The sequence below is a fragment of the Trachinotus anak genome, unplaced genomic scaffold (assembly GCF_046630095.1).
Source record: "Trachinotus anak isolate AG129_WGS33_773 ecotype Australia unplaced genomic scaffold, CSIRO_AGI_Tana_v1 ptg000034l, whole genome shotgun sequence".
NCBI lineage: Eukaryota > Metazoa > Chordata > Actinopteri > Carangiformes > Carangidae > Trachinotus > Trachinotus anak.
In genome coordinates, this window is record NW_027273885.1 from 6,239,177 (window position 1) to 6,527,534 (window position 288,358).

A 288,358-nucleotide genomic window follows, 5' to 3' on the forward strand; every position below is an offset into this window, starting at 1 on the left:
AATAGACTATTTCTAACCCTATTGATAATATTAACTTTAACTCTGAAAATATCACCGAGTTCTGATCAAAAACATAACTTTTAGAGTTGAATTGACAAGTTGGAGGAACTAAAATGACATCATAGAGAAAAGGAAAAAAAATGTGTTTTTTTTCCAGCGGTGGGGGAGTAGTCTATTTGGGAGGTGGCCATGTGCATGTACAGTACATAAATGTATTTGTAAAAGCGAGAGAGAGAGAGAGAGAGAGAGAGCGCAGGGATAGATGGAGCGGCAGAGATGTGTTCAGGGATGGTTTATATAGCAGTGGGTGTGCGCACACGTCGTCGTCAGTCCATTCCCACTGTGGCGCTCCGAGCAGCTCAAGTTGAAGGTTACCGCTCTTCTTCTCCACGACACCTGAGGGAAAGCCAAGCCGCCTTGTGAAAGACAAACGATGAGTTATTTAAACGCGTGAACTCCAGTCGTGTCGTTTCCCACTCGGTTCCACCTGCAGAAGCTTCGATATTACTCAACAGACACGTTGTGCAGCGAAGGCAGTGCGCGGCGCACAGGGGCAGATCATGCACTGTCAGGCCGAGCTGAGGCTCTCCTCCCCCGGGCAGCTGAAGGCTGCCAGGCGGCGCTACAAGACTTTCATGATTGACGAGATTCTCTCCAAGGAGACTTGTGATTATTTTGAGAAACTTTCTCTCTACTCGGTGTGCCCTTCACTCATCGTTCGGCCGAAGCCTCTTCATTCATGTTCGGGTAAGGAGACTTTTCTTTTTTAAAACTAATTAAGAAAGACAGAAATTAAAACTAGGAAAAAAATTAGAGGCGATTATGAGCACTTAGAGATTTCTAATGAAGAGGTAATTTTACACACGAAAGTTTGGCACTTTTTACGCATTAGGTGAGTTTCATTTCGATGTATTTTATTGTTTTAATTTGAAATGTGAACTTGAAGTGTGAAAACATTTCCATCTTATATCAATGAAATGTACATTGGACGTTAGCACTGGAGTGCGTGTTACGTTATGCTGGTGTAAAGTTTGTGTGGTGCCATAAAGTGCCATAGAAATCCTGTTTCAGCGCTTACCACTATGCAAATGAAGATATTGGTATTGATATTGATATTGGTATTGATAAAATATCGTCTGCTTAATTTATCTGTGGGTTTGAGTCATTATTTAATAACTTTTTTCAAGGGAATAATTTAAAATGAATCACAATTAATTTGTGCTTCCTCCTAATTTATACTGCCCCAGCGACTTCACCTTCCTCACTCTGGACTTTATAAATCACAAAGCCAAAGAGTTTCCTGTTGAAAATCAGTCAGTGAACTTTAGTGATGCTTAAGGGCTTTTGTTGGGTGCAAGATGATAAATGACTTAACTGATAAGTTGGAGTACGTACGCATAAAAGTCAATAAAGAGGCAGTAGGGCAGATAGTAAAGACAGAGTCAAATCTCACTCTCCATGTTTCTGGTCATTAAGCAGTAACCTTTAGTCGATTTGATATCATTTGCTTTGATTAATATGGTTGTTCTGCTAAATCAAACACCTTGTCTAATGGGTTTTGCTGCTGCTGGACATTTTCAGATGAAAAGATTGTGTCTTGTTATTGTGCCAATGTCACAGAAAAATATGTCACCCAGAACAGTGAACAAGAAACTTCGATTTAACCATGAAGGCAGTAGTGACATAGTACAAAAACACTGATAAAAGATTAATAACACACACATTGGTGTATCGTGATTGATGCTGGAGGAAATAGGACAGAAACTTAAAAACTACTTGAATCAATTGCTTATTGCCTGCTGATGTTAATTGTTTTTGTCTCAAAACTTTTCAGGAAGATGGTTGTAATGATCTATATCGTTAGACAGACAGATAGATAGATAGATAGATAGATAGATAGATAGATAGATAGATTTTGGATGTGTCTTGTACTTTTATTACCAAAATAGTATGGCCAATCTCAGTTGGCACTGCACATGTTATCTTGTCAAAACAAAACCCCTTGACTCACTCTTAATTGTAATTCCAGATGAATCCAAACAACTCAAAGGCTACTGCACACTCTAGTAACCATTAGGATAATTGCTCTAAAGTCTGAAATAATAGCCACTGCAATTTGATGATGACAGCGGTGGGTGGATAAAAATAGGCGACGCAATTCCCTCATCCCCCTGATATGGATCGGCGTATGCTAGAGGGCACTATGACTGGGCTTTTGGCACCCCTCTGTTCGGATGGATAGAGTAACCCGCCCTGCATATCAGAACACTGTACCCAAAACTTATTTGTAGCAGTGGGGGTGTGAGACACAGTATATTCCCCTACATCAATGGCTTTTAGTGCTTGATATAGAAGCTGGTAGGCTTACAGGTCCTGGGCCAAAGAGAGGCGTCTGGCCCCTGCATGGTCCCTTAACAATGAAAGTTGACTTAGTTGTCAATCTGCAAAAGAAGGGATGCTATAACCTCGTGCTACCAGCGGAGGCCGCTAAAAGACAGCAATGGCAATTATGTTGTCTGAAGCGGTTGATAACAACTTAATTGTTGGTTGTGTTTTGTTTATATGCCACTCAAACATAGTAGCTTAATGTTCTTCATCCATTTTCCCTGTCAGATTTCTTTTAATGTCTCCCAGCCCCTCAGTCCAATTTTATTTTGTGTGTTGAAATACAGACCTTAATTTTGTACATGAAAAGTGACTAATAACTTGTAGAGTTGCTTCCTTGTCAGTTACAGCAGGATCAGAGACAATGAGCTCAAACTTGCGTTGAACAGTGAAGGACGTAATGGCAGGTTACAATATTTCATTTGGAGTCCCGTCTCTCAGCAGGACGCAGGGCAGGGCTTTTAGTGGTGTTGTCTCGAAGGGGTAGAGAGATTAAGATCAACTGAGGTATAATCTCACTTGACAGCATGATGAAAATAAAAACAAAAAAAAGTAGGCGTGTGTGCAGCCCGAGGGCCGCTGCCTACTGGTTTGGTACTGGCTGGGGGCTTTTAGAAGAAATCCAAGTGAGCAAACAGGGTTTTCATCGGCATCTTAAAACCTAATCTGCTGCAGACAATAAAGTCTCCCATTAAGCATAAAGCTGTCTTGAAAAAGGTTGATTACACTCGTGTCAACACACACAGACAAGTGAGCACACACACAGAATCTGCACACATCTTCCATCTGCAGTTAAGGATAATGCTTGGCATCCTGTCATCTCCCATCATTTCCACATAACCACTACCATCAGATTTTTTCTGTTGTGACAAAGGATCAGCAATAAATCAGTTCTAAAAGCAGTTCACGCTACAGGCTGATTTCAGCTGCCACAGGACGACCCGTGTGGATCAGGTTGCACATTAAATGGTTAACGCTTATGTTTGATGTAATACCTTTTGCTAGAAGCACAGCCTCAGCCAGAGAAGTTTGTCAGTGTTCCTGGGAACCTACTGACAACTATTGTCAACAAAATGCTCTTGAATAAGAATTGTTTCTTATCTGTTATGTCCTGAAGGGGAATGCTTCTAATTAAAGCAATGAGTTAGCACAGATAAAGAAGCTGCGTGGCTTGTTCCCCTCCTACCATGACCTTGTTTTATTTGCTCTCAAAGAGTAAGGCCAAAAAAAAAAAAAAACAAAAAAACATTTATCAGCCTCCTATCAAAATAGAATGAGTGCAGATGTTATGATTGGGTGCAGAAAATGCTGTATACCTTCCAAAGGTTGCTACACTAATGTTCTCTGTCATGCAGGTGTAAAAATGAAACCTCTTTCTCCAAATAATGAGTCATTTCAAATCTTAAAAATGTGGTGTGTTTAAAAAAAATCATCCATAATGACGACGTGATCAATGGGGCAGATTGATGGAACTGAAAGGAATGCGTAACAAAGAGCTCCTCTTGATCTATTCTTAGCAGGTATGTCTTCTGTAATGGTTACCAGAGGCACTTGTGCCAGTCCCTACATTCCAACTGTGATTATCAAGAGTATCAGTGTGCTTTTGCATGGGCCTGAGTTGTGCTCTTGCAGTTACTCAAACAGTTTATTTGTAGACTACTGACAGGACACTGGTACTTGTCAACAACATGTCAGAGACACGGCTTCGCTGTCAGTGGAAAGTCACGACGAGGGCTGACATTTCCCTCTTTGCTCTCTCTCTTTTTCTTTCTCTCACTCGAACTCCGTCTGAAGGACTGTCCGGAGACAACCTTAAGCTCTTTGTTGACAAGAGATTTCCTGACCGTCCTGAAGACAAGCTGAGATTTTTTCTTTTTTCTCATTCAGAATAAGATGAGTGATACTTTCGGATCATCCCATGAATCGAAATTCCATAAATATTCATGTGAAATCCCTCCTCTAAAGGAGCACAGACATTAAAGCAGATGATTCATTGATATCAGAAAAGCTAACATTGATATGGTTCAGATTTTACGGAGAGAAAAACTGAGAGCAATATTAATGGAAAGGTACGAAAGAGCACACAAGCAGAGAAAAGAGGTCTTCTTGTCTAGACCTGTTGCAACAGCAGCAATCTAATGCTGGAGGATTACTGATGACCTCAGCGCCTTACTATGATGTCATGATGAGCCCAAGGCAGTGTCTGGTGTGTGTGTGTGTGTGTCTGTCTGTATGTATGTATGTGTAGAGCAACTGCTTACTTGTATGTGCACTTGCATGCAGCACTTAAACTCCTCATGCTTGACTTACATTGAACAGTGGATTTTATTGTGTATTTGTGCGCAGTTTATATATATGTGATCCTGGGCAGTAAGGTTTAGAAAAGTAGACGTGCTCCACCTCTTTTTTGAATGTTTTCCTTCTTCACTTCAGTTCATTGGTGCTAAAATCCACATTTTCTCAGTGGCCTTAAGGAAAGAACTGTTACAACAGAAAGCTGCTGGGGAATAGCAATAAAAAAAAAATCAATGTCAGGGTCTGACTTTGTCTCCTGTGGGTATCGGTAGATATGTGTTTCTGTGTATGTTTGTGGCCATGCATACATGTCTGTTATGGCCAGAGAGGAAAGACCTCCCCCACAGACAGCTTAGAACACACAGGTGTGTGACAACCTGCTATTTTCTCTGCTCCATTGCAGCCTTTTATCTCCCTCTATATCTTCTCCTACAACACCCCCCCCTGTTCCCTCTGCTGCTCCTTATCAGCCCTTGCATTACAGACTGTGCTGTGCTCTGTTTGCTTGTAAATTTTGGTTTAGGGATTGGTTTTATATTTCAAGCTGTAAGGATTTTTCTGGCAGGTATTTTATTCACTTGGTTGACCCACCGCATCCTCTTGGCCAACCTTCTGGTCTCCCTCCCTCCCGCCTCGGCTCCAGACAAGTGTTACTTTTTATTGATTCTGGCGTCTTGCTGCCTCTGTCTGCACTGATAAAGAGCAAAAATGTGTGTGTGTGTGTGTGTGTGTGTGTGTCTGTGTTTGTATACGACTGCACACACGTGCAAGAGCGAAAGAGAATGTAAGAGAGAAAAAAAAGTTTATTACTTCAACAGTCTTTGATTTAGTTTTTTGGATTTTATTACAGCTCAGCCTGTGTCTGAATGTGTTTGTGTGTGTGTGTGTGTGTGTGTGTGTGTGTGTGTGCTTGTACATCATGCTGTCAGGCTCAGTGTGTGCTTGTGGTTCCGTGTTGGGAAGCCGGTTAGCGTTTAACAACCTCTGAAAAATAATCATTCATTTGAAGAGTTCAGAGGAGCGGTGTAAAACACAGTCTGCGTCATCCAGATCGCAGCCCTCTACATGGAAGAGGTCAAAAGCATAACACTTTTCACAGCAAACACAGTGCAATTAAAAATAAACCTGTCTAAGCAATTACAGGCGGTCGACAATGGTACAACCAAGGTGACTGAGGAGACGGTGATTCAGGAGGATATCTAATCTTTCTCCTTCTTCTTCTTCTTTTTTTTTCTAGCACTGTGTTTTAATGCATTTCTCTCTGTTTCTGTCATCTGACGCACTGTCTCTGCTCCTCCAGGCTCCTCGTCACTACGTGCCTACCCGCTCCTCTCAGTGATCACGCGGCAGCCTCCCAACTTGACCCCCCACCTCCCTCAGCCGTCGTCCCCGGGCGGGGTCCCCTCGCACCTGTCCTTGCTCTCCCCGCAGCATCCACGGGGCTCTGAGCCCTCGCCCAGCCAGACGCCCCTCAGCATCAGCAGCGAGTCGGACACGGAGCGCTGCACGCCCCGTCTGAAGAAGCCACGTCGCAGCCGCACCATCTTCACCGAGCTGCAGCTGATGGGCCTGGAGAAGAAGTTCCAGAAGCAGAAGTACCTGTCCACACCTGACAGGTCAGTGTAGCTCAGTCGCTCACATCTGATTGGATAGATTCAGTTAGACTGAGCAGATTGGATTAGGTAGATTAGGGTTGCACATACAGTCAAATACACCTAAATCACCAAAACACACACACACACACACACACACACTGACAGCTGGAAAAACACACTGCACAAAAGCATACAAATAGAAAATGGTAAGTCATGACTGTGCTCACCTCATAGCCACCTGGAGGATTTTGTGACTAATTTACACTAAAGAAAGCAAACCACTGATGCGTTAAAGCTAACTTACATCACAGTTATTAAATTTCAAGCTGAAAGCTACCAGCGCCACTCAACTGTGACATTTTGATAATCTGCATACCTGGCATAGAGTGAGTTTCGAAAGTACAGTGCAAGCACTCCCACGCATTCACAAAGCCACAAGTGCAATTATCAAGAGGTGGCTAACGTAACATCATAATTTTTCATTTATCCCTTGGGGAATGTCTCTGTAATGTGAATTTGTCTAAGCCAGGGCATTACCTCAGGGCATTCTAGTTGAGACAGGAGTAAAGTTTTAACCCTGAGCTCTCGACCTGCGAAAAGGCCAAACAAAGGAACACTGCCTTATTCAACAAAACAGGGACGGTGTCCAACACTAGCAAACAGGAATGTATTACATTGATTTACTGCCAATCATTTCACACATGTGCAGATGTATATAAAGCACATTTAGCCTTCTACAATAAGATGAAGTAATCTACATGTTAATATCTTGGTTCTTGAGTTCCATTCTGTGGGTCATTTTTGGGACCTGACATGAGGTTAGACCATATTTTCCAGTTTTATTGTACGCCTCACTTTTATATTTGGCCTGTAGGCTACTTTTCCATTATAACCCAGAACAGTATTGAACCATAAATGTTGTAAAAAGCTTCACTTCACATGCGCAGTAGGAATTTCAAACTGCTTGTGAACCTTTGCATCAGGTAGAGACCGGTTGTATTTGCACACTCCACCCATGCTACTCATCTATGCTTCCTCATATGCAGAGTAAATCAGTGGTGATTAAAAACATAAATAACTGGCTCCATGTACAATATGTTCATGCACTTAGACGTGCAAATAGCTACACTTTGCAAGCCAGCTTCTCAAACATTGTATGCTCTTTGCAATGTATGTGCTTACCACATCTAATCTGAGAAGACATTTGCATATTTGGAAGAAACCAGATTTATTTGTCATTCCATTTACATCCCGTCTGTAGGGAAAACTCCCACGATGCATTATTGAATATGGCTTGGTTTGCTTGAAGCTGTTGGAGAGGCGCCATGCCTCATCTTAAAGCAGAAGCCCCGAGGCAGAGCACAACTCAGTGATCAAAACCAACCACCCGTGCAGATGGCTGTGCCAGAATACTGCGTCCTGTCAAAATATCTGATTCTGACACTGTGTAGAAAATTAATTAAATACCCAGCTCGTGGAAAAACATCAACAGAGAAAATCCCCTTTTAAAACCCCACATCAAAGGTGTGGCGTGCTCCCCACTTTGGTTTGTTATGATGACAAAGATAACTTCTCTTTACTCTTCCTTTTCTTGGCATGAAAACGCTGCGGTTTCGAATTAGGACTGAAAGTGTGTGTGTGTGGGGTGCAGGAGGAACCAAAACCAAAATTATCCCCGATAAAGACTTTTAACTGTTTATATCGTAGGCCAATAATGATTTTATACCACTTCCAATTATGCTTCGTCATCATTATTGTCATCTTTATCGTTATTAAAAGGTATTCAGATACACCCAAGATTCTCACCTTATGAAAGGTGTGAGAATGGAACAAAATGGCGGTCTCGCAGTAGCCTAGAGGGAGTAACTTAAATGCTGTTTCTATTAATATACGTGTGGTTTCTCTCTATTGAGAACTAATAACCATAAATAAGTGGGGTGTTTCTTTTCTTTTACAATTACTTTTCCTTGCCTCTGGTCGTTGCCCTGCTGTAGACTGGGGCATGGTTGATGGTGAAGTTTGATAGACAGTTTGATTGCCTGCATGTCTGGGTATTTCTTTTTTTACACACACAAAAACACACATACACACAGAGATACACACACACACACACACACACACTCACACACACGGCTCTTTCTGTAAGGTGTAAGGTTATGTAGACGATCCCATGAATCTCAGGGATTTGTTGTTGCTCTGCTTTTTCGATTCAGATCCCTCCTTTTCTCTGTCTCGGCTTCCACTTTCACCGTCAAATCAAACACAGTTCCTTTTCACCGGGGTCTGGTGGGGATGAGAAACCCTTCATCTGACTGTTAAAGACATTGAGAAGAGCAGGGAAGAGGAAATCCTGGTAGCTGCTCCTTTCCTTTACAAATGGAAGCCTTACTTGCTTTATCTGTCCCCTCCTGAGATATCACATTTCGCACCAACCAATAGCCCTATTAGTCATGGATCAACACATGTGGTGGATGCATTCAGAATTTTCTCCAAGAGCCCCAGTCATGCAGCTACAAGTGCTGTGATTGGATTACTGACCTCGGTGCAGACGTTTCAAACACTGTTTCTTTAGCTGCAGGTGCACAGTGTCAGACTCGACCTACTAGCAAATCGACTTTGATGTGAGATTCAAAGACAGAGTTAAGGGCCTAAGAGAAGTTTGTATGATCTGTGCTGAAGTTTGCAAGGCTGGCAACATCTGCTTGCAACATCTTGGCAACACTGCACTGCTAGTGTGAATGTGAATAATATTGTGTATAGCCTGGCCGGCAGGAAGTGTATGAAACGTGTATGAGATGTCCATCTAATGTGCAGCTTGTTTTGTCTGTGTGATTCTGCAGGTTAGACCTGGCCCAGTCACTAGGTCTCACCCAGCTTCAGGTGAAGACATGGTACCAAAACAGGCGTATGAAGTGGAAGAAATTGGTAAGTGAGAGCCCCACACTGGAGCCTTTTTTTTAACAATTCTTATCCTGACCCTCTTACTTTTTGCTGCGAGGTTTACACGTACAAGTCAGATTCACCAAACCCTCTTAATTGCTCAAATTGCTCAGTTCACCTCAATCGCTTTGCATAATCAGTGCCCCCTGAAATTGCCACATAAGGCTGCCTCTTCTGCTGTTTTTATGGGCAGATTTCACTCCCTAAAATATTAACTTCAGAATGAAAATAAGAATTTCACCTCACAGAGCCACAGGTCCTGCTTTCAGAAATCAGCAGACAGAAAGATAAGATGTTCAGCAGAGTGGTGTGAGAGGAAAGTATTAATAGCACAGTTGGCAACCACATGTCATCAGCGTAGCAGTGCACTGTGCCAGAAATATGGTTTTACATTAAGTTAGATGTTAAACAAGATCTTCATAAAGCAAAGCAGTCCATGAGAGGCGGGCAAGGGTCATGACAGTAATGGAGATATTAGACATGAGAAAAAAATAAATAAATAAAAAAGCTTGAACAGGGAACAGCGTAAAATAAAGACCCTGACTCCTACAACAGATCTGGGCCACTCGCAAAAATCATCAGAGAAAATGTTACATACCAGTAAAAAGTGATGAATACGTCAAAGTCTTTTAAATCACTTTTATGTGCCACTTAAGGATTTATCTGTTTGTGGGAGTATGAAAAATCCCGTGAGCTGTCATATTCTTTATTTTCCTATTTTCTTTTTAAATAAAATTTTTTTTTCTTCTAAAAGTATGGGTTTGATTTTACTGCTAAACAACTGTTGCATGTAGTATTGGTTTGCTCTATAACTGTGAGAGAAACAGATGGAAGGTCGCAAAAGGGTGAGGGAAGACAAAGTGTGGTGTGAGAGGTGCGGCCGATGATGACGGCAGTGAGAGCAAACACTTTTGTGGAAGGGTCAACAGCTCAGAGAACAAAAAGAGCCGAAATCGTTAAAGATAAATGAGTGCACATGGGTCAGCCTGTAGCAATATGTCTTTTCTTAATTACCATAATAGCAAGCATTGCCTTGACTGCTGCTGCCATTTATTACCAAAGGAGTCCACTGAGATTGTCTACGTGTTGTCCTAGGTGCTGAAAGGAGGTCACGAGGCCCCGACTAAACCCAAGGGTAGACCCAAGAAGAACTCCATCCCCACCACAGAGGAAATTGAGGCCGAAGAGCTGAGGATGAAGATAGAGGAGGAGGAGAGGATGAGGAGGGCGGCCGAGGAAGCAGCTCTAGCTCACGGAGGAGAGGCGTCTCAGCTGGAGCCTCAAGATCTCAGTTCAGAAACTCAGAATCCTGCCAGAGTGATGGAGGAATCTGAGCGAGAGCTGCCGCTCCTGATGCAGTCAGAGACTCAAGCAGACAGCTAAGTGAGAGCAAAGCAGCCAAAGACTAATGACAACCTGAAAACAAATAGTGCCTCAGGATCACTGTAAAAAAACAAAACAACCTGTGTGGTGTTTAGAGCTATTTGCTTTAGGGATTTGACTGGAAACATTTCGGTGGTATCCAATCTTTACCCGATGTAGCCTTTTATTTTGTATGTACTGAAAAAATGTACCATACAAAGAGCTAACATGCATCAACACTGATTGCACTGGTAAAGCTTTGGCCTTTGGTCCACAGTATAAGGAGTGTTAATGTGTCAGATCCAAACCGGTCAGTCAAGCCTTAATCACAACACAGTGACATGTGTCACAGCACCTATTCATTGTGCTTTTCAACCGTGAAAGATCACACACACACACACACACACACACACACACCACTGATCTTCAAAGCTGCCTCACATGCATGTGCCAAAATATCAAACCTTGCCTTACTGTAGTGTCTCTATGTATTTATGTATCATAAGTCACTCCTCACTGCCAGAAACTATAATATTAAATGGTCACAGTGCCTTGTCAGTCTCAGAGGAAAGCTTTTCAAGTGTTGATAAAAATAACTATCAAATGCAAGTATATTTTTTACAGTGATATTTGATTACAAGTGCTGTTTTTGGAGACAGAGTTGTAAAGTTTAGATTTTACAGCACAAATATGTTCATTATTTGCTCAGTAATGCTTGCTTTTTTTTTCCCAACCTGAAAATCAATATTTCTGCGAAGCCATACACTGTATCATATTGTAGCAATATGTATAAAGTATAAGATATATGATCTTTTGGATATATATGTAAAACAGTATTTTTAACTGCTGTTTTAAATTGGATTAAAATAGTTTGTATGTTTAATGTAACAGCCGTCCCTTATCTTTTTTTCCTTCTTTCTTCTGTTGGGGTCAGGACTTCACTAAGACTCTTAAACTGTCACAGATTCTCAGAAGGAATATATCACAGCCTGTGCCAGAGTCGCTGAACATTTTAGATCTCAGATGTTTCCAGCTCGCAGGCTTTACATGAGTATCCCAATCAGTGTGTTAGACCTGCATTAACATAACACTCTCTTCAACTGCCTGGTACTGACTTCTCTATATACTTCAAACTCTACTTTCTTGCAAAGATTTGTAATTTTAAAGAGTTTCACTTTTTGAATTATACAGATTTATTTTTATTTGTTATTGTTCCATATGAAAAGTGCAGTATTTTTCCGATGTAAATAATGCTTGTTTGGTAAGCTTGTTTGCTTGTTTTTTTTTTGTTTTTTTTTAGGTTTGTGTAAAATCATTTCTACCATATACAAATGCGTGTTTATGTATTTAAATACACTTAATAAAACATCTATCATTTAAGTTGTGCTTGGTGTTATTAAGGCGCAATTGCTTTGAATTTTGGTTGATAAAATCCAGTTTTTACTGTTTTTCCTTTATTCCTGGATTAAACCTTGAGCTTCATAGCTCAAATGCATCACCCCGCTGCTGGTTTTGCATGATTTGCATATGTAACCAGAAGCTCAACAAACTATTGTTGGCTGTTTATTTTGGTGTGTCTCTAATGAAAACAGTTCAACGACAAATTAAAGTTGCCTACAGGATCGAATAATCGAAAATTCATGGATGAACTGTCACGTCATGGTGTGTGTAAATCAAACAGTTACAGTAGCTCTGGCAGGCTGAAGTTCATGCAGACCCATTACTGAGGAAGCTCCTGAAGATGTATTAGTCGCGGTTAAAGTTCATCATAAATCACATTCAAGAGAACAAAGCATTTAAGCGCCCCATGTTGTGACATTTATTATCTTTATCTGTATGGCAAACAAGAGGGCCTGCAGTGCACCTCAGGGCTCCTCCGTGACCCTGGGCAAGTGAGGAGCGGTCTAAAGGGTATTTTTAGTGCCTGATACTGGACATGGATGATTTCTAAAGCAAACAGTGGAAGTTAGCATTGAGTGAAGTGTACTGTGCTTTAACGCCTTGTGTAAACACTCCTAGTATGCTACATATGTGTGTGCATTCAACAGCAGGAGCCCCAGCACTTATTGCAAGTATGATTAAGCATTTTACTATTTCAGTCTCAATGAATAAGCGTGTTTTATTACTGAAGATAGTCAAAGTCAAAATCCAAAATTAATATCTGATCATTTTCATTTTCTCTGGTCCTGTTTCAGCCAAACTATCAGCATAATTACATTATCAGCATGATTAGTGAATGTGATTAATGTGAACATGAACACGTATGAGCAGGAGTTAGTTATGATTTACTTCTCAGGAACAAAAGACAGTGATCATAATATTACAAACAAAGTGTTTGACAGAATGAAAATGAAAAAAGAACAAAATAACAGAAAATATTTTACAGACAGTTTTTTAAATGACCTCAATTAAAGAGCTTGACATCAATATTGTAGGAGTATTTGCTTATCAGTCTGCCAGTGAAACAGTATTCCCACTAACAATTTCATGCTTTCAGTATTGTCATATTAGTCATTGCTTGAACTTTCCTGTGCAGTTACCTCCAACTGCCTGCTAAAGGGACAAGGAACACAACTTTTTCTGACTGTTAGTTATACCTGGTAGCTATTTGTTTGGAACGTACTAAACCTTCATTTGTTTTATTTGATTATTGAGACTTGGCTGAGGCTTATATAGACTGAGCGGCCTCACCTCAGCTTCGCCACCTGGTTGAATTAAGACTAGAATAACAAAAGCCTTTGAAGCAGGTACAGCAGCATATCAGCATGAATTGCAGGGAATGAGTGCAAACATTTCCCTATTAAATATCCCTGATACAGTGAACAGAGAGGCTCAGGCTGGCAGGCAGGGAGGCAAGTCTGAGAAGCACCGCACTTTACAAGTCTCCACAGGCTGCTGAGCTCCAAGCTAATTGTTGTGTGGCAAGGTAAGGACGACTTCCAGAAACAGCCCTGCGGTGAGACACTGGCGGCCTAATTGGAGAACCTGTTATTTTCTCACAGGTCCAAGTTCAGCTGTAGGTCAGAGGAGTGGAGTGGTGTCAAGCCTAGCCAGCCCCTTTTACCCCCCCACCCCCACCCACTAAGACATCCATCGCGCACCTTCACCTGTCAGCTTAGCGTACGCTCAGGTAATTAGCAGGGGCTGATGTGAGAGGGGGGGTGGGTGACTCTCATGGTGTTTCACCCTCATTTGTGTTATGACAGAGGAAGTTATCTCTAAACGCTGAGTGCAGGAACAACAGCAGGGCTTACCTAAGTCAATAAAGGCGGATGCTTTCTGTGACATGCACAATGCTCTCCATTGTCCTCCATGGCAGTAGAAGAGAGGCAGTCATCATCGGCGATGGCATGAGGATCACCTCCTCTCCGAGGTGCATGTGTAAGACATGTGGCTGACTGTAGCTGCTGCCGTGATTCAGCAAGCTGCATGTGGCTCCGATTTGTACTTATGAATCTCAAATATGGAAACAAGACAAATCATCACAAAAGTAGTGTTGTTTACAGAGTGGACACAAACAGCTCATGAATGGAAAGTGTTCAGTACCTCAGCGAAAAATGAAAAAATAAAAACATTGCCTTAAGACACTTGAGTAAATGCATTAACTCTTGCACAAACTCTTTTGTGGTGAATGTAGATGACTTACAGCACAATCAGCAGCTGGTATCCAACACATGAATTGATTTGATGATGTAGAACCTGTTACAGCAGAATAAAGATATTAAAAGTGGTCAGGACTATGTTAGTTCAAGCTAGCGGCCTGTTTTGTCTGTGAAGCCTACAATTCTAAGCAGAGCTTGATCAAACACTATTAGTTTCACCCTGATACCAGTGAGATGATGAAATATGATAGTTTGGTTGAAATGACAGGCATAGAGCCTTATCAGACACCAACACACTGCACAACAGTCACTAGAATACTGTGACATAGGATTTTACAACTCTGGAGGGGTGTCACTGTGTCATTCAGCTCACTAACTTAGATGTCCCGTTCAAATAAATGAGGGGGCAACAGGGCTGTTGTCTGCCTGACCTCTGCCTTAGACCTACCTACATCTTCATGTACTGAGCTGATTCCACTCATATCCCTGACAGTCCTGCTGCAGTTCATTCAGTGAAGAGCATACTGCAAACTGAAAGTTTGCTTTATCATTTCAGTGCTTTAAACTTTGAGTTTGTGTGAAAACTACATTAAAGTACAGTCGATTTGATGAGAAAATAAATAATAACAATTCCCTCCATTTTTACCCCACATCAGGCCTATTGACCACTAGAGGTCACTACCAGAGATAAAGAGACTATCATTCCATTGATTTCCTTACACCTCAGATGTATGGAGGTCAATGATCCTTTTCAGTCTTGTTTACATACTTTTCACAGTCACTATCAAAGAGTTTAGTGTAACAACCCCCCCACTACAAAAGAAAAAAAAAAAAAAAAAAAGAAGAAGAAACACAGAACTCCCAAAGCATTGCTTTCAATTAAACGATTTATTTTATATGTCAGAGGAAGGGCAGTTTTGATCATGACTGAATGTTTTTTTTTTTTATAAAAAGCATCTGCAACATAAATTTACAACTGGGAACGAAAGAAAAGAAGCATTCATGTTCTGCCAGGACCTTATGAATCAGGTTTTCTTTGAATCACTTCCGTCATTTACGCAATCATCCCTTAACACAGATGCTTTAGCTCTAAGTGCCCAAATCATTTCTCAGTGCATCCCCTGTTGATGTACTGTGGGATGTTTCAGTCTAATTTATTTAGTGTGTTAATTACAGTGCTGCCCGCCTCCCTGTCTTCTCTCGATAGCTCATACTCTGGTCAGCATGTCTGGGAGACGACGACGCTGCCTCCCACCTCAAGGCTCTCAAGCTCATAAATCAACCAGTAAGCATGTGTGTATGTATATGTGTATGTGTGTGTGTGTGTGTGTGTGTGTGTGTGTGTGCATGATTTTGCTGCAGGCATATTGAAGGTCTTGTTATGGAAGTCATGATCACTGGCTCAGGGGTGTATATCCGCCTGCTGAGGAGATGGGCGGTAATAGACCTGTCAGTTATGTTTTACCCAGGAGCTACTGTGTGCTGCTATGTCCAAATCACTGCCAACTCCCCCCAAAACCCCCAGACCTCCATGAAGATCTCTGTCACTAATGACTTCACCCCCACACTGGTAGCAGCCCGGAAATATATGGATTTTAAGAACCATCATGCTTCAGCTCCATAATTACAGATCATGCATATTTCACATTTTGCTGATTATTTTCAATCACATCTCACATAGTTATATTGAGAAGAGAATCTCTGCTTAAGTTCCTTTTACTTATGATTTGGAGCTTTTAACTAATTGCAAACTTGGTTGAATATTACATTCACATACATTTACACATACATACATACATTTTTGTTAATTGTATTTTCTTATCTTCTTATGTTTTGTCAAAACTAAATCAAAACCTGCCAAAATTAACACTGAGTTTCACCTAAAAATAAGCAACTTTGACGACTGTACTGGGAATTTGTCTCAAAGTTTTGTCATCATCTGGGCACTTATTGTATTTACTCTGTTGTTGTTGGGCAGGGACCCCAAATCTTGTGCACTTGTTTTTCAGTTTAAAAAAACTAGACTATACTTGCGGGTCCAGAAAATATTGAATTCATGACATAATGATATTTAAAAAAAAAAAAAAAAAAAAAAAACAACAAAAGGAAAAAAAAAAACTGCAGCAACTGGATAGAAAAATCCAAAATGAGACAAGGGCCATGTGGGTGGTGGGTACTGTCAGAGTTTCTCACTGTGACCATAACTCACTCTCAGGCACAGCTGACTGCATGGGAGTCATCCATACAAAATCCAGCAAAGCCTGCTGTTCTGTTTCCTTTTTTTCCCCTCTTTGCTGTGACCTGGTCTGGCCTTTGAAAGATGTACTCGCATTTGCCATTTTAGACAGGGAATTTTATGGTGCTGTTTCTTGCTTTGCTTTACGGACACAAATCAAACCTCTCAGAAGAATGGCTTACAGGGGAGAATGTTTACAGCTGGCAGCAAACTGAGTGCTGACAAGACACCGTATATCTCGAAGAGTTTCTTCTCTCAAACTTTCCTGGTGAGGCAAGTCACATGTCGCATGTTGTAACAACCCTACTTTGTAAGTTCATTTAAACTTTTACACGGGAGTTTTCCTTTCTACATAACCAAAAAAAAGGCTGCAGTGTAACTTGAATGAAATATTTTAAATATCATTTCTTAACTTCTCTTTGTCTGCTCTGTCCCATGCCTTCCTTTCACACTGCCCTCCCTCTCTCCTCGAGGCTTTCACTCAGGGTTTTCCCTAATGGTGAAGAGCAGCCCCTAATGCACTTAATTTAGGCTACATGAAAAACTGCGCTCAATAGGCTTGTAATCCACATTTTACACTGGGACTTGAGTTTATAAAGGAAGCCGCTCTAAAAGCCAAGGAAATGTCAAAGGGAGCCGGAGAAAAAGTGCAATAGTGGCGGCTGTGTAATGTGGGATCAAGTGAGTGGCAGGATGACTGAGCAATTACGTATTTGTTGAAAGCCCATTTCATAGGTCTGCGCCCAACTGAAATAAAACGAACTGAACAGTGTGTGTGTGTGTGCGTGTGTGTGTGTGTGTGTGTGTGTGTGTGTGTGCGCGCGCTCACAGTTGGTTTCTTGCTTTCTCCCAGACACTATCTCGGCTCTGTGTTGTTTTTGTCAACTGGTGTTTTCTCTTCCCTCAGAGAGCAAAGCAAACTTCCTCCTTGTCAAAATTTCTTGAAATAAGACATCTTTCTGACACAAATCCACACTAGGACGCTTTCCTGTGCTGACAGAATCGACTTTCCTTTTCTCTGTGGGTGGACACCCTCTCTCTGGAGAGAAACGTGTGTGTGTGTGTGTGTATATATATGAAAGGACTTAATGTCACTTAAATTGTGTTGTGTTGGGCCAGCAGGCAGGTAATGAGCTCAGGTGAGCGAGCTCAAATATTTCCACTTGGGGAAAAAAAAACAAAGGATGGGTACCGGTGATTGGCAAGCTGCGAGGAGCTTCTATTTTCTCAACATGTTTAGCTTCTCCTCTGTCAACTGCTCTGACAGCAGAGCATGTCAGTGATCCCGCGAAGGGGGCTCTGTGCTCCTCTGCCTCGGCTGATGTCAGGGAGCAGCCAGGGGTCAGCCGTCAGCTCAGGAGGTGGAGTTAACAGGGTGCGGGGTGGAGTTGGTGAACCGGCATGCTTTTGCTATCGGTTACCGAACGCCCGAATGTGGTTTTATGAATGAAATGAGCAGAATGTTCTTGTTAAATTCTGTCCTCACTCATTACATTAATTATTAGTTATTTTCAATCAGGATAATCGTGCTGCTGTCACTGGGATCAGAAGTGCTGAAGCAGCTGTGCTCATGGCCAGGGCACATACAGGCTGCTACATGTGAGGCAGATGCATGCATGACTCATCTGGTGGTTACTGAAGGGAAAATATACTCAGTATTACTCATCATTGTCATAAATAACAAGTAAGAATTACAGATCATATAGACAGGTTGACATGATTAGTTTTTGTGGGCAACTTCAGTAAATTAACTCACACTTAGGTGTTTTAATAAATCCCATAATAAGAGTCATCCAAAAGGCTTGTGCAGTGCAGGCACTATGTCTGACAAGAGGCAAGTGGGCAGGAAAGGGCTGAAATAACAATAATAAAGTTATAATAATAATAACGTTCAGGTACAATTTGTTTTACAAGGTGTAGTAGCTGTTGCTTGCAAATTATACTTCGGTAATATGAGAGCGTGCACGTTCATGCTGCGCCTTCAGTCCTTTCCCTGCTGCAGACAAAAACGTCTTTATATGTGACACTCATGTGAGTCAGTTCCTCTTGACTTGCTGTCACGAGGCATCAGAAACCACAGCTCCATGAAGAGCGAGAACTGCCAGCCTGCCAAAGGTCCATCCCTCTCCACCTGTTGTGGCACTGGTTGCTATAAACATTTGAGTAATTTGAATTGAGTATGCCACACTGTAATGTTTCCTTCAAGATTTTATCTGCCTGCGTCTGGCACCGTGCCATGCACTCAGGGTGTAAGCGCAGGCCGAAACACATACACAATTAGTCACTCACACACATGCATTCACGAGTTAGAAAAATATAAGGGGGAAGGTGGAGGAGAGGAAAAATGAAGAGGGGCGTGTAGCGAGGATGGGGAGGTGGTGTCTGCGTCCTTGTCCCTGACAAGGTGAGCTCTCTTTGCCCCGAGGGCTGACTGCACAAACAACATTGCTGGCTGATGAAGCAAAAGGAAAAGGCTCTGAGCCATCACTTAATATAGATAATTTCATAAGCACTTAAAGGTGATGAAACACAAGGGCATGGCAGATGGAAGAGAGATACGTTGGTGTGGTTTATGTCCTAGAACATACGTGTGTGTGTTTGTGTGTGTGTGTGTTACCCTACAAAACTACACACACTTGTCAGCCTGTGCCAAGAGGGGAGGCGAGTGAAAGAAATACATTCATTGACAATGCATAACATCCTCAGACAATAGTACTATTATTAGTTTCTGCTAATTTTGGTTGAATCTCTTGACCTGAACTCTTTTACTCTTGCACTTCTGTTCACTTTATCTTTTATTTCCACTTAATTCAAATTGTGCTTATTTACCTTTAAGTCCCTTGTATGACCTGCCTGTACTGTATTTTTTTAATTACCCTGTGAAGCACTCTGAATCTCCCTGGTGTATGAAGCAACACGTTGCCTCGCCACGTTTTGTTTACAGATTGACTCAGATATATTGTACTGACTTGTGATCGGATCCTCTGTTCATTCAACATTCATTCATTTTTCCCCCCTCTTGCTTAATTCTTTTTGTTCATTCATCTCTTTTTCCTGTAAGTCCACCTAATCCTGAAGACTGAGGCCGATCCCATTATGCACTGGAAACACCCAGGCCATGTAAACTGTCACATAAGACTGGTCTTATAGTGGCTGTTTAGAGCAAGAGGAGCAGATGATTTCTGAAGATGAAGATTCATTTACTCTGTGTTAATCATCTGTCTACATGATTCAGGTTATTCTTGTTGTGCATCACTGCGCTGCTCCTGATAATTAATTGTTATTAAAATACTTTTCTGACTGCTGTTAAATCATATGTTAACTGTCAGGAAGATGAGCCTGCTAATGTCACAGACATGGTGAGGACATGTGCAGTGTTACATCATAATCCCCGTTGTGTGCGATGTCCCCGACATCGTGCTGCTGTTATTACAGTCTGTTAGATGGTCTGCAATGTAACAAAATCATACTTGTTATAATACCAGGACTGAAAAGCTCTCTAATGCAACACGAGAACAATTTTTCTATTTGGATCATCAACTGCTGTGGATTCAGATTTCTGACCTGTGACATGTAGATATCGCCTCAGTCTTTTTAGACTGAAATAAAGTCTGCAGAAATTATTTTTTATTTATTTAAGACCCCTTGTATAGGGTTCTTGTTTTAAAAATGAAAATGAGAAAATGACAGACAGGGCTTGGCAACCAGTCCTTCCTGTAGTGTGCACAGCACTCAAAACAATGGTCGACATAGTTTTTTTCTTCTTCTGTAAAAAAGTTAACTTGAAGACTGATATTAGCTTAAACCAATATTCCATGCATATACACAGGAATTAGCATTTCTAAGGTTCGAGCAACAAGTTCAGATCATTTAAAATCATACTTTTGGAAAACAGCCAAATCCCATTGTGACTGATAAAGTGGAGGAAGATCAATAATGTAAGAGTCTTTTAAATGTATATGATACATTTCCATATTGTTCATGTGTTTGACAGAAAACAGTCAGTGCTACAGAGATATTTTGGACCATTTCCCTGTGTTGCAGTTATAATGGAGGTAAAACGAGGAAATGTTCAAAGGTCAATTCTCAAGGCAACTTGTTTAGAGAAGATCAAAGCATTATCATTAACCCCTCGCATCTGTTAAAATGCATAATAGCAATCACTATAAATGCAGTCACAAAATGCATTAGGCAATGATGATGTTTTTCTTTCCTGTGGTGTGGGTGGTAATGATTCAATTTCTATGATAAATAGGGACTAGGTGCTTCCTGATTAGCAACCAAACTGGAAGAAATGAAGAAATGATGAAAATGGCCTTACTATTAGGTTTGGGAATGATGAAGCAAAAGGAGCAGCCAGGCTGGCTGATCACCAAATGAAAGAACAAGAGAGAGAGAGAGAGAGAGAGGAAAAATGTCACTGCGCTATTTTCCTTCCACCAAAGGAACACGGTAACAGAGCCTCAGGGGGGATTTTCCTCGCAGTTGAGGGGCTTATTTGAATTGGATCTGCTGTTGATTGAAATGAATCGGCCCAATATCACAACTCCTTATAACTCGATCCTGGGGACAGATGGACGAGTCATCTGAGAGGACACTTTCTCTAATCCTCAGTCCTCTCATGTGCTGTGGCATTCTGAGATGTCGGAGAGGGAAGAAAGAGGATGGCAGAGACCGATGACCCTTCGGGCCCTCAAATGTTCACACACACACACACACACACACACACACACACACACACACACACACAGAGAGAGAGAGATTCATTCATGAGGCATCTGTGACTCCTCGCTCTGGGGCAAACTGATTTCATGGTGGACAGAAGAATGAGATCAAAAACAACAGAAAGGTGTAGAGGAGAGTGTTTTCTTAGTTTTACTCCTCATCCAGCACTTGGAGCAGCAGGGTGCTGGTGTCAAAAGGTCAGTTTGTCAGACGTAGTTATCTAAACAAGGCTTTGACCCGTCCTCACCTTTGACGGGGTCAAATTTCAGTGAGTCGCAAAGGAAATGTTTTTTTCAGTTTCAGTTTTTCAGAACTTTTAGTGTTTAATTCAAAGTAAATTTTCCCTGTTAGAGACACTTAATCATAATATCTTATTTATAATGATCAGAATTAATACTTTTCTGGTTAGAAATAGTTTTTCAAACTATCATGTCTGAGAAGTGAAAACAACGTCACACCTAGAAACCATCTTTGACATATTACTGGTGATAGTAGCACAAATGGGACTTATGCCGTTTCTCAACCTCACAGGTTCTACTTTCCCTCTCACCAACTCCCTCCTCAGCGCCCACCCTCTGTTATTTGAACCCTTTCTCTTTCCACCTCCTGCTGTTAAAACACTCTTGTGCTGTCACCACGCTCTGTGGTAAGGTTATGAGATGAGGCAGTGTAGCAAATGTCTGTTATGACTGCAGAGATTTTCATACACCAGGGGCGTCCAGTCCGTTGCAAAATTCAGTCACTCATCATTGACTGTTTTTGTTGAGATTGTGAATTTATTTATTTATTTTTTTAAATACAATTTTAATCAGACTTTTAAAGTCCCTCATGTAGATTTTGCAGTGGCCTCCTTTCCCTCGTTGTACTCACTGGGTCAAAAATGACATAAACAACCTGACCAAAAATGGTTTCACTTTACCGGCATATCCACAGGTAGTAAACCTGCCAAGACAAGTGTTATTATCATTTTGACTATTACTGCTGGTTTTATTTACACAAATTAAAATATACAATTGTTACAAACTGTTATAATCTGCTCTTTAAACTTTCATGTCACTGATTGTTAATAATATGTGTATCCTTTACCGTTTTGAATGTCATATTGTTTGTATTAATAATACATCTGTGAGTCTCTAACACAAAAATATTCATATTCTGGCTTGGGGAAAAACCCAGGAAATGTTGACAGGTTAAAAAAAAACAACAGTTACTGTAAATCCTATCATTGTGCAATGACATAATTTCACTGTGATAAATCTGACGCAGTCTCTGTCTTACAGGTGTCTCAGTGCCTCAGAATTATACTTTGGAACTAAGTGTTGCAATGTGATGTTTGTTTTGAATTGTTGTGCTGTGTTCTAACAAATTTAACACGAATCTGTTGTCTGTAGCAGTACATCATTTGAGCAGGTATTCAGGTTAAGTCAGTGGAAGAAAAGACACAATAGGGAGTATTGTTCAGCGATGGCCTTGGAGACAAACTAATGGTTGCTATCTATATCAACACTGGTTCAAAACACATCTGGTAAATTTCTGTTAGCTTGAGTGGTCATGCACAAAGAAAGCCAGTGTTCTGTGTTGACTGACACAATCTGTGAGACATAAATGGTTTACTCAGCCAGTTAATTCCAGGGCAGGGCATTGTTCATGTCCGACATCAGGCTGCACGATGGAGCAGAGAAAGAAAACACCTGTAAAGTCCCGAACCTGTTTACATTTACCTCCAATATACCTGCATGCATTCAGTATACACGTGTGCAGCCTCTGATGCATGCACCGCTAACACCAACGTAGGCAACACACGCAGTGACATAAATGTATATGTACACAGACAAGAAAACGTACACACACGAGCATACACATACATACAATTTGCAACATGTATGTGCCGAGACATTACTCAGGGTATTGTGGCTTGGTGGAGCATGTGCATGCTTCATTGCAGATAGTTGAGCATGTGCAGGGTTAGTCAAACAGAGCAGCGGCCAAGAGATATAGTGAACAACACCTGATACTTGTGTGTTTTCCATTAACTGTCATCCTTGACACTCAACTCAAAATTTCTTCACACGTAGTTTCTGTCCAGATCCAAACACACATTTCCATCTCTTTGCTTCTGCTGTCATGCACACAGGAATAGACTTTAATTTCGAGTTATGTCTTTATCTATTTTAAACTGAAATGCCGGATGATTCAAAGATTAAATAAAAGTATTATGTTGGGTTTCTTAAGTGTTTTTTTTTTCCAGCAGTTCAATCAGGGTTGTTAGACTGCTCATTTGTAAAAGTAGCATTAGGTCTGAGTTATCGAGAACAAAGGTCTTGCAGACTCTTCTGGCACAGTGCACACATAAATTATTGTTTTCTTAATTGGATTAAAACATCAAAGTGAGTTTGGAGACCTCCCACATCAAGACAATGGAAAAAAAACAAACTTGATCACTGTAGATTCCCATCTCAGAGGGTCTTCAGTTTCCCAATAGCTGTTAGACAAGGATCCTTGTTACGAATTCTTTTTTTTATTGAGACATTAAATAAATCTTTTTCTCCTCTTTGGGAAAAATGTTCCATATAAATAAACTATTGGTATCTTCCCCATCATCTTCCACTAGTTTTTTTCGTCCTCTCCCTGCCCCCATTCTCTCTCCTTTGTCCCCAGGTGAAAAGAAATTGTTGGCACATGTACGTGGATGGCTCAGTCAGTCATGATGTGCAAACCTCTCTGACAGTAATCCTGCTTGATATGTGCCTATGTGTATGTATGTCTACACATAGGTGTGTGTGCATTCTCTACGTGTGCGTTTGTTTGTGCGAGCTTGGTTTGGCCACTCGTGTGTTGACAGCAACCTGCTGGGCGAGCTTAGTGCTCGGAGCGAGCTGGACTGATGACACTGTGACACATGTCAGCAGGAAGCATCCTGTTCAGTCAGCAGTCATTTGTAACCATTTATCTGACACACACTCAGGAAGTCAAACATACTGTTGAGTATTTATTCATTTCTCATTTGACAAGAAGGAAGAGCGTGTTTCAAACGACAACCTCATCAAAGTAGATTAGTGCAAAAAATGTATGAACTTTGTGTCGTGGGCTTTTTTAAACAGCTTTAGACAGAGCAGGACAACTGCAGCACGAACCGTATCAGAAGCTCAATGAGAAATAGTGACACAATGCTGATCGCGAGCGTCACATTTGTGATTGCTTTGATGATTTTTTATACTGTTACCAGTTAAGGAGTTTGATGTTTTTGATTTTCCACAAAATTCTTTGCCGTTTCACTGAAGCAACAGCAGCAGCTGGTTTGGAAGAAGTGAAAAAAAAAACTAAAGCTGAAAAACTTTTACACAACAAAAATGTTTCATCTCAAGCAAATTCTCACTAAAACAAGAAATGTGAAGTATTTGGAGAGAGCTGTCATCAGAAAATTCAAGTCTAAACACAAAGTCTCATTGTAGCAGGGTTGTTTTTCTGTGATGCATTATGTCATATCGGTTTGCCACACTAGAGATCAAAGATCGGGCTGATCAACTGCATGTGTGGCACACATTTATCCAATAAAGCATTTATTCCGTGATAATAATAAAATCCAAAGAAAGAAGATGTGCTTAAGGAAGATAAAATTAATTTATTGTAGTGGAATAAACAACTAGCATCACTCTGAGGTCATAAATACATAGAAGTAAAAAGCCTGAAGAAGGTATTAGACTGGTGTCATAATTCTGAATATTATGTTAAGTAGATATAGTCCTGTAGATCCTTAACAATGCATTTAACTAAACTGAACCAAACCAAAGCTATTCACATAAATGTTTTATTTATCATAGATTATTATTAAATTTTAATCAAGTATTTTTTTTTTTTGATGTTGGAAGGGCTGAAACCAGCCTGATGACCATAAGAACATCTCTGTGCAGGAGATACCTTTGTATTGACTCTTAAAAAAACATTCATTAGTGTCAGTGTGTAAAGAACCCATGTGTGACACACTACATCCAAACCTGATAAGCAGCATGCATATTTACTAAGATTATAAACGCCTGAAAAAGAAAAAAAAGGTTCTTAAACAGTAGCAACACTGGAAAAGCACCTGTTTTAACGACCAAAGCTCTGAATCTGGGTTTTGGATGTGGACTCAAACAGATTTACAAAAGACAGACATGGTTGAAAAATCAAACCAGCGCTTGGTTTTCATGTAGGGCCAATTTAGACATATTCAGCTCTCACACACCAGCAAAGGTTTCCACTTGCTCATCTGAAGAACCCAATCCTCCCTGAATTACAGGGAGATTAGGGCTGGATTACGCTGCCTCTGAGAATCCCAGCCAGAGAGCAGCTATTATATTCATCAGAGGAGACAGTGGGCCGCACCTGTTGCCACACAGTCGCATGGAAGGGGACAGTTCAGGCCTAATTTTGGACGTTATGTGGATATTTTAAAAGAAGAAAGGAGACCGTTCAGGAGAATTTATATAATGAAATTCTATGTTGGTTTAACCTTACTTATTTTCTTCTCCAAAGGAGCAATTTCACTTTTAAGCACCACATGTGAAACATGTTTTGAATTTTACACCATTACTTCATACCCTGGCAAAAGATGTCTCCAACTGTACATGAGTGTGTGCACGGCCCAAGAGGTCCTTTATTGTCCCTGCAAGCACTTTACAACCAGCTGTATGTGCAGTAATTCACTTCAATGCAATTATCTTGAAAAAGTGGACCATAAAAAAAGCCAATTTCAAGAAAACGGTGTCAAGAGAAGTTAATAAAAATGGGAGTTATTTACATGGATAACTGTGCAAATGACTGCTAATGCTGTGGTAATGGAAGAGGGGCGGGAGTGAGCGCTCACAATTAACTGCCTCTCTTAAAAGTACTGCTGAGGTGCAGGTGCAACACGCAGGGCCCAGTGAATGTGTGCGTCTTGTGGAAATAAAATATGAGAAGTCACTTTTTGCTTGAATTACTCGATCTTATAACATGTAATAACACGTTTTTTTTATGCAGCTGACATAATGCTGTGTAAAACCAAAGACAGCCTGCTGGACTCACATTATTGTCCCAGTGAGTATGAACCGAAAAATCCGGCAATGATAAATTAGTATAAGAGATTAATTCATGAGACAGTAACAGCATTAAAGGATCAAACAGGGACAATCACTGATCACACCCATCTGCCCTCAGAGGTTCACAATGCATATTACTCAATCTTCCAATGACCGCACCTAACTCTTGTAAAAACTTTACTCTCCAAAGATGCATTTACACGGACAAAGACAACCCTTCAGTCATGCCAAGATGGATTGAGCAAGCATGTAATGGTTTAGCATTAATGCAGTACGGGTGAATCAGCAGGCCCCAACGCTTGTCAGTCAGAGGCGTAGTGTGCTCTTTACTCTGTTTTGATAAGGAGAAATAAAAGGAAATGAGACACTTACTTCAATGTTAAAGCTGTTATAAAAATACCAAATTACAAGGTTTATGTTAACGGAAATACTGCAATTACCCAAAGCCAAACCACTTCACTGATTCAAGTGCATTCGTAATATGTGTACAGTACTCAGGATGGGTGTTTTAAACTGTCGTGATGGTGGACAGACAAAAGCTCCCTCTTCACCGAGATGTAACCAGTCCTACTGTCCCAAAATACAACAAGGTTGTTGGGCAATAAATAAGATGAGTCAATTTACTATGCTTGTCAGAAGACAAACAGGACAGGTAACAGTACATTAGGAAAACAACCTGAAGTTGCTAAGTAACCAGCAAACAAACAGAGCAGAGAAAAGAAATGGTTGGGTGTAAATCAGCCTGAAGGGACAAGGGCCCAGTCACTAAAGCACAGAGAGCCAGTTTCACAAGGGAGGCCAAGCCAAGTATCATCCAGCGTGAAATACCAGCAACTAATCGTTTACTACCTTTTACCCTTCTCTCTCTCTCTCTCTCCCTCTTTCTCTTTTTTCTTCTTATCCATTTATCTCTGTCTCTTTTTCCTTTAAAACAGAGGAGCAACTGCAGATCAATCTTTCAGATATTACTTCCTCCTTTATTTTTCTGTCAAAGCTATAACATCAACATTTTGTTCACTCTTTTAAAATGTGCCCGACAAATATAATTGTTGCTTAATTACATGCAGTACTTAAGATCTGTTATGCTAAAGATTTGCTCTGCAGAGTGATGCAACTATGTGAGTGAGTTCAGTTCTCCTTTTAAATATAGTCACCCATAATCCATTTCTCCTGCAGATCGCTTCAAATAATGTGGCAGCTTCAAATTAGCCTGTCTTATTCAACCATAAATTTTAATTACTGCTCTGTTACCTTGTTCAAAGTTGTTTAAAACAAAACCATTTCCCTTAGGCGCGTGGAAGGTTAACAGCTTCATTTGACCTCTCCAAGCTAAAGATTTGCTTTTGGAATCTGAGGACAGCCATGCAGCAGAACATGTGAACTTTACATGATGTGTCAACTCGCAGCTCGCAGCATGTAATTTTCTTTCTGCTTAAGTTGCTCTGGCAGATGACAGACGAGTTAAAAGGGTGAAGTGCAGTGAATGTGAGATGCAGGTATCTGCTTTTAAGCGTGGCCTCTCGGTATCGCTGCTCGGCTGATGCTGATACTCGCTCTCCGGTTTCGATGCAGTTCCACTCGACCGGGTAGACTGGGGACATTCCTCAAATGAACAGGGCAAACTTAAACAGCCTTGCACACAGCGGCGCTGTCACATGCTTAATTCATAACCACAGGGACAGCAGCATCATAATATGTTTCTCTTCTTGACATGTTAAGCTGAGGAATGTGGGCGAAAAAGATGACGAAGGCCTCGGCCTGTTTTTCAGCACCTCTGGATCACCTCACTGTGACAGGCGTACCATACACACCTCTTGCAACATTCACAGTGTAGAAAGTCTTGCTCTTCACCAATTCTCCTCCTAAGTGACATCTCCTCACAGCAGCAAAAAAAAAAAGAAAAAAAAAAAAGCTCCATGAAAAGACATATTTAATTACTTTAATGGATCAGGATTCAGTGGATTATTTTATGCTGACCTTTTGACCTGGTGTCTTTTCAGTGTATGGCACACATTCATAAAGTCAAGAATCAGATAAAGGTCCAAGGAAGTTGATTATCAGATTACAAAGGAAAGCATGATTCCAGTGATCATAAAAATACCCTCAGAAATAGCACGTAGCCTACTATTTATAGGCAGGGTAGAAATAGATTCTATCAAGGCTGGCATGCAGGAAGCTTTAAAAAAGAAGGCCAGCCCAGATATCTCTAAATGTTTATTTATTCATTCATTCTTAACCGCCTAAATGCCAGATGTTCAACTTTCCTCGTTTGGTTTAAGCACATGAACAGAACGGAGTTGTGGTGATTGCTTTTCTTGGTCACTTTATAGCTCCTAACCTCATGCGGGCTGGATGTTGTCAACCCAGCTGCTGGCAATATCACTCGGCACCAGCGGCGTGGTGCCGTGCAGCAGAGTGAGCTAATGGGCCCCGCGTTACTTCATCGCACTTCTAAGTGTCGCTCCATTTAAGAGAAGCCGGAATGACTGCAGAGGCACTAATAAAGCCATTCAGAAGAGAGCGTCCCCGGAGAGTCCGTGGCTCTACTTGTGAATCGTTGACAAGCCTTTCCTTAAAGCCCAGGTGTAGCCTTCAAATGGAACTTTCACTCCTCACTGCTCATTTACATGCTCTGCACGGCCCTTAAAGAGACTTTTACAGGTGCAATAGATCAACTGAGCACAGCAATTTGAAGTGCAGATTGTTTTGTCTCCAGTTTGTCCAGTTTTCTCTTCTGCTCTATCACTTTTTTTTCAAATCTGCAAAAGAATCAGAAGCAGAATCATCTTGGTTTCAATCACCAAAATGTCACACTCACAAATTAAAAACTATTATATGAAGAAATACAGCCAGTCGCTGTACAATGCCAGTCTTAAAGCTGACAGCTCAGCTCTGCCTCCAGGTGTGCCCCCCACTGTTCTACACAACGAGACACATGTCTGCGGACCTGGGACAAATTCTTTAAGCACCATAAACCAAAGAGAAACTACAAAAATAATGTAAGGATTCATGGGGATGGAAACACCTGTCTGGGTGTAACGTGATATTTATTTTCTCTGCAAGAACACGAGCATCGATCATCCTCCGTTGGGGAAGATATGTGCTGTGTGTGAAATGTCATGCATAAAATCCGTCATCACTGCACCCTGCAAACTGCTTGCAGCCTGCCTGTGCAGCTTGAGTTTTGCCTGAGAGGCATTCAGTGTCTATAAATTAAATAGCAATTACAAAACTGGTTGACAAAAGCACAGAGTTTGTGTGCATCTGCGTGAGGCTTGACATCTTGACACGGCTGTCAACACATGAAGCTGGGTGTGAACGCAGAACAGTTTGTAAATCATCCTCTGTGGAGAATGAGAGGTAGATGCATTGCTTATGACAGAGCTTTGCTTCACAATACATGCAAAATCTTAGCTTCAGGAAACTTCAGCAGTCATTTAAAAAAAAAAAAATTGAACAGTAGTCACTCACTGATGATAATTCATCACATGCATGTACAGATTACCAAAGAGTTGCAAGGAAACTACCCTGTCTTGATTTTGGATGCGATGCCTTAAGGCAATCTATCATGAAGTATAAACTGTTTTCCACAAGCTCGATCAAACAGGTGAGATCATTGCATTGGCATTGATCATCAGGACTGGACACGTTCAGCTCCTCTCTTGCCAGGTGAATTAGAGGTTGTCTTTATTTTACAAGACGGGTATGCTGATTTTTTTTTTCCATCGCTCAAAGTTGTTTTCGCCTCTTTCTGTGATGCCTATTTTCCCTGTGAATTCACAGGATCAAATCCTGACCTTATCAATACATGTCACTCATTTTCATATCATGTGAAGGCTGACAAACAGGCAAAAAGAAGAAAAAAAAGATAGAGGATTGTTGTTAAGGAATTACTTCACATAAAGACCCTAGATTTAACCTGGAGGCTTCAGCCGAGATCCCACCTGACAAGTTAAGAGGACTCAGAACATGAACTCACTATGCTGCATTAGAAAAAAAAAGAAATCAGAGTCTTGTCCAAACAATGAATAATATTTTCCTTGTGCAAATGTGCGTAGTTGAGATTAAGTCGCAGCTTCTGACAGTGGTGTATACAGTATTAAAGGATAATGCTTAGTACAGTAAACTCGATTAACTTGTTGTGGACAGATTGATGCTTGGACATTGCAGTGTGCAAACAGAGTTCAGTAAAAAGACTTAGCCTCAGTCAACAGGTACATTATTCATCGTGGAGATTTATCATAGGATTGCTCTAAGAGCAAATGTTGTTTGAGCCTGAGGAATTTACAATGTTAAGAGTTCAGCACAGTCATGACATCAGTCACACACAAAAAATATTATTTAAAAAAATGTTTATTGTAATGTGTTCATAGGTACATTTTTGATTTTTCTCTAATAGGAACAAAGTGAAAATAATCTGATATAAAATAAATTGTAACAAGTGAACTTGAAAACAACTAAAAGTCTGTCTGGCCAATGGGAGAAAGCAACTAATTAGATTTACCAAGTGTTACTCTTTATTTGAGTACATGTATTTTTTGTTTCTTTATATTTTTACCTCACTGCATTTCTGACAGAAATGTTGTACTTGTTGCTACGTCTGATAGTTGCAGTTCTCAGTTACTCTGCAGGTTCAGACTGATGCACTGGTGCACTGCTCTGCATAGCCTTGTAAGTTACATTCATTGAATGTTATACCATTTTTAATTCTCTAAGTCTTCCTTTCACTTAAGAGTTGAATCAATCTGATTGAATTTGTGATTCTTTGCACCAGTAAATTTTCAATAGTGGCATTGGAATATTTTAGCCATTTCAGTATTGAAGGAGAATTATGCAAATGAATAAACTCACATTTTTTTTCATGCTTTTGCAAAACATAAGCAACAAGAGAAGCAGAAAACATTGATGACTTCCAAAAAAAAAAAAAAAAGTGAATATGAACCTTGACAACACAAAATGATTTGATTGCAAGTTGCTCTCTGTTTAGTAATGTACGAGGTAGCGTGTTTGACAAATAATGAAACTCTTGTTTTAAAAGCTTAGAGGGCCCCAAAATCTTTCAATAAGCACAGCAGCTTCATTCCCCTCAGCCCTGCACTCTTAAGACCTGTGTTAAGCTCAAGCAAAGACATCTACAGTGTCTGCCTGAGGGCAGAGGGTTCAAGAAAAAGGAAACAAGAAAAGCACCTATTCATAACAGTTAAAAAACAGAGCCCTTCCTCCAGGCCTGAGCTGCTGATAGACTTACGCCCATTGACTGATAAGGAGGAGGGCATCTTTCAGCGTGCATTCTCATGCAGGGTTTACTTGGAGAGACATACAATTCATCATTGAGCAGGGAATCTTGTGTCACTGTCTCACAAGTGGCATACATGAAGTGAGCACTGGCATAAATAAAACATAGCCTGTCAACCTTGCAAGGAGGTCTGACAGACTGTCAGCAGCAGGCAGAGAACGTGGGGCCTCCACGTTCTCTGCCTGCTGCACTGAAGTGTATAAAGGTTGTAAGAAAAACTGTAACAAACTTTTGCATTTGTGTGCAGCATGAAAAAAAAAAGAAAGAAAGATGAAGTTGGTTGGCAGGCAGCCAAGTGCCGTTTGGCGCACATCCAGCTGAAATGATGTAATTGTGGGTTAAGTAGTTCAGCAAGCTGTAGGAGCTGGAGGGAAGCTTTGTGTTTTTTGGGGGTGATTTTGCAGCAGGTGAAACATAACAATCGCTGGATTCATTTCCCATGTATCCCTCAAAAAAAAAAAAGGAGGGGGACAGAGCCTCGAGTCAAACTGAGGATGTGGTGGGCCATGAAAGCTCCTCTCTCTCTCCCCGTTCGTCTCTCTTTGTCTCCCCAGTGTCTCCATTTTTGACTGTTGTTCATTGTCCACACGGCCACCGAGAGAAACTCCTGCCGGTGTGATCAAGACCTATTGTCCTTGTCATTCACCCACAGTTGAGCAACAAGCTCTGAACTCAGTGTCCAGAATGATGAAAACAGTGGCGGGAAAACACAGACAGCGTAAAGTGGCGTTACCAGAAGCCTGCTGTGTTTAGTCTCACTTCTTATACATGCAGTGCTAACACTGCCACACTCTGTATTGCCACAAAGGGTCATTTCATTGTGTGTATTACTGCAGTGTAACAACGGCAACAAAGACATCATTACTCATTTAATCTGTAAATCACTCAGTTGAGCAATCGTTGATTCCGTCTATCAATTAATCTGTCATCGACTCAATAAATCAATCAACAAGTTATGATGATAACATGTGTGCGTCACATGTAGGCTTTTATTATCCATGACTTTTAAATGAAAACATCTCCTGCAGGTGCATGCACAGGTAACCCAGTGAGGAAAAAAAGGTGGCCTTTAAAAAGTGTCAGATTAAATGTGGGAATTACAAACACCATGTGTTTTCTTCCTTGTAATTCTATATTGAAGTTATGACGCTTAGATAATGCATCCGTCTCTGTCGTTAAGTTTGGTCAGTGTCGGTTTAAACAGGGTATATTTATGCCAAACCTGAATTACACAGCACACATCAAATGAGTCACACTGCAGAAATGGCACTGTTTATACAGCAAGTGAGAACACAATGTCTGATTACAGTGTGCAATCACTCCCGGAAACTCACAATGAGCCTGTTCTTTTATGTCTTTGCAGGTCAGATGATGCGACTGTGACGAAATTGTTTTGCTCTGTGAAATGCTTTTCACTTCCACAAAAAATGATTACATGTTTATGAACAATTCACATGATAAAGAATATGATAATTACTAAGTCTGTGAACAGAATCAAGGAACACATGTCAATGAGTTTTATACACATTCTCTTTTCTCTTCTTCAGAAGATGGTTTAGTGTGTTACAATTTATTCTTAAGAAACATGATAAATGCAAATACTAATAAACCAGCTGATTAATTGATATTGATTTTCGTCCTGCCCATCCTGCTCTCAAATTGTCGAGCGCTTTAACCATTGGTCTGCAGATTCAGTTTGAGATTTTGTATTTAACTGAGTAGTTGTGATATGATTCTTGCATTTGACAGTAAGTGATTGTTATGAATCTCTGCCTCTCAAACAGCCCTCCAGTGACTGCTCTGTCAAATACCAACTCAGTAAAGTCACTCTCCTTCTCACTCAAAGACAGTGCTAGTCAGTGTGTTAGCAAACACTCAGTGTTACCGGGGAAACATTTCAAATGACGGCATAGAAGATTGAATAAGAAATAGGATTTAATGTCAACAGACAGAGGTGCCAGGTAGCGCAATATTACTTGCCGGCCGGTGTCTCGGCAGTATTTAAAGCCACTAATATTAATGGTGGTAGAGGGAAACATTATACTTAAGTCCTGTGGTTGAATTGAGCACAGACGACCAGAGGTCTGCCAATACATATGCAGCTAACCCAGTCTAATATCCAAATTACATTATGGCACACTCAATCAGACTCAGGCTATTATTATTGGTCACAGGAGAGGACATAGGCACATTTGCGGAGAATGGTTTCATTTATGAAGCAGGTCGTAAAAAGTTGGGCTTGGGGGTGGTGCAGTGGGGCACTTAAAAATATTTGAACAGGGGGGCATGTCATTGCTGTAGTAGCATAAAGTTAGCCCTTTAATCTGCATTGAAGTATGTTTACTTTTCAATTATGTTGAAGTAATGGGCTTCAATAGATCATGTTGGATTTTTTTTTTTTTTTTAAATGTGCTTGGATCATTTCATAAAAATATTTTTGGAACAGAACATTTGACAGCTTGAGTGTGGAAAGAAAGAAAAGAAAGAAAGAAAGAAAGAAAGAAAGAAAGAAAGAAAGAAAGAAAGAAAGAAAGAAAGAAAGAAAGAAAGAATCCATCATATTTCCCCTCAGACATTTGAACAGTTTGCTTGACCTCTGCATTCAGATAATATATTTCTGTCTATTTTCTCTGGTGATGGCGAGGCTTTACAACTTTCCTCCAACGGGCCCAATTGGTCACTTCTACATGCAAATCTCTCAGACAGATTTCTGCTCCCTCCAACAACAACAGAGACAGTCAAAATGTCCCCTAGTTGCACTTATGTTTCAGTTGGACAGAACTTAACTAGTAAAAGTATTTATGATCTCGAAGACCAAGCCATGGCCATTATGCTGAAGAAAATGGAAGGCTCATTCAAATGCAATTTTCAGTTTGAGTTAGATTTTATTTTATTGTTTCTGATTGCTTCCTCAATAAAACACAGTTATAATTATTGAGGTTCTGCTAATCAGGTTCCTAATACTTAATATCTGCAGCAGTACAGGAGCCTTTTTAGCAGCCGGCACAAGCTGATATTCATGGTTGAAACTGTGACATCACACTCCTGCTGACATTACACATATTATTCTGAAATCCTCAATGACATCAAAACATCCTGGACGCTGCTTCTGAAAGCCCAAGCTCTATTTCAAATGAACATGAGATGCAGCAATAGACCTCTTGCTTTCATATTAAAGTCCCCTTTTTTCCCTCACAGAGAGGAGAGGATTTGCAGCGTATTAAGCCGCTTTGCTTCACCGTCATTTGGCAATTATGTGTCTGTTGAGGGGAAATAGGACAGAAATCCTTGTGAGGGAGATGAAAGGCCGGCTCTTGCATCAGAAGAAATTGAGCTGAAACCCGGGACTTGCGTTAACCGTGGTGGTCTCTTTTCTCCACACTCACTTTCTCCCATCCCTCCCTCTCACACTCTCACTTTCTCTAGTGTTTGCCAGAAGTGACCCCCTCCACCACCATCCCCTCACAAGCCTGCACCCCCCTCGGGACTCTCTCCTGCAGCCCTCTCAGTGGACTATCTGCAAGTGGCCACCTTTGAGCATGGCACTGAGCTGCTGTGATCTAACAGCTATAAAATGCCAAATAAAACTTATGGACAGCCATTGCTGGAGAGCAGAAGCCTATACAACACAATGGATCATTGTTATGGAATGGATGATGTCATGGCTGTGCTGTGCTCACTGCTGCTCCTCTTCATTTTTCTCCATTGACTTAACTTGCTCATTATATCTGTATGTATCTTTGATGATGTCATGCCTCTTATTTATCAAAGCTTTACACAAATGTGTGACTGTTGAGGATAAAAACCAATTTAAAAACAAAACAAAGATTAGAATGAGCTGCATGGTTTGATATGTTAAAAAAATATATCACTAAAATATTTGGAAATTACCATAAGAGAAGTCACTAATCTCTTCCTCATTTCTTACAAATTGATTTTTATTACACTGTTCAAAGCCACAAACAAGTTGGTTTTAAGGTTACTGATGCTGTGGTGGATCAGTATTTTTGGAAACATTTGAGTAAAATGTGCTAATGCTGTGTTTTTATGTTATGTCTAGTTAGAAACACACAAATCGTCAATGAGTAAGTAAAACATTTATGAAAACATTAAAACATCATGTAAACTCTGCTTTCATTAAAAGCTAATACGTGGACATGGAATGCTGTTTTTAAGGTCAAGGTGGACCTGTCATACTCAGAGTAAACTTAAACATATCTAAGACTTTACAGGCTTTACATTATGAACAATACTGCAAAACGGAATTCAAAGACACCAATTGAATCATTGCATAGTTCCCTGCCGCCATCATCACTGCAGCAAATCAAGGCAGTCTTCTTGTCAATGTTCTTTTTGCAAGCTAAGTAATAATTTGATGTGCTGTCCTGGTATGGTTAGGAACTATGTGTGCATAATAACTCACCCGTAGCATCATTGGGCAGGTAGTAATTAAGTAAGATCAGCCATAAATCTTCCCTATGAACTTCATTTTAAAAGCATCTCGCAGCAGAGGTTAAAAGGTTTCCTTTTTCTCTCCATGTCAAATGCTATAAATTAAGTTTGTGACTAGTATACAAGCATTGATTGTCCTCTAAACAAAGGGCTTTTAGTATTGCCATCACAAAATTATCGAGTGTCAGTTTTAAATGTCAAGATTAATTGTGTCAGTCATCTAAAACTGTGTTTTTAGGGTTTTATCGAGGTTTATTTTCCTAGAATTGAATTATTTGCCATGACATCGCTGTTGCAATGTGAACCACTCTTGTTGAATTTTCCATTGTGTTTATGATGGCAGGTTTGAGACAAGGGGAAAGGCTTGAATTTTATGGGAATCACAGAGACCTAATTTTCCAAATTTGGAAGCACCGATTTGCCTTTCTTCAATGGATCGAGAAAAAATAAGATGACATTAACTGTGCAGCCACTGTGTCTGTCACAGTCAACGTCTGTGTGCTTTTTTGGCAGTAACTTCATGGAACCCCCCACCCTGTGTGTGTGTAACCAAAGAACACAGGCTTTGACCACAGCAGCACATGCATACAGCCTTGTTCTCTCTCCCTCATCCCACTGGTCCATCCCCAGCGGTCCCCGGCGTTCGACCCACAAGCCCACCAGCAGGACCAACCGAGCCGTGCTCCCTTCAGCCATCCTGCGCTCCGTCACCCTGGCGTCGCATGACATTCTTTCCCACAGGCAGCCACATAGTTCCAGCGTCTCCTCATGCGAGGGGGCCTGGGACCCTGCAACAGGCGGGGGGCACTTCAAAGGCCGGCCGGCCCACAGCTGCAGCCTGTCGCTCCAGCAGCCAGCTCCAGTTTGTAATCATTATTAAAGGCTTGACCTCGGAGGCATCTCTGCCGCTGTTCACACCCCCTTCCCACCCCTGATAACGCTGCACGGGGCTCCTCTCAAGGCGACTCCAGTTACCCATCAGTTGAGCGGACTGAAAGGGATGTGGCGGGGGCATTGTTTCACGCTGCTGTGATGGTCCAGTTGAAGCATTAAGGACCATTTTTCTCTGAACTTCTCATAAGACACCTGTATGGCGTCAGTGTGAATGCGGCTTCAGGGGCTGGTGACAATGCCTCGCTGGGGTCTTAACATGTCTGTGTGAGGTATGGTTTAGATAGAAATGACAGTCACAGCTTATTCCACTGAATGGGGTTCATAGGTCACTGCATGGACTTGCAAAAAAACGTCTGAATTCAGACCTGAATCCTGATTTAAAAGGATAAAAACAAACATTTTGCCGTTAGAGGGAAATAAGTTCACTTGTTCCCTGTGCAGTTTAACTTGATTCAAACACTGAACTTTCAGAATTGAATGTTAATACCTTTTAACAATAGGCTACACAATAACCAAACTTACAGCAGGGCTGACATGAAAAAGGGACCTGGTTATGTCATTTCTGAAAAATATTGATTGGAACTGTAACCATGTGAGCTTAGTTACTGTGCATATAGACACCTTATGCTTGCTACTACGTATAAAGGGTCAGAAGTCCTCCAGACAATCTATGCTCAACTAATGCATGACCTGTGCATCGGGTCACAGGCAATGAAACATGCATGTTATACCTATACATTGTAAAAAAAAAAAAATAATAAAAAGATGCTTAAATTGAGTTTTTTTCCCCTGTACATCTGTGGGGGACACTTAGCAATTGACCCGGTGCTCCTGGCTTGCCCTCTGGCCCCGGTTGATGGTTTGAGAGGGTTTTATTAGGTTGTTAGACCTGGTGTGATGAAGGAGGAATTTATAGATGCAAAATACATTGGTTGATGTCAACCCTCAGCAGCTTTACTGGCATTTTTCTCATTTCAGAAGCTTGTTGATTAGTAGTTGGGTTGGTCACCACCAATAAAAAGGTTTTAGCAATAAAAAAAAGCTACAATAACTAAAGGGCAGCAGTATATATCCATATCCTTATCGCACAGCTGTTCAACAGCTGGATCTTTTGTGTATATATAAACTATAAACTGCATTGTAAAAAAAAAAAAAAAAAACAACTTTTGTATGTACTCTTGTATCCGCTATTACACAAGTTATCTGCACTGATAATAATCATCAGAAACACAATGCCCTCATGCTTCGATAATTCTAAAAATCTACGGCCAGATGTTAATGTGCCATTAGCCAGGATGCCCTCCTTCCTTTTCCTCATTAATTCCTCATACCCTTTATTGTTGAGTCACTCCAAAACAAGAACAACAGCAGGTGTCTAATAATGGCAGGCCTGCAAAAAGAGTGGGAGAGGTCTTTACCAGGTGTGCTGCACTGGTAACAAACACAGGGCATGATAACCCCTCATTAAAGATTCCACACTCTGTATGGCATCCAGCTGAAGCAGGGCTCTGACCTGAAACTATCAACCTCTACGTGATTATCAATCCTCACAATAAGTCATTGGTTTTATTGTGGCTTTATATCGTCCTGCAGATGTTTTTCACAGTCGCTAAAGCTAACGTTGAGTTTATGGCTCCTTTACGCAGCCAGTAAATCTTCCATGACACAGATGTGTCAAATAAACAGCCTGTAGAAAACGCAGTGTTAATCACACAGTTGTATATGGAATGAAGCTGATGAAAGACGATGACAATTTCTCATCACTTCATTCACAAACTTTAGAGTCGTACAGTTTCTAATGCAGACAATTGGCACGCATACTTTCTCTGCTGTGCAATTTTAATTGAATATTGAAAGTGAAGTCCTCCATCATTAGGAGATTAAAGGCAAATTGTATGTTGTGAATGCTTGTTCTTAAACTATATAAACGATGGATCCTATACCTGAAGTTAATTCTGATCACCTTTCACCTCCTGGTACAGAATAAAAAAAACACTTTGACCCAAAAAAATCTTTGAGATGCAAATCTGTTGTTTCCCTCAAGTTAATTAAAAAAATGTGTTTAAATGTTCTTTAGAATAAAAGTGCAACCGTTTTCTCTGGAATAATTCTTACACCCTGCACTATTAACAACTTCATCACGATTGCTGTATAGTTTTGCTGCATTTGCACAACACTGCAGTGTCTCAGTAACAACCGCAATGATAACATCAAAACATTTATAATCATCATGTGGGATTGAATTATTAACAGACGATGGACAGATACTGGGGTGAAAAGTGTTAGCAGAGATGACGTATCCAGCTTCCAGCTGTTGTATCAATAATCATATTTAAGACAAGATCCTACCTGCTGGGAGATGCACTATTTATTTTTATGTGTGACTGATATGTGGCCTGTGTCTATGTGATTTCCATGACTGATAATTTCTGTCCTGTTTCACCGTGTCTGCACAAAAAGGGCGTACAAAAGCCTATTGAAACCTAGTAAGAAAATTTAAAATATGATCTAATGAAAACATTAAACTGAAACTGCCAATTAAATTACACATCAGACATTTAGTGTTTGTTTTCATTTTAACAGTTGGTATGCTAAGAAATCCACAACCATATTTCAGTTATCGAAACAGATATGATATGAGTATGCGCTGGTGATCTATCGCATCCTCAGGTATCTCAGTTATTTAGTAGCATCGCATTAAAGAGACAGCCAGGGTTTAGCTGACAGCGTCATAGATACACACAGAGTGTGTGGCTAAGCGTTGGTGAGTGGAATCATTCCAGAGCTCAGAGGCTGACAGCTCCAAACAGATGCATAAGCCTGCCTGTGCGATGCAGCCTGTTCTCTTTGTTCACCTTTCCCCTTTTGTTTTGTTGATTTGTTTATTTTTGGTTTCTATACAATCAAGAGTGTGGAGAAGCCTAGACATAATATGACGGCGGCAATGGATGAGTGGGACAGCATGGGACAGGACCTCCCAGGCGTGCTGCAGGGGGCCTGCTCGAGCAGGATGCCAGGAATGGCTCAGAGGTCCCAGTGGCACGAGCCTCCGACACTTAACAAGCGCATAGCAGTTGTCCCTGGCCTTGACCCTGTCTCATCTTAAGACACATATGGAGCGTAGGCAGGAGAGAGCCTCAGGGACGTGATCATTTACACACGTCTCATTAGAAGAATCTGTCCAATACGTATATTTTATAACAGCTTTTCCATTGTAGTGAAAGTTGTCATTTGCACTTTGATCTGGACTGGATGACTGTGTATATATATATATATATATACATACATAGATTTGTGTGTGTGTATGTATATGTTAACACATATTTAACACTGTCTTATGGTTTTGATTCTGACCTTTTTGTTTTGTTGCCTCTTCCCTTGAGAAAGTCTGAGGATTTCTAACAGGCAGGCCAGTAGATGTCTCAGCTCAGGGCTTCCTGTTACAAGACCATAACAAGGACACATTCCCTGGCTCCTTGCATGTCCTCTGGGAGGCTGTGGATCACGTACGAGAATCAGTAATGTAGGCTGCAGGCCTAGACAGTCAGAGGCAAGAAAATGGGTGCTCGTCAAGTCCATGTCTTACTGAAGACTGAAAAAAAGGCTGTATTATAAAAGGTCATATTCAGCAAAATCCTGCAAAATGCAAACGAGCACAAGGGTAATGACAAGCTGTGCTTGAAACAAACCTAGCTGTTCACCTGCACCTTATACTCTGCATAACACTGATACAGTCAGAGGGGAAGTAAAGTAAATGAACGATGACTAATATGACTGTTTTCATTTTTAAATGTTTTAGGAGCTATAAAACATCAAGCCGACTCAAGCCCGGGCCTGACAGCCCTACAGTCTTATAAATATTTCCACATTAAAACTGAATAGAGGAAGAGACATGCTATACTAATGTTTTTATTGCCTCAGCTTTATGAGTTGCCAAAATCATCTAAGGCTGTTATTTTTCAAACTGAGAGATTTGCTGTAGGTAAAATAAGGAAAATCTAACAAAGCTAATAAAAATTAAGAGTTTACAACTGACAAAAAGACAACTGGATAAAAGCCACGAGCCACACATGGTAAACTAACAGCTGTCTCACTTCAGCTGAGCTCAAGGACTTCTTTAATTTAAGAATGTTATAAGCTTTAAAATAAACATTTTCCACAGGCATTAAAAAAAGAATACCATTAATGTATATTGTTGACATGGATGTCTTTATATTTAAATACCCACGACATGCTGCTTCTAAAAGCTGAACCATTAAGAATCAACACTCCACATACCAGGCTGTAAATGTGGTGGAAATTTGCCAAGCGTGGATTCCATGCAAACTGAGCTGCCCAGTCCTCTACCGGCCTGGGAATACACAAAATGCCCCACATGCATTATGTGACACTGAATTGTGCTTTGGAAAACGCGGCTTTTAATGTTTCCCTAATTGGGGGGCATTAATCAATTGTGCTCCATCAGCAGAGGCTAAGAGGGCCTGTAAGCATCTGCCCACCATCCAGCTCTCTGACCCAAGACCAGCTGGCTCTCAACCCACGCTCTGCTGCAAGAAATCACTTTTGACTCCATCAATCAAAGCTACATTAATATTCTGTCTTAAGCAGCCCACTACTTGGACTGCATTCATGGTCTTAATTACCTTAGGCCCTGCCAGAAGAAGGTGACCGCAGAGAGCAAAGCAACTGTATCAGCTCTCCCCCTCTGTCAGTTACCATACATTTATACTCCATCAGGGACCAGGGACTCTTTCAGGCTTGTCCGCTTTGGCTCGTACATACCGCGTACAAAGGACGCAGGGGGGTTTGGGTATCAGAAATCGGGGACAATGGCAACAACTGCACATCTAATTTAGCTCCTTGTTTATCACAAGTTTGTAATCAGATCCGCGGCACAATGCAGGCGAGCACAATGGAATGGTGATCAGGGAGCTATTGTTTTTCAAGCTAATTAGCCCCTGGCCATACCTCTAAATCCTCTGAGGTCTGCAGCCCTGGAGTTAAATGTGGCTGAAAGTGACATACGTCCCTGGTACCATTAAAAAGAGCCTTACAAGTCCATGGTATTTGGGGATGTGTTATATGATGGCCTAGTTATCTGCTCATTACATTGCCCTGTTGAACATAGCCCAGTACTCTGGGAGCCTGGTAACCACACCACAGTTGTTTTTGCTCTAATGTGGTCCATTTATCTGTTGTGTTGCCAACTCACATTGTCTTGCCCACAATTGTCACTCCATCTAAGCTCAAGAGATTATGAGGCGAACTGGGTGGTGTCACTTGTGACGACATTTAACTGTTTTCCAATGCACCATCTTGGCGAACAGTTATATAATTTATTATAAATAGCAACATAACCCTAAAGAATACTACTAATTCAACCATAATATGTGCTGCATGCACACTTATCCCTGGAGCAGTATTTTCAGCTGCTCATTTTTTCTCCGTTCCAGTGCAGCCCACTGAGAGGTTTTAACTGTTGATTCAAACATTCAGCACTCAGGGTGGGAACTGTTATGACCAGAGAAAGCAAGAGTTCCAAACCAGCTTTGTGGAAACAACCTTTGACCTTAAAGCATTAGCCCCTGACCTGCAACAGGTGGAGACAGTGTCTTTCCAGCCAGTTGGACCAAGTGTCAGGGGCTTTCAAGCATCTACTCTCAGCTCTTTGGACTAATATTATCATTTTGCTGAGGACTTCCCAGACAAACATGGTGTAGACTACATGTGAGGTCTAATAGCACATGTTATTGTGGGTGTAAATGCTGTGTCTGGGACTAGCGGGCTAGGTGACTGAATGTTGAAAACAAACCAAACACCTGTTTTGTAGTTCGAACTCTCGACAATACTGAGGATCCAGCGAGAAGAGAGGCTGCAGGGACAAAGAGAATTTATTACAACCTCTCAGGGACACTCAGCTAAGAATAGTGTGTCATCCAAAGCATATACACATGGGGTAATGTGAATAATTTCAGTCTATGGAAACTGAAAGTGAGAGCTTGACGACACTGTAATAACATGATCATTGAAATGATTTGATTACATGCATATGACTTATTAGTCGTTCAAATTTGCAAAATGTTGCATTTGGAACTCAGTAGGTTCAGTAATTCTAGATCAGGTTTAACAATTATTCCTTTCAAAAATCTGTCTGCCTCTACATGAGACACCATGCTGACCTTATGGTTATTAGTAAGGGGGGGGGGGGGGGGGGGGGGGCGAGGAGGAACAGAGTGCTCTGTTGGCTGTGGACCAATGGACAATCTTTGATCTGCAACTGTGTAGTTCTTGGGGCCAGGCGGCTTCATAGGCCTATTGAGAGTAAGAGGCAGGCGAAGCTTCCCCAATAGGTGTCGGCAATCTCCCTCATCACAGGGGGAATGCACGCAAGTGGTCCTCAGAGACACCCCCCCCCTGCCGTGGCTCTCAGTGGCAAACGAGTTTTAATGGAGAGGTCAGGGAGAGTTCCTGACCAACGGGGCCAAGGGCCAGGTGGCACATCACAGCGTCCCTATGTGCAGCTATCCCCAGAATGCGACACACTGGCGTCGGCAAGTTTGCCTGTGATCGACAAGGGGAGGGCTGGGCGCGATAGCTTCGCCAAATGCTGAGGGGACTGTGGCACAGGCCCGCTGTGCCAACTCTCAGTCAGGCCATTCTGTTTCCTAGTCTGGAATGAACTGAAGCAGACCAGCATTTGTCTTCAAACTGCCCAACAAAAGTAATGATGTCAACAACAGACACCGTCCTATAGTTGTCTGTTTTTGTGCATCTGTAAAATCCTGTTGAAAATAAAAGGATGTCATAGCACTTGTTATGGAAAAAGGAAGTTAGTCTAATTTTGAAACATCCCAGACTGCAATTTAGTTTTTGTGCCATGTAGGTTTATTTTGTGCTGATTAAAATCTACAGTTAGATATCTTAATCAACTGAACTCCATTACTTCACCCTTAGTTCCAAATAAGGCCTTGTGATCCTGTGGTCACTTAGTTAATCATTTCAAAGGAGCCATGTTGCCATGTGCAGCAATACAGCACTTAAAGAGGAGGTCGAGAAAACTATAACTAAGTGGTTGTTTTATGAAACAATATAACAACTTCTTAAACAAAAACATATTTAAATATATTGCCAATATACACATAATTATTCACTGACTGAATATTAGGGTAAAGGATGTTTGAGGTGACGTTTGTCTAAACTGACTTCTCTAAAAAAAGTGCTCACTGAGGATATAGTTACCCAATTTATCAGAGCCCGCTGAACACACAGAATAGTAAATATCAGCATCTAAGTAGGTGAGAGATTTATTTTATTTCCATTTAACAAATACAATTTTAGTTTGATTTTTACATCCAGCGCAAATTACAAGATCGAACAGCTTGAACGAAGACGTCAAACAAACACTTGTGCACGTCTCTGTGGCCGTTGTCAGTGAGGAGTGATTCAGTAATGCCATCTACTGGCTGTATAATGTTTCACCCCTTTTGAAGAACTGAGCATACAGGCTTACAGAAAAAAAAAAAAAAAAAAAACACTATGAAGTGAAATCAGTCTTATTTTCCTTTTCCCTCTGTGGCTGATAAAGATTCACCTGTCCACACAGCAGGTATCATCTTACACATTAGAGACTTTCAGCGTCCCTGTTTCAGTCATTTATCGTCACTTCAATGGAGCTCAGTCCACTCTTGAGAGGAGGACAAGGACTAATTAGACTGCTTATGGCCCACAAAGTAGCTCTGTCATCTAGTGGCCATTGAAGAGAACAAACAGTCCCTCGCCGCTCTCAGCTGTTCAGAGATATTAGAAAAACATTTTGAAACACCAGCTGTCTTGTGGTTTTCAGTGCACTGTCCTCTAAAACCACAAGCCTCGAAGTATAGCAGCATATCTGTCTGCCTCAGGTCAGAAGATAATGTAACCAGAGCCTGTTGTTGTGTATGGTCCAATAAAAAGCTTCAAGGATGACAGCGTCCACTTTTATATGCAACCAAATAGCCTGTTAATTACCTGTTAATAAAAACCAGTTTATTCTAATTCCAAGCACAGACACCTCTTCTCTGCACATTTTAACCCATGAAGCAGCAAATACTCACTGAAACTTTAAAATAGCTGTAACGTCATACCTTCAGGCACAGCTAAAGCACTGGTAACACATGCTTGGAAGCTTCATTGGCAGCCCACATGTAAATATGTTCATTTGCTGCATTTACACATGAAAGAAAGCAACGTTTGCTCAGATCCTTATTTCTAATTGCTCTCTAAATGGACCTGTAATTAATGATGAAACAGCCAATGCGAGAAGAAGATTTGTGCTCACACTGCGTCCAAAAATTCATCTGCAGTAGTTATTAAAATAGTACGCACTGCAATAAAAAACCAAGTTGCGTGCACTTCATCTCTACCTTCTCTTTGTCAGTACCTCCCACTGAAGCAGTTGCCAAACACTAATTTCTCTTTCATAATCTTGAGCCACTGGCTGCACAGAGGGCGAGGCACGATGCTTTTCTCAACATACACATACTGGAGGTAGTGTAAATCTTTGTTTACACACACATCATCACTGTCAATTGCTGGATGCAGTGTTGCCTGTAAAATGGCGATAATCTCAGCAGTTGACTCTGGAATAATCATTGGTGAAAAAGACAGTGCTGGGTACATAACATTATCTGGTTCCTATTGAGTGAACACTTGTAATTTGTGTAAACAGATGTGCAGCCTAGTTTTTACACCTGCACCGTCTAATTAGAAATGCAGACTTCCCCACAGACTAATTCTGTTATTTATCTATTTTGAGGTGTGATGTTCATTTGCACATTGTGTGCATGTAAAATAAATTACCGAGTGTTTGTAATCCCCTGAAACTAGGCTGTAATCCTCAGAAATCAGGAATCACCCAGACCACAGAAACAGTTTTACAGCTCTATAAGGCATTTAATTCCTCTATTCTCTCAGTCTGGAATCTCATTCACTAGCAGAGACATTACCATTACTAAAATGTTAGGAAATTATGTGTAGACAGCTCCTCCAATCATCTTCATTTATGGTATTGAATGAAGTGAATGTTCCAGTTTAGCCAATCTGGCTCATTTTGTAGTCCTTGCGCAGAGACAATAAAAACAATGAATGAAAAAACAAAACAAAACCACGAAACAGGCTGAATAAGAACGGGGCTACAGAGCTTACTGTCTTTTTAACCACAATTTGAGTTGCAAGAATGGAAATGAGCAAAACACCTTTCAGATTCCCACATGCATAGGAGTGTGTTCTGTGTGAGCTACCAAAAGCAGCCCTCCTCCAAGGAATTATACAATCACTCTGGCAACAGATGTAGTACATCTGCTATCAGTTGTTTTCTGCTTAACAAAAACAGCACCGGGGGATGAAGCTAAGCCATGTACAGTTACATCCAGACAGGCATCACTGGTTTTCAGCAAGTTCTCTAAACATATTCATTTTTGGGTGTTTTTTTTTTTAAGGCTGTAACTGGGGATGAAACCACATAGTGTCTGGTAATGAAGCCATGGACATTTACAAATAATAACCAAATTTGCAATCTGTGATTCTTAACCTGAACTATCATTAGCATTCTTGTATTACTGAGGTTTGTGATTATAAAAACTTTTGAACAATCAAATTTAATTTTCTTACCAATGTAATCCAACTGTCCCACAGCATTTAAAAGAAAATACCTATACAGTGTGATAAAAAAGAAAGATATTACACATGCAGCAGCCTGGACTTGTTACAAAACTTTAACACTCTCTCATTTGTCTGACTCCATCCCTAATTCCTCAAAAAAAGAACAATTATAATGGCTTTGCATATGCTACCAGGAGCTTTAGGGGACAGAAGTCAGCGTGCAGTACATGCAGACTAAAAACTGCCTACACACAATAAGTGACACTGAGCTTCTGTGACTTCTGATCCCCAAAGAGCAGCACATTATTCAGCATCTTGTTGCAATAATTTGCCTTTCATGCAGTTCATGCTCAGATGAGTTCCTGCACACACTGGGGTTGTGCGAATCTCAATGTGAAATCTTCAGCTATAGAAAGCATATGGGAACACACTTGCCATACTTAATACATCTCTTCACTGTTTCTATGCAACAGTAATGTAATAAAAAGCCTGACCATGATCATCTCCTCAGAAGTGCTTTAAGCTCAGATAAAGGGAAGATCAAATGCAAGGATTGGCTCCTTCCACTAAAGCTGGCAGGGACTGAATTATGATACAGTAAAACACATGGGAAATATCAAATGAGGCCCGTTTAAAGCATCACATTCCCCTCCAAATGCAGATCAGGCAACTGCCACATTCAAGTGAGAACTTTCAGCACAAAGTTCATATGATAATACTGTACATAAAAGGTGATATGAATACAAAAAAAAAACAACCAAGAAACAAATGATAACAATAACTAAAATAAGTATCATCTAACTTTTTTGTTAGCAAAAAGGGGACATCACAAGGGGATTCCAAAACCACATGACTGCACAGCTGGCTCTCTACAAGTTTAAATAATTTTAAGAGACTATAGCAGGGACTGTGCACATCATCAGTGAGCTTCACAGGAATAATGGCAGGACAACAGTGTACCAGCAGATACACAACCTCTGCCTGTGTGTGTGTGTGTGTGTGTGTGTGTGTGTGTGTGTGTGTGTGTGTGTGTGTGTGTGTGTGTGTGTGTGTGTGTGTGTGTGTGTGTGTGTGTGTGTGTGTGAGAGAGAGAGTGAGAGTAAGAGTGAGAGTGAGAGATGTGATTTTCCTCTACTGCTCCAACAGATGGAGCTAGTGCTGCGCTGCAGAGCACTGCTGACATCTTACTGTCTGACAGCTTCCCCCCAGATGGTCAAAGTGAACATTTGAAGAGTGGCTCACTCTCCCACAGCGGAGGTGAGATTTGTACATGACAGCGTGAGGGTGTGCTGCGGACACTTTCCTGTTACCTGTGTTGTTGGGTAGAAGTAGAACACTACACAACCATACCACCAGCAACATTTAGTGCTGCTTTGAGTGCTTGTTTCTTTTCTCACTACTATTTCTCACTATAACCGTGCCTTGAAAGCCATCCTCACACAAAAGCTTGTTTGTATAATAATACGTTCCCACTCCCTTTAATCTACCCTACCATCCTGTCAACTGTGTGCGTCAAAGCAAAGCACCGCCAGATCACCAGCTTTAAACTCATTAGTGCAGAAAGCGATACATTGCACAAATGTGTGAATATTTTGTTTATGGCTGAAAACACAAATTAGTTGCATGTTTTGAAATGGGCAAAATAGAACATTTTCAGCTGAACATGGTGACAGCAATCTCATATATATTATATATATATATATATATATATATATATATATACACATATATACACACACACATATATACACACAAATATACTGAGTTTTTGTGGTTTTTGTGCTCATGGAAAGCTCCCTCTTTACATTATGTGTCTGGCTTAGTGAATGTGACAAGAAGTGAGTCCATGCAAAGGTATACTAAAGACAGCTATGACAAATAAGCAATGGGGTGTGGTACCCATGCAAGTTTAGCCATGCAAAAGCAAAAGCAAAAGATGATGGATGTCAGCAGCTGGAAGGAGGGGAGAGGGTGAGCACAAGGACCAGCTTTTATAGTCTGGAGGGCCCAGGTGACCTGCATCAGCTGACGACCCTCTCATGGCAACCAGCCGCCTGCTGAGATTGGCCAGAACAACCTCCAAGACAGTGGGAGGGGGCGTCCAATTATGTAACAATGTATCTAGATTTAAATGATTCTTTTTCATGATGACATTCATGTTATATTACACTGACTGACAGAGAAAGCACACGCACACGCACACGCACACACACACACACACACACACACACACACACACACACTTGCACGCACACACACACACACACACACAAACTTGAAATAAAGCACACACCTTATCCTTAGTAAAAGGAGCCACTATAACTAATTTTGTTGCTGTATTTTTGATATTCTAATTCTGAGCACTGTTGAATGCACTTACTTACTTTTACAAGTCAAATACATGTACAGTGTGTGGACATAAGCACTTGGATAAATCTGATTGTAATTCTGTTTGTGCTTCACGTTCTGGCAGCACTGACAGCTGAGTATTGATCAGGCCAGAATAATACAGTATATTCTGACACACAACGTTATTTGAATGTTGAACAGAATATTAGTGATGCTTTTTATCCCTTTAGTTGCAAAAGAAACTTCACAAAGGAGTCTAAAACCGACATAATATTGAAAAGAGCGTCAATGAAAAGCTGATGAAATCACATGGTTTGCATAGTGTGTGTCAGTGACCTTGAGCAATTTGACAGCTCTAAGAAGCCTTCATTATGGCTGTGTACAAAGGGAGCGCTGTTTAGACTTCATTTTGTGATAATGAACGACATCTTCCATAAAAAGAAGAACTGAGTGTGAGTATAGTTGAAGAAAAGAATCTATGACGGCCGGGGCTGATTCGCTCAGGCTATGCATATCTTTTATATAAGGAAACAAACAAGCCGAAGAACCCTTGTGACAATCCCAAGAAGACTGGCTTCGGTGATTCTCCCTACACATTAGCGCTGTTATCTGATGCAAAATGTGATGTGCTTTGTTTTGCAATCGTCACATTTGCCTGCACACTGAGAGGACAAAGCCTTCAGAATCTGATTGAAAAGATTTATTTTCTGCACTTTTCAATTACCTCTTGCTTGAGGCAGAAGCCCATCTCCCACACAGTGTGACAATCCAAGGATGTAGAGAAAAAGAGCGGTGGTGAAGATGGAGAAAAAAAAAAAAAAAGATGCACCCTATTGACACAAAACAAGAGATGGAATGCTTTATACGTTCATGACATTCCTGAGACGATCAAAGTGAATGCCAAGGCCTTTGACTAATTCAAATAACTTTATTAGGAACACCTGTACAACTGCTTATTAATGTTATTATCCAATCAGCCTGTTCACATTTCATAGCAGAAAAGAGAAAAAAAAAAATCTGATCTCAGTGACTTTAACTGTGGCATGATCGTTGGTGCCAGATGGGCTGGTTTGAGTGTTTCTGAAACTGCTGATCTCTTGGGATTTTTATACACAACAGTCTATAGAGTTTATTCAGGATGACGCAAAGAACAAAAAAAAAAAAAAAAAAAAAAAAAACATCCAGTGAACAGCAGTTCTGTGGAGGGAGACACTTTGTTTATGAGAAAGGTCAGAGGAGAATGGACAGACTGCCTGGAGCTGACAGAAAGGCTACAGTAACTTACATAACCACTCTACAACTGTAGATAGCAGAGCAACGTCTCAGAATGCACAGCACGTCAAACCTGGAGGCGGATGGCAGAAATCTGAAGCTGCAGAGGACACAGGCTCACCAAAACTGGAGAGTTGAAGACTGTTGTAGCCTGGTCTGATGAATCTGGATTTCTGTTGAGGCATGCAGGCGGTAGGGTCAGCAGGATGGATTCATGGACCCAACCTGCTTCTTTGCTGCATGTCTCTCCCTTTATGGCAACAATTTACCATCTTCTAATGGCTACTTCCAGCTTGATAATGCACTGTCACAAAATAAAAGTCGTCTCAAACTGGTTTCATGAACATGACAGTGAGTTCAGTGAACTTCAGAGGCCTCCCCAGTCACCAGTCCCCAGCTGCAGCTGACAAATCTGCAGAAATGATGTGGTGCAGTCATGTCAACATGGAGCAGGAGCTCAAAGGAAAGTTTCCAACATCTTGTTGAATCCATGACATGAAAAAACAGAGGATTTTTTGAGTGCAATGGGAGGCCCTTCCTAGTATTAGTAAGGTATTCCTAATAAAGTGCTCACTGAGTGTGTGTTCAAACTCCTTGATGAAGGCTGACTGATTTTCTAAAGTGGCTGTTGTCCTTATGTTTACATAAACAAGTAATGGCACTGATGATAAAAATTTGACCCAGTTTCTTAAATGAGCTCAAAAGCAAAACTCCCTGTTGTATTTCCCCCACTTGCTCAAACTATATATTCAGTAATTAATGCATATCAGAGGCAAAAACACTCTTGGTCGGTCTATTTTGCATGTATGGCCTCAATGAGATACAGATATTAAATGTGTCCTTGCAGGGAAGGAATAAGGTTTGCAGAAGCTACTGATGTTAGCCATTGATATGCACCGCAGTGTTTTTTCTTTTTTTTTTTTTTTGTCTTCCCACACCAGAGACCTTAACTTCTGCTTTTTAAATGAACCGCCCACCTCAATCAATGAGTTAATTAACATATTCTAGACTTGCTCCGAGGAGTGTTGACGAAACTTAACACCAATCTTTAGCTGCAGTCAGTTACCCTGTGGGATGAAGACAGTTCCCAAGGTCATACTAATCAGACAGCTGATTTAAATTATATTCTGCCTAAAGGGCTCTGAAGAAGCAACAGTGAAGATGGTCCACTATCAATGAATGTTTAAAGAGAGAAAAGCTGCCGCTCTCACACCCTGATGCTCCTGTCATGTTTGTCAAACTAAGCTGCTCTCTGCTACTTGATTCCCTTGAAATGTCACAGTGGAAATCATGCAGAGCTTTGTTTAGTTTGCAGCGAAATCGGCGACCTCTCAGACGAGCTCCTCTGAGCGCGCAGTGCAGACTTGCAGATTCTCTTTTTCAGTGTAGCTTGCAGAAATTGCTACATTACACTTTATTTGCAGGAGAGAAGTCAGGGGAATCAGTTACCAATCATGCTTTGAAGTGCTTCTCAGCCTCTTGCTTCTTTTTGCCAGCACCAGTGCCACGCTGCCCTCTGTCAGATTGAATGCTCTTTTCTCTTAATAACTTCACTGACGAGTTCTTTCTCTTCCCCTCACTCTCTTTTCTCTTGCGTGCTCTCTATTCCTCTGTCACAAATGCTTACCCTTTAGGAGGGTTTTCTTTGCATCATCTGACAACCCTCTCAGTGTTCAAGAGCAAGAGAGAATCATAGGCTTACACTTGCCCTGACAAGCATTCAGATTAAATATTTAGCAACTGAAATGTCCTAATTTCTGAGGGTTTTTCTCACCCTAAGGGAAAATAGATGTTAGGGTTAGGGTTTGGGTTAGATGTTGAGAATTTCACTTGAATCTTTAACTTTTAACTTTTAATTAATATTTAAAAACAATTCTGCCTCTTTGTGTCTAGTTCTCATCTTGCTCAGATATGGTTTTCATGCAAAAATTACTATTCCCACTGAAATTGTATATCGCATATTGCTATTGCATTATTTGCCAAAATAAATACAATATGATATTTTTGCATATCGTGCAGCCCTAATACTGGTATTCACACACCAGGTATGGACCTATCCTCATAATTTTTGCAAAGTTCAAGCTGTAGGCTACATATAGGTAACTGGAATCAAGATGTGTTTTTACTTAACTCACTGTTATAACTGTGTGGATGCTACTTGTGTATTTTTACAGTCAACGTGGAAAACTCTGCCAACTTGTATATACTGTAGTAGGTATCATGAGGGTAACAGAAATAAAAACAAATAACCTGGAGATGACAGAAGCTGTAAAACTTAATCAAACTGCTAATATATCTGTTTAGAGCTCTGGTGTTGCCAGCAAAGTGCAAAATCCAGCTCTGAACCATAAATATAAACCTTAACACTTGTGGCATCTGCCGCAGGTATCTTGTGTTGACCAAGGTGTTTATGGCCGGCAGTTAGTTCTGTCACATAAAAAAGGTGAGTAGGTGGAAGAAGGTGAAAGCTTTTGTCAGTGTCGGACTTGGCTATTTCCTGGAGGCAGTATGTACCAGTATAAACTCGATTTGTATCAATCTAAAAAAAAACAAACAAACAAAAAACAGTAGAAAAGATTAGTTCATTCAGTTTTTGGCCAGCACTGATTGACAGCCCATTTGTCCATTTTTCATGCAAATGAGGTCTGTTTATTATGCTGGCTGTGACAACTGACAACTGACTCCTGTGTAAAAAAAATAAAGGGTTGAATCAGTGTTTGAAACACAGACAGCAGAGGCTCGTGAACAACGTTTGGCATCATTTGCTTTTCTCTAAATCTCTCGCTGTGTCTCAATTCTCATACATTCATACTCACATTTGCTATTTTGAGTGCATGAGTGCATTCACCTTAACAAGTATGGCAACATGCAGAGCTCTATAACTACCTGGATGGTGCCCGCCCTCAGAACGGTCCAAAAATCGAGTGTAAAATAAGGGAAGGATGAGCAACATATTTTCTTGTGAAACTTGTGAAAAAAGACAGACAACACGTCACTTGCACAGATGGTGGCTTAATTTCCATGTCACCTGGAACAGGGGGCACACACGGGACAGGAAAACCTTCGCTTTCGAGTCAAGTGAGAAAAGCGACAAATGTGGTCACATCAATCGTGATTTATGGTGAGTGCGGATCGGCAGTGTTTGATTTGGGACAACACTTCCCTGTTGAAATTCACGCTCTACACCTGTGAGTATACAGTGTACACAGTGCACTAGTGAACCTAGTTTATGTCCCTTGAGATAAACCTACATCTGCGCTTCACCTGCAAAGGAAGCCTCCAAAAGTCATAGAGTGATATAAAAGTGTCCACCAACTTTTCTGTGACTGAATTTTAAATTTCTATTAAATATTAATGATGGCCAGATTATGAAAGCTTTATTACAAGAACTTTGGAATTATTGTGGCAGAAGTCTGAGGAGTTTTATGAGTAGCTACAGACAGCAAAGTGTGTTGGGTGATATTTAATTTTCATGTTATCAAGAAGGTGTATAGAGAGACATGAAAGCTCAGGGCCATGTCATAAAAATGCCAAGACTGAAACGCTCTAAGTTGGTAGAAAAATGTGTGTTCAGTATAATGCCATCCAAAGCCACAGGCTTTGAACAGATACCTTCCATGGCCTTCATCAAACTTTAAGTCTTCTGTGTTTGTTGAGACTGTGTCAGAAAGGAGTTCATGCAACATCAAGATCATTTCTGAGAACATACTTGGGAGCTGGCGCCCTTGATTTGCATTGAAATGTGTGGCAATCTGTAATTTTAATGTAATGCAAGCCAGAAAAAAATGTCACAAAGCACAGCGTCGAAAATGAACAAAGATTCGAATAACCTTTTGACACTGCTTTATGGATTTATTTAAACAAATGATCTCTCTTTCAGCAACTGAAGGAGAGTCTGCACCTGTACCTTTTGTCCTCTTCTGGATCTCCACGGACTCACCTGCAGACTTAGCACAGCTTCAAGTTGACCCAGCCAGAGTTTAAAACTGATTCAATTCATCACCTCTGTGATCCTCTGTTTAATGATTGCTGGATCTGGGGGTTGGTGGAGATAAGTTTACCACCTCAAGTGACCCTTCTGAGAGGAAAGTGCCCTGAAATCTGTCCCTAGCTGGGCGATAGTGACAATCAATCTCGTTCTCTCTCTCCTCCCCCCACACTTCGCTTTTCTTGTCATCTCACATAACATCTCCATTGCCCATCATCTCTCTCAGTTCTGGCGTAATTTTAGTATTTCAGTTTCAGTAATTTACAGCTCAGCACAGGAGGAGGTGGGCATTGCCACAGCAAGTGGGTATTGGTCAAAGGATATTTATTAGTGGGTGGTTACACATCTCAAATGTCATTAGTCACTGTAACGTAGTTAGACTAACTCTTAGTTTGTTTTTATTTTTATTTTGGTTTCATGTCACTTCACTAACTCTCCTGTCATTTCAGATCCTGCCTTTCTTCGCTGCCATGCAATCAACTCATTTCCCTCACCTGGGAGTCCCCGCCCATCTCCTCCTCACCTGCAGTCCATTTGCTCATTAGTTCCTCAGTATATATACTAGTCCATTTTCACTTGTTCCCTGCCAGATTGTCTTGTGTTATACGTTGCCAAGCTCTCCAGCATTTCCAGTTCTGCCTTCCTGTTCTGATCCTGTTTTGCCTTTCTTGGATTACGGATACCTGCCTGCTCCTTGTCGGGTTTGTTTGCCTGATTCTGATCTCCTGGTTTTGACTCTGCCTGTTAGGTAAACTGATCTTCCCTTGCTACTCGTCTGCTTCATTGTTGTGCTTCTGGGTTCTCCTTTGTCTGCACCAGTGATCGTGACAGTCACATGCAGTACAAGTGACCACACAAATGTAACTTTAACACAATTGTTACTGAATTTAATAGTTAATTAGTATTATATTTAGTAACTGATTAGTTAATATGATTATAATTGTAAAATGTTTTTAATTTAGAGAACTTGTGCTTTGAGTCACACTATGAATGCTTTTCGATGTTTCATTGTGATTTTTGGTGTCGTTTATTTTACCTGACCATGGTGCACTGTCAATATTTGATAAAAGCCCATTCTTGATGTAACTAAACACACTATTAACATGAGACAAAACTGGCTGGTGTTTAATTGTAAATGAATTTTGCTCATTCACTTCAGAGTGTACATGACCTGCAGCGGTAATGCTAATAAGCTGCAAAAGAAAGTGCTGCTGGCATGATGACCTCTGATAGACTCCAACATACTGGTGGCTATAATTGTGCCAGAGTTATCCTTTTTCTCTCCAGGCTTCAAATAAGCAGAAATAATTGCGTGGTATTAATTTGTTAGGAGGGACGACATGATGTGTATATGGGTATGTTCAGCTAATTTTGCCAGCTAGTGCAGTCATGCTCGGCCTACAGTGGAGTTCCCTCACCTTTTGAACCAAAAATAAGGTAGTTGAGCCAATTGCTGCAGCCACAACAGAGATTATAAATTCTGCTTACTGCTTTTTTACACCAGCTTGAAATGACAAACTGCTTATCAAACCCTTGATAGTTGCAGGAATGTTAACTACATTAGTTGCAGAATCCTTGTTATGTTGCTCAGAGACTGGAGGCAACCACAGGATCTGGTCTGTGCCGACTATGAACATGCAATTAATGAACAGTACTCAGTAGGGTAGAGGTAATAGCACAGTCGTGGGTGTTGCATTGTAGATATGAAACAGAGCCGCCAGTTTCAGGAGAATACACTTGTCTCGAATTCAACTGATCATTGGATCAACCAGCCACACTTTCTCATGTGTTTACTCTAAGTAGGGGTAGGGATGGGCAAAATCATTAAGATTTTAACAGTACTACTGCTCTATTTTCTTATATTCCATTACCATGTTTGAGTAGTGAACTTCAGCAGCATTGTTTTGAACAAATACGCTCTCATTTTGTAATGACGCTCACATACAAAACACACCTGGCACAAAGACGCGTGAACTATGACCTAGTTGGTCGAGAATTGTAAAATTCTCCACCTGTGCGTGACAGACTTGCAATAGATGTTTCCGTCCTTACATGCAAAAGACTTCCTAATGTTTAGTTCTCCCTGCCATTATCACTGAGAGCGGGGTCTTTGTGTGTTTGCGCAGCAGAACCGATAACGTCGGAGCTTATTGATACTTGGGTCTTTAAAAATGTAGCGCCACAGTCCATTCAGTAACAGTTTTCAGTGCTGGTTCACTGGTTAGAACATAAACTTTTTGACATCTCATTCAGTCTTCTTTGTTTTCTGTCTGTGCATTGTATGGTGGCAGAAAGGTATGTTACATCATAACTACATCATACTGTGTTGACTGCTACCAGCTACTCAGCCACATGCTCAAGCACGATGGCTGCCTTTTATGTGTGTTATCGAGTCAGGAGCTGATAATACGGCATTTGCGTATGACACCATATGAGTTTAATGCTGTTCCGTGGCAGTAAATATCCGTGGGATTTTGTATAGTCTACAGCTTAATGGTCGGCTAGGGTCACCAAGGTAAGCTTTTAGCACTGGAACTGACGGGCAGGATGGGCTTAATGGAGTGGAGTTCCTCCTTAAGCAAAGTGCGCAGACAGAGGAGCCAGGCTGGGCCCGGGCTGATTGGCCATGACCTGAGGAATAACACAATGTCAAGGAGGCGTCTATGTCTCGCTCATGACTCAACTGACAGCAAGAGCTAGAATGGTTTCCACTCCTGTTTCCCATGCTCAAGTGCCACCACCAAACACCAGCAGCCTCCCAGTTCTGTGAGGAGTTGGCATTTAATGAGGCATTGCGAGGTAATTAGCAGCGACAGACGCCTCAATGTACATGCACCGTCTTCATCTTCTTTCTCCACATGTTGTCTTCTCTCCTACCCTTTTCTCCCCTCTTGCCTTTTATTATATCCTTTCATCTCTTCTCCCTTTTCTTAGCCACCCTCCTTCATGCCAAACAGATGATAACCTATTTAGGTAGGTACTTTCTTGCAAGCAGTGGAGCATTAAACAAAACTGATACAGCAGATGGAGGCAGACAGAGAGTCGTCCCATAAAACAGGGGCATGAATGATGGACAGGTCCTACACTTACTACAGATGATTAACTGCTGAACACAGCCATTTTTTTTTTTTTTTTTTTTTTTTTTTTAAAACAGGTCCCATAAGAGATTCAGTCAAGGTGAACACCATGAAGACATGATGAAACTTGAAGCAATCTGACCCCCAGCTGGTGAAACTGTGAAAGCAGTCTTCCATCAGATCGATGTCAACGCGCACAGTTTGTCACTGAGTGCAAAACAAGCCCCTTGTCCATTGGTGTGAGAGAGTAAAAGAGCCTTTTGCAACTTACTCAGGCTTTGCACCCCCAGATTTATTGAAAGATACCTTAAAAGCAGAAATACAGAACTTTTCACCTGAAGGCTTTGAGGCACGTTAGTCCTGCTCTGCGGTTGGTAAAGTTCACCTCGCTACATTTGCCACTCATTCTGATGAGGTGTCTAAACTGAAATGGCATATAGCCTGAGGCTGAGGTAACTATTACAGGTACAGTATTACAAAAACAGGAATGCATGTTTATCTTTATCGTTTGTCTGTTTTACAATTAGCTACATATTTCCTTCATTTCATTCTACTTTACACAAACCTGAACCTTCAAAAAACCCTTTTTTCTCCAGAGACCTAAAAAAAGAAGCTTTCAGAATGAAGACAGCCTCTCTCTGCAAAAATTACATTTATGTGTCTTTTTGTCTGACAACAATTTCTTTTGTACTCCACAGTTCACCACAACCATGCACCTTGTGTTTATGTTTTGAAGATATACTGGGTTTTATTAGAGATGTCTCAAGGCAGCAGGAATTGGCAGGGGTGAATGTGGATGAAAATGTCCTCCGCACGTGGATGTTTTTTCCCTCCTGTGCTCAGATACTGTAACAAGAGACGTGGTCTGAACCACAGAGCTGGTTAGTCATGCGGATGGATGGGCAGAGGTTGAGGAAGGCAGGGGATGGGCTTTGAGGTGTGAAGGTGGTGAAAGGTGCCGGAAGTCAAAACCAGCTTAGAGCAGTTATCCAAAGTAAAGCCGGTGGACTGGACTTGTTCAGTGCTCATTCTTGCTTCCATTTAACAATCCAGCTATTGATTCTGTGTTTCCTAATGAGTTCTTTTGGGCCATGTGGGATTTCTGTCTGGCGATCTTCCATTTGCTGCCTTTTCTTGATGAGAGTGTGAAGCTGTTTTCCCCCCCCTTTATTTATGAGCTTTCTTTTAAATCTTCCCTTCTAACTTCCCTTGTGAAGTTATTTGCTCATTAGCTGATATATAATAATTTATCTGTCAGGCAGGATTTTGTTTTGGAGGAAACAAAACAGTCTCATATTCTACCGCATTAAAAATGACATGACTATTGCTTGCTACGCTTGTACTCCGAGATTGTGTTTAACAGTTTTTCTCTCAGAAAATTAAATATTGATGATAGATCATAATTTCTTGCATCCTGCATTAGTATCCTTGAGATGAATTGATGTGTACTATTGGTTGGCCACGTACAGTGGGCCTATATCTAGCCTACACATATTGTACTGTCATGGGTACAACAGCTTGAACATCTTGCCCTCTAGCAGCATTGTAACAGTCCCATGACACTGACACTAATTGAGTAGAGACTCTTCACTTGAGGGCACATGAGTTCACAAAGGATTTGGTAAATGTCACAGATGCAAACCCACCCCTGGGTCAGTGCATTCCCTGGGAAAGGAATATAAAACTGGATTCTCCTGCACCATTCATCCATGCAGTGGGTGGTTTTGGCTTTGGTTTGATTGCTTAACTTGTCTGGCTACCGCTGGCAACAAGGCAAATCTTTTGGATTACCTGCACCCTTGTTACTGTCTGTCTCGCTGGATTGCAGTTGCCAAGAGTTACAACTGTACTCTTCCATATTTTGTAAATAGAGTAGGTCAAGAAATCAGCTTTGTGTAGCCTCATTCACTACATCCATGCACATTTACTTCCCCTCTTCACCTCTGCTGTTTTTACAGACAATCTCTGCTCCCTTGACTCACCGTCTCTGAAACACAGCACCGTCTGCTGACATCCTCTGTGCCTCTAGTTTGTGTCAGCATGGCAGAGGACACGAGTCAATGAACAAGCCCTGACCACTGAACTGTAAAGTTTGTGGGAACCCCTGTGAGGACGGCGCTGGAGGAGCATAAGCAAGAACACAGGGACAAGCCATCAACCAGATCAGCTGGCTATACCTGATATCCTGACAGCTTAAGGTGCTCAGCATCACCTTTATGTAACTGAGACACAGATGGGAGAGGTGGTCGAGTGAGTATGATTTCACACATTAGATCAGGTTGCAGGTCAATAACCTAATGCTGGATATTGTCAAGTCAGCATTAGTTGTCCAAAAAAAAATGAATGGGATACACATCCAGGATGAAATCCTGATTACACTTACACAATATTACAAGTATATTGACAAACAAAAACAGCAATATAGGGAGTGTAAAGTACAGCTAATGTTTCTAAAGCTTAATATTTGTATTAAAATTGCAGACTAGTTGCAGCTTCTGTTCTGTCCCTGTGTTTACCTTTCTTTGATTGCTTGTTTTCATTTCATCATTACTGTTGCACTGTTATCAGCTTTCTCAATGGTCTATACTTTTACTTTCAGTCTGTAAATAATGTATCAGTTCAAGTCATTAAAAGTTCTTTCATCCTTGGAAAAATAAAAAATAATGTGGGAAAAAAACCCATAAAAAAAACAACATACTTTTTGTTCTGATTCTGAACTGCTGTTTATGGAAAGAGAGAGGTGAAAACTCTGAGTACTTGTCAAGGCAAAAACAATTTAGTTCTATTTGACATCGGCTGTCTTTTTCTCTGGGGGAGCTATCTCAGTGATTTGAGAGCTGGACCCTGCAGACAGTGTCTGGATGTTTTCCTCGCTTTCTGCTGATGAAGCTAAGTGAAGACAACAGGCTACACTCCACTGTCAGCTACCACCCACCAGTATCTGGCTTGCTGCTAATGATGCTTGTTTCTGTGTGGCTACTGTATAGGAACCAAGGCCTTGCTGCATCCATTCATGTGTGTCCCTGTCTTATTGCGTAGGTGAGAGCCAGGGCTGGGAATCAACATGCTGTGTTTAAACATTACGTTTAATCAAGTTAAGATTTTCTTCCAATGTTCTCACATTTTAAAATGTAGAGCAAGTAGTGCTCTGAAACTGTTGTAGCTCAAGTGTATCTTAAATAACCTATTTTAAAACATTTAAATGTAGAAAATAGAAATTCACCTGATACATACAGCCCATTACTGTTAGGCTGCACCAACACTCTTGGATTTGCATTTATTGCCCTTACATGCTGAATCTCCAACAAAATTGCAATTCATTTGGTGACAACAGACATTTACAGACCCAGTTTATTGTGTTCTGGTGTGGTCTCTTTGCTCTGTAATGATGAATGGATGCAAGCTTGACTCCATTACCCTTAAAGATTGTAATGAGCCTTGTTTTTGCTCCTTTGATCTCGGCAATTGCTCAACAAACAAAAACCCACTCTGTGGCTATTTATGAAAAGATGCCTGACACACACACACAAACACGCAAACACACACATGCTGAAATGTCAGAGGGACAATGAGCTACTTATTAGAGAAAATGCTCCAGAGAGAAAGCCCTGCTTTAATTAATTTTGAGCCTGCCAGTGACAAGGAGAGGAGAGAAGAGGGAACATGGTCAATTTGGTCTCCATGGAGACATCTTCAATCCAGTTGGAGGTGGTTATCCTGAATTTACTTGTCTGGAAACTTCATATTTGAATGATTTTCTGTATGAGAAAAGAGAAACGTCTATTTTAAATAACTGTGTAATACTCACTGCAAACAAATTGACAATGTAATAATGTTACAGCCTTAAGAATCTTAGTATGACATTAGCTCTGACAACAAATGCATTCCAGTAACTCGAGTCAGATTATACTGTGCCTCTTAGTGGGAAACTTTGGCAGGGACAACAAGCACCACACCATCAGCTGAGCTGCCACTGGGGCCTTGTGTCTGACTAACAGGTCTCTGTAGCCCTTATTAGGCTAGTATTAGCTGGACACATTGAGCTGTCCACTGCCCTCTTTCCTCAGTGGCTGCTGTGTTTAAAAAAGAAAAAACTGCTGCAAAACACTTTCAACACTTCCTAAAGATATAAAGACACACACACACAGTTAAACACTGACTGTTCCCCAAGAAGAACTGGATGTGTACAGTATGTGATGAGAGGGAACAGATGACCAAAGAGGCTATTTCCTCTAGTTCATCAATGTGTTGTGGACCAATCACTGTCTCTGGATTATTGGTTCAGTGTGGCACGTAACCATGACGGCGAGTTGGAAATTTTCTGGAGGGATCAAAAAGACCAGCATGGTTAATAGGCAGAGTAATTTAACCTCATGATGAAACTTGCACAAAAATGAACTGAATTAAAAATGAAGCTGACAGGACATGAATGAGGCCTTTTTCTAGAAACAGGGAATAAAATAAAGTTATGTACAGTCAGATAGGTAATATCCAATGACAGAACAAGTTCATCCTTAGTTCCTTAAACTGTAAACCCTGCAGGCAGCAAAATATAGTCTGGCTCATCAATCAAAATCAATATCCGTAGAAGTAAACTCGAGGTCGGTGTAAAGGAGCAAGGCGAGACAAATTAGGCTTGAACTGTGTAATGAGACAAAAACTTATTAACTGCAATAAATAAATAAATAAAAACATGGGATATTATGCAAAAGTGTAAGGGCTCTTCTCCTTTCAAGCTGGTTGTATTGGTTTTGTGTATTCAATATGTTCAAATACTCTTAAACTCTCAAGCTACAATAGGATCTAAATTTCCTCCTCAAGAGTCGGTGCATACTTAAACAGGGTCACACTTTTGGTTGCTTGATGGTGTTTTTTGTCTGATCATGCCAATTTGATATTTTGCCAAATTGCCATGCAGAGAACAGAGAGAAACAGGAGGTGTTTCAGTAATGATCGAGCGGTATCTGATGTTCCTTGACTGTTGTTCCTTGGGTTCCAGTCCCTATCTATTTGGTTTCGATCGAGACACAAACATTTCTAACATCTCTGTGATAATCACTTTTAGATGTCTTGTAATTTGTAGTCAAACAATCTGGAGCATATTCCAGGAACCTCATTACTGTCACTGTTCAGCCTCAAAATCACCTGAAGCGAGCCCCCTTAGCTCCTTCATCTTCCTCAGCTCTAAAATCAACTTGGGTACTTCAGGGTCTTCTTCACTTGTCACTTTAGACTATAACTTAAGTGATCAAAAGATTTTTCAAAGTGGACTTTTTAATTAACTCATCTGGATGTTATATGATATAGGAGGTGGTGTAAGGAGGTGGTGTATATATGAAAAATAATTTCTCTGTACTCCGGATCACTTCGGTCTCAATTCCTAAATATTTCTTACTTATTTCCTTGAAATATGGTCTGAGCCGTAATAATTCGGTAATAATAATAATTGGTGTCTACAGAGATCCTTCTGCTCCTTTAGAGGCCCTAGAAAAACTGGGTGAAATCTACAACCTGGTTCACAGCTGAGCTGTCTAACTCATTTTATTCCAGAAAAACAAAGCATTGGCTCTGACGAGATGCAGCAAAGACCCTTGTCACTGGTTTGCCTTTAGCCAGTTAAAAACCCACCTCGTTGCCTGCAACCCATCTACAAACTTATAAAGTTTTTAAAAAGGTGATATGAAGGTTTAAATGCTTAAACCTTACAGAATATTGTACATGCTATACGTTCACAATTCAAATATTCAATTCATTTTGAAGTTACCATTAGCACATAAGCATAATGCCTTGATTCTACCAGCATCATAAACCAGCAAAACCAGCAAAGCAGTAATGACTCCCTTCTTTTAAAGATGTTGTGAAGTCCAACTGTCTGTCCATTCCTTGATTATTTATATTCCCTTAGTCACAGGTCAAAAAATCTAAAGAGTTGTTTCACAAAAGTACTCTGACTTATGAATATTGTCATGTGCTTCCTAGCTACAACCTGTCCCTGCAAAGATCATTTCAGGTGTCACTCCAGGAGCTTGGGTGAAGACACAGAGCATGCCTAAGTGAAAAACCGATTATGTGTTTCTGTCTGTCATAGTAAGCACTGCTATTGATTACTACTATTGTCAATCACTCTAGCTTGAAGACAGACATCTGCCCTGTTGATTGAGACCAAGCAAGTGAGGTTGGGCACTTCTGAGACAATGCTAATGGCTGTGAAAGGTGCTGAGAGGGTGCAGGAGGAAATGTGTGTTAGGTTGGGTTTTAGTCCCATGCTAAACAAGCAATTTTCCAGAAACTATAAGATGCTACTTTTCAAATGATGTCTCATAAATGCATTTTGTCCTTTCTTCCTCTGTCATAAGATTTTTCATTTGAATATGCAAATGCTTTCAATTTGAATTAAAAAAGGGTGGACTGCAGATGTCTTTCACTCATTCCTCAGTCCCAGTTAAAAATTGATAATAGTTCTCTCTAATAGAGTCTCTAACAATTCTAGCACTCCCCTACCTGCCAATGACGTGAATTGCCTAACTCGTATAACTGACAGCCATGAAATTTGCTGTGATTTTAACAGTCATTTCATTATATTGTCAGTGTCAGTATCTTAGTGTTGGTCCCAACTGTTGTGTGGAAGAACACAGGTCATCCTTCCTTAATACTGCTACTGCAGAAGTAAAGGAATGTTGTATGGATGTCGGGTGATGGCTCAGACAAATATGTGTTTTTCCTCTCAGTCTGGTTCACTTCAAGATGCCACGATTTCATTCTGGATGAATCTCTCCATCACAAACTCCACTACAAAGTGAACCGATTTTGGAGGGGAAGGAAAATTTTTATTGATTTTATTGGTTATGACTGATGTCAACCCCTCACGCACCCACTGAGAATGTTTACATACTAATTCAACACTCAGTGGCAGAAAGCTATGACTGGAACCAGTGTAATGTTTTTTTTATGGGCTCTTGCCAGGGGGTGTCAGATGGGAAAGAAAACTAAATAATTTAGTGGGCCCAGAGCTGGACCCTGGGACATGCAAAGGATTGTCATTATTTACTGTGTCAGGGTCCTAAGTAAGGTGTTGTGAGAAGGTCCAGGATCTCTGGAAGGGTTCCTGACCCTCTCTGAACCTGTGATGTCTGTACACAAGAATGTGCACAAACGCATAAACACATGCCAACAAAGTAGATATATTATTGACAGTGTCTTTGGTTTATAGTCCAGACACAGATCAACACAGTTGAAAATTAAATTAACAAATCATGTAAGTATAGTTGGTGTGTTTACAGAACTTAGGGCCTATAGGCTACTGATGCATCAGCAAGAGGAACAACACAATAAAGCATCAGACACAGAGCTGCAACAAGATGTATGGTTTGAAAACAGCTATAATGTGAGCCAGAATGACAAGCTCTGCCCACAGCTTATCAAAAACAGTGGAAGTGAAACAACTCAGAAGTTCTAAGAGCTTGGCATGGCAGCACCTGAAAAGAAACTCTGACTCACCTTGAGTCATCTATTGCCGTTGCATCACATCTAAAGAGCATTGAGCTATGCAAAGTCCTCAATAATGACCTCAGTATTCATGTTTGTGGCTTTGATAAACTTAGGATAAAAGACGTCTCCTTGATAACCTGATATTGTTTTGCTCTTATAAGAACATGTGGTATGATTTAAACTCAAAGTATGACTTTACATAATAATAATTCAATTGTCCACACTTTAATTTCACTGTATATTAATTCAAAGACTTTGTGCCTCATTATTACCTTGATTTCCCAATTCCTATCTTATGTTTTTCACTAAACTATCACTCACATCTATGCACCATGGTATTCTAGATATCTGAGTAAAGAGTGAACTTTTAATGTTTTTTCACTTTCTGTTAAAAACAGTGTAAATATGCTACTTTTTCACTCACTGGCAGACAGACACCATTGACTGAAAAAGCCCTGTCCATTCTATACAGAGACACATTTTGTTGATGATCCACAGCAGGCTTCTGTGCAAACAGCGAGACAGTGAAAAGTTAATAACATCAAGTCAAGGTTGTTTGTATTATATGAAACTGATTGTCTGAAACAGCAACAGTTTCTAACCCTGCCCAAGGTCTTAAAAAAGACAAAGAACTTTTCAGAAAGAAAACTAAAAACAAAAAAACAAAAAACAGAAAAACAAATGTAAGACACCTCAGGGGAAGCAATTCAAACAGACATTCCTTCCAAGTCAGGTGTGGTGTGCAATGACAGCATTTTTTGGGGAAAGGCAAACTGAATCGACCTTCAAAATCATCTGCTCTAACCACTGAATAAAGCTATTTCATGATAAAAATCATTGTTTCTCCAACGCTGTTTGGCAGAAACAAGATGCTGTTGTTTGATGCTAATGTTTGCTCAACTTGTTCCAGTGAGACAGTCGATGTCTAAAATCAATCATACCGACTAAAATTTAGTTATTAGTCACATCGACTAATAACTAGAATAGTTATCAACATAGTTAATATAAAATGACCATGATCTGAAAAGTGTACCATAAAATGTTTAAAAAGTCCATTTTGACTGTTTTTAGCAGACAACCACAACACTGACACATTTGCAAAGGTGATATGACGCCACTGACAGAGGACCAAATGAAACAGATGGTTACCTGGATTAAAATTATGGATTTCTCTAGGTCTGAAAGTTGCTGGAAACATTTTGGATAATGTAAGTACGCAACTCAACAAAATATAGAACATATGTTTAGTCATTTTTGGACACTTTAATGTGGAAAAGTTCAATATCAGGCCTTTAAGTCAAAAACAAAAATGAACAAAAGACTTTCAAAATAAATCCTAAATGAAAGTCATCTCAAATATGTGCCGCACACATAACAACTGTCGAAGCTGATTCCAACTCTTGTGTGGTTCATGCACGTGCATGCACCAGTTCACCATGCAAACTACTTGTGAAATACACAATTTGACTATGCTGTTTTCAGCACACCCTGATACCAAACAACAAAATACACAGTACTGTAACAAATTAGGGTGTTTGTCAGGTGCCTTCCAAAATGAGCCAAGATTTGACAGTGACTCATCATCTCTTTATAACCTGCCATCTCTATGGTTAATCTATGGTTATATTATGGCAACTAAAAGTTCATTGTTGAAGGTATGAAATCCCTGTCATGGTAAGAAAACACCCACAATGCCTGATGATAGGAGACAGGGTGTTTGACCAGTTCTGTCAACTAATGCTGTCATTATGTTGGTGCATTCTTTCTTTAAACAGTAGAAAACATGCATTGCCCCAAATTTCTGGTGAGGTCAAGCTTTACAGCTTGAGCAGAGAGTAAAGCATTGAAAGTTCAGGAAACCAGCTATGCTGTTGCAGCGTTAAAGGACTATAAGGTCTGAAAGAGCAGTTAGATGCTTTTGTGTGAGACATCCCCCCTTAAATTGGTATCCCTGTTTTGTTGAGTAGGAACTGGCAGTATGGCGGAGCTGGAAGTAATGTGTTGATTTGAGAAATAATTTTTGCAGTGCTGGTGATGCTCTGCTTAGCAAGTCTGATCCCCCGGTGTGATGGCATATGTTAATAAAAAGCGCTGCAGGACGTCCTCTGCATCCTAATCTGCTGGTGTCAAAATGAATTCTGAATGTGAGTGTGTGTATGTGTGTGTGTCTCAGATTCCACATTTCTGTGCTGCAGCATCTGCTTGACAATTATTCCACCACTCACTTGTGCGTGTGTGTGTGTGTGTGTGTTGCACAAACACGCACATGTGCCCATTCCTGTTTATGTATATGGCAAATGTGTGCATGCACAGGGTAGTGACAGTCACAGCACCTAATCTACATATCAATTTTCCTCATTTGAATACACCATTTATTGGGTGATGGTGGTGATAATTACCTGTTGTGCAGTGAGTAGGGCACGGGCTCCCACTGGGGCTCTCTTTGTTGGCCTGGGTCACTGAATCTGTACACGGTACAATAGAGTATCGCACACTGGGGACTGGTGAGACATGACAGCACAGCACGAGCCCCAGCTTTCCTTTACCAGCACCAGACTATCGCTGGTAGAGTGCGAGGGCCATCACGTAGGAAATGACACGAGGAAAATGCGACTGCAATATTTTCAGCACCAACTTGGCAATCTGTGTTTCATAGGAAGATGTCTTCCAGAGCACCATCTGTTATGTCAAGAAAAGGTTAAAGCATTACAAAAAAACGTCAAGAAATACCGTCACAGATTTTAAAGGTTGTGATGGAAAATATCTCCTGTTTGCATTCGACAAAACGCTCGATGCTCGATGACACCGTGGAGATTATAGCTGACATCATGGGATGTCAGGTGTCAGTATCACACTAAACAAGGAAAAAGGGATATAATGGAAAATATTACAAAAGCAAAGGATGCTTGATCCACATGCTTCCACAATAAATGTTTAATTCACCCTGCCTAAGCCTCTTGTTTTTCTTCATTATTTTTGACAGTATTTTGGCAATATTCTGAATTCTGTGTTAGCAATTAAATCTGTCATGTAGCAACGGGTCTGGTTCCTGGAACTCCCAAAAAAAGAGCCTAAACTGTGTCTGTTTGAGCACAGGTGAGTCACGCTGTCCAACCATGCAGCAACTTTGCATTCGACTGCCCACAGCACCTCTGTCATCATTCCGCATGGCTGAGCCCTGAAGATGCCACTGAACATTAAAAATGATCCCACTCACACTCTACAGCTGTATGTGCTCTGCTACTGTTGAACCTCTGTGCTGCGGTCTAGGTGGTCCTGGAAAGGGGTCACAAATGTGAATGAAGAGGTGTCATTTTGATTATGTGTTCTCTTATTGGAGGCCGGCAGAGTTGCCCAGGAGACGGTGGTTCTTTTAATTAACCTCGGAGCTCTGCTGTGGAATCGCAGTGACAGTGCCATGCTGGGCACCTGCAAATATCGGTGGACATTATCTGCCAATCTACTGACTCCCTGGCTTTTAATTACAAGCACGGAGGGAGTGAGCTCACTTTTCTTCATCACATTTCCCTCCCTCTTCAGTATGTCTGCATATGATAACATCGGCATAACATGTTCCAGTCCACTCGGCTAACACCACCACCATCGGGCCACGGCTCAGAGTGGCGGATTGCTCCTCTTATTTGAAATGAGGTCAGTCCGGCCTCAGACAGTATTTTCTCTCTATCTTTACATAGATGTCTGGCAGCCTAGAATGAACCGGCACTAGGACTTTCAGTTTCAGGAGCCGTCTTCTGGCTCAGAGAAGCAGGCAAACAGATCAGTTTTCTGTTCTCTTCGTACCTGAAAGATGCCAAAACCAAAGTGGTGATGCATATTTCAGTATGTGAATGCTGCTGTATCTCTTCCTCACTCTGAGTTTTATACTTCATGGTTGACTTTTCACAGCATGGATTTGATTGACATTTTTATCCAATTATACTGATAATTATCTCTCAGTCTACAGATGTTGCGTCTCACATGCTGCCGGCTTCTTTTGACCAGACAGAACAGACTGCGGGAATCAAAGCTTACGTTTCTGTGTTATCTAGTCTAATTTCATGTCATACTGAAGAAAACCTCTCATGCTATATAGGTTATCCAGTGAATGTTAATGATATGAATAATGATAACAGAGGACACACAACAAAATCTCTCAGGAGAACCTGTGGCGCTCTTCAGATCATTGGTATAAATCCTTCTTTTGTGCAGTTTTAAGTGGAATTAACTAACTTCTATGTTGCAGAAACCAGATCACCTTTGATTTTGTTATAAAGCTTCAGGAGCACCATATCAGACATCTATTCAGCTGCTAAAGTGAAGATTTTAGATCTCATGCTGATGCATGATGCATCATCTTTCTGCTGCTTATCAGCATAAATTCACTCTTTATCTAAAATGCGTAATCAGCAGGGTTTGTATGAAGATTTTTATTTCCAGTGCTTCCCAGCGTTTGAGGGTGCTAACACAGCTCTAACTGTAGCTAAGAAGAGACAGAGTGGGTGCAGGATACAGAAGAAATTAGTACGGACGATGACATTGACATTTTCGCCTTCGGAGAACAATGTTTTACTGTTCTTCTCCACATGACCCTTTGAATTACAACACAAACACCCAAGTAGAAACACTCAATTTAACAACAGTTCAGATTTAACTAGTCCACTATTGCACATTTTGAGCAACAAAAGTGGGAGTTAAATGAGTTTGTAGTTGTATTTTCAGCCTTTGTACTGCTTCGCTATCCGGCTATCTAAGACACAAGGGATAGCTTTTCATCAGAGACAGCGGCTCCAGCTAATTGAACAAGCTTGCACACTGCAAACAGTCTTATGCATCAACATAGCATCACACAAGAACATAACCGCTGCTAAAAAAGCAAAGGAGAAGTGCTTTTTTTACAGAACATAATTAATTATGCTACTGCATTATTAACAAACAAAGGGAGGTGCAGAAGAGCAAGCTCTTCCCCAGTGTTTTTTTCAAGTTCATCAGTCAAGTTATGATGATGTTTTGAATTCAAGGCAACACCTGACTGTTCCTAATGGGTTCACCCCTCATTGAGTCATTTGGCTCATGATGAAGCCAACGTCTTAACAGAGAAACTATGAAAATAGGTTTAGTGAATGTTTTATACAGAATCGATTTAGCTTTTTTACTCTTATTGTGATTTTGTGGGCTTGTTGTCTTGGTGTAGCAAATAGTGTGATAAACTATGCGGGTCAGAAAAAAGTCTTCTGTGGTCTTAACTGGAAATATTGTGCCAGTTTACTCGGTTTACTTTTATATCGTCAGAAAACTAAAGGTTCAAGTCAAGTTCAACAAGTTAAACATATGCACTTGTGCAAAGGAGCATAATAATGTCAAAAAACTGAAATGCAGAAATTTGAATTCAGTTGCTGGCTATTTTTTTCATCTGTAATTATTCGGGGATTTACAGTATACCTACCTATTTGGCAGTGTGAGCAGGTTCCATGCCTTTGTTTTGGTTATCTTTGTGTTTTCATTTTGATTGCATAGTCTGCCTTTAGGTAACATTAAAATGCGGTTGCATGCATCTGTCTTTCAAACACAGCACTGCACAGAACACCACCTCCCACATCTCCACCATGAGCCTCATATTGACCCGCGAGATTCCGTTGATGAGCTTCCATCACCCACCTACAGGCTCTAGCTTCTATCCCTGTAGACTTTCAGCATTTCATGAGAATATAACACATCCATACTAAATGTCATTATTCATTTTTCTTATTGAACTAATATAAGGCTATTCTAAGAAAGACTGCAGTAGAATTTGACAGATGCACAGCAAACTTTGTGTTGAAATGTTTTAAACTTTGTCACGGTGAGGAAGCAGCAGTATTATTTTTCTTCATTTTCTAGCTGAGATGAAAGGAACAACATGAAAAAAGAAAAGTTTAAATAGATTTACTTTTATGCTATAGATGTTAGAAGGTCATTGGAAATTACTACTCACCAAGTCAAGGCAAGATGGGACAGATTCATACGTACATCTAAACGCCAAGGTTATGCTATTTTTCAAGTATGTAGAAGCCCTTTTTCTCTGTAAGAACAGATACCTTTGTACTTGGGGAGAAATAAATTGGAGAAGCTGATAACTGAGAAACTAACCTATTGAATCTGCCTCACTCTCTGTCTGTCCCCACTGACTTCTTTCTCCAATGAATTTCTATTTACGCTGAAGCACTGTACTGCAGACTTTTTGGTAAGATACAGCCAGGTTCCATTTGTGCCTCCTTTTCTAGCCCTCCAACAGCTCTTAATTCTTTTTTATAGGATCGCAAGGACTCCTCTGGCAGTATTGAGTTTTAGGCCTTTGGGCTCGACAGGTATCGCTCTCAGACGGCTTGCCTTCGCCTTGAACCTCCTGCCCTCTGGTTTGAATTAATGTGTGCTCTTCAGGTCTGATACTGTCGCCTCTTACTGTAGCTATTGGATTTTCTCCCTCAAACTCCACATCTTACATCTGAAATGTAACAGTGAATTGCCTTGGGGCAGCGTGTGTGTGCATGTGAGTGTGCATCTCGTTGTTTGCGTAATGGAATGCTCACCATGATATTGCTCACCATGTCAATGCGCAAATAAAGTCAGGATCTTGGCCCACGCAATATCTAATCAATAATACTGTATTTGATCAAGATCCAATTTGCCTGCTGCACTTACCTAACAGTAAATACAACAGCTTTGAGTTTACTGGATCTTGCTTCACTTGTTTTTTGTTTTTTTTTGTGTGTGTGGGTTAAATAAGGAATGCAGCCTTGCTTCTAGTGTCATAACTCTTCCATTCTTTCTTGCAGGCTTATAGAACCCCTTGTCAGCCAGGCTACAAAACATATTCATTTCTGAAAGGTCAGAAGGGTAAGAAATGCTCTGAAAGGTAATCCGTGACATATTACTTCATCAAAGCATACACTTCAGAAACCTTTACCGGCTTCAAAGTTTGATGAAAGAAATTAGACATATTTTCCTGCTCTGTGACCAGACTGAAGACAAATATACATCTATATGGTGCTATGTATTTGCCATCATGATGTTTATTGTGTCAAGCGGGAAGATATTTTAACCTGTTGTATTACCACATAATGCCTTAATGCTGTTATCCACAGGCTGCCTTCAATATAATTTCATCTGGACTGATGTCATGTCTGATCTTTTTTTTTTTCCTCTATCCTGAAAGTTTGCCTACAAAATAAAACCTTTGTCATATACCCAACTTCATCCAGCTGTTTCACTGATACAACACATCTGCAAATCACACAGCTGCTCCACAGTATGTCAAATTTTGTTTTTTCCCACAAATAGTAATGATTGGGATCTGACCATTTAAAGCTCTAACAATAGTAAAGTATGATGATGACTTCAGCAGCTCATCAAGCATCAGTCTTTGTTTCTTTGTTCTTTCGACACAGTAATGTGAAACTGTCATAAAAAAAACCTGCACAATGCAATTATATTTTGTAATGATGTCAAACTGAATTTTTAATTCTTCCCTCTCTTATGGTCGGCTACACACTGTATTTCCATTTTTGTAAGGTGGGGATAAAACCTTTCTGGACATATTAGTGTAAATCATGCCTATCCTTCATGCTATGAAGGGGCAGCTCCCATGGCAGCAGTTAACAGATGTTGTTGGTGTTGCTAGGAGACACGCGATGTGACCCTTCATAGCCATCATCAAAGATATTTTATAACAAAAGATAACGCATTACAAGCTGTGCCAATGGTATGAAATGGTATAAACTCCTCTTTCCTAAGGGGGCATGGTCGTGATTGTTTGTTCAAAACATAGCAGCAATACAACAACAATACAACACTAGATGCAGTTTGGAGCACTACAGCAGTGAAACCAGACTGGAACCGACAGAGATCTGAGATCTCAAGAGAGTGTGTTTCTGAGACAGAGATAGGTCTGAATAAAATTAATCTGATCTATCTGTCTAAAAAATGCCATTTTAATGTCAGAATGTTTGGAAGATCTGTGGCTTGTGAAAAATGTATCCAATATTATTTCGGTGACTATGGGGTGAAAGAATCGGTCGTAATCTGTGATCACATTCACTTCTCCCATTAGAATGAATAGACTCAGACCTGCTGCTAGTCTCCTAAAAGGTCCAGTGAGGTGGCGGAGTGCACGTGACACAGTTAGAGGAAATGATTGTGAGTGTGCTCCTTTTTCAACTGTCTCTGCCTTCGTAGACGGCAAAGTCCAAACCGAAATGAGACGGTCTGGTCTACGGAGGAATTTCCCCTTACATCACCAGATGTGCCCGCCCGTAATGCTGCGGCACGCATCTTGGATAACAAAAAACTTTTTTTCACAAAAACTTGAGGTTTTAAGGCCCTTGCTGTTGTTTGCCACCATATTATTATCATTACTGATGTGCATTGAATCTTGGAATAGGTTGGGCCACAAAATATCCACCTAGTTGTGCTGCTGTGATGCAATTGGTCTTCAAATGCAGCCCCTGAACTGGGACTCATCTGTCATCTTTTGTGGTGGACTGGAGCACGTCATAGTCCTGTACGGCCCAACATTGACACAACATTTTGCCCTCACATACAGAATGTGTACTGATTTAATACATCTGTCCTTTATAACATGCAACACTGCAACATTTTGCTACGTTTGTGCTCTTTGCAGAAGCTAGTAGATGCTAGGCAGTCTAGCATGCTAACGTTAGCACTCATTCCCACCCGATGCTACTTTTTGTTCTTGTTGTTGTTGGAAGTCTGTGATATTACAAACTGTTTTCAGTGCCCGCACACACAGAAAATGAATTTAACTTTTCACATTTATTATTATTTTTTTCTATTATTATTATTATTTAGGGAGCGCTATCATTGCAGAAAAAAAAATAGTTAAAATGAACAAAGGATTAACTTTACTTTAATCAACACTGTATCATTCAGGTAGCAAATATGTTTCTGTTTGGAACCTGGTAGTTTTTTGTAATTGACTCAGAGCACAGATTTAAATAACTGAATACCTGCTCCATGTTGTTTATCTCCAGTCTCCCGATCATCCATCGATGACATTTAAATTAATTCTCATTTGAATATGCATGCGGACTATCCATGTTTTTTCTAATTTTTTTCAGTCCACGTCCTCCCTCCTTCTTTCTCTCTCTCTCTCCCACTATCAAAAGGATTTATCAATTCATTGCGCCCCAACTGTTCTCCACATGGGATTCTGAGATAATTAGGACTTCTAACATAAAAGGTAAATTAAACTTAGTCTTAGAGAACCCTTTCTAAAGCACCAAAAAAATTAATAAATTGTGAGGCGCAGTGACGCAACATCCTAAACTAGAGGTTTTCTTTCACTTGACAAATTAGACTGATGCATGGGATGAATGATACACCATCAAAGGTTAATTAAATAGGAGAAAATTCTCCTTGTGGATAAAGTTGTGTAAGGCACCTGAAAGGTATTTAACTGACTTTCGCATCATATTCCTTCCATCCATAGACCTCTAATTGTTATCACAGATGGAGGTGTTCCTCAATCAGCTAATTCTGCAGCCTGATTACGCCTGACATTTCAGAAAGAATTGGCTCCATATGTGTAAATGAGTTCAAAATTTCCTCATCATGCAAATAAGGTTGCTAATATTTCAGTAGCTCAAGGACAAACATTCAGAGCATATGAATCATTCTACGTAATAACACATATATAATGATTTCTTACTGGAAATAAGGAGTGTTGTAACAAGACTGCCCAGTGCGATTTTGTGTAAAAAGCTTGTCATGACAGTTAAAGTTACAGTATGTTATTGTTGTGAGATTTATATGGCCACGGTTACTTGCTGTTTAATGTTCAGAACAGAAACCACACACTGACAGTCTGTGGACGGAAAAACGTTGTATTAGCTTGTGAACACGAGGGGGCAGTGTGGACACATAATCCCTGAGTGACATCCTCACATGAGTGAGCAGAGTTCAAGCTTTCAGTGCAGTCTTGTTCATTTGATATGTGATCCTAAATGTTTGATCTCTGCCATAGTCTCCAAACTGCTTCTTCCACATGGTACATGATGTCTTTTTGAACTGTTTTGAGGGTCTGAATGTGTGACAAGCAATAAGGTCATCTTCAATGAGAGAAAAAGCAGAGCGGAAGAAAAAATAAAGAAAGGACTATGATGAAATGAAAAAAAAAATTCTAAAACTTAGACAGTATTAACACTTACTGACATTTTATATTACAAATCTCTGTTTTTTGCTTTGTGTGCCTAATTAGTAACTTTCTGCTCACAAAATGCCATCAGAGAGGTTGTTTTGTAATGTGAATGGTTTACATCTGACTGACCAAGAGACACTTAGAGGGAATGTTCTGCTCATTAGAGAAATGACTCATTGTTTTCTGTCCTTTCTCCGTTCCTTCCTTGACTAGAGGCTTGGTCACAACCCCTGGGCCTAACCCCCCTTCTTCCACGCTTGTGTGAATAACTCAATAACCCCCATACATGGCACAATTAAGGCATTATTACACCCTCCGCTGGACCTCATGCTCTGGGGTGAATTGTGGGGGCAGAAGGGGCCTGGCCCGACCCCCATTTCAATCCTGGCCCACTGTGAAGCATTGGCTACTCTTATTCCTGACCCATTTTACCCTCCCCATGTGCTCCACTTCTGCACAGGCACACAAACGGTCTTTCTGACACCCTCACGACACACACACGCACACATACACACACACTTACGCCCCCTCCACAGTCTCCATCCAGCAGGCAGAAACATGGCATCATGAGTCACGTATGTGGGGCGCTCGTTCGGTCAAACAGTGGGTGAGAGCGGGGCGAGCGTCGTTAGGGGGTTGAAGGGTTGTGTGTGGGCACCTCTCCTCTGTCTCTTTATTTTACCCTTCCCCTCTCACGGCTGTGCATGAAGGAAGCCATCTGCCTGCTGCAAGCCAGCTCAGGCTGCAAGAGCGTGTATGACACTGAGCTTGTCCATCATCCGCCCACGTCTTCCCTCACACACACAGGAAGACGCCATGCTGACATCCACTGCTGACCATCAGCGGCTTCCCTTTTTTCCTCTCTGTCACCTCAAAGTTACAGTTCACTCAATAATTATTTCTTCGCTCTCATTAGCTTCACCTTGAATCATGTTGTCATTGGTGAGCTGCCACTGTCGCAACAACATCTTTCTCTCTTCAAACACAAAAGACATATGTTCGAGTGATTCTGTCCACTTCCAAAGAAATGGAGGCCTTGTATAAATTTAAACTGAGAGTTTCAATGGTCTTATCAGCCAGCTCATCTTCCGCTGAATGTTTTGTGTTTGTTATAAAGTATGTAAAAGTTGTGAGACCATGAGAGTTTGTTAGCTCAAAAAAAGTAACACAGTGGAAAATAGTTTATCTACATAATAAACCATGAGAGTTCAGTCAATATTTGTGCAAACAGTTTCTGCCCAAGCTGATCAACAGCAGCACAAAAACCCATCCCGTTATTTTAATTTTTTTATCATTGCAGCAACTCCAGCCCCACTCGCTTGATAACATCAGAGACCAAGGTCTTGTTTTTCTCTATTATAGCTTTGGGAGAGAAATCTATTATTTCAGTGGATTAACTGAAATAAAGGTCATCGCCACCTTTGATCAAACTGCAATAAACAGTGTTTCATCGTGATTTACAGGCATTAACTTGATGAGCTGGGGTTTCAAACAGCCAAGTCGCAAGCAGCCCAGACAACTGCACGTGGAAGTCCCTCTGTGTCCGCTGTCCACGTGTTATTAGTATTCATACGCGCTAACATTTTTTTGAATGCTTCCAACTCAAAGGGACGAGTCTAACAAATGGACTTGCAATAGGAGAGAGAGGCTTGCACTCCAAATGCCATGTCTGCAGGCTGTTCCATTTGTTTTGAATGCACTCCAAATGAAAAGCAATTTAAAAACTCTAACTATTAGAAAGAACCCTCAGTACTGAAGTGCAAACCAAACCTTAATTAGGGAAATGATGATTGTTCAGTGTACGCGCTCATTTTACTTTACAACTGGCCAAGCCAGTTTTTGTTTTTTTTCTTTCTTACACCACCCTCTGACAATTTATATATTTCAGCCTGTCTACATTTGCAAAATGTCAATGCACCAGAGATGAAATTAAAGCAGGTCTCTGTAAAGAAGACACATCTATCACATCAATACTGGCAGAAGATTAACTGGTTGACATTTCTTTCCACTAAATTGGCACAAAAGAACGTGATCCAGACGATTCTCCGTCAACAAGCCCTGTCAAACACACAGTGCATGATGGAGAATATAATTAAGTCAAATGTCTGTCACGCATATGATTTTTTTTCCTCCCTAAATATCTCAAAAACACTGTATCTTGACTTTGTTTGACTTTTGTTTGTGTTGAAATGTCAAGGACGCTGTGCAATTACGTTGCTGAAAATGCCCATACAATCAATTTGGCTATAAATCAAAAAGTAAGAGCTCAGACACACACAGACCCACACACATGTCTGCGCATGCTGAGGCATGTTTAATGAAACGTGCTCCTGGCCCCGTGCTTCCCCCGTTATAATACTGTGCAAATACAGCCAGAACAATTAACAGTCTAATATGGCAAGCTAATGTTTGATCAATCCAAACTGCCCATAGTGTGAGTCTAGTCAACAGGGCTGGAACAAGCAAGAGAAAACCTTAACACAGGAAAAGGTCAGGGGATCAATAATTCATTTAAGATGCTCCCTGGGATTGACTCTGCAGTCGCCTTGTAATCAGGGGGGGAGATTTATTTATCTTAACCAACTTTAAATCCACGTTCCTACGCTAGAAAAAACATTGTGCCACCTCAGTCGATTTTCAGTGCCCTCACAAGGCCATGAGATTTTCTGTTTTATTTACCCCCCAGGAGCTGGCGGGGAGCAGCTCTTTCATAGTAATTCAACTGCGGACTGAGCATCTGTTTGGGAAACTTTGGGTGAGGAAAGGAAGAAAATCAAAAGGTGAGGACAAATGCTAGGAAGGGCGTCTATTTACAGAGAGGAATCATTTTACTGTTTATGTTTGCAATGTACACATAGTGCAGGTTTCCTCAGTGAAAATGTGGAACAGAGTTATTTTATAGAGTGAAATGTACACAGTGCACTAAAAAAAAAAAAAAAAAATCTTTGGATCTTTTTTTAACTTTATGGTGATGTGTTCCTGTATAGAGCAGCTATTATATTGAATAACAGCCTTCTTGTCATGATTGATACACTTATTATAATTAAATGTCTGCGGAAAAAGAGCAAACTTTGCTATGTTTTCAAATATCTATCATTTGGTATTTCACACGTGCAGCTCTCACAGGACTGGATGGCTGATTCGCAGACAGAACCTGAGTCTGATTTAAATAATGCAGCCCTGCTGAGTGGAGGCATCCAGAGGCTATGTCAGCTCAAATGCTACAAACCTGCTGGGTATGAAAGATTTACAAAGTCGCCAATCAAAGCCACATCCAAGTGTGCAGTGGAAAACTAGACTATCCAAAATGCAGCACCTTGGAATAAGGATGCTTTCAACACATTCCGAGAGTGTTTTCTTTACACATTTACACTAAACCTCCGACCTGATGTGCAGATAGCAGGTGAAATTTTAGACTCCTGCTTTACAGAACCTCACTTGATTTCATGTTTTTCTAAGAGACAGATGTTGGTTGAGTGAGTTCTCTGCTGATGCAGCTGTCCATAATAAACACATGAGTATAAAGGAGAAATTTCACAGGCAATTGCATCGAGGAAATAGCAGCGTGGAGTTTTGCTGCAACATGTCACTCAACTCACTTTTCAGCTTGCTATTTATTAAATGTGGTTTACAGTTTGGAGAGAATAAACAAGTCTGTCTGACAGGGAGAGCAGACACACAACAGCATGATGATTTCAACAAGTACATGCTCGTTTCGTTGAAGAGATTTTACTCACTGCACGTGTGCTCAGCCTGTAAACGCCATGTACATACATGCCTGTAGATCATTTTGTAATGGAGTGCGTTGATGCACCAAACGCTTAGTCTGCCATTCTTTCTAAATTTGTGTCTTTGTTAAATTGAATTCCAGATGCAATTATCCGCCAAGGTAATTCATGACAGAGTAGCCCCTCCTAACTGCTCATTTGAAAGGATGCAGAGTCGTTTACGAGTCATTTTGGAACAATAGTGTCTCTCCTGGAAGAGGTGAGGCCCGTGGAGAGCGTGGCAAGCTTTATACTTTGTCAGGAGGGGCAGGAATGAATGATTAGTGCTTTCCAATAACTAGTTCTGAGGAGACAGTTTAAAGTGATACTGCAAGCAAATGTCTGCCCTAGATCTGTTTAGTAATGAGCTGGATCTCTGTGATTAGTCAAATCCATCACAAATTCACAAATGGCGCCATTTGTATAATGGTTGCAAAACATAGGCATTTTTTATTCAGCACGGGAAGCCTTTCCAGGGAAATCATGCTCGCAGATGGATTCTCAATACCAAGACCAGACTGGTTATAGCAATTGCTTTGAGGTAACCTTATGTACGCACAGCAAGTCCTTTGTCTGTTTGGGTGCTCGTTTGATGTGTAGCAGTGAAATGCTTACTTTTTCTCTTCTAAGCTGCACAGCGTTCACAAAATCTGAGAATAATTCCTGATGCTTCAAGAACGCTACGTTTCCATACAGGCCGCAAGTGGATTAATCCAGCTAAAGAGTAATTGCCCTTGCATTGTATTGACTCTATGCATGAGGGAATTCAAATCACTTTTAAGTTTCAGTCCTGTAGGATTGGAGCCAGTACTTGAGACAAGCTAAGGTGTTTATGTGAGTTCATTTAATTTGGAGTAAGACTGCAATGGTCCTATTAATGGATTAAAGAGCTGCATGTAAATGTAATGGTGTGAATCTGCTGACTGCTTCGGAAAATAACAGAGGGGGAAGTGAATAAACAGCAGTCTGCCCACTCTTAACAAATACTGTAAAAGTGCACTTGAGCCAGGCACAAAAGAGCAGCTGATCAGTAGCCAACTGTGTAACAGTGAGGTGTTGTGTGTATGGGTGGATCAGCCATGTTACTGTGTGACTGTCTCTGTTCATTTGCTGCTACACCTGCAGGCTGTCGCTGTAAATAGGATTGTGTTGTTATTAATTCCACACCCCCTTATTTAGCATCGTCTTGATTTCTTCCTCAGTCTCCTGTGATGTCATTAGTGCAGATTACAAAAAGATGTATAAGAGCTGCATTTAGTTTCAAACTGAAACGCACTGGGGGGGAAATAGATAGAGCAAATGCTGAATTCAGAAAAGTAGACTCATTCAGATGGTTGTATTTTGTTGTTATCATATGATGTACTGTTAGAAATAGCATATTACCTGCCTTCTACTTTATTATTTTTCTCTACTCTACTATTAATCATTTATATTTCTCCCTGAACATATATATGTTGTGATATGAAAAATAATTTTATTCTAAGCTTTAGTTGTTGCAGTGAATTTTGACAAAAAAACCCAAAAAAAAAAACAACAGCAAAGCAGCCAAACAAAAAGAAAAACCATTGTTAAAAAGGAGAGCCATTTGCATAGCAAACATAACATTTCTAATCTGAAAATTAGTAACTCCCTCTCAGAAAAAACATTGACCAAAACTGGTTGTGAAGGCTTATTGTCAGTGAATATAACCTTTAATTATCCACCAACATCCTATTTTGCTTCTGAGCAAATTATATGTTCATTTAGTATTAAAAGAATTCCATCTGAATCTCACTCAATCTGCTCATTCACTCTCACTAACAGACAACAGTGCAAAATACACACAACCTCAAACATCATTTTTATTCTCCAAATATACAGAGCAAAAGCATCATAGATTCACAGACCAGAACAGTTAAAATACAACCTTTTTTCTTTTTTTTTTTTCTTAGAGGGCCACTGCATGAAAATAGTGACTGACCCAGTAGAATTTACACTTTGTCTTTTCATTACAATTACTGTATGCTTATGGTTCACTATTTATACAAACTCTTCAAATGACCATGTAAGTTAAGTACTTTTTTTTTAGACCTGGCTCATTTAGTGTTTGCAAACTAGTTTGCATTATTTGGAGTCCAGAACAATTCAACCAATCACAGAGAAGCACACTCATTTGACTTTCAAATGCTTTTCAGTGATTCTTTCAATTTTCTGTGACTTATTGTACACTGTCCGCTGCAAACCAAAGCACACCGATTCCCGGCGTGCCCTGCAGGCTAAAGCAAACTCTGAGGATTATTTGCAAATACTACTTAGTCCAGGCCTTACATTAGTGTGTTATTAAAGTACTAACAAGGTATTGATTGGTAGAAAAAAAAGTGAGAGAGAAAGAGAGAAACAGAGTGATAGAAAGCATTTACACAGTAAAAAAGTAGGGTTATTATGACCAATTCAGTGTTTCAAATGGCACCTTCTCCACTTTGTTCCATCATGGACAGTAACACCTATCATACAATGAGGGAGACTTCAAAAACCCTCATGTAAATCACCCTTTGCACAGATAGGCGAGATATTGACAGTGCTAATGTTCATCATTTCTTTATCTGTTTTTTCCCAGTTTATTCAGACCCAGCATACAGTTTTGTGTAGTAAACAAATATGACATAGCCAGTGGGCAGAGAAGCCATGACAAACACCTACCAACCAGTCTTCACTTCACACTACTCATAACCTCTGTCTCTCACCTTAGTAATGTCCTTGTCCAGTGTACTCCAGGCTAGTCTTTACCATCTCTGAATAACAGACTGCCCTGCCTCCTCTGCTCTGAAAGGGTTGTTCTGTTTTATCAGGAAAGGGCAGCAACCCCTTGTAATTGTTCCGGGTCTTTGTGTTTATTCATCTGTTATGCCCTGGCATCTGTGCCGTGCTTGTAGCCAGGCAAACAGGCGCTGCCAGAACCAGCCGGAGAGGCGTCCACAGGTGAGCAGGGCAGACTTTGTCCCCACATGGGCTTTGATTCCCAAAGACTGACATGGCACTCGCATCCTCTGGTGCTCTCATGCCCACTGTAGCTTCTGCCATGGGGAGATGGGACAGAAGGCTGGCCTATCAAATATTTATCTGTTTGCTGTGCAGTGTGCAGATTCTCTGGATTGGGAAAATGCATTATGTTTGGATCAGTGCGGGAGCGGCATCAGATAAGGAAAATTGGGCCCTTTGGAAAGGAAGGCAAATTCATTTTGTTTTTAGGCCGAGACACGCTGTATGTCTGCCTTAAGGTAAGTTTTGAATGGGGATCATTTTTTAAGTCTGATGCTGTGGATGTAACATGGTGCATAATGTATGCAAATAATAATCTATATCTTGTCCCATGCAAACTAGGTCACTCAGTAGCATCTACACTGTAACTGACTCCTGCCAATATCAAGGTAAGAATTTTGTCCTGCACTCATAAGTGCGAAGGAAACGAAATAAGAAATGGCACAGGCATACTTGACAGTCATCATGGTGCCAAATGCAATATGTTGCTGGGCATCTGGCCATCTCTCAGAAGGGCTGAAGGTATAATAACCTCATACTGCATCTCTCACTTCAAAGCTGTCCCAGCTAAGCTCAGCTTCTCATCCTATAGCCTCCTGTGTGCTCGGTGTACAGAGTGTGAGTTTTCCCCGTGAGATCTGGGGGTAGAGAAACTACTCACACAAGCCTTTCATGTAATTTGTGAGAAACAAGCAAGGTTGATAACATTTTTGGAAAGGAAACAAAGAGAAAATGATTGTCTGTCTGTACAGTTCTGACGCCACATGAATGTGTTGAGCAGTGAAATCTGACTGAGAAAGAAAGAAAAGCCAAGAAAAAAATTATATACAGAGAAAGACAGCATTAGAGATTTATATACAGTCCGCTAAGTGCCAAGCTGGATTATCAGCATTGAAACAGAGCTTTTTGTCTTAAGCTGTACAATGGGCGCCAATCCATTTGTAAAATTAGAGTCCAAACCACTGCCACTCAAGTGGAAAACCCCATTCAAATGCAGTGAATATAATCATATGTAAAGTGCTTACAACAACATCTTGCTTTTGTTAGAAATGCCTTGTTTGGTTTTTTTCTTGGGCTGAGTGGCAGATTTCATAGTTTTAGACCCATTTCATCCCAGTTGACTGCACTATGGAATATACAGAAAAACCTAATTAGATAATGCATATCATAACCCTATACTCTGTGTTATGTTTTCGTTGGGTTTGACAAAACAGAAGTAAAACTGTGAGCTGCTGTTTCCATAACTGTTTCACACCAGTTTGCTGTTTTTTTTCCTCCAGGAACTAGTCTCTACCCTTCAAAGCACTGATCGAATAACAACCAATCAGATTCTATAAAGTATGGGTGGAACACACTGTGAAAAACTGACAGATGTATGAGGCTTTTGATGGCTAAAATCAAATGTGATGTAATATATGATGCAACTGTGGTTGTTACAGAAATGGTCTGTTTCCTGTAAAGGGGTTGCCCTTATTAATCAAAGTCTGCTTTAACAGCAAACTTTGTTTGGTTTACGTCTGATTTAAAGGTCTGAATTTAACTTGACATGGTGTGATGTGTGGCAGCATCCACACTAAGATGAAGGTGAAATACTTTTGCCTCATCGCTTTACAGAGTCTGCACTATGCACACATCTTCAGTGGGATTCCCAGTGTTTAGTGCTGCAAAAAAGTGAAACTCCACAGTCATTACTGTGTGTTCTGCCACAAAACGTGCACACTGAATGACCGTTGTGGAGGCATTTTCTTCCCTTTAGTGTTGTTTTGTTACTTTGTAGGGCTCACTGACACTCAGCACAGACCATAAAGACCTCAGTGAGAGACACTGGTTCACTGTTCAGCTTCTATTATGACTGATAGAATCTAGTTGGAGCCATCTATATGCTCTGTAGCTAAGGTAACCAAGGGCTTAAGATAAGAATGTGTGGAGAAGCATAACTTAGACGAGACTGTCCAAATCCAGTTCCAGACATGTATGAGTGAAGGAGGACAAAAGGCAGGACACACATAACAACAGTTAGATAAGGACATGTGATGTCTGGGAGGGTTTTATATGCCCTGCAGGACAAGACATCCTTAGGAAATTGGTGTGGCACTGCTCTGATTCACATGCTGGCTTTATACTGCTCATCATTTTCTCCTTGGTGCCGAGCCCACAATAAATCCTCCTGCCTGAGACATCTGAACTCCTGGTGATAGCTTCTTTTTCCAGCTCACAAAGATTTCCACCACAACGACAGCACTCTTGACAACAGGCTCACTTTGAACTTTTATGTAAAGTTTGAATGTTTGTGTAGCTGGAAAAGTGAAACCGCTACTCTCCGTCTCTACGAACTCAACCAAAACAAACACACTGTCAGTGATAAAATAATAAATCCAATTTCATATATGTCACATACAGTGCTGAAGAGAACTGAACGAAAACGATGCACTTTAAAAGCGTCAGCGTGCCACCATCCGTCAGCTCCACGGTAGCCCAAAATGAACAGCAGACAGCAAAGAAGAACACATTTTCTAAACTTGCTTGTCATGTCCCTTGATGACCAGCACGATCACGAGTAGGTACACAGTCAGGGTGCACTAAGCTTCGGTGTCAACAGTGATATTGACAACAACAATGGGATAACCACACAATGAGAAGCTCAGCTAAAATATAATGTTTACATTTCATTCAGGAGGTAACCCAAAGTATATGGCTGATGATCTGTGGCGTTAGCAGGAGAAACTCACAACGCATGTTGCAGTTTGTGGGCTTTCCTGCCGCGTGCCTTGGAGCTGGATTGGGTGCGTTAACACCAAGGAAGATGCAGCTTCCCCATCAGCAGAAGAGCTGATGGTGTGTGTCTATCTCCCTTAGTCAAAGTTTGTATTGACGCAGTTCAAACAGACCCTCAAGGCAAAGAAGATATGGAAAAGAAGAGGCGCTCGTGTCTCATTTAGAGTTCTCCATGAGGGAAATCAGAGTCAGAAATTAGATGCTAGAAAAGAAATTGCAGTCACATATATACACTGATATTCTTTTATCGCAGAGTGTCAAAGTAAAATAATGACTCAGGGATTTAAAATGAGATCTCAGCCCCTCTTTATCTGCTCAGCTCTGTGGCCCAGATACAGCTGCGGAGAGAAAAACAGCCGTTCTTTTCAGCGCTCGAGACGTCTGTGGGCACAAGGAGAAAGTTTTCTTCCACCTACATAGGAGACGAGTTTCAACAAGCCAAGCTTCACATACAGTGTTTGAAGGTAATGTGGGGGGAGGGAAGAGTTATGGTTTTTAACAATGAAAAAAAAAAAACAAAATACACTTGCACACTTGTTTTTGTGCTTCAAACTACAGGGGAGCAGCAGGACATTGGGTCGCACTCATTATCGTGCTGTCCGTGCTGAGTGCTTCAACACTCGTTACAACAATCTCTGTTTTTCTGAATGACAATCTTCAAAAGGCAAAAAAGGGGTCTCTGCCAGGGGAGCTGATTGTCACACAAAAGCCTTGTGTCCCCCGCTGTCCAATCTGCTAACAATCCCACTGTAAAAACCAGGAATTGAATGTTCAGATTCCAAACTTGTCTCTGTGTTGGCAAATAACCTCTCTGTGGCACAAGTCTGATTATGGGTTTATAAAAGGAGGTGGTTGATGAGTTAAGCATGAGGAATATAAGGCTTCTTGATCCACTTTTTGGAACACTGTGAAGTCTAAACAAGTCACACGATGTGTTAAAGCCAGCCCCGGCGTCTCCAGGCATCCAGAGGAAACGCACAGAGACACAGTTACTTCAGGGTTTCCTGGGAGCTGATTCTTTCACAGTTTTACAATCCTGGCTGCCTGTTACACCCCGTTCAAACACCCTCCCTCCCTCCCTGGTGGTCAGACGTGGGTCTGCATGCGCTTCTGGAGGGGCCGCGTGAGATCTGAGTTCTGTGAGGAGGACTGGGAATAGTGGGAGGAGGAGGAGGCTGATGCCTTGCTGTCTTTGTCGAACTGCACGTAGCCGTCCGGCTTACTGTAGCTGCTGACGCTGCTGTCACACTGTGTGTCGATAAAGGAGCTGGAGTCGCTAAGTGAGCCGCGCTGGAACTCCCGCTCGCATAGCTCGATGGAGCTGCTGCCCATGCCCAGCACGAAGCGCTGGCTGTAGTCATACAGGCGGTTGGGACCTGCTCCCAGAGTGGAGTAGATGTTGGTGAAGGACATTCCCGTCGGTACTCGCTGCTTGCCCAGGGTACCTGTGTTGGTGGTGTTCCTCACCTCCGTGGACTGATTCCCTGCCATGGTAGGCGTGTGGTGCTCCTTGAAGGTATTAACACTGTAGTAGCCATTTGTAGGGTCCTAGTGAAAACACAACAAAAACATTACTATTATTATTATTATAATCATTATTATATATTTGTATTTTTCTTCAAGCTATATATAGTAGCAAATCAATATTGGAAAAAGAGGAAAAAGAAAACCATCCTTTTTTTCCTGTTTGCATTCACATACATTCTAGTCAAAGCTCCCCAGGGGCCAAGGTCAAACTGGCAGTAATTACTATTCAAATTGCTGAATAAATAAGGAAACAGGCTGCCGTGTACATCATGAGAAAGAGGAAAAACAGTGGCGAAGCTTAGTACTAGGATTTAGGCAGCCCCCATGCTAACCTTAAAATCATGTTTCTCTAATTAAGTGGGCCTTGATGATTCATAGTTTGGCATCCTTACGAGTCATAGCAAAGTTTACTCACACACCAGCTTTAATTGGATCTCCACGGGTTGTAGTGTCTGTTATCTCATGTATGCCCTGAAATGGCTTCTGAGGCTACAACTGTGCCACTTGTTTGCTAGGCTGCAAGCACCGTTCTGTTGCTAAGGGTCCAGTTAGGGTGCGTGTGTGTGTGTGTGCGCGCATTGTGGTCTTTGTGTGTTTTTTTTTTTTTTTTTCATTTCCCTGTGTGTGAATGGATGTGAATGTCAAGCATAGTGAGCATGGTGGCAAATCCCAGAAGAAGAATGCTCATAATGGGGAAATGAGAGAGACAACCTGAGAGGATCCTCGTTATGCTTGTCATTATCAGACAGCAGACAGGGAGATTGTTTGCGTCTGGCCGTTGTGTCTTTTTCAGCCCCCCCTCCCCTGGCTGCTCTCGCCTCATGCACGCTATCATTAACTATTGAAAAAATCCACCTCGAGGGATGCAGGGGTGCAGGTAGGCAGGCAAACACAACAGAGGCCCACTCCGGGGAGCCGATGCCAACATTCGTTTGGACAAGAAGACAAATGAATGGGACAGAATCTTTTTCTGTGGCACTGATGAGCTCCAGCTTGCAGCAGAATCTGAGCTGACACTAAAAATATCCCCCCCGCTCGTATTGCCTCACTGTTGACATGGCACAGTGTATTTCTGATCAAATCCATTTAAATATTAGTTAATGCCCATTATTAGGTCATTTGTAAATGTGACCCTGATTTTTTTTTTAAATAGTAAACTATTATGGGTGTAAAGGGAATTTTTGTGCACTTTATTGACTAATTTGAATGAAAAACCTGCAAAGAACTAATTTTCAAGGTTACTTTACTGGTCTGACAACAGCAGATCAAGCACTGACAGAGGAGAAGGTGGCCGTCCTTTAACAAAGGTTAGCCTATCAGGAAGTGAGAGGGGCGTTGATACACGAACCTCCAAAATCATGTGTGGATCATTTATCGCAACAGTTACAAGTGGTGAAGTGCCTCCATGTGAGAACCGAAACCTCATCTTTACAGGCTGATCCTTTCACTGACATGTAAATGGATGGACAGCCATAAAAAATCCCTAAAGTCAGTTTTATTACATTCACTGAATATGGGCTTAACTGAGTAAGACACATTTGGTTGGATCTGACTAAAGGTCTTTTCCATATGTGCAGAAGCAGGAGGGATACATGCTCCAAAAGTATTAGGGAGCAAGACTATTGATATCAGATGGTAAAAGACACCGTAGAGTGGATGTCACTGATCAAACAGTGGATGGAGTCCCTGGGGTCAGACTCGTAGAGCATGTTTCTAAATATATCATTACTGTCTCTTGCTACCTGCCACCAGAAGGGTTGAAACTGGGCTGTGACTCACACTTTGTTTACTCAGTCTGTCTGAAGCACTGATGCCTGTTTAGTGGTGATGTGATTAAAATGAATACTGTAGCTGCATATTGTTGCCAGCTGTAACGATTACATCACTGATATTAACAGTTACCAAGTGTTAGTATAGACACAGTGTTCTTCAGGAATCAGAGAGTTTACTCTGAAATCCAGGCGTACTTATTAACAGAAAGAAAAAAAAAATGTGATGAAATCCAGTATGTGTTTGTTTTCATTTGTTTTGGGACTTCTTACAAGTGTAGACTGTCTGGTTTAACAGGATGAACTGAGGAATTAGTTTAAAAGTTTGGAATATCTGAGAATACTATAATAAAGCTGTAAGACTTTGTAAACACACACGGCTTACAAATAACAACACTGGGACCAGAAAGAAAAAAAGAAAGTCATATTTATCCTCATTAAAGCCAAAACAAACTGAGAGTTTTTCTAGACATGATCTGCTAAATGGACTGGATAAAGGTTTATCTGCAGATCCCAAAGGCTTTGATATGTCACATAACCCATTTCTATGAGCAGAATGTGTTGAAAAGACTTTGTAAAAGTTAAGTATATTCCAAACTGAAAGAGGTTAGAAATGCTGCCAAGACAGTTTAATCAGAACATCTAATAACTACCCTCACTCAGTCCTACATGTTCTTTAAAACAGTCCAGTCTCGTGTAAATGGTATAAGTAACTTAAATAACAGCTTAAGGGACAACCAGCCTCTGATTTTTTGAACCACCATTGATGAGACTAATTAATAAAATCAGACCTCTAGCAGGAGTCATTTCGTCTGTGGCCTTAGAAAATCACATGTAACAGGAGAGGGATTAATGCGTCTCAGCTATTTTTGTCTGAGTTGAAGACCACCTTCTGCCCCAAAGGTGTTCTCTCTCTCTCTCTCCCTCTCTCTCTCACCACCTTTTACTCTTGTTCTGCTGCGAGCATTTCTTCATTCTGTCAGAGTTTCGTGAGGAGTAAAGAGACAGATAAGGCTGATAAAACCTTTTGACGACCCGCAAACATGGCGGCCCACGATGGCCAGTACACCATTTGTCTTACCTTAATGTGCTGATACTCCTTCTCTTCCTCTTGTAATACCTCCAGCTGCTTGAGAACAGATTCCTGCTGGAACTCTCCTCGTTCAACCTGCACAGAAATCAAGCAAAGTATACTAAGAGTCTGTGTAGTTTCTGAAAGTCTTCCACTAAGAATAATAAGACATTTTAAGACTGAAGGATTTCCCTTTTATTACTCTCTTCTTTTTAATATCAGTCAGACATGTTTCACCTTCATTTAGGGCTGGTGGGGAACATTAATAATGTATCTGTGAATATCTTTTATTTATCTTTACAAAAAGGAGATTTGCAAGGTAGCTAAGCTCATTTCCCTGAACTAACATCAAGTATCGTCTGCATTTTTGAAAGAAAATGTAATCCAAAACCTCAAACTACAAATAGCCCAGCCCTGGAGCAAATTACATGAAAACCAAAACACTGGTACAGTTCCAAAGAGAAAACAGGTCTTTGTGTGTCTAGAGGGCATGCAGATACAGAAGTACACCCACTGTAGGATTACCCAGTATGCATCAGCATCTCCATAGTTACAATGTATTGGGGTCTGTTCTGCTCATAGGACGACTGGCATCATATTGATAAATATAGCCCCCATGCTTCGTGTACATGTGTACAGTCTATATGCCTTTCTGTTCTTCTATTACTAACAAAATAATGTAGTTCACAGGAAATAACGATGTAGGTAGTAAAATGCATTCATTATGTTACTGACAAGAAGGACAAGCAAAAATGTATTTAAAAAAAAAAGCAGAAAACATGAAAAAGTGGAAAGTAGTATGCTGTGACACTCACACTCACCATCAGTTGTTTCATGGAGGTGTGTTCTTCGTTTTCCCGTGCTGCATTGTGGTCTTTGTGTACAATCTCCACTCGGATGTCATTTTTCGCCGACACGACTCCTTTCAGATCTGGCAAAAGCAAACGACACATCCCAATAAGCTGGATAAACACCATTCTGTATTTGTTGACATTATAATTTCCCCCAGTGAGGTTTGCAGTATTAGAGAATTTAGCAAAGATCCCTGGGTTTGGTTTGTGAGAGCTCCCCCATTTCCCGAAAACAATACAAAGCATTATTAATCATTTGTTTCCTGCCAACACAAGATTATCTTTTTCTGCATACATATGCAATCTCACACAGCCTTTCACGGTGGCTCATTCTGCTGGGGACAATGCTGATGATACTGTCATATAACAAAGTCTTACTTTCTGTCTTAATTTTGCTTGCAAGTTCTCTCTGGTGAGCACAGATGGAGACGGGCAGTGAGGGCATAACCAGGTGCGCTTCCTCTGTAGTATACAGACAATAGACATGCTGAAGGGACCAGTAGCACAATTTGGTTCTTGGAGAGAGACAGTGGCTGACTGTCTCTAACCAGAGTCACATGGTACATGGGTGGGTGGCAGTGAACATAGCGTAGGATGTACTGTAAATAGCCTCAAAAGCGAACGCAGCCAGACTGAGATTGCATGAAATGAACCCTTATCACAATCTCTGCACCACAAAAAGATGTCCATCTCAGCACCTCACCATCTCAGTGATTTCATCTTGTATTAACTTTGACACTATGTTCCAGCAATTTATCTTGTGACAGAAATCTTGAAGCAGCTGCCAATTTCGTGTCATCTTCTTGTCTTTTTTATAGATGCCTTGTATTTAAGAAAACTCAAGTCAAAGTTTGCAGCCAGCTAAGATTATTTAACTTCACAAGCAGAACTTTTTTTTCCATTTGTTCTGATGAAAACAATATCTACATTTGAATAGATGGACATATTTTAGTGTGCTTGGGACCCATACAGTACTTTGGCATGCATGCTTCAATGGATGTGAAAGGGAAGAGGAAACGTACTTCTCTGGGAGCGGGTGCAACAAAATGCTCCAATGGTGCCCATGAGGACAATAAAGGCCACAAAAGCCCCCACAGCAATGCCGATGATCACCGCCACTGGGAGAGACTCTGCAGAGAGCAACAAAGAGACATACCCTTCTACAATAACATACCACGAATAATCTCAAATGTACATTAAATTCAATATAATGACAGATAGCACACAATATAACATTCAAAATGTGAAGGCCAACCTTCTACTCAACACACACACACACACACACACACACACACACACACACACACACACACACACACACACACACACACACACACACACACACACACACACACACACACACACGGGGAGCAAGTGTCCTCGTCTCTCCTTCATCTCTGTCTCTCTAACAAGAAAATGGGGGAAGATATGCTATATGTTATCCCTCTAAGTGACACTGTCATTATCCCTCAGGCACAAGGCTATGTAATAAAAACACACAGGCACAATGCCACAACTTCTGCACTGTATGTCCCACTGACTGGAAATTCTACTAAAACGAATTACCAAATCCTTTGTTATCTGCGCCGGGTAAACATTTTCCTTCTAATATAATCTCATTATCCTACTGTCTAATAACTTTTTATTTACACTCATTTAGGCAAATAGAAGCATTTCACTGAGAGCTTTTATTGTCACTGAGAGGAGTGTGTGTATTCCTTTAAGCATAATCATGTTTGTGTGTTTCTGCAAGAATGTTACACTGTTTCTGCGACTAGGAAGAGATTAAACCTGCAGGCACACAACTATATGCTGCTCCAACATTAAATGTCCTCATTAAAATGTGGTGTAATGAGGACCTGAGTTACCAGCCCACATTTATGACCTTCTCGCTTTTTAAACAAACGCCGAACAACCAAGTGCTCTTCCTACACCATTAAAGCCTATTTAATGTCTTCATTGATCAATGTCACTTTCACATAAGAAGCTTATAATTTATCATTTATGAAAAGTGGATGGAAAACAGAGATCCCCCCCAAGGCAGTGGGGGAAAGGTCAACAGACAGTATTCGTTTTTAAAGCAAAAGAAATGTTTGCCTGTTTAAAAATGTTTTACTTGAAGACAGCAGAAGGCACAGTGTGTTTCATATTCAGGAGGCAGCTTGCGCCAATGGTCAGCAGTTCAAATTACCAGGGAGCTGCACTTCATGTTAACCCAGAAAACTAATTTGTAAGGAATTTATCGGTGTCATCATCACATTAACTGTACATCAAAAGCTTCAGAATTTAGGTCATGCAGTGTAACTATGTATTACCATGCTGCAATTCCAAATTGGTAAAATGTCATCTTTGAACAACATACTTCTAACTTCTAAAAAAAATAGTTGTATCAAAGTGAGAAATGATTGTGTACTCGAATCTATGTGGTCAATGATTACTATTCTAAGATTAAATAAATCTAGTGACAATTTGCTGTTTGTATTTGTTATCGTGCCTCATTATAATTCAATTGGTAATCAAATTCCATCGTACCTACTTACATAAATAAAAGTGCATTCACCCACAAATACTCTGATAGAGGTGCACAAAATGTACAGACACAGACAGGTACAACCACAGTGATATGAACACCACAGCTCTGCCACCATCTATCACTATCTGGAAAACCACTGTCATGTGACTTGAAGAAGAGGAAGCTGAAACCTGTCGAACCTTGGCTCCCACCTTGTTCCTTAAGCCGTATGATCTCAGTGTCAGAGCCAAAGCTGTTCCACGCCGTGCAGTTGTAGATGGTCTGGAAATCAGCTGGGACAATGTTACTCATGGTGAGTGTGGAGATAACTCCTTCCTCTGTGGTGACCGTCTCTACGGTATAGCGGCCGGATGTTCCAGACTCCAACACGGTTTCCTTCCATGACCAAGCCTGAGATGAGACAGAAGGCATGAGGTGGTAGGTAATGTAAGAAGTTTTTGGACACGAGAGGTGCTGCAGAGGAAAGTTGTTATGAGTGGGTCTCAATATTATCCAAATATTTTATGTTCTACCAGCAAGGGCCCAAGGCAGTATTGCCCATGTAAAGATTCAGCTTTCAACTCATGTCATAACAGGGATTACTAGGTTTTAGCCATGCTGTGGCAATGATGGTCTCTCCGTGGGTCCACCACCTTGGAATATCTCAAAAATTTTTGGATGGATTTTCATGAAATTTGTGCAAACATTCATGCTCACAAAAAGACGAAGCCTATTGACTTTGGTGACTCCCTGACTTTTCCTCTACAGCATGAAGCTAACATTTCTGGTTATGAATTAAATGTCTCAACAGACATTCATGTCCCCCTCCTCGAGATGAATTGTAATCCTTTGATCCCTAAAAAATTTTATCCAGCACCACCAGTAGGTGAAGATTTTATTTTGTCTAATTTAGTTCATGATCAAACTAAAGATAAGCTAATAATTCATATCATTCATGTTAGCATGTTGACATTAGCATTTAAGCTCAAGGCCCAAGTACAGCCTTATTGGACTGCTCACATGGCTGTAGACTCTTAGTCTTAGGAGGAAAAAACGCATTCTATGAGTTTTGTTGAGGAATATCGTTTATAAATAAAACTTTGCATGCTAACAATGAAATCTTTTGTACTGTCCCTAATGTGGTTTTGAAAATCTACAGCCACCAAGCTTTCGCATGTGTCAAATGCTGGCAAGTAATCTAAATATGCTCAGTGAGAGGAAGAATAGAAACCAAGTTTGACCCTCATAACAACTGCCACTTGTTATGGCATTTACTCAACAGGAGACCTATAGTGTGCGAGTGTTAAAGGTGACCAAGCCGCCTTCACACATCTCTGCTTCATATAACCACCCAGTGTTAATCGGAATGTGTTTAATGAGATGGTGCTGGCCTGGCCATTACATAACTTCACCTGTATCTTCTTGCATAGTTGCAATGTTGTGTTACTGAAAGTGCACGTATCCATGGCGATACATGACGACCTTGAAGACATGAACCTAGTGCTCTACAACAGCAAAGGGGTAGCTATGTTTCATTCTGTTATAAGGCGGTATGGATTCAAAGAAGTCTACACAGGACACAAAGAGGTGGAAATACACTATGGATATCCTGCTCTGTTGTGGATGTGTAAAACACTTTTGACTGGCGTGTTGTGGTTAAAATTGTTTTTGTTAACTGCCCATTTTCTGCTGCTCATCTCCGTTTGACAATCTGCCAGCTGACTGAGATATCTCTGGCATCTGTAGACTGAACTAATGTCTACTGGATAATTGCAAACTGCATGTACCCTAAGCAGATCTCTTTTCACTGCAGCGTTGGAAACAGTGTTTTTTGGATTTGGCTGTTGAGAGACTGCATGCAACCGTTAACAGAGCGGTGCTTGCTGAGAACAAGAGGAGTATAAGAAGGTTAAGCAATAGATATTGTCCATTATTTTAAATAGAGTAAATAATTGCAAAAGAATAAGATTTGAAAAAATACAGATTGCACTTCAATACTAAAACGTTTGCTAGATTTGAATGAATTCAGTATTTCTTCATAAGCAGAATTATTTTCTCTTACTGCACACTGTGATGACACAGTTGCACACACATTGCAAAAATTTTCAGATACATTCCTTTGACCTTTTGCACTTTTTGTATCTATCAGAAATATTAAGAAATAATAAGTGAGCAATGTTAGGCCAATTCCTTGTGCAAACTATTATGAAATATTTACAAAAATCTATTTCAAATGAATGAATCCTCTGTGTCTCTTTGATAGACAGAAACTAAAAACAGAATAGCTTCAATGAATGTATTTTTTTTAAATAATAGCAACAACAGTAATAACAGAATGTCCAAAACCTGGCATATTAGGAGGAAGAAAGTGATGGGTGTGAAACATGATTGACTCATGTGAAGTTGTGATGACAGTTGCGTTACAGTGATGTGGTGTGAGAAAAGTAGGAAAACAATAGATATTTACATATACTGGATTTTATTTATGCAGTGCTAGGGTAATTTAATACGTGCTATTTAGTTGGTGCTTGGAGGCATCTTAGTTGTAGACTGCATTCATTCTGCGTGACTATTGTGAAAATTATATCTTTTATTTTTGCTGATTTTTAGATACAAAACAAGGAATGTTATTATACTGGAGACACAGTAGGAAAGGCGACATGGTACTCAGAGGATAAACAACACATTCAACGTCAAGCTTGCAGTGATGGCCAAGCCTAAATTGAGAGGTGGAAATGGGGTGGGACAGTGCCAGAAATTTTGCCTTGATTCAAGTGTTTTCATGTTAATATGGAAAGTTTTTATGTCGTAAGTAATTTTTAAGGTCTGAGGGTAGACAACGTATGCTGTTAAGTCCTCGGTTTTGTGATTACAAATCTACATAAATTCAACTAACTTGACTTGAAATATGGAAATACTGTGTTATGGTAACATGGACGAACGGTTTCACAACTCTCAAGTTTGGAATCCCGAATAAACACCTATAAAGACCAAGCAGCCCATCCACCACAGGCACCCCTCTCAAATAAACCTGATACTAATTATGTTGCTAGATAATGCTGGACGTCAATATAATAAAAAGACACATCAGATGACAAAGTATGGCAATTAACTGCATTCATACACAAACACGCACGCACCAGCATACACACACATTTATAATAAGTGCAAAGTGAGCTCAGAGGGTAGGTTGTTTATATAAGGTCCATAAATCTTAATGGGATCAGTGCTAACAGAGCATAAGTGTGGATTAAATGAGAAATTGAGGGTTCAAACTGTAGTTTCGTGCTTACCTTTTCATATGAAAACAAATGATGGAGCTAATGGTACCAAATTCTTCAGGCTTTTATTTGCGCATTCTGTCTATGTGTAGTTAACAGATCAATAGGGTTCAGTCAAGCATTATATTCCGGAGGCAGATAGGAAAAGAGCCGCCATTATATTATCAAATTTTTACTGTTTAGGTGCCATTGAGCCATAAAATACCAATTTATGATTGAAGTTTCACGTGTGTTCTTGCAATGCAAACAAGCAAAGGTGAGACGGAGATGAGATCAGAATAAAGGAAATAGTCCAGATGTACTTACAATGCGGTCTGGAGGAGGAGTGCTTCGAATGAAACATTTGATTTGTCCTTTTTCTCCGTGTAAAGCTTGCTGAGTCTGTGTGCTGGATATAGTAGGTGGCCCTGAAAAAAAGCATAAAAAAGTTTCAAGATGAACCATAGAAATTGAAACATGAATAATTAAAGTCATTTTCAGTTTCAGGTTATATGACAATTCTGCTCAATCAAGTTCTTGTGGTACATTATGTTGGAATTGCTCCTCTGTTCCAAGCAGTAACACCTGAAGTGTTCAGTAATTTGAGACTCCTGGGGAAAATTGTACAGCGATACAGTGTGAAAATTCCTCATCCCTCGGTACAATCGAGCCAAGGACATGCCAGGACTGAATGAAGGGCATAAGTGGGGGCCCAGGCCTCATTTTGGATCAAGAATAGTTGATTTATGGCTGGTTTGATTTCTCCCACTGAGATAAATGCTGCTGGAGAGTGCTACATCAGTTCTTTGGAGTGTAATCAGGACGAGACAGATGGAAAGAGAAAAATGCCATTGCAGTGAGATAACACACTTGTTGCAGTGTTTCACCTCAATCAATTTGCTTGCCGCAGATTTGACCCAAGAACCAATCAGAAAGTAACTAAACATTAAGCCCCAGCTCCCTATAAATACACAACCAAAAAGACAGAACATGAGTATGTTTTATTACATGTTATATTCAGTCTTATTTATTGTTCATATTGTAAGTGTACTATAAATGCACCTCTAATATAATCTCTAAAGGATGTTCTGTATCATTCAGGTTTCTTCAAAGACAAGTTTGATGAGATGTACTGACTTTATTAAAATTACAAACTCTGTGATCAGGACAGGTTCAATTAACAGGAGCTGCAGGTCTGGACTTGGAGCCAGCATGTGTTAAACCTTGGTCAGGCTACAAGATCTTGTCTGACAAGGGCAGCTCAGTCTAAATGACTGGTTTGCTTGCCATCTGGTCTGGAGGCTGCTCACGCCAGGTGACAGCGCTAATATGAAGACAAGATGTCACACATGACCCAGTTCTGTCTTTTAAGTGTATCTTCCCTTTGGTCCTGAAGAGCTCACTGTAAGTAAAATGACAGAAAAGCAAAGCATGAAAAATGGTTGACACTCATTTGATAGTTTAATTTTATTTACAGAGACTGGTGAAGGCAGCTGGTAGTATTGATGATGATTTAAACACAAGCAATTTACTTTCCTGTTTCATTTTTTTCTGACCTTCTCATATGTATTTTATGATATACAGCTCATGTTGTCTGCTTGTAACTTCAACTGTAACATTTTTCTCTGCTCCTTATTGGCTGTTTCCGATATAACTGTTCATGTCTAAAATGAAAACAAAAAAAAAAAAAAATGCAGCCTTGAGTTTGTTCACATTATAGGCTCGCTGCATTCTGAATTATTTTGTTATTCTGGGGGCAAATTTTCTTTTGAGCCATCCAGACAAATTGTGGATATAATTTGATTTAAAACACACAAGCACACACTGAGAGAATCTCTTCATGCTCTGCTCTCATCAACCCGTAATTTTAAAAGCTAGGTTTCAACAGAGATGCTAACACCAGGAAAGGACTCCATCTTATCCGTTATTTTTATTTATTTTTTATTTTTTTGCACTTGGTAAAACGGCCTTTAAAATGTTGAAATCAAACATTAAGCACATCTCTTGTGATGGTTAAGGTTAAGAATGTGGGTTTGAGGGGGTGGCAAGTGAGGCAGCTTCTTGATTAGTGAGACAACTCGCTTCCCCGCCAACTTCCCTCAAACTCCCGCTCTCTCTGACGATACATAATTGCAGTTTATTACCTGTCTCTTATTAAAATGAATTAGAATTTTAATGAGACTTTGCCAGATGGTGTCTTGGTATGCTACTGGAGGATGCTGGAAGGCTGCTACTGCTGCAGAATGAACGCTGCAGACAATTTAGGAAAAATGTCCTGAAAGCTGTTTCCCGTCTTTCACTAGTTTGCCAACATGTATTAGTACAACATGTATGTGCTATGGCTAATATGAGGAGATTTTCATGTGTGATGTGCATGCATTAACTTGTGATTAGGAGGTGAAATGTTAGTATGTAGTCTATATGAGCTCCAAATGTCAACATACAACAAGATCAATAGCTTGAAGGCTGTAAAAGGCCAGTGGTAGTGGCTGGGCAGGATCTATTCTATGTATCAGAGCTGCAAATGAGTAAAATAATTAAATAGTTTTATCTCACTGGTTCAGCCTCGGTTGAAAGTGTGTGTGTGTGTGTGTATGTGTGTGTGTGTGTGTGTGTGTGTGTGTGTGTGTGTGTGTGTGTGTGTACTTGTACTTGCTTGACAGTAAGGACCAAAAAAAGTATTTTACTAACAGAGTGAGGACATTTTGGGAAAGTGAGAACATTTTGAGACACCTTCAAATCACATTTTGAAGGTTAAGACTTGGTTTTAGAGTTATGGTTAGAATTAGGTTTAGGTTAGGTTAAGTAAAAAACGCAGCACAGGGGCACAGGCACACGAGGACCAGGGTTAGGGTAAGGGTTAGGCACTCAGTTGTGATGGTTAAGGTTAGGGTAAGGGGCTAGGGAATGCATTATGTCAATGAGTGTCCTCCCAAAGATACAAGTACAAGTATGTGTGTGTGTGTGTGTGTGTGTGTGGGTATATGCACATATAAGTACATGTTTACTACTTGCGCTATGTGATCAGGGCGCAAACACATCAGTAGATGGAAGGTGGGTGGCACTACAACATCAATGTCAGCAGCAGGGGAGGTAATCAAAATGTTGGGTGCAATATTTCGCCCATTGATTTGAGGAGGTGTTAACTCTGGAGTGGACGTTGTATTCTTATTACACGATATCTGTGTGGGTGTCAGAAGGCCAGGGCTTACATTTCCTTTCTAAACTGAGGCATCCGCCATGAACAAAAGCTTGACATTTCCTTGCTACCTCAACGCAGCTCTTTTGATTTCTCTGTTTTCTTTGTGTGATAAAGGAGAGTAAAAAACAGCCAGAGGGCAACTGAAACAGAAGAAAAATGTCTTTTACAGTCACTGGTGACCAGAGTCTCCTCTGGGAGAAATCCATGGTGCAGAGATCCTGTCTATATGTTGAAGCTGCCAACCAGAGTCTTAGTGTTAATATGATAACACATTTCTTAGATTAAATACACAAGCTTCAGTATTTGATGTATATGTAGACGTAAATACTTGGCCACATAGTTGTCCAGACAATTTAAATGGAAAAATGATAATGCAAATAAATATTGGATACATGATTTCCATAAGAGTAATGCTTCCATGGAGATTTTGAAGTCGTAATGTGAGTAATCAGATACAATTTGCTAATGAGACTGTTACTGTTGTTAAGTTGTCATCTTCATAGCTTGTTTATGTAGTATGTGTTATTGCAAAACTGGGGTAGATCCATTACTGCTTAATCTTCCTGCTATTTTATTTCAGCTGCATTATATCACATTAACAGCAGCAGGTCCAAGTGGATGAGGAGGTGTAATCACAAATAATTTTATCTTCATGCCTAATTGGGCATCCGAGGTGGAAATTATGTTTAACTCCTGTAGAAACATGCACTTTACTACCCTGAATACTCTGAATACATCTTCACTTCTAGCCTGCCTGCTTTGGCTCAATCCATCTTTACAACAATAAGTTTAGTCTGTGTTAAAATGATACCTGTGATGTTGGTTTCTAGTTATTTGACCTGAAGACGATCCAAGCTGCCATGCAATCCGCTGATTATTATCAGTGGGAACTGACTGCTAATGTGCTGGCTATTTATTCATCCTGTTTATCCTACCAAGGAAGATTTTTGGACCATCTTGCCCTCCCTGGACACATAAAAGGCACCTTGGAGCTGCTGATCTCAGAGCTGTTGTGCTCCAGCAGTCATATAAGCCCGTAAAGCCAAACTAATGAATGAAGCATCCGGGCAGAAAACCTCACTGCACATCTAGCTATTTAAAAATGGTGAGGGAATATATTAAAGATATTTTCTTACGCATTATAAATTAGTGTCTGGGCTGAGCTGAGGCACTGCATGTGGCAGGTACAAATAAAAGGAAAAGTGAGTTCAAAGTCTCCCAGAAAGTCTTGCAGGTCGTATCTTATTATGCTTAAATTTAGCTGGTCAGATAAAATGTGCTGCATCTTAAATGCAGTTTTCTCCTTCATTAATTTGTGCTTTTCTCTCTTATACAGTGTCATTGCCAGTTTAAAGAAGACTGGAATGCTAATTAACTTCGTACATAAAGGCTGTTTAACAGTAGAAAAAAAGATCTGTAACATGCCAGTGCTCTGTGGGATGTTGGGGGATTCTCCAGCCCTCCCTCCTCCTTACTGTGGCAATGGGCTTTCTCTCCCCAGGCTGCCCAAGGACTGTATGTGAGTTATTATACATATGGCCTAGCCCAAAGACACACACACACACACACACACACACACACACACTCACAAACACAAATGGCTGCACACATGTACTCACACACATGGATATTAATATGTATTGCATGAATATATGGTCATTTAGCATATACAAGCTAAATCCTTTCAAGCATGTCAGATAACTTCTCTCAATTCCAACTTCTGCCGGACGGTGGAAAAATCCATGCATACATATTGTATGCCATATAAATAATCACACGCATGGACGTACAAAGCAGCCCCCCCACTCCCCCCACCCTCCCCTTATACATGTAGCCACTTGACGGATATGACGCATGTGAAATGCTGAGGAGCGATCCACTTGGAAAATGTTTGACTTGAGTAAGCAATATGTATCCATTAGTGACTTGAACACAAACTGCCTCCCCTGCTAGCTGTTTGATTATAATTAAATTACATTCTTCCCCGGGGAACGCAGGAATCCTCATGTCTATGTGGCGTGCCACAGTGGGAGCCAGTGACACACAACGGCAGAGAGGAGAGAGACAGAGGAGTGACAAATTATAAACACATGTAATTTAAATGATAGCATTAAGGAATCGGGGGACACCTGCGGGGAAAACAAACAGCAAAGAAAAATTCAAATGCGCAGCAGACAGCGTCGCATCATGAATCCTCTAACTATGCCAGCATAGCCTGGATGTTACTGTATCATGGTCGTCCTCCCTGAGAAGCTCACTCATCCGTTATACTAGTTATTCATTGTCAGAATCAATTGAGTCCTGCTGACTGTCAGTGATGTTGGGCTTATGGGCTGATAAGAGGTAAAGAGCTCACATTCATCTGCAGTTGAGAAGGGAGCATAGGACCATCCACTAACCTCGGGAGAGAGCCCCCGCCCCCCTCTCGCGCCATCACTTCAACCGCAGTGTTTGCACTTTCACAAGTTTGACATTCTGATTCGCCTCAAGGACCAAGTTAGAAATGACTCTGGATTCCTCATGTGGTTTGAAAAAAAAAGATGAATTTCAATTATTCAGAGGGGTAAAAAGAAGGGAGGCTTTTGAATGTCAAACACCAATTCAGGCAGGGAGGTGCAAGACACAAAAGAGGAGGGAGAATACAAATAAAATAAAAAGACTACAAGTCATCCAGATCTTTGAATGAAGTCTGCAGAGACTAAATAAACAGGCCATTTCAGCTTTGTTGTATGTTTCCCAATGTTCTCTGGGTTGTATAGTGTTCTAATCTTTATTAAAACAATCCATCTTCTTTCACTCATGACATCATTTCTGAACACAACACAATCTCCATAGTTACATGAGCAGAAAAGAGATGCATTGAAATAAACTGGTAAACTGGATATTATGTATTCTGTTTGCATATTGAGGCCGTGGAAAGGATGCCAGTATAGGTTGCTATCAACAGAAGGGGAAACAATAGAATTAGTCATGATTTTGCCTTACGCCTCTTCTGCCTTGATTTCAATTGAATTCCTCGCTGAGAAGGAGGACGCTCATTGCAGTTCATAGATCTTGTGCTGGAGGGAATACTGGTATCCCATTCTCTCTGATATGCAAAGCTAATGTCTGGATTTTGAAAAGAAAATCTTTACACACACTGTTCGCTACTTGATGTATCCCCATCCTCAAATCAGCATCAGTGTTGCTTACAGGCAAACTCTTTTGTTAGCTTTCAAAATGTACAATGAGACACTGTCAGCATTTTAACTCTGCATCTTCTTGTCAGTATCTTAACACCCCCCACCCCCTTTTTTTTGTGTGTGGCCCAGGTTTCTTTCAGATGGACTTGGGGAAAATCAGAGACATGTATATCCCACAATGAAGAACCTCTGCCACACCAAAGCATGCTCCCTGAATATCAAGCACTGATAATGAAGTCATTTGTTTGAGAGTTGCCAGGTCTCCCACCAAGGCTGGTATTCATTAGTCAGTCAGTGGCTCAGAAAAGGCAGCTTCCCTGTGACTCATGCAGAATATAATTAGCATTTAAGTACATTTCACCTGTTTATGAAATGTGTGACCATATCTTCAAAGGACTAAGTCCATATTTATCACTTTTCATGTTTGAAGACTTCACAGTGATGACTGTTGATGAAACAACTCTACTCTCATCACATTACCTTTGTCAGGAAATTAATTTTCATATGTCACATCCCAGTGCTCTGTGTGTGTGAGTGTGTGTGTGTGTGTGTGTGTGTGTGTGTGTGTGAGATGGCAAAGGTTTTGTTACTGTACCTGCCTGGTAAAATTAACTGTGCCTCCAAGAAACAGCTATAAACTACAGGGGAGAAATAAAGCAGCACATTCTGTTGGAAGTTTTATAGAAAAAAAGGCATTTATAAACCACAGAAGAAGAGGAAAAGTGACTCCTGTGACAAATTGCTTTCTACTTGCCAAGATTGACCCCAGACCTCAAGATTCACACTGGGGTGTGTATGCATTTGACAACTTTGTGGGTGTGCATTTGGGCCCATTTTTTATGAAAGTCATGTCAGTAATACAGCTTACCATTGACAGTGAGGGAAACCTCCTTCTCCCCCGCTCCTACACGTGGGACCACAGCGCGGCAAACATATTTCCCAGCATCCTCCTGTCTCACAGATTTCAGCGTCAGGAGGTTCTCGTTGCTGAGAACCTGTGATGGAAAAAGAAAAAGAAAAAAAAAAGAAAAGAAAAAAGTTAAAGATCATCAAACGCAATGACAGCAAAGGCACCTTTGCATTTGAGATGGCAACAAGGCAGTGCTATGGGAAAGAACCAATGCAGCACATGGACCATTTAATACCTTAAAGGGCACCTCTCCTCAATTATTAAAATCCAATTTAGGGTCTGAGCTCAGTGGAGTAAATGGGTTGGCTTTGGCCTTTGATGTTGACAAAAGGAAAGGTGGAATGAGTCTGAATTTGTGGATCAAATCAACAGATCTCATGTGAGAGCAGGTCGCCAAGAGGCTAGGACTGTAATGACTTTAAAACCTTGGGTTTAATGGACATTTCAAAACACCCCAGCTATGACATAAGATAACTACCCAAAGTTCTTCATATACTGGAGGATGTGGGGATGGTGGAATCACAGAAAGAAAGAACAGGCTTTATCAGTTTATGATTGTAAATCAATAAACTCACCACTCCAGATCCCCTCTTCATCCACACTATGGTAAGAGAGGGATTTCCTGTCCAAGCACAGTTGAACACAGCGTCAGATCCAAGGTCCACCTGCAAGGACTGAGGCTCTGCAGCCATGCGAGGGCCAACTGTTGAAATAAACATCATGAACTGTCTATGATTCACCCATAATTAAATATCAGCTTTTGTAGCACCAGCTTTTAGAGCTTGGTGTGAAAATATTTTTTTAAAAAGTCATTAATCATGCATTATCACATGGCTGGCATCACTGAAAGGCATGCAGTATTTCTTAAGGAGCCACTCACAGTAAACATCAACATTGCGGCTGATGTTGGTGCTGCCCAGAGGGTTGGTAACCTCGCAGGAGACAGGTTCCGTAAAGAAGGAGTGGTCCACAATAACCTCATATGTGTCCCCAGAGACTTCCTTGATTATACTTCCTCCTTTGGCCCACCTGGTGTGAAGATTAGAAGGCAGAGAATGGGGAGAGAGGAAGAAATGGAAAAATGACGGAAAAGGGGAAAAGGCATTACGACAGGTTTTCACACTTCCTTAAGTCAATAGCTTTCTTTTGTGTGAATAAATCATCATTCTGGGGCAGGTTTTCTGTGCTGGCTTCAGCATATTTTTGTGGCAGCCTTCCATGCTGTGACAAGCTCCCCGGCGACTCGTAGCAGACAGCACGTTCCTCATTACGCCAGGCAGAGAGTGCAGCACAGGGTGCCAGCTAAGAAAAACAAATCACAGAATGACAAATGGGTCGCTCCTCCACCTTTGAAGACGTTGGCTGACACCTACTGTATTACACACAACAGCTGACGTTAATAAATTGACACGGGATCACATAAAGAACATCTGTTTGTGTTTGTGAATGATAGCTTTCTGTGATGGCGACACAGGCATTCCTCAAGTGTTTAGGTGATACTTTTATGATGTCACAGGGAGCGACGTCGCGCTCTGCGTGGTGTGGATAGCTCTCTGCTGTTTCAACCGACAAGTCCCATTTATAAAAGTGAAGTGAAGGCATCTGTGGATGTCTCGGGTCACTTTGGAAAATTTAGACGGTGCTCTGGGATGTACAATGCATCACGCATCTAAACGCTTCCACGCTCCACAATAGAGATGTGGCTGCATGCTGATGTGGCAAATGAAAACAATGACAACGGAACCGGTGCCTGTCTCCGTTTTATATTCCTGCCAGGACTGAGAGCAGTTTTCACGGGATAGGGAACTCATTTGTTTTCCATGACTAAGCTGGCCCCATGCTTGGCTGAAATGCTATCATTTAAATGAGAACAGATTACTTCATTCAATCAGTAAGTGAAGTGAAGCAGAATTCTAATTGCGCTTCGTGGGATTTTTTTTTTTTTTACAGCAGCAGATCTTTTCAGAGTTGTGTTCTTGTGTGACAAGGACACAGCTGAGAGTCTCACAACACCTGTGTTTCCAAAATTATTTAAATTAGGGCAGACGGTTGTTCTTGGCCTGTCTCTCCTTTTAGTAGTAGTTATACTTGCATAGTGTCTGTGAGAGTACAAACAGATGCATTCTCCCTTGCACAGCTCTGTGAGAGAGTATACGGTAGTATACACATTATATCTACAAGGTCTATTTCTTTAACCTCAAACTGCCAGCACCAGGAACAGGAAGGAACAGGAAGTCAAGTGGATGCTACAAGATTAAAAATGTGAAAACCATTATGTTAATGATGATGATACTGTTTACATGACGATGATGATAATGATGATGATGGTGATATTAATTGCACGGGTGATTGTTGGGGTAATCATGATGACGACAATGATGATGGCGATGATTAGGATGATGACAACAATGATAACAATGATGAGGATGAGAGTGGTGAAAACACTGAAGAAGATGATGATGATATGAATTAGTTTCAAAGTTAATCCTTGCTCTTGGAGACAGCATTGAAAAAAAAAATCTTTCCTCAAGGTTCATTGCTTTTCATTGTCAAGACAATGATGGGGATGACAATAATGATGTTGATGCAGACTATGACAACTGCATGAATATCAATATATCACTTATTTCCACTCACACTTCTCTTGCTCGTACTGTGGGAGTTGTGATGGGGTAAGCACAGATGTTTGGGCAGCCGGCTGCTCCCGAGTGGAGGTTGCCGCTGCCAGGTTTGGGAGCCCTTGACAGTGTTAGAGGGAGCAGAGACAGAATGCCGTCGTCCGCTGGGAGCTCTGTTGGTGTGCTGGGTCTTGTCCAAGACTGATGTCTAAACATAGCTGGCCCAGGGCAACACAAACACCTGCATTCCCTTTGGGAGGTTAGAAGGGCCAAAGCAAGCTTACTCAATAGCTGACTCACTTTACACTGCTGTATTGTCTTCAGTGATTTGACCCAGACAAAGCAAGTGAATCCTGCACGCTCAATGTGCACACAATGTGTGTGTTTTTGCTTGTGCAAGGGTGTGTAAGCTAACACTGTTATATAGATAAAAAGGTCTGCTGTTAATGGAAGCAGAAGATGAAGGAGACGTGGAAGATGGGGAGAGTTTTTTATTTGCAGAATGTGATTAAGGCAATAAAACAGTAACAATTAAATTAGACAGGTATCTGTGCCACCAGCATCAAGACCCACACTAAATCAGGCCCTACAGTCATTATCAGCATGGTTAAGCACAGCTCAGTGCGGTTCCACTCACCCTAACATGCATACTGAAAGTGATGACTACTGAATTCTCAGTGGAATATAAAATAAACATGCAGGTTTAGCAATAGAAAGCACTAGTTCTGACACAGATATCAATTACAGAGCTTTTTTTCGATCTGCCAAGTAATTATTGAGTGGAATTAAGCTCTACAGATATGTAAATGCATGTATACCTATTGGAAAACACTGGATAGAAAAATAAAAGTTGGGAATAAATTTGAAAAGTCAGTCAAAAAAACCTTTCAGGGGTATGCAGGTGACCTTTGTTTGACTTCTTGGATATCCATAGCATTTTTTCCTTAACTTTTCAGAGTTATACCAAACTTTCTGGGGTTATTATTGACTCATAGACTTTAGTCTCAATTTTCTGGGGTAATTTCCAACTTGCGCTGATTTGTATGTTTGCAACAATGGTGCACATTAATCTACAAATGTGCAATTACACTGTGAAATACCAAACCCGTTACACTTCAGGTGTTGCAACTCGGTATTTACACTTAAAAAATAAAAATAAAAGTAAATAAAAAGTAAGAGTCTTTTTTTTCACACATTTCATGCACGTCTGGCTTCAGCTAATTTAGGCAGAAAGACTGTGGTTTGGGAATAGTAGTTGTGCCAAAAACAGAGTGTCATCAAGCAAAATGTATCAATTAGCCACCTCCATGGTTTGTGAAGAAGGAAGGTATGGCGATTGTAGTGTCAGTCAAAAGCAAACAAACAATTCAACAGTAGCAACAACAACACTGAGAGTATATGTGTGGGGAGGATTGGGATGTTGTTTGCTGCAGTGCCATGCAAAGGAGGGGGTTTTGCTGTCGCTCTGTGCATGGTTGTATGTGCAGACGAGGGACCTGATTTGCTTTGTTTGTTATTCTTTCTCTTCTCTCTGGTGGGTTCTTGTTTGGATTAGAGAAAACCCTCTGTGTCTTCATCAGAGGGAGGTTGAGTGGTTGTGATGTATGCCAGTTAGCCCCACTACCATTATAAACAGTAATGAAGATGTTTCGACCCACTCGTCTTTCCCTCTCCGAGTGCTTTGATTCCCTGAGTGCTGACTGAAACACATGCCCATTACTCTTACTTCATTCACACTTTCAGCACCACTTTCATCTTCTCCTCCAGCCCCCACCTTCACACCAAGTCCTTTCTGATCCCCTGGCCACTTCCTTCCCTCTTTACTCCCCTCTTGAGCTGTGTTCTGGCAAAGTTTCAGGTATCTGTAACAATATATCTTATTTCTATTTTCACATTTAAAGTCAGCTTTATTGAACCAGTGTGGCAACCACAAAGGTTTGCAGGCAGCAGAAGCAGCATGCCTTCAACTACTTCCCCCACTATCTTGGGCCAGTGTCTCAAGTGTCCACTGAATTGGAGGATGGCAAAGAGGCTCAGTGCACATTGGGAATAGATGGCTCTCTTGGGGATGGAAAAGAGGCCATCCGTCTAAGAGCTACTCTGTCCTTGTGCCGTATCTGATCTGGGGTAGACAGAGTGTATTAGCACTGAATAATGGCCCCACACTGCTTGACCAGCTTCCTGCTCTCCTCTGTGATATTGCTCTCTAGAGGGGAAATTTGTGGGGGGCTCTCCCCAGTTGAAGCCTCTCAGGCAGGCATTATGGGGCCCAAAAATCCCCTGTCTACCATGCCCTGAAATCCAATGGCGCATGGGAGTCCTGGCGCGCTTTTATAAATTGCAGATAACTCTAAATGGGAGACTATGAAACTGGAGAACTAAGAGAGTATAACCTTGAAGTTTCAAAAGTTATTAGTCTGTCTAGATATTATTCAATCCTACAGTGGATTGTGTGAATGACAGAAAACCAGACAGCAGAGAGACACTGAGAGAAAAGAGAAAGAAAGGAAGAAATAAATGATGGGAAATTGGTGGTTTTAGTCTCCTTTAGCTTCAGCCTCCAACCTTTTCTCACTCTGTAGTTTTCATACTAAAGGAAAAAATCAACTGAACTGCCATTACATCTTAGCTCTTGATACCCTGGGGAGAAGCCTGATTCCAGCATTGATCCAGTCTCATAACAATGGAGGTGAAATCCCTCTGCAGGTGCAATAGACGCCCTGTCTCTGCTGTGAACCTACACAATCAAATACAAACCTTGTTTTCCACAATATCACTGCCCTCCCTCCCCCTTTTCTTTTTCAAAAGGGCAGAATCCATCAAAAAGGCAACATCTCTGTTTTGCCACCTGTGAGTGTGTTGTACATCCATTTTATTTCCCAGTACCATTACAAGATTCGGAGTCGGCCAATTCCCTTTGCTATCGATTTCATCCAATTTATTTTTTTGCTGGGTTTTTAAAACCTCCCACACAGAAAAACCATCTCTTGACAAATTATGTCAGTATTACACTTGCGGAAGGCCATGCAAAATTTTATAAAAATAATTACTGACAATATAGTTATTTTATCACAATTACAGATTTAGTAAGAAAAATTACTAATAACAGCAATTGAGAGTGTGTCTATCAATAGGGTTGAATACATACAGGAAATGGGTGAGAGGAAAGCAGCTTTATGAAATTTGGAGCAACAGAAGTACTTGAGTAAGAAAGACTGCTGCACAGTGAGCCAGTGGAAGGCTCTGTTTTTCTAGCTGCACCCTTGTATTATCATGAAAGGTGCTTTTCAATGGAAGTCGAGGTGGTGCTTTTACAGCACTGGAAAACCTGAAGAACCTTCAAGGTCCTGGTGTAAACCTTCTACAGCACAGTGAGGACTTTATGCATATATAATTTCTCTAATCTGTAGCCTTCAGATGTTTAGAAATGGCAATAATGTCTCCAGACACTACATTATGAGGAAGACTTTCAAGTAAAATATATTTTGCCTCATGTTCAGGGGTTCTTTGCCTCTTTTGTAAACACTTACTAAATTTTACTCTTAAGGCAGATTTGAAGCTTCTTCAGAGTGTGGGTCATGTGCCATCCTGTGTAGTAAGTGTAGTGACATGACCACATCTTCACTGAGTGAAAGGGAGTCCCATTTCTGAAACATTTGAATCATTAAAATCATGAAAATAAAATAATGTACTGAAACAAAACCTGACTGCACCACACACTGCGCGCGCGCACACACACACACACACACACACACACACACACACACACACACACACACACACACACACACACACACACACACACACACACACACCTTAAAAACACCAGCAGACCCCTGGGAGAAACCTGTCTTTCTACTGTATACCATGAAACACAACCCAATCTCAGAAAAAGCTGTAATCCTTGACAGCTTCATCAGATGTCGCGCACATCATATTTCCAGCTTTCCTCCAACACACTGATGGACATTTAATGTTCAAGGGAGATGATATGACCACAAAGCAAACAGCTATGCAACAAAGCGCTGCACAGCTTTGCTGCAACCAACTGGAACATGACAAGGTTTCCCCAGATGATTTTCTCTGAGGTGCAGTTTCATTAAATTGTTCGGCATGACAGTGTTTCACTGTTTTCCGTCTCTTCATTTCAAATCGTGGGCAGATATAATGGTGTCATGGCATCATAAGAAAGTGTCTGGCAATGATTAATGTTATCAGTAATGAAGTGTTAAAGTTGACTTAATGTGAAAATCTATTACCCACCAGCAATTGATCAAAGAGAGCCCTCATTTAAAGTTAATTGTCCAACTTTTTCTTTCTGTCCTACGTTATAGGATCTTTTGTGTTTTATGCGTCCGTGACTTGTGCGTGTATTCTAGAAACAGTTCTCACCTGTAGAGTGTGACAGGAGGGTTGGCCTTTGCAGAGCAGTGGAATTTCACGAGGTTGCCCTCCAGAACAGGCTGAGGCTCCACTGAGAGATTGACAAGTGGGAGATCTAAAAAAACATAGAGACACAGAAACAACCATTTACAGAACTGGCGGCTTCCTCAAACATCCTGTAGTGAGCTGTAAGCCTGAGACAAACACTACGTTGTTGATGTTTTCTGTGGCTGAATATGGCTCAGACAGAAAGAGAGAAAATATATCACAAAATTTTGCATAGGAGACAAAATAGACACCTTATAAATAGCTTAGAAAACATGCAATCTCAAAAGAAAACAGCCAAACACACCAACATGCAAAACAAATTCTCAGTTTTATTCAGGGGACCTACATTTGCCAAATGTTTTTTTTTTCTTGTGACCCAAAACAGATTTGGCAAGGTTTTATGTAGCTGCAAGACAAACACAGTACTGTAGGTAAATATACTCCACTTCAAACCACTAGGTGAAAGTCTTTTGTTTCTCATATTATCTCACAATACACTGTGGCAGCGCTTAGAGCAGTTGTGACAACTTATCACAATTTGTGGCAGCATTTTCTCTTAAATAACAGACAATTACTCCTGAATAATTTGATGCCCTATTTTAATCTTGCTGCCGCCCACCTAGGGGTCTAGGCCCAGTCGTTGGATAACATTGTGGTGTATTTGTCAGGTGTGGGGTGGGAGAGAACATGCTATTTTTATTCCCAAATCCATTAGCAATGTTATAAGGAGCAAATCAAAGGAAAACTTGACTTGATAATGAGTTTCAGTAAATGGCAATTTGCAAACAGTGAATAGTCCATAGTGCAATCCACTGCAATTAAAACAATGAACAACCTCTGTGATACAGCACAATTAAACAGTTCTTAGAATAATAAGTATTCATATTATGCAAATTTAATAAACAACGTAATTTATCCTAATTGACAAAGGTGGGATTCTTTTTGAAGATACGTGTTCATTTCCATATCAATCCTGTCCCATGTGAAACAAACAGCTCTTTACCCCACAGACTCAGAGAATGAATTTCAAGTAGGTGAAGCCATCTCCCTGGGTTTCTAAAAAGAGGCTGGTTGTATTTTAGTAAGATTCACATGCAGCAGGGAAAAAATCATAGAGCTGACCTTCATGTTAATGGAGAATCAGGTGGATGGAGAGAAAAACCCAAAGAAATATAAAAATATATATTATGAGTTAGCTGTCAAGAAAAGCAAATATTGCTTCATGGGGGCACGTCTTAATATGAGTTCCTCATATTTAACTCATACTTAAAAAATGACATGCACTACTCTTTCTGTAAGGCTGAGTGTGAATTACACATTTCCATTTATATATATTCCTGCTGCATTAAACTTTACATTACAGTTGTCCTGCTGAACCATTTACAGGCCATGAGCACAGCAGGGTAACTGTTTATTGAGACACGACTTCCACAGACATCAGTGGTACCAGTGTTGTACTGGTAAGGCATCATGGATTGTTAACTTGTCACAGGGGGAAAGAGCTGGTTCTGGGTTTGATGCTGGTGCAGCCATCTGTTTCAAAGGTGTACTAAGTCTATCTGCTTGGTGTTCACTGATAGTAATTTATTAACCAGGGACTGTGTTTGGATATGGATGAAGAGCAGTAGTGGGGACAGAGATCCTCACAGAATTAAAGAGGCACACAAACACTGCTGTAATGAAGCCAAACATCACTGTGTATACTTATGGAGAGTGATTTTGTCTGTGGAAGTGTAGGGAAACTGCATTTTACCCTGTGGCTGTGCAGATGCTCTGGGCTGGCTCAGCTGCCACAAAGCCCCAGAGAGGAGGGGTGGTCCAGGTGCCGTATTCCTCCCTACTCACACACACACCATATTCCCTATCAGCAGGCACATTTCCCTGCAGGACAGTATGCCCCCCCTTCCCACCTCCACCAACCACTCTACCACCTTCAAATCCATGAGCTCCACCTGTGCCAGTTCTCCCCAGGCCAGGAAAGAAAACAACAACTGTGCATCCTGGAAGACTGAAGGCCACAATGAACCAGCAAGTCTCTCCAGGTACTGAGCAGCCAACTGTGTTTGCATGTGTAGGCACATGTTCAAAGGGGGAGGGGGGGCATGTAGGTGTGTGTCATTATAAAATAGGAAACCTATCTTACGCCTTGAGCAGCAGTTTTAGCTGCCCTGTAGTTGTTTTTAGCATTGTGAGCGGTTAATTGCGTGGACAAAAATGTGGGCAAAGGGAACCTCAGGGGCAAAATGACAGATGTGGCAGTAGTGGAGGTGGTAATAAAATCCAGCAAGGAGCTGGAGAGTAAAGAGAAAGGCAGACATAAAAAGAGAGCGAGGGAGATCTGGAGGTGGTGTCTGTGCTAATAGACACAGTAATGTAGAAGCTAATTCACAGGCCCTTTTCCACTAAAAGCATTCCTATGCTGTACTTTTCAAACATGCCAATCTCTTTCTCTGGTCTTGCTGCCAGGAGACTTCTAAGGACACAAATGCTCATTACTGTCAATCCGGTTACTAATTAAAGTTTTTTTTCAAATGATTGAGGTGTAAAAACTGACCCTCCCTTAAAAAGTCTTCAGTTCCTCTCAGCAAGAGGTGGTGTCATGTGGATTTTATATCTGTTTCTAAGTCAGACGAGCAATTTGTTGGATAGTTCCATTTCCTGGAAGAACCACAAGCAAAGACAGCCATGGGAGCAACAACTGTCAAAAGTCTGCCAGCAAGGGCCTTGGGTGTAAAGCTGGGACTGTCACTTCCCTAACCTTTGACCTTTCAGATATGACAGACATCTACTTAATAAAGAAGTCCATTTGCTGCTTTGATGTATAAATGCATGAGTTCCTGAGCTTGTGCATTTGAGGCATCATGCGACAGCACATCAATATGCAAGACTGTTAATTCCTCAGATTCGTCAAGAGAGTAGTAGCGGGGGAGGGATGGATGGATAGAGGGAAGGGGGGATAGTAAGACTGATCGGAGCTCCAGTGAAAACAACAGGATGAATGGGTTTGGGAGGGGCTGGGGTTGTGTTTTAGTTGGCCGACAGCTTTTGATCGGTTAGTTCAAAGTAGAGACCAGATGGTGTTTTTGGAACAATCTTCCAACTTCTCTCTGTTTCCTGGAGATAGTGCCAACACAAATTGTTTTTTTTCCCTTTCTTAAAGCTCAATTTCCAATCTCTCCGGGTCACTGTAGACAGCTGTTCTCCAGTAGGACCAGCCTCAAACTCCAGGAGTGTCGGGTGTCTCTGAAGGATGGGGAAGCTGTTTGGGGGCCATCCGCTTGTGGCTTATAGCCTTAGCAATATGGGCAGACTGTCACATGGCTGGCTGAGTGGAACACTGCAGAAGAGAACAGACTGACTGACAACCTGAGGTCCAATATATTGATTATGAGACAGTCAACCATAGAACAGCAAAGAATTTACTTAGTCTGAAGGCAGATGTTCTGGTATTCAAAGAGCAGCTTAAATAAGGAGCGCCGCTTTCCTTGTAGTGCATCTTGAAGTTTCGATGCAACCAAACGATAGTAGTCAAAGCTAGTTTAGAACATCAGACAGATCTCAGGGCACTGGAAGTGTGATATAAAGAAATCATGTCTTTACATGTAAGATTATATGAGATAATTCTGAAGTGCAGCATTATTAAAGCTTAATTTAATGTACATTAATTAATGTACATTTAATGTACATTAAATTAAAGCCCCCCTCTCCCCACCCGGAATCCGTGTGCTCTTTCCGACTCACTTTCAAATTCTGTCTCTGATGAATTTGCCATTATCTGCTTGATTAAGCAGGGAGAGCATGTAGATGAGCCAGCTACCAAAAGCAAATCCTCCCCAATTGCACATCTGCATGTTCTTTATTAATTAGTCTCAACAAATGGCATTCATTTTCCCCCCACATGGCTCAGCTTGTTTGCAATGCAAACACACAGGAAACCTTGGCTTTGCTTGTCCCCAGCGTGTTCATTTCCCGCTGCGTGTTTGAAAGCGTGTTTCTATGTGGGGCAATGCTCTGCAGATATGCAGCTGGACTCGAGTATATTTGAGTGAATATTTTAAGTTGTGTGATGAGTGGGATTCAGCGGGACATGAAACTGTAGCATCAGAATCATATTTCACTGCAGTGGTTTTATGCCGGGGGGTAGGGGAGCTTACTGACTGAAGTCCAAGGGGTGTAATGCAAGTTAAGTCATGCTGCTGGAGAAAACAGCATCAGGGGGTAGTCACCCCTCTGCTATCAAATAATTACAGCCAGCTAATGGACTGGTATGGACAACTGAAGTCAGCAGTCTATCCAGGGTTCTGAATCACCTCCGATGGCTCTAAATTCCTTCATTCTGGCAACATCACCAGTACATACTGTATTTAGATGCTAATTTGTCTAACCTTAGGTCAGATAATGCTGTATGAACTTCTGTGGGAATGAAAATGCTGAAGTGGATGTAAATCAAGAGCATTAAAATGATGATAAAAAGAAAATACTGTTGTGAAATGCATTGGATTTGAGGCTGGTTTAAGCTGTAGAGCAATGCGCCAGGTTGCGTTTTGATTATTCTCATTTGGATTGCTATAAGGATGGAGCTGAGAGAAAAAGGGCATCTAACCGTAGAAGTGAGTGGAATACAAAATATTGAGAAGGGCAGGCAGACTAAGAAGATTTTAATTACTTTTGTTGCTATTAATATTATCTCAGTAATGTGGTCAATTAGATAACTCGGGGCAGGAAAATAAATGAGAGTCTTAATTCTTAACACACACAAAGGCACACGCAATAGGCAGCACCAGCATTTCTTCAGAGAGCTTAAATGCTCAGTGGGCATGATCCTATTTTCAGGAGATACACAGCCATTTGGGGAAATTTGCTTATTTGCCATCTTACTGGGTATTTGATGAGAGCATCAATATCAATTTCATCTCTGCATGTTCAATACTGTGCTATCACAGTCTCAGGGATTTTTTTGCAAGGCCTTTTACCCTTTTTTCAATAGCTGTCAACTCATAATTCCCTATTTCTGATTACCAAAAGGGAAATAAGGTAAGGTGAGACTCATATGACTATATGACCACGCGGTCAGCACAAAAGTTTCCTTAACGAGACTGTATGCTTTGGAATCTTTTTAGGTTCAATTTTCAGCAAGGCAAATTGAGCTGATTGTAAAGGCTGCACTTTCCACTTTTCATTTCATCATCCTGAGCAAAATAAAGGTAAAAGTTCTACCCTTAGATCAAATTTAAATTATAATGCAACTCAATCAGATCTTGGGGGGACAGTAGTGGCTGTAGAGTGCAGTGTAGCTTCAGCGACTCTCTGTATCTGGCCCTCACCAGGGTCCCACTTAGGCTAATAGCAACCATTCACCGGAGACTGCTATTAATCCCGCCATCTTTGTTATGGGACTGAGGCACATTGCAGCACCACTTAAAAAACTCATGAGAACACGAACTAAAAAGGAACTTGAAACAGAATTTATTATTTGCACTAAACTTGGAAACCAATTATTTTTATCTAAGTATTTGCAACTTATTTATGTCATTTCATGTGTAGAATAACAATTTAATTTTTTTTCCCATAAAACTGTATTTTGAAACAGTTTCCAAACTCAATTACAAATCACAATCTACTCTTGTCTGTAGTTTTAGACAGGTGATAATAAGTATGTCCACTCTTCATATGTGAATGGCAATTATTGGTGTCACATATAGTTTTTGCCTAATATTATATTGTAGCGAACAGATCATGACAGGACTAACATTGACTTAAACAGTGGCTTCAACGTACTGAGTGATGAATATAAGAACATGAATCCCAATAAGTCCATCAGCACCAACCTATTTCATTGTGAGGGAAAGCACAAGGAAATTTGGAAATGTTTGATGATATCCGACTTATGCTGAACATATAGTATATCAGTGCTGGCTTAGCTACTGACTACACAGTTTATCTAGCGTTAAACACTGCCAACGATTAAGAGGCAGTATTGTTAGATCCTGACATGTGGCTGAATCTCACTGTAGAATAGAGAGAACACCTGAGCACAGTTGTAAAGAAGAGATGGTCAAGTGTAACATTTGTTTCACGAGCTGACAAGCTGACAGGGAGTGCCTGAAGGAACCGTTGCATTGATGGGTGGGATGATGACTCTCACCTTCTCTGAGAGAGGCTCACTAACAGAGTCGTAGAATGGGCAGGAGAAAGAGCGGTTGCGGTTTCTTTTCCTTGGCTCTATGCTCTCTTGTCTGGCCTTTTTCTATTGCCTGACAGTGGTCTCCAACTCTGTAAAATCTTAGCTTCCTTTATTATGAGTTATTATCATTTATGAATGAGTCACAAATAAATCAGCACTCTCCAGGCCTTTGACAGTACGGAGTCAAGGTTTTTTTTGTGCTTTTTGGACAACAAAATCAAATTTCACTAGAATGTGAATGTGAATTTGACTGTGATGGTTTGCAAACACAAAGGGATCATTGTATCAGTTTTTTGGCACTTGCATGGAGCTATCAGGGCAATGGAATATTTAAATGGGAGTAGAATTGAGAAAAGCATATATTGGGGTATCTTTGATCTGTGCATGTGCCTAGTTTTTTCAATACCTGTCTCACCTGTGTTGTGCGTTGCCCTATGCAGGTGTGTGCTCCTTTGAGCTTGTCTGTGAGTCTGTGTTGTGTCCAGACTACTCCTTGCTCACTGTAGCTGACTGTGTCCCAGTTAAGGCTGCTTTCCAAATATGTCAGTTTTTGAATGGTGCATTAAGAAGGTCATTGACAACTCATAAAGTAAGGAATCATAACATGACCACATCATACGCCTTTGGTTCAGGTGGTTATAAGACACTGGTTAACAAAAAAACTAACAAAAAAAAACTTGAAATCTAACAATGTAAATGCTACAGTCAGGTGTAAAAAATAGAAGTCAGGCATAAACTACATCATCTCTTCATTATGGCAGTGGATATGTTGTTAATCACAGTCTTACAGGCAAATGAAAGCTACATTGATGCATCACGACATGTGTTATGTAACTTTCCAAAAGCACTCAGGTATCAAAAACTTTGTTGAGGCATTTGAGAACAATTGCTTGGTGAAAATAAGTCTGATTCAGTTCAGCTTGGCCTTCACATCATTTAAGGATGCACCTTTGTTGGTTGTATTCTTTGCTGGATCCAGCCCCTGAATCAGCTTTATTGTGCTGCTGCCCCTGTACAACAGCAGCTGCTTCACATCAATATTTACCACTTAGCTGTCCTACTACACTGAACTGTAGGGGTGAGCCATCACGTAGGCCAGACCTATCCAGACCTATGTGGTATCTGGTCCTTAAAAGAGATGGAGCTCAGGGCTCCTGTGCTGCTATTCGTGTTGCCTTGGCAGTGCTCCATCATTTATTCATTCTGTTTTTATAGTTACAGAAACGAGTAGAAAAGAGTTCTACTCTTTAGTCACCTCCTTTGTAACATTTGGTGCATTCGCATCTGAGTGAATTCCAACTTCACATAACTTCATTCTCACAATTATTATTATCGTAAATGGAATTTTACCACTTCACCAAATTACAGTACCAAAAATAGACATGTGAATAACCACAAGAAACTCAGCATCTATTTATGCACAACATACAATTCATAAAGCACAACAGAGATCTGAATACACATTTACAAAAACAAAAACAAAAAAAAAACATACACGTCTTTGGAGTAGACAGACACAGTTGTCACCACAGGTTGTGTTTTTGAATTTCTGCAAATACTGCTGTTGAGCTAAGAACCTTGAAATCAAATTAGGCAGCATTGAAATTAAGCAAATTGATACCCAACACGAATGAATCAAAGTTCAATTACAGCATGTTTCATTTCAGGAGCAGCTTAATTTGGAAGTGGATCTTAGCACAAACTCCGGAGGCTCTGCTAAACTGTGCCTAACACTTTACCTGTCAAGTCTGCAGAGGGGGGTGCAGGGTGGGGGGATGAGCATGGAGGCACGGGAAACGAGAGGCTTAGCCTTGTGGGAGACAATTTGAATCTCGACAATTAGTCTCTGCTGTCGCTCAGTTTGATCTCACACTGTGAAAAATGTTTTCAGGGGCTTTAATTGTGTAAAGAGCACATTTTGGAATGCTTATGAGAAATATGCTGCACTCATTTTTCAGGGTTAAATCATACATTCAGAAGCGAGGATGATGCCACGAGGGTGAGCATTTATCACAGACACATCATTATACATGGTGACAAATCAGTTTATATGTGGGCAGACTTCCCTCTCTGACTGCATGACAAAAAAAAAAAAAAGGAAAAAAGAATGACGAGGACAAACTGCAAGGGTTGCAAACACTAACAACTGTTAATCATTTTTACTCCCGCGCCTGAGTTGGCCTGTTCGTGCCGTGCCCGCTCTTGCCATGCTTGCCTCTTGTGGTGTGCATAATGAAAAGAATGGAGCCGTCAGTCATAATGGCTCTCTAAATAGCATTTTCTGCTTTATTAGTCATACTTAATGGTGTTGAAGGGGCTGTGAGTGATGCAAAATCCCTTTGTTCAAAGCCCTTCTCTTACTGTGAACGCTTCTTGATCGAAAAAAGATTCCCTGACAATTGAGGCTGAATGTGTTTTACACGCTGGGCTTACTTTGTCTATTTTAGAGGGGAATTGTGCATGCTCTCATCAAAAAGATTGATGGCGTGAGCAAAGAAATAAAAGAGGTGGAGACGGTCTGCATAGTGCCACATCACGCAGGTAGTTGGACCAAAAAAAAAAAGACAATCCCATTCATTTTAGATGGACACCTCCTCTGATATTTCATTATAACGAACAAAAAAGTGATGCATCACCAAGCCATCCACCCACCTACATGGTATGAAAGCAAAATGGAAACCAATTTTAAATATCCATCAGAGCCTAAAATGAATCCTCCGCGTTTACAGAGTGTTAGTCACCTATTCCTGTCTGACTCTCTGCCTCTACATGTGAGAAATACCTTATATTTTGAGAAATGCGTGTCATATAGAGACTTTTTTCTCCCCCATTTGTACTTATCATCAAGGAACTTCAAAATACAATAACTCTCGAAGGGAGAGACACTGAAAGCAATAAAGACAGAAACAGAGACGGAGAGGTGGAATACTTACGCTGGATGTCGATTGTGACACTAGTCTCCTTGCCATTGGGAACTGCTTTGTTGGAGGCCTTACAGATGATCTGCTGACCTGTCTCGATGTTGGAAGGCGATAGATAGAGCGTGCTCACGGTGCTTTCTCTCCTACCGTCCCGGAGCAAGGTCTGCGAAGAGAGAAGAGGGACTGAGTAAAGTTGAAAGTAACAACGCAGGCAGTTGTGTAGATGTTTTGTTGTTTTACCAACTATGGTTGGCTGGCCATGCTGAAACCACGGATTCTCTTTCATAATCAATAAACAGAATCTCCAGCTATTTCGACTTTGGGAGGTAGACTCCAAATACTGTACAACTCAAAAACTTAGAGTCAGATACTGACTGGAACGTAACTTCAGCGGCTTAAATTAAAGATGGGATTCTAAACAGTTGAAATGATATACTAACAGAAGAGTGGTGGAACAAGCGATTCACCAGATAAGCTTTCATGGAGAAAGTGGAAAATCAAAAAAAAACAAACAAAAAACAAACAAAAAAAAAAAAAACAGCAGCAAATTCATGAATACACACATTTTGTCTCTTGGGGACCAGAGGCAAAGCTGATTGTTATGAAAAAATAAAAAAGTACAAATATGTTTTTTGAGCCTCTTTTGTGTGTCTGGAGAGCTGTGCTCCAGTGCATGGCTTGTCATACTTCACAAAGGAAATCAATCTTCTTTTCAGCGCTCATCCTCTGAGCCCTACATTGTGGAAGCCATCTGGAATCGGTTGGTAGCGCTCAGTAGCTCTAAGTCTCCCTCAAACGCTCAGGGGAGGGCTCTGAGAGTCTATGGTAACCAGTGCGGGACAGAGTCAGAGACAAAGTCATTGACTAGAACAAATTGTGTGGGCAACGGGACACAGTGTGGTCAACCACAAAGTCAAGATGCATTTCCCTGCCATTTCTTTAAAGGAGGCTCACTGTTGCTCTGTGCTTTTGAAGAAAAGAAGATCCTGCTATGGTGAAGTACATCAAACATTTTCTTAAAATAGAAATAGAACAACTGTGTTGACCAGAGGGAGCTCATTGTGGACATGCTTTACTGCACTGCTACTCTCAGATTAGCCTTACGATTCTTATGGCACACAAAACATTTAAGTCACCAAGCCACTTCTCCTCTGAATGTAATAGCTCTTTACATATGTACAGTAAGTTAAAATATTCAACACTACTTATTGAAAGGAACAAAAGGTAGGTTTAGATCTCATCAATGAAAGTTAGCCAGGTACATTATATTAAAATGTCCTCGCAAAGTTCAAGAAAGCTAGATATATATTTCAACCACCATAATCACTACCCTCTGATCATTAACGGAGTCAAACCGTGGCTCATTGTCATATGTAATAAACCAGTAGTAATTATCTCCTCTCTTTTCTTTAATGCAAGGGTTCCACTAAATAAAACTGCAATCGAACATTGTGCCCTCCTTCCTGAAGCTTACCATATTCTGAATAATATAATTAAAATGTCATGGACCTTGTAAAATCCAATAGCAAGACATTTCAAACGAGATCTTTTCATCCTACCACTTCATAGTTCATGTACTTCAAAGGTGCCTCTTAAGTTGCACACTAAAACATTTGTAAAAATTTTATTGGAGATAAACAGGTTTTGCTGGGTAATAGTGAGCATTTAGCAGTTTAAGGATATTACACATGCCATCCATGTTTCTGTGAAGTCCATTTGTATGTGAGGAACCATGGGATGAAATTCATAGTTGTGCGTGCATCACTTCTAAAGCAGAACACATTAGCTGTCAGAAACGGGATATGTCAATGTAATATCCTTTCTGACACAATCAGGATTGTTTCCCTCGTCGCTCTGGACCTGTCTGAAGTCATTAATCTTTGAAAGGGGGTTAGCTCGCTGCTGCAATGAATTCAACACCATGTCATATTACAAACTGATAAATTTTCATATGAGTTCCTGCAGCCTATGGGAAAAATACTTTTAACCATGCTAGGACAGAAAAGGCAAAAGTAACAAGAGGGAGATGGACAGGACTGCTTTTTTCAGGTATGTTTTAAGCCGCATTATATGATTTCTGACCTGTAGAGGGTAAAAGAAACACAGCAGAGAGACATCCCTCAATTTATCACACTGATTAATGTGTTGGGTAATGTGTTAGCAAACTGTGAGCTCTCTTGAGACAAAATCTAATATTCCCTGGCATTTCAGTCTTGGTTTGATGTGTTTGATCTTTTTTTTTTTTGTTCTCTGCAATTTACCATCATTTTTGGAATGGATATGTGGCTGCAATTTTGAGATAGATTTTTTTTCTTTCTCACAAAAATGGCACAACAGCTACAAAAACCCCGAGCAGGCTAACATAACAATAGCTAACTTAGATTGACTTAAAGCTGCAACTGTACAGCCAACCTTTAACTTAAGAAGAGAGTGACCTGTCATTAGGAGACCAGCAAGTGGCTTGAAAAAGCCTTTCGGACCGAATTAATTCCTAATTAAAAAACAGCTGAACCAAAGAGATTATCCACTAAATAAAACTTGGTGTGCTGCCAGCTAAGCCAGCTAATTGTTATCCCTAACCCAGCATTGTGTTTACTTTTAACCTAAGCTGTATTCTGCCTGTCTTTATCACAATGTTGCAACAGAAGAAACTTTAACATGTTCAACATTTAGCATAATGTACTTCTATTGTGTAGCTACTATATGAACACCAAAACATGTGCATTAATATATTAACTTGTTAGCTTGCAGACCAATTACAACACGACCTTCATCTACTCTACTGTAAAACATGTGTTTTTGCTGGGTGTGGCTGAAATGTCTTCAGTGTTTGAGACACTGTGTTTCCACAAGATAAGGCTTATTCATCAATTTATGAATGTTGTAAGTTTGACTTTATCTTTAAGCCATATAAGTCTCATATTTACCTTTAACTATCTAATTTGATCAATAATTAAGTTCATGGAAAACATTAAGACAGGCTTATTACTCCTCCTTTACGAGTATTTCATTAAACCCTGAAGTCATCTAAAATGTTAAGACATTAAAATGACCCACTGAGACACGGCAGGCCTGCAGAGAAAGCCTTGATAGGGTCAGTAATGGGGAATGTAGAGAAGAGAAGCCTCCCAGGGATGGTACTGAATTTACCAAGTAAGCAAAAGCTCAAGATTTATACATCATTAATATTCTGATAACCCATCTAACACGCCTTTGTCTTGATATCAAATGTATCTCAGTCATGTTTAAATCTGGACCACACAGGGGTTCTTTTACTGAAACAGTTAATTACTTCAACACTGTTCTTTTTATGAAAAAGCGAAAATATATCTTTTTCCCCCCTTGGCCATTGAGGTTAAATAGGTTTCTTTTGTTTAACTTAACTCACCTCAAAAAGATCATTTAAAAAATTGTTCAAAGCAGTTAATTGAAGTGATCTAGATTTCAGATCACACTTTTAGTTTTAAGACAGAATAAATGAGGTTAATTAGTTTGCGAAAATCTTTTGAGATCTTTCAAAAATGGCACATTTAATCATATAGTGCTGAAGGTAAAGAAACCTTTGACTTTAATATTATTCTCTACTGCTGTAAAGACACGTCACAACAATAACAAAAAAAAAAAAAGCTGACGTTGATGTTGAATGCCCACTCAAAATTTAATTAGTTACTTTATTTGTAGTATTTTCCAACTCTATTACTCAGTGGGTGTGATGATTAAAATGCAAAGTGGTCTAATCACATATAAAACTCCCATGAAGTAAGGGAGATACACAATGAAACTGAGAGGCAGGAAAACCAGCTACTTTGAACACTTGTAGGAAAAGGCTGGAAATAATTAAGAATAATTCTTTTCTCTGCAGAAAATGATATCCATCAACAGTAGCAGTTTCATGTAAACTGTAGCAATTTTACCTGGCATGAAACAGCAAACCTGGCAAAGCTGAGAAAGTATACAATAAAAAAGCACTGTTCAGTTCTTGCCAGACCAAGACCAGCTCATAAAAAGGTCTTTTTTTTTTTTAAACCTCCAAACACTGAGGTAACTCCGCGGTCTCCTGCTCACCTCTCAGCTTGCCACCAGAGCATTCAGAAAAATACAGTATGTAGCACACTGGGGAGAATGACTTTCTGGTAGGGGAATGCATCATGTTTTTCAAATGATTTGTTGTACCATTCCAGTACAAAGGTATCACACAGCAAGTGAGCACACCTCCAAACCACAGCTCAGACCTAGAGGCTGCATATTACAAACAGTCCTTTGCTGTTTGCCACTGAGTAACTTCATTGGAGCAGATGGGATTTGAATGTTTGAGAGAAGAGAGAACATTATGCATTAACCTTCTTTGCCTTCACTGTGAGTCTTGATTTTTAATCCATTCACCTTACTGTGACAAGCCTGTTAATTATTTGGGGTGCCCCCTCTATAATATTCTGCAGCTCTGTTTTTTGAAAGCTACCCTCACTAACAATCACCAATGCATCAACAGTGACTCTCTTATATGGTAAAAGTAACATATTTTTTTCTAAGTGATAGCTTTTAAGGCACTATATTTAAGTTTTCTCAGCCACTGAGCATGTTTTTTTTTTTTTTTTTGCTGGTAGCGATTAGTGGTAGTGATAATGGATGCTTGCCAAGAGGTTAGTATATACCCACTGTGCAGCACTACTTCTTCATCCTCTCATGCTGAACTGGGGGCATACTGAGATGAGGTGGACTGGGGCCAGCTGGTTAGCATGCTAACTTCAGTAGAAGAAAGGAATTGATAGACATAGAGGCAAAACAAATTAAAATTGCAGCTGCTTTCCACTGTTGGACACAACTCTTGGAAAATTGAGTAATCAAGTTTAATGCTGAACATCTAGACTGGCAGGTAAACAGTTGTGACAGCTATTGTTGGCTATGTAGCAGCAGCAAAAACTTACATATAGCAATTATATGTTCTCTCTTTAGCCACTGGTCCAGTAAATAGTTTTCTAAGAGGTGATAGAGATCAGGTTTTTGGAGGCTTTAGTGGGAAATTATCTTTGGGTCAGAGCTATCGTTAGATATGACACCATCAAGAAAATCTATTTCTGTGAATCCACCACCACATCTGCTCAAATTAGTCCTCCTCATCATGCAAGATATGAGAAGACCATCATCATCAGATAGAAGACCATCAGACCATCATCAGATAATTATGCTTACAAAATATCCCCCTACTGCTCTTCGGACCCAAAAAAGAGTCATCTTCTTTTAATCGAATCCATTGCTTTTTAATAGTAGGCAATAGAGAGATATGAGGGAAGAGGGACATTTCTTGGGCTCAGCGTAGGCATGTGCAAATCCATCACCTACCAGCTCATATCTCCCTTCAGTCTGAGAGGATGTGAATGCAGGAAACGCGCTCTCCGCCCACCATTAATAAGCAGCATCTTCAGCAATCACTTTATTCAAATTGGCCTGGTCCAATCAATGGCATTTATCTGCTCTTTGAAAAAAGCCGATAATGGGATGAGGCAGTGCATGGAGCAAGGGAAGGCGGGGGAGGTGTTAGTGCTCTGAAGTGCCTGGTCTCTTTATGTCCTCTGTTTAAATGGAAATAGAACATGACAGTGTTGACTGCATGATTAGCCTTGTGGGCTAATGCCAGTCAAGAGTCTGCGGGGTCAGGTGATCATGACATTGGGCTGGTGTGAACAGTGGCTATTGTGTACTGTGGTATCAAAAGTAGAGACATGATCTGTCATTGAGAATCATACTGCAACATGAAAATGTTCAGGCAGATTCCAGCACAGAAAGTGACATCTTAGCTTTTATAGCAGGTTGGGAAGATGAAGGGCGACAAAATGCCACTGAAGGAGGAGATCAAAACACCAGAGAGAAATGCAAAGTCACTGATAGTTCCATGATCTTGCCATCTGCTTGTCTGAGTTGATTTGTATACTGGGAAAAAAAAGTCTTGCCATCTTTTTGTAATCAAAAAACAACCTGGATTTTTCAAGGGATTTCGTTTCACAAAAGAAGTCTGGATGCTGAGGCAAACGCCCACCAATGACTCAGGCAGTCACTCTGAAACATCTCATGGATGTTAAACGCTTTTGCAGTAGTTATTTACGGCAAAGGGCGACATGCAAAAATGTGAGGCAACAGCTGTTTTCATTATCCATCTCAGTTTACTTTCATAAAAGAACTGCTCATGAGAATGAAAGCACAGGCACCGTGCAACCCTCGCCCACCATTCCACCCCCGTCATGTCCCCAGCTGGTCTACAAACCTGATATGACACACACCTCTATGCTTACCTTGGAGTACATAGCCCCGTTAAGGACTTCTCCATTGCGGATCCAAATGATTGAGGCTGCCGGCTTGGCGTTGTCAGCATGGCACGTCAGATTGAGTGGGTCACCAGCCCTAAGGCTCACCACCGGCCCTCCACTGATGACTGGGTCCTCTGGGGGAACTATTGATACAGACACAGAGAAAGGGGGCGTTAGCTGTATCATAAACATATGATAATGAATGGATGATATACTAACAGCAAATCGATACAGACTGTGTACCACGATTAGTAAAGTGTGTAGACATGTAATTCAGTTTTTAATCAATATGTAACAAGCGCAATCTGGCAATTAATGGCTTCATTGTTATTGCTTTTACATGCATCAGTCTTGTTTCTCTGATATATTGCATTCCTACACTATGATTCCTACACTTTGATGAACATCTATGCTGACCCACATGAGACAAAACTACTGTATGTACAAATGGTACCTGCAGGGATCTGACTGCGTGACACCTAACCTCATCATGCAGTTAATTCCCATATAATGAGTGTACTTATGATGCCAACAAGACACAAATGTTTGCTTTATTGTACACAAATTATGTTTCTTCAGAAAATAAAAACCGCATTTAGTGTTCAGGGAAGTTAATGACTTCACAGTGAGAAATAGATTTATCCTGTGTCTAATATAAAACCAGCAGTAGATAGTACGGTTTGAGGCACCAAAAGCTTTGCACAAGTCACAGCATGAATATCTAAATAACAATCAGCTCTGCCATCACTCAAATTTCCCCATTAAACATACAGTGCACACATAAATGTCAGTATTAAATGTAATTAAGTCTATGTGTAACCCCCCTCTTGGTTTTGACAAATACAACAGAGAGAAGAAATGATCACAACAGTGCTATATGTGCCTCTAAATGGCACTGATCAAAGACCTATTCCTGTTTTACCCATGAGCTGATCTATTTTTTTTCTTTTTTTTTTATAACTGAAACTGCAGTGAATTATTGATTGACCTGAGTGCTCATTACAATGCAGATCTGGGGCAAGATGAAATCAAAGGCTGCAGGCAGCTGCCATATTCCCCTGCAAAAGCATCATGATTGGAAGGAAGGTTGTTATGGGTTAGATTTATGCTGTCAGACAGCACTGAGATGAATGAAGAGAAAGAAAATTTAATTTGGGACATTGTTTTGTACATTTAATGATGATAAGTAAAAAAGGGCTGTTTTATGGTAGAATTAAATGCGAGTGTGGTTCCAAAGAGTTGTGCATAAAGAAATCTATGTTACTCACTCTTCAGTGAAATTACTGACAAGAAAATGCTGTTATCCATTTCCTTCTGTAATTACTTTTTTTAAATAATATTTTTTTATTGGTAATGGCAGCATCTGCTGTTCCCATTCTAGACTGAGATTTCATCCTGTTTTCAAGGGATTCACATGAAATGATGCAGCACATTATACAGTGTTACTGTTTTATTTCAATTTGACTTCGGCCTAATGCTGTATCAGAGCTGTATTAAGTTACGGCTAATGCAAACCAATCATTCCACAGTGATGCAGCTTCACATTAAAACTAGTGAGACACAGTGGTTCATATTCTTATGAAGCAGTCACAGCAAATGCAATGTGTTTGTTACTGTTGCTAGTGCTAACTACATGATCAAGCATTGAAAACGTGTCAATCAGAACAACACATGGTCATTTTTGGCCATTATTTTTTTTGTCAGTGGATAGGCTTTAAAAATCAGATCATGATGACATGAGAAGGAGCATTTGCAGTGAGTTGTTAGAGGAAGAGCGACAGGCTACTCCTTAGCGATATAACTAACTCCTGTTACTGGTATTGTGCTCTGCTGGAGTGTGAAACTACATGAAATCAGATTAATGTCGCACCTATTTGTAACCGACTTCCTTTTATACAGTTGCTCTACAGTTGTATTTCTGACAAAGTAGTTGCTTAGGGAATGTTTGCTGTTGTATCAAACCGCACGTTATGTTGCCACGGGAACCACAGTCAACCAGGAGTATCTTAAGGATTACAGGTGTAGCTTTAGTGTGTTGCACCAGTGGTCCTCATATCATTTGTAGCATGATGCAGAGCAAGTGCGGCAGCACATTGGCACTGGTTATAAACACCACACTCCAGTTCTTCTTAGTCTTCACTTGATTAGTGCATTGGTGTGGCATTTAGCTGTTATGAGTAAAGCCTTTGCATTACATAAATAATTGACTAGAAACATGGAAAATGTGTGTTGGTCCAAATTATCAGGCAACATAAGCGTCATTACCACACATTAACAGTGAGTAAGGACTGAATCAGAGCTCTGTGGGAACAGTGAAGTCTGAAGTATGAATAGACCAGACTAATAACTCTGACCAACTGGACCAGTAAATCTGCTATTTCAAAGACAATTCCCACTCACTAGTTCCTGTTGTGTCTTTGAGTTTGAAATGCGGTGTTAATTCTGGCTGGTTCCCTTTCATCTGCTCCTCATTAATATGCGGATGGGTGGGAGAGGTGGAGGAATTTCAGGTCAGCACTAGCAGATCAGACAACAGAGTGTGCTGATCTATGCAAGTAAGAAAGAATCTTTGTGAGAATGTGGTCACCTTCTGGTCCTTCATTAGCAATAGGAAACAAGGTCAAGAAGATCACATGAGTTTATTCTTATGCTAAGAACAGAGTCAGTCATCGCATAGTGTGCAAATGAGACAGAGAGCATGTGAAAAGCATTATGAGACAGCACTCTCGGGACAGCTCTCCCATTTGTCATAAAATAAAAGTGGCAGAATGTGAGGCTCGGTGATAGCACTGTGACAGCTGATTGCAAAGATCCAGTGTTATTGGCCTGCTGTCACTGCTCACATGCATACATGACGGAATCATTAATTAAATGTCAGGCATATAAGGCAGCCATAAAAGTTTTTTTTCTTTTTTTTTTGAGGAGAGAGGAAGATTAGAAAGGAAGGTCTGACACTGTATGAATGATAGGACTCACTCGGTGCACATTCAAGTGAGGTGATTTTCCTGTTATTGCTTCCAAGGGCTCAAACACTCTCAAAAAAGAGCGATGAGATGAGTTTCACTCTTTTTTTGAAGGAAATATTCCTCCTTTACACATGTATGAACATATCAGTGTCTATAAATACATGCTACAGGGTCAGAAGGTGACACAACTAATGAATGTAGTTATACCCTTGCAAACTGTTTCAGTGAGTCAGTTTGACCTTTAATAGTCTCAGTTGTCTGCCATTATCCAGCCTTATATTTTCCACTGAGGGATGTCGGAGCATACAGTGCAAGAGGAGTTTATGATTCCATGCATCGTGGAGCTGCACAGGAGAGAGGAGGTCATGGGCAGACCAAATAGAGCACTGCTACACTTTCAGGTCATGTCCCCCTGTAGGGCTGCCTGCCAGCTGGACACTGGGGGTGAATCGTGAACAGACAAGGAGAAGGACATGCCTGGCTGCCTCCATCCTGCATCTATACCTCTGTATCTTTCTGTCCTTCATTGTGGAGACAGTTTGCGACAGCCTGGACAGAAATTGTTTTCTGCACTCAGCTTGTGCTTCCTTGGCATCTTTTTGAGACTGCCGCCGCTAAGAGAGCGTGGACTGAATACACGAATGAACACAAATGAACAACAAGGCTAAATTAATTTAAATCAATACTTAGCTCTTTCTCTTCATCCGAGATCCTCCACTGAGCCCGCCTTATGATTGCCAGGTCTGACAGCTATACAGAGGCCAAGCCTTGAACTTGAGTCAGCCATCATCATTACTGGGCTGTTTGCAAACTCAGCAGTCCCTAATGGTTCTAAATTAGCTCTTTACTGCAGCCATTCGATGGACTTGGCATAAGTAGTGTGGTCAGTGGTACAGATTGATCACTCCTCTTTAATTACAGGGCTGACTCACTGCAGACCCTGCTCCACTCACTACACTCTTTTTTCGTTGAGGATAATAATGTAATCCCTTTCAATACTTTTACAAATTTGCATTCTCCCGTGCATACATAGACATAGACACTGTTGACATGTGTACGCACAGGCACCGACATACAGGCACCACGTATTTCAGGTTTTATACAGATCAAAGACAACTGATACCAGATCAGTCAGGAGTTTGTGCTGTTTTTTGGCATCCGTATTAATCAAAGATATAAGGCGGGTGGTTTCAACTTAAGACCTTGAAATAGCTGTAAGATACAGCCAGTTCATCACTTTCATCATTTGAAAGAGTTTCTTGGAGTGAGTTTGACCCATAGCTTCATTACATCCTAGTTCGTTACATGGGTTATAAGCTCCGAGCAGTCCTTTCTATTCTTTTTTTTTTATTTGAGGGAGAGATCCAATTGGTCTCTCACAACTTAACCTATCATTAACCCATCCTGGTCCCTTAGATAGGCAATTCCACTACTTTGTTTTATGGCTGCTAAAATCTTTATGGAGGTCCATCACCTCAGCCAGTCTGAAATAAGACTTGGGATTCGTTTATGTATTTCTCCAGATCTACCAATGTTAGACACATCTGACGATAAACCCCATCTTGGATACATCAAAAAGAAAAAAGACACAGTGATGTCAGAAAGCCTGGACTTCAGTGAGGTCATTCACTTTTACTGTATAATCAAAGATATCCATAAATGAGACCAAGGCATATTGATGTGTAATTAACTCAATAGTTCAAGGCAGTAAGTCCGTCACCTCCAAGAGGGACCTGAATAAACCCTGGGGGTCATAAAGCTGCCTTTTGTCCCGTGATACATATGAATTCTCCAAACAGCGAACATAAAATTCCCCAAACACAGAACATAAAACTTGAATTTATGTGAGAGGCAGCTGATAGCATGGGCTGGGATTGGAAGAGAAGTCCTCTTGAGTCTGGTAACAACTGGTGCTGCTGATGGTGGACCTGGAGGCCAAGCCAATATTTGGAGGAACTTCTCCAAAGCAGCCAATGAAATCCTGTGAGCACCCCCAGCTTTCCAGGAGCATGAGCAAGGGAGAAAAAGCAATTTGGAGGCGAATGAATGCGAGAGCGCTCCTCACAAGGAGGCTGGATGGTATAGGGGAGAGGAAGGCTGGCAATGTGTGGCTGCTGTAACGCTGTGCTTCAGCAGACGTGTCCTGAACAACAATGAGCTTCCTGACTTGCCTGTCTATTTCAGAAGAATGCATGCATGGGCCGCCTGTCACCCCGCCGCGACAGCTTGCAGAGTATGTGATAGATAGATCAGGAAAAAAAGACGACAAAAAGGAGAGGAGAGGAATACCCAACGCAGGTGGATACAAGAGACATGTGTGGCTCACTGGCCCAAATCACTGGCCCTCTTCAAGTGCTGTCAACATACATCTGTTTGAAAGCCAGAAGATGCTCAGCAACGGGTGTGTGCACATGCACACAAACACACAAGATGAGAGAAAGTGGAGGAGTGAAATGATTGAATGAAAATGAAAGTGAGAGAAACGCACAAAATCATTTAACTTTCACAAACAGAACAGCAGATGGCAATCACAAACAGTATGGCAGACACAAAATGTATATAAGAAATAATTTAAAAAAAGCAACAGAAGATTGATTTGCAGGAAAGTGTGTGCTGCCACATGGTAAAGAATAACAAAATGGGACTGAAAAGTATAGGACAGAAGAAAAAGAGCGATTGAGGAATTTTAATGGAATAGACGACAAAGAAGAGACGATTCAAACACTGGGGTATATACAAGTGCAGTATGGAAAGACTTTAGTAATCCTTTAGTAGACTAGGTGTCATGATCTACCAAATGAATGGTGCCAAATAAAATGGAGGGGAGGAAGGATGAAGATGAGATGAGGAGTGCGGAGATGCCAGAGCTGTCAGAGACGTGCAGCGCCTGCTCCGTCACAGCGCAGCCATGTGCGGCCCCAGAAGCTGCTCTCCACAGATTGGGAGGGTGCTGACATCGCTGCTCACCACCCGGCTGAGTTGTGCTGCGTAGCTGTGTGTGTGTGTGTGTGTGAAATTTGAAATACAAGCTCGTAAAGCACAGTTAGGCTGTTATTTCAAGGTTTTGCCAATTATTAGCCCATATGGTTTAAGCTTTTTCTTAATGCCAATCATTCGTTTCTGACAACAATTACAGTTAGCAGAAGCAAACCTATTTACTATGCAGTGTGAATTCAAATGAGCTCAGCACCTGTATACAGTCAGTATTGTTGTTTTGCAGAGCACAGATGTATTCACGTCATTTCTCCTCCTCCTGCTGAAATGCTCAGGAAAAAAAAAAGCATCCTACATACAGTCTGTCTTCCATAATCACGCACCTGTTCACCGCCTCTCTGATATCATAGATGTAGTTATCATTCCATCTCGTGTTTCAGACAAAATGGCAGAAAAGGCAGTGTAATATAAATGTAACAGTTATATTTTTTCCCAGAATGACTGCCATTTAGGACACCTTATCTCTCCCTATGCTTCGCCTGAGATCCTTGGCTAGACTGAAATCAACTTTTGTAAGAGACAAATTGGTTACTTACACTGGAGGCCTTTTTTTTTTTTTTCTTTATTTAACTTCTCTGTGACTTGTAATTGGACTGCTGCAAAGTTTTATTTGAGTGGCTCAGAATTTGACTCACACACATAAACAGCAGCACTCAGACGTACACGGATATGGCTGATTTCAGTTACCTCAAATGATGAAACAAAGAAAACAAAAAAACCTGTGGATCTAAAACACAAAAGTAAGGCAGCTAACATGTCTAACTAACAAGAGCTTCAGTCTTAATGTGTTTACAAGACAAGCAGTGCTACTTCTTCAGGCCAGACTGGATGGTACAGTGACTCACTATCGGATTGGAAGTGATGAGACGATCCAGCCAGACCGGGGTTAGCTGGTTAGCATGCTAACCTCAGTAGAAGAAAAGCAGTGACATCAACAGAAGCAAACAAGAGTTTACAGTAGTGTTGATTTCCCCCACTGGAAGCGGCTCTCAGGGAATCAAGTTTGATAGGTCTACTGAACTCATGGTGCTTCTTCTGGACTGGTTAGCAAACAGCTTCTCATGCTGACGCTGAACTTAAAACTTAAAAATAGCTCCTAAACAGCAGACTCACAGCGAAAAGTTGTTTTTTTTTCCCAAGAAAAAACAACTGCCAAATGTCTCTTATTTATTTATAGACCTGCCATTGGTCAGCGGCACCCACTCGCTGTGAACAGTATCACTGACTGAAGTAGCAGTAAACAGCCTGGTATCACCAAACCGTGTATGAATAATGTGGCAATTTCTTAAGAAAGTTTGTGTGTTATCACGACACATTTTGTTTGTCACGTCTTTTCTTTACTAACCCCAACTACTACAGCATGACATGAAACATGGGAATAAACAACGTCAAATGACACACAAAAATCTTTAAATGTGTAGATGTGACATGCGAAATGTCCCTAAAAGTTCTCTGCTATTTATATGCCATCCCATGATATCATGTAGGCAGTAAATCAGCACACACACTCTCAACAGAGAGCGGAGCTAGCCAGACAGCTGTTTTGACAAACTACACATTCATGGACTGTGTGGAACAATTTCTATGTCTTGTTTTCAGCATAAAAACTCTTTAGTAGATTTTTTTTTCTCATCTTGCCCCTCAAATTTCACCTTCATTACTAAGAGGATGGCAGCCTGATCCTTGAGAAAATAATGAATTTAGACTTTTCCCACAGAAATGGCTGATTCAGCTTTGGCAATTGGAAAAAACGATAACAAAAGATACCCTTGAGCTTTTGTGAACATGAACACTGTTGCTGAAGCACGGGTCCAAAACATTAACAATGCTGGAAAGGAAAACAAATATCTTGAACACAATGGTTCATTCAAATGGCATGCCATCAAAAATGGTTGTCGACCGGCGTCACGCTGTGTCTGCGACTGTAGTCATTTTGAAAGATCTTGTGGAGGGTCTTTGTTGTTCGCTGTATGCTGTGCACACATCTCCTTTTAATAATGGAGCGAACGAGATGTTGGTTTAGAGGTAAGGCTAACAAAATACTGAGACTGACATCTCCCACCAGCAATAACATATATGAAGGGAAAACAGAAAGAAGCTATAATTACACACTCACACAACAATAGATACATAACAACTGCAAACTGTAAATGTATTTTCATTAAAGGAAAAAAAAAAATCTCCTAATGAAGTGTCAAGCTTTGTAACACTTCTTTATTTGCTTCCAGTAAGGTTAATCCCTTAAAGTATTCCCTGATCTCAATAGCATGGACTGCAGTATGAACCTTATGTCCCTGCACTGGGCAGCGCTGGAACAGAGAGGTAAACAATAATGAAGACATGTGTCAAAAATGTATCTAAAACCTAACAAAACAGATCATCCTCACTTGCCCTTAGTGCACATTTTGCCACATCCTTTGCAGTCTTGTATTTAGGAAAAAGGACTAAACCCTATGCTTTGAGTCACCAAAAAAAAAAAAAAAAACTGACAAAGGTTAAAAGGTTAAGTTAGTCAGCTTATGTGAGAAAACCTGCATTTATTACTGAAGGAATGCAGCAGTTTAGCTGTGATTAATGAAATTAGAATGAGAGCAATAGTGAGTGGCAATAATGGCCACTTTGTTATCTTTGGCGTTTATCTTTGATACATACCTGAAATAACAGAGAATACATAGACATACAAAGCTGCTCGGCATTCCTTTACACGTTAATTGTGTATCCTTTTAATACAATATTTAAAATTAAGAAAATGTTAAGGGAATGCATGGCTTTGTCTTAACTTAGAATTATTCAGTGAGTTATAGAGAAAAAAGAGAACGCGTAAGAGAGTAAAACAAAAAACACTTAAGACACAGACTGATCTATTAAATTTACAGCACTAAGTCAACAAATAGCACCGCATTTCATTACATTATCACACATTTTCCTTTGTGGAAAAGATTACCACGTTCTGTATTAACAAGAAAAAAACACACAGAACACCTTACACAAGTCTTCCAGCTAAAGACCTTAATCAAACAACGGCAGTCTCCCCTCCCTTTGATCTAGTGGTCCCCAACCTAAGGTAGAAAGATTGGAGCAAAGGTCTGGAGGAGCGCCAACTTGCTGCAAGGGATATAATTAGCCTCAGGGGTCTTTTTTGGACCTGAGACCCTCTATTCTCTTCCTTCATGACTAATTCACAAGACCTTGATTCTCCTTTGGCATCTGAGACTATGCCTGCAAGCCATGCAAACGCTCGGACAGGTTAAGTTCACTGTCAGTTTCATTCATGGAGCTTTTTGATGAAGGAACTTCATTCCTGTTTCTAAATGTTGATGCGGTCATTGTTTTCCTCTGTTAATTCTAACACTAACTTGGAATGTTGGCTGAAATGAATGAAATGACGGCTTTTGCTGCTTACTAAATATTTTCTTGTAAATTGGCAGATTGGTTAAACACACTGCTGCCACTTTTTTGGATCACATGAGCTGTTTGTCTTTCAGGGACAAACTCAGCATTTGGAAGAAAAGCTGAAAATAAAAAAAAACATGCAGTTTTTATTCTTTGGCAATGATAAAGGTTTTTCTCTATGTGTTGGAAATATTTGAGTTATGTTATTTCTGAGCCTATCAAAGTCAAGCAAAGTTCCTCTGACATGGCACATGGAGGAGTTTGGGCTGATATTGAGTTATGAAAGATGGAGGGGGGAGTGTTAGATTTATTCTGCTGTCAGCTCAGGGAAGGGAGGCTATGCGTGCGTGCGCACTAGTGGGTATGGATGTGTGTCTAAGCATATTGTGTATAAGCCTATGCATTTGTGTGTGTGTGTACGCATAGGTATGTGAGGCCGTAGCTGTCTTCCAAGTCGATAGACACACTCTGTCACCACTGGCAAGTAATTGACAGCTTGGAGTTTGCAGTGACACAGGCCTTGCATATATTTCCTCCATTACCTCGTGCATATGTCAGCCTGGAGTTCTCCCTGGCAGCAGATTCAGGAGTCAGCTACGTAGCTCGGCAAGGGATTAAACAAACACCTTCTATTCAGGCTTATTTGGAGGAATGATGAAGCTCTCTCACACTCACTCTGCCAAATAGGTTATACAGGCTTCCCCTTACATACTGGTGATTACTTTTTTAAAGTAAGGCCAGCTACTGCACTTACTGTTGTGTGTTGCTTGCTGTCCAAAGTCAAGTATTTACAAATAGTATGTTTCTTTGTTTTAATTACTTTGAGTAGTCAAAGCAGGGTTTACCAAATCAGAAAAGCACAGTGTCATGGGGATTAAAACTAAAAACAAGAATTATTTGCATCTGCTGTGTATGGCAGCTACATGGGAACGTTTTCAAATCAACAGCTCTAAAACAATAGTAGCCTAACTGTACTGTGTAATGAGAAATCCATGGCGCTGTCCGTGGTGCTGAAGCAACAGATGGATTTGGAATTGTGCCTTTTTCTCTGTCTGGTCTCTTCTGTCAGTTTCATCTTGGATCTATATTCTTTAAACTACATATTATTAATATTTAGTTCTATACCATATTGTGTGTATAGTTAGTAGCAGTGGCACCTCCACGATCAAAGTGACAAGTAGGAACGTGTAGAGCTCGAGCTGCAGTCCTGTTATACAGAAGCACGAGGTTGTGGGTCTCTCTTTCTCTCTCTCGTGCAGAGGAGCACATCAACAGATGGGGGGGGGGGGGAGGAGTGTGGCAGCACTTGTTAAAATAAAACATAAAACAAATCTTTGTGCCACAATCAAAGTCATTATGGACAATACCATGTCACGATTATTACACAGTTTAGTAAATGCCCCTGAAAATTACTTCAAGGGGCAAAACATAGGTTATCCTCTAAAAAAAGGTGGGGAAGGAAGTCCTCTACCCCATCCCTCCTCTTCCTCTCTCTTCTCTGGGTTGGTGGTGTGGGAGCAGGGGGGTGCTCCCACACCCCCAGTATATAATAACAAATCATGATAATCATGTTGAAATCTAAAATGCCCTTAACAGGATACAGCTGAATTAATCACATCCATTGACAAAAACCCTGCTAAAGTGTTTTCCAATTGTCAGAGTCTCCCCCTCCTGTCCCTGATGCTGTGATCAAACAGAAAAGTTCCTGTGAAAAGCTCCATGTCACAGTGAAAGATCTGAACACGTATGGACAGAAGGACAGTAGCAGAAGGTGGGAAAGTGCAGTCGCAACAGACATTTTTAGCTCTCTGTTGAAGTAACCATAATTATTCACTCATATCCATTTGCAGGGGGGCTTGGCAGCCAGAGAAATGTTATGCCGCAATTTGTCTTCCCCTCTCTCTTTTTCTCCTGCTGCTTTCTCCCCAACAAATCGTTAGTTTCACTTTTCATTAGGCTGGATCAATAAGCCGGATCAGTCGCTCGTGGCGAGGATACTGCGTGGCAGACACCCCTCTCCCTCTCTCGCCACTCTTTTTTCTCCTCATCCCTTCTCCCTTGTTCTCTTTCCCTTTGTCATCAAATCCAGCTATCTTTTCCAGCAATCCTCCAGTGAGGGAGGTTGTGAGAGGCAGCAGGAGACAGGAAGCAGCAGGAAACTTGAAGGGCCCAGGAAGGAGATGTGATTGCACTCGTGTTAGCCAATAAAGCAAGACTGGCAATGCTGAATGATAACCCAATGAAGTTTAATTAAGACCCTGTAACCTCTCAAGCTTACAGTAATAATGAAAATGGAGGCTGCACACAGAGGAAGGAAATTAAAGTGGAAATGTGAGGGTCTGTAAAGGTTTTGTCATATTGATACTGGATGCTAAATGTGAATTGATTGATTTAATTTCTTACAGTTTTAATATAAAAAACATCTAATGGTCTCAGGGTTTGCTGTGGATATTTCAACCTGTTTTGGGTAAGACTGCATTTGCACTTCTATGTATGTAAAGTGAAGAAGAACGCACACTGTACATTTTTATTGTTGTGAAGCCCCACATTTGTTATTGCCCCAAGTGCATTTCACCAGTTGTATGGATCAAGAGTGTAATTTTGGGTTGAATATCTAGGATGAAGCATGTTGGCTAATTGTCTTGTCCTCCTTTAGAACACCTGGACCTTGATCTCAGTTTGGTAGCAAATAGAGGCAGAACACTGCTGATGCTACAAATGAAAGATCAGATATGATGTTGGTCTGATTTTTCTTTTGTGCCATTTAAGTCCTCAGAGGCACCCGCAAACTAACTTGCAATACTGAAAAGCTAAAGTGAATGTGAGAAGCCAGTGATGCCAGTGAAGCCTTTTCCATCAGTTGCTTTGAACCTCAATAGTCAGAGGCGAGTGGCGCCAGTACAGTGGTGTTGTTTGGAGTCTGTGTGTGTTTAATTTGGACTCACCCAGCACAGTGAGACGGGCAGGACGGGACCTCATGGCAGCCTGGACAGCCTGGCACTCAAACACGGCATCATCCATCAGCTCGACATGCTGGATTCGCAAATGATGCTCTCCTGAACCATGGTCGCCAATCACTGTGTAACGAGGATAGCCTGCAAGCGCAAACACATTTGTTCATTTTAGTCACCTCCAAAATCAAAACGCTGCTCATTTAGCCAAAAGCCAGGAGGTAAAGTTGTCATTTTAAAACTTTGCATACAGCAACGACAAAAACCTAACAAAAAGACAAAAGCATCTTATCATAAAGCCTCCTGTGTACTGCATAGAGGAGGCTACATGATAACATGCGCTTATTATGATGTAGTCAACTGTAAATGGCAAACACCTTTATGATGGGAAAAAGCAAATGTGTCCATGTTACAGTGCACAATATTGGCATAAACAACATTAATTGAGCTGCATGACAAGATAAATCAAATCGCAGGTTGGTGAGTAATAGATGGTTTTATAGGTGAACACATTTTTGATTCATTTGTTAATTTACTAATTTACTTTCATGCATGTTTTTATACCGCTTCTGGCAACGTTAATGAGCTGAGGTGGAGGTTGCTGCATTCTGGAGAACGATGTTTTACTGCAACCGTAAACAGGAACAGCTCGAGTCTGAGTTGTTTCAGCATTGCTCAGTGAAATGATTTATAGTTTAATAATGCAAGAAAGCCGAGCGATATCCAAGGGACCTGGGCATTTTACACAAGTCAAGCGAGAAGGTTTTAAAGATATCCCCTTAACTATTATCGAAATATGCATTGCGAGTGTGTTGTGGAGTGCATCCCTCCACCGGGGCAAATAAGCAGGAAGAAGAATGTGTTTGACTGGGAAGCTTTATAGGGTATTTCTCATGCTTTTGGAATGGCTCGTCTCTGATGATCCCTTTTCTTTTTCTCTCAGTCTGTCTTTCTAATTATTGTGGATACAGCAATGGGAAAGAAATGAGAATGTCTGTTCATAAAAAAGTGCACTCCAAAAAATGAAAACTATTTCCCAAGAAGAATTGCTTTTTCCTTCAGTGGTCCTTAAGTAACTGATCAATGATGAAACTGGCGGATGGGTTTAGAGAATTTTACGCAGAAGGTGGCCAGACTTTTAAGAAAGCTTCACTCCAACTTTGTGCTTTGTAAAATAAAACTTAATACTTTAGAGTCACACATTTGTCATTTCCTTTCCAAAAAAAGTCAGTTACCATCAGTTACCATCCAACTGTTGGCTCAATGCCAATGAATGTTGGAGAGTAAAATATTGATTTTTCAGTAACAGCTAGCCAATGACTCATTTTCACTTCAGAGATCCCCAAACACTTCAGTCTTTCACTGTACATGTTTTACAGGCTGGTTATATGTTTTAGTGCCCAAAAAGGAACATAACAGACTGGGCAGCCTTATAAAAGCTTTCAAGTTCTTGAATTTGTCTACTGCAAAAAAACACATCTTATGCTCAAAGTCCAAGTATAGACTGTTGCTTCATTGAATCCAGTTGCCTTTAATAGAACATGAAGTGGGCTCATTTTACGTTGGTAGGGTGAGTTACAGCCGATTAAGCCACTCTCTGCTTTTCATCCTCCTTACATATAGCCTTTAATCTTAAGGGTCTAAACAGTGGGAGGGTGAAGGACAGAAGAACGCCTGAATGTAAATATTACAGCTGAGATGAAGACAAACTCAGGAAAGCTAAAGAAGTGGCGAGCTAATTAAAAACTGAGCAAAGCTGGAAGCTGCACCGGTGGATGTTATGTGGGGAAACCAGTGACACAGGTGATAAAATGTTCCCTTTGAATTTGCTTTCTGTAATGTGCCCCGCACTGAGCTGTAGCCAGGCTTCAGTAAAACAGGTTGTAAATGTAATAGGGTTACTAGAGACCTGATCAGAACCAAAAGCTTCAATTATTAATACTAATAGCCACTGACTGGAGAGGAGATTTCCTTGTTTTCATGCTCAGAATAGTGCCAAAAATAGAAGATGCACCATTATGCGCACGAGGTCACCCAGAGAGCCATTCTGCTTCAATTTTATGTTCATTGATGAGATTCAAAGCAATAATACCATTGTGGATCACAAGGGTAATGATCATTGCACATTCTGAGTGATGTGACCTTGATTTGACTCCAGTCCACCTACGAAGGCCTTCAAATACCTGCCCCAGAAGCAGGATTACTTCAAATGCACTTTTGTTTTGCTCGTCTTAATTGTCGCAAGGTATAAACCATGTAAATTTCTTTCATACAAACAGATGATCCGGCCAATTACCCCATCTGTGCCACTGGCAACCTAAGAATAATTTTGCTGTGTGAAGATATGGCTCTGTTCCAGTTTCATCTCTGTGCATTAGCTGGATCCAAAAGTCATTTGTGGTGGATAGTAAATGATAAGAATGTTATCATCTCATTTTCAAAGAACGCAAACATACTGTGATGTATCTTTGCCACCTTATTAGCACCTTGATTATGCGTTCTGTCAATATGACGGAAATTATACTGGAACACATGAGGACTGATCACCTATGCACATGTGATGTGTACCTATAAAGGGCTATTGATCTTAGATCTCAGCAAATTTCAAAGACACAATGTGTTACCCAAAGCAAACAATGTAAAATAGGCCCATTAAGGAGTAATGAATCCATCAGGGGAGAATGGATTTGTCTTGAGGCTGGATCAATGGTGTATGCACATGTGTGTGTGTGTGTGTGTGTGTGTGTGTGCACGTAAGTACACACAATTCAGGCGTGGGCTAGTGATTTATAGCATTCACCTCGAGCCTGTTTCACGGAGTGTAGCCGCCAGGGGATAGAAACAGGTTGGCTTCAGCTGCGAACAGGTGACCAGTGTTCAGTTTGTTCTCAGAGCGTCACATGCTCGCTGCTGAGGATCTGCTAATTGTCAGCTTCTCTTGTTAAGAGCTCATTCTCCGATATCCTAAGTGCATGGGATAATGTATACACACACTTCCCTCTTCATTTTACTGTGCGTCAACCAGGAGAATTCAATTATAGGTGTTTTTTTTCTGTTGTCAGCATCACACACAGCAGATACATTCTCTGTCATACATATTCATGACATTGATTGGTATGTTCTGAGCTGCTGTGGGGCTACTTTACTTTTCTTTAATTAGAGTGGAAAAGCATGACACAAAGGGGAATGAATAGGAAATTCAGGGACAGATAGGAATCACTGGCTTTTGTGCTGCGATTTCTTGCACTGAATGGTGAAAGAGTTCTCTCAGTTTAATCACTGCTCCTGTGAATGGAGACAAGTCCCAAGCGGAGCATGCCGTCGCCGACGCAGCTTCTTTCTATGAATAGGCAAGCAGACCTATATCATTGAAATGCTCCATGCAACATTTGATTCGTTGCACTTTTTATGTATACAGCTGCCACTTTCCTTTCATTGTGTACATCTTGCAGTGGATGTACTGTCACTCTTTTACTGCTGCATGCATTGCTTGTTTATGTCGGCAGGAGTGATAAAAAGGACAGCTGTGGAGTGTCATCAGTCTCAATAGAAGGCACTCAGCCCCTGTCCCTGTCATAGCGTTGATTTTAGAGACCTATCCTCTCCATGCAGGAAGCTATTCCTCCTCATACAAGACCCTGTGGATTCTTTTAAACAGCTTAAGGGAGAAAGATCTTTTCTGCTCCATATCTTGGGCCTGACTGTTCAGCCAAATAAGAAAAGCAGAATTGTTGTGGAGAGAGGCAAGGTCAGGACTATGCATTCTGTCTGTTAAACTATTCACAAACGTGTTATTTAAGGTTGGCCTGCTGTAGTTCCCATCAGTGTTGTGATCCAACCTTCTCTCCTCTCACTGTATTCTTTCCTCTGACTGTCAAAAAATGAAATCTAATCTTCGTTGTCTTATCTTGTTAAATTGATCAAATACAAGAGGATAAAATAAACTCTACATCTCAGCTTCAATCCTACCCTAAACAGAATTGTGCTCTCTGTTCCATTATGTCTCTCTCCCTCTCTCATTCTATCTCTCACAATCATAAGCACTCTCCCTGTCTGCCTCCTCTTCCTCCAAAGGAGACTTGAAGACTGCAGGACCATTGTTTACTGCAACCTCTCAGCATCCCCTGGGCCTGATAAGGACTTGAAGAGGGAATAGGATGGCTCTGTCAGCCACTGAGGTTTAATTACGGACCACATCGGTGACAAAGAAGGCCTCGAAGAGTGTTTGGTAAAGGTCAGAAGGTAGAAGACCCTCAATCTCTAGTGGAATACATATTTAATAATTTCTGATCATAAGAGACTTTCGTGTTTAAAAAATTGCCACAGCTGGATATTGTGTCATTGTGCCTCGAATTGCAATAACTGTGGATTTCTCGATGGTCACAGGCTGGAGGAGTGTGAGGCAAATTGGAAAGCTTTAAAAAAAAAAGACTGTGCCCTCATAGAGTAATGCATCCTGTTGTGTATGGAGCGCCGTGCACAGATTCGAATGGATCTCTGTTTTGGAAAAATTTAATGATAATTTCAATGAATGATGTGGGTGTACAGTGCTTTGATGGATTTTCTTATGCAATAGCTCAGTGCTTCAAAAGGTTGTAAATGCTTATGAAGGGGAGTGATGTGTTTCCTTGAATTCATCAAGGTCATGAATATACATAACGCTTCGACTGGCGGAACAACAGGCTACTAAATGACAGTGCAGTAGTCACTTTTACTCCAAATTAAACAATTAAGGCAATTACACATGAGGTGCAGTGTAATTAGAGGATGCCAGCCACTCTTCAAAAAGCCATTTAGCAGCCTGAAGCACCAGAGAAAGACCAGTGACACTATTGATTTCACATTTCATTCAGATTTTTGTGCTTCTCTGCCAAACACAAAGTGTAAGGGATTTAGTTCTGCATCTAACACAGCGACATAAATGAATTTTTGATTCTGTTTGGTCATGTCGTGTGATATCATTATTGATGTTTCACGCAACACTTACAACGTAATACTTCTTTTGTAACACACTATAATGGGGCCTCTTTTATCTGTCTGTGGAGTGATATATTTGGCAGAGGGTAGGATGTTGACATGAGGGGGCTTTAGATGACAAACAGCAACCATTTGAATATGACAGTTATATTACAGAGTATAATTAATAGAGGAAACTGAGGGGGATAGAGAAATTCAGGGTGACAAGGGGATAAATGCTGCTCCTTACCAGAGAGGTCTCTGCCAACCCCTAGCGCCAGGCCATCTTTGATCCACAGGACAACACCACGGTAACCAGGGATAGTGCATGGCAACGTCACAGGCTGGCCTGCCACCACCACCAGGTCCTGCGGTTGCTGGGAAAACATGGCCTCCACCACTGAAGAACAAAACAAGAAGGGAGAAGATAGATCAGACCCTTTTAAATCATTACATTATTTTAATTTAATCAAAACAAGAGAACATTGAAAGTTTAAGATCAAAGAGGAGAATAAGTGAGAGTTTTTACAAGAACCTGCTTTTCATGTTTCATGTGCTGAATGAAGTGAAAATGAAGAGAAGTGCACCACATGCCCATTTCCACAAATATCGCTCAAACCTCTTGTCTCACTCAACTTGAAAGAACCCTAAAGGGTGATTTACATATGTGACATATTCTTTGACTATTCATGATATGGAGACAAGATACTGTACATGCATCAGAGGTGTCGCAGCGGCACCAGGACTGGAGTGCAGGCTTAGAGACAGCCGTCACAGCTCAGGATAGTTCATTTATGAAGGATGTCACCGTACAGATGGGCTGGGCCCGTACACATTGCAGCAGATAACGCGATCTTGTCTGCCAACGCCACTCTAGTGGCATACATTAACTCCAGCTCACACCCATGTATTCCAACTGTGCAACTGCTATTAGCTGCACTCCTCTAGTGCGTATTCAGGCGGAAAGTGGTGTGCAGTGAACTCCATTAGAGGCAGAGGGTGTGTTAATGGGGAGGGGTATGGTGGAGAGAGGCTGGGGGGGTGGGGGGTTAGTTTTATGGATCAGAGTGGAGGGTACAGAGTGGTACTGATGTGTAGTTAGAAACACTGGCAGGCTGCCTATCAACTAAATCCTACTCACACACACACACACACACACACACACACACACACACACACAGGCATGCATCCGTACAGACAGTCACAGTCTGATTTGAGAGCACGGATTGCAGCAAAGGTTTAAAAGTGTCTCTTCCTCTCTCACATTTCACAGACAGTTTTGTTCACAGCTTTTTCCTTGTCCCAAACTTCTAAGTTCATTCTTCCTTTTTCTCGAACAACCTTATATCCCTCCTTCTACCTTACATGTGAAAAACACATGGGCCTCTCACACACACACACAAACACACACACACACACACACTCTAACATAATCATATAAAAGCTGATTGGATAATAACATATGGTGGATTTAACAATAACAAGCAGAGCAAAGACAGCCCAGCACATTTTCATCTTACAGCATCTTTGTATCACATTACACTCATCTACTGCAGCTCTCTGTATGCTTAGTTTTATATCCAAAGGAAATGACTTATCCTTTAGCAGACAGGGGAATTGATGAGCTTTCTTGTATGATATCAAACCAAATCATAGGAAGGACTGTTGTCACACAGGAAACCGATTTTAATTTAGTTGGAAAATGCCATTAGTGTCCCCACGAGTCATTTTCAGCCTTGAACTGAATTCCAGGTGATGGATCGTTTGTTAACGAATAAGCAGAAGTTTCCATATTGATTCGTGCTCTGCATACACGCTCCCCTGTGTCACACATGCCTACGCACCGCGTACACACACAGAGAAATATACAAACTTGTACACTGCCTCATTTTAATATACATCTATTACTACACCAACATCAGGAAAAAATAATGCTGTACCTCTAAGCATATTGTGTACTGTAATGAGCTTTTCATCATCTTGAGACTCTGCAGATTCTCCCTGGCTAACCAGACCCTTTGTAAATGTGCATGTATATATAGTGGCTGATGCTGGTAAGGTGAGATTCTATCTCACCTTATGTATTGCCCTTCAAGCCTAGACAGCTTTGTTCAGCCCTGACCATGCTCCCACATGAGGAGTTTATCTCGCTTTTACTCTGCTACGCAGTCAGCACGCAGATGAAGCATGCCAACATACACACAGCTACTCAACAGATCTCCTGACATGTTCTGGAAAAACATTCGAACGCCGGGGAATCTTGTATCTGCTCAGTCATGACTGATATTATCAAACAGTTCAACCTGTGCTGTAATTGATTTCATGTTGGAGGGATCTCTCTGTTGCGGCACACATGCCTGCATACTTCCTAGAAACCCTCCTATAGCTTCACTGATGTCCTCCTTCTCTGGTCTTATGTGTATTCAAGAAAAAAAAAAAAATGTCATTAGAGATAATTTTTCCCAGGCTACCTGTCATGCTGCTATGCATTTTCACCATGAAGATTAGTGCAGTAGCAGCTTGATAACAGCATTCAATTAGGTGAAAAACATTCTAAGCTGTTTTAAACGTTTGATGTTGTCTCTGCACAGAGATTGGATTTTGGCACACAATTTGCAGTAGGAGTTCATGCTAATTCTGTATCACACTTTGCCCTGGAACTGTTGTAAACAAATATTTGACTTCTCAAACAGGGCCTTCAAAAATATTAATTAACTATACTCAACTGAATCCCACATTTCTCACACAAAAATACACACGAGGGCCATTACTTGTACTGTAGTTACTGCATGACTTAGAGGGGCTGTTTGTAGGTTTTTTCTGCCTCGAACGTGCTTTCTTGTCGGGAGCGAGTGGTGGTGACTGTCGCTTGATTGTTGGTGAGCTTCGGCCATTGTTGCGTTTACAAAGTTATATTGCTATTGGAAAGTGACGCGGCTAGCTGGTTAGTGTGCTAACTTCAGCAGAAGAAAAGACAAGATAGAGACAAGTGTTTGCGTTGCTTTCCACCGCTGAAGACGAGTAAAGGAATGAAGTTTGCTGCTGAATTTGCAATGTTTCTTCTAGACTGGTAAGTGAGCAGCTGTTAATGCTAATGTTAGCAGTAGCAAAACGTACAAAGAGCTCCTTTAAAGAGACACTCCACTCATCCTGTACATCAAGTTCAGTTTACTTGTCACGGGGAACACTACTCAGATTTTGCAGAGTCTTATAACATCTCAGGAGAGAGCTTTCCAGTGACTAGAAAAATAACCCAGATGATGTCACCAGGCTTTGACTGGAAGACTTAAAAAAACATGCATTTCAAACTGGGGACAGGAGTTTGAAAGACATAAGCATTAGGTGTAAGAAATGACTCTGCTGAGTTGCATCCAGAATGTTTGGATCTTAAGCCATACCAGGGATTGAAAGTTAGCCCTGACTTTATGGAATAGTGAATTGCTCACATCTTAAAAAGAACCTTATCCCCAAGCTGAATCCTCATAGCTGCTAAAGTTAACATGGCTGTTACCTAAAATAGAGAGTAACTATCTCCTGCCAATCAGGATTCAGATCGAGCACTCCAAGACTGGTCTCAAACAAGAGGGGTTCAGCTTGTCCTGAATTCGAAGGAGATCCTAACTCTGCATTATACTGAGCAAGTATTCTTTAAGCGTGTTTTCTTAAAAATTTCTTCTCTGTTCTTATTGATTGATGCCCAAGAAGAGCTATTAAAATACACCGGTGAAAGAGAGAATCAAAGACTTAAGTGACACCAGCTTGTACTTGTCACTTGAGCAGTTAAAACGTGACCCCTTTCATTAAATTTAAAGCCTGGCTGAGTCTTGCAACAAACGCGCCTTCGTAGTGAAACAGCAGTGCAGAAATGGAGGTGATGTGTTTGAGAGCACCGGGGGGGGCTTACATCAAGGTGGATCTACACAGAATAAACCTCTGTCACATCTGCCAGATTTATCCTTCACTGGGCATCGAAGCGTTGGCACAAAAAAAAATAAATAAATAAATAAAAATTACTCCTCCCTAATCTACCTCTTCTTTATTCTCTGCACTTATTCATGAAAAATATTTTCACAACTAAGATGCCCAATTAGGTATTAAGCACCTCATTTTGCAGACCTTATCAGGAGGGGAGGAGGGTGACTGTGCTCAGGTGCCCGCTGAGCTGGAGATCCATGTTAATAATGCTTTATTAAGCTTCCTAATGGGGTTTACTAGAGAGCTTGGTTGGAAAAATAATAAATAATAAAATGAAAAACAGTCTAGACACGCCAATTTGCTGTGTGATAAATGGGCTTTGACTTCAGGGGTTAGACTCTGTAAATGTGTGGGCAGACAGAGCAGAAACAGACACCTTTTGTCTGTCGCTAGAGACAACAGACAGCCCCCTGGGTTTTCTCACTCAGCAACAGCCAAACCTGTACTATGAATAGAGCTAAAAAAAAATAAAAAAATAAAATCTACTTAGTTTGTTTTCACATACTGTCGGGGAAGATTAGTAACAATGATAGAAAAATGTTTTACTTCAGCTCTGTGGATTTGCTAAATCGAGCTTTATGCTTTTGCTCAAATCTTTCATAAGAGCTTCCACCTATTATCTAACAGCCACCTTTTCTTAAAGACACACTACAGATTCTGACAATGCATTCACATACTTCACAAAAAGTGTTGGATGGAAAAAAAAAGTGTACCCTCTTTCCTCCCTTTTCTATCTCTGTCTATTTTTCTCTGCCTTAGTCCAATTATGATCTGCAAAGCATTTCAACAATGGCCATAGTGGAGCACATTTTCAAGGATTAGAAGGAATTCTTCAAACACATCACTATGACTTATTTTATCAGCACAAGGTTACACTGTACATGCATTTAATGGGTATGTCTGGCTGTTCAGATTGTACATCATCATAAATTAAATCTGTCAACAACGCACAGTTTATTACAGAAAAAAGATAGGGTTTGCTCAGTGCTCATAAGAAATTAAATTCACATTCAAACAAACAGGACAGAACATAAGAAACATGATTTCTGCATTTGTGTATCTTTGATTTTCAAATCCTGAATCCCCTTGCAAACAAATAAGTGTTACCCCTTACTGGTTATGTTTGACTGTGGTTTAAGTCTAGTGTTTCTCCTTTTCATTCTGACAGAAATGGCCTTCAGTATGTTCTTAAGAGTGAAAATGACATAGGTACACTTTCTGAGAGGGAAGGAACAGCATGAATGACAAGGCCTCAAATACTTGCCATAGCATCCATTGTAGGTCTGCTCTGGGTGGTACCAGGTATTCACTGCAATAATGGGAATTCAGATGCTGGAATTCAGACTGTTCTAATTTGCTTTCACCAAGGTTTTATCACTAATTGTGACCTGGAATGATGCACTATTTCTCAGGGCAGCTTGGCTTTTGTTACATGGCCTTCTTCATTAATATAAAAATGTAGTCCCTCAGTTGCAGCCGGCAATGTTACAACAATAGTTACCAATAATGAATATTTCATAAAGCTGCATCAAGCCCATTAGAGGAAGCATGTATTACGATCAATCTGTCTTCCAGATCAGAATGTTCACGCCCTTTGTTCCTGCCTGTCCACTTGTAAAACAAACACTATATGCAGACTAATGGTATGTGTTAGCCCTAACTGGAGACTATGACTATGATTCATGCTGGATTTGATTGAATGCCCTGCATTTATGAAGGTGAGGCCAGAGATCTTTGATAAGGACTGCCCAGTTGTTTGAAATGGTGGAAAAGCACAGGTAGTTAAAGGCTGTGCACAGAGCCACATTCATAATGTGGACCGGCGCGTTGCATTGCCTAATGTTGTCATTTCACTTGAGATAATTTGTTTACCATTGGACGGATACTGCATTTCCACACACTCCAGCACTATTTTTCCCCTCAGTGCTAACTGCCCCCAATTTCATCGCTCTTTGCCAATCAGGCCTGGAAATTACCGTTACTGACACACATCCAGTCCACTTCAGAGAAATAATCAGCATGCTGTCTGTGCGGCATGTGGCCACACAGCACCAAAGCTTAGCCAAGGATCATTATCAAAAACTATTACCTCTCTGTCCTGCCCATTTCAAACATTTTATACCAGCAATTTAAAACACGGGGGGTGGGGAGGGGGGCTTCAGAATATGCTAGCATTGGTTAGTTAGTCGTGTCTGTTGTAGATTGGTAGCCAATGACCATGTTTTAGCTTTTTAGGACATTGCTGGTGGCATGGTAGTAAAAGTACTGGAGAGAAACAGGTGGAGGGCAATGACGGGTAGAGGTTTATCTTTATCGGCTGCTAATCCACTGGTGGCGCTGCTATAGGTGACAGGTGTTAGACACATTTGGTAAAAGAGTGAATTGAGAGACTTAATCAAGTTATTCTTATAGATCCTATTGCAATGACCACCTGGACCTAAGTCTAATGAAATGATATCATCCACTCTCCCTGCAGGGGCCCTTATTGGTCCACCCATTTAAACCACAAAGAGGTTATGCAACCCACAGGAAGCAAACAGATAAATAATTTAAGTATATGATTAGACTGTTTATTTCTGTAAATTCTTAACACTTGTAGAGGGACTCCAGTGGTGTCTTTATTAATGGCTAGTTCAAAATAAACACAAATCTCCCACGGTGTGGATTGTTCTATCTAAATATATCTTTATCTCTCCCATATTGAAACTTGCCTATTGCAATGGGTCTTCACCACTCCTTTGACAAGCCATTCTTGTCCTTCCATCAACAGCCACTGATTAGTCATAAGTCCATAACTCCAGCATGCATTCTCTCATTCTCACCGTAGGTCCAGTGTCCATGATTTGTGTACTTTAATTATCTGCAGCATAATCATTAATTTGACACTGTGAGTGAAGCGTGCTGCTGTGAGATTCATCAATTCATTTAGGATGGAAACTACAAAAGAGTGACTTCCATCTTGCCTTCAGTTACATGACTGTCATCAATGTTTGTGAAAGATAGTTTCAGATTGGTGATAAAGGATGATAAAAAAAAACCCAAAAAAAAAAACAAACTTGGACACATTTGAAAAATTAATAACGCCCAATTTCAGAAGTGTAAAATAGCATTGGTGCGAATGTGTGACAGAAACTTGGCAGGAAAACAGCAAACTAATTACCAGTCACAGCCACTGAAAGCCATGCTTCAAACAGCTATGTTTTATAATCAAATTTATTCATCTTATAAAATCAGAAGCAAGGGGTCACCACAGAGGTCATCCAATAATTCAGATTAGCTGGGATTGATTTACTAGTTGTGAGGGTTAAATAGGGCAATTAGAGCATCATTTTGTTTTTTTAGATTTGGCACTTTTGAACATATAAAACCATAACCTGGCATATTTCTAATATCACATGTTTATGTAAACAATAATGGAGATGGACATGAACGGCAAAGCCAGTGAACTACACACGAACACACTCCCAGACAGACGATGTCACAGCACAATAATCTCAGCATTAAGTCTGAGGGTATGCAGGCACTAACTCTGCAGATGAAAGTGACTGAAAATCAAGGTTTTTCCTGAGTAGAGAATTACGAGGCGCCCTCCTCCGTCAACTTCTGTGCAACCTCCACCTCTCGACAAAAGTCTGACGGCTGTCTTCATGGAAAACACTATATTCTGAGAAGCATTGCACTCTGTGGGTTTCTGTCATTTGTTACTGCAGTTGCGGCATTACACTGATGTGGTGGCGCTGTATCATAATCAGCGCGATGCACTGGGAACGGCGCTGCCAAAACTGCCAAAGAAGAAGAAAAGAGCTGCAAATGTCTTCAAGCAATTTACTCCAAAGAGCGTCTGCTGTTTTCCCTACAGGAGGAATGTGTCAGGCAGCGGTGCCCTGAAATTTTGTGGTTGTTATAACCAGTGAACATTGTTTCTTTTGCATCCAAACATGCAAATTCTTATGAAGGGTTCTTAAAATAATGTTACATCCTTTCAGTGTGATGTGATTATTTACACACAATTAAAAAAGTTTACAAAGAGGAGAATCATGAGAGGAGGTGGAACAGTGAAGACATCATCTGATTATTAAAGGCAGTTCAAAAGTAATAATTCATGTTATTGATGAATTGGCATTCAGTTCTAAGTGTATTAACGCAAAGCTAATGTTTATGTGATCCTCCCAGACTTACTCAAAAACACAGAGCCAGTGGTTTTGACCCACAATGGCTGAACAAATCCACCTGGCTCAGATGCAATGAGCAGGACATGGCATGATGCCTATATCAAAGGCATTGTGCCCCCACGCTGCAGCCTGCTGCTGGCTTTGTTAGACAGCAGTCCACAAACAACAGAATGGGTACAATAAAACGTCATAACATGAGAACACTGTCCTTAAAGACAAAAAGGAGAAAAGCACCAAGAAGATATTATTATTTTGTAAATAATAATATCATCTTTATCATTGTCTTTTTTGTCTTATTTGAACTCTTAAAATACATTTTCTGATCCTGATCAAGTGCACATGATCCCTGAGCCCTGAAAATGAATAGCTAAGTGCACCTCCATGAGCAGTACAACATGTAGCAGCAGAAAAGGAGGTCCACACCTACATTCAACGGACAAGAGGTGGTCTAAGAAGTCATTCTGGCAGATATAGCCTTCAGTCAGTGTTTTCTGAAAAGTGAAAATTAAAAGTGAAAATGACATGACTCTGCAAAGAACGTATACTTTTTGAGTAGGAAGGAACAGCATGAATGACAAGGCCTCAAAAACTTGCCATAGTATTTATTGATCATCTGCTCTGGGTGGTACCGGGTATTCACTGCAGTAATAGAAATTCAGATCCCGAAATTCATTCAATTTCTAACTCGCTTTCACTGAGGTTTTTAACACGAATTGTGACATGGAATGATGCACTACTTCTCAGAGCAGCTAGGCTTTTGTTACATGGCCTTCTTCATTAATATAAAGGCAAGCCTACTTATATAGCGACATTCAGACACATGGGAGATGAAAGTGCTTTACAGAGGGATAGAAATACATTAAACTGAGACATTAAAAAGACATTAAAATTGTATTTAAAAGACGATAAGAACAGAAAAAAAATGTATCCCTGAGATGCAGCTGACAATATTACAATCGTTACCATTGGTAACGGTAGTTACAAATAATGAATATTTCATAAAGCTCCATCAAGACCATTAGAGGAGGCATGTATTACTATCAATCTGTCTTCCTCGCCAGAATGTTCAAATCCTTTATTCGCGCCAATCCACTTGTAAAACAAACAGTGTGTCCAGGCTGATGATACTATCTGTGCTGTGATGCTGCCATTATGAGTGAAATTTGTCTGTGGGAATGCAAATTCATGAAGCAGGGAAGATAAACATCAGTGTTGCCGGAAGACGGTGTATTTATGCCCTCTCTCACACTGTGCATTAGTGGAGCATGACAGTTGCCAAGGCACAATCAAGACGGATCACCTCCGATGATGACTTCTAAAAATTACAAATGGCAACAGCGGGAAGGCCTTGCAGGCACTCACTTTATCATCAGCTGCACGGGCAGAAGAAGTGAGATTTCATGGACATCAGAAACCGGAGTATCAGGGGCCACAAACGGTTTATTAAATCTCTCTAGGCTGCATCTGTTCTGGCAGTGTGCATACAGTTGGATCCACAGGTCATCAAGGCATCATGAGCCATGGAATGGATTTTTACCGTCTTCTAAAATCCAGCGCAGAAAACAAACAAATCTGTTTCCAATAATGGATAAAGGGAGAGAGCGCTTTAATGAAGTGTAAAGGTCCTCAGGGTTGTCAGCCTCTGAGCAGTTCAAGTAGTGTGAAATATAACAATACACACAAAGTTGTCTACTTACTGGACATATGTGCGCTTTGTTCTCTAAGCACAAGACCTAGTCTGACCACTGATTGTAATTACTGTTATAAAGCAGCAACTCCTGTGGGCTGGTTTCCAAGGTAACTACAGTTCAAAGAGAACGGTTCAAATATTCTAGTTGGAATAAATGCGACCGAACAGCACACAACCCTCCTCCCCTGGCTGGTATTGATTAAAAAAGTGCGGGGAAATGGAGCGACTCACTTTGCAAACCGAACTACTTTTTTAGCGTACATTTTTGCATAATGGGAAGCAGGGACATAAAAGAGATGCAAATGAGTGAGGGAGACGCAGAAGAGAAGGAGTTTGCGAGTTCAGATGGGGCCTGATTGAACAGGAAGGGGCCCTTCTGTTTCTCCACTCCATCATTACACCCTTTCTTTGTCACCTTCCACCACTTCATCGCCTCCTGCCTCTTCAGTGCTTTCTGTCACAGGTGTATTTGTATGAATGTTTGTTCTCAGAGCCCAAAGCAAGCCTTGTTGTTGTCGCTTTGCTGACACGTGAGCACTCGAGTGTTTGCTAAGTGTACGGATGTTAAGACAAAATGACAAGAAGATCTGCAAAGGGAAGATGTTTGTTCAGGGGAGGGACCTTGAAGGGTGCTCAAAGTGAGCCTACATTGGGATTGATCATGTTCATTAAGGAATGATGAGCATTTGAAACAGACTCAGGTGGCTGATTTGATGGATGCGGTGCGGAGAGGGCCTTAGTCCAATAGGGCATATCATATATTTTGAGGGAGAGTCCCATTTTTCTATTACATGACATGTCACAGGCACAGAAAGCCACATTAAGCTGCCTTTTGTCCAGCAATAACTCAAATTTTGTAGGGCTGACAAGATAAAAGTCTACCTTGACTTTCAAGACTTAGAGCATTTTTTTCTCTTTAAGTGAGATTAAATCAAGAGATATATCAAAGGCCTTGTACAATAAAGCTAAAAGGGATGTATCTGAGTGTCAGGACAGTTTAGTTAAAGTGTCCAGTTCATATAAAGGTTTTAAAAAAGGAGAGGAGTTGCTTAAAACTTGTCATGCTCTAAAATATGTAGAGGTTTTTATTAAATTCAGATCAGTAGCCATTTGGGATTAAAAAAACCCAACTTCAGCATAATATGTTTTACATATTTGAATAATATCCCTAAATAATTCATTGTTAATGAAGACTCCCCCTTTCTGTGCGACCTTATTTTGACAGCTTTATTGTTTATAAACATATTGCCATTTTTTATGGCTATATCAAGCCTACATTAGAACATTGTCTACAGAAATGATTACAGTAGACGAACCACAAAAAGGTGAACAAATGTGTGACAGGTGAGGAAGGTGTGTTGGCCACTCTCAAAACTACTTTGTCCGCGATGAGGCTCTCATGGTGCAACAGTGACGGCGCTTTGAGTTGTTTTCACTGAAATGCACATAACGTCTGTCAAGTTTCCCTTGCAAAGCGATGTTGTATATTTTTCCACTCACTCTACTCACTGTAAGCTGTGGAGCACAGGCATCAACACTCTGTTCTTTATGAGGAAACATTCGGCTACATAAGACAGCGTGTTAAGTCTATGTCATCGCTGGCAGGATGAGCAAAGAGACACTGTAGCGTGTGAGGTTTGGGGGAAAAACTGTAGGCTCAGCAGGCTTCCTTTAACTTATTCATGGTTTTATCGGCGCTGAAAAATGTCAATAGACTTGTGCGGCTTCCATCACATTCAAATTCCATGATGATAATAGAAAAACTTGAAGGGCTAAGCAATATGTTCGTGACAGAGAGTCACACAGTGCTTAATGGTAACTGAACAGGATCTTTTCACAAACGTTGTTTTAACAATTACCGAGCAGAAATTGAAATGGTCTTCTGGAAATATGAATACGGCCTCATTAAAAGAGATGCCCTCACTGAGCTTTCTCTGACTCATAAAATCCCCATTCCACACCCTCAAGACAGCAGAGACATCCATTTTCCTCTCATCGCCATCAACTATTTTGCTTCCCTCGGAGACAGCCTCGTCTCATTCTTCTTCGCTGGCTGCTGTGACATTGAAAGAGACCCCTAATCAAAACATTTGTCTTTCTTTCAGCCGGCTCCCAGACCGGTGAATGAGAGCTGACACCAGAGGGAGATGTATTTGTCCCAATCAGGGCCTCATCTCTGTGTCACCGCTGGGCGAGTGTTTCATCTCGACAGGGCACTGATGAATCCGCCACTTCGCCTTGATTTGGAGGAGCGGCTTACCACCGCCAAAATGCCAGGTTAAATCACAACGTCAGTGACTCAGCCATGGCCATTACAGGCAACACAGGCATTCTGCCTTTACCATAAATGTTCATTAATATTGCAATAATGATCCCTGCACTGTCTGTTGTCAAGTGAGCTGTAATCACAATTTGTGTTGCACTAGAATCGGAAATTGTACTGCTTTTTTGACTATGCATTCCTATTTTTGTGTTTGTGTGAGTGTCATATACGTGTCATTTATTGTCTGATCTTGTAACTTCTTTTATCTTAAAAATGTGGTATTGAAATAGGGTCACCGAGGAGCTCCAGAGTGTCTCCCTTTGTCTGCAGAGAGTAACAGGAGATGGCTTAGGACCAGGTTGTCTGTGTCTGTCCGTCCCATTCTCATGAACGCTACATCTCACAAATGCCTCCAGGGGATTCTTATAAGTTTAATGCAAAAATTCACTTGGACTGAGGATGAGCTGATTAGAGGTCAAAGGTCAAGTTTACTCTGACTTCACAAAAGACATTTTTTTTGGCCTCAAGAAGGCTATATGTCAGGAACTCTCTTCTCTTAGGGATAAACTGATCAGAACTGATCACTGCAACTTGACTGGTTGGGAGAGGCATACAACCACAAGGCAGTAATTCTGGTTTCCTTATACTTGAGCCACACTTATCTTGTTCAAATTCCAGAACAACTCTATAGACAGTAATCCATTTTCTGATAGATAACCATCACCATCCTCCACCCAATAACAAGGCTATAACAGCCTCTGTTGTTCCACGAGAGTGTATTTAACTTAACCCCTGTTTGGTTAGCAGGTTGTAAGGTGTCAGCAGCTCTACACATAAACACAGGTGATGAGGATGACTATAATACATTCTGGATTTATTTAAATGCTTGTCCATCGCTGCGAGCGCTATCTGCTACATTAGTGGGAAAAGCTTTTTAGAAAAGTGGAGAAAGACTTGCATGTGTGTGTGTGTGTGTGTGTGTGTGTGTGTGTGTGAGTGAGAGAGAGAGAGAGAGATGAGAGGCAGGCCCCTGCTAGCTACAGTACCTGTCAGACAGAGTGGAATGTTGTTACAAGACAAGGGAGGAAAGAAGGCTTTATCAAGGTGTGCAGGATACCACTGACATGAGATAAGAGGCCTGAGTCGGAACTACATTATGCCACACCTTCACTAAGAGGACTCTGTCAAGACAGGAGTAAAGAGATCCATTTCAGTGAGGGAGCCACCATAATACTTGACTGCAGAAAGCCATTACCTTTCAAGTATACACTCTACCTTTAAGTGCATATAAGGCAATAAGCAGACACTCTATCCTGTAATTTCATTTGGATTACCAAAGCTTTTCTTTGAAATTTGCCCTTAAATGGACAAAAAAACATTATCTCCAGAAAGCTGTAGGCGATGTCTTTACAGTGGTGAAAAAGGGTGGAAAGTTGGAGTGTGTTTGGAAGGGGAGCTTTTACATGAGGTGTGCTTTACAGTGAGAACACCAGACAAGACAACTGTCTGCAAAGTCTGCTCGTCATGGATGGAACTGGAGTTAGGAGCTCACTGTGTGTCCTAGAGCGTCCTCTACTAGTCTCTGTGGTTCCTCAGTGATACATCACCAAGTCCCAAATGGGACCACAAAACATCTCCCATTGGACTTGCTTTCCCACTGCCACCTCATACACAACACATCTTTTTTATGAAAAACTCTCAATCAAAGCTTCATTTGCATTTCAAAGTAGCACTTTACAGCCATGGCAAGGGCATAAAATTACATCTGCCTTCAAATAAATAAATGGGAATTCAACATGGTGTAAAAAATGATATAAAAGTAAAAGCTGGCAGAAAACTAAGCTTGTCATATTTTATGTCATTTACAGTACATTAGCAAAATGCCGTAAAAGTGCACAGCTGTGCGAGATGCAGCAGTCACAGGATTTAGGGGACTTAAGGCAGTAATATAAATGGGAGGGTAATGATAGAAAAAATGGTTTGCCAAAAAATCTGTGGGCAAAAAGCCTAAAAACTAATTGAAAATGTTCCTTTTGGTTTTAGCATTTTCTCTTTGGAATCACGTCATATTCTAAACAGATTTATATGTTTATAGAGCTGTTATGTATATGTATATGACATCACTTTGCTTTAATGGAAAAAAAAAAACAAAAACACCTGACTCGAGAGAAGACTTTTTTTTTCTCAAGTGGAGGGTCATTCACTTTAGTGAGTAAATATGTACAGTCTGCTTTCAACAGATAGTATACAATATAATACATTTTCCAAAGCTGCAAGGATGTTTTCATTCCAAAAGCACTTCTGATTGATTGGTGTCTAACACAACTAGCAAGATCAGCCTGATCAGACGGTAACGATTGCCCCTGTTAGCCATTGTTGGCGATTCAGTGAGTGAGCACAGTCTTCACTGGATCACAGAAGAGGTTTGATGCCGAGGCTCAGGTACCTCTCATCTCAGGTTACTGTCTCTCAGCGCTTCTGGCCTCCCCCGGGGCACTTCGCCACATCCAGCTCAGCATCCTGGTTACTAGACTGTGAAGTCTTTTTTCAAGCCGACTACTCTCTTTTTTCCAAACCTCTTGAACTTTCTTTTGCCGATAGCATCGCCCGAGGCTGTAATTCAGCTCCAAAGAGTGAAAGAGCTCTGAACCCCCACACTCCTCCCATCTCTGCCTTCCCCATCTCTACCCCCTCCTCCCAAATCCACCCATCGACCCACCCAGCAACATCTGCAAATCTACTCTTTTCCATTTCTCTAATCTGATATCAGCTTTTCCATTTTCTGTGCATTTTGGGAGATGCAGTTGTACCTGTTGCTTTAAAAAGAGAAACAAACAACAAGGCACCTTCATAACTCCGCCCCCTCCAAACTATTAACTCAGCTGGGTGTCGATTTGACTAATGACTCTGACAAGGTTTTCCAACAAGGTGCTCCCACCATGAAGTGTTTACACAGGGAGCTGAGCTGTTTGAGAGTGGAGGTCAGACAAAAGTCACTTTTTTTTTTTTTTTTTTTTCCCCTAAGTGATTTCCACTGGCTCAACAAGTGGTGATCAAGTGTGTCACTGAATACTTCCCTTCACACTGTATCTCATTAACATGAGAAGAAAAAGTCAGGTTACTGTCAATGCTTCACAATTTAGCTCTACAGGGAAAAGGCACATCATGCAAAAGAGAGAGAGAGAGAAAGAAGTCTGAATAACCACTACAGGTTTTAGAGTGGGGGGGGGATCCTGGACAGCCTTTGCCTTAATGAGAGCTCATTGGGAATATAGACCGTTCCGGCCGGAATGCCAGGCATGAAAAGCGGACATAAAAACTGTGCCGTCTACTGTAGAGTTCTCTCCAGAGACTAGCAATACCTCATTATATCAAAACGATCTTCCATTTAAACCTGTTCATGATTCAGGGTCGGTCCTCATCACCTCTCCACTTAGTGTGCATGGCTGTTGGGTTGTGGAGGCAAATCTTAAACCACTCTAAATGGTGATGACATGGGTTCTAAACCAATTAGAGTCCCTCTCAACACGAAGCAGTCATGGTCCTGTGCAGTTTATGCTGGGCACTTACAGGCTCTTCTGCACTTGCTTTTTGCCTGGTCTCTGAACTGCATCTGTGACTCCAGCACTTGTGGAGTTACCCTCGGCTATTACCCTTGGCTACCATTGCAGAGCTTGTCAGAGCTTTTGTCCCGCTGGTGGGCAGGATGCCAGTTGCAAGCTGGAAAGTTCTGCAAGGCTCTCACATAGATACACACAAGCACATGAACACTGTAAAGTGTACGCACAAACTAATATAAATATGAACATGTCTGCATATAGAAATGGCATGCTGCTTTTTTAGACAGTAATGGAGCTAATGTTGCGCTACTGAAGGTCAGGTCAGGGGAGATTAGAGTGGCTGCCCCGCACTGACAGTCTGACCTTTAGTAAGGTAGTCCCCACAGCGTGACTTCCCTCCTGTTGCCTTGCAGCATCTCTGTGGCAGCGCCTTTCAGCACTTGCATAGCCCACAGCCTTGTACTCTATGTATGCAACCATTTGAAATTTTACCTAAGGTGAGAGAGCATTAGGAATATAGATTATTACAGCCAAACAGAGCCCTGCCTGTCACCCTAGCCACATTCACACACATCCACAAGCATCTACATCCTGACATTTCATGGCCAATCGATCCATTTTTGGAGAGCAGGAATTACAGTCCCTAAAATTTAAACTACAGTGATGCCGGGGAAGGTACACAAGTGCCTCACCTGCTGCTCGAAAAGGGCTATAAATGGATGGTGGCATGTGAAGGTGAGGCTACATCTCAGTAAGCGAGTTTGTTGCAATCAGTTGGAGTGAGTTGGACTGGCGGTGTGACGTGGCGCCCTTTGGGATGATAAACAGATACTGTTATGCTATTGCAGGCGGTGTGTGTGTGTGTGGGTTTATTTGTGTCAGTCCTACCCTTCAGGTGTGAATGAAGAAGAGTGGAGCTATGACTCCCAGGCAGTTTTAGACCCTACAGGTTGACAACTCTCTCCTGCACCTGGCTGCAGAAGTGCAATTAACATGTCACAACCTGAGCCTTCTGTCCTGAGCCTTCTTTGACTCTGATGCCTCTCTGCCTCTCTATCTGCAGCCGTACCTTTTCACAGCTTTTTCCCACTGCTGCCATATGCACTCCACTGATGTCTCAATGGCAAGAGCTAATTCCATAGAGGTTGACACAAGGTGTCATAACTGCTCCCAATTAAAAGAAAAGACCTGTGGTCAACAGCAGACTGTAAAACCACACATACAAGGGGTGATATTCTAGATTCAGTATCATACACAATGCAATATACCATATTTTTTGCTACAGTGGTCCAAAATCATTTATGTTTCTTCAAAGCACTGGGGAATTTGCTACTGGATTGAAAATTGCTTCTGCCAAAGTCTCAGTAAAGTGTTTCCCTGTTAGGAAAGTGCTTGAGTGCTGTATGTAAGAGAGGAATTTGACTGAAATGAGCAGTGTGCATTAACAAAGATTTTCTGGAATGACACCATTATTACCACTTTGTTCTTTTCCCTACATTTAACCTTGGCTGAAACAGTGCTGAATATGAATAATAGGTTGAAGATCCTAACCTGTGCACCGGTGTTACCCCGTGTTAAAAATACCTTTAAATACATTACCAGGATAGTGCACAATGTCTCTCCATTAATTTGCAGGTGCATATTTTTATGAGTAATTATCACTGGTATCCCTGCATCTCTGTGGTAATGAAGTCGTGCCGCAGAGACCAGGCAGGGTTCAGACCAATGGAAAACAGCTCTGTGGAGAGGATGATGACTCGTGAAAAGACACTTTCTTAAAAAGAGCATTATCTATAGAAGCCGACCTCAACTAAGTTGAGTTCAACTCAACATAACCCTGGGTCTATAGAAAACATTTGTGCCCACGAGACTCCATCCTCTTGACAACCCAGCACATGCTAGTGCAGCATAATGTACGCTGCCCAGAACAAGGGAAATCATTGCGTTATTGTATGGAATTGTGTTCCTTTTGTGCTGCCACACCGAGGTTTCTTTCACACCGGTGGGAGTGATGTGCCTTGATGATGCACCAAATGTTCCCATGTTGCCAGGATTGAGCCTGTTGCAGATGTCTTCATTGATCAGTATTAATCCTATAAGCTCATGTTTTATGCATGCAGACACACAGAAACACACAGTGTGTGTATGTACAGTATTTGTGCGCACACAGATTTTGAGTTTGTTTGTTACGTAGCCACGGCAGACAGGAACAAACCTTGAGAAGTGGAAATCAGTTGAGTTCACATCAGAATCAGATTAGCATGAGGTGTCCAGGGAGCCACAGCGCAACCACTATTGCTGGGAGACAGTGATTTTGAAGAGTAACCACACTAACTCAATCAGTATACGATTCTATCTGCAATTTAAAACAGAGTGCAGAGAATGGATATGAACATGAAGGGCAGATAACTACAAAAGTTACCCAGCACGGCTGAGACGTATGTCATACTTCTGCTTTGCTAATGGCTCCTTGGATTCATTCTCACAGTTGGCTCTGAGAGATAGAAATGATTTATTTGCATTTTTCATCTGTATGGGACACTGTCAAACACTGAAGTTGATATCCCTCCAGAAATGTTGACCGAATAGCCTTCTTACCCACAGTATATCTGCCTGCCGCCTCATCTGTGGGCAGCATGCATCAAAACTGGGTCTGACATGATGTGACTTTTCATCTGTGGGCTTTGGAGGCACATAGATATATATTATGTCCTCTCACCTCTCTCTCTCTCTCTCTCTCTCTTTCTCTCTTCTGTCTGTCTCTATTTGCCCTTCATCTCTCTCTTTCTCCAAAACTAAAGCATATAATTTGTCATTTAGAGAAACTGTTCCCCTCTCTGTTGCCATCATGGTGGAGCATATATTCGTTATCTCCAGGATCAAGAGGTTTTCAATAAAAAAGACTCATTATGATCCAGTGACCCTGGCTTCACGCTGCAAGGCTCCTAATGAGCCATCAGCAAATGGGATGTTTTTTTTTTTTTCTTGTCTGTGGCAGCTGAGCTTTGACCCAGCTAAGGCCCTGCAAATCAAAGACATCTTGAGTCTACTCATTATTTATTTGTGACAGCTAGCAGGGAAACATGATTAAAGCGAGCCAAATGAAATACAGGGGAGAAGAGAAGAAACAGTTCTGTTGAGATATGTGAACCGATTTTATCAAATGTTTGCTTTGCACTTCAACACAGCTGAAGGTCATAGCTGCCAGTTAGAAAGAAAAAAGTCAAACAGAGCATGTTTATCACTTTTATTTACTAAAGATCTGCCAAAGACAAGAGCAGAACATTCATTAAGGGATTCTCTCAATTAATTTTGCTGCAGTATTGTAGGAGTATGTGTTTGGAAAAGATGGAGAATGATTGTTTTTCTGTATGTCTGTGAGGAAGGTGAAAAAAAAAATGAAAAAAAAAACCGGCTTAGCTGTGGTGTCTGTGCAACCATCAATCACTGCTAGGTGTGTGCATGACCAAAACCTCTAATATCTCAAAGAGTCACTTTGTCTGGATGTCACCACAACGTGTCACATTGCTAAAGAACATTCAGAAGGTCAGCTCACTCGACATGCTCCTCATACTCATGATGCTGTCTTCAGGAAAGTCATTCCCTTATCGAAAGTTTGAACGCGTGAGGCAGTGACGAACACATTACGAATGATCATCTCACAAACAGGATTCTCAGCCTGCTGTTGTTTCTAAGGGAGTGCAGCAAAGACAATTAAGTATTACCAAGCCTAATATTGCTCCAATCAATGATCACTTTTCTCTCCCTCAAAAATACGAAATGTGCACTGGTTCAGTGAAGAAAGAAGCTGACAGTAGATTTTGTGCTAACAAAGCTCTGTTGCTCGAGCATATGTTGGCACAGAAAAACATACGTGCCAGAAACAATTTAGCCATTAGAAGGAAGCTTTTAGATGTCAAGGCAACACGTCCTGGAGGAAGAGGCAGAACAGGCCTTTAGGGAACTCGGAGTGAGAGAGTGACTGAATCTAGCTTGTCCCCACCAATGTGGAGAGGGCTTAATTAGGGCCGAGGCATTTCATTAAGGCAGCCATTAAAGTCAGCTCCGTTTAGTGCATCACTGGCGTGCCACAGTGGGACATTTGAGGCATCACACACACACACACACACACACACACACACGCATGCGGCCATGGCATCCAGCGGACCTGAACAATATGCAGTGGGGCAAATTCCTTTCATTATAATTAATAGGAACTCTCCCATCCCCCACCCCTGCGGGTGGAGAATACATATTGTATCCTCCACCCGCCTTCCTTACACTCACAGGGGCCATCCGTCATTTTTGCCTTAATGTGTTTAGTTGCACCACACAAGGACGAGGGATTTTGAATGAAATCATAAAGGACACTTAGATTGCCGTTACATGGAAGAGGGGATCCCATATATCACACACCAGTGTGTATTCATTTACAGGAAATGACTTGGGCCTTATGCTGTAATGAATGGTTGATCTCTCCCCCCATCTCTTCGTCTCCACCTCATAACCACATAAAATAGGAAAATGGGAGCAGGCAATCATGTTCTAACTTATTATTACGTTACTGCATGGGATGCATTTCATATGGAAAACATTCATTTTGAATTGCTTAGCCTCCCTAATCATAAACAAAACTTATTGTGTCCTATTTCAGAAATTGATCATCCTCACTAAATGCAAGGGAAAAATGGTGTACAATGTGATTCTGCTTAGTGTCAGTTTAAGCCGAGCCATTGACTCTTTCCGCCAGTCTGCTTTCCATTCTTTCCAGTCAACTGATCTCTAAACCGTTTGTTAGCCTCTGCATGCAGGGAGTGCACAAGTCATCCCATGAAAGGACTGGAAAGATGGGAAGACAGCAAAGTAAAAATAAAAAACAACAAAAAAAAAGTGAGTGAGAGACAGATAAATTCATCTCTGATCTTAAGTGACAATTTGACTTGGTATTTTGCCAGGAGAACACCATACTGATGAAAGAGTGCATAAATAAAGGATGCAGAGAAGACGTCAGCCAGCCCCCGAAGAGTGGAAGAGACAGAGAAGGAGAGAGAGAGGAGGAGAGACAGAGAGGAGCAGTGAACTGTTTGGACACCTCTGGCTGGATTTCCTTGCCCATTACATAGTCTGGATCTGACTTCACATGCTATTAGAGGCAGTGTAAATCAGCTATTAGGTTCACAAATGAAGAAATGTCAGCTATTACCTGGTGCACAACAGGCCTGCAAACCTCGCCAAGAAGCATTTCAGCGCAGTCAGGATTGCTCCTCTTGGCCAGCCAGCTAGCACCCTCCCCACCCCCCACCCACACACACTCCCACACAGGTCTCCACTCAGTTCAACTGAGCCGTTTCTGACTGGTTTCGGCAAGAGGACGGCACTGAGCTGCGTGGCTCAATTAGACACATTGTTGTAGTTTACAGTAAGTATGACAACTGTTCCCTGCAGAACTGTCACAATCACTTCTCTCCTCTGATGACCTCAAACAGATAAATCAGATAAAACAAGAAGCAAGTAAAAAAAATTGGGAGGATACAGGAAAACTAGACATACCACTAAACTACAGTAAAGGCAAGAAATAAGATTGGGTTCTCCAGCAACTTGAATTCAATAAAAATGTTGGGTTACCTAAACTTATTTTTCGCTTTCATAAATTAAAAGAAAAATATCTCCCTGTATTTCTTCTTCAGTCCATCTGCACAGGTAATGTGTTTAACCTTATGGCCATAAATCCAGGGATCCATCCTAACATCTATTTTCTACCTGCTTATTGCCACTGAAGGTCACGGGGAGCTAAAGCCCATCCCAGCATGCATTACTGGAGGTGAAAGGCGGGGGAAACACTCTGTGAGTGTCTGTCTGAAGGGCTAAAACGTAAACCAACAAATGTGCACAACTATAGACAATTTAAAGTTTCCAGTTGATCTGACTGACTGAGTCTGGACTCTGGGGAGAAAACCGGCACACTCAAGGGAAACAGCATGGAGTCGGAACTTACTGTACACGCAGCAATCCTAAACCACACAGCCTCTATGCTGCCTAATATAACAGCAGGGCTCATTAAGTTCATTTTTAAAAGTCCAGCCTCATTGCTGCACTTAGAGCCAACTTGTTTTTACCACGTCACACCCATCATCAGCTCCCTCTGTTCATTTACAGCAGGTAGATTTTGTTTCAAGGCCGGGCTGAATACGATGAGACCTATAAAGTGGAGGGACACAACAGAGAAGGGAAAAAATTGCGGCATTAAAAAAGCAGGCCACTTTGCAGCACTGTCAACAGAGTTGTCCTAATTATGCAGCCACCCAAACAGAGGCCTCTCTAATCCGCAGGCACTCTGGCCTGTCAGATTTCCTGCGAAGATCAAGAACACACACATGCACACTCGCACTCGCACACAGGCACAAACACTCCATGCAGCAAATATTCCTGCACTCTCACCTCGCGCCCTGAGCCAGCTAAGGCATAACTTTACAGTGTTGAAGGAAATTTACACAACTGTGATAAGATCAAACATGAGCACACAGTGCCCTAGATTTACTCCATGTCCAAGTGTTGGCTTGCCAGTGTGAAGGATAGGGTACTGTGACCTCGGGAGATGGAAGCGTTAGACTTCATCTTGGAGCACCACCCTCTAGGGATGTGCTTACTCTAATGCAAGTTATTAAAGCCAACAGCTGCGTTAGCCATAGGGGAACCTTTTTTGTGCGAGTGCGTGCTCTGCATGTTGGGTGTGAGTCGTGTGGAAATGCAGTGACATAAACATGCAGCGCTGACGCGGGAAGATATCGCACGTGCTTGCCGATGCTTTTTGACGCAGCCCACAGCCTCCTTGATGATTTGTTTGGTAATAGGATATATTCCCAGAGTTCTCTGCTAACGTTAAATGTCATTATACACCTCATGTAGCTTCTTCCTCTCAGCTAGGTAACACGTTATAATGAATTCGTTTCATTCCCACTGCAACTTCCAACATCTACAATACGCACTTGTTCACACATAACATAAACGCCTCCTCGTGCCATTACAACACCTGCTGCAAGCTGACTTGTTGAGTGTATGGCTGTATCAAAATTAAAGTGACACCAGCTCACTTCTATGAGGATGGCACATCAGTGATGCAGCTGTCCCACATGTAGTTATGTTAAACAGTATCCTTAAAATAGTGCTGCTTTATTGGTTTGAGTTGACCCACTGGCACAAGGGCAAATCCAGTAAACAGGAGGGGTGTGAAAAATAAATTAAGTCAGAGTTATTCATGATAAATTACATTTTCCTCTGCACTTTGGAGAGCCTCCAGTCTGAAGTCGAAGAAATTGTGCCATATTTTTTCTGGCTCTTCATAATTTTGTGTGTATGTGTGTTACGTGCTATCTTGTTTCTGTAAGTGTGAAAGAACTTGTCACGGTTAGGGAGGCAAGTCTGAGGGAAAATGAATTGCTTGTTGTGTCCCCCTGACATTGCAGATGCTTCTCATTTAGGCAACAGAAAGCTGGAAGGGCTTGAAGATGCTGGAGATACTTGGAAGGATGAGGGCAGACAACAACCATGCTGCTGAAGGCAGCAGCTCCCTGCATAGAGATGCATTTTCAGGCCAAGCCTGGCAGCAGGTTTACACTGCAGCCCCCAAATGCATGACAGGCGTGGCATATAAAAAAAAAAAAAAAAAAAGCCAGCACCATCTCCCAGATGGAATAGGAGGAGATGCCTTATGAGTCCTGTTCTGAGAGGCGTGGAATGATTTCCCAAAAATAAAACCGCCCATCTAAGCAGAGTCTATATGCTGCGTCTCTCTTTCCCTCTCGCTCTCTCTCACATACACACAAACTCAGCTGAGTAAGCACAGATGCCTGAATGACTTTTTACCTTTGCCCAACTTCTTTTTTCCCTTGCCAGATGCTGTTTGTCTTCGACCCTCTTGCTTATAGTATCTGAGGCCATCTGAGCAAATCTGCAGTAGGATTGTGTGCTGCTGGCTTAAGAGCGGTGTGTGGGAAGGATTAATGCGATAGAGCCTCCCAAACGTGCCACAAAACCATCATCTTTAGCCCTGGCAGCAAGAAACGCACACAAAGGGGGTTAGTAAGATGAGCTAACTGGCTGGCTGCTATCTACCACAAACCCCCTACCACTAAAACAGGGCTTTGTATGCTAATGAAACTCCACAGATAAGCAACGGCAGACAGGAGAAAAATGTGCGAGGCATTAAATCATGCCTCTGCTAGCATTAAAGAATAATAATAACGGAGAACATTGAGACGTCTCTGGTTATTGATGTGTCTTTTATGACATGTCTCTATTGAAGAGAGTGTGACACTAATGTCTGCCCTGTGGCAGGGAAAGAAGGAGCATTAGAGACAGCAGCCGCTGTTCATTTATTTGCATAAGGAGGAAAAAATAAAAAAGAATGCTGTGTCAAAAAACATATACGGTAATAATTTCAAAATCCAATTTAGCCCCTCTATGAGACTTAGAAGTATATATCAACAATAAAACCAGCATTTACACACAATTCAGGGTTATCATTTAACTTTTTTATAGATGTCTGTGCAAATGGTTTTGGAGACCGGGAGAGATGAAATGCTTATTAAGGTGGCTGCAGGGAGGAGAAAGCTTTTATTGCAGCAGTTTCTCTTCAGCGAACCTATGGCCTGATTGTAACAGGGTTTTGTTTCAGGGGACTCATGCCCCAGGTGCCACCCTGTGACAGTTGGGCTCAGATGGATCTAAACCACCATTTGCACCATTGGCAGCTCTTTGCTTCCATATGCTGTGGAGTGGGCAGGCGATGAGGGACGCTCAGCTGGCCGCGCGGAGTGAGTCAGGAGGACAGAGTCCTTTGCCCAAGGCTAGCTGTCTAGGGATTTGCTGTTTATTTGTTGTAAATGGCAATGAGAGAACACACTGGCAACTTACTAGAGCCTATATAAACCAAACAGTGGAGAGAAATCCTGGATCACCAACAAGGAAAACAGGGAGCTGTTCCTGTGGTAAAAGGTGTCTCACAAGACCTTTATGTTAATACATGAAGGTGAAAAAAATTCATTTTCATTCAAAAATAAACCCTGTTCATCATTGGTTCCTATTACAAATGTCCTTGACAAGCAAAAGAAGTTCAAAATGTATTACTTTGGAAATAATGGTAAAAAAATTACCCCTGATTAATGACTAAAATGATTAATAGGGAGACATAAACAAGACTGTTTCGCACATCGTTCCCCCCTGCCGCAAAACAACCTTTTGAAGAGAAGCTGTGTGCTTGTACTACCATCACTGCAACGCCCGCTCTGCTCTTCGTCTTGGTCAGTAAATATACAGTATCACAGAGCAGAGCCTTACAACTGCAGCATAATGTGAGTGTAAACATGTCCTTGATCTATCACTAAAATTCCCACTCTGTTGCTCTATGTACGCCTTTCCAAAGTCTCCAGCAGCGCATTCTGACATCGAGGTCATCAAACAACAAGAGTTTTGATTCTATTTCAGTCTCTTATCTTTTCCCTGCTCTGTGTTCTATTTGTATTATACAACCTAAATTACCAGCACTGCACCTGTATAACCCCACCCAGAACCCCAGGGTTGCACATCTCTACATCCTGGACAGGTTCATCGAATGAGTTTGTGTGTTCTTCTGAGGGGGGGGGGGGGGGGGGGGGGTAATGGAATAGTGTCTTCCTGGGGCGAATGCTGAGAAACAACGATGGTACAGAGCATCGTTAAAAGCATTTGAGCGTGCTCGTAAGAGACAGGGGCCGGGCTGCTCAGGAAAGGGCAAGCTTTTATAGGGACAACCTTTGGCTATGAGTGCAAGCAATCAACATCTATTCTTTGTCCAAAGCTCTCAGAATTCCTGTTTTTTTTTTTTTTTTTTTCCCTCAGCTGTGGGTGTCCTTCTGAAGTTTGTTGATTTGTTTTTTTTTTTCCTCTCTCCCTCTTTCCCACACACACACACACACACACACACAAGATGGTAGTCGTCACATGACTGTGACAGAATGTTGAACCAGCAGGTCAAAAGTCCCTAATAGGTTGTTGGTTCTCAGATGCAATAATGGCACTGATTCACTTTCCTTATAACACCGCTGCGTTAATGGGGAGCCAAGGGTGACAGTAACACCATATGAAAATAATAGTGTTTGCCATGTACTGGCTTGTTGATTTGCTGCCTGATGGATTTTTAATATTCACTGCCGGGTCGTTCTGGACGGTTGGTTGTGGTCATTTAGCAGCTCAATGCTTCTGGACAGGAGCGGTGCTGCCACCTCAGAGAGGTGGCAGAGGTTGGGGGGAAAAAAGACAGAAAGGGTAGACACTTCAAATTAATGACAGTCTGTGGCAAGTCTACTCCGGTCTTGGCCGGTCTGAGAAGAGAAGATGTATGTTCAATGACTAAAAGGTTTGTTCTAATTAACAGAAGTGACTGTGTCTGGATGGAGAGGCAATAATCAGGTTTGAGAAGGAGAATGAGGACACGGTGACCCGTGGGGAGAGAAAGCGACAAGCAAATAGAGAGAAGAGGAGAAAGCAATACAGACTTGTTTAACAGAGTGAGACAACCAAAGTGCCCTTCAACAGGCTTGTAGCAGTGCCCTTGAGTGACTCACTGATGACCAAACACCTTCACGGCTGAGCCATTTGTTTTTTCAAGATTTGTGTAAACACTATCTTGTTGGAATGGATAGCTTTTATCCATTACAGTGAATATTTCATGTCTTTGAAGCATAAAAGTATTGCACATCTTTCTATGCATCTTTCTGTACTTTCTCTGAGAAGAACATTATTTAAATAAAAGATGGTACTCTATTGATTTAATATTGCATCTCTTTAACATATGGAGGTCTGAAAAAGCTAAATTAAAGTAAAAAAAGAAAGCTGGAGCAACAGCAGCCGGGATGTCCAGACTCTAATCCCTAGTATTAGTTGAGCTTTGAAAATGCTGGATCCTACATATCCCATGATGTAACTCAGCAGTGTGTTTCATTGGACCTTGTCCTGTATTAAACTTTCAAACTCCATGTCCCTAGTTTTTAATGCAGATTTTCTCTCAGATATTTTAAATCTCAAGCTGAACTGATAATGATCTTGATGACATCATCAGGGTGATTTACCCCCCCCCGAGCCATGGGCAACCATCAGAAGTATACGTTTTCACAGGATGAACAGTGTTCTCCATGACAGGTAACATTTCCCTTTACTTTAGTCCTTATTTATTGCAAATGAATAAATGAAAATAAACAATGTGAGAAAAATGACCAGGCTGACAGGTGTGAACCACAGTCAAGTATATAAAAACAAACTTTAAATCATCATCATTTCTCCTCTTCAAAGAGAGAGTGACACACGGCAACTGAACAGCTGAACAAAGGTTAAATAATTCAAAAAAATACTGAAAAACATATATGCAAGTCCACAAATAAACACATTTGAGAGGTATTATTCTTTCCCAGACGAGCAGCAGTTAGCGTCTACGCACGCTTGTTGCTGATTTGATTTGAAATTCAACATCCACTGAGAGCCTTTCCCGTACAACTTCTGTGCAGAGGTCAGTACTTTCTGAAGATTGCTCTGAAGAACTCTTGGTGTGATATTTACACTCCTGCCACCTGCCACCACCTCTCCTGTCTGAGTGAAATGAACCTTGGTGAACTCAAGACTGCTGTATGTGCACTACCTGTCATCTTTCACACGCTCTGCAATTAAATTCAGTGAGAGCATTCCAATATATTCTATGTTTCTCCCTAATGGGTCACTTCATCAAACAGTCTATACCTGTCTTGTTCTTGTATAAAGTCAAAGTAATCCCCTCTATCTGAGTTTCCCTCGAAGTATAACTGAATATATTCACCTCCGGACTGTGTTGTGAATTCCCATTCATTTGTAGGTAGGCCTAATTTGACACCTGCCTCATCATTTACAATTAGGCATTATGGGATGTAATTGGCCATCTGCCTCTGCCATCTTGTGTTCCTGGAGAGGAGCCATGTTTGTCTCCTGCTGTTTAGAGAGCTCGTACACTTGGAGATGCCGTTGCTCTGAACGTGACCCTCTGGTTCTTTTAGCTCAATAAGGGGCAGTGTGGTAATTCATCATTCAGTAATTTGTATATGCAGCCTCCATGTAACCTAATATTTGAGACCAAAAAACTTCTTGTAGGGAGAACTCAATCTCAAAAAATAACTAAGCTATAATCCTATTTAAATGACTCAGTTCTGGGCTGTAAGAGCAGAGACTATGATTTCAGGTTGGTCATAAGTCAGGCAATTTGGAGAAATTTAGCTGGGCATAAAAAGGCACCTAAGCAAAGACTAAGAGTCACTGTTTTGTAATCGTTGGGCATAAATGAACCCTTTTACCTAAAATGAGGAACCTGGCACAGTGTCAGTGGCTCGTGAATTTCTGACAAAAACATGCAGACACTGAAACAGAAAGATTTAAAGGAGCTGATAGATATTGCCTCCTCAATTACCCTCACCTTGACTGAACTCAAAACCATTGGCAGGTACTGTAATTGCTCTGTTCTCCCTGTCAGTCACTGTTAACTCTCCACCATAGCTGCTCCCACTTTTAGCTCCACCTGTGTCCCGTCGTCTGCCTGATGTGATGACAGGCACCACATTTCCGATGACAGGCAAGAAAATCTTGAGTGACAGTGGCTTTCATTCCTTCATCCCTGTCACTCACGCTGCCTGGCCACTGGGAACAAATGTTTCAACTTAGCTTGTTGTCTCTGCACTGTAAGTGCTTAGCAGTGACAGTCTACCCACATGCATTTCTCCGGAACCCCTGTGGCTGGGGATAGCATTAAAAGGGACAGCCCACAAGCTACTGAGCAATAAGTAAATGACCTCATGCATGTTGTAATGATCAAAAGAGCTTTTGCCAGCAGGTTTTCTTTGGCTTCAGGCACATTGTTTCCTGCGGTTAGAACAGTACCACTGAGATCACTAATCTTCATCTCTACAATGAGTTATTTTAGGTCCCCTATCAAAACACGGGGGGCAGAGTACCTGTGGGCTTCAGTCTGTGCAAACAATAGCTCAGTCTCTCTAAAATGCAGATTTATTGCTTGCGACAATGACAGTGCAGCAGTCTTTTTCAAAATAAAGATATTACATTTGTTCACATTGGCTCAAAATCACAAGGTCAAACAACTCAAAATGAAGCATGTAAAATACAAACAAGAAATTACACTGAATAAATACATTAAATAATACTAACAAAAAAGTGACCATGACTACATAATCACAACTGCACACACTGCTCTGTGGCGTGGATTAAAACAACATGCCACAAATGGCAAAAGACTGGTCTGGTGCCATGGAAACATGTTCATCCGAGACCTGATGTAGACTTTCAGCCCGAACATTTCCAGCATGATCCCTGCACTTAGTACATGGATGCCGTCCTGTCCTACATCTTCATTTATTAGCATCTCTGTTCTCTGCACTGTGATGGGTTAATTAGCATAGCTGAAGGAACATGTGGGCATACACATTCCTGAGAGATGTGTGTTTGTGTTGTTAATTTCAAGAGCCACTAATAACATTTTTCTGTTTGTCTTTTCTTTCCCGCTTCCATAGAGACACAACACAAACCGTAGCCATGCTAAAATAATCCATGGGGCGGGGGGGGGGGGGGGGGTAGTCTTGCATTACTGGATGCCTCCATTTAAGCTAGCTTTACCATGCTACATTTTTACATTGCATCCATTGCCATTGAGTGTGTGTGTGAGACCGAGACAGAAAGGCACAGAGCTGGATTTTGATCTTTTAAGTTCAGAGGGCCAGACAAGCTAAGGTGTTATTTTCCACATTATTCACTTTACATAAGCTATTGATTGTGCATTTCCATTTCAGATAGTGCTCTGATATGAGCCTTATGTAATGGACGTCATAACGAGGCAAGAGCAAAAACAAGAGAATTGATCACCAAGTGAAAACAACTCAGACGTAAAACCTTCAGCTTTTTCCTTGGACGCGTGTTTATCGTTCAATGCCGTAAGTCAATTTTTGGAGTGTGGATGCTAAAGGGTCAAAACACAGGCCCAGAAGAAACATTTCACATTTCTAGGTTATATCTGATCAATCCCTGTTGATATCAATACTGGCTGAGCAAGTTGAGAGACGAGGGAATCAGAGACAATAGTTTTGCTGAGGGTGTTAAATGAAAGCAGGTTGAAATGGGTGAGAAGGCTTGTGAAGTACCTGCAAGTTTTCCTCTGTGATATTTTCATATATCTCACAGATTCTCACATATTACTGTGGTAAGTTTGGAAGCAAATATGAGCAAGGGGCAAGCCAGAGTTTAACTTTTTTTTTTTTTTTTTCCTTTATTAGACAACACAGTGGAGAGTGACAGGAAACAAGGGAAGAGAACACAGCTCCCCGCTCAGATTCAGAATGAGGAGGCTGTATAGCTGTATTACAGTTGGTACAAATCAGACCTCTAGGCCAGCAGGACGCTCCAGATTTGAACTTTTAAGGCTGTGGGTGCAGCTTCTGAAATGTAAATTATGTAATATGGAAGTGTATTTATGTGTTTGCTTGGTTATGTATGTTTGTGTAGGTTTTTTTTTTTTTTTTTTTTCCTTTTGCTCGTAGTCACTTCTGCTTATCCCGGCATGTGTGATGTCTAATCAAGCGCTGCCTCAATATTAAGTTACGTTACCACTACGACCCCACCTCTGTCTATCTCTCTCTTTTTCTTTTGCAGATGTTGTCATGCACACAGACATATCTGCAGTGTGATATAGTATACCCTACCACAGAGGTGGGAGTCAGCTGGTTGCTGTGTCACTATGACAAAACATGACAGATGTGTTTAGGCAGTGGAGTGCCGGACCTGCCACACAGCATCAAGCTCACACAGTCAGAGAGGGGAGCGTTGGGTATTCCCACACAGGGAGTCCAATCATGGACATAATAATGGTTTGTCCACTGTGAGGATGGGATGTCTGAGCTGGCCTGAGAGACTGCCGCAGAGCAGGAGAGCTGCAACTCAAATCTCCCTGAAGTCAGTGACTGAAATCACTGTAGGTTTGTTGATGGGAGAGATTTTGAGGAACACTTTGGTTTGATGGGCTCAGATCTTACAGTGAATTTGAATCACTGAATTTAGATGCCTTACCACAAATTAATGACATGAGCGAACATTACATGATCAAAGACAATCTCTTTATTCTTCGATCATTCACTGAGACTTTCTGTTTTTCAAAATCCCGATTAATCATTAATTCATCACAAGGAGATCCGTGCACACAAGGTTTGGGGAACTGACGGATTTGACAGGTATCCTAACGCAGCGTTTCATGTTCGTTTCTCATCTGCTGCTCAGCTTGTCTGGAACCCAATCAGTGAACTACAAGGCAGCCTATTGTCGATAAAAATCTCTCAGCTGATGACAGATCCGCCGCTAAAAAAACTCAGAGTGTTTGATGAATTATGAAAATGGCTTAATGGAAGTTGTGGAGAACCTTTCTTCTTCATAGAGGCTCATGGTCAAATGAGTCATGTGACCCACTCCATTAAAGAGCAGATTTGGACACATAATGAACATAGCCTTTTGTCCCTATTACCGGCTCACCTGTGGTCAGTTTTACTGTACTGAACAATGGCAATTACCCACATACCCCTGATAGCAACTTCAACTCCGTTTAATGCCAAAAAAAAAAAAAAGTACATAGACATGACTTTGTGAGTAACCTTGGGAAAATGGGGCTTTGATTACCGTAAAATTAACTGCCAGATTCATTTCATAATAAGCACATGTATGAGTAGAGGGAAACCTTTGAGGAATACTTCCAGAATATGATTACCCAAAGCTTAATGACTATATACTGTAGGAATTAATCCTGGGGAAATAATAACTGTCTAGCCAATACGTGAGAAACATTACACTCTGGAGGTATTTGTTTATGTTTGTACATTTGGCTCCTCTTTACCAATTAGCCTAAATACTGCCCAAATAAATGTGCTAAGTGTTAATATGTTCAGTTGAAATAACACCAAAAATATTAAAAATACACAAAGATTGCTTGTGCCAGACTCGACTGGCTAGGAGGACAATTTTTCACAAGTCAGAGCTCAAATACTTAATTATGTCACTTTGGCAGAAATAAATGAATAAACAAATAAATAAATAACTCAGTGCTGCATCTAAAATAAGCACATGCTGCTTCCCTACCCTTCAAAAACCACAAAAATCGGACACAAAATCCACAACAAATATAAAGGGAGAAATAAATGGATTTATACTTTAAACATATGCTCAGTTTTTAACCTTCCCTAACAGAGGTGTGTTAACTAGGTGGCATGAAAAAGTCAGGCACTGTTAATTTGGGGCTTTGTTAGAGGGTGACACCCCAATCTGTTTTAGTGTTGGTTTTAGAGGCCAGGCTGCGCTCTATATGTCTTTGCATATACTGGGCTCTTCTCTGAAGGATAGTGGACACATCAGTCCTCGGGGTGCATGTGTGAAGCACAGCTGCTGTCAACACGACTGTGGTCACTGCAGAGGTCAGCAATACCCCGACCCTCCGGCTAAAGAACGGGGCCCTTCATTTAATACCACGAACAGAGGTCTCGATTTCGCTCGCACTTACATACGCACATGTCCTTACCCACCCTGCACTAACATACACTAACTCCGTCTCTATTTGTGATACATGCATGGGCAAACTCTTAACACACTCAGTTTTTGTAGTGTCATGAACTTCTGATTCAACTGTACATGATAAAACCTAAGCTACTCGTTACTGAAGCACTAACACCCAAAGGCCCCTTATATTTTACTCAATGACCACTCTCCACTTCACTCTGCCTTACTCCGACAAAGTACCCATCCATGGTGAGGCAACAAGCTATTATAAACAAAAGCGATATCAGCGTAAGTACCTGCATACGCAACTACAAGTGCCTGCAAATGTGACACAGTATGTCACATGCCCGCCCACTGCTCCCATCCTGAGTCATGTAGCTGTCGCTATGGCAATTGAGTTTCCTGATGAAAGCCGTCCACCAATGAGATGCCAACGTTACTCTAATCGGACAGACAGCCTGTTCCTGCTTACAGCAGCACATCTACCCACTAATTTGTCAGCCATAGGCTTAAGAGTCCCCCCCCCAACCTCAACACTACACATACAAGAGATCCTAATGAGAGTGCACATGTTCGGCTCTAGACTGAAAGTGATTTTGACTTCATACCTTAAGCTAGGAATGAATTCAACACTTGATGTTGCGGTGCAGGTGTGACATTTCCTAGGCAAGGGCATATTCACACACCTTTCACAAGCCTCTGCTCTGGGGCAGAGGCTAAAAATAAATTGAGGATGTTGCAGTGAAGCTGTTTCACAATGAAGCCTCTCCTGAGCCACAATCTTTTACTGCTCCCTAATTGGCTACGGGACCTTTTCACCTACTTTATTGGGTGTTTTGACAGAGCAAGAGCCCAAATGCCGGCAGCAGAGCCTCACGGGTTCAATTTTTTTTTTTTTTTTCTTTTTTTTTTTTTTTTCATTTTATCGTTGAGTCATATTTTGTTCTCCAATGGTGCAACAAAACGCTTCAGAAATGTAATCCCGCAATCAGACAAATGGGGCAAAAATCTGAAAGTTGTGGTTTATTATTATTTCATGTAAGTTACTTTGTGATTTCTTCCTGCAGGAATGTTGTCAGAATGAGATCACAGCAAGCAAATTACGATTCGCTCTCAAAAACACGGAAAAGTCTCTCTAGCGATGACACAGTGTCTCAAAATATGCTATAAACAAGACTTATTGCTTAAATGAGAGAGGATTATGTGTGAGTGGGGTCTTATTGATTGTGGTCCTAAGAGGAGCTTATGAGAGGCAAAAGGCAGATTTAAGTAGGTGAGTCATGGAAAACAATGACTGTAAAGAAGAATATCAGCTTCTTGCAGGTCTGCAAAAATCAAACGGTATCACTGCACGTTGTTTGATGTCGGCCTCCTAGATCCAAGCATCAATGGAACGCACTGAATGCATCAAATGCATTCGCTTTCAAGAATAACATTGTCAATACTCTCAAGCTTTGATGAGATGTTTCAGTCATATATAATCTGAACAACATATGGAAGGTTCTCACTGGAATTTCATATCAGAGCTCATCTTTTGCTGTTCTCATATCATAAAAGGAGAGAGAATAACATAACGCTGTGGTGGTGCTCCCTGCATCCGAGACACAGCAGGGTATTTTCCATCAACTGGTTTTAGCTTAAGGTTTGTGTATTACTGACACACACTTGCACTCCACAGCATGCATGTGAAGGGTGCATACGGCTAATGGAGAAACCTGCCTGAAGGTGTGGCTCTCTACCCTCCGGCTGTATTGTGCTCCTGAGCAATATGGCCCAGAGTAGCAGGAGAATTAAAAACAAGCCCTGTCAATTTCTGGAATTAGGCATCAGGTGCTGCGCCAGGTCCAGCCGTCATACTCGGCTGCTCTCCACCACCCTCTGAGCCTTTTAACACTAATTGACAGTCTTAAGTCAACTATCCTGGTGCTGCCGAGGAGACAGACGGATAGGGAGGGAGGGAGGGAAGGAAGGAGGGAAGGAGACAGGCAGACTGAGGCAGATAAAATAAAGATACTGTTTACATACAGTAGGAGCTGGAACAGGAAATTTGAGACGTTAGACATCCTCATGACTAATGCGTTCCAGTCTTTCTGCAATAAATCACACTAAACACTAACACAATTTTTAATTTCATTCTCCTCAAGCCAGATTCTGTGGAAAATGCAGCACCTCAGCCAGACAAGGTTACATATTTAAAATTTTCTTTTACCACTTTATCACACTGATTTAATTGGGACAATGGGCCCGATTTCATTGTCTCCGACTCCTGAGTAGGAGAATGCCTTTATCTGCTGAACACTGCTGTGCATTTACCACCGAACAAGTTGACTCATAAGCTGTTTAACCATCTCCACTGCTGCCCTCTCCTCTCTCCTCCCTGCTGTTAAATGCTAAACCGAGCGAGCCATGCTAATCGGTGGGAAGAGGCGACTAAAGCTACTGCTAATCCATTCTGGAATTACGGGGGAGAACAAATTAAGGAACTTCAACTCATCAGCTGAGCTTTAATTCACCGCCCCTCCTGGAGTAATCCCTAAACTCAGCCTCTCCAGTTAATTATACTGAGGCCCTGGATGAGAGGCCCTTCATTGTGTTTTTTGTTATTGTTGTGCTGTGTTAAGTTTGTGGGCTGTGTGTGTGTGTGTGTGTGTGTGTGTGTGTGTGTGTGTGTGTGTGTGTGTGTGTGTGTGTGTGCGCATATGCGCCTGTTTGCCTTAATGGTTTTGCCTCAGAAAGGCAGGAGAAGAAACATCAATACCACGGCAGTATCCTACAGTGAGGATCACCTAATACTGAATACTCTTCAGTTGGTGAGATAACTGTAAAGCTTTGACAATCACAATGATTTATTTATTCAAGGGTTCAGGGCTGTAAAGGAGATGAAGGGGTCTACGTGTGTGTGTGTGTGTGTGTGTGTGTGTGTGTGTGTGTGTGTGTGTGTGTGTGTGCGTGTGTGTGTGTGTGTGTGTGTGTGTGTGTGAATTCACTTTTCTATTTGCCGCGAGGGGCATGAAAGTAAACTACATAAAAATATAAACGCCTTCAATCAAAAATATGCACCAATCTCTTTTCTTTGTGCGGCGAAGGGAGTTTTCAGAGCCCTTACAAACAGGTGGGAAATGGTGGGTTACTGCTGTGATGAGAGGAGGCGATGTCAGAGAAATCAAAAGAGCTCCTTTCAAGGAAAAGTCACCTGCACCGAGCTACAAACTAAATGATTTACAGGCTTTGGCATTTTCTCTCAGCTCTCAGTATTGATATAGACAAACACATGATGCTGGCTTTTTATTCTTTTTTTTTTTTTTTTTTTGAGCACAGAAGCATAAAATGAGATATGGCCATTCTGTGAAAGAACCTTCAGTTTCTTTTGAATGTTTAATTACCTGAGTATAAATTAATGCAGCTTAAAGGTGTGATACTGTCACTGTGTGTTTCTGTGGTCTGTACTCTCAGTCCAATAGTGTTTTTCTCACTGACCTCATCATTACTTCTTTGTGACATTTTTGCACCTATTTTCTGTCATTGCACATTTGTGATGATTCCTAAACCCTCCTGTAACCCGTAGCTGTGTGCACAGAAGTGGAAGTCTTCACCATCCATTTGATAACTACATAGACAAAGATGCCAAACAAGGACATGTTTACAGACTGTAATGCTGACTGAATATACTGGAACACAGTGTGCCATGACTCAAATATAAAAATATCAGTCCGTCCTCTCAAAAAGGAGTGTTATGAAATGGATTTAGCTCTCATGTCCGCAAGAGTGTTGAACCTGTTTTCAATCTGAAGCCACAAAATTTTAATCCGTTCTTTAGACACCAGATACTTTGTAAATCGACGCAGCTGCTGTGGCCACCGGCACCTTTCAGAGAGGATTTCGATGGCTTTCTGAGCTGTGCGGATGGATTCACATTTGAACTTTGTCATTACATGGGTGATAAGCCACCTAAAAGAGAGGCTTTTGTAATTTCAAATATGGATAAGTGGCGGTAGAGGATCAAGCAGGAGCGATGGATGGATGGATGGATGGAGGAGGGGATAGATGTGAAGGCTTGTGCTTTAAAACCACTTCATGTGCCTCACTCATCTTGCCCAGAGACACATGGTGATTGTTGTAATCAGGCGAACTCTTCCTGGAGACCTAACGTGCAAGCTGTGTAATACCTGCTTTCAATTTGGTTTTGTTTACGCTCGATTCGCACAAGTGGCTCGGCCATTTGCAATCACCGACTCAGTAATTAACCCCAAAGTATTGTGGACCAGCAGACAGGACGGATGCTCTTGTCTCCCCTCCTGCCCACACCCTGCTGTGAGCACATTGATTTGTGGGCCATGGGAGGTTTATGCGGGGGCCGTTTGCCATGGATCTTCCATCAGGCTATTCAGACGCGACTTGACAGCTTTGGTGATTGGGTGAACAGAGGACGCTGCTCGTGGCATGTTCTGTCACAGTAGATACTGGTGCCAAGCCCCTCTCAGTATGTTGCTGTTGTCCTCCTATAGGGCCTTATTGAAAACAGGAGTCAAAATTTCCAATAGTTGTGATGTGCAGTTCAATGTTTATGTTCCAGTAAAAAGCATTAACAGCAGGGAATCATGTCTGTGGACATCAATTATGAGATCAGGCACTTGAGACTAAAAAACATATATATTCTGGAGAAAAAGCAGAAGAGCTGTGTGTGTGTGTGTGTGTGTGTGTGTGTGTGTGTGTGTGTGTGTGTGTGTGTGTGTGTGTGTGTGTGTGTGTGTGTCTGTCTCTCCCTGTGTGTGCGTGGGGTCACATAAAAAGAAACATACTTTGTCAAATTCAATTGGAAACTGCCTTTTCAAGCATCTACAGGCACAAAGTCACAACAAAACGAACTGAAAAGAAACAGAATAGAAAGCCTTGATCCTTTTTTCTGTTCTTAATTAGTTTTTCTGTTCATGAAAAATAACCTTTTGTTCTGTTTGGCTCTCCATTGTTCTGCTGTGTGATAGTGTTCATTGTGCAGCGGATCTCAAGGTATAATAAATATTTTCGAATGCACGTACAAAAACCATAGCATTTCTGTGTGATTGCACTCTAACAACACTTAAACCATAACTCTATTTCACACACACACACACACACACACACACACACACACACACACACACACACACACACACACACACACACACACACACACACACACACACACAGGCTTCTCGTCCCTGGATTCCATCTTCCCCAAAGGCTCAATCTGACGCCAGATCAGATCTCATCTGATGCAAGGCGAGACCACAGCCACACTTCTGCCAGCAGCTAGAGTGAGGAAAAAAAAATAATCTGCCTTTAATACCTGAACCTAATTAGCTCTGAAATCTGAGGTTAATTAAACAAAAGGAGGTTAAATTAAGTGACTGGGATTTAAGTGGCGACATGCCGGATTTAAAAACGCCCCCGTCTTTCTGTGAATCACTCATCCCTGCTATCCACAAAAATCCTCTTCTCTCTTTATCCTTGTGTATTTTTAAGACATTTGGACCCATGTGAGGCGGTCTGTACTGTAGTTCACTTCCTTTTCAAGACACTTCAGCCATTTTCACTGAGGTGCCTCACGCAGAAAAACAACACCAGATGAACCATGCATGTGGCCTACATAAAAGACAACACATAGACTTGTGATTATTTTAGTCCTCTCACCACTGTGTGTATCTGTTTCTCTCATGGATGGTGAGGCAGTGATCACAATTACAATACCTGTCACTTGCCTTAATTAATAGGCCAGCAGGTTTCTCACATGTAGATAGGAAGCAGCCTCAAAAAGCGATCCAAGTTCTTAATGAGTGCTTAACTGACATCTCAAGTAATGGTCACTGTAAAGCCTCCTGAGTGAGCTAACGACTCACAGTGAAAGCTTTTGTTTCACCATAATCAACGGCAATAACACTCTGTCAGCAAGCTCTGAGGTTATTCTTTATTTTATTAGAATTTAAATAAAACATCATCTGGAAGTCAGGTATGAACAGGGAGGTGGATCGGACAGGCTCTTACGATTCAAGTGCTGGTGTGTCTTACAATCTATTTTGCAAACCAGAAATAGAGGGAAACTAGATAAGTTTGAATGACTATAATTTAGTGAGGGAAATTACAGCCCCTGTTGCTTTGCAGGTTAACAATTTTGTTTATTTTGTTTATCCATTTTCAGGGTGCCCTGGCCCAATCATCACATTTGCTATTGCAAAGAACAAAACATAAATTTCCCCTCACTCCCACTCACACGGTCTCTTCATCGTCCTCTCCCTCGCTGGACTCTAGAGCTGGATGGAGTGTTTTTAGCACAAGAACACCTGAGGTACGCACATATTCCAAATGATGTTATAAAAAAAACACAAGCTGGCGGACGTACTTTGTGGAAAGGAAAAACAAAACATCTAAATTGCAGGATAAATATTTTAACCTATGCAGAAACTGTGGCACCTTCACCAAGGCCGCCGGACAGAAAAGCCACATTTTGTTTAAAAGCACTGGCTCTCTGCAACAACCGAATCGACCTTTCGTGGGTGGAGAGAAGAAGCAGACGGGCCATTTAGTCCTCTTTTTAGGTGCAGGGGTGACAACATGATGATAACTCTGCCATCGCTGGCACTTGAAAGCCCACCACTCTTATTGCTGCCACCTGTGTTTGTTGCACAGGTTTGTGCATTCAGGCTTTCAGTGCTGGTTACTCTCCCTCTGCAGCTTGCTAATGACTATCGCCAGGCTTGCAGGGAGAAAACCCAGCTCCCAATGAAAAACCCGAGCTATCTTAAACTTATCAATAATGCCTCTTACCTGCTATAGCATGCCACAGTTAACAGCCGTAACAAAAAAAAATCCTCAGTTTCCAATGTTTCTTTCACTAATGGGCCCTCGCACAACCTGTTGCCTCACTGTCTTCTCCCCCATGGAAAGCTGAGACAAAAAGATGAAGGCACTGCTTTTTTTTTAAAGCAGCTGTTTCATGTTGTCCCTGTGCTGCAAGTGGTGCTACATGCTAATGCTATTAGTGAGCTGCCGGACGAAGAGACCTAAGCAGGCTGACAAGAACACCCGACAAAGAAATCTGTGGCATGTGTCCCTATAATCACTGAATCCCTGTGTCAGTGCAGCCCTTAGTTTAACTCACGAACCATCATTATCGGCTAGAGCGCTCAGAACATCTCAATGCTTTTATGGAGACTCTGTGGCCACCTCTGCTGGAGTGCCTCTACATAGTGCACGGGTACAAAAATGTAACCCTATTGAACCTCTTTATATCTGCCACCCCACCCCCCCATCCCCCACCCCCCACCCCAAACTCTCTGCTCCCGCTCCTCATCTCCTACAGGACGAAAGGAATGGCCTGAGGGGGGTCATTTGTATCTGCTGCCCCTATTCCTTGTCTTAGCTGTCCAGCCTGTAGGCCATCTACTCACACGGAACCAGGTGTCACAAGGAGTAATAGCACAGATCAGAGGCAAAGGAAGCACTAGCAGTGGGGAAGCTTCCTTTCTCCCACGTTTTGCTCCTTCCCACTGATTGAAAAAGCACCACTGGGGAATTGTTTTCATTGAGGGCTGGTGGCGATGTCGGGTCAGTGGGGTGGTATGTAAAAAAAAAAAAAAAGAAAAAAAAATTCCTTGTCTTACTGTGCCTGGCTCATGGCCTGCCAGGCATAACATACATCAAGAACATGCAGGTACGGCTGTAGCTGAAACCATGGCCCTCCTCAACCACAGAATGCTGGTGGTGGGGGGGGGGGGGGGGGTCCTTTGATCTTTAATTGATGATTTAAGATAGGATAAGAAATTTCATATTTTTCTCACAGCAGGCTGACTGAATGACAAAGTATCTGGTGGGTGAAGAAAAACAGCTCCACTGATTAAATAACAGCGTCTGCTTCTTTGACACCACTGAGAAATGTCCAAACTACTGTACACCACTGACTGATATACAGACCAGAGCCTTTGGAAGAGATTACCAGAGTAATCATCAGAATGTGGTTCCTCCAGGAATCAGCTATGAAAATGAATGGATTACACCAAAGTAATTCCAAGCTCAATATCAGAAGCTATCCCGAAGCCAAGAAAACAGATTCTGATCTACTGTTGCTGTGTCCTCTGGCTCTCTACAGCGGTCTAAGTACCTCTGAGACTCTCTGGTGCATAAACCACCTTTGGTTTATAACACTGTCAAGGTCACAAGTTCACATGGATATTCTGCACATCCCTGTCTACACATGTTTTTTTTTTGGGGGGGGAGGGGTTTGTGAATCTTGCAACAACCTGCATATATTTACACATCACAAAGCATACATGTATAACCATATAACAGAAGACGCAAGCACACACAGGGACACACACACACACATACAGAACTAGTAATTTAAACAAGTGCCTCTAAGAAATGTTTTGGAAAAGGAAATTCCACCCAGTGTTCTTTCCTGCAGTAATAATATGGGTCCGCATCTGTCACTCTCTGCCCGTGGCAAGACCCCATCTCCTGGGAGGGAAGGTAACAGGCGGCTAATCAGCTCCATCTGACATCTTCATCACAAACAGCCACTCGCAAACACACATGGCTGCTCAGTCGCACACGCACAGACACACATAGGCACACGCATGCTCAAACAAACACAAAGACCTGCAAACACAGTGCAGACAGATAAAAAGGATTAGGGTCTAACAGGGCAGCAGACAACAGGACAGAGGAAGGGCATGCTGTGTGTGTGTGTGTTAGTGAACTACAGCTCTCTCTCCTCCTCTCTCTCTATCCGTCCATCTATTTCTCTATTGGTGCATCCTAGATTATGTCTGTCTCTCTTACCATACGTACACAAACCTGCACGACACACTGTCCCACTCTCGCTGCTAAAAAACGCAGTTTTCTTCCTCTTCCCCGGCCCGGACCACTCCTCTGTGATTAACAGGCAGGTAACATAAAATTGCTTATAGACTTGAACAGAGTTTATTTATAAAAATCAATGTGTAATTCCCCTTAGGCCTGCACGTGCAACAGCTTTGTGACAGGTTTATGTGTCACCCAATGCACAGGTTTTTGCAGCAAAAGAAAGCATTTACTTCCCCAGGCCTGATTTCATTACCTCCTATTTTGCATATGCACAATATGTTGCACACGGTGGCACAGCAATAAGAATAGGAGCATGCATTTTTATGACAGTGAATGCAAGAGGGTACATTTACATTTCAATTTTAAGCATTTAGGAGATTCGTGTATCCAACGCAACAACAATCAGCTAAGAATTTGAATAAGCCTTGATTATGCAGCCAAAATGATAAGTAGAGAGTATCAACGTGTGTGAGGGTAAACACAGCACCCACCAGGCACATTTGATGTGACTATGTGTGCGTAAAGGTCCTCCACAGTATAGCATGTCGTTAATCATCATGCTATAAGATAGCTCCTCTTATTAAATCCTCTGCAGTTCAACATATGGACAAGAAAGGTTTCTGAGAGACATTATTAGATCACAGGAGGTTTGCGAAACATTGCGTAGCCTCAGTGTCCTGATGACCACCACTGCTTAACATGCATTTGATACAGGCATGTAAATGGCACACATCTACTAACTCACTGATCAAAGTGTGACCAGCAAAGATAAGACGTCAGGACCCACACTTTACTCTCTCATCTCTGGGTGTAAACAAGACCTTGTTTCTTTATGCCCAGTGGGGCAAGACCAGGGCCAGGAGAGTATGTGATAATATCAATAGCAGTGTGATAAAAATAGCTAATTTACTTTTGGGATAGGGCATGCTGGAATCTGTTAATTCTCAGTAGCTTGCACTGTCTTGAGAAGAAATTCAAACTCAAACAAAGACAGAAGAGTCATGCTAGTGATGTTGTTGTCCGCTACAGTTAGGTTACTGATGTAGCCCCAACAGCTGATTGATTAGCTGTGGGTTAAAGCTAAAAGCAGGAAATGTCTCGCTTCCCGTGTGACAGCTCTGGTTTGAACAAACCTGAACTACTTGAAACTGCAGTCAGAAAGGTTCCTCAGGTAATGAAAGTGGATAGACAAACCTGTGGCTGTTGTTAACACACTCGAGTAGAATGCACAAGTACCAAGGCTTTTTGAAACACTAAGTGTTTTCATCCACCCCGGGAAAGTCACTGTCAGTTTCCGCCTCCGACAGATCCCCTGCATCAGAATGATCGCTGTCCAAGTACTGAGGCATCTCCAAGCACACAGCAGATAATGAATAGTGAAATTCTGTGCGGTCAATATGACCGTTTACGGCCAAAAATGATCATATTTTCTTTGCCTTTTGTGTAATCTATATGAAAACCATTTTAAATGAAAATATACAGATATAGACACTTTTAGGAAAAGTCAGGGACCAGCAGTGCTGTATTTTTTCATTTAACAAAGTTATTACACATGTAAGTTTCAAAACGTTCGAAATGACCACCACTGCCGTTCTATTGTTAACCAGCAGTTACTTCCAAGTCATTTCCAAGCTCCTGCTAAAATCCTGATTAAAGACAAAGGTTGTGCTCTGATTTTACACAGCCTGCATCTGGGTAACAAACTAATGGTCTCCTTCTTAATGCTCCCCGCTCACTGAACTGAATGGACATAGAGAGGAGCCTCTCTCTCGCAGGCACTACTGCCAACTCTCTTCTATGGAAAGGAGATATGGTTTGCCAAAAAGTCTCTGGATATGTGGCTAGGTGATGTTGACAAAAGGGGTCTAAAAGGAAAACCTGTTCTGGATCCGCTGTAATCGCCCCCTGATCATGTAATGGAAAATGTTTACACTAAATCATTTTGAAAGAGTCAAAGGCAAAGTCCCAACATTTCTATCACTCACTCACATTTTTTTTCCATCCTGATTGTGGCACAGTTCTCAGAAAAGGGAACCAAGAGCAAAACTCATGAGTGAGATGTAAAAGTAAAGAGTTGTTACTTAGGAAAGACAAACAACCCAATATAGCTGGACAATTGGAATCAACATTTGACACGCTGAGCAGGGCTAAAGATTACCTCTACACCTGCCTGTGAAGCTGCCACTGCACACCTGCTGCCAACTTGGGTGAGATCGGCATTAGCCTGACATTAGCCCGGCCGCAGCACCCTAGAATCCCTGGGCAGAGGGCAAATACCTATTGGATATTTTGCCGGGAGCAGCTGCAGAAATGACACCTGATGCCAGGAAGGAAAAGGAAAGCCATGAGGTTAAAAAACCCATCGTTCTCCCTAAATTTCCCACCCCCACCCCCACCCCAACCCCTCCCTGCCTTCTGCTCACCTCTCACCTCCTTCCCACTCTGCAGAGAGACCAGACCAGAAGTTTGAACCATGACAACCAGTGTGCTAAACCTAGCATTTACCTCAGCAGCTGGGTTCACCAGCAGCTACAATTACAACCATTAGCTTGCTTAATTAACAGATTCGCTGGCAGCTCATGCAGGCTGAAAATGGTTCCCCCTCTCCGTCTCAACCACAAGGTCTCCAGAGATACAACTCCCACTACACTGCCTCATAAGGTGGGCAATTTGTGGGGAGGCTGGGAGAGGACCATTGTGCTGCCTCGCTCCAGAGGAGACAGATGATAAAATAATATTGTTTTTATTTGTCTATTTTTTAATATTTTGTTTGGCTGTCTGTCTCATTGACCTTGCCGGCCCGTGTTTGATGCAGACTGCCGCAGCAGTGTCTTTTACGTGATGTGCATGGCCAGAAACAGTAAACACGTAAACAAAAGCTGTGTGAATAAGAACATCAAAGCTGTGTTCCTCATCATTGTGTCTCACTGGGTGAGACAGACTGGCAGCAGTTGCCAGTTCTGGCACATGTCCGAACACTCGGATGCTGCCTGGTGGTTCCACTAAAGACCCATAGTCTGAAAAGCTCAATCCATCTCATGTTTTCAGGAAGTGTGGGTGTTAAAACATTTGTTAGAGTTGTAAGGACTGTCCTTCAAACATATGCATATGCATTTTATGTCTGCAGTGAGTTATTGTTCTGTTCCCATACACTAACCTCTCTCTCTCTTTTTGTTGTTTAACACTTTTTACCAAAGTCACACTGACTCCTACGCAAGTGGTATCTGAAGGAAGAGGGAGCCTGGTTACTCAGCACAGAACACGCATTTTCAAATAGCAGGCCCTGACCACTTGTCACAACATTTTTGTCTGCTAGGAAAATGTAACAAATTCCACTCCTGCCTGACTTTAGATCTGCAGTAATCATAACTGAAAAAAAAAAGAAACACACACAATATCATCACAAAGTTGCTTTTCTTTACATTCTTTTTTTAATACATCAACGATAGACTATATGAAACGTAGAATGTCATTTCACTAAAGGTCAAACAATTTCCAGAAATAAAGGATTAATAATATAATATAGTTATGTCTGACATTTGCAACATTCTCAAGAATGTCTGAAAATTATAGAGCCAATCCCTTTATTATAACAACTGCATGATGAAGGAACTGATTACAGCTTCCTTCATCATGCTTTGCAAGGAGTGTCCTCTGAACATATGCATGTATGGGTTGTGTGTAAACAGCTGAAAGTAGTACGAAGGTCTTATCACTTTCTGTCTTGGTAGGTGATGTCATCCAAGTGATACAAAAGGAAGAAGACAGAAAAAGAGAGGGGTGTCATGGCTGGTCAGTCCTCAGTGAAGTAGTTGGGGATAAGGGTATGACTTCATATCACAATAATGTAATGCTACAATGATGTGGGAGGAAGGGAAAACCCAATTAGATGCGGGCACTGGTGCACAGTCCCCCGGAGAGACCGACTGGCTCTGTTAAAAATGTATCATAGTGCTCAGTTTATTAAGATGTCATCTGTGCGAGCTCTGCAGGTTCAGGGTAAATACCCCCATGGCATATTGTTCTGTGGGCACGTCGATCCACCCTGTCGCCACTTTTACAGTCGATGGCTCTTTAAAGGCTGTCATTGGCTGCCTAGAATGCTTCATAAACATCTTGTGCTTTTTCACCTAATTAGGCTGGAGGGATTTTGCTAAACCGCAGGCGAGGGGGCTTTCTACTTGTATCGGCAGTACTGAAGAACCTTCTGCTATAAGCTGCCACCGGGGCACTACCCCAGTGCTCTCTATTCCCCTCTCCTTCACTCTTCCTCAGTTCTTAACCTTAACAGTGTCACATTCTTGCTTTTATATATGTTTTTTGATGTCAAAAGATGCATTGTAACATTTCAAAGATGCAGTAACTGTTTGCGGTTAGAGGGCCATTGGGGCCAATTTGCTAAAAAGTTGCATCTTTCAAAACAGTCCTTGCAATCTTTGTGGCTCTAATTTGGGAATCACATGTTGTTATCTGCTCTCATCAGAGCAATGAACACCAGATACCGAAGTGACATTTACTCAGATTTACCATATTCACTGTGCACACTGTATTAATCTGCATTACACATACAAATAATGTCAGACTTTATGTTCATTATTGATTTTATATCTGGGGCATTATCTACTAAATACAACCACAATTTACTGTCCAATTAGACTCCTGGCTGAGAAAAGACTAGCCTAATGCAGTTATGACATTTGTTGACTGATTTGTTCTGTATCTGGTTTCTGCCAACGTCGCCACATGCACGCAACATGCATGCAGATACACACATATTCATGAGCACGCATCACACACTCTGTGTAGACATGTGTGAACGAGACATCTCCATAACCAGACCAGCTGACCTGAGATTTGCGGAGCTGCTGGTGACTCCAGGGAGAAGGATAATAGAATTTCTCCAGCCTCCTTCTTGTTAATTACAACAGACCTTGGCTCTGAATAAATATTTATTCAGAGGGTACAGCGATATGCTTGCTTATTGTACACACCCAAACCTTGGCCTGCCAGAATAATGGCTGGATATGTCACAAGTAAACAACAGAAATAATCATAAGAGAATGACAAGGGTAATAATGCGTTGTATATACAAAGATGTGTCGGGAGAGCATTACAGTGCTTTTAATTACCACCAAGGCACAATTGCTAAAAATGGACGCATTGGCACTTATGTAAGATACTGCACTACTTTTGAGGTAATACCCGATGCTGCAGCTGTGACAAGATAATATTTTGGACCAAAACAGAAAAATAATACAACTTTTATGTCGGAATCAGAGTTATTTAAGTGAAGGGTTAAGAAATCTTGTTGACCTAGATGGTCAGTGATAGAGGAGACAATAGCTGCAAATGTCTGTGTCAGTGATAGGGTCAGATGAACAAATCCACTGCAATTTTGTCTGAAACATAACTGAAGCCTCAAATAAATGTAGAAAGTAAATGAGTCTCCCACCAAACGGTGAGAATTGGAGTTTGCTGCACTATACACATACAAGAAGCAGTTATGAAAGGGAAAAATACGATACACATTACTTATTCATACAACAGCAGTTTATGTATAGGTTTGGACTGTTTTTTTGTTGCCGATAGTAGAATCAGTTACAGCATCTCTAGCAACATATTATATTGTGCTCCTTTTTATACATGTACTATACATCTTGTCAATGGCTATTGTATGGCTTCTGGTTTTGTTGATAATGATCTGCAAATAATAAAGTTGAAGAAAAACAAATACCAATGTTGTCTATGTTATTTGCCAATTCACACAGTGAGAGCCAAGAAAAGACACCGCGAACACACTGTTGAGTTGCAGAAGTTTTCTTTGACAGATGGAAAAGAGAAAGAAAAATAAAAAAGTCAGAATCTATACTTTGGCTAGTTAGCTGGCAGAACAACCGAACAGTTGGCGGGAGATACTGAAGCAAAACAGAGGAAAAGACGGGATCCAACACCATACGGAGGTGATGGAGAGAAGAACGACACGAGTCCGTGGTTCATCTATGCATCTACATTGTTAGACAGAGCTGAAACGCGCATGTGCAAGAATACACATGAATATAAACTTAGCATTCGTGTAACTTTATCACACTCATGCACTTTCTGATACACACACACTCACACACAGATTCCCCTTTGCTCTGTGGGCCCGGCAACAGCTGTGTTTGGTGCAAGTGGAAGAGCACCTAATGAACCAAACACAACGCTTGACAATTCACATCTGCTGACACTCTCCAGCTGCTGCCAGCAGGCTGGCCCGTGCAAGCCTCCCTAGACCAAGACCTAATGCCAGGGTAAACACCTGGGAAAGAAACCACAGACACACACACACACACACACACACACACACACACACACACACACACACACACACACACACACACACACACACACACACACACACACACACACACACACACACACACTTTCATGCATATACCGTACATACACACCACTCACCCACACACGAACAGATTCCTGAAAATCACCCTCTGAGGTTCTCCACTGTACTCAAAAGCCAGAGTTGGATTTCAGAATAACTGAGGGCGCAGGCGTTAGATGCAGAGGAGGGAGCGAACGAAATCCATTTGACCACAGTTAACATAAAATGAAACCACAAATCAGTGATGTTACACTCCACTGTCTGTAGTTGCATAAATTACCCGATACATTTTGCCACATGCATTATTACGACGTTATACCTCAGAGCACAACATCCTGTAGAAACACGCTGTTTGTGCCACTATTTATGATACCACGCTGTGTGTTGCATTTCACTGTCTGTGTCTCTCTGTATGCAAGGCTTTATTTATAGCCCGGTCTGTGGAGGAAGAAGCCTCGCTGTCACTGCAGCAGACAGGTTAGTGGTCCTCTTCCTCCAGAAGGCCTCATTACGGCCATGTTGCAGGACAAAATGGACTGCAAGTGGCTCCACTCTTGGCTGAGCAACAGGTTTCCTAACCTGTTCTACTATGGAAATTCTTGGACAACTAGATGACAGCATCGTGGATGTATATGTTTACTAAGAAATAACAAATTACAGACATACTGTACACAGCACTGTGCCCACACATATGCTGCACTTAGAACGATCCTCCATCTGCTAGTAACACAGAAACACGATTCAAGTGCGGCGAGGTACACTGCGGTGAATGTAAAAGCAGCCACAGTGCAAGGATGCTAAGATAAAACGTGTTCTCCTGGGTTCTTGTCGCTATGCTACCCCGTACCCTCATTTAGAAAGAAATGGCTCCACTGTAGTAATGTGTATATATGTCTCATGCAGATGGGTCCCATGTGCCTCCCTGTCTCTCCATGCTGCATCTCACGAGCCTGTTTTCTTACTCTTTTCCTTCTTACTCACACCCACATACCTACACATAAATTTGTTCTCACAGAACATCCTTTTGTCATCCCATCCCTCTCCCACCCACTATCTCCAATTTGCCCGGGATCGTAATGCGGTGAAAAATGGCTCGTCTATTCTGATTGCATTTGATAACAATTTTGTCAAGGCTCCTCTGGCAGCCGGCGAGGAGCAGTCCCATCAGCAGCTGTAGCTAATTAGCCACTATCGCTAGCAGTTTTGGCTCACCCTCCGCTGCTTCCCTTGGCCCAGTCGCTTCTAAGTATAAATTATTGGATTGTCGAGATAAACGAGGGCTGGCAAATAAGCGATCAGGAGACAGAGAGAGATGAGAAAGGGGTTCAAGGAGGAAGCATGTAGAGAAGAAAATGGTTCCTGCCTTTGATTCTCAAACTTTACCGACAGCTATGCCCTTGGTCATGACAAAATAAGTTTTTATGGGGACTATTTCAATTACTATCATCATGTTTACCATGTTCTAACAGATTCAGTTACTCCCGGCTTTGCCTCAATAGCAGGTGACCTTTGCTGATCTACTGAGGAGCCAAGAAACTCATTATGTTTTTTTTTTTTCTGTTAACTTAAAGGTATAGATTTGTTGGAAAAAAAAATTGAAAATAGAAAATATTTGTTATCCCACTCGTATTCATACATGAATGTCTGAGCACACAATGAATGCCCTGCATTTTCTAAAGGACTTGGACATAATTTGTTGTGCACCACTAAGGTGCTGATAGTTGCTGACCATACAAGGGAAAATGTGACTGAATTACTATGGAAAAAAAAAAAAAAAATAGGAGTGCCGTGATGAAAACACAAGTTAATCACAGAGAACACAAAGTCCAGTCAAGGACAAGCAGTAAGCAATAACACATGGAACAATCTCTTATCCCCCTGTGATTAATTCCAGGTTCTCCATGCTATACACTGGATAAAGTGTCATCAGCAACCTCCATGTTAATGGACGTTTTACCAGGGTTGCAGGAATCTGGCCACAGGAGTGTACAGAGATTAACCTCCTGGACATCAAAGGCATTTGTTTTTTTATCTGTTGCAGATATTGCATCTACTGCACTTTGTATATCTTGGACCCCAAGAGGAGGAATAACAACAGAACTTGGCTGACAGCTGTGATCTCCATAATGTCAAAATCAATATTAAATGTGAATATGTGATTTGTGCATTTACAGTTATGGAGTCAGGTAAATGAAATGTGAATCTGTGTCTCAACATAAAAGGGAGCAAAGCAGAACTGAGAGCAACCTCAACATACTACAGCTGATCAGTGAATGAAGCCGTCTCACATCGACGGTCAGTGGACTGTTCATGTAGGGCAGAGAAATAAGTCCTACTTTTCTGGAATAATGGTGTTTCGGAAGTTTTGCTACACAGCCACTAAACAATAGTGATTTGCTGAGAAAGAATTCACATTTGTGAATGTGTTAATCAAACTGTAGAGACATTGAGCAAATACAGAGGCAGTTGAAGGGGAAAAAGGGGGAAAAAACCTTGAGACTGAAATGGCATCATGTTGCATATACTTAGCCCACAGCAATAACTCATATCTGAAATGTTCAGCTTTTGCCTAAGGATCAGCAGGTGCTATTCATATCTGATGATCACTTTTATTTTTATTACACTTTACTCAAACTTTTAGTTGAACTTTAGATCTTTTCATTAGATCTTAATCAAATTCAGTCATCAGTTGAAAAATAACTCAATGAGATAGATGGCCGAGCACTGATTTTTGAATAAATTGTTGCTTAGGATTCTGGAACTCTCTCAAAAATGCATTAAGGCATGGTACATCACCAGTTAGCATCCTGTATGAGCAGCTTTGGCAGTATCCCAACAAAACTTACAATGAGTCACAAAAAGCTAAAGTATAGCCGATCAATTTCAAAACTTTTGATTTGTATTATGGCTCTCCATTGCCTAATGAAGGCAGAGGATGTGAGCAGAAACTATATTATATTCCAAATTGAGCTGAAACCGAGACTTGATTTGATCTATTTTGTATGTCATTTCTTTATGTGATGTTTGTCAGGGGAATTCAGCGTCTTGAATGTAACTGCTCTGCATGCCGCATTTACTTAGGGGGGCATTCAAATCCACATTTCTGCCAAATTGAGAGTTTTTGCTTTGGAAGAAAAATCCTAAAACAGCAGTGACTGATCAATCTTAAGGTTTCTGCTATTCTATACGTCTCATACCTACACTCCTCTGTTGAACTAAGGAGCTGTTTCACCTCAGACCTCGAAAGTAGAACAGCGGCGATACAGTAAAACTATCTTTTGACTGCCTTTGATACAGACATCCCCCAAGTAGTAATAGAAGTTAAATAGAATACAAAATGATGTGCCTGACTGTTAAGGGTGTAATGATATTGGTATCTTGCATACGCAACATACATACTGTACATTATCTCCACAGGAGGGTCTAGCTAGAGACTGTGGTGAAATGCCAAAGGTAAACTGGCTGTATGCCTGTCATGTGGAATTCACTGGGAAGTGGAAGAGCCATCCGTTACAGCCATGCATTTAATGAGGCAAGAAGCAGGGATATAAAAGTCAACAAAACCTTTCACAGGTTTGCCGACAGGTGTTTTCATGTTAATTGAACATATGCCAACAGGCTTATTGGTGTCAAAAGAAGACATACCCCCAGTGACTGTAATTCAGTCAAGGTGAATGGTATGAATGGTGTTAAGAGAGAATACATTTTTGGTTCAACCAGCTTTCTTTTAACACCCACACACACACACACTGACAACTTTTTTTTTCTTTTTTTCTGAGTTAGAAAGTGTGTTTTGTGTGTGTGTGTGTGTGTGTGTGTGTGTGTGTGTGCGCTCATGGGAAGTTTTTGCAGGGGATAAAAGAAAAACAAACAAACAAGTTACTGGCAGCCCTCAAAAGCTGCTAAGCAGTGTGTGATTTGCAATTCGTGTGTTGACCTTCACATGTCAAATAGGCCTGCATCAGTGAGAACAACATTCCTCTGCCTGCCTGCCACTCTGTGTGTATGTATGCGTGTGTGTGTGTGTGTGTGTGTGTACATGTGTCTGTGTGTTTGTGTGAGAAGACTGAGTTTATGGTGAGTGATTATTTATTTTCTTAGGTTGCAGCTGTCATTGACTATTAAATATGCACCAACAAAAACAGAATCTGATCGGAGAGCAGTGAGAGGAGGAAACAAAAGTGTGTTTGGCATTTGGATGAGGAAAAGAGGATTTCTTTGAGCTATGAGTGATAAAATAGTGATGTGTTGGATTATTACTTGACTGACTAATGTAAAATAATTACATTTTAACTTGCCCTTCATCTACGACAGCATTAAAAAAGTATTGATTTTTGCTTCCTTGTTTGCATTCCCACAACTTCCTCGCTACAAACATCCCTGGTTCCTATTCTCTCTTTCCTCCTCCATTTAAGCTAGCATGGGTCTATTGACGTACCAAAGCCTGGACGCTTGTGAATGACAAACTGCCCCTTCAATGAAATTCTTCATAAATCACACAAATAATGGTGTGCGCCCCTATGCCACACTTGACAGATAGGAGATGGATTGTGAGCGCCACAGGGGGAACGCCAAATGACGCACCCCATTAGGTATAGGGTAGAGTTATTCAAATCGATAACTCTGTCTTGTAAAAAGAATCCACCTCCTTCCCTTGAGGTCCAGACTTGTCAGATAATGACACCTCTATTTGTTTACCATGCCACTTTCTAATCACACTTCTCTCACCTCTTGTGTATATCTGCTATGAACCATCGCCTGCACAGTGTAACGTGCTGTACGACCCACCGAACCCTCTGTGGTCTTTGGTCTCTGCTGTTTGGTCTTTGAAAGCAATGGAAACCCTTTCATTCATTTTACCTTGGTGTACCTTTAATTTAAAGTATACCATGTTAATCTATTAGTTGACTGACAGAAAATTAATCAATAACATTAAATAAAAAAATTTTAAAAAGCAATGAAATGTTGAAGCAATTTACTTAGTAAAATTGCCAAACATATTTGTTTATAGTTTCAGCTTCTTGAACATTAGCATTTGCTATTTGGTTTCTGTTTCATATCAATAGGAACTGGACATCTTTGCCTTGCCCAACAATAGATTAAACTTTAAAAAAGGATGATAATCAACAGTTGAAAATAATCGTTTGTTCCAATCAATCGAACCAATTGAACTAAAATTCGATATATAATTTAGAATTTCAGGTTTAGGTTATACTGTGGCATAGCATATAGCAAGAAATGCAGCACATGCACATGCAGCACTTGACACTGGTGGAGAATTGTGAGCTCAATTTGTCAAATGTGATCAGTCATGATTGTCCTAATCTGGTCATCTCAATGTTAAAATACCCAAGAAATGGCTTAAAGCACAAGAGGCCAAGATGCTGCAGGAGCCTCATTGTCTTAAATAAGTTGTGTCACACTGTCAGGAGGGGTTGATAAATGGGCCAAAGCAATGACGTTTACAATAACAAATTTGTCTTTATGTTGGGGTGGGAAAAAAAGAGGGCTTGTAAATTCAAAGGAAGCCATCCCGCTGTGCTCGGATCTTGTGAGGCAGTTGAAGTACAAAGAATAGAGAGAAAAACATGAAATCGGAGTGGGTTGTGACTGATTGTTTTTGAGTAATAGCTCCACACACTGTGCTAGATCCTCCAGGCCCGCTGCACTGCATCTGGCCAAAGACAAAGCTAATCGTGGAGGACGGCGATGTGAGGGAATCACGTTGGATGGAATCCACCGCAGGGCAGCGAGGCTCATGCTGGGTGTGAGGTCCGTGTGTGGAAATGTGTATGAGTGTGACTTCGATCATGAGCTCAGTGCGGGGGTCATAGCAGAAACATCACAGAGGCTTACCTCAAACTCTGGTGTGTGGCTTGTGTGTTTTTCCTGTGTATGCAGAAGTAGGGATGCTTGTTTGCAACGTTTGCCTTAAAAGCTAAGGCAACCCCACGCTGTGAGCCGAGCATACAAGACACTTGCCCACTATCTCTGTCTTTACAAAACAAACAACACTTGTCATCCTCTACAACGCTGCTGCTACCGCTCTAGTTTAACGTTATTCCAAATAAAGTTGACTACATCGTCTCATCTTTTTATATGACTTGGGTTTGTTTAAGAACATCCGTTACGTGATTTGACAGGATTTGTCAGCAGGAGCATGCCAGTTCATCGCGCGCTGTATTTCAGTGAGTCTGTCTGTTCTCCTCTGAATTTGCAGGTCTCTACATATGAAAAAGACCCAAGCTATTCAAATATAATCACCCTGCCTTTTCCACCACCAAGCATCTCCTGTTCTCTTGTAGTATCTTGTATCATGCTTCTCTTGCAGCATCGATGTGCATTTCATTCCCCAGGTCCATGTTTGAAATTAGAGAGAGCTCTTGGGGCTAGGATTCGATTCACTCCAGGTACATTTAGCACAGACAAGAGCTAAAGAAGCAGACCTACACAGGATAACATTGGTAAGCGGGCTCTGAAAAGCTCTAAGCCTATGATATCACTGACTCCCCGGTGAAAGATTGAGACAAAAGCGTCCAGGCATCTCCGGTGAGTGAATGATGAACGCAGCTGTACTTCTGTGGACCGACACCATGTTAGAAGAATGGGATTGGGAGGGAAGTAGTCATTTGCCAACTTTGACACCACAGGGAGGCATTGTCAAACACAAGTGAGAATATTGAATGAAGGATGTGGAAGGGAGAGAGAAAGTGAGAAACAGAGCGGCCTGCTGGGTCCTCTGCACCCAGGCAAAGAGGAAAAGTAGTGGAGGTGGTGAATAACAAATTAATTAGAAATGGGAGCAAGATAGCGATGGATGAGAGGCCCGACGGACAGGGTCTGGGGAAAAAAAAAAAGCCAATCACGGAGCAGTGAGCTGTGAGCGCCATCCATTATGTGGGGACTGACAAGTTACCAGCAGTCAGAGCAGGAGCTGCACTTAATAAATCAAAGCTGACAACTCCTCCTTGGCCCTATCTCAAGTACAGCTTTCCCACTTCCCCTTCCCCAGCTTCCAATAAGCTTCAGCGGTTCCACTGCAGCCCACCTTCCAAGGGCTTTGCGGGGACTGGATTTGTTATTCCCTTGGTTGTTTCCAAAAATATGTCCTCTGTACTGGATTAAATGATGGCAGAGACAGTCCAAGGGTTACAAGTTTGGACCAAAAAGGTTGCTGAATCATGTGAATTCTGAGTTTGGGCTGATCACTGAGAGGAAATCTCTAAATCTCTAAAGAAGGAAGACAACCTCCTGCTTCTCCAGATGTTTAGCAGCCAATAGGCAAAGCTTGTTTGTAAGCCTTTCTATTATTAGCCAAGGTAGAACGAATGTTATTTAACCGTAACGACAGGGACGTATATGACAGTCATTTCAGCACATTTTATGTCTGATTGACAACTTAAAGTACACAGAGTCTGTCACTGAATTGAACAAAAGTGATAATTTCAGTTTAACTGCATTAAGTTTCACAATGAGTTTGTGCAGCTGCCTTGATCCCCCAAGGGTTTAATATATGTATGTCAAATTGCCTGTTTTACAGTGCAGCAAAATCCATGTCATTATTTAGCACTGTAACTCAGCACCATGTTTGTTGAAGGCAGAACTCCAGATAAAGTTAACTAAAATAAGTTTGTGTTTCCAACAGTAACAAGTATTTCTTTCTTTCTCTCTCTTTTTTTTTTTGTTATTAAGTCAAAAATATTTCAAAGGCTGATCAATTAGCACCTGCCAGAGAAGCAGAATGTCAAAACAAGTTCTGTGCATTGCAGTACAACATTTTCAGCAATTAAGACTCTTGCTTGTTCTGTGTGGAAAGGGCTCTTTAGGGAACAGATGCATACACACACACATGCACACGCATGTGCGCACACACATATATACACACAAAGGAAAGAAACAATTACTAGTGCAGACGTTTCCACTGTGGACCTTGATGGGATCAATTCCAATCAAGTGTCTAAAGGTAGGAAAGCAGCTTTGGCATTTCTATGTTTTCACTTCATCTTCTGGTCCAAAAACACTGCTGCGCTGTTGCTTTTCTTTGCAAGCCTTTTACCACTCCTGACTGTAACTAACAGTGAAAAGCAGGGGCAGTGCACTTAACCCCCAAAAATGCTCTAGTAGAGCTACTGGCAGACCTACGATAGACCTGGCAAATCAGATTGGGTTTCACAGGTATGAATGTGAGGTTTTGCTGAAAAGTGGATGAAGCAGATAAAAAGTCTCTCTATGCTACAAAAAAGTACTGACAATTTCCAAAGTCATGATGATTTTTTTTTTTTTTTATCTGATATTTATTTGCTCCAGTAATGTCAGTGTTTGAAAACTGTCCAGTCCAGTCCAGTGGTAACAGAAGGACAAAGGTTGTTTTTCTTCTGGGGCATGAACATGAACTTTTCCTGCAGTTTATTCTTTAATACCCGTTTTTTTTTTTTCAGACACATTATCTTTGTTCACATGTAGCAGATTTTGTTCGAAAACACTTTCATTCAAGGTAATGGAAAGGTTAGTTGCTTTTAAACAATCACCGTCATGCTGCGCCTTCAGTAGGTGTGAGCAGAGAGCAGTAAACACATTGTTTTCACCCCTGAGCTTTTAGAGACTCTCTAGCCTGAGCTGATATACAGTGTGAACTGTACACCTGCAGTTCCCTGATAAAGGGAAGAGAGATTTCAGAGATTTACTGAGCACAGCGGCTCCCAGAGCGATAACAGTAGCACAGGAAAAGCCACTGTTTCTCTATCGCAACAAAACCTGGTGGGATGATATGAGCAGCGTCATAATCTGGAGATCTTGTTTGATTTTGATAATTAAAAATGCAAACCCGAAGAGGAAGAGTAGACAGAGGCAGAGGCAGATGAGCTGAAATGAAATCTGGAGATATAATGTCTGTCTGTGGAGAACCATTTCACTACATGGCAGATGTTAAGTACGTTGAGTAATTAAGAAATTAAATATAGGACAAACAAATACATGCGGACATGGTCAAGGACATGGTCACACACAAAAACAAGCTCAGTTTCACACACACACACACACAAAATGCAATTTGCAGAATCCAGTCAGAGCTGATGTGTGATTCCCAAGCAGACCAAAATTAACCTTGTGAGTCCCCTGGTCTTCTTCATGGTCAATGGTTATGTAACACACAATTTACACAGATCTCTCCCCTCTCTATAGCAGTGCACAAACATCAACAAACCATGCCATTGACACACACATTTCCAACTAATGCATTTATTAATCTTTCTAGTATTTCTTATAAAAAGCATGGCACAGTGTGAGTGGCACTCCAAGGCCGTCGAGATAATCCTGTCTAAATAATGAAGTTTGACCCTGACATGTTTAGGTTATGTCTTGTAGCTGGTGAATGCTCCAAAGTAAATAACTGGTTATTCCCTTATAGCTGTGTGCTATAGCTCTGAGCAGACTGGTGCTCTAATTTAGATATGACCTCCCTGGCACTAGAATAGCATGCAACAACATTTAACTCATTTTTGGGGGTTTAGTTTAAGCCTAATACGATACGATGGAAATGTATGCATTTAAAAATAATTGCGAGTCTTAACATGCTACAGATTCTACATCTAAAAGTCATATTAAGATAGGCCTTCACTTGTGATACACTGCAGTCGTATTATGGTACCAAAATCGAACACAGGTGTCTCAACCTGAGAAATGCCCCACCTTCCCAAAAAAAAAAAACTGCTTTGAATTTATAGTTTTGGTTTGTAGACACTTCCTGAAGCAGTGCTCCAGAGCACTATCTCCATTGCTCATCCCTAACCAGTATTCTGCTGCTGTTCTCTTGAGGCACCACTTGCTATGCATTTGCTCTTGAGGAATGAGGAAAAACTTATTGAGGCTAGATGGGACCTCTCCCATGCGAGGCAAGTTGTCACTCCACTACATATGACATTAGCTTCTTCCCTGGTTTAAGTAATTGGTGTGCATGTCCCTCAGCCCAGGAGGCTAGAGGTTAGGGGGCTCAAAAGGATGGAGAAGGAATGGAGGTAACGGTTCACCAGCAGCAGGTATGCCTTCACAGAGCCTTTCTGATGAGGTCCCAAGAGCCCTGTGCATCTGCTGCTTCAGATAAGCATACCTCAGATGCCACTGGGAGAGGTGGGGGAAAAATAGAAAGATGGATCTTCTCCTCTCATTTTAGAATGAAATGAAGAGCAAACTTCTCCCACAGCAGTACATGGGAACCAACACACAGTCGGGTCCATATTAGACTCATGGAACTCATGATGTGGTCAGCTGAGACAGGGTGGAGAGAGGGAGATTGGTGCCTCCTAAATCCCACACATATACAACTTTTCTCTTCAAGAAATTGCTCAGCTTCCCTCTGAATTGAACCCCAGGCATTATCCCTGAGCAAAACTCTGTGGCAAATAAAACTAGAGTGGAAAAAAATTATGGGAATTTTAGATAAACTCTCCTCAGTCAACAAACTGGCTTTGCTGTGTAATTCTCAGGTGCCAAACAAGACTGCAAGTGTACATACACTCACAAATCTGAATTGGAATCCAGAAAAGTAAGAATCCATCTTTGTCTGGTTTGATTCTTCCCTCCCGAGACAGTGTGACAGACAGATGGCTGCCGAGATTATACTAGTTGGATGTGCTGCCTGCTTCCTCCCTTAAGTCGCTGTGTTTGATGTTGCAAGGCCAACGCTTCCAAAATAATAACAGTCGCGCAGTCTAACTCAGGAAGAAAACAGCTGCAGAACATCAGCAACAATAACAACATTAGCTTTGGTTTAGTGTTTAACTCCGGCTGGAGTTCTTCTAGTATTTTCTATAAAGCCCACAGCCTGCCAGCATCATCCCAGTGCATCTCAGCCAGTGACATGTGTATGATACTGTGCTTCACCATGCACACTGTCTGATTCTATAGCAAGGTAAGGCTGTGACACATTGACCCCTTGCTAACAATTAGAATGTCTTGCAGTACCACAGCTACAGTTATCATATTCTTTTCAGTAAACTTAAGCTGCTTAATATTCAAAGGGCTTTTATCATGTCGCTGAAGAAAAAAAAGATTAATTTTAGATTTTTCTTTACTTTCTCGGTTTTTTTCTAAATTTTAGTATAATTGAACCTGATAGTTAATCACTTGCCTGAAAATAATCATGAACCAATTTTCTTCCTCAAGTTTCAATAATATGCCCACTCGAGATATGGCTCTTTCATCCTCTTACTAACTGTCTATGCAGCTGTGTTAGTGGATGCTCATACAGTATACCCCCAAGTTTGTGTGCACGTGGGACTCTTAGCATATGTGATTCTACAGTGACAGCATGGATCTCTGGTCTAGAATGTTCAAGGGCAAACAAACTACCTGGGAAAACACTCATAGTCTTGAGTAAAATAAAGCATCTATTTACCAATTCATGTTCATTTTTACAATTTTGCTACATACAATGTTCTTGTTTTGTATGAAACCAAAACATCTGTGTTTGTTTGTTATCTCTTACGCAGGCACACTCCTTGACCTGTAAGAATACTACACAATTTAGCATGAATTATGGAGCACGGTGAATTTGAATCATTCAGCAAGACAAACTGAGAAAAGGTCAATTTCCTCATCCCTTCAGGTACCATTCCCCTCTTTGTGACTTTGCCACTGTCCCTGTGTAAATGTCTGGCTTAATTAAAACATGGCCGAGACGTCTCTGTGAACACCTGTACGAACGTAAATCCAGCTGAACTGTGGTGGCACGAAGAGAGCAAGGGGAAAGAAGGCGGCGAGGGTGGTTTGTGTGCATGTGTGTATGTAGGCGAGGGGGTGTTCTTGGGGGACCATTTCGATTCTTCTGCCACCATTTCTGGGCTGCAACACCCTTGACCCGCTTGTCACCAATCCGTCATGATGGCTGAGTGACGGCCCCAGCGCATCTCTTAGCCTTCTTTTAATCAACCTGTCTCTCTGCATCACCTTAAACATAAGAAGCAGGCTGGCGGGGGACAGGGGGCATTTGTCTTTGCATTACAGGCGGACGGCCTCTCCTTGAGAAGCCCACCAGATTCATCAGTGTGATAAAGTGCTGTGTGTCCCTTAAAAGAAGCCCTGGGAAGGGGAGGGGAGTGAGAGTAGAGAAGAAGAGAAGCAGAGACAGAAGGAAAAGGGACAGAGAAGAAAAAAAAATGAAATGACAGGGAAAGAAGAGCTCGCCCAACAGTAGGCATGTGAAAGGGAAATATACAGTATGTGTGGTTGTGTCCAGTCAATAATGGTGTCCAGTGAACGAATGGGTCTTAAGAGGACATCAGTGTCAATGGTTGCATCAGTGATCACCTTGTGTGTTGTTATTATTTTTAAAAATATTATATCCAATTATCAGTTAAGATTAGAGAGAGCAGTACACACCAGCAACATAATGTCCAAACATGGAGTCAGTTAGCAAGACTATAGTCATGCAAGTGGCTCTGTGAGGCTTAGGCACAGCGGTGCTTTGAACACAGTGCTAAGGTCAGCATGACATCATGCTCACCATGACAAGGCTAACATGCTGATTTAAGCAGCTAATGTATATCATGTTCATGCTATGTGCATCGAGTGTTAGCATTTCACAAAAAAACACAAATTTTGGCCTTTGTCACAGAGGACAAGTTGTAGGGTATCACCGAACTCATCTGGGAATCATGAATTTCTGAATTTACAATCTATCTATGTGTCAAATTTATAGTCTGTTTAGTAGTTATTGAGCTGTTTCACTGGATAAGGAAGGGCTTTGATCTGCTGGTGGATTACCACTATCATTATGATTTATTCCCTGATGACCAGGAATGTCTGTTCAAAATTTCATGGCAATCCATTCAGTTGTTGAGATATTTCATCTCATCATTAAAGGGGTGCAGACCAAAAGACCCACATTGACATCCCTGGAGTAACACTCCTGTATTGGCTAAAAACAAACCAACCAACAATAATGAAATTAACCAAATCACACTTAAACCAACAACTTTAGTTGAGCTGCATATATCCATTTCTAAACCAATGTATCTGTCTCTGGCCACAAGGTCACTGTTTGGAAAATCAGATCTAATGGTCCAGGTCATTAATCATCACCCCTGCTGTTGTCACACCTCACAACGAGCAGGCTTACAATTTCATCTGTATGATTTCAGACAGCAACAGGCTGGTTCCCTCTTTAAGTCTCCACCTACTTGTCATCTCCGATCAATTCAAGTAGTGCTTTTGTTTTACCTCCTGCCAAACCTGAAACTTTATGACTCACCCTGAGATTCTTCGTCTTCCAAACTTCACATCAAGAGCACACATACTATTATTCATGCCAAATAACTTTCATACTTGACTATAAACAGCAAATCCTTAACCTAGCCCACTCACTCAAGAGAAGGCAGCCATGAGCATGTGCTCCATGGTCCCAGCAGACTGCTGGGCTCCTTTACAGGTCGGTGCTCCATCAAATAGGCTTTCTTGTCACCAGGGAGGCCCACTCTGGAGTCAGAGGGTATGATTTAACCCTGCAAAAAAGCTGTTTCTTTGCACCTTGCACCTAAAATCTTTTTTTTTTAGACACCATACAGACTGATTTAAGGAGCAATTATCAAGGAGAAAAAAAAAACAATCCAATCAACAATCAACAAATCTAGACTCTTTCTACACAAGTTGGAAAATGGGCTCATTAGATAAGGCTTGATGAAGCAAATTATCAAACATTGAAAGCGTATTTAGTTAATTAAAATAGCACAGATTGAGAAATGTCAAACATTCTCCTAGACCTTTTTCGCTTGTTGATTGCATTCCCTCAAACCGTAGCAAAGACAAACAGAAGCCAGTTTGTGCATTAAGAATCTAAAAACCACCCCTGGCATTTTTCCTGTGTCCTTCCACTGTCTTCAAGGACAAATCCCACCACCACACCATACCTACTCCCTGTACACAAAGAGAAAGGTATAAACACGCTTCATACCTCAGTTCACCTCACATCCCCAAGGGACCAAGGAAGCAGAGAAATCATTAAAAACAATATTTCATACACCATTCATTCACTGCAGTCTTATTCACCTTTGACTGTGATAATCTAAGTAGCAGCTAATTGATTACCTGCTGGAACCTAAAAGGGCTGAAAAGGTCAAGGTATGGTAGGATTCAAAGGACAAACACCACAGGCAGCGAGGAAAGGTCACAGCCCCTTTAGCTTTTTGAAGAAAGGAGCAGTGGATGAGCTAACAGGAATCCCAGGGGAGCCACAGTGTGAGTAATTTTGGGGCAGACAGCAATCTTGTCTAAATATAAGCACTCAAGCTGTGCTGGCTGGAACACGTTGAAGATCCAGTCTTGAGACAATGTTGAATCCAGGTCAGGGGGAGATAGCCTTGCTGTAAGCTATATGCTGTTCCCAGTAGTCATTACCTGCTTTGTGGTATTAATATGTACATGCTAAAATATACTAAATAAACATCAATATAGATTTTTCCTGAGCAAGGTGCGTATTACCTGGGCAGTGTTTTTTTTCATTTTATAAAATTAGTATATGGAAGCATATATATGTAGAATTCATGTGAATCATGAGCTGAGAAATGATTTTACTAGCTTGTGATATAGATAGCATGTGTGTTATATGCTAGCTAGGTCTACCATACATTACATACCTTACTTTACTACCATACATAGCAGCTTTTTTTAATATATATTCCTTATTTCAATGGTCACTGTATTCTCTGTTGTAATTGAATTTCATTTAGATTGAAGTTAGCATTTCGATGGGCATTACCCTTGGAATTTCGATGCACACATGGTGAAATGAGAGGATTTAGACTAAATCCTTGTCATTTACCTGTCTAATCCTTTGATTCTCATGTACTGAATACAACAACTGAATGAATGCAGTGACATTATGACACTCCACAGTAATGAGTTTGCTTTAGAGTTCAATTTCACAGTATATAATGTGGCTAAAACAGCAAATATTTTACGGCAGGATGCATAGTCTTGGTAATGAATTCATATGAGGAACACATGATATGGAATCTAACAGTTTTCTGAGAAATGAAGCAACAATGTTCACACTTTCTGCCTACTAAATACATACTACACAGCTATTGTCACGATCCTCAAGAGTCCGCAAACTAAGGTGACTTTTATGACTTGGAGTTATAAAGAACAGCACTTCCACTTATATGTCACCACACTGCTTTTAGCTGATGTCTGACGACAACACTGTACTGGCCTTTTTTCCAACCCGACAAAAAAAGCAGTGAAGTGAAATGGTGGTGACATCCACATCCTTGATGGAGCAGGCCAGACGTTGCTTGTTAACACACAGAGAATGAAACAAGACTAATGTACACTTCAAGGGCAAAGAAAATGGTTGAATAATTGAAAGCCCCACTCTCGCTAGGACTATGTGTTAAAAGAGCCTGACGATCACATCACATTGCTTTCACTTTTCCAGTCGGTTTCCACTCTTGTACTGGGCAGCCCCTGTTGGCATACAGGCATTAGGTATTCTTTCATGTAAGCCCCGTCTCTCTCATGAGTGCCTGAGCTCTATTCAAGGTACAAAGGGGAGATAGTGTTTGCAGCCTTTGATTTACTGATGGGGGCCCCATAAGATAAAAGGAGCTTGGGAGTCAAACTGCACCAAATACTGGGTTTAGTAGACAGCAGTTAACCGACAAGGCTCCCTTAGGACCAACGGGTCTTGCTTGTCAGCTTGACATACTTCATGTTGCCATTTGCACTTTTACCAAGGGGGTTTTTCTCCCCATGGAGCCTCCAGAGGGCTCTCCTCTTAGACAGAAGCCGCATGATGATGGAGTGGGAATTCATGGGTGTTGCAGGTTTCATAGGAATACAGGTTCTGGGCCAATATATCGTCTGACCCCAAACTGTAGTCAAATCCCAAGCTCTCAAACACGCTTACTACACACATGAATGCAACTATGTAGACACATACGTGCACACACATGCATGGTAACAAATGCAAAGGCTCAAAAAAATTCTTGAGTTACCACCAAATTAGCTTGGCTGACTATAGCATAATCTGACACATTGTGCCAGACCTGCAACTCTTACCTTTTTTTTATTGTTTGCTTCATGATTTTATAAAGGCATTTGAGGAGTGCTCTGGGAGCTGCATATACTGCATTTGCTGACACTTGTATATTTTACAAAGTGTCAGGGCTGCAGATCAAGGTGTGAGGAAGCGAGGGGGGTGGGCTGTAATAACCATGACACACAATATTATTCTTAAGACTAATGCTCTGCAAAACACTGCAATGCTCCTCTTGTTTATGTGAAATGAGTTGTTTATATAGGCTACTCGTTTTCCGAAGTTAATGTCAGAGTCATGCAGATTAGGCTGGACGACCCACTGACACTCTGATGATCATTCACTGCCATGACCCATCAATCAGATCTGAGGTGTTGGGAGATACAGGCTGCATGATTGATACTATGTGTCATTTTGCTGTGAACAGACTTCGATTTAGGTGGTGACTGAGAGCCTCTGGGAACTTAGTCAATATGCTGCTTGCCAAACTATAATTAGCCCAGTGGGTCATTTGTGCTGGGGCAAGGTAACATTGTGAGTCAACTGCCAACTTAAATAAGAATGTGTGTTTTGAAAGGTGATGGTTTGACAAAAGTGTCATAGCATATTATGTTATAGATGAGAAATTGTTCTACTTGGTAACATTATAAAACAATACATCATGTGCTGTACTGGTAGCATCACTGTTGAAGTCATGATTGTCAAAAGATATAAAAACCTTGAATTATATGCAGAAAAACTTTCCATGACCCCATCACTGGCTTAACTTATCATAGGGAGTAAATTCATAAACTGTTATGGCACAGAAGCACTCTATTATAAACTTCACAGTGCTACAGTGCATGTATTTTTTTTTTTAACTTAAGTGTTAGAGATGTAAAATGTCACAAACAAGCCTACATGCCGCTTCTCCACAGCTCTGTTCAAGACACAAAGGGGATCAGACACAAGTGATTTGTGTAGTTAAATCTCAAAACCATGCTGGGAAGTATGTTTACCGTGCAAAAAAATAAAATAAAAAAAATAACTGCTTAGGAGTTTGCGTGGGTTCCGAGAGACATGGTACACACTGAGGTTCAGCAGAGTGCTTTCCAAATGAGAGAGGGTGCTGTTGAACTCATTAACGGACGGGGAGGAACGAGAGGAACAGAGATCGTATTTATGGGATGAAACATGCAGATGAACGCGTGTGCGTGCGTGCGTACACACACAACAAAGCGCACTCTTTCCAGACAGTAGAGTGATGGCATGTAATTATTTCCTCAATGGCCGACCGTGTGTTTATCAGAATGTTAATGTATGCATAATAACAGGCTCCACAACGCCTGCAAGAATGTCAAGGCTGTCGGTCCGTCAATCAAGCCTCAAAATAGAACGGCAAATAAGTATGCACTGCTGTCATACTAAATGACAGACAGAGCCCCCTCATAGCCCTTAAGATGACAAATATCGGGCCAGTGCATAGGGTGGAATCATTGTTTCAGGGAGCATAGTGAGCCAGTGGTCATTTGGCCACAGGCAAAGCAGCATCTGAACTTGGGGAGCACTGAACTGAGGATCCACATAAGACAGGCAGAGAGAAAGCAGGGGGGGCGGGACTATAGATGATACAAACACAAGGAAGGACGGAGAAAAAATCTGAGAGGGGCTAGACATAAAAAAGTATCTCCAGAGATTTCCATCATGTACCGAACAGACAAAGCATCAATGAGCTACCCACTTGTAGCGAATATTGATTACCTGTGACTCCTCTGGGAGCCCATCTCACCCACACCCACTGTTCACCTTAAAAAGAAAGAATGAAAAACATAAGGAACAAAAGAAAATCGTGGGTTGAATCCGTCTTAGACCCTGCAAGCGATGCCCTATGTTAGGAAAGAAAGCTTCAAGTACCAACACCTTTATTTCTTTTATACTGCTGGATATTGGTTGACAGCATGTAGGTGTGGAAAGTGTGAGGGGTTAGTGTACCTGTGGCGAACTTTGAATGTTTTGAGGTAAAATTGCCTAGTCAGTGATACTATATCCCATATGACTCTTTGCTTTGGAATTAGTATAGCACTGGATCAGAAAGTTGGAAAAAAAAAAGAAATGAAAAAAAAAAAACATGTAATAGAAAAAGATGAAACTATGTTCAACAAAGGATTCTTTAAACTACAAATAAAAGGTAGCACAATGAAAATAAATAAATAATCAAAGAAAGAAATAAACATAATTAGCTGTTGGCTCACCTTTTCTTCCCAGTGTACCCTCTACACACTTGGCTCTTATAAATAGTTATTAGCACGGCAGCATTTATCTGCTTTGGCTTATTAAAGAGTAGAATCTGATTATCATCATCTACTGGACAGATTTTCTTCAGATTAGTTCAAAGACGGCTATTTAAGGAAAGGCTATGTTGGATAAGGAAATGGGGACAGAGGCAGTAGAGGGATAGCAGTCACACTCCCTGGATGGATCTCTGTGCGTGTCCGTAAACCCCAAAGACTTATCACAAGATTGTGGCCCCTGTCCGGACCGCACGTTGTGTAGGATTACGACCAAGGGGTGAGGATGATCTGTTTCCAGTATGAGGCAAGGGATACAGGCAGGCAGACAAGCAGGTAGACACAGTCTCTCACATGTACACGTCTTAACCCATGTAGAGGTTTTGCTGTACCTTTGGGGAAGAAATGCTGCATTGATAACAGTTATTCATCACATCAGAGGCAACTGCTTTTTTGAGAAACTCTGAGCTTGAGCCACAACAGTAAGGGAGGGACCACAACTGATCAAATATACAATAACTTTGTCCTAAAAATGTTACTTGTGAGAACATTGTTGTCATACCTGTCACTGACTGGCTGCTTGCCACCACGATGCAGTGCATCTCAGCATATTAGGTGTTTATTCTTCTCTCATAACAGCCAGGCCTGGAGCAAACCTTTAACAAAATTATGATGGACAATAAAGAGTTCATGCCGGGGAGCACAATTTGTCTTGTGAGATTTATGAGGGTCTGCATGGCTGATTCCTCTGCTCTGCGTCTGTCAGGCAACAAAGAGCTGTGGCTGTCACTAGTGAGCTCTGAGGCACTTATTGGCAAGGACACTGGGAGCAAAGTCTCACAAGTGTAAATCTTTAAACAGTGAGGTCACCTGCACGTATCTAAGAGAATTAATGCCAGGGCTGCGGGGACAGGATGGCGCGTCAGTCTGTATGAGTGAGAATGCCACTGAACAGAGTTAACCAAGCACAGTCGTCTTACAATAATCAATTCTTCATTTCATGCTGAGTGCCTCAGATTAATCTGTGAAGCAATGAGCAGTGGGTGAGCTTTGATTTTGGGCTGTGTTACCGAGCTGCTTGTTAAATGCAAAAGAAACGGAAGTGGTGGAACTGGAAAATAATGGGTGGGACAAAACTCTTAACCATATGGCTATAGTAGTTATGATATTGAAAACCACTGCAATAATAGCAAAGATATCAGTAATGGATACCAATTAATGCAGAGGAAATGAAGCCACTCTGCTAGATTTAAAAATGTGCTCTGGTCAGTCTTGGTAGCTTTAAACTAACTAATAACATGCAGTAGTAGTAGTAGTAGTGGAAATTGCATTATGCATAACATAGATAGAGAGCCTGAAAATCATTTTCTATAGGGATGTTTAGCAGTATGTACTGCCATGCATTTAAATGACCTCGTCTCATAGACCGATGCAAGATTTATGAGCTTTTTCAGTGTATAATCAGCCAAGTCAGATCAGTATGCCTCAGTAAACAGTTTATTGAATCAAAACAAGCAGATTTCCCCTTAATGACAGTGTTCAGTAGGCAACACTGACAGCATCAGTGGGAGAGATAGCGAAATGTTACATATCGTCTTATACAAGTCTAATCAGGCTCTCCTCCAGCGCGACCTTGATCGTGGCACCTTCAAACTGTTAAAAACACACCCACACATACACACAGATACACTTGGGCTTGGGACACACTTTCTAATCACTGGGGCCAATCTGGTGAAAACAATCACCCAGTTAATTGAGAGCAGTTTAGTAGATGAGTGTATCCAATGCACATATACACATAAACACACACACCCACATGGAGGAAGACAGCTTACAGGGACGTCTTAGTTATTTACTAAGTCATTTCTCTTATCACTTAGGCTTTGTAAACAGCCAATGGGGAGGTAATGCAATCTCTGGTGCTGCTCACTCAAGTCTCAGATCAGTGAAGGGAAAAAAAAAAAAAAAAAAAAAAAGCGACAGGCACATCCCCATTCCCCCAGTCCATCATTCATGACAAAGTGGCTACCACACAGGGTGACAGAGAGGAAAGCCTATATATTACAGCCTTCTTCCTACTTCTGTTCATGGCAGTATTTTTTTGTTTTTTTGTTTTTTTTTATTATTCACATGCTGTTACAGATTCTGAGAAAATATACAAATTACAGGTCTGTGCATGTTGAGTGGTACCCCTCAGTCAGCCTGACACAGACACGTTCCTGTCAAAGATTGATTTAGTCGCTGACCTTGTGTAATTGAATCGTAACTAATTGTAATTAGCAGTCGGGGGTGGAACCACCCACCTTGTAGAGAGCGGTACGTCTACTGTCGGGGAGGCTCACAACCCAGCTGTCACTTTTACTGCTTGTCAATGGAGAGACCCAGCTCCAGGGCGGGAAATGAGTCAATCATCTTATGCATATAGCAGAATTAGTAATGCATACACCAATATATAGCATTGGGAATAAGGCAAATCTCATATAAACAACTGTAAGGTGTGACTATTAAAACAGTTAAAAATGGTAGTCTACCTTTTTTTTCCCTTTCATTTTTAAAGCTAGTCTGGTATATTCATACCACGCTATTGCAAAAGACACATTTATCACTCTGGGGAGCGCCATACTGCTAGTTTTATTGCTTTCAACCAACTGAGGAGATGGTTAAAAAAAAAAAAAATGGCACATTTCATGTTCCCTTTAAGAAAAGCTTGAGAAAGGACAGCAAGAAGCTTTTAACTATCCATTACAAATTACTGGTTTGAAAGTGACGGAATGGGTCGTTCCATTATTATATATCCTTCTCCTTGCCAACCCCCTTCTCTCACCACCCCCTCCAAATCACCCACCGCAACTACCACCACCCACCACCCCCACATTCTACCACACACACACAGTGATCTGGGAAAATGCCTTCTTTTCACATAATACAAAGATAAGCATGCTATCTCACACCAGTATCTGTCAAGTGCCATTAGTTTCCCAGCCATTCCATTTCACTCTGTGGATCCATACTCTGTGCCTGGTAATGATAAAGTCACTAAAATGGATGGCTGTTGGGCTGGCTGCAGATAATCTTCACTGGAGAACGGTCGTTGGTGTTCCACTACTTCAAATGCTCACCTTGACTTTCTAACTATGCTGTAATGCATGTTGCACAGAACAGTAAATATCAAGAGCAATTTATTTAACAAGTGCTTTCTATTCTCTCCAGCTCTGAGTGTAGATTAGAAATGCTTGGGCTTGTCTCCCAAAGACCAAGACAGGAAAATGAAATATTTAGAAATATTTCCGCATTTAATTTACATTAAAATGTGATCAAATGCAGCTTTTGCCCAAGCTGCAGTCATAAGCAAGGTTAAGAGCAGCATGTCCACTGACTATAAATAATGCCCATTATTTTTGTTTTCTCTTTTTATAAAATAGGGAAATACATTAGTGTTTATTTTTAATATTACATTTGTCAGGCATGAAGATTTGATGATGAACAATCTTCAGTGATTTTAACACTGAAAAGTGTTAAAATCATTTATACCATGGTCACTGAATATTCTAGATTCTGATTGGCTGAAACGTGTGGATTTATCTGTAACCACACAATTTAACCAGACACCTATGACATAGATGTTTGTTTTCCATTCTAAATAAACACACCAGTAATTAAACTGCAGGTAACAACAGCAACAGGTGAGCCTCAGCTCAAGAGATTGGAGCTAAGGTTATTTGTGTAACCACTAGCAACAACTGAAAGGACACATTTTGAAAATAAAGGTTGCCACAAAAATGTATTTTACTTACTGAACTCAGTGGCATTTCGCCATATTTTTCTCTTTATTGTATATTATTGGAACCACATTCAATTATCAATTCAAATCAGTTATAAACAACAGCCATTCAGTGCACATGCTGACTTCCAGTAGGGGCATTTTAAAATCATATTTTGAGATGACATGATACCAAAGACTTGAACCATGCTTTGTACAGGCACGAGGTTTGTGCATCAGCCTACGGGTTATACAGTGTATTTAAAATGCTCATACTCCTTACTAGGGGTTAACAGAACAACTCCTCCACAGTGATGGATCGACAGAATTAAATATTACTGCTGTCAGCTTTTTTTTTAAAAATGTGTTTCATGTAACATCCCCTAAGTACCATCAAAATGGGGAGGGCTATGTATGTGCACCCATCTAATCCAGGTGGTGCTAAATGGAGAGAGGCTCAATCTTGCATAAAGATATGATCTCTGCATCTACAAAGCTAGTTGAGCACAGCGTGTTAGTCATCCATATCATGCCCCATACTGAATTCCCCCAACAACATGCCTGCTTTGCTTATTGCCATAGCAACTTACACTAAGTACTCCCAACTCACAGAGAAGATTTGGTGTCTACACTGTAAAGACTTTTAAATCAAGGCTTTTGGGTTCCATGTTCTATCTACAATCGTTTTATGATTTTACTGAGCAAAACCAAGAATTTATCCTGATCATTCCTAAAGCAGATGGTGCACATCAAACTGTTGTTGTCTCCTGCCAGATAGTTTATGCAGATGTGAAGACTGTGAACCCTCAAGTCGCATAAATACAACTGCAGCCCACATTAATGTAGTAAATCCTATGGAAAAGTGGACTTAAGTCTTCTGATTGTCAGTACAGAACAAATAACTGGGGAAATATCTGCTTTATAAATATTTAAAACAGGAAAACATGGTCATTCTTTCAACAATTCCAGAGCTTAAAAAACAACGCCATGTCTCGCGGCTAATCAAGTTGTTGGCAGCTGCTGTTTGTTTGTATAAAGCATATGGTGTAGATTGTATTTTTGGGTGAACTTCATGACAGATTTTTAACTGAAAAATGTACAGTGAATGATCAAAAGCAGAGCTAACACACTGGGACAAAATGACAAAAGATACCAAGTAACTGGGTATGTCATCTTGGGTTAGTGTTGCTGAACTCACAGCTGTGAAGCAAACAAGAATAGTCGGGACGCAATTCCAAAAGGATGATGGAGATGTCCTTGCTGAATGGCAGTATTTTAGATTTCCAATTAAGTAACAGACTGCAACTTGACAAGACAAAGACTATTTTAAGGTACTGTGAAAAAGTCTTAGGGCACATTAAAGGGAAGTCTGCCTGACTTATCACTGACCTACTAACTGCAGCCAGTCAGAGTCAGTACCTTGCCAATAACCAATATCTACAACCAAAATAAAAAGTATAATATATATATATATATATATATATATATATATATATATATATATATATATATATATATATATATATATATATAGACACCTCCAGCAGCAAATGAGGGGCAATGTAAATTTTCAAACTCCTAACCTATCATCAACTGAACCAAAATGTTAGTTGAAAATACTGCTATGCATCCAGGCTGTTGGAATAGATGTATGAAGTGCATATTTGTTGAATTTTAATATATGAGCAGTAAGACAGGTAAAGAAAAATGTCAGTTGGTGATAAATCTCTGAAATGACTTGTCAACAAAAGGACCTTGAACCTCTTCCTTTGACTCTTACTGGAGACAGCACACTTCCATTGAGAACTGAGAGGCAGTACTTATATAAACAAATGTGACTTTATTTTGCAGTTTAATCCGACTTAAATTCAATGCACTTGGGGTTCTTTTGTTGGAAAGGAAACCAGAGGTGCTTGCCAGTTTCTTTGAGACTCCACTGCCTCAAAAGAAGATGAGAAGAATATAAGCACCACTCAGTGAGCCGGTCACTCCTTTTGTTCAGCAAGGACGAGGACTCGTCAGTTTCCTGCAGGTTCACAGTCAGTGCTTGAGCTTAGCTGTTTGTATTTGAAGTTGTGCAGTTAATCAAATGAAATTGTAGACAACTGATTATCAGTATAAATGAAAATTAGATCCCCTGGGACAGAGAAGAAGTTTTGGATGCAGATCATGAACTTACTAAATCAGAACTTCACAGCTGAGAATGAGATTACATCTTTTTCTTTTGGATAACCATTAAAGTAGGATTAAACTAAAGTACCTCTAATGTATGTCTGTAATCATAATGGCTTTAAATAAGTTATTTTTAAAGGAATAACAGAGGGGCTTAACAGTGGAGTTTTGAAATAGATACTACTGTATTTAACTTAAACTTAAAATCTAAAGCCCCTCACTAGTCAAACTGGTCGATGACTTCCTAGCTAATTATAAGCCACATGTGTAACTTTTTGACACATCTGTCCGCATTTCCAGAATACAACAATAACTAAACTAGAGAAAGTAAACAATAGTAAACAATCCATACCCAATACAGATCAAGTTTGTTTATAGCACGATTAACAAAGATTAGTCCCCCCCATTCTGAAAGTGACAATATGAGCAATGTGGGAATAGCTCCTTTTCCTTGTTCCTCAATGTTCCCTTCAAGGAAGATATATTGAGAGTAGTAGAAGAAATCATTCCCTTGCCGTGGCATGTATATGGCCAGAAAGACCTTCACATGGCCCCAGGAGGAAAGATAAAGCTACAAAATGCTGCAGTCAGCCTATTGTTTCATGAGCACAGGTTTAAAATTTAAACAGATAGATACAGAAGCATTAACAAAAAGCATCAAAAGAAAGGCTGGGACAAACAAAGATAATATGACAGAGATCAAAGTTACAGTTGTTAGAATGGTCCAGAAACACAACCCTTTTTTTTCCTGACAGTTTACTGATTTTACATCTGAACATGTGTTGTCAAGGAGAAACTGCTGAATTCTTCTACATTATTTTTTCAGGGTGTTATACACGATTCTTTGCTTACTAACATTTACTGTATCGGTGTTGCTGACCTCACCGGCAGTCACACCAATCACATACAGTGGTATTCCTGCAATAATAGGTACTGGGGCTGAGGTTTGCAGCCGAGTGGATTCATCAGGAAAAGTCAAGGTACATTTCATTTATCAAGATTCCTCATCCTATGAAACTCAACAGGGAGCCAATTGGTATTTCAGACCTCTTAAATTGCCCTTTAGCCACAGGGCTGGGACCCTTTGTTTCCAACACTTCAAAAGCAACACACACACTTTGGTGAAATATTGTTAGTTGTACTTTGTTACTGTTACCGTTAAAAAGAGTAGATTATGCTGTTGCAATACAGGGCATCCCTTTCTCTGTGGTGGCATTATGTGTTTGAATCACACCATCCAAAAAAAAAAAAAAAAAAAAAAGAAGCACATCCTTTTGCAAACCTAACATATTCCACCCTCATCAGGCTTGCTGTCAAAGGCATTTCCTGGTAATCCTGGTTGTTGTTGTAGAATAAATAATTGCTGGAGACTAAAACTAACTCTGCATATGTATTTGTCTTCCTGCAGTTCATAAATCAGTGTAGATACAACCCCATAATAATAAGTTTACACCTGCTTCATTTATGAGGACAACATCAAACACCTATAGATCAGTGATGTGGAGTTTGAAAATGGGACGTGAAAGTCCAAATTTGGTTTCTAGAGGGAGGAAGTGTCCAGGGGATCTTGTACCTTCCTGTCCAGTAATGTGCGCTTGCTAGGTGGATTAACAGAGGTCCTAAGCTGAGTGCTACAGATTGTTGGGATTTAGGGATTTGGTAGGGAGGGATTGACGGTAGTGCGTGTGGATCGGGGTGGATATTGAGAGCAGATGGCTGTGATTTGGGCATGATTATCCAGCCGGTATTGTCACTGATCTCCATCATCCTGTTTCATTTTCTCAGGAAGTGCAGCTCATCGGTAGAGAATCCAACTGCTGCGATCCCAGGCAATGAACTCTGTTAATGGGGGGGATTAAAGGTACCCCTTCCCCTGCTCCTGCCGTGCCTCTGCTTCCCTCCTGACCTGACGAGGACAGCCTATGGTCCAAATGTCATCACTTATGCCAACATTATGAAACATCTGAAGAGCAAGCCTCTCGATTAGATAAGAAAGATTTGTCTTTCTGGATTTGTTTATATCTCCACACATCACTTTTAGAATAGAAAAACCTTGACACAAGTGGTACAGAAACTGCTGACTCCCGGCTATAGACATATATACTGTTACTGGCTAAAGCAGGTGTGATGAGAGCAAATCACAGAGTCAGATTATAGTCATTCTGAGGAAAGGAAAAAATAAATCTGCTTCAGAGCATGTGTGCCAAGGGACAGGGGCCAAAACGACTTGCCAAAGACGGAAATTAATTTGAAGCTATAGCAAGTAGAGAGCGTTGGAAGGCAAACAATATTAATCTCAAACATGAGCATATGTCGTCAGGGTGTTTCTTGGCACTGCGAAGTCCATTAACGGCCAGTTTCTATCAAGTGCGATGGTTTGTCCAAAGCCTAGGTCACAGTAAGGTCAACCAATCTTTCTCACACGGCACATTTAAAACAAGGTTAATCCTGGTGCTGTCTCTGTCTTATAGAGGGCGCAGTAATCTGAGTGCTCCATTAAAAGCCTCAGGAAGGTTAACTCAGAAGCTTTACTGCAGACACAAATGCCCACTTTGAAAGACATGGCCACACACACACACAAAAAATCACACGCATACTTGTGTCTACATAGCCAGTTAACATTTTAGCCGGGAGGTGGGGGTACAAAAAGAAGACAGTGGTGATGTCTTTCCAGTTTCATTCTTTAGGGTTAACATCTCAAAGTCCATGTATGGGCTTGAAACTCTGTTTTCCAACAAGGACAAAACAGCAGCCCCTCTCATTCATTTTCACTCTTTCTTCCCTCTAATTACTTCAGCTTCAAATTGAATAGCTACAGGACTATAAAGTCAATCACTTTAACTTATTAACAGTGTGTTTTTTCAGTCCATTTCAGACTTTTAATGTTAAGTACATTAGATAGTTTCATCAGTTATTAAACTGCATGTGGATGGAAAATAAAACAGATGCTTTATTTTACAACCACAGGCAGGTTCATCGACAGATTCCCTTGAAATAAATTTGAAAAAAAAAACAACACTGTTAAAATTGTCAGTGAAAGGTTCAATTAAAAGCAAAATGTAAGCAACATTTTTTTTTTCAATCACACATTACCTATGTCACAGTTCCTTGTCTTTGGTCTCGCTTGCATTAAGTTGCTTTGGCAGAGTGATACCTCGTCTCACTTTTGATCTCTGTCCAGTTTTTGTGATGGGACCTCTGTGAAAAAGGCCGCTGGCACATTTTACACCAGTATGGGGTGTGAGTGAGACTCCCACTACCGCAAACCATTAACAAAAATCCTCCACATCCAATTTGATATCCATGCCTTGTCTGCGTGATGGGAGCTGGGTGTGTGTGTGTGTGTGTGTGTGTGTGTGTGTGTGTGTGTGTGTGTGTGTGTGCTGATATACAGGGCTCAGGGCAGGTGACAAACACAGGAGTTCTAAATTTGGAGCCGGTGGCACCTTAATAATGAGAGTGAGAGGGCACTAGAGGGCACTGGGGGGGGCAAGATAACAACCCCCTGTCTGTATGGCTGACTGTGCTCCATCCAGTGAACTGCCACATTGCCACTTTAGTCGAACAAAAATGAGTGCGTGGGCTCCAAGTAGGAGTAGTTGCCAAGTTACCAAGTCTCCAGTTGTTGAGACATGCTTTCGTCTTTATGTTTTTCTCTTCTATTGCCTCCTTTCAGCCATTCAGCTGGAAAAACAATAGAAAAGTTTGTGTAGTTGTGTGACTTCAATGTCACTTTGTCAGAGAACTGTTAAGCTACTTGTCAGTGCAGATTATTTCTAATGCTTCAGCCAACTGTTTCAATGTCAGCACATTCAGTAAACAACGAGATTCATTTTCTACAAACTTAAAACAACTTTCAGTAAACATTATAAGGTCTTAAAGGCTTGAATCGCTTTTGTTCTCCAGATTTATTACACGGCTAGCATATTGTGTGCTCAGCTTTTACAATGAGAAAATAGGACAAGAACGCGTCAACATCTCTTTTCTTACTACATAAGAGACTCCAAGGACTACTTTGTGTTTCATGTAAAAAAAAAAAAAAAAAAAACTGAGCATTAGAGGAAAAGGAAGAAATGCAGCCCCATACAGAATCGATCTGTTACATGCTACACACATGGGAAGGATATGTCCTAATGTTAATGACATATTTAAAGCAGAGGTGAACATTTCTCTTCACTGAAGGCTACTTTACCTCTAAGTATAATATGATATGGCATGGAGGGCACTCCAACTCTGTGCTATAGGAACAGAAGTGTTATTCTAATGAGAGCTTGCACTGTGAAGAATACATTTGCTGTTGGAAAACATTTTGGCTTCTGCCTTGGGAGCTAATTGAGTACTCTGACAATGCAGTGCTTGGCTGGTTCACGTACACACAGAGGTGGAAAATTCAATTTCGCAGCAGGTTCAGAGCACTCTGCAAGGAGAAGTGAAAGGAAAAGGGGCGCCTGGATTAAAGAGTCTGAGCTGGCTCTGCGGCTCAGCGTCTGGCTCAGTGGGCATATTCTTTTCATTACACTGTTGTGTTTTATTGTTTTATTGACCAGCTGACAGTGAGACTGAACATGTGAATATGCAGTGCAGTGCCTGTCTAAGGGTTTTAAGACTACATTTGCATCAAATTATGCAGACATATTTGTAAATGTTTTTTAAACACCTAAAAATGACAAATGTGATTTGTTTCATTGGAGAATGCTCAGATCCTAATCAAACCAACAAGCCTGGAGCAGAGAACATACTACACAGGTGAGGCTGACACAGGTGGTACGCAGGTGAGGCTGACACCTTCAACCATGGTGGGCCCTGCCAAAGAGTAGTGAGGTTTGTGTGAGTGAGTTTTGTCTGTTTATCCAGAGCAACATACCGTACCTCAACTACCACTGGCAAGACTGGTACTGCTAGTGTTTCCCTGGACTTTTCTTTAATCGCAGGCCAAAAGTTCAACACTGCAAAAATAATGGACTGCAAGCTCCAGCAGGCCGGTTTCAGTCAGATATGTCATAAGGGGAAATCATTTGGATTTGTTTAACTCCACTGCCTGTTGTCTAGTGTCACCTTTAAGATCAGAAATTACCTGCACTGCTGTAAAAAAAAAAAAAAAAAAAAAAAAAATTAAAACTATTTATTGATTGATCCATGCACTGGGAGCTCAGACTTGTTTCTAGAAAACAAATTAAAGCTTTAAACACAGATAAGTTCTTCCCTTTTGTAGATGTCTGTGTACTGTAAGCGTCACGTCTTTAGTTTTTACTTGTTTTTTATTCAAATTTGTGGTAAGACAACCTTTTAATACCTTGAAATAAACACCTTGTCTTTTTTCACCCTAAACTGATATTTGCCCCCAATGACAAAGATTGAGTGTCCACCAAATACCTATCCATGTAATTAAGGAACTACTCATTTACAAGCTCTTAGAACCTCATGCTTAATTAAAGCCTTATTTAAGGCTGACACATTGGAAAGCTCCCTAGTTAAGCCTCTATATGTTAAGACCACAAGGCTCAATGGTAAGACAAGTACGCTGATACACATCATCTACCTAATTACAGTGATCAGGGTATCGTCAGTTAGATCAAGGTGATTTCCAATGAAATGCAGTCTCGCAAAGATCGGTGTACAGATAGATCAGGGAGCTCAGTGGTACCAGCAGAGTGCTCTTCAAGTGCATGTCACTACGACCCCCATGCGCTGTCTACAGTTGTATGACACTACCCAAGTATGGATTGCAAGTGGCAGAGAGGCCCAGCTGGTGCCACTGGCCCAGCCCTTGACCCAGACACAGCAGTGGGGTCAGGCCCAGTCATAGAGGATTGCTCTTTATGCCTGTCTTGCTGATACAACTCAGACAGAGGGCACAAAGAAGTTGCAGTGGGTGGCCCTAAGAAAGCCAGAGAGAAACTGGCCTCGCACATTTGTGCCAGAAAGACACCCACACATACACTCAGTGAAATATTCAAAATAGCACTATGTAGAATACATTACAGTAATGAAGCTACAGTATTCCTTTAGGAATAAATGATTGTTTGAAAAAAATGACTAATTAATAAATAATTGATTTACTTGTTTGTTTTTTTGTATATTTGCATTGCATGCCAGACCAAAGTGTCATCAGCATTTATAATCAGCAGATTCAGTCGTGTGATGCTCTACTGGTGTGGCTGACTGATCTTGACAAACAAAAGATTCAGTCAAAACAGTGAAGGAAGCTGCAGAAAAGAAGCTGTTCCTGAGAAGGAAAAATGAGTGTACTTTGAAGGTAGGGTTCCAACACTCTTGGGACAGCCTGCAGATATCTCATTGTCATCAACATAGACATGCCCTTGATCAAAGCCGCACACTGCCCCCATTGTTTGCACCAGTGTAAGGAGGGAAAAATACTTCCTGCAGTGTGTCTCGATACTGAGGGATCTATTTGTTTCAATTCCCTTTGAAAGAAACACAGCTGAATCAAGTTCTTGTCTGACAAATTGAAATCTGTGCAAAGTCTTGTTTAGCACTCATTGATTTTGAGCCCTAAACACAGACAACAGCCATATTTTCTCACAAAAGTGGCTTTTTTTGTTTCTTGTTTCATGGAAAACTTTTGAACCTATTAACTGTGCTTTTGTTCTGCCATAGCCATTACTCGTGAAACAAAGCACAGGTTTGAATTTGCATTTTAATGTGGAGAGGGCACATTTTCACTTGGCACTACACTTTTAGAGCTCCATGCAAAATAGCAGAGAAATTAGCTCATAGGCATTGCAGTGCTGTGCTGAACTCGGTCTCTCACTAAATGACTCTTAATTCAGGGAGCCCTTTTCTCTCTCTGAATACTGAGCAATTAGCATTTGATGCTAGAGGTGCTATAGATTGTGCTTTGGTGCAGCAGTGGGACTGTAGAGCCTCTGGAGTAGAGGACGAGTGATGTTAATCTCAGTATGGGGGTGGTCAGTCGTGGGAGGACAAAGTTTAGATGGCTTCCTTTTTTACATTCCTAGCTAGTGAGCAATATCCACCATGTACCTGGCTTTACTTAGTGTGCTACTGGAAGTTCTCTGTCTCTTGTGTCATTTGCACTTTATGCCAGAAGTTTTCTATGTGGGTAGCTTTCAGTGTTGTTAATGATGCTGCCCTTCTGCTATATACCAACAAGTCTGCTGCGCTCCTCACTGTGGCACAGAGAGACAGATGGAGAGAGGTAGAGACCAAGTAGGGCATCTTGAGAGCAGACAGGATCTCCTGAACAAAGAACAGGAGTTCATTTTTTAGTCTGGTGGATGATAGGGCCATGAGACATGGTAGTCTGACTCTCTTTCTAGAGGGTTCAAAGGTCCTTGGCATTTCTGCTACATACAGCAGCAGTGATAGACAGGCCAGGACTGCAAGTGGGCTGATGTTTTCTTTGTGTTCATGTTTCAGAAACAGGTACAGATTCATACATTCTCAAGGTAAAACCAATTTTTGTCCAATTTTTTTTATACATCTGAGAAGAAGCTAAGAGCAGAAGTAAGATAAGGGAGGAAAAGATGAACTCTGTGGTCCTTCTCTCTTCCCCTTAAGACACTGCACTCTGCCATCAGTCATCTGTTTGCTTCACTGTCACACAGGCATATGTTAGAGTTGTCCTGTCATGTTGCATCTCATGAACTTTAAGATGCCCCTGACCTGCTTTATGTCGCCGGAGGGTGAGGAAGCTGCGGGGTGGGATGATGGGATGCAGGCTGGTGTGCTGTGTCCCAGCATGAGTCTCTAGGGTCAGGTATAAGTAAGTGCACATGTGACATGAAGTCATGTTAATACTTACATGTTGCTATTTATTTCTTTATTTCTTTGCTGTCACACTATGCTCCCCTAGCATGCTCTGGTTCAGTTTCCCAACTCTCACTCCAGCCGTGTGACTTAATCGGTCTGACAGACTCTGGGTGCCTGGGGAAAGTCTCTCTCTCTCCGCAGTCCCCTTTCTCCTTAAGTTTACGCTCTCTGTGACAAACTCATTCTGGCACCTTTAGAAATGCAGTGCTCTCTGTTGGATGGCGCTCTACGCTTTTCACACTCACACACATGCATACACACCACGACTAAGCTCACAAACTCTGTAGAGTACATGCCACACACAAAGCCTGCACAGATGCACACAGGTACATGCACATAAACACACATAAACACAAGAATATGCAAAGGCATAAATAAACAGAATGTGGCTAAAAAGCAGGACACACAATGTCCCCCAGGCACACATATTATGTCTTACGTCCCCCTCCCCTCGATACCCTCATCGTTCCAGTTTAAGTGCCTGCTCTAACAGCTCCCATGCATAAAGAGATAGCAGTTCTGCGTATTGGTTTATTGTTATTGAGTGAAATTTTCAATTAGTTTTCATCTGAGTCTCGTGGTGTCTGACCTCTGGAGTTCTTTTTCAGAGCTCATTATAAAAGCAATGGGATTGTACGGCCATGGTGCCGGCTAACCTTGGCTCAGGTCCAATACATTCTGGCTAAGAAAGTGGGCTAGAGAAAACTTCAGCCTCTGGTTAAGGACCTCCCCGCAGGGCTCAGATGCTTCACTACTTAATTCAGCAACACAACAGCACCCCCGTGGCATCTTCAACCACTCCACTTAATGTGAGAACTGAAAAAGATTTTTATTTTCTGGAATAGCCAAATGGCACTCTCCCCATCTCAGTCTGTCATCATCTGGGACCTGATTAAAGAGGATAGCTCTTTTCTTTAAAAAAAATATATATATATATATATATATATATATATATATATATATATATATATATATATACATATATATATATATATATACATACATACACACACACACACACACACACACACACACACACACACACACACACACATCTAGGAAAATGAAGCCAATCTGACATTGAATCACTTACAGATTAAGAAGAACAGGCTAAGTAAAAGCTGAAGATCTTTACTCATTTAAGCAGCAGATGGAAAAATAAAGTTAGTGAAACCTGTGTGATAGAAACTCCCCATGGTGCCAAATGATTAAGTCACCTAGGACTGCCTCAGCTTAGATTTACCTGTATTATATCAAGCGGATATGACTCAGCCATGACTCAGACTCCTGATTCCTGTCTGGTCTTAGAGTCATTATGTTCACTTTGCCAAGGCGGAGCTTTCATTCTCTCCCATTAAGTGTGCACCTGGCAGTTCATGCTCTGATGGGGTTGTTGTATATTTTGGTTGCTCTTTTTCATTATACATTTTGGCCGGTTTGTATGTCCTTCTGCATTAGTCATGTTTCATCAACCCAAACCAAAGTTACAAATGTTTCGTTCGTTTGGACCCTCTCTCCCTCTCTGACCTGCCTTTCTTTCAAAGGTCTCTAGATGGACGGCTTTCATACTGATGGCACCTGACAAATGTTTCCCCTGACATACCATTTCACCTCCTCCCATCTCCTGTCATTGTCTTCCACATGCCTAAGCATTTTAACAACATTGGCTTCCAGGCTTTCTCTGCCCTGGCTGAATTGATGGAGCAAGGGTCCTACAGAGCAGAACAAAATCTACATTTTTATATATTTATTTTTTCTGGAAGGCAAAACAAGGAGAAAAGGAGAAGAAAAGCAAATGACAGGGGAAGATTTTTAGGAGTCAGATAAAGGATGTGTTGGGTCTGCTCAAGGATTCTCTCATTATTCTCTATTTTCAACAGAGGCAGTGATGAGAACCAAACATTTCCTATCTCTCAAAGTGACAATTTGCCCATTTAATGCCTGTGTTATGCCGGCCTGACATCCCTTTCATCCAATCTCTTTGCACTAATTTCATTCTTTTTCCTTTTGTTTCTTGGCTGATAATTCTCACTTTATTTCCATTAGGCTTTGTTTGTTCACAGCGATCTGTTGCTGTAATTTATTAGAGCTGTCAGCTTAAATGATGCGGCATGCCGACACTGCCCAGCAAATAGTCGCCCCCCCCCCCCCTTCCTCTTCTCCTTTTATGGAAAGCTGCCCTAGTTTTTTTACAGGGAGGAAGAGGGAGACATTACAATTAAGGTGGCGACATCGACCCCCTGGTGGCCATGCTCAGGGACCAGATGTCCTGTCAGAGAGATGCCGGCCCTCACCTCCAGGGAGCTCTGGGTTGAAATCTGGTTCATGTCTCAGTGGGGGAACCCTACTGCTCCTGTTCTATCATTAATTCAAGGATAACAGATTCTGGAAGTACGAGCCTCTTTTTTCTTTTCTTTTTTTTTGTTCCATTGTGGTCTGATACACAACAGAACTTTCTCATTCACTTATTTGTTCATTTCCATTCTTTTGAATTCATTCCCTGTTCAAATTAACTTGAAGCATGTTGTGCATTAGCCACCCAATGATACCAGAACCTTCAAAGCATGATAACCACTTGTATATTGACAAAGAAGAAGGCTACAAGGCCTCTTGCCATCAAAAAGAGATCATTCAAATTAGAGACAGATTTCAATATCATCACTAATCTTTGAGATTCATTTAATGTGACCTGTTGCATCTGATTTAAGCATTGACACACTTTCAGTTTGTCACCAAAAGGATGGAAGGAATAAGAGTGAGTTTTCAAAAAGCAAACTGTTCGCTTGGCCTGCTAAATGGAGCCAAACTTTTTTTTTTGTTTTCACGCCTTTTCAATGTTGCTATCAGTACTGTATGAAATACATGTCATTTCCCTCACAGGAGGCCTTCGAGGAAATGCGATCACAAAGCGGCCCTACAATCTTTGCTTTTTCATTTCCCAGCCCTGGATACTGCCTTTCTCTCTCATTTTTTTTGTGCTGCTCTCCTTTTGTACAAGGTGGCTGCTGGTTTTTTTGAGATGAAAGACACTTGTTTGGCAGCCTTCAAAGAGTCGCAGAACTCTGAAAGTCACTTGTATTCCAGAGCTGTTCATTCTCCATTTTATATCCAATATGGAGGTGATGATCAAAAGGATCAGAGCTGAGGGAGAAGCTAAAAGATGTCTGCTTTGGAGTAAACAACAACACAACCAATCCCCAGACCCACACAAGGCTCTCTTTTAAGGATCGTCCTTCAGCTAATGCCAGGGAGCACATATATCAGTATTTCTGTGTTTGAAAAATTGCATTAGGTTTTAACGAATCGTGATGCTTTCAGCACATTTTTTGCTGTATTCATGCAGTGAATCACATGATTAAGTAATCCATTAAACAGCTTCCACACATCTCAAGAGACAAAACAGAGGAGAAATATCAAGCATTAAGTAGTGGCATATGAAGACTGACAGCAGACTTCAAGCCATCAACTCTCCCCTCATTGTCCATTTGGAGGAGACTCTTTGAGCTGCAGTAGATCCAACATCATTTTATGAGATACATGTTTTAGATGAGGCTGTGTTGGAGTTTGTACAGCAGGGTCTGAGCAAATTGCATTTTTTTAATGAAAGTCTAATTCACTCTCATAACCTGGGGAAAGTTCAGGGGCCATGCACTGGAGCTGATGGGGGAATTGGTGACTCCACTGAACATCCCACTGTGGGCTGCCACCATCATCTTTAGATGCCCTTCTGCATATTTAATGCCCTGCTGTGCCGGTGTCACAGAGTTTTGGGACAGAGGCATTGACTTTTCCCCCAACCAGATCACAGAGAAACATAAGCTAGAAGTCACACAAGGGTATTTTTTTTTAATAATAATATAAATCTTGGATGTTATTCTAACAAGGGTCCCTTTGAAAAAGCATTGAGAGGTAGTTTGAACCAAAGCTGTTTAGAGGAAGATAGGCAAACAATGTGAAGTAATAAAAATTAGCATACAACGGAAGCGAGGAATAATCACATTTGTGCTTGTTTGCACATACACACAAACACTCTACTCAGACGACAAATACACTGGCATTAAGGATTAGGGCTGCAAGACACAGATATGTTTTAATTTGTGACATGAATTCTCTTCCTTTTGAGATTTGTTTTTTTCTTTCTTTTTCTGTCTTTGTTGTTCTTTATTTTCCCCTGACTTCCTTTCCAAAGCAATAGATATCTTTGTTTACCTCGGAAGGCATTGTGTTGTCATTACCATCATCCGTCGGCTATTAGATAACATTGCCTTTCAGCGGGGAGAAAATCCCCTAGTCATCCTGAGAAAATGAGAGCAGGACTTTTACCTAAACGCTGTTTTGCTTTCCCCCAAACGACGTCATGAAATCCTTGAGATGTACTTTATATTTTCATCTCATTTCTCGCTCTATTTTCTGTGAGTTCAGTAGTGACCATTGCTCTCCACAACCCCCTTAGAAAAAAATATATATTTTGCATATAAAGACAAGGCATGGTCAAACACAGCTTTCACTGCAGAGATCAGTGCTTTCAGGGAGACCACAAGCAATATCACTGCTGCCATCTCCCCGAAAATGCCTCATGGGTATTAGTGATGAAATTGGACCTAAATTGCAGTGAACCTGAGCACTAGGCCTCTCCAAGCTAGATATACCTGTGATGACGACACTGCAGGGTAATCAAGGTACCAGCAACTGATTGTCCATTTTATAGCAACTATCCACTGGTCCTACTTCCTGCTCTTAAAAGAAGATGAGTTGACCATGGTGGACCTGTCTATCCACCATACGCATCTCGCCTGATGTTAGTTCTTTACAGGGCTCTCTCCACCCATCTATCATTACATGTGCCTTTCTCTGGTAACATTATCACTTTAGATAAGGCTTCAATAAACTGCGCATGGCTTTTAGGGTTCTCTCATGCCACTCTAATCCAATCTCTGATGTGGAGTCTGTTCATCATCGTGCACCGCAGGCATTTTCCGTGTCCCTGTGCTCTTCGTTGCACAGGAAGTAATGGATGGCCTTGCCCTCAGTTCACCCAAGGCCTTTTGCTTCCTCTTCAGCTGTTTGTCTTCAGGTTGTCTCAAATGGGTCTGCACTGTGGTATTTTGATTTGATTAAATCAGGTTTAAAAGGTTAGAGATGGAGGGAGGCAAGGGGTTTGCCCTGCCCAGTATTATGAGCCAGTCTGCCATTTAGCATTGGGCAGTGGCCAAGGGAAAGTGGAAAAGTGAAATGACTTCTGTGCTCCTTTGTGATTTGCACTAATGTCCCTCAGGCATTGAGCAATGACCACTGTGAATTCCCCCAGGACGCCAGCCAGATTGAAACCCCTGCCAACAGATTTGAAAGGATAGCAAATCATTTAAACTTCTCGATGTGCATTAGCATTTTTTTTTTCAGTGCCCAAGCCAGCCTCCACAATATTAAATTGCACTTGATAAAATAAAATAAAAATCAGAGAGTGTGACAAGAGCTCTTCAACCTCCAAATTAGCAAAGTGACTATTGTAGAGCCACTAAGAAATTAATTACACGATAAATCGCTTTGTTTACTCAATCAGGTTTCTGACATCCACTTGAGGAGGCCAGCTGATAAAGACAGGACTTAAGATAGAAGAGGCGCTAAGGCATTGACAGGTGCAGTGTGGCATTGACCCAGAGCAGTTAAATATATCTAGGGATTACCTTTAGCTGATCCTGCTTGTGAATCCATATTATTATTGCGTATAAAAATAGGCCATGTATTAAAGTGGGTAGATTGAATCCCAGCAGTACCATATTAAAGAAACATCAGACGCACAGGCTTATGATCAATACAGCTATTTTCTTATATTAGGATATATTAATGTTTAAGGATCAATACAAACCTTTATTTATAGCATGTTATAGAACCTAGTAAAACTGTTCAGCATCCAATGCTCACATACTCCAGGGTTTCTCATCCTTTATTGTGCTCTTGCAGACTGTGCTTTGGTAATGCAAGTGAGGGTATAGAATGTATGTGCGTGTGTGTGTGTGTGTGTGTGTGTGTGTGTGTCTGTCAATGCCCTTTCTGTATGACGGTTCTGCCAGATGAAGCTCTGCCTCATAAACAACACAGAGGCCGCACACTGAATTCGTCTGGAGACCAATTGAGGGATTTTCTATCAACATGCAAACGAAGCACCCTGTGTCACAGGTTTCCTTAGACTGGTGTCAAATGCTTCTGCATTTCCCTTAACAAATACACAAATAGGAACGAAAGAAGTCGGCACAGTGCCAACATTAGTGGTACTGAAAGAGTTTTTTTGTGGGGGAGGGGTGGGATGCAGGGCAGTTTCTGGCTCTTGTGCTAACACTGCAAACCCCACTCGTGAATGGCCCTTTCTTCCCAATTGCTTAATTGTCTTAGTGGGACAGGCAGGTGGCTCAAATCCTCATTTGGCATCTGGTGAAAAAGAAAAAAATATTCTACACACATCTACACAGTGTATGGGAGTGTTGGGGGAGGGTGGCAGCATTAGACATTTTTTTCATTCTCGAAGCTCATCTCCCTTGGCAGATCTCAAAAGTTTTGGGTTGGATCAAGCACAAGTTTGTGCTGATATTGTGTTTGATGTGCTTTGCTGAATGAAACATCTTTTGGTATCAGTGCCAGATGAGATAGCCTTTCAAAAAGCCATGCCTCTCACCATTGGTGTCTGGCACCACCAAGAAAACTGGTTTCTTATCTGTTTACTAAATACACGGTTCATATACATTTTATCAATACAGCTTTAGACCTTTCCATCGCCTCGTCATGCTTTTAATGACCCTCAATCTCTAAAACATCTGTGTATACATGAAAAATAAGAATAAAAAAATCCATATCAAAGTATAGCACACTATAAAAAAGCTGGCTTGTGTCTTTACGTGACTTAGAATAGTGAGAATTAGCCACCTTTAATGCCCACAGCACCTCTGCAGTTAAGGATTCATTTCTGGACATGGTTAAAGGGCTGAGACTTGATTCATGTGCAGCAGCACCAGCCTGCTGCTTAGCCCCTTTAGCATGACTAGATAGCTCTGCCTCTCCAAAATGTCGAACATTTCACTACATAGTCCACATTTGGCACATCCCTGGTGCCTAAGTATTTGTTAAACAAACAAATCACTTTTCCAAAACATCATGAGTTGATTTGTTTTTCAAAAACTTCTCCAGAACTGGAAATTAATTTCTAATTTATATTAATTTTCCAGGTTTTTCATGACTGTACAAACTCTGCAAATAGACGCTACTAAGCCCTTTATATCTACTATAATGGAAACACACAAGTAGGCAGGTAATGCAAGAGGTGCATTGCTTAATGTGATTGTCCCCCACCATGGCGTTTTACAGCTGTTCCCAAGAGGGGTCTTTATTAGATTGGAGTCCAGGCACACACAACAGCCTCAATATTTGCCCACAAATGGAAGCAGTGTACATGCTATCTATTGCCGTTCTTGTTTTCAAAACATTCAAAGCAGTTGTGAAGGTAGGCCGACACATCGACAGTCACACATTCATCTACAGGTGAGAAGCTTCTTCCTCCCCAGATTCTGATGGTACGAGCTAAAAGGCTGATTTGCATTTATATTGCCATTCAAGGCCTGCAGCTGTAATTGTTGTGGCACAGTAGTGAATGCACAGACCACACATACAAACATGCATACACACACACAGACCCTCACACAGAACGCATGTGAAGTGTGTGGTATAAAAACCTTTTTCAAATTCCATTGTTATGAATCATGAGAATGTTGGGACGGGGAGAAGCAGAGAAAGAGATGAGGAGAAAACAGGGCAGAGGAGAGAAGGGTGAGTTCATCCAGGTGTAATATTGAGCCGTGCCAGAAACTTCCCGCCAAACACTAGGAAGTCGTTATCAGATCAGCAACCCTATTCCTCAAGTGCCTCCTCCGCTGAAGCACCACATACATCCTCTGGGCTCTTTGCTAACACAGCCTTTCACAATCACGCTGATGCACTGGCTGGCTGGTTTACTCACAAATGTTTCAAGCAATAGTGGGACACGTGCAGGACACCAGTTGCAGTACTGTTCTGCAGCAAAGCGTATAGTACATTATAGTTATAGTTATAGATTTACTCAAGCTTATAGCTGCAGCTGCATCCAAAAGCAAAATGGGCAGTCAGTTTACACGTAAACATACAAAGAAGTCTGCTTGACATGGCAAACAGGTTTCTGTAGGTAACAACAGCTCTCTGATGAGGTCACATGTACATCACTGAACATGCATCAGCATCGAACAACATGAGAAACTGGCCATATTGTAACAACATGAGTCACTGGCCGTATTTTCAATAGGAGGCATGTATTCTGCATACTACTCAGCTAAAGCAAGAACTCTGATCATGCACATGTATAAATTTAATCTTAACCTTCCCACTTAAAGGTGCTGTGACCCAGAAGTCAGGTTTAAGTATGAAGCATATATTCAATAAATTCTGTGCAACTAACACACTGAATAATTTATTTTATTTTATTAGCAAAACCTCATTTGCATCCTCTTAACCTTCAAATTAGGTTAAGAGGATGCAATTAAAGCTGCAACCTGTAACTTTTTTCACACTCAAACTATATCAGAGGTGATAGAGAATGTAGGATAATGTCACCATTCTTTCGTTCACACATTTTACATTTACATTTGTTTTGCTCACTGGTTTCTGTGGCAGATGTTGGGCCGAGCTGAGTGGTGTCACCGATGCACATTAAACTGCACCACACATTGTACTTCAAGAAACATACACTTAACAGTAGCAGAACCCTGTATTTATAGATGTTTTATGTTTTAAAATTGGAGTGAGTGCCTTCTTCTTAACTCCATACGTCTGTGCAGTATAACTCATTGAATAGTAAGAACTGTATATAAAAAATCCAATTCACCCAACCCTGTGGTAAGAGCTTTCATTCAGTTAAAAAAATAAAGTGGGGAAAAATATGTTAAGGCTGAATGTGAGACAAAATGAACATTTGAGTTTAACATTTTCTCAGTGTAAATGTCTTGAACAAAGGGCTTATTATTGCCTCAGACTTACAAAGCAAGAAAGAATAAACTTCTTCTTGTCACATTGTTTGAACCCACCTTGTTGAGAACCTGTGTTCTACAAGCAATCACAAATCCCAGTAGCAAGCTAAAAAAAATCTTATCAAAATCTCGGCTAGGTAGAGACAAGATTATCAGAGAAAAGACACAGTCAAGCTAAAAAGCACCAACATTTTTCTTTCATCCCAGCTGTGGCAATGCTTTGTCCTCTCCGAGGAAAAAATAACAGTGTATGATGCACAACTACTCTACTTAAAACACCCCCACAACTGAACACCCTTAGTTGCTTTAGCTGGAAAACATAGCCTGTTGTTTCCTGTGCATTAAACTGCAATTTGAAGCCATTAATCCATCCTATAATCTGTCACCAAATAAAATCCCGACTGGGCCTAGAGACAGCTTCCACAGACTCACATACATTTAACAGCATTGCATTTAGCTTTTTTTAAAATGTGACCACCTCCAACTATCTCTCTTGCGTCGCTCAAGGATACTGTCACAGAGAGGTGAAGATGTGACAATAAAGAGCTGAATGAAGAAGTGCAGCTGCTAACCCTGCCTTCACAGGTGACCCAGTGATCACAACAGCATCTGGTTGAATTACTTAACGCTGCCACCCAACAGACATGTAATCCGGGATAATGCCCTTTTGCTGAGTGCTTCAATCTGGATAAATTCATCCCCGAGGAATGAGATCCAGCAGCGGAGTCTGAGAGAGGAGATGACGGGCTTGGGGGTTGATTGGTTGGTGCTAAAGTAAACTGTTGGGGCTGGGAGGAGGGTCTTCTGGAAGGATAATGAAGCCCAACAGTAAACAGCTTGATTTTTGTTGACTGGCTGAGTGACTGCATGAGAGGAGGCAGATCATTGCCTGTTTTTTCCAAGAAGACTCCAAACTAATCATATTCCTCTACTAGGCTGACCTGAATCCTGAAAGACTCGAAATGAGGCTTTCATCCAGACTGCAGTCACTGGGTGTACTGTACTTAGTAAGATTTTTTTTATTTTTATTTCAGTACTGCCTATAACTAAAACATTTGGAGGGTTGGATTCTCATGAACATATCTACCGCTTTAATATCATCCCTATCTCTATATTTAGTGATTGATTGATATATTTATTTATCAAATGTTTGGATAGTTAACTCCTTTTTTTCCTTACACAGCACCATCCAAATAAAAGTCTTAGCCAAAACTGATTTTTCTTGGAAGGAGCATCTCTCTTTAATACCACAGGCACTGACAAACACTGGGACTTACAAGTTCCAGCTGCCCAGCGCCAGCTTCTTAGATTATTTATTCATATGTTTACTTATTACCATAAATATCCAACAGGGCACTCGGCTCAGAGGGATTACAGTGGGCTTAATCTATCGTGGCACAGAAATGAGCAGGGGTCACAGCAGCTGAGGTGACTTAAGCTGGCTAGCCTTGATGGGACATGCAGCACAAACAAGAAAACAAACTGCGTGCCACTGGGCCCCATCATGAACTGATGACATCATCTGTCACTCACTGTGTTTGCATGTCACAGTCCAGACAGGGTTAGCATTACTCAAACCAACTGTCACAAACAGTGACTGGGAAAGTGCATATTAATTGTCCTGTACCAGACTCCCATCAGAATACAGACGACACTCACAACAAATTGTGTCTCTATTCTGCAGTTGTTAGTCATGCTGCATGTGTTGGAAATATGACTGCAGGAACAGCACAGCTTATGACAACATGCAAGAAAAATGCTATATTGGTTTTAGCATACCGATAGAATGAGAATAAATCAATTAATTACCTCTGAGTTATTATGGTTGTAATCCATGAATTAGACAGCTGTGAGTCTTGCTTACAAATAACTGTTCATTATAATGAGACTGAAAATTGGTGTTTCTGTTTGAGTAGTGTTGTGCAGTGTAATGGGCTGTAATTCTTTCTCTTTTTTTTCCCTCCTTTGGAAAAGCGAGAATGATTTCTCCATCCATAAAAAATCCACACATCCAAACATGACATTGGAAAGACATTTAATTATACTTTGGTTGAGAAATATGTATCAAAGCCTGCCGCCCATGAAAAGCGGATTTAGAGTCGTCAGACAGCAGTTAATAGACAGCAGTAAATGAAATAGGGGCTGCTGGGGGTACTAAGACATGCTTTCCAGGACTAAGAAACAGCTTAGTCTGGCTGGGTGGTGAAATCGGGAGTTCTGACACGAGATATATGAGGGGATGGGAGGTAATGAAGGCAAATCGGGGGAGGCAAGGGGCAGGAGATTTTTAAGAAGATTGGGATTTCATTCCTGTGCAGCAGCACTGCCCCTAGTGGGCAAAGTATGAGCCAAACATAGCTCAACCCGATTTAATTTCCCTGAGAAAGTGAAACAAAAACCAAGACAGTTTGCATATTAATATCACAAGGTGTCACTCAGAGAAAAAAGACACACAGAAGAAAGGAGGCGCAGAGATGCACTTAACATTCCAAGTGTGTGATTTTTCTCCAGCATATTTTCTTCAGAGTCTGGCACATCCAGCACAAGACTATTCTTAAACTGCCCTTGCTCCATTCGAACATCATGCTCACACATATTTCACCCTTTGCCCGACAGAGGCCAGGGTTCTCAATCACACTGCAACTCCCAGCAAAAGAGAGAAAACAATAACAACAACAACAGCAGCAAAAAACAAAAAAACAAAAAAAAAAACAGAAGGAGATAGGGACAGGGAGAAAAAGAGGGACACTTAGTAAGAGAGGGAGGGAGAAATGTGCTGCTGCAAGGTGAGGAGATAAATAAAGAGACCAGGAGCCAAGTGACGAATGTGAGAGCTGTTACACACTGTATAGATTAGATAGGAGGAGGAATGGTGAGGAGGAGGTGCGAGGGGATGGACGAGGTCCTGGACAAGTTTGGCCTGAGGTGAATATGTTCCCAAATCCTCCTGACTGGTGTTGTGTCATCTGTCACTGTCAGGAGAGGTGACAGCAAATGAAAAGGTGCCCTAGATGCAGTAACAGCACAGCCAGGATGGAGAACATCTCGCAGCAGCTTTCCCTCTTCCTATTCTCCCTCTCCGTCTCGCTCACACTCAACCATTTATTTCTCAAAGTCGAGGGAGAAAACTGTTCAGTGCCTCTGCACATGGACTGACTCTTCTCTCTGCTTCCCTCTTGCTTATTCTTGCATTTTCACGCTCCCTTTCTTTCTCGCTCTCTCTCAGGATAGCTGTGTCTCAGTATACGACTGCAATGGCCACAACTCCCCTCAGTCCCCTTGTTCATAAAAATGAGATTGTTTTCTGCAGCTTTCTGCTGACACCGGCTCGGCACATAAACAGAGCCGTAATTTGTACAACAATGGTAAGCTACAGGGAAGCACTTTTTGTCCCCCTGGAGGCATGCATAGAGAAGGTAGGTTGTTATCCCCTGTTTACCTGGCAGAGGGAAGCAGTATTTTATATTATGGTAATAACCAACTGTGCTGAAATGCACAGCAATCCCATCTCATTTCAGTTGTGGCAATCACCTCATTCCAGCTGGTACTATCTGAAATATGTGGTTCCAAAAACTGGGGGTAAGCCTGTGATAGTATGTGAATGAAAATGTGATGGTTACAGAATAAAAGTGAAACAAAGCATGGAGCACGTCAATAATGTGTATAGGCTAATACTCAAGCTATGCACTTGCACTAAATGAAATTACAGTGCAGTACAGTCAGTTGTGGATACAAAACATAGCAGATTCTGAGCGGAGTGAAGAAGAAGGAACTAATGACTGATCATGTATTTCAGCATCACAATAAGCACAGATGGTACACAAATACTTGACATTGAAATCAGGGGAACAGAATATAGCAACGCAGCAGCATCAGGAGCAGTTACAGCACCTAAAGTACCATGTCTGATATTGTATAACTGCCCTGAAACAAACTCCATGATCTACAGAGAAAGCTTCCACTGCCCTGACTCTGTCCACTCTCTGGGTCGTCACACACACAGCTTGTGCCACTGTCCCAGGTCACACACAGGCAAAAGAACCAGACAGTAAAGCTCACAGCCTCTCTGGAAGAGATCTACTCTTGTTAAAGCACGAGCGATGCTGAGAGGGAATTAAAAGCTTCATCACTCCAGTCAGTTGCAAATTGGTCTGTCTTGATACTTGATATTTTCTCTCTCTTTCTACAAGAAGAATTAGTCAGTAGAAAAGTATAATCACAGTCAATTGTAGTATTTGACGAGCAATGTTTTTCCCCTGTCTTTTTCTGGCTGTTATCAGATATAAATCAACATGTGGAACAGCTGAATTCAGTGCCGTAGAGAATGATCTTGTTTACCAAGTTTCGTTTGTTGCCGCTGTGTTAGCAGCGTGTTACAGACTTTGAGCTGTCAATTTCAAGACAATGTGTCAACAAAGTGAGATCTCTGATTGGAGAAGACTGGGTTTAGCCTTTACTGTGCTGTTTCTCAACTAAAGGTTACAACTCCCTCCGGGAAAGTACTAGAGACAGACACACGCACACACATAGACGCACAGACACGTCCATTCATTCGGACAGTGGCCTCCTTAGAATGTAGTCCAGTGTGACGGGGTCGAACTTTGAAAAGAGGGGACGGCAGTGTCATTGACCCTGACCCCGCAGAGCGTAAACCATTAAGCTCGCTGTGGACCAGGCATGACAAACATCCGCTGTCTGATTCAGCCCTGTATGCGTCCCTATATCCCAGAGACACCACAGAGGTAGAGTTCTGCTGTACTTCACTCACTTCTATTGTTTTCCAAAGACAACCACCTGGTGGCAAGCTGGGGAAACAACTAATCCATCCTCATTCTGTCCACAAACACACTGTCTAGGAATAAAAACAACAACAGAAAATACTGTCCGCGGGGCTGGAGCTGCCACACTAAACTCACAGGTCTGCCCTCTGAAGCATTTCACTGTTAACTTTTTTTCTCCCTTTTCTTTTGACCAGACCCCCCGTAGTTGGACTCAATGGGGAAGGGCTGTCAGTTCAAAACAATGTGACTTAGGAGTGAACGCTTGACTGAATTGGACTAGGGTTAGAGGGCTTTGTTTGTGTGTGTCTGTGACAGGAATATCAAACCCCACAGAGTAAGTATTCAATATGTCTGGTTTGAAAGCAATGAAAAACTATAGTCAGAGAAAAGTGCAGGCTACAACTATTCGTACCTCAGGGCAGCCACACTGACTCTTTGGTCTAATTTCCTCCTTTCTCGTTTGCATCAGACATAACAGTGCACATGGGAGTGCCATATAATAAGCAGTAAAAAACACAGACGGTAGCACAAGCTCAGACATCACAGCAAGAGATGAATCCAGAGACACAGTTCCCAGCCAGCAAGTCACATAGCAATCACAAGCACGCACGATGTGATGAATAAGCAACTTAATCTGGAAAACTTACCATGTCCGGAGATCCACAGCAGCAGAAGGACCCAAGGGATCATGACTGGGGGGTGGAGAGGGCAAAACCTACAAAAAACAGTGGGCGAGTGTGAAATTGAAGTTGGCAGGCACAAACACATGCACGAGATGAGACAGTGCTCCTCTGTGCTGCTGGGGGGAGGGAGGGGGACGGATGATACAGTCCCTCAGTGGTGTCTCCCTTTACCAGTGGAAGGCTGGTAGTCTGTCTCTGGTCCGTCTCTTCCTTTGCTTCCTCTTCTTCTTCTCTGTCTTTCTGTGTGTCTCTTTCCTCTCTGTGTCACTCTTCAGAGTTGCCCGTGGTCAGCTCTGCCTCACACGCTCTCTTGTTGATGCGAGCTTGCAGACTTTGTGCGTCTCCGCTGCTGAGTCTGAGCATTCACACGCTCACTCTTTCTCTCTTGCTCGCACGGTTTTTTCGTTGCCCATCCATTCTCAGTCTCTTCAGCCCTCACTTTCCCCCCTCCTTCTCTTTCTCTCTCATGCGCTCTCTCTCTCTCTTGCTCAACCACTCACAGAGCAGACACAGTCAGGGGATAGAGCTCCTTAACTAGACTCCTCCCTCCCTACATCTCTGTCCCCCTCTCTCTCTCTCTCTCTCTCTCTCTCTCTCTCTCTCTCTCTGCCTCTCAGCCTGGCTGTCTGGGTGGCTGTGGCTGAGTGTGAGGCTGGGAGACTTGGGTCCTCACTCTGGGAATGAACGCTGCCATGGGAGAAACAGAGAGGGGGCGGTTCCAATTAAAATGAGAATAGGAGTGACTTAGCCTCTATAGCTACAAATAACACTGACATCCAACAAAACAAAAAGTGCAGTTTCACCCCTCCTCCCCCCTACAACCCTTGTTTCTTTTTGGATTCTATGGGGGGCACTGAATTTTAGAATCCATGAGAATGACTAAAGATCCCATTAGCATTCAAGACCAAAGCTGTAGTATTCATTAGTTTTCAATTTTCATCAGGGGTGAATTAGATTCATAGTCACTCACTCAAGGGGCCATGATGCAAGACATCATAAAATGCACAAATGCACTCCATGCTTACTAACAAGTTTTCCAGGTTATGCTTGTTAAATATTTTAAAAGGGGCATTTCCCTCTTCTTTAAGAGGGAACAAGCAAGCTCCACGTACACCATACAGCCCTACATGTGTTGTTTTGTAAAACCATCCTACTGTTTGGGAAAGTGAAATTAGTGGGCAAAAAAAGCCCTTGAAGTAGTAATTAATGCACACATATTAACAATGTGTGGCTTGACTAAAAAAATACATTGTTGATACTGAATTTATTGCATAGAATAAATATAAATACAAGTATTTGTATGTTTGTTGGTTTGCAGTTTCATCAGAATCTCTTCAGAATATTAAAAGCTTTAGTCACATTGTGCAGCATGGCTCTAGTGAGCACAATATCACTTTGTACGTGTTCATTCAGAATGCAAGTTATACAATTATATTTTTTCTCCGGGGAGAAAGAAACCCAATAGTGTGCTGGCCTGTGCTTTAAGTGTTTAAGTCCTTACACTATCATGCTTGTTTAACTTAAGCTGTTGAATAAATGTGTATAAATGGGTAGAAAGTACAATATTTCCCTCTGAAATGTAGCGGAATATTAGTATAATGCAGCATAAAATGGAAATGCTCAAGTAACGTACAAGTACCTCAAAATTGTGGCACAGTACTTTGAGTAGATGTACTTAATTACTTTCCACTACCGCTAATACAGTTAATGAGCATTCAGCACACATGCATTTTTCTATTGTTCAGTTACCCTACCAGGTAAAAGCCCTGAATTCCTGTGTGAAAACGACCTGTTTATCAACTATCAATGATAAAAACAAACTCTGTATCGACGTCCAAATGTATCTGAACAACCACTAATCCTCCACTGACTCATGACTCATGACTGAGCACCAGTGCTTGTTAAAAATAGATAATATTACATTTTATATTGGCAATAAAATGCCAAGCCAAACCTGGAATTGACAGGGCATGCTATAAGTTAGCTCACATTAGTTAGCTCAACTGTAACTTTGAGCAAAAGTTGGAAACATTACTGTTCAAAGACTCTTGACGTTGTAATTCAGAAACTCAAAGGAAAGTAAGGCGTACTGAACATATTTAGCGACAGGTACTTACACTCACCTGCAGTGCGGATAAATTAGCCACTAATGGGCGTGAAGCAGGCAGGCTAAGAAATGGTATGGTCCACTTCAGGGGTGTCTGAAATCGTATCACAAGATTCGTCCGGGAATGTGAAACTATTTAAAATATACATACATATGTATATTTATATATATATTTATATATTTTTTATTTTTTTGTTTTTTTTTGGAGGGGGGGCGCTTCCAAATCTAAATCCAGGGGGGGTCTAACAGCCCCCACTCCCGAGATAATGAATCCTACTTACTTTATTCATTCCCTGACATTTCCTCTACATCCAGCAAGATGACATTTGTGTTTTTTTAGTGATATTTTGAGAACTATTTTTCTATCACCATGACAAATGGCACAGATATCCATAGTGCACAGAGGACCGGTGCTCATGATTACATCATCTGGCACCACCAGCAGAAAGCAGCCAAAGTTCTAATCTATCCAAAAAAAAAAAAAAAAGTTCCAATTTATCCAGTGAAATACCTTCACATCTACCAGATGGATTAACGTTAAGTTTTGCACAAAAATCCTCTAAATGCTGACGTCCCCTCTACCACCAAGAGGTTCACATTTAGGGTTTTAAGTAAAATATATTGAAAATTTTCCATGAAATTGACACTAATGCACCTGTCACTAGAACTGCAATAATTTTTCTGATTCATCTACAATCATCATATATCAATTTGTCCAACACTTGCATGTTAGCATGCTCATATGCTAACATCATCATCATGATAGCATTTGGCTTAAAGCTGAAAAATGATGTAATGCTGAGGGGTATAGCGGAGCGGAGTGATTATTATATGTCAGGTCATCACTACAAGCAACCCCTTTTGACATAGAAATATTTTTAAAAAAATGTAAAAACATAGATTATAGCCACTTCTAATAATCTGGATCCAATACATCCTCTTAAATGAGTGGCAAAACAGCTTCTAGAACAGATAGCACTTCTAGTTCACCTTTGACTTAGTTCTTAGGACCTGGATGACTTCATTAAAAAAAGATAGAAACTATAAATAATGTCATTTTATCATACATCATTATATCTTTTTTATAAATAATGATTGACATTAAAATCTGGACTTGAGGGTCACACACTCTATTAATATAAGATGCACAGTAATGTCCAGCACCTCCAGATCAAAGCTCTGATAATGACGTACTAAGCACCGCATGAGGATCTAGTCTACTTCATATCAATTTAATCCATCTTTTTGACCTCCTAATCTAATCAAAGGGCCAGAGTATGACAGGTGGTCTTTTCATCAGTGCAACTAGCAGCTACACACAAAAACAACCCCTCTGCGGCTGAACCAGAGGATAACAGATTTGCATTCTTCCTAAGAACATGATGAGTAGGGGCAAAGAATAACAATGGAGCTTATGTGCTTGAGGGGTGAGCAATGAGGGTAAACGAGGTAAACAGGCAAACAAGTTTTTACGTTCAGTACCCACAGTCCTTTACTTTATACAGTAAACCCTTAGCCCACATTACATTTTTTTTACATATCTGAAATATTTGGACACATTTGAGGACCATATTAAATGAGTTCTAACTCCTGGAGTAAAATTTGTCATTAGTCATTTGAGGTAAAAACAAAAACAAACAAACAAATAAAAAAAAACAACAACCAAAAACTCAAAGATATTTACTTGAATTTATTTAAAATTCATCTGCTTTTTTGTGGCCACACCTGTTTCTCATTCATATGTTTGTCCATGTACACCTTATAGACACCTGGGACAGAACCAGTGTTTTACTGTTGTTACAGCTTGTGCACTGATAATAGGCATTTTAACAATAATAGTTTAAGAAAGGAGGACCTCTCGATCTAAACTCCTAAGCCATTCTAAAAAAAAACTAAACACACAAATTCAAAAAGCAAAAACATGGTTTGTAGCATAATGTCCTTACACGGGTAGAGGGGAAACATTAGAAGATGTGAGGTCTAGTAAAGCGCTCATACACTGTTAAACCCACAGTGCACCCACAGGGGGCATAATCTTAAATGACTTGGGAGACAGGGAGCTCTTCTTCTCTGGGTTTAAGAGCCTCTTTATACCAGCCATGACCATAATCCACAGTCAAAAGGACGTGCTCAGGAGAAAGTGCAAGCGAGCTAAAACAAAATGAAGACATAACATTTATCGGTCAGTGCTGCTCGTAAATCACCCATTCTGTTAACCGCAGACCATCTCTACAATAGTGACGTCATATAAAAGTAAGTTCAAGGTCATACTGCACTGAAATAAAAATTCATAAAAAATACTTTGTGTGCTTAACGTGTATTCATTAGAAAAGCTTCTATTGCAAGAGTGCTCTCCTCTCATATCAATGATCCGTGTTATTCATGTATTCTGGAATACAACTGGAATTTAATCCCTGCGTGTGTTAAAAACGACTGAAGTACCTTCAAATTTGGTCTGCATAGGTATTAAACTGTGATCATCTCATCTGGTTTGATTAACAAATAGTTTACCCTACTTCCCGCAAACATTATCCTCCTTGTTGGAGATGGCAACTTCTTCCACAAATGACATTTGTTGCCAACAGATTTGGAATAATTCACTTACAAAAATGTTTAACTTCAAATAATCAAATATTCAAAAACAAAAAGACCCAATGTAAAAATAATCAGCCTCTGAAAGAGTATTTGTATAACATTGTCAAACTCAAGTTGGACAAAAAAAATCAATGCAGTAGAACCAGAGGTGTTACTGTATGGGTTTTTCTTCCCTGTCAAACTTGTAGTCTTCAGATCCAACCAATGCTGACTTGAGGCAATTCATCAGATTTCCTGCAGTGCCCGCTTTGTACAGCTTTTTTCACCTATGCAGTAGTGCCCCCCAGGACCTGAAAACAGGCTTTGATGTTTAAGGTAGGTGGAGTTCCCTTTAAAGTTTTCATGACCACCTCAATAACCACCCCTGTCTGATAGAAATTCTGTTTGTATACAACTCAGCTGCAATAGCAAATATGTTTTGTGGGACATGTAATTGTCAGTAGCACAGAGTGCAGAGACTGGTGTTTGCATCTGTGGTTATGTTGAGACACTTGCGGCACTTTGGTGAAGGTTAGTGAAAGATGGTGGTTTTGGCTAAATGGTTAAATGTAAATAAACACACACACATAACCATAAAAAGTATTGATAATGCTGCAGTCCCTGTAAGTGGATATTGTACTGCCGGATCAGGTATTTTGATGGAAAACAAGTATGTTGTCTGTAATCATTTTAGTAATACTGATACTGCTCAGTATTATGTTTATAGAAAATGTACATACTATACAAAAAATATATCTAGGAGACAGTTGTGATAACATCCAAACCTACAGCTGGAAATGAAGGGAACAGCTGAAAAAGAAGTCATTGTATCAAAAATAAAGACATGTGTGCTGATGCCTCACTGCTGCTTGCTTGCACTAGAACAGAGGGTACTGTTCTTAAAGCCCTATGCAAACATCCATCCAATATAACCCCGGTTTTGGTTTCACAGGGTTTGATATGGCACAAAGACTGAGTTTTATTAACACTCACCCAAAGCCTTCAAGCAAGGTCTTATCATTTAATGTAACTGTGCAACAAAGAAATATATGTGTGTTATTAAAAGAGTAATGCTTATGCCAGCGTTGTAACACCGGGATAACAGACTGCTTTTCATGTTAGACTGACTTTCAAGACACGGGATTATTCAGGGCAGCCAGCGGTCTCTTTTCAAGTGAGAAACGGCAATAAATCTTATTTATCCAGTACTTTCTCAAGCCTGCATTTCAAAGCTCAAGGAGCACATCTTGCACTACACAGCAGAACTGCAGCTCCTGACTAATTTAATTAATTAGGCCGGGTTACAAAGTGACCTTTGAAACCCGAAGGCTTAAAAATTAGCAGAACAGATTGAGAAGCAATCTAAAACTAAGAGCAGAGAGGGAAAGAAAATGCAATTTGGAAGACATGGGTAATGCTTCATGGCACTGAATGTTAAATTGTTGACAGAAAATGTAATAAATGGCACAGAGAAAAATAAACAAACAATAATAATTAATTCAAGTCTAACACAAATTGTAACTTTTTTAACAGTATGGCTGCCATGGAGAGAAAACAGGAGAGCTGGATCTTTGCTGCTTGCCTTTTTCATTCCATTCCACCCATGAAATCTTTTGCCTCCTCCCTATTCCTACACCAGATGAAATGCAAAGTCTTATCCTCATACTCAAAAAGTGACACATTAAGATGATGGACAGCCACTCTGTTTTTGAGCTAAATAGAAAGTGACATATCTGTTTATTTCTCTTGGGCCTGCATATCCGCTGTTGAGACAGCAAAAGGTCTGAAACACTGCTATCTGCGGCCGTGTGTGCGTCCCAGCGTGCATGTGTATGTTAAGTGTGTGTTACCATCAATTTGTATTTTGAAATTAGCAAATCAGCCAGTTGTCTTTCAAGGAAGGACATCCACTCAATCTTTGTCAGTCAGATGATTCCCCAGAGATGCTACATCTCTATATCCCCGAAGCCTCAGATTCTCATTCTAATCAAGTCTGCAAAGTGGCAGAGCAGAGGACCTAAATGAATGGAATTAAACCGTATGGTGAGGTGATGGAAGGAGGCTGGAAGAATGACGATGTCTCTTTTTCAGCCAGAGCACTTTTTAAAGGCAAGGACACTTGCTTGGAGAAACGGGATGCTGATGGCATAGTGTTCATTTCATTTACATTTCATTTGACATCAAGTGAACAACAAAGTGGACAGCTGTTATGATTTTGTAATCTTAACCTAATAATTACTGGATATCATAGATTTACATGTACATTCCCAATTAACACATCTTCCTTCATGCTCTTTACTGATTGTTCAGATCTGACTGACTTATGCTAATGTCATTAAAAAAAAAAAGAAAAAGAAACCTAAAGGACAAATTAATAGCAACTTTATGCATAGTTCAGAATCAGAATCAGAATCAGAATCAGAATCAGTTTTATTGCCAAGTATGCTTTCACATACAAGGAATTTTTTCTGGTGATTGGTGCAATTGATCAGCAACAGTGGGGCTCTCTAGCCTTGTTGATGAGGCTAATAGCAGATGGGAAGAAGCTATTTTTGTGGCGAGAGGTTTTGGTCCTGAAGGACCGCAGCCTCCTGCCAGAGGGGAGTGTCTCAAAGAGTTTGTGTCCAGGGTGGGAGGAGTCAGCTACAATATAGTTGTATAACTATATACACTATAGTTGGGCCCATAAGCTCAGGGGTCACTTTTTGCTGCACTGTACTCCTTTATCTGAATGCACTGTCCTTACTGATGTCTCACCTACATGAAAGATCACTTACTCTCCTTGGGCTGGCACTCTGCTGACTTTGCTGATTTAAACCTAAGACATAATTATGCCTTGGAATGAAGTAAAAATTCAAGCTGCACATGAAGAACTCAAAGAGGACAAGTGCAAGGTTTAAGAGGAGTGAGTGCACAATTACAGAAGCCGTGGCAACAAGCAACCCCAACCCTAACCCTGCTTGTTGCAGGTTTATATTGCTTGTTGAGATGTAAATGTCCTCCCACCAGAAATGTTAAATGTTACACAACATGTTGACTACATTTTGATCACAAACTGGAAGCTAGTGGCTAAGCAAGCCCGTCCACATCAAAGTCAAAGTGGCGCATCTTTGCAAACATGTTCCTTTTGTTCATCTAAAGGGATTTTTTTTTTTTTTTTTTCAAAGCTAATTTAGAGCCTGTTTGAGTCTGGAGCTCACACTGCTACAGGGCAGCTGGGTCATTTGCCTCTCGGCCATTTGAATTTCACCTTAATTGCACCATGGAAATGGGGTTTTTACATGGTACGCAAAATCGCAGTATGGATTTGTTTGCCATGCTCATCTGGAGACAAGTGAAGAGCAAAGGTCAGCAGTGTGACCTTGTGAAAGCTTGTCAAGGTTCACGAGTCTTTGCATAAGTCAAGCTGGATTCCCTTCTTAATAGGGAAATGGGTGCATGTTGTTTTACATCTGACAGATCGAACATTGACATCTTCGTTGCATACATTACCATTGCCGCTTCTGTTCCCTGCCATAGTGTGTGGTAAACAAAAGCTGTGTGCTGAACTATGGATTTGCCCTGAGGCTTGAAGAGGGCTCTCCATATGTTACTTGAAGAGAAAAGTAAATGCATCGCCTATAGGGAAAAATTGTCCGAAGAACAAAATTTCTGGATGTGATCATATTTGGAAGACCAGTGTGACTTCATGAACAGAGGTTGTTTTAGGTGCCTGGCATCATGACTGTCTTCGGGCAAATTAATAATGAGTTTAAATGAAAAAAATTAAATATCAAATCAATAATAATCAAATAAACTTGAAAGCCTTTACATTTCATTCAGAATTATTCCTTTAAAATCACACTCAGAATTTCTTTATTAAAACATTATTTGAGCTGATAAACAAGTCAAGCCCGTGTTTTTATGTTTCTATTTTTATCATTATTATTATTATTTTTGTTGCATGAAGACATACACAGTGCTTTAGGGTGCAGCTCCAAGGGAAGCATCCCAGCGGAGCATATGTTGGTCCGCACTGGGATAGCACAGACATCATAAAATACTTAAAACGCTGATGTTGTGCAGAAAAGAACATAAGGAAATGTGCTGATTCAGCCAATTATTAGCCTACACTAATAATATTCAGTTAACCTACTGTAAGTGTTTTGCCAGTGGTCCTTATTGAAAATTCAGAAAAATCTGAGCTCCCCAGATGCCCGAAGCCGAGCCTTTACCATCATCAACAAATTATTCTTGAGAAAAAAAGAAGCCCACAAGGAAATGATATGCTGGAAATGATGTTTTAGATTCAACTGTATTCCAGAGTGCAGTACAACACTGACAGGTTTTCAGATGTGTGAGAAAGTGAGATCGTCATAATGCTGCACTGCCTGGTGAATTACTGTCAGGTGTGTTTCCTTAGCTAAGGTGTATCAGTTAAGAATGTGATTTGATACATTATTTTTCTTTTGCCATATTGCTTTGCGGTGGAAACTGCCTTGAATGGACTGTTAAAACATTTTTCAGTAATTAAATCACTATTTGTTCTTTCTAGATATCAGTCAAGGCTTGTAAAATGAAGCTTGCTTATTTGTCTTGCATTTATATTATGTAAATATAAATTTAAAGCATATTATAAATATGAGTTATTACATTTACATTACATCATGCAATCTCTTTTTAACTTTTTCAGACTACAAAATCGAAGCACTATGTGCACAAATTCACTACAACAATCCAGCTCAAATTCCACACCAGCTGGCATTCTGGGGGGTCTCTGTGCTCAATAGGTGTTCAATAGTTGGGTTGTCAGCAGCTCTTGCTGTGGCCAATTAACACCATTCACACACGATCATTGCAGATGTGTCCACCTCACAATGCCCAGCTGATCTAACGCACAATAATCATTCACCGGCAATACACACTCCACTGTTTATGAAAACATATGCTTTTACTTGTATTAATCAGTGCTGTTATGCACAGTATTATCATAATCAGCTGCACATACAGTATAAGTGCGTTAAACATGCACCACGCTAATTCAACACGTGTGCACTGGATTTCAAAAACAACAATTAAAGGCAATTAGTAACCTATGAGCAAGTGGAGACAATATGAAGCTGCTTTCCAAGCAAGGAAAAATATGTTCTTACTTTTACGCAGATGAAAGTGGTTAGTTCTTATTCATCAGTACCAGACTTGTATCAGTGATAATTGTGGGGCATCTTAGCTGAGTAGTGTTAGACTTTTCGTTTTGTTTTAATGGCAAATTCCTACGTGACTAACTCTGTGGATGCTCCTGCATGCAGTATCCCGGTTTTAGGCTTCAGCTAGAAATTGTGGGTTTCTCAAAATTCATGTAGGACCTTATACAAGTTTCTTAAACAAGGATGTGATATTTACGTCCACCAACACAACCTGATACTAATATATAGTATACTAATAGATAAAAGAAGAAGAAATACTTTATTTATCCGTATAGGAAAATTCACAGTTATTCAGGAGCTTATTCATGTATTTAGTTAAATTAAGACTGAGTCATACTAGTGTGCATACAAACACATTCAATATTTGTGAACCCAACATTTCCACATTTTACAGTATGACATGTTTTCACATTGTCAGTGAATCAAAAACTTCCCATTTAAACATGTATTGATGTGTTTAAAGGACAATGGGGAAGTTTGCTATGTCGCATCAACAACAACTTGTTTACCTGTACAGCAAGTAGGTCCACAATGGGAACTGGGATTTTTCACAGTCTGAAACTTTCTCCATCTTCTCAAAAGCTGCACAGATAATCGCTTAGGTACTCATGAGAAGAAACAATGAATCAAGCTGGACACAGATACGTTCAAGAGTCCAATAGTTGCAAAGCTGGCAGCCTCATTAGGAAGACAGAACCTTTGGCGCTCCATGTAGTTGAGTCCAGGCTCACCTGTTGAAGGTCAGGAAATACAGGAACTTTAACTTGAAGTGCAAGGTCTTGATTTCACTTCTCATGTGTTAAACACACAATGTGTAAAAAGCCTGAGCTTTCTCTCCTCTCATGTGGACAAACATGTATTTCACCAAAATGATGCTGATTGTAGAGATACTGCTTGATATCAATTTTAAATTTTGTTAAAAAATGACTTTTACTCACATCATCACATGGGCTTGATTCTTGAGGTGAGGAGTTTTGCAACAATACTGTACCTTGTCAGTTTGTGAGATGATTTGTGTCGTTTTTCACATCTGGTCATGCTAGTAGTGTTTGTGCAGCCACTTATATTTGCTTTTAAACTTAACTGCTCTTATTGTTTGGATCAAGTCTTTGGTGATGCTGCAAAGGGTTAATCATTTTTTCAAAGTAAAAAGATTGAAGGATGCCAAAGGTTTCTTTGGAAGCTGTGGAGAATCCCATTAGATGGTGTTTGTGCTACACCTTAACCTCCTTTTCCACTACATCTATCTTTTGTTTGTACAGCTTCCCAGTATAACGTTTTCCTGCCAAGGAGATTGAAACATATAAACCATGAGGAAAAGGCAATCTGGTGCTATCTATGGATCAACCCACCTTTTATTTTGTTTCAAGAAATGAATCAAACTGTTTTATTCAATATATGCCCATATTAATGTGGTCATTAATTTTCCTTGTTTAATTATAACAATCTATGTATTTGTGTCCAGCTGTTGAACTCTGAGCACATATTTATCCTTAATATGCAAGCAGACGAAAGTCTTTAAAAAGTACCAGTAATTACTCTCACAAGTAAATTGTTAACTACAGCAGCAGACAGCATTCAGACAGTGTGTAAGCAGTATGCAGTGATAATGCATACTGCTTACAGCACAGTGCACAAAAAACGCAACTACAGAGAGCAAGCCTGCAGCTGACTTCTTCCACCAGCTGCAATAAAGCATGCTAAAACTAATATGATGCCTTAGTGTTGTTATAAAATATGCAAGAGTTAAGAAAAGGCAACAGTGAAATTGCTGGTCTGTAGCCAGGTACTTTGCGGCAGTGAGGAGAGCGAGGCAGTGGCCTGAAACTGTAAGCAGTATATTCATTTCTGCTTATGCGTTAGTAAAAATGTAATTAGTTTCTCTGATGTTTGGATGTCCATCTGTGCAATAATCATGGAGGGGAAAAAAAACCTGACACTGATGAGAGATACAAGGTTTTGTAGCTTGAATGTGTTAACAGTTAACACCCATTACGTCCCACATAATTACTTGTCATAAAAAGGACAATTAGTATTAAGGTAAATATGACAATTTAATCAATATACTACTGTAAAACATTATAACTGATAATAATATCATTGTCTGTATTGCTACAGCAGCTGTAGCATTAAGTTTTAATCAGTTACTTTTTCTTCATGCAAATCCTATGGGCGTTAATGGGGCTATTTTTGTTGAATGGGAGCTTTATGTGGGTCAGACTGTGTTTTCCTTTGACAACCCCTGAACACTGCTGTTGTGCTGCAGTCTTGATTAATGGCCCAGAGAGTGTTACACTGACCTGAGATGGAAATTGTTGATCGTTGTCAGAGACAGAACACTACAATCCAAACAGTATACACTGATTTCTTCTACTGCTCTGCCATTCTCCTCTAAAAAGGAAACAAAAAAGAAAATCAAATGAAACAAGCCGCTCTCCGAAAAGCTCAGTGGCGTCGGCGTGAATCAAAGGAACTAAGGCATTGTTCCCTGTTACACAGGAGGATTGGAGAATAAATTTATGTGATCTTTGGTGAAAGTCTCCTTAGACTGGTGATTTGTTTACACTGGAGTGAGGTTAGTCATTCATCTTTAAACCCTTTGTTTTAAAGGCAGCAGCTCATCTTTACAGAACATTTTGGTCTAACCTGATAATTACAATAAATATACACATGCATACAATATATAACAAATATGAAATTCATCCAGCATCTTGCTTCTTCATTCATTATGCAGTATGGTTGTTTCATCTGTTCAACTTAACAGTAATTTCATTTTTTTCTTTTTTTTTTAAGTGTGCCTTTAGGAAATAATCAATGGCCATCACTATATTTCAAGTGCTAATGTCTTATTCAAAAAGATGATTCTCCTCTCAACACATAAAGGGAAAAAAGAAGGACACTTTAGCGCTGAGTGACACTTCAATTAGCCTCTTGTCCTCCACTACTAATAATCAGATTGTGAGCCATGTAAAGGACAAGGCAGGTCATTAAAATATCCTAAAAAACCTCTAGGCTGTAGATTTTGTTGTATTTGCTGACAGCCATAGTGCTGCAGCCCCCCCCCCCCCCCCCCCCCCCCCCCCCCCCAGCATAGATGAAATAAAAGCTATCTTGCTGTAATTGCTGAGAAAAACGGATTCACTGGCGTCAGAAGCATTTTATGTGCCCTCTAATTTCATTCAGCTCTTTCTTCAATTGCCAGGCCTCCTCGCTGGGGCCCTCATCTATCCCGTTCAGTTCTCCTCAGTGGAATGTCACTGAGGACCCAGGTAACCAAATTACATGCCACAGCGTTATGACAGTGTAATCAGACAACCACAGATTTGTTGAAATTATCTAACGATATGTCGACAGTGGAAAAGAAATTCCACTATTAGCTTGTGGTCTACATTCTGCAGTACATTTTTACAACATTGTCTTCAACAAACTTACATAATTTGAATAAAATAAACCACTAGTTCAACATAAAAATGTTATGTATTTACTCCGCTGTCAGGCAAAGGCAAAACCATTTACTCAATCAACCTTCTCCATGGCCACTAAAATTACAATTACCATTGATGGTGTAAATTTAAAACTCAGTGTCTTTTGTACAATGTTATTCTGGGAAGCTCTGTATTGTAATGGTTTGTACAGTGATGGGAACAAAGGGAGAGTAATTTTGAGTGACAGAACTAGGCTGTGTGTGATTCCTCATCTTCATTTGTGACGCCCGTCTTTGTCCTGTTGACTGGGTGTGAACAGACGAAAAGCAGACCGACCGTTTAGTGTGAAGCCATATTTGTCCAGACTCCACAAATAATTTCTACAATGCTTGGCAAAACACTGTTTTCATATCTGCCCACAAGAACAGGAAGAAACTGTGTTGCTGATGCCAGCATGTGCCAGTACTATAGAAGCAACAAGTGATAAATATACAGTGGTTACCAATATTCAACTGAACACAGTGTTTCCAAATATATATTTAAATGTGTGCATGTGTAACTGTAACTGTTACCTTTTAGGTTATATCGCTGTATATGCTGTTCAAATTTGGTGGTTATTCCCACAACAAATCATTTTACACTGAGAAACTGCTGTTTTTCTTATTTGTAAAAAAAAAGAAATGATGTTCCCATGATCACTACATTTCAAGCAGGCTCTCCTTTGCTGTGAGCATTTCAGTGATAACATCTCCTGTCAAAAAGAAAATGCTTTTTAAGTTTCCCATCAAGACTTCTGAATTTAATACTGCATGTTGGACCTTATTGTGTTCTTCAGGAGTCTTATCATGTTCTGAAAAACCTGACACAATGAATCACTGTATCCTTCTGATTTCATGAGAGCTTCTTGCTGTTTCAAACTTTGCTGTAAAAAAAAAAATCATCGTTGTGATGCAGTTTCTTTTCAGTACAATAAATCCTGATTCACTAATCAATACAACTTGACAGTGAATACCCAACATGCTTTAAAGGCTTGTCTTAATTTCAGGACTTCTCTTTAAGTTTGAGACCTATCAATTCTTGCTCCCACACCTCAAGTTACACTGCATAACAATTATTGAAAAAAAGAGACTGATTTACATTTAAATCGAAAATCACCATCTTCCTAATAACGATGTGCACTAATCCACCTTCAACTATCATCCAAGGAGGTTAAATTGGGAAATATTACATGCAGTAGTCAGAGGATCCCATTCGGTGTGTGTCTCCTGGGACCTAAACCCTGTTCTTGGTAGTTTCTTTGCCTCTTTGAAGATAGTGGAGGGGGAGGAATAGAATTGGGAGGTGTGGCAGGGAGTTCACATAGTCTCTTTTAGGCTTCCCTACACATTGCAAGACACAGTGAATTTAATACCTTCTTTTATCTGTTGTGCATGCAGCAGTGAAAGGGAGGAGCTGCAAATGTCAAGTCTTTATACTCAGGTAGTATTCACTGTGGTGTCTTTAGGGGCCTGGGTAATTTAATTCCAAGAGGATGGATGCTTGTGCTAATGGGGGAATCTTTTTCAGTATGCTTCTATAAACACATTTAAATGATTGTGATTCCTGCTAATTGGTTAATGTAGTTTTAAACTGCCAAGAGCGTTATTTAACAAGTATAACATTAGGGTAGCATTTTTTTCATTTATATGTACTGAATATATTGTATTAAATTTTAGCCAACTGATTGTTGTCTGATTGTTTACTTAGCAGTGTACTCAAACCACGGTGATTGTGAATGTAGAAAGGACATGATATACAAATGAGCAGTGGAAGCACTCGTTCGAGTCAGCACATCCAGAGGTTTGGCTGCTACAGGCTGACATGCTATAAGTTCACTAACGTATCTACTTGCACTGCTGCTACATTTCATCATATCGCAGGTGAGCATTTCAAAGGTTGGTAGAGTAATACAAGAAGTAAACACACCTCATTGGAGGACTTGCTTGTTGTGTCCTTTTGGTATTGTTCCACTTGCTCTTATAATTTAGGCAACTGGCTCAAGAGAACCATGGGGAATGTAGGAAAACTCAATGTGCCACGATCTGGTTATGACCACTTGTGGCCACAGTAGCTGCTGTTCAGAATAAGATAAGATAAGATAAGATAAGATAGCCTTTATTAGTCCCACAGTTGGGAAATTCACAGTGTTACAGCAGCAAAGTGGCAGCGCAGAGACAATGTGGCAGTGCAGAGAACGTAACACAGTTTCAGAGTAGAAGAGACAACGACAACAAAAGCACCTTGATGCTCATGGCAGTGGAATGGCTGCGAGCTAATAACAGGGTGTTAGGTTAATGCATTTGAAAACGGCCAAACCAGGCACATTAAAAATCCAAAACAAAAGGCTTGATTAATGAAGCACTCATTGATCCATCCATTTTCGGCCACTTAACCATGGTTGGGTCACAGTGGCAGCAGATTAAGCAAGGTAGTCCAAATGTCCCTCTCCCTGGGAACGCTTTCCATTTCCTCCTGGGGGATCCTGATCCCTCCCCAGTCCAGACGAGATACAGTATGCGGTCCCCCCAGAAGTAAAGAGGTTGAAATGTCCATTATTTCTTTCTGTGGTTTGCCATGTAAACTTGTCAGAAGGTTTGACTCTACCATCTGACACTCTTAATTCGAAATCAACTATTTATACCTATAGATTTCACAAGCTAATTAACCAAGAATGTACTGTATATTTTTATTCATTTTATATTATATATATTATTATATTTATGTCATCCATCTCCCAATAAATACAGCAGCACTACACCTCTACCACATCAACTCTTTAAAATCAATCATTAAAGCCTTGGAAATCTCCTTCCCTCATGAAATACCACAAATAACCAATCTGCACAGGAGAGACCTCACTAACCCTACAACCCACTAATATACAGTAACACCACCCACACATATTAGCATTTCATTCATAGGCAAAAGCACACAACCTTTAAAAACATGGGTCTCAACAGCTTGCCTCTAAAGGCATCGGCTCAAATCAATACAAAGTTCAATAGCCTTGATTGAAGATCCATGTGCTGTTGCTGCCAACACTCCCTCTAAGTGTATACCATTAGCTATCTTACAGCATAATGCATGAATTTTGTATTCAAACAGTGCACATAACCTCTGAATCTGCATAAGATCGTCACACTGACGAGTCATGTCAAGTACGATCAGTGAGTGAGAGATTCAAATTGTAGTTGCCACAGAAGGCATGCACACAGCTGTTGCTCTTGAGGAGAGTAGGAGGAAGGCAACAGGGTGAAAAGAAACTTCTTGACCCATCAGGAGCGAAGCAAGCAGGTCCAAACTTTGATTACCCATCATTTCGCGAGGTGTAATAACTTCTCTTCACCCACTCATGCACCAAGAGGATTACCAGGATCCAGATAGAGGCAGACGTCAATGAGCCAAAGCAATTGTTCAAGTTATAAAATCGTCTCTTATCATTCTAAACCTTGACTTTACAGGCTTTACTAGGCATTTACTTTCAAGATGCTCTCTCAAAAAGATAAGAAATCAGATACATGCACACAATAACAGATGGCAGTCTCGCTGTACTTTCCAATGATATTATATAACACTGGGGAAGGCACAAACATGTTTATAGCAGATAGTTTATATCAGAGTAAATATGTTTTGCATAGTATTTTTCTGAATATTCTGAATCCAAAGCGAGTGATAGACATTGCAAGGTTTCAGGAGGAGCTATGTGATGCGGTTTGTAAGTTTGAAGACAGAACTTGTACATGTTTTTTATTGCTTTGACTCATCCACCACACTGGAGTGGAAATGAAACAATGACTGTGAAGTTAAAGTGCTGACTTTCAGCTGGTGTTCACATCCATTCTGCATGAGGACTGTGAGTAGCAGGGGAGTATTTTCTCCATAAAAAGGGCAGCGAGTTCTACATGGTTCATTGGGTGTGGATGTAAACACCCTCAAATTAAACCTGAAAGGCAGCAGAATTGCCTGTTGTGATGTTGTGGCGTTCTGGATAGTTCACCACTGCTATAGAAACAATGTTGTTACTGTGATCAGCCATGCCTCTGCCCGACCTGTCATCTTGATGTCCACTGGGCAGCTGCAGAGTTATGGTTGCAGTAGAAGGGAAAAGACCTTGCTTGTCTTCATTAAATGTTGGAAATTTGAATTTTTCCACAACAAAAAGCTCCTGCACATCCTTATTTAACCACTTTCCCTGTGTGTAGCTACACTGTTCTACCATAACTTTAAACCACAGAGCTTCTGGAGTGTTTTCTTGCTTGTAGAGTAACATCAGCATCGCATGTAAAGATGCAAACAATATATATATTTGAGGTAGTGTAACATGTGGAGCCAGCAATAGGCAAAGCTGACAAGTGCGGATCATGAGAGACATTGTTTTTTTTTTGCCTCCTGAATAAATATTGAGCCACATAAGTCCTAAGTGCTCATCCACAAGAAAGCTACTTGTGTTGATTTGATTCTATGTTTCATCATAGTCCACATCACTGTCACTGTAAACAAAGGAGAATGGAGGGGCACCGGGCTCAGTGAACATGCACTCCTAACACTGCTCGTTCCACATAAATCAAAAGAAATCAATGCCAGATTGAGGATTGTGGCCTCTGTTGTGCAAATGAAGCCTGGCTCCTGAATAAGATAATAAATCCCTGCCACATTATTTCAGCTTTTGATAAATGGAGCAACATGGTAGTGGAGGTGGGGGTGGGTGGAGGAGGGTGGGGTGGCTGCATGTGGGAGCATGGGGTATGCATCTGACTGTGAGCTCCTCTAATAAAACATGAGGAAGGCCTTTGATACACCAACACAACATTTCCAGTTGCTGTATATCGCGGATCAAACACACTGACCAGGAATGTTTGTATGTATGATTATTAATTCATAATATAACAATTTCAAAATGATCCAATCGTTAAAACACATTAAGTACTTACACGACGTACTCACAATCACGCCTGCTTATAATTTACCCTCTTTTCGGGTTTGATAGAGGGGATGGGTCCAGCCATGCCTTTGATGTGGCTCGGGTATATGTGGCCCATCAGGACAGCCAGAGCTTCAGTCAGGAGAAGGCCAAAGAGTGCAAGAGGTTTGCTATCAAAAGCCAGGCAGGTTTTAGCCCCTGACAGATGTGGGATCAGTGTCGGGTGCGAGTTATGCCAAAGGGCTGGATTGGTTGCAGAGGGAGGAAATGACTTGACTCTCCTGGCCCCAGTATATCTTTGTACCCCGGCCCCCAGGGCAAGTGATGGCAGGAATACAGAAAGGAAAACTCGCCACCATGAGGCTCTCTGCATCTCTTGATTGCTACCAGAGACCATTAGATCGCCTTTAGTTCCATTCGCGCTGTTGCCCGGCATGTCCTCTCCCTCACCCAACACCACCGCAGCGCTCGGTCAGAGGAAAGTAATGAAACAGAACCTTGTTCCATTTTCATTTGCAAGAGCAAGACTACTTTCACAGATTTGAATTTCACACCAGATATGAGGTAGAAGCCTTAAACAACACATTTCTGGGGTGATAGTGTGCTTATATTAACAATTTAATGTGTGTGTGTGTGTGTGTGTGCTTATGAGCATGCATGTGTGAAAGCATTTTTAAAATTATATTTCAAATTTGAAAAGACAAGGCTCCATATTTTTGATTCCTTTTAAAAATATGTTAAATTGCATAATGTCGTATCTAAGTCACCACTAAAAAAACAAAAAAACAAAACAAAAAACTGCTACAAGAGTGGCTCATATTAATTTACATCACAATGTATCTGTATGAGTCTTCACTGTCCTTGTTGTGAGTTTCATCTTGCGAGTGCTGTTCCTTTGTTCTCTGTTAGTTAATTATCAGACCTGTTTAAAGCTAATAACCTTATTTAAAGTCCTTTTCCACAAAGTGTTTATATTATACTGCCAACCTCCTGTGCATGGTTAGCAAATCTTTGTGGGTGTACTTGAGTTCAGTCCAATAAACAATGCATCATCTGGGTTGCACCAGCAGCTCGCTTGGTAGAGTGCGTACCATTTTGTCAAGGCACAGTCCTAACTACAGTGCCTGGGTTTGGATCCAGCCCAGGCCCTTTGCTACATGTTGTTGTCTCTCTCTCTCTCTCTCTCTCTCTCTCTCTCTCTCTGCTCTGGCTTTCCCGTCAGTCTCCACTATCGCTGTCAAAACAAATAAATGCAGAAATGCCAAAAAAATCTTAAAACAATGCATCATCTACATCCAACACTCAGTAAGTCAGATCTAACACACTGTCTGCAGGCTGAATTAGTATGCAGGGTTAACACTGCTGAGTTTTGTTGTTCCCTCAAAGCCCCCACCACTGTTATCAGCAGTCACTGAATGGTGCCTCCACTGTCAAATTCCAAGAGCTGTGAAATCACTGGAAGTTCACAACAGAAGCGGTTGCCACGTTTGTTTCATTGCATCCCTTCACTCCACCCATCCCTACCCATCTATGCTACACAGAAACGTTTGCCTCAAAGGCATTCCTGCTGAAAAGTCTCCTTTCACTGCTGTCCCTCACTTCGATTTGGGCACTTAGCATTCAGCAGAAGGTTAGGCAAGAGGGGATTGTTATACCTGGCACAAATATTGACAAGTGCTATTGTAGTTCTATAAGCCTCATGATTTGCATACCCATGGGAGGATATGTTACACACAGAGCACAAAGACATGGATGCCAACATGAATTCATTCCAGAGAGGGTGACATAAGTGATATAAAGTGCAGTTTAAATTGTGAATTGTTATATACAAGGAATATAGACACATACATATATAATTTGACATGTAGCCTATGACCTTCCTTTGATTTCAGTTTTGATGCTGCATAGATCGAGATTGTGGCATTTTGCCTTACTTCTTTTTTCATTTCATTTCATTTCAGTCAACTGCCATTTTATTCACGGAACTTTCCAATCTGTAACACTGCACTGTAAGTGCCTCAATTAGTGGTCTAAAGGTAAAGCTGCCATATTGTTTCCAGTTTGTGGTCTTTCTGTCACTGCCCACACAGTGTTCCTCCTGATTATCCAGGGGCTCAAAATAAAGCTCTATAGCATATTGTCAAATGCCTCCTCCTATGTCTACATCTAATGAATTCCAAAGAAGAGTTGTTTCCCATCATTTTCATTTGCTGTTCCCCCTCCCTCCTCTCCTTCCTTGACATCCACCCCCAAATCATCTTCTTCCACCACACAATCTCCCACCCTTTTTTCCCTTTGCTTGTCTCCTCCTTCCATCCAACTCCTAATGGGGCCAAATAGAGAGTGACAACTCTTCCTGTTCCTCTACAAAATTCATGATTAATGTTTCATTAATCATGGATTTTTTAAAACATTCTGCTCCCGGGGGCTTTCTTCTACACTAAAATAAATTAATAAATGAGCCAAGTGCGCACAACCACCGAGAGACATTGCTTTTTCCATGCCATCCTTTCTTACCGCTCAAATAATGGTCATTGTTTATGGCACCACAGCACTCAAAGGGGCTTTCAAGAGAAGACTATAAAGTGAGCCAGTGTTTTACCTAGTTTTACGTGTTGTCTCAATGTTGTATCTTGTCTTGTCAACAACTGGGGGGGGGGTCGTTCTACACCTTTGAAGACTTATGTTATATTCGAACTATTTAGAAAATATACTGCATACAGTCAAAAGGGGTATGTTGGACTAACAGACTATAGCACATCAATGTTGGTTACCGTTATTACAGGCTCAGTGTATTGATGCTGTATCTTCTTATCAGATAACAGAATTGGCTAAAAGACAGTGGAGAAGAACACACAAGCAGACAGACAAATAAAGCATGTATTACAAGAAGAGCGTGTTTTAAATGAAGCATGTAACACTTGCAAAAGGACACAGAGGAGACAGAGCGGGCTTTAAACTCTTTTTCAGTCTGACTCCTTGATTTCAATCGGTCAGTATTTCATACTGGGTCACTGTGCTGCAAGAAATGTCTTTCAACACTCTGTAAAGAATAATATTATTTATAACTTATGGCCAGACTTGACATGAAAGAACCAAACATGGCAACCCTCTCTTGTCTTTGCTCAGTAAACAAGCAAGTCTGGCATTTCATCCAACAATCCATCTATACAAATAAATCTAAGCTGTACAATATAAGAGGCATTCAGAAACTGTGTTTAGGTGTTTAGAGTATTTATGTACGTATTATTGTGGAGTTGTCAGTTTCCTGCAAGGCCTGTAGTGTAAACTGTCTCATTTTAGTAACATATTCATCCACAGCTGAGGCGACCAGCCATAAAGTGATGATCAAGTACACTGGCTCAACTGTTTGAAGCCAATGACCTGTGGCCTGATCTTGAGAATTATTGGCCCTGCTGGAGTTTGCCAGCTCTGCAATTAACTGTGCAGAACAGAGCGACTTTAAAGGTTAGCCTCAGAATGTGTTGGCTGAATTTGATTGATGCATAATTCTGTAATCTCGGAAGTCCTTGCACTTTTTTGTCCAATTGTATTGAAAAAAAAAAAAAAAAGTTAGAGGTCATAAAATCATGCTCTGTCTGCTTATTAGCACCAAAGTCTGACTCCACAGCTGCATTTTACTCTTGTGTCTAAATGTGGTGAGCAAATATCAATTATGAATTTTGTAGAATTTGATTTGCTAAGGAGTCACTGACATTTGCACAGTATTTAATGTTAGATTATACCGAACATGGCTTTTCAGGGGTGATGTTGTTCACAAAGACGCAAAGAGTTGTGATATAAATCATGCAAATTTCCCATTATGTTCAATGTCATGGAATGCTATCTACAGGAGAAAGCCTGTATCACAAAAACAATGTGACTGTATTGGAACACCATGCATTCCTGACTAAGACAGCAGCATTAATGCAGAGGATGAACATTGCCATGTGTTTTTATTTATTTATTTTTTTTAAACAGATCAATGTAATCTGCCAGGGGGGGTCAATCTTATTAGGATTTGAAGCTATTGATCAAGACCACCTTATCGTCTGTGGTGCATCTGTTTTTCTTCCTGTTCTCCTTACAGCCTCACCCGTTTCTGTCTTGTGATCACAAAGCCTGTAATGAGAAAAATCTTATATTAGTTACTGCAGGGAGATTCAGCATGTGCTGGCCCTGCAATAAAAGGAGCTGTGAGGTGGAGACTGAATCCATACACGTGGAGTAATAACACAATACTGCACTGATAATATTTATAGTTCAGGACGGGTGTGTATATATATATATATATATATATATATATATATATATATATATATATATATACATATATATATAGGCTTCAGTTACATAAAAAAGAGACTAAAAGAGACATTTTCAGCATTACAATACAACCTAAGCCAGATGGATGATCAGCATTTTGTCATCAGTATTTTGTCATCATTTTGGTGTGTGTCCTTAGAAATGCTACAGCTACTCCTACCCAACAAGTGTGTTCTTACTTGATGTCCTGACTTGCTGACAAGTTTAAAAGACGATGTCAACAGCATGCACACATAAAAAAAAGAAAAAGGATTAAAATTCTCTAAAGAATGAATAAATGTAAAGAATTTTGCATGTAACACTTGCACAGAAATGGACATATTTCCCCTTGGAGACTCCATTAAAGGTTATGAAGTACTGTTAATGTTTTGGCAGAAAGTCTCTAAGTGTTCTCGCTGTGCTCGCATATGGGAGTGTGTCATGAACAAAGAATCTCTCTTCAGCTAATACGGTCTTCTGCAGCTGTTAACTGGAGTTTAATAATGGTCCACACAACTAGCATCCTGGAAAAGTATCACAGTTAATGAACCCCGACTGCATCCACAAGCAGTCTCTTCCCTGAATCAATGAAGAGCTGAAAGAGCTGAAACGCGCTCGTCTCCCCACACAAACGACTGAATGAATGTTAACCATGTTTTTACATTGATTTCCCCTCTATTTCAGAGGGACACATATGCTTTTCTTTCATGCTTGGCTTCCATGTTGCTATTTGGTAGTTAGTATCAGCTGTTTAGAAAGATGGCAATAATATGGTTGTGCTGATTACCTGAATGATAGCACAAAGAATATTCAAAAGCTTTTTGGTTATCAAATAATGAAATGTCACATAGACACCATTCTCTGAAGAACTCCAGCAGCATCAATAATGCAAGTCGTACCGAAGTTAAAACAGTGGCATGCTGCAGTAATAAGGAAACTCATTAGGCTTCTTTGAATTGTTTGGATGATACACATCATCTTTTCCCAGTCGACTGCCATATAAATCTATTTGAAACCAACTCTTCCACTGTATTCTCCGCAGTAACAATTACGTGGTAATATTATTACTTTTTTTCTGTGTGACTGGCATTCAATTAAATTTCTGTGTTAATATTTCCCTTCCCCCTTTTCATGCTCTCACATTTAATCTGAATTTCCTCTCTTCTCTGATAATCGGAAAAAGCAGTGCAATGTCATCTTATGACAATCCAATGAAGCGACCAAATTATGTGGATGTTGAGATGACAAATGAAATATTAACACTCAGTGTCAGGTTTGCTTTCTGCCCCTGTAATAAGAACTACATGTGTGATAACAGTGATGACTGTACAGTATGTGCAGTTAAAAATGAAGAGGATATATATATATATATATATATATACAAAAACAAGCAATAGAGCTGCCAGCAGCACTTCATGTAAGAAGACATACACTAAGTGCAAAGCTGATTCAAATGCTGAAGGTAGATATTGCAGATTGGTGTAAGTTCAGTGCGGCAGTGTATGAAATTGGTGCAAATTGGATTTTGTGCAGCGAACAATGGGATTAAAGGCTGGCTCTATGAAGAGAAGCATGAAATAGCATAAATTTGCAGAGATATGCTAACAATAGTTAATGCTCATTGCTAGGCATGATAACCATCTGTCTCCACACTGTATCCTCTTTGTCTGATTTGATATTAAAATAAACCACTTAAAGACAGTCAAATGAAATGGCAGTGAGCAGTTTTGCAGGAAAAAACTGACAAAGTGCAAAAGTTGAAACACTTAAAAACTCCAGGAAAAATTTCAAAATAAATGGATATCACAGTAATTCTCCTTGTGGCATTGAATCATATTCTGGTTGTCACAGACATAATGTACATGTCGGATGACAAACTCAAATGAAAGGAAAACCCCAAATGAATGAATGAAGAGACATAACCAATGCTGATGTTTCTATACAGCGTTACTGGTTTGATTATTATGAAAACAACATGGATAATTCAGATTCTATGGCCCTCACAGCCAGTGCAGGAGATTTTAGACCTTGTTAGCTCCATCATCAAAACGCAGAGGGACTGAATACTGTTGGTGGATCAAGGTCTTATTAAAACTTCTTTGTTCCTCTGAAATGGCAAATTGATTTTATACTGTTATAATTATATGCTCATTTTCTTAAAGTCATTCTGCAGAATTTCAGAAAGACTCAAGTCTGGGCTTTGTATTAAATATGCATCAGTCCTATATAAATGTAATTAGTGCTCTAATACAGGTTATCCCCTAATAAATTTACCTGGATTTGGCTCCATTCATTACAGCCACTGTTATTATGATTGCCCCAATTTCTGCCTTTGACCCTCAGAGGCACACAGCACTTCAGGTGAAAGGTTTCAGACATAGCACTCTGCTTCATAACTGAGGAGTTTTAGTTAGTAAAAGTCAATAATTACTTGTTTTAATTAGTGTATTGGCTTACTCTGCAATGCATTCTGACCAAGGTCTATGTTGCGGAGCTCAGTTTGGTCAGATGGGGAGATTTGCAAAGAGTCGAAGCTGTTTCAAAAAAGACTGATCCTTCTGTGTTTGTGTGATCCCCATAACCCTCCAGCAAATGTTTGATAGCTTCTCCCAAAATCACAACTCTAAACAAGTTGGTCTCTACGTTTGACAAAGTACACCAAACTGTGAATTATGGACTTTGGTCATGGTCTGGTCCATTCAACGGAACTGGGTGATCTACTGATCTAACATTTTTACACTGTAGTTGTTATTTTTATATTTAAACAGCAAATATCCTTTTAACTATGAAATACTTCCAAATTGACAAAAATGTTGATTGAAATAAGAATTGACAATTAAAAATGTAAATGTGTGTTCTACCTGCATTTCATTTCTCTTTGCTGTCAAGTATAAAACAGTTTGATAGCCCCATAGACAATAGTGTTGCAAATGTAACTACATATACAGTACTGTACCTAGCCGTGAGACATTTCCATGTATATTCTTACTTCTATGTTTGGAATAAAAAAAATACCAGGATGTTAAATATAAACATACAGACACATTATCAAAGATGGCACTGAAGATAAAACAGTTCCTTATTAGAGGTGCACTCACTAACAAATCACATCACTGCCACTGGGAATGTGCCATTTTTAATAATAATGAAGTTGGGTTTACATCAATTGTTAATGCATTATGTTTTCCATTGATTCTGTTACGGCAGTTTAGCCGTGTGTAGATGTGGTTGTGTCCTCTCATTCCAGGTATCCGCCTTCTTTTTTTCCCTTCCCCCGTTCTCATGTTAAGTGAACCCACCAGTGTTCACTTAACTAATCAGGTGGCTTAAGTATTTAAAGTTCGAGGAGGAACCTAGTCGGTGCCAGTGGGCCATTTGACAGCTTGAGTGCTGTGTGTGTGAGAGCTGTGAGCAGTTGTTGTGTACCGGATTCGGTAGAGTTGTTAACCCAGGTCTTGGTGCTAATTTAATTCTTTGTTGTATCTCTGTTTCAGGCAGAACGACCACTTCCTTCCAAAGAAGTCCGCTTTTCGTTGATGTTTCTTTGTGTTAGTCAGTGTAAATAAATTATCTTTTTTTGTATATTTCCGCTTTCCTCCTCTCCTTTTCCCTGGGTTTAAATTCGTGTTACTCCCCACATCCCCTGGCCAAATAGGGACGTAACAGAGTCAAAGAATGAAATAAATGCCTCGGAGAAAAAAAGGTGTGATTTATAACATTACATATTTTACTCCATATTTTTCATAATCAAATCAAAGTCTTTGTTTGACATCTTTCATCATTAAAGTAATCTACATAAACAGACAGCTGATCTGATCGATAAGAGCACATGGTCAGTTGAGTAAAAACATGTCTATGTATCACACACTTTCATCACAACGCCTCTGAATGTTGTTGGGTTTTTAGCCCATCTAACGTTAAGTAAGTTGAAATTGAATTTTTTTTTCACCACTAGTTAAAAGTGTTCCTCATATGATTCATTGTGCTCTATAATTAACTTCTACTATAAGTTGTCGTGAATTACTGACTGCAAATCCTTTCCTTTCCATTTTAATTAAGCAGGGCCTAAAGAGTGAGGGGGAAAGTGAGGGAGGGGAAATATGAGAGTGAAAGAATGAAAGAGATCAGATCTTAAGTAACTGGCAGCTGCTTTGACAGAAAATTAGATTAATTTTCTTCTGAGAGCAATCACTGTGATTTGAACTGATTAGTCCTAGGAAGATTTCTGAGGAGGCATCAGTTGGCTTCAGAAGTACTTTGTGTGTGCAACAAGATGTGCAGCACATATATTTACCCAGCCAAATCAAACAGATCTGTCATGTTTCTGGATTTACCATGTAAAACCAGCCAGTGTTTCTCTGAATCGCCTCCGCATCTTAAATTTGGATGAGTGATTAAAAACAGTACTGGTGTTGCTCTTTTGAATGGCTGTGCTGTCATGTGTGCAGGGTGAATGCTATTCTTACTTAACCGAGTAGAGTCCAAATCAGACAAACAAAAGCATCCAAAAGAAGCAAGTTTATCGCTGCTCCAATTTACTGGTCAGAGGCTGTGCTGGATCATACATTAATACGCATTCAAAATGATCACAATCATATTGTTAATGAGAGGCGAGTTTATCATGCAGTGTAAGAAGACACAGGCTATAGCCTAGACATATTTCACTGCAGACATTTTGCTGCTGTGAAAAGGTTCTGTTGAAGACAGCCAGGCTATGCTGGCGACATGGCTAACGTTTGCTAATCATGCTGTTTGATTATGCTATCTGTGCTGGAACATGTTACATGATTTACAGCATGTGCTCAGTAAATCACGTTCTGTGTTCTCCTATGAGGAAAAAAAAAAAAAAACAGAAACCATAAGGGACAAAATCCTATGTTATATCTTTTGTTTCAGTTGCTCTTGCCTAATGTCAGCTGGGATTGGCGGCACCTCCCCCATGACCCTGTACGGATAAAAATTATAGATAATGGACGGTTGAATGTTTCTTTTGTTTCATGGTGGCGCCCCCCCTGGTTTTGCATTAATACTAAGGAATTCATTTGGTCTTTATGATAAGTGCCTGTTTCCTGAGAGAATACATGGGAAAATCTGACTGCGCCTTGGTCCACACTGAACCGCCTCACCTGTGCATGACAGCTTCCTCGCTGACCCACTGCAGCTGGCACATGTGTCCACATCACCACTTCTACTGCCAGCCCAGGCTTTCATTGGATTTGCTTGTGCTAAGGGCGTTCAATAATACAATGTTTGGTTTAATTTAATTATAAATTGAATTTATATTTAGTTTAGAGATAGAGAGGGGAGAGAAAGAAGGAGAGAGAGAGAGAGAGAGTACGCCAGAAACATTACTGCCCTTCACCTAATGATCTGTTAACATATAGATGAAATATATTTAGGATAGTTGAGCATTAGGACCCAGGTAAGAGGGCAGTCCAATAAAAGGGGTGGGGAACTCACATAATTAAATTACTACAATATCCAAATGCGGAGTCACTTGGAAACTTGGTGAGTCACAGCAAAGCTGATCTGCATTCTGACCCTAACCTGAGGTCCTCGTGTTGTCGGTCTGAAAAAGATTGTAGATCCACCTGCTGCGAGATTGAAGGGTATGGAGCTGTTGCATCTCCAGACAGAAAATAAGACACCCCTGAGCACATTCCCGTGAAGGCGTTCCAGGCATAACTGACTGTGAAGAGACCTTGGTACACACCCAAGACATCCTGGACAGACATACCCTGAAGAACCTCAGGTGAGGATGAGCCGGAGGAAGCTGCTGCTGTAAGGACTGACTGCTCAGCTTGTCCTGTTGTCTCTGTGACTCTGACCCATATGAACAGATAATAGACAACAATTCTTAATGAATATGAAAACCTGTCCTTAAATTGTACCGGTGTCAAAATAAAAATTAAAACTATTCTCAACCCATATGAACACAAACACATTTTTTGCCCCACATGCATTTTAATTGAATGTTTTAATTAATGTTTTGTATTATTATGCATATTGTATATGGGAACCAATTTGAAACACTCATTTGCACGTAATTGAAGAAAATAAAAAGTTTCAGAGGACAAACAAGTGAGACAAGGTTATACAACAAAATAAGGAATATAAAATAAGAAACAAACAAGCCGTGATTCGAGTGTGGGGCAGTAGTTCTAATAGAGAATTTACATAAAGTATTATGAAAGACTGAAAGATCTCAACATCTGTTGTAAAAGAAGCAAAGACGCCGCCTTTGTCAAAAGAAAGAAAGAAACTGATGCCATTCACACTTGTCAAGATGGCTGTGTCTCTATTACAGGTGTGTACAGTAATATAAAAATGTTCACCTTTGCAAATATATGGCAAAAAGTGCACACAGATAATGTTCTCAAAACTGTTACCAAGCACAGCTTCAAAACAATACAATAAAAAACAACTGATTAAAATAAATAAGTAAATACTATTCTATATGTCTCCTCTAATAGGCATGGGATTCAATTATCCACCCAGGTCACAATTTTAATGAGTGCACTGTCAAACAATAATAGGTTTCTTATTAACTTCAAATAATGAAGTATTGATTCAAACCAAGGCAGCAAGCTAAATTATAAGTTGTGACATGAAAGATTAAATGCCAATTGGCACACTCTACTCCCTCATTAGAAAGAGTTTTTTTCACAAGGGAAACAAAAAGAAAGAAGCCAACTCATAAACCCATAACAAAATCATTCATATACACTGATAAAAAAATCTCTGCCTATTATCACTGCTGTGCGCTGACAACCATTCACAGGGAGTGTAGTAACCAATCAATAATTAGCTGGGAGATGTGTATCCCTTGTATCAGAGGCCCCACCGAGATCCTTTGATCCTCTGTGTATCCATTGATTACGCTCACGATTAATTGTACACAGATAACACACACAGAGTCAAATGGAAACAAAAGACCAGAGACAAGTCATTATCTTAAATGTTTTTATTCATTTTTATTTCAGCTAATGGTTTCTATTTATTTCTTGCATCTTTTTTCGTTAACTTTGCTCTCAGGGCGATGACATGATTCTGTCTTATAGCAAAGGCTTAGTGCCATGTCATGCAATGATTCCTAAACTGATATGATTTGAAACACAAACTGAATTATGTGAACATATGGATTGGAACATGAACTGGATAATGTGACAATACTACAGATTTGATTATGTGATTACAATATAACGCAGGCACACAGTTTGTCCCCGTTTGTCATGAATTTGTTGGATAATGTTTAAATATAAGTGATTGAGTTTCCCGTCGCATTTGTGATAAACTGGAACCAAATAGTGTTAATCAATCAAAACTGTTAAAACTAAAATTGCTGTTCTGATGTATTTATGGCAGCAGGCCATTCCCTCTCTCTACCCACAATTCCTTCCTGTTAATTATGTAATGCATACTTTTCAATAAAGATATAAAACGTCCAGAAATAGTTTTTCAGTATTTCTGAATGTGCACATTCAACAGGCCCTCTCTCTGTGCGAAGTGGTGAATCACTTTTAATCGACTTCAAACATAATAATTAGTTTTGTCCCCAAATGTAAATATAGTTCTACTTGATTTGCATATCCAGCTGGCCCTTTGTTTCTCTCTCCAAAGACCTGATTAACGGGGTCAATCAGTCAGAATCAAACAGTTAAAAATTGCGCTCAAACTGTAAAAATGTAATAATAAGGTCTGTAAATCTTCTTCACCAAGTATACAACTGTGTAGAGGTTGATTTTTCATATGTCTGAAATCTCCAAACGGCTCAACCTAAATCCAAGGGCATCTCTCTTATTTGGGTCACACAGACTATTGCTCACCACAACTCTAATTTAGTATTTTGGGGAAACTCAGCAAGTAGGATTTGTGTCAGTGCCGCTATAAAAAAAAAAAGCCTCTGATGATCTGAGGAGAAAGCGAGACACAAAAAGAACGGGAGAGAAACAATATTCTACGGTATTGATCTCTGAATACTACAGTTGGTCTATTGATATTCCCTGTGGTGGGGCACATAGGACAGCCTACATTTGGGAAAATTAAAGCAGAGAGGCTATAGTGGAACACTTGTAACCAGACTGATATTGAGCTTGGTCTCAGTGGGTTTGTGTATAAGTTGTACGTGTGTGTGTGTGTGTGTGTGTGTGTGTGTGTGTGTGTGTTTGTTCTGTATTTTGATTCATGTGCCTCCGGCATGCACTCATGTGTGAAGAGATGGGAGAGATTGCTTACCTAATGAAATTAATTAGAGGGCAGATATTAAGGAGAGATGCAAGGTAATGGAAAAACTTAAAAGGATTTTTTTTTCCTCATCAGAAAAACAGCAGTTTTTGTTGTTGTTGTTTTTTTCTTCAAACATGTGGCTTAAACACCAAAGTTTGAGTGCTGCTCTTTTCCTAACCTTGATCTTATAGATTGAGTTTAGTTGGCTGTAGGGGAGCCAAGAGTTGCCAGAGTTATGTAAGGAAACTGATTCCACTCCCATGTCTGTACAATAAATATCAAGCTCGTACCATCAGCTAGACACCTTAACTTAGCACAAAGACTGGACTTAAGAAATAGTCTGGCACCTCGGCCACTGTAACACTGAAATGTGTCATTTTTACACCTCATTTTTTGTACAGATTAAACAAATTATATGTATTGTGTTAATTAGCGAGCTTTATAGGTGCTGCCATGTGCTTTGATCTGTTTGCCCCCGCCGGCGCTAGCTTCACATTTACTGGACAGACATGAGAGTTGTATCAATCTCCTCATCTTGCTCTTATAATTCCCAAAATGTTGAACTTTATCCAAACAATAACTTAACCGAAGCAGCAGTAGTTTACAGCAAACGCCCCCTGAAGTCGTTTTTGGAGGGCTGATATGGATTGTCTTGGGGGCACAGACAGACACCTATTTTGTCTGTGTGGTAAGAGGAATGTTAGGATATTGAGCTCCTCGTGTGTTGTCAAATTTAGCGAATGATCCAAGATGACAGTTAAATTGTAAAAGTTTTGAGTCAAGAACTAAAACCTCTACTTTCTCCAGTGGAAACACTACATCCTGGAGGGGGCATTGATTTTGTACCATTTTGTGTTCAAGTAAAACAATTTTCTTTTTTGACAATGGAATTCCAATGTAAGGATTATACGTTTTTGTTATAAATACTTCTTTCCTTGAGTGATTTTTTTCCCCCTTGGTGCAGAGCCAGACTGCACCCCTTTAACATCTCACCTACCTTTTCCTCTCTTATTCAGCCCGTTTCGCCCGCCCCTCCGTCTCACCCTCAGTCTCTCTCTGCCTCTCTCTCTCTCAGTGTCAGTGACAGGGTCTGTTACATGAGCAGACTGCCAGCGTGCTCTGTGCCAACTTCTCCCAGCTCTGGGGATGTGGTGAGCAGCCCTTTATCTCCGGGAAACAGACGCGTCCGATCACCTCCTCGGGGGGGGGGGGGGGCGAAGAACGGGAGGAGACCAGCAGGTTTTTTTCCCTTTTCCTTCTTCTATTCCAAATTCAGAGTCATCCAAAAAACCATGCACACACACACACACACACACACACACTGTCTAAAGCCCATGTTCCCCAGTCTAAGGAATAATGATAATTCATGACTTATGTATTAATTAACATACCTCACCATATCCCTCAGGGCAGTGATAGTGGTGGTGTTAAAATAACACTTGCCTTTCTCTCTCTAAGAATTCCTCCCTGCCTTGGCAACAGTTGGCACACGAGTTGCAGCCGCACTGACCTGTGTGATATATTTGCAGATGAAAACTGTCTTTGTTTCAAAATCTGTATTTCATTCGTGCTCAGTCATTCATCTGCCTAAAATAGGTCCTCCATCTCAAGAGATGATAGAGATGTATCTTCACAATGGATGACTATAGTTTGCCCTGGGCCAAGCTCCGTTTGTGTTGTTTTACCAAGCCAGATAAAGCTCCACTGCATCTACCAGCTACCAACACACCGGTCAAAGGTACAGATTACTGGCATGTTTACTTACAGAATTTACTAGGATGACTTTAAAGTCTGTTTCTGTTACAGCAGTCATCAAATACACATGTATTAAATCTCACAAATCCTCAGTATTTATCCGCATGAACCTGAAACCTGTTGGGAAGGAAGGGATGATTCCTGTGCTGCCTGGCATTCGTTGATCACTATGCAACATGCATTTGCAGCAGTGTGCTTCATCCAGCAGTCCGCTTAATCATGACCTGAGGCTTTTACTACCTGCTTTTCATTCCCCTATTGCCATCTGGCAGCAGTGGGTCTGCTTACAGCAGCAATCCCCCCCCCCCCCGTTTAAATGCTTTCAGTGACACCCAACGACTTGTCTGGTGTGGTTGTCATGCAAAACACTACAGGCTTTGGTGTTTTCCCTGGGCTAGTAAGCTAATGAAACACATCTGTTAATCTCTGGAAACTACAGTGTGCAAAGGAGACATGACTGTCTTTCAGTGGCAACGTAGAAATATGGAGACAATTAAGCCGCACCTCTGAATATGGTGTATTCCACCAGGGTGATAGAACAGTAATGTGCTCAAAATAAAGTTAATAAAATTTCTGCAGGTACTAGTCCAATGGGGACACTGATTAATAACCCATCCCTTTTTATGAGTGTATTCTTCAAGAATTATTATTGTAATTTGGTGAGACTGCAGAGGTCTGCCCTTTTACACATGGTGCCCTTTTCAGATCGAGATCGTTTCTGAAGGGGCATCGCTAACACTGATTACCTCAGGAGCTATCAGCTAAAAGAAGCTTAAAACAGTCAGGCCAATTCTCCACTGATGGATTTTTTTTCAGTCCTGGGACTGATGTCTTATCTGTTCTCAAGGTCTTACAAGGGTCTCCTCCTTTATCTAGTGCGAGCAAAAAAAAGTCTAGTTCTTCTGCTTATATTTGGTCAGAGTACGGGCAATAATTTCAACACTGCATGTCACACTGTCATCAAACACATCTTCACAGTCATTAACTCAGTGCAGTTTTATCTGTAAATCCTCATTAATTATGAGATAATTAGAGCGCCAAAGCATCTAACAGCATGTGAAAGTAGCAACTTCAAGCTACATATTTTAGGCTCAAATGGTGAAAAGAATAGTTTGACATTTTGAGAAATATATTTATTCACCTTTTTTACTCAGTCAGATGAGAAGATTGTGTGTTTGTGCAGTATATGAAGCTACGGTATCAGGTCAGCTAGCTGTTTCCTAGCTCTGTAATCCAGAATATTCACCAGAAACTGTCCAAAGTGTGGAAATAGGATATCATGCCTTTTATGCAGATCTATGTACCAGAAAAGCGAAATAAAAAATACACTTTGATTTATTTACAGGTAAGAGATTATAGAGAGAGAGTTTATCATGGCAGTTCAGAGAGAATCTTTCAACGATAAGTTAATATTTGGTCACAAGTCAGCCTTGAGGTTTCCCATCATGAAAAAATATTTGCCCAGCAATGATCTCTTTTACTTCAACTCTGTAGAATTTCTCATTTATTTATTTTTTTATCTAATATGAGTTAGATAGTACCCAATTCTAATCTATGATCTAAATTAATTGCCTTTTATTATTCAGATAAATGTAGGGAAAAGTCCCCTGATGTTCCAGAGGGGACATACCAGCAGGCTCAGCAGTATCTTCTAGTGATAGCAACATTAGCAGAACAAATTCAAAATACAGGGATCAGCAAGTTACCTTGTGACTGAGACTTTAGTCAGTAACACCCATGACCAGTTAGCCCGTCCTCTGGTATGATGTCTGTAATGGTGGGAGAAAAGCATAGTAGTTAATTAGTTACACTTTTATTCCACTATCCTTAAGACAGAAAGTGTACCCATCTGAAATACTGATGTCTGAATGTTGTGTTTGTTTTGGGCAGTCAGACCAAAAGTCTCCCACCTGAGAGACAACTGGGAGTCGAGAGCCAAGAAAGTCTCTCAATGCGTCACCGGCTGATGAGGAGCTCTCCTCCAGTGGACCAGGTCCAGATCCAAAGACTGTGGTCATCACCTTTCAGCTTCAAAGTCCAACAGTCAAAACTGTCCATCAGTACAAAACCAATTCATCCGGACTTAGTTTATTTGGGCCCAACTCTGCAACATGAGAATAAGACTCACCAGGATGCAAGCAAGTATCTTCACAAATCTCCAGTCAGTTTAATTAAACCCTGGTGATTTCATAATTGATAACTTAATCTGCAATTCACCAATAAACTGTCATGCTGTTGATTTGACTCACTGCTTCTCAGAGTTACAGTCGTGTCATCTGGTTTAGGTTTTACATATCATCTTTAAAATAGATTTGAATTCTGCTACTTATTTTTTCACCCACCATAACTCTGTATTTTCATTTCCCCTTTTCCTTTTGTGTCTTTTGTTTTCTGTTCATTGTGGTGTCGAGCGTTCGTCACTGTGCCATTACTAATAAATGTGCGTGCACCTAAGTTTGAACTTCTTTCTGCTTTCTGTGCTGCCACTCAACCTGAAAAAGACAAGTCCCCCAAAAATGGTAACTAAGATTATTAACGAGACTTGCTTACTTACTAAAGATTAATAACAATCATAATTCGATTTGCCCCTCTTCTCTGGCCAGCTGGAGGTCATTGTTGTTTTTCTGCATGTGTATTTGTGTTTTTTAATGTCTACTCTATGTGCCCTAAAAAATCCTCTCTTGAATTGAATTGAATTGAAGAAGGACTATTTTATGCTATTTCATTATTCACCTTCCGAATCATGATACCATTTGACCATCACAACATTTTGGTGGATGACATGCACATTTGTTTTAAGAGTTTTGTTGTTCCATGTTCTGATGTGTTTGTCAAATCCCTACATCAGTAAAGATGATAATTAACAAGCTTTCCTTTTGTTGAATGGGTTCATACAAATCAGGCACAAGACAGACAGTATGTGTTTATTTAGATCAGGTAGATTAACATAAAGATCAAGAATGATTAATTTACAGTAACTGTCACACTGTTGGAAAAATGTCTAGACTCTCAGTGTGTAGCCATGAACGTGAGTTTCTGCTGTGAGCAGCTTGACTAAATGTATCAATGTATCTGTTTCATTAGGCTTCACATTTGTCTGTGTCCTACAATTTAAGACCCTGGATGTGCAAGCTGCGATGAATGAGCGTGCAGCTCACTTTCTTTTTTCCTTTCACAAAAGTTACAAAAAAAAATGCTGGATGTGAGAGACCTTTGGTTTCCTGTGTGACGGTGTGCCTTGTTAAAACAGGCCTCCAACATTTTTCTAGCTGTAAAACAAAACTCTTGGCAATCATTCCTCCCCTGATTCTCCCACAGCAAAACACACCGTTCTACATAATTAGCAGAAAAAACAATCGCGCACACACACACACACACACACACACACACACAGACAGACAATAACCTCTTACATTCCAAGAAATACTTTGTGATCTGTGATGAGTAAATAAAAAAAAAAGAAAATATATGAAAACTGAGTCTCATGTCTGGTATTAATGAGACTGTGTTGTGCACAGTGTGTAGGCACAAAGAAATAAAGTGATTCCTTCATTTGTGTGAAAACAACTTACCTATAAAATGATGCCGTTGTGGTGCTTAAAACTGCCCAAAAAAACCCTTTTTTTAATTTGAAACATCAAGGCCAACGGGGGACATCTTCAAGGACGGCACCCTCAGCACCAATGATTTACTTAAGATAGAAATTAGCACCGCACTGTGCTTTATCTTACTGTTGCTCGCAAAATCTGGAAGAAAAACAAGATGGACAAATCCAACAAAGTGGTAAACACATCAGTAATAGCAACAATCTTCTCTACTGACTTTTAGTTTTTACTCATAATTCTTGACTTTGGGAATTTTTTTTATTTCAACTTAAAGATAATTGGTAGAAATCATGTTTAATTTTTTTTTTACACAGAACTATCACAAACTTTAACATGAAAAACACTTTGTGGAATATATCTGTCAAATTATAATGTATAATTACATCCCTGATGTGAATTTTCTTCTTAAACAGAACAAAATACTCAGCAAATATTTCATGACCTCAGTGTTTCATCATATTAGTTTAATTCTTTCTATGTGGGTGCAGATGTGCAGAGAGAGGCTCTCAAACCATTCTAAGATATGACAAACCATATCTGTGTATACTAGTGCCAGTATTAGTTTTTTGATTCCTCAATGGGGCCAAAACTTTCCCCCGTCATTCGCCCAAAGAATGAGTCATACATCATTCATGTGTGTATTCTATCACTTTGAAAATGATCAAATGGATGTGGTTGGTGGTACCATGGCCACACAACGGTAATAAATGGACATTTAAATCACCCTGCTGTAATGAGAGGAAGTAAAGCAAGGAAGAGGTGGAAAGAACTTACTCCTGTAAGTCACTTACTTTTAAAGAAGAATAGTTTTCTCCATTAAGAACATCAACTTGTGCAGCACTTGTTCCATGCTTCATGAGGATCTCCCCACCCTTTTTTTTTTTTAGACTTAAGACCTTTTGACTGCCAAAAGTTTTGCTTCACCTTGAATATACAACTTGGAGCTTAAAAGTTTGAATCGAATTCCTTTGTAATAATCAATCAATGTAATCTCAAATTTAAATCTGCTGAACATCAGGATCTATTCAGCTTTGTGTAGGACAAAAGCAGTTTACTTTACAGTACAGTTTTCTACACAAATAGTCAATATTTCATCATAGTGAAACAACTTTGTCAGTATGCATATTGCTTTTGGCTGCACAAAACGATGTTGTTCTATTTCAGTTTCCTCAGTGCTGTAATGAGTGTGAGAGGTTCTCTTTAGATACCATCTCTGCCAGGAGGTGCTGACATGCTGGAAATAGAAATTGTTACTGTAAGGGCACATTAACATGGACACTTGAATTACTATGTCGGTGTGTGGCTTCAACAATTACCGGCAAATTAGCATAAGAACAGAAATAGCTCAAATGAGCCCTGCTGGGTGCAGAGTTAAGAATAGTTTGCGCCCAAAACTCAGTTTATACTCTGGAGAAAGGAAAAGCCACACATTTCATTCTAATGAAAAAGAAAATCGTTGTAATGCTGCAATGAATTTTAGAGAATTCAAACTGCCCTTTCCTCCACTCCCCAGTTACAGGAATAGAATTTTATTTTCTAATGACTCCTCAAGAAGAAGTATGTTAATAGCAGTGCACCGTATCACATTTTTTGTTTTAACCATGCATCTCATTAGCATTCATTTGGTGCAGTTATTTAAACAGGGAAGGACTACATACACAAGCCTTGCATATAAGACTGTAATTAAGAAGTTCTCAGTGCGAAAAGAAAACCCTGAGGATGTAATGTTACATCACTGTGATTAAGCACTGAGTGCCATATGTCCAGAGTCTCCTGACCCATCATCACTTTATTAACAGTGTCCTCTAACTGCACTGGTGGTCAAATACACAGCAAGTTAACTAACAACTGCTGTGTGGCCACTCATGCGCATGCTTAAATACAGTATGCATTATACCTCTAGTTATACTGGTGGCAGTTATTTTCGTGCCAATACAGAATACCGTACCATTTGGCTTTAATTGTGGGGGCGGGCTTGCAAACTAATAGTGATCCCACTATTATTCTAGAAGAAACAATAATGCATAGATTGCAAGAGTTGCCTGGAAATGTCAATCTTTGTATCTCTAAGCATAGGACAAACTGTACTGTGTATACTGTCGGCCGAACCATCGATAGATGTGTTTAGGAGAGCCTGGAGAAACAATAGGCTTCCCCATAATCTGTGTGCCTTGGGTTAGAGTGTGTCACAACTGATGAAGATGAGAAAGGGATCTCTTGCTGACAGGACTAATGCAAAGCCCAATGCTTTCACTGTGGGAAATCAACCTCATGATGTCAGAGAGTGATGAGATGCATAAGAGTGGGTGGTCTATTAACAACCCATAGATATTCATTTTCATATAGTCAGACAGGGAACCACGGAGGCTAAAGAGACCGTGGACCTGCAAGCCCAGAACCCTCCGGGGGGTAGATGAGCCGACTGAGTCAGAAAGAGAGAAAACATTGGCTGGCAGTAAAAAGAAGAGACTGTTTGGACAGGCAGGAGAAAAGGGTAGAAGTGGGGTGGAGACAAGGGAAAAATGGAGAGATAAAGAAAACAAACTGGGGAAGGAGAGAACAAAAGGGGAGAGAATGTGACAGCTGACGGAGAAAGAAAAATTGCTTTAAGTAATTTTAATAACACACATTTTCACACATTCATCATCTCAGAGCTGCTACTAAAGCCACGATAGCTAGCTGCTTCATCACCATGCTATCTACCAAGTACACAAACAATCACAAAGTTGCATGAGGGGAAGAAAATTTCTATTATTGCATATGCGAATACATTTGCGCTTATCATTCTCTCGGCTCCTTGAAGTCCGCGGGGAATACATTGTCTTTGCAGCAATTCATTTGTTTTAATTTTGCCCAAGTCCTGTATTATTCAAAGGGGTGACGCTGCACAACTGGTAAAATCTCAATTCTGACTGGATACAGCAAAACCTGATATAGATGGTTGAACCCTGTGTACTGCCTTACCATCACTTACACCAACATCACTGTTGTGTCTTTGGCTTTTTGAGAAATGCCTTAATTCATGACTGTTTACAGGCTGACTGTTTACATGAAATGGCTTACATGAAAGGGCTTAAAGGCTTTCTCTCTCATTTGCCTGTGGTAAATGAGTTGCCATCTGCTTTGGAGTCTCTATATCTTTCAAACTCACAAACAACCCCCTCCACACACACACACACACACACACACACACACACACTCATAAAATCAATAGTCAAGCTACCAAGATGATTAACTCTCGGGAAGACACTCCTAGTATTTGGTTCTGGACCTATGTGAATCATATTGCACTGGGAACAATCCAGTCATAGGTCCAACCATACCAGGAGACAAAGTCAATGCTTATGACTCCCAAGTGTACCTTGTAAGAATTCAAGGAGGTAGCCTTTCCCTCTTTTTTTTTGCTTAACGTGAATCTCCCCAGAGCTATCTCACTGAGTCCAGCTATGATAGCCCAAAAAGGTTTACAAGCACTTTGCAAAAGAGGAGATGTTTTATAGTTTGTGGATGCTCTTTTTTTGGCCATTGATTTTACCTCTTGGATTACTCTCCATGGAAGATGTTGTTATAAATCCAAGTAAGCTTTAATAATGTACACCTCAAGGTGTCCCTGCAGCATAAACCCAAAGAACCGGAGGACTGCGTTGTCATAATTCACTCTTGTCACCAGCAGTTAAATTCTGGTCTGTTGACTGTAACTGTGGGAAGGACATATTTTTCAATTTTATTTTATTTTCTTCCGATGCAGATGTTTTATTCAGCATAGTCTGCTCATCCCGCAGTATAAGAGATATTTATCTGAGAGGGAGAAGCATCTATGTGGAAAGGGCAATTCATCCTGATGTGTAAAAATTCGCCCACATACCCCTGGGTATGCAAAGGGTTGAATATCGATAGGATGGCAAGTATAAAGGGAATGTAAGCACTCTTAATAATTCATGTAGGCGCACTCCATTAACTATGCCACAGTACAGGCCTAAGGGTCATTTTAGAGTGGGCTGACGGAGAGAGGTTAGCTCACTCCCCGATGAGCTAAGTGCTGTGATCCCATGAATCTCTTGGCTTAAAACATACCTGTAATTGGTGGGAAAAAAGCTGTTTAGGTAATAATGTCATATTTTATTGTATGTATGACATATATCTTGCTTCTGATCAGTACGATGTCCTCAGCTTTTAGAATATGTATTTGATTGTTGGTTTCAGTTGCCACCAGACTGGTGGCCTCCTGTCAGCGTATCAAATATGAAGACATGACCTTACTTTTATTACACCAAAGAGTGCAAAAGAAAAAGCATACAAGCTTTAATAAGATTGATTGTAGCAACTTTCATTCGATATCATCAAATGCAGCACAACAACTGATAAACCACACCACCACCCATACCTTTCTCATTCTGTTTCCTTTTAAGCCTTGATATTACTTGTCAAAAGCCCCCAGTTGGCCTAATTGACTGAGCTGCCCTGCATCTAGTTAGTTTTATTGATTCATGCCTCCAGCTTCCACTGCTCCTCATCATTTAAAAATTCAAATTTTCAGGCAGAAGGCAGAATGTGGCACTCTGTGTTTCCGAGAATATCTGAAAGCACTGTAGTGATATGGTGACCCAAAGGCCTGAGCAGCCCTCAGTCAGTGGGAAGTGTTGTCTTAGCTTCAGAACACCACAGGCCCCAGAGTGAATGTGAAGAAAATAGCCAGCAGAGACCTCCGGTGCTCCCAAGCTGGAACTCATTGCCCCCTGCACCCTTGGCTGGGTGAGCTCTCTCGGAACAAGGCTTGTCTTTGGCCGACCTCGACGAGTACTCTATTTCCAGATCTACTGGCCCAGATGATGGGTTTTTCCACATCAATGGGCTCAGTCACAAATATAGCAATCCAAAAGGTAGAAGCAGCAGTAGTGGTAGCAGGTGGAGTGGAGAGGAAAGGACAGGACAGGAGATGCAAGTAGTGGCGGTTGGAGTACTGCAGAGGAGGAGTGAGTCACCCTCAGCAAGGGCTCTCCATCTGGTCAGTCAGCTGAGTTGTAGATCATTACATTTCAACTTGTCTTAGTGTAAATATCTACGCCATCATGCATTGAGCAGTTCAGCAAACAGGAAAAGGATAGGGACTTTATGTAATGGATGCTTACATTTTTATGATCTTTGTGGCCCTGCTGAGACAAGAAAAGCTATATCACTAGAAGGGTGTCCCTCTTTTGTCTATCCACTTGAGATGAAAAAAAGCTTCTAGAATTCATGCAGCATATCCTAAGGCATGGAGCTTCATTATCAAATGTCATTCTGGTTGAACTGGGAATGGACTCTCCAAAGGAAATATATTGAAATTGCAGACATTGATCACATAATGATGCATTATTATTGTCTACAATAATATAGTTAATGGGAAAATAATGCTTGGCATCATATATCATTGTGATCAAGGGTGGGGCCACTAGTAGGAACTTTTTGATTCAATCTATTGATATCCACATAATAAGAAGTAAGAAGGGAAATCGAACTTTACAAAACTATTTCTAACTGCTGGTCGTAAATTAATCTGCTCTTAGAAAATGTTTCTTAAATGCTCACATAAAGTATAGCCACAGTACACACCATTCATTAGCTTGACAGCATTTACTGTAAGAGGAAAAGCTGATTCTCCAAAATGACCCACATTACTGTACATCTCACCTTTGGTTTTTGTTGGAGTTTTATGGTTAACATTGGTTGGTTGACATGCTCAGTGGGTCAGATAGATCACCAACCCCACCCATCCAAAAAAAACAAAACAAAAAAAACATGTGTTCCAGCTAACAAGTAAACACACTGCTATGCTATTCTAGGAAAAGCATGGGCCGAGATGCTGGAAAGAAGTATTTGGCCAGTTGTCAGATACCACATCCAGGAAGAGCAATGCTGATTGTGTTGGGCAAAATTCTGATCCCCAAGCAAACATCACTAAAATAGCATGGGAGATGGGCTGTATGGTGCTGTTTCAATTTTTTTGTGAAATAAGAATAAAATATTTATGAATTATGAACAAAAATCTATATCTATTTTATATTTTCTAAATCCCTTTTTTAGGGTCAGAATATTTCTCACACCACTGTTGACCAGTGAATAGCAGTTAGAGACAATTGTGTTTTGCACCAGCAGTTGTTTAATTATGAATTAGTTAATAAAATTACATATGAATGAGTTCATATTCCTGCCTGCACCTACGCTATGAGCTCCATGTGTGAGTCCCTTTGGAGGTGTAGCTGGCAGGAAGCTGCAGGAGATCTTGGGATAAAACTCGATGAAGGGACTACAACTCCCAAAGAGAGCCACACTTAGATAATTTTGCTGGGTAAAATGTGAACCTGAACCCCAAAAGAAACTACAAAATAATTTGATGTGGGACATTTGTCACATCTAGGATGATTAATTTCATGGCATCATTCAACTACTTCTTAAAAACCAATCTGACACAGAAGAAACAAAGACTCATTATAGTCTATGCTGTAGTTATTTTAAGTGCAGTAATTAATATGATAAGCATCAGATTGGATAAGCGTAAAATTAATTAGCCTGAAAAGGCAAAAGTGAAGTGAAGGAAATTAAAATGGAATAAATATTGAAACACTTTGATACTCACGGTCAAAGAAAAGCACGTTTTCAAATTTGCCTTCGAAACAATTTGTCCATAACAACACTGCTGTAATATTTTGACACATTGATCTACACTATAACCTGCTACATCACCATATACATCTTGATATGTTATATATTGCTACTTATCATAATATTTAATATGCTGTGCTTATGTTACAATGCACATTAAACTATGCTGATCAATATTTTGAAAATTAATATATCGCTGACACAATTGTAAATGCAACATATCACATTGCAAATGCCAGGAAATCTTGACGTCAAATTTATGTGAGACAGCATTGCATACTTTAATGTGATTGTCTGACACTATCTGAGTCTAAATCTTCAAGGTAAAACTTTTTTTTTACCAAAAACTGAAAAACCATTTTATTTTGGGCTCGAGAAATATGATTATAGATATGTATCCAATTTTGTTTGTAATCTGGCATTCAGTGATAATAATGCATATCCACATGCTTGTACTTTGCATTAACAGTTGTGATTTCAAGGGTTTAACTATACTGTAATGCAGTACCAAAATTGTCACTGTTCTTAATTGTATATTCCTACAATGTCTCTGTGAGGCATCTAAGACAAATCATGGTTGTAGTGACATCACTTCCACTGCAGTGATAAGTGTCTTTATTGTTCTAAGTGCAGAGTTTGACAAAGACCTGTACAAGCAGACATGATTTTGTGTCATCACAAATTGTGGTACAATATACAACTTGCAAACCTAAATCCTCTAGTACACATTTCAACATGATGTAGGGGACATCTATCCAGTAATAAGATCTATGAAATAGATAGATTCTGGATTTTTCAGTGAGGGAGAAGGAGTATTTCAAAATAGATAATTGAACTACTGATGCAATGTAGCTGCATATGAATGTAATTGGTAGGAGATCAAGTTGACTTCCATATAGATCATCAGAATCAGGGTTTTATTAATTCTAAGCAAACAGGTAATGGTGATTGGCTGAGATTTACATGTTTTACTTGTGTTTCAGTTAATATCTGTCAAAACTTTCTCATTTTGCTGATCAAGTGAAAATGTGCTGGACTCGCAACATATCCAAATGTATATGTATATGTATATATATATATATATATATATATATATATATATATATATATATATATATATATATATATATATATATATATATATATATATATATATATATATATATATATATATATACACTCATACCATTTCATGTCTGGATAAACTACATATGTAGCCTGGGGCAAAATCACCAGAGTGAAACTTAGTTTGTGGCAGCCCACACACAATTTTACAGTGCATGCAATCTGCTGCAGTCCTAAATCTTTCTGGTGGAACACCTTACTATGCATATGAATATTAATGTATGGAAATACTGGTATGGAGCTAATAAACCAAAACCATATCTGTGTGTCTGATATGGGAATGCTAATAAAGAGCTAGAGGGTATGGAGAAAATCATTTGAGAGGTGGAGCAAACTGAATTCAGTGGATAATGACTTCCATGATGTAAATCTGGATGAACACAGGTGTCATCAACAACTCACCCAGACTCTTCAGTTGTCTGTCCAAGGCAAAACCTTCTGTTATTGTGATTAAAAGGAAATTAATTCAGTTAAAGGTATTCATTAGTCACTGCGTAGCTACCACTGACAACAGTTAATTAATTTACCTTCTGTGTAATTGTTCAGTAAGGGTAAACAGAACAGGCCTCGTTCTCATTAATTACAGAAATAAGAAATGTAATGTGGAAAATGCAATGTGGAAACAGTTTACGAAGTCAACAGCTTACAATTACTTAACACACATCCAGAAGATGGAATGATGCCAAGTTCCAACTGATCCGACATCAATAAGCATCAGTCCTCATTACATGCACATAAGCCACCTGGTTTGATCACAATCATGTCTGACCAAAACAGCCATTGTTCTAAATCTGATGTCACTCACTGAGCTGATGGTGTATACCAACTAAAGCAAAAAAAAAACCCATCCTCTTCTGCTTTTAAATTATGCACATCATGAAAGCTGACATTTTGTCTTAAACTATTCCTGGATCACTACTCCCTTTCTCTACTCCGTGATAGATTAGCTTGTTATTGTTTGGCTAAGACAGTCTTTCAGAAAGTTAAGATTGGCAAGATAAATCCTTTATTGTCTTCCAAGAGGAAATTTGTTTTTTACAGCAGTGCGGTTTACATGGCAATATTAAAGAGCACAGTGACAGTTCACAGCGCACGGACGTGTACGGTCTACTTACTGGGATGAGAGACGCTTTAAAAGACAGACAGGGTGTAACAGGAAGGTTGGAATAAAGAGCTGAAGTCTTGCCCCACTTCAGATAGCTTGAAGCTCCTGCTTATGGATTTTTGCATTGAGAGCTTGTTCGGCCTTGGTAGAGCTAAACTACACCAAGCTACTGGTTTTTTGGTACACCTGCACCTAATTCGCTGCAATGAATCCTACACTTTGTGAAGGTGTTAATTAAATTACTGTGTATTGTAATGTGGGTGTATTTAGAGTTGCACTGAATTTACATAGAAACATAGGGTACATACGTACAGTTAACATACATTCAGAGTTCTTTGTGCTCAGTATAATGCAGATCCTTATGCATCCAAAGATGGGACACAATGTGTCACATGAATGAATGACATCATCCTGCCAAATGGAGAGAAGAGGCTCTATAGGAAGGGAAAAGATAAGATGAATCACTTTGAGAGAGGGGGAGACTATTTGACTAGGCACTGCTTCTCTGCCTAGATCTGGCTCTGAGCACTGATATTTTCTGTTTTACATTAATCCCTGCTTGGCAGTCACCTTTGTGGAGCAAGCTTATTTGTTAGCATCTCCAAAAACAGCTCTGGCACTCCTTACATCAATACTCTCCAAGGTTCGTATTGAGAGGCATAAATGTAACAGTGGAAAGAGAGGGAGAGAGAGAGAGGGAAATAGAGGAGTGAGAGAAGGGGAGAGGATCGAAGCCAAGGAGAGAGGAAAGAAAGGTCTACAATGAAAAATAACTCCAAAACCAACACATCGAGAGGCCTGGCAATCACAGCCGGGGTTTTGCAGGCATCACAGACAACAGATTCACAAACAACACTCTGGTCTGGAATATTGTCACCCCATGATTGACACCCCAATGTCGACTGAAGCCCCCAAAGTTTTCCAGGGTAGGCAATCTGTGAAGAAACGAATCAGTTGCGGTGAAAGAAAAAACGCAATGTTTGATCCTGATGCATGGCAAGCCAATGCTTTGACTGGTAACAGTTGCTCAGGGGTCAGTCACCTTGAAAAGGCAATCTGTGGGGAACAGTGCTGACTGTACTGTATTGCTCTTACCTCAGAGCTTCCTGTTTTCTTTGGGTTACCCAGTAACTTGCCACTGACACAGATCGTCTTTGTTTGCTTGTGTTCTAATGCCTCCTTTGGAAATTCACCATCATGGCATGAAGCCTGATTCTCTGTTTGGTAATTTCCCAACCAAGAAATGTATTAGATTCCCCAGTACGGATTACCATGTCTTACTAACAAATGCTTTTTTATCTGCATGCTATTATTGTCATATTCTAAATTGAATTCCCAATGTTTACTGTGAGTCAGACTGCCATGTATGACTTCATCACCAAAACCAGAAGCTGTGGCCTACTTTATCCAGCTTTGCATATGAAATATCCCCTGGTTATTTCACACGCTGTCCTGACCAGTCAGAGTCCAACTGTTTGAGACTATTTATGGGACCGAGTGGGCAGGTTCGTGGTCCAATAATCCATCCCTAGCAATATTCATCATCGCTTCTTATAAAAAAGCCTATGTCTGTCTACCAGATGCCAAATACAGTCATTCACTCCCCAGTGCTCCAAAGGGAACCAAATTAAGACCAGACTAATGGGGCATGCAGAAGCAAGAAGTATTTTATATTCCTATCATCCTAACACAAGTAGAAATGATAAGAAAGAAAGAAGCTGCAAAGATCTTGAATGTGTCACTCCAAACACAGAGACACAATCTCAGCTCCTGGCAGCAGCAACTCTGACAACCAAACATGAAGAGATTTGGATGGAAGGCAGACTGTCCCACAAACAAATACTCACTATTAGGAGACTGAGAATGTTGGTAGGGGATGTAAGGTGTTCTTGAGGGCTCATTATGGGGTAGGGTGACAAGGCCAAGAGACAGGTTCCAGTAGAGAGAAGCATGGGGGGGGGGGGGGCACCAACATTTATTCAGAAGCTCATTAGCAGAGACAGGGGATGGGGGAACAGGGAGTTCACCCTCATTGGGGCTCATTACTCACTGGCAGGTGACTGACCCAGCCGGGGTACCTTTACACAGACAGAACCCGAATTGGTCCATACAGTCTGTGGAAAGTCTCAACTCTCTCTCTCTCTCTCTCTCTCTCTCTCTCTCTCTCTCTCTCTCTCTCTCTCTCTCTCTCTCTCTCTCTCTCTCTCTCTCTCTCTCTCTCAGACACACACACACACACACACACACACACTGTTGCTCATCATCTCTCACCCCTGTCTCTGTGGGTTGACTGGCATTTAGGAACTCTATCATCCTCCTATGTAAACATCACACAAGATGAACTTAAACACATAAGGTAGGGCTAGCACAGCTGCTGGCATGGGGTCCTACATCATGTGGAGGAGCTGCAGAGAGTGAATAAATTACCTTTCACCAAACAAGACACTGAGGTATTGGCTTGAAGGGAAGAGACATTTAAAAAAGTACATTGTGGTAGTTGTTGGCAGAAATGTAGCTGCAGTTCAGGAAACTGGTTGAGAGACAGCCCATGGGCCCTTTGTCCCAGAATTCATGTGTGAGTGATCATTGCATCCATAGCGACACACTGTGTACCTGAACAATAGCATTGGCTGGGTGGCTAAAAGGGAGCCAATTAGGATGGGGTTGGGGTATCTCACTGATGGGAGGCGAGCCAATTAAGCTGACAGAGCTGAGAGCGCTGTGTATGGAAAGAAACTGGCAGGGCGTGCTAGCTTGGGGACCTATGGGAGGGCTGCGCTGACTTTAGCCCACTCACAAACCCTGCTGGGGTGTGAAGTGACATCACACAGCTCCAAAAAGAGGAATCCTTTACTGCTGGGAAAAAAAAAAATACAACCGTCAAGGCGTGCTATATGATTTTGCCTCACTCCCACTGATTTTTATCTGTCAGCTGTCCTTCACATTCAGCCATGAGCCATTAATTAGTGGGAAATAGGGTCCTGTTAAACAAAAGCACCTTGTCTTTTCCTTCTCATCTCACTAGCAGAGTTATATGAGATGTTTCCCGGGATGTCTCACCGTCAGATCTATTATTCATCTGGGTTTTCTTTTTTTTCTTTGCTAATGACATGATAAGACTCCAGTGAAACAGAAAAAAAAATCACATTAAACTATCATCAAGTGAAAATAGATCACACCTTTAAAAAGATGGCTGGAAAGAAAGCCAGGCTACGTACATGAAGGAGTGGGAGTGAGAGTGATGTTGAGCGAGGGAGTTGGGAGTGACTGGAGGAGAGAGGTGAAACAGGGGGAACTGTGTTTATGTGTGTGTGTGTTTGTTCAGGGGGGGTGAATAGAAATTTTATTAAGGAAAGAAGAGAGAGGTAGGTGCTGGCCAAGACAGTATTACTAGTCGTTTAGGCTGTGGTCATAAAACATGGAGCTGGAATTAAAAGGCGCAGCTTTGGAGATTACTGCTCAGTTTCTGCCATACATCCTTTAATTAATTAGAACCCCTAAAAGCAGGAATGAGGGATTAACAATGATGCACACACGCTTGGCCAGGCTTGCCTTCTTCTTCATCTTAGATTTAATGCATCTAATCCTTGACATCAGAATTCACAGATCAGTCTAAATTAACTCTTTGACTCATAAATGATTTATTCTTTATCAAGGGTTTGTCAACAGGAAATATCTGATCAATTCCCAGCACTCATATCTTATTCACATGTTTTCAGGATTTACCCAGTTTCTAACCTTAATGTTACATTAAATTATGGGTTGGCGCACATTTTCATTTTTGCAAAGATCACATGCAAAAAATATATATATAATAAGATGAAAAAATTAGATAAATAAGATGAACTGAGCGAGCTAGACTTGCAAGTTTGCAGCTCAAGGTCAGTCAAGTTGCTGACCGGTGACAAAGTAATGACAATTTGTAGAGTCTGACATCAGATCTCTCTAAAGTTTGGAAGGAAATGTTTCAAATGAGAATGTGTGTGAAATGAAAAAAAGAAAAAGTCTGATTCCTTCTAATGTAAGTTCATGAGGTAACAGGTAAAAATAAGTTGTGCCTGTTTTCATTTCTTCTCACACTGCTGTTCCTTCCTCCTCTTCTAATAGTTCTTGTTCATGTGCTGGGATTTAACAAGCAGATGCCTGGAAAGCTGTGGATCAGTGTTGGCTAAAAAAATAAAATAAAATCAGTCAGCTTTCAGGAACTGACTGCCAGTTAGGCGAGTGTTGGCCCTACCTCAACTCTGGGAAATTGTCTCCAAACACTTCTGCCCACTACTAAATAGCAGGACTGATGGCTATAATGGGAGAAAGTTCAGGCCTGAATAGTAGGATGTTCCCAATCAAGACTGTCCATCATACAACAGTGCTGGCAGGGAGAATGTGGAAGATGCTGCTTTTACTCCAGAAGACAGATGACACAGCGTCACACCACAGTCCAGCCTGCTGCACCACAAGGCCATTGAGGCCAACTGGGAAAGAGATGTTTGGTTTCTTCAGTCTAATGGTCAAAACAGCCCCTGCTCTAGCCAAAGTAGCGTGAGTTTGTCCTGTGTCCTCTCCTGTCAGTATGGACCGCAGTGACAGCAGCTTTGCACACAGTGGCCTGAGCGCTCTCGCCACTCTGATTACTACATGGGGGGAGGGCATGTTTATTTGTGCAAGAGGTTTCTAAACCAAACCTCCTGTGACTTTATCTCTCCAAGGAAGCAAAAGAAAGAGCCCAGCCACAACAGCATCTTACTGACCCCACCTGAGTGAGGTCCCTAGAGACACAGCAAGGTGGCTTTTCTCTGTTCTTGACTGACTTGCTGAGGGACATTGGGAGTGGCAAAGACACTCCTTCTTTCAGGGTCACACATGAAATCACTATCTCACAATCACTGCACTGGAGCTAGATTTGAAGAGATATTTTCATAGAAGACCTGCCCACTTCAATCAAGCATGCTGCGACTGGTTTTTTGGCTCTCAAAGCGGCATGATCCATGCAAGGAACATGAAGCACTGCCAGTGAGGGTCGATCACGGCAACTAATCTGGGTGAGAGAGATATGGATTTGCGGTCTTATGATGAAGCTGTCCTTGGCTAACTTGTCGTTTGCTGTCACTGAACAAATGCGGTTGAGAAAAGTATTGATCGCTGGCCTTTTAGAGTGACAGTGGCCATTGGGTTAAATAGGTTAAGCAAATGTACACAGTGTCAAGATATGCAGCCAAGCCTATAAAGCTCTGTGTGGGGGTAAAGTATGGGCAGAGATATGTGTCACTCGAGAATGAATTTGAACCTTTTATATTTACATTTGAATTGTTTAACTTGAATAACAGCATTGAATATTATCTGAATATTATAACATGAAATGTAATTGATTAGTTTGTAACTGAATTCCGATAAACTTGAAACTAAATGTAATAGGCTCTGACGAAATTGAATGCATATGCTCAACTCTATACTTCAACATTAAATTCCCACAATTCAGATTCAGTTCTTGCAATTCAGTTCCAGTTTACTAAGACAAAGAATTGGGTGCAGATTCACAAAATCTTTTCAACAGTAGGGCTGAGACCCTCCTAGAAAACATCCAAGACATGTCAATGTCAACTCCTGTTGTCCACTTGAAGTTGAAAACAAGTGACATATTTAAAGATTGAAATAAAACATTATCATATCTGATCTGCTCCTCCAAAACAAATACTGTAATACTGTAGAGGCCATGAAACCTGTATCTATATGCAGAGAATCACACACAGGCAGATGTAAAGCACTTCAGCAGAACTGCATTGAACAGTTTGCATGTTTACAATATGTAACACATGCACAAGGAGGGAAGCAGGGCTCGATTTTAATATCACTCTCCCACTGCTTGTTTTGAATATTATGAATCTTGTTCTTGTTCCTTTGTATTGGTGACGAGCTTTGCTATTCTGAGGTAAAAGGATCAGCTGAGGCATCTTACCTGAAGCTGTTTGTTTTTTTTAGGTTAAGAGACTGATCTGCTCATCACTCTGACTTCCCCCATTCCTCCTCCTTTCTGAGCCATTTTTCAGAGTGCAGGTGCCTCTCATTTTCCATCTCCTGCTCTTTCCTCCCCCAGCTTTCCTCTCTCCGAGACGGCTCCTGTTGCAGGCTTGCTTCCCCTGCTCTTCACTCCTCTTTAGTTCTTTGTCTTTCTGAGCGAGCAGGGCCAGGCAGTCTTTGTGTGCTTTGGTGAGAGCCTGCCTTTTTCTGGTGCGCACTTCTTGGAGCTGGTTCTCCATCTGCCTCTCTCCATTTCCCACCACGTTAACTTGCTCTTTTAGAACCATATATTCCTCTTTGAGAGACTTTATCTCGGTGATTGCAGACTTGAAGGCATCTCTTTGAGGGTGCTGGTCAGCGTGCTGCCATCACACTCCAGCCAGCTCGTAGTGCTTTTACCCCAACACACAGAGCAATTTAAGTGTTGTCCTTGCATTTCATTTTTCTTATTTTTTTCTTCATTGCTACCAATTAATCACAGAAATGTCCCAACGTCTATTTTCAGTTTCAATTTGCTTGTTAAATTCGGTTTACTGCCAATTGTTTGGTGAAACATAGGGATCATGTTTGGGTCAAGATTTTAATCAGCTCACACACGCATGCTTGGTTAGTTATGTTATGTGCAAATTTCACCCTTTTCCCCATTTTTGTTCTATTATTTATAGACACTAACAGCAAGGATAAATTTGTTTTTGCATTTTGAGAGTAAAAGATGGCATATTGTTGCCCAAGAAACCAGAAGAAACCCTAATGCACATTATCCTTTTCTATTTGTAGCTATTTTTATCAAAATATATTAGAAGCACTGTATTTCTCATTGTGCATAAATAAAGTGAAAAATAGGACAGGTTTCTCCAGGTCAAATGAGAAAATCTTACATGGTTTCTTTCTGTCCATTTCAGCTCAGACATCTGACCTC

General features: G+C 40.8%; 2 protein-coding genes across 4 annotated transcripts; one reads left to right on the forward strand and one right to left on the reverse strand.

The window, feature by feature from the left end:
• The first annotated feature begins 229 nt into the window (after nucleotides 1-229).
• barx2 (BARX homeobox 2) lies at nucleotides 230-11,957 on the forward strand. Its single transcript, XM_071471917.1, has 4 exons — nucleotides 230-747; nucleotides 5,981-6,296; nucleotides 9,116-9,200; nucleotides 10,311-11,957. Exons 1-4 carry the CDS (start codon nucleotides 561-563, stop codon nucleotides 10,596-10,598), a joined length of 876 nt encoding a protein of 291 aa, XP_071328018.1. The 5' UTR covers nucleotides 230-560; the 3' UTR covers nucleotides 10,599-11,957.
• A 68,480-nt stretch (nucleotides 11,958-80,437) lies between these two features.
• kirrel3b (kirre like nephrin family adhesion molecule 3b) lies at nucleotides 80,438-238,630 on the reverse strand. 3 transcript variants are annotated; one of them, XM_071471756.1, is made up of 18 exons: nucleotides 238,533-238,630; nucleotides 236,581-237,096; nucleotides 236,374-236,441; nucleotides 142,659-142,808; nucleotides 137,447-137,596; nucleotides 125,134-125,291; nucleotides 118,859-119,009; nucleotides 109,703-109,808; nucleotides 103,573-103,721; nucleotides 103,268-103,395; nucleotides 102,651-102,777; nucleotides 95,726-95,826; nucleotides 92,339-92,549; nucleotides 90,649-90,756; nucleotides 90,005-90,088; nucleotides 89,591-89,706; nucleotides 88,785-88,871; nucleotides 80,438-85,955 (listed from the first exon to the last, which is right to left on the reverse strand). In XM_071471756.1, the coding sequence occupies exons 3-18, from the start codon at nucleotides 236,414-236,416 to the stop codon at nucleotides 85,494-85,496; spliced, it is 2,331 nt and encodes a 776-aa protein (XP_071327857.1). In that variant the 5' UTR covers nucleotides 236,417-236,441; nucleotides 236,581-237,096; nucleotides 238,533-238,630; the 3' UTR covers nucleotides 80,438-85,493. The 3 variants fall into 3 exon arrangements, with proteins under 3 accessions (XP_071327857.1, XP_071327856.1, XP_071327855.1); XM_071471755.1 differs by having other exon boundaries at nucleotides 92,351-92,549; nucleotides 236,374-237,096; XM_071471754.1 differs by having other exon boundaries at nucleotides 89,597-89,706; nucleotides 236,374-237,096.
• Nucleotides 238,631-288,358: the final 49,728 nt, after the last annotated feature.

What these genes read in the sequence shown, in the direction of transcription:
- barx2 (XM_071471917.1), top strand. Translation starts at nt 561, where the DNA reads ATGCACTGTCAGGCCGAGCTGAGGCTCTCCTCCCCCGGGCAGCTGAAG. An exon ending in GCCTCTTCATTCATGTTCGG is followed by an intron (nt 748 to 5,980) that starts GTAAGGAGACTT and finishes CTGCTCCTCCAG; the next exon opens with GCTCCTCGTCACTACGTGCC. An exon ending in GTATGAAGTGGAAGAAATTG is followed by an intron (nt 9,201 to 10,310) that starts GTAAGTGAGAGC and finishes GTGTTGTCCTAG; the next exon opens with GTGCTGAAAGGAGGTCACGA.
- kirrel3b (XM_071471754.1), bottom strand. Translation starts at nt 236,494, where the DNA reads ATGTGTTTGTGCCTGCCAACTTCAATTTCACACTCGCCCACTGTTTTT. An exon ending in TGCCCGTCTCACTGTGCTGG is followed by an intron (nt 125,292 to 137,446) that starts GTGAGTCCAAAT and finishes CTGTATCAATAG; the next exon opens with TTCCCCCAGAGGACCCAGTC. An exon ending in GGAACAAGGTGGGAGCCAAG is followed by an intron (nt 90,757 to 92,338) that starts GTTCGACAGGTT and finishes TGCTCTCTGCAG; the next exon opens with AGTCTCTCCCAGTGGCGGTG.